The sequence below is a fragment of the Hyperolius riggenbachi genome, chromosome 4 (genome assembly GCF_040937935.1).
Source record: "Hyperolius riggenbachi isolate aHypRig1 chromosome 4, aHypRig1.pri, whole genome shotgun sequence".
NCBI classification, from domain to species: Eukaryota; Metazoa; Chordata; class Amphibia; order Anura; family Hyperoliidae; genus Hyperolius; species Hyperolius riggenbachi.
Genome location: NC_090649.1, coordinates 55,281,419 through 55,569,776, shown reverse-complemented (window position 1 = coordinate 55,569,776; position 288,358 = coordinate 55,281,419). Strand labels below are relative to the sequence as shown.

Sequence of the window (288,358 nt, the reverse complement as noted above, 5' to 3'; positions counted from 1 at the left end):
ATTGGAGCAAGCTGGAATAGATACCAATGCAGTTTTCACCCAAGAGAGGGGGCTACCTAATAGTAGGGACTTGTGTGGCTATCTAAACTGGGGAGGGAGGCTACTTAATACAGGGGGCACATCTAGCTATACTGGGTGGTAGGGGACTACCTAATATTGGGGGCACATCTAACTATTTATACTGGGGGCACTTTGGAATCTCCACCTCTCCTGCTGGAGAACCTTGTTCTGGCCCGGATGTTTTATTCTGCTGTCAGAAAATCTTTCCTCACACCTTCAATGACTGTTGTAGAGACCGAGAGCCCACAAGATTGACAATGACCCCTCTGACCCCATCCAATTAATTTTCTAGCTCCTCCTAGAGGTGAAAAAAGCTGTAAAAAAATAAAAAAAATCTTCAGGCTCCATGCCAGTTGTGTCCCTCTAGAACAGAAGTGTCAAACTGAAATACAAAGTGTGCTGAAAAGGAACATTGGATCAAAGTCACGAGTCAAACTCAATATCTAGAGGCCACCTACCTAAAAGTTCCATATAGTCTAGTGGCCCCTCCCTCCCCTATACAGTTCCCTGGTGTCTAGTGCCCCCTCCCTCCCCTATACAGTTCCATGGTGTCTAGTGGTTCTTCCACCCTCCCTTATACAGTTCCCTGGTGTCTAGTGCCCCCCCCCCCCACCCCTATACAGTTACCTGGTGTCTATTGGCCCTCTTCCCTCTCCTATGCAGTTCCCTAGTGTCTAGTGGCTTTCTCTCTCCCCTATACAGTTCCCTGGATATAGTGACCCCCCTCCATACAGTTCCCTGGTCTTTAGTGCTTTCCTCCCCCCTTCCCATAAGGCTTCCATGGTGATCTAGGACTTCATCTCCAATATGGCTTCCTTGATAGTCTAGAGTGGGACAAACATAATTCAAAGTGGTTGAACCACTTGCGGGACAAATTTGATGGCTCTGTGGGCCAGTGTTTGACATGTATGCTCTAGAAGTAGCTCTGCTTAAAGGGTACCTATAGGTGCTTTGTTCATTGATCACTTATAGGCAGTGGTGTAGCTAAGGAGCTTTGGGCTTTAAGAATTGGGCTCCAGTGCAAGCTTTACATCCCCTCCCGAGCATTTTATACATACCAATTCATATGGTGCAGCAAAACCTGCCAAGGACATCCACAGTATGAGAAGTGTGAGCAGAAGAGGGGAACGATTGTAAAGATTACCACTATTAAAAGCATATACTGTACAGTGGCTTGCAAAAGTATTTGGTCCCCTGGAAGTTTTCCACATTTTGTCACATTACTGCCACAAACATGCATCAATTTTATTGGAATTCCACATGAAAGACCAATACAAAGTGGTGTACGCGTGAGAAGTGGAACGAAAATCATACATGATTCCAAACATTTTTTTTACAAATAAATAACTGCTAAGTGGGATGTGCGTAATTATTCAGCCCCCTTTGGTCTGAGTGCAGTCAGTTGCCCATAGACATTGCCTGATGAGTGCTAATGACTAAATAGAGTGCACCTGTGTGTAATCTGTCAGTACAAATACAGCTGCACTGTGACGGCTTTAGAGGTTGTCTAAGAGAATATTGGGAGCAACAACACCGTGAAGTCCAAAGAAGACACCAGACAGGTCAGGGATAAAGTCATTGAGAAATTTAAAGCAGGCTTAGGCTACAAAAAGATTTCCAAAGCCTTGAACATCCCATGGAGCACTGTTCAAGCAATCATTCAGAAATGGAAGGAGTATGGCACAACTGTAAATCTACCAAGACAAGGCCGTGTACCTAAACTCACAGGCCGAACAAGGAGGGCACTGATCAGAAATTCAGTCAAGAGGCCCATGGTGACTCTGGACGAGCTGCAGAGATCTACAGCTCAGGTGGGAGACTCTGTCCATAGGACAACTATTAGTCATGCACTGTACAAAGTTGGCCTTTAATGGAAGAATGGCAAGAAGAAAGCCATTGTTAACAGAAAAGCATAAGAAGTCCTGTTTACAGTTTGCCACAAGCCATGTGGGGGACACAGCAACCATGTGGAAGAAGGTGCTCTGGTCAGATGAGACCAAAATGGAACTTTTTGGCCAAAATGCAAAACGCTATGTGTGGCTGAAAACTAACACTGCACATCACTCTGAACACACCATCCCCACTGTCAAATATGGTGGTGGCAGCATCATGCTCTGGGGGTGCTTCTCTTCAGCAGGGACAGGGAAGCTGGTCAGGTTCGCCTTCCAGCAGGACAACAACCCTAAAAATAAAGCCAGGGCAACAATGGAATGGTTTACAACAAAACATATCCATGTGTTAGAATAGCCCAGTCAAAGTCCAGATCTAAATCCAATCGAGAATCTGTGGCAAGATCTGAAAACTGCTATTCACAAACGCTGTTCATCTAATCTGACTGAGCTAGAGCTGTTTTGCAAAGAAGAATGGGCAAGGATTTCAGTCTCTAGATGTGCAAAGCTGGTAGAGACAGACCCTAAAAGACTGGCAGCTGTAATTGCAGCAAAAGGTGGTTCTACAAAGTATTGACTCAGGGGGCTGAATAATTACGCACACCCCACTTTGCAGTTATTGATTTGTAAAAAATGTTTGGAATGATGTATGATTTTCGATCCGCTTCTCACATGTACACCACTTTGTATTGGTCTTACACGTGGAATTCCAATAAAATTGATTCATGTTTGTGGCAGTAATGTGACAAAATGTGGAAAACTTCAAGGGGGCCAAATACTTTTGCAACCCACTGTATACACGTGTTCATTACCAGCATAGCGCCATTGAAGAGCTAATACTGTGGTTGAGGGAGGGCTCCTAGTGGGCCCCTTTTGTCCAGTCTTTTGGTGCAGTCACAACCTTTGCAACCTCTGCATCCCCCCCATTGCTACGACGGATTACTGATCAGGCAAAAAAAACAGTCGATTGGGGCTCCATTTAGTAGATGGGCAGCGTGCCAGCACTGCTCTCTCTCCAGCCCAGCAGATGCAGTCAGCATGCATCACATCAGCATGCTCTCTGTGGCTGACGCTGCTGACCCCAGCCTCTGCCTGAGTGGAGACTGAGGCCAGCAGCATCATCTACGGTGAGCACGCTGACATGAGGTGCGCTGACTGCACAGGCTAGTCTGGAGAGAAGGGTGCTGGCACGCAGCGTCATCGCCATGGCAACAGGTGCCGCTTTCTCGCAATTTCAAAAATGTATATGACGGCAGCAGATGATAATGTCAGGGCTGGATAACATGCTGATGGGGCCACGTGGCTCGCCCCCTTCTCACTCAGAGTCTGCCAACTCAGGTGTCAGGACTTGGGAGGCGCCATATCTGTTGAGTAGGCAGGCAGTTTTGGTGTCATGCTGTGAACAGCTTTGGGCTGGGGCATAAAATATGTTTGAGGAGGACTCAATGAATCTATTGGCCCCATTTGACCTTAACCACTTAAGGACCACGGGCTTAAACCCCCTTAGTGACCAGGCTATTTTTTACTAATTAGGCCACTGCAGCTTTAAGGCCTCGCTGCAGGGCCGTACAATTCAGCACACAAATTATTCCCCCCCCCTTTTCTTCCCACCAACAGAGCTTTCTGTTGGTGGGCTGTGATCAGTGCAGGGATGTTTATTTTTTACAAATATTTGTTTTATTTTGTAATAAATGTACCCATTTATATTTATTTTAATACTGCCCCTCCCTCCCTCCCTCCCCTGCCAACCAATGACGGTGATCGGCTGTCATAGGCATCAGCCTATGAGAGCCGATCGCTCTCCTGTCTCCCAGGGGGACAGCACTGCCATAGATTGCAGCGCTGTACAATGGAAATAGACGGCTAACAGTCTTCTAACGGCAATCACCGTTTGGGGACTGATGCCGGAGCGGTGCTCCGTCATTAAAGCGGAGATGTGCTCGCTTTGGCGTGTGTGATCTCCTGCAAAACCCCGTCCCAGGACTTCACGCTAATTGGTGTGGAGCGGTCCTGGGGATGCCACAGCGTTCACGCCAATCGGTGTGGAGCAGTCGGCAAAGGGTTAATCAAGCTCATCTTATGTCTACAGTATTGTTTCTGACAAGGGGTGGGAAGGGGGAGATACTATGCAAACAAGACCTATGCCGTGGCCCTGACGTCACACTGTAAGAGGGGTTTTACCATAATATCAGCCATACAGACCCCCCGATGATCTATTTCAGAAATTTCTCATGACAAAGGGGTATCGGCTACTGATTAGGATGAAGTTTGATCCTGGATTAAAGTCCCTCCTAAGGAATTTCATCTTTTAAGAAAGGTAACAAAGAAGGCGGCTTGCTTATCCCCCTCACTACAGGTCCGCTTTCCTGCAGAATATCCATGTATTGGAGTGAGTTTCAATAATGAATGAAATAGTAAGGCCAGCCGCTCATGTCAAAGCCTCCTCCCCTCACCGAACACATGTAATAAGATGCATCCAATTCCATTACCGAGCTAATCAAAACAGCGAGGGGAGTAATATTCGCCGCTATGATGCAGCCATTTACCATTTTCAAAAATTAAAGTGAAATGAAGATGTAAATTGACTCACAGGCAAATGTCTCGTGTTACAGATATAACTGCAAAAAAATGACAGAAACAGCATTTCAAATCTCTGTGTGCACGCGCCATAAATTCAAAGCCAGAAGCAATAAAACCGTCGTGGACATATGGCCTGGCTTCTAATGGCGCAATTTCATTACGGTTATTTCTTGAAGGTGACGTCCGCTCAGGTGCTCTGGTGGTGTAGTGAGTCAGGTCTGACACAATCCACTCCTGGAAAAGACAACTTGCATGCATCTGTTGCATCATTCACTGCCTGTGTCACCCATAGACCTGCACACTCTGGTATACAAGGGCAGCTCACATAAACACACTGGTGTTGGGGAGAATCGGGAGCGTCAATAGCACCACCCACATTGGACTGGACCCTCCATGATGATGATGAAATCAACAGACTTTTATTGCATACATGAGCTTGAGAAAGGGCCTTTGCCCGAAACATTGTGCTGTTTGTGTGCTATATTACCGCTCATGTATACAATAAAAGTCTGTTGATTTTAACTTGGAGGGTCGAGTCCTATGTGGATGGTGCTATTGACTGGGACATTATTGAGAGGCTTGATGGACCTCTCACCACACTGGACTCCCCAGAACAATTAAACAGTCTCTGTGGTCAGCACGTACCACCATGGCCCCTGGTCCAGAGGGGTCCACTAGTAGCCCTTCCTAATCCATCTTATTTACTTTTCATTGGTGCTATGCTGGTAATGAACACCTCTATTTGTTCATGGAATAGTAGTTATACTTAACTAACTGCTTCCTTACTCTGATTACACCTCTCTGACACTTCAGGTGTCCTTGGTAGGTTTGTATCAATCTAGTACTTAACCACTTCCCTACCCTGGCCATTTTCACAGTTCAGCTCAACTATGTTTACTTTGGCAATAACTTTATCAAAAATTATCACAACTAAATGATCTATATATTGGTTTTTTTTTTCAGGACAAATTAGGATTTTTTTTTTGGCTATTTGTTTTTAGTAATAATTACCCTATTGTCTATGCATTTTAAAAAGGAAAAAGGAAAAAAGTGAAAAAAATACATAATTTTTTTTTTCATACATTATAGCTTTAACGTAAATAGTTCTATTGTACATTAAACCCGCACATTGTATATGTCTATCCCTCCTGTTTATTTAAACAGTTAATTTGTTTTGATCATGTATTAGATGTAACAATTAAGTAATGTGTACAATTAAGTAATGTATACAATCTGCTACTTTCTGTTCCTGGAATGTGTATATTACACTTGTTTACTAATTAACTCTGCCATTTAATTCCCTGGGTGGAGGAGAGGGGTTTGCTGACATTCTTTTGCAACTTTGCAGAGATATTATCAGGTCAGCTATAAATAAACAGGGTTATCTAAGATTTTGTAGAGAGGAGAGTGCAGAGACTTATTTTCATGTCATAGGGACATGAAGTGGTTAAAGCCCCATGTAAAACTCGCACCAGGGGCCCAAGCTCCACAGCTGCACCACTGGCTCTGCTTTCTGTAGTCCACTAGCTCGGGACCCCCAGTAGTCCTTCTGTAGCTAGCCGCAATGCACGGTAATCTCACTCCTGGTTGCAAGCCAAGCCATAAGCGCGACTCTCTAGCGCTCACTTCCTGTGGCGGCAATAGGAAGTGCGCTGAAGTGTATTGATAAAATACGCTTTCGCACATGTGCAACAGGAATGTGAACCTTTTTTACATTATCTGCTGCGCCATAGACTTCCACCATTTCTGGTCACTGTGTGTAGTTGCCAATAACGCGCTGTTATCACCGTGCCAAATCCAAAACCTCCAGCGCAACACATCGCACTGCGGCAGGTATGAAATGCCCCATAGTTCTTCACTGTTGTAGCGTTACCCTGCGGTAAATAAGGGTAACACAATGCAATGAAAACATCCCAGGGCCTGAAGGTTTCCGAAGTTTGCCTGCCATTAAAGTCAGTGGGACTTGCCGCGAACGATCGGTTAGCGAACGTTCACGGTAACGCTCGTGAATGAGTTTGCAAAGAAGAAATTGCGACGTTCAGCCATCACTAATCGCAATCGCTCCTGTGGAATCACCCCAATTGCCTTTGCACTTTTGGAATTACCGGCCGTTCCAAAGTGTGGCTGATTCACCTCTCGTGGACCCTGGCCCTTATGTTTATATTTTTCTTTTTTTTGATACTGTACAATATGTGCTAATGTAGTTGTAGATTAAACACCTACAGCGAGATCAATAACACACTTATGGACTGCAGAAATGCAATAAGGCCGAGCCTGAAAATAGACAACAGATGAATTAGAGAATTCTTCTAGCTCGGTGGAGAGATCATGTTATCAGATCTTTCCACGGGATACGCCAGAAACTAATTAAAACCGGCTTTGGGGAATTAACAGAGGAAAGAACAATATTAGCTCAGAAGGAGATAAAGTCCCGTTTATGTATCGTAAATTCGTGAACGGTAATTGTAAGCACCGATCATTTATTTGAGGTTCAGCGGCGGGTTCAGCAAACTCGATGCATGAAATTAATTTGCCAGTGTAAAAAAAAAAATCTCTGTGGGGTATGAAAAAGTTTAAAGAGTAACTCCCATTTTATTAGAAAAAAAGAATCATGCATGTAATATATTATGCTACACATACTGAGGTGGATTAAAGAGAAACTAAAGTAACTGAAAAATAAGCCAGTGTAACTTACCTGTAGCTTCCACCGGCCACGTGCAGCCGCTCTGTGCCTGCACCCTCACTGGGCGTTCCTCCAGTCCCCCGCAACGGCCTACTTTTGGTTCCGGCAATTCAGTGACTCAAACAAACAAACAGAACATTTATATTGTGTTTTTCTCCTGGAGGACTCAAAGCGCCAGAGCTGCAGCCACTAGGATGCGCTCTACAGGCAGTAGCAGTGTTAGGGAGACTGGCCCAAGGTCTCCTACTGAACAGATGCTGGCTTACTGAACAGGCAGAGCCGAGATTCAAACCCAGGTCTCCTGTGTCAGAGCCCTTAACCATTACACTATCGATGGCCACTATGTCTGCGCGGCCCTGTGCGGCTCATCGCTAGGAGCATCCTGCGCATGTGCATTACGAGAGTATCTCTACTGGGCATGCACAGGATGCTCCCGGTGAGTGGAGTGCAATCGAGAACACATGCGGTCAGGGCCGCACGGGCGCAGTGGCCATTGACTCACTGAGTTGCCAGAACCAAAAGTGGGGTGCCTGCACTGCCTTTTTTTCAATTACATTAGGTATATTTGGGGCTCCCTTGAGGTCTTTTTGGTAAGCTGAAGTGAGTGGTCATAGAAGGTAATTGGTGGGCCACTTAAAGGGAACCAGAGAGGAACGGGGGGGGGGGGGGAAGAAAAAGATTTTATACATACCTGGGGCTTCTTCCAGCCCCATAAGCCTGAATCGCTCCCACGCCGCCGTCCTCAGCTTCCTGGATCCGCCGGTACCGGGCCCGTCACTTCCGGCGGACGCGGCCAATAGTCCGCATCACAGGGGCTCCCTCCATACATGTACGCATGCGGCTGCGCAGTTAGCAGCCACATGCGTATATGTATGGGGAGAGCACCCTGTGATGCGGAGAATTGGCCGCGTCTGCCGGCCGACTTGCCGACTCGCGGCAATGACGGGACCCGGTGGCGGCGGATCCAGGCAGCGGAGGACGGCGGCGTGGGTGCGATCCGTGCGTATGGGGCTGGAGGAAGCCCCAGGTATGTATATTGCATCCTCTCTGGTTCCCTTTAACACTTACTAGGCCCCAGGCACCTGCCTGTGATCCTGCTATCATCCTGTTAATGCATTTCTATTATATGCTTTGTTTCCATCATAGTCTGCAATGGTTGATTCTTTGTATAAAAAAAAAAAAAAATTTCTACCATAGCAGTAGTATAGAAATCTGTATTCAGGATGCACAAGTATTCACATCTCTGTGTTTGTGCCTACAGAAATGTCTGCACATAAATGGAAGCAACATCACAGGCTTACTGCACTAACCTCCAGCTCCTGTCCTGATCACATGACATATATTCGAAACCAGAAATATGCAGCATTGAGCGGGCGGCTGCTGGGAAGGACAGAGGAAACCCCACTTCACCACTCTGCAGAAAGGGAGCGGAGCGGTCTGCTTACGGTCGCTATAGTTACACCACTTAATTTTTGACTGTTCAATAAATGTTAAATCTAAATAAACAACTTGGCCTGAGACTTAGACTACTCTGGCCCATTATGTGATCGAGTTTGTCACCCCTGTTCTATAGAATCCAGAGCGGGGGTAGGGAACCTATGGCTCGGGAACCAGATGTGGCTCTTTTGATGGCTATATCTGGCTCACAGGCAAATCAGTAGGGGTTGATTCACTAAGCTACACTGCTCAAGCAGCACAGCTTAGTGTGGCAGCGCAAGTAACATTTTAAAAGTAGTGCACGCTACTGCTGTAGAATGCACTACTAACTTACTCATGCTCCCCCGAAAAAACTAACGGCTGCTCCAATTGTCCCACTCCAGACCCTGTCAGGTCCAGTGACTTTGTAGAGCGAGATCCCCCCATTTTGATCGAGCCAAAGTGCAGGAATCTCGTGCTACAAGGTGAATCAACCCCCAAGTCAGCTAGCTAATTGTACAAGCTGTTAGTCGGTATTCCTCCTGTCTGGCTCTCGGGGAAATTGCTGATGTTGCTGAAACCCAAGAGAAGCTGAATACGTGTCTGACACTTCCGCTCCCCGGAGGATCAACTGTATACACATCACCATGGCAACAGGGACGTGAGCCCTCTGCTGCACATGTGCACTGTCCCAGTTTGAAACATATGGTATGGCTCTCACGAAATTACATTTTAAAATATGTGGTGTTTATGGCTCTCTCAGCCAAAAAGGTTCCTGACCCCTGATCCAGAGCCTTCTTTCTCCATTGGTGAATATCACAAGTGTCGTGAGGAAGGGGGGGGGGGGAAGGGGGCGGGGAGTGCGACCCGCACCAGGTGGGGTGACACCAGCCACCCTGAGCGCTGAGGGAGGGGGGCGCTGTAATAGAGGGGGGAGTCAGCCGCGGGGAGGGCAGCCCGACCTCTCCCTCTCTTCCTCTCCCTGGGCCGCCCTCCGTGCTCCCCCCCTCCGACTTCAGAGTTAGCGCAGGGAAGCGCTGTAAATAACTCGCCTCCCTGCTTCCAATCGCTGCTCAGTTGCCGCTGGTCTTCTCCTCTGCATAGACACTTATACACACGACGCTTCCTGTTTAGCAGGAAGCAGCGTGTGTATCAGCGTCTATGCAGAGGAGAAGACCAGCGGCAAGTGATCGGTGCTTGGAACCAGGGAGGCGAGTTACTGACTATTTACAGTGCTTCCCTGCGCTAACTCTGCAGTCAGAGGGGGGAGCACGCAGGGCGGCCCAGGGAGAGGAAGGGAGGGAGAGGTCGGGCTGACTCCCACCTCCATTATGGGGGGGGGGGCATGGCACCTACCTAACCTATACTGGGAGGCAGCTACCTATCTAACCTATACTGGGAGGCAGCTACCTAATATAACCTATACTGGAGGGCAGCTACCTATGTAACTTATACTGGGGGGCAGCTACCTATGTAACTTATACTGGGGGGCAGCTACCTATGTAATCTATACTGGAGGCACTTACCTATCTAACCTATACTGGGGGCAGCTACCTGTGTAATCTATACTGGAGGTGCCTACCTATCTAACCTATACTGGGGGCACCTACTTATCTAACCTGTATTGGGGGCACCTACGTACCTACCTAGCCTATGCTGGTGGCAACTATACTGGCTACCTATATTGGAGGTATCTACCTATACTGGGGCCACCTACCTATCTAACCTATGCTGGGGGCAACTATTCTGGCTACCTTTATTAGCCCACTGCCTACACACAGCTACATTACAGTTAGCTCCGCCCATGTGATGTCATGGCCATACCCATTTTTACCGCAGCGCACTTCAATAATTTTTTGGGGGGTGTCGGTAAATTATCCGCACCGGGTGTCAAATACCCTAGCTATGCCACTGGTGAATACCTGACTTTTTTGTGTTAGCTTCAGTATCACTTTAATCTCTAGGCATAGGATGGAGGGGGGCAGGCCAAGAACAAATTATTTACTTATCTGTACCAAGGAAGGCACTGCGTACCCCTCTTTTATTTAGCTGTTATTTTCTCAAGAGATCCCACTGACTATTCCAAAGGAGCTTTGAAACAGCTACATGAAATATGAACCGAATAAGAGTAACAAAAGTTCTCTGATCCTCTTTAATAACAATTAGAAGCCCGGGAGTGTGTAATAGAGCTTCAGACATTTATTATCATTGGACAGCGCTGTGCCCTGTACCGCCTTATCTGACTTTACCTCTGCTATGCAACTGACGCCACCAAATCCCTGCTAGAAAGACAGCTGCGGTGACTCATAGTAGGTTGATTGCCAATTAGTGGTGTATGCCAACTATGAAAGAGGTGTATTAATTAGCACGTTGGTGTCTGATCACGAATAATGAAGTATTAGACCGTCTGTAGCTACAAATTCCTAAAAATGAATATGCGCTGCCTTACAGTAGTTTAAAATAATCCGGTAGTGGATTGCTGTGAATAAAGTTGGTGAGATCTTCTGCAGCCTTATCAGCTATTCCCAAAGAGGTTTAATTGAGCCTCTGGTAAGTACCCAAGTTCGGATCAGAGTCCCACTACAAACGCAACATTCTACCCCCCTCCAAGCTACAGTGCATGCGGAAAGTATTCACACAGCGTGTCACTTTTTCACATTTTGTTATGATACAGCCTTATTCCAAAATGAATTAAATGTACTTTCTAAGAATTCTACAAACAACACCCTCATAATGACAATGTGGAAAAAAATTTAGTTTTTGGCAAATTTATTAAAAATAAAAAATTTGAGAAATCACATGTACATAGGTATCCACAGCCTTTGCCATGAAGCTCAAAATTGAGCTCAGATGTATCCTGTTTCCCCTGATCATCCTTGAGATTGGACATGATCTGAAAACTGACGCACTGTGAATACTTTCTGGAAGGATGCACTGTATGTGACAGTTGCCTGGCATGTGGACGGGACTTGTGTGAACAAGGTGGGACTTGTGTGAACCAGGTGGGAAAAGTGTGTGACTGAACACATATTCCAGAAAAGGTGTATTCAGGAGATGCAGGCGTATTCAGGAGAAGCAAGTAGTTTTGTCGCACAGGCGTCTTCACCTATTTTGGCTTCTCCGTAGTATGCAATGGGGCGCCAGGTGGTTGGTTTTGGTGTGGGTGCTCAGCAATGACATAGCCCAGTGCATGGAGCGGTAGTAATGGCAGAACCAATCGGTAATGAGTTCGGCAGTATTGGCAGAACTAATCATTAATGAATTTGGCAGTAACAGCAGAACCAAATCAAAACTGTGTTCAGGAGTAATGGCAGAGCCAAATCGCGAATGTGCTAACATACAAGGTAATTGGCCTTAGACTACGATACACACATAGACATATGACTATAGTAAGGATTAGATTGTAAACCCCTCTGAGGGACAGTTAAGTGACGAGACAAAATACTGAATAAAAATAATAATCTGCTCAGAGAGTGGATTCAAATGCCCACTAAAGTTGATGACCCCATGGATAAGTATAGGGGGTTGTTTTAGGGTTGAGGTATATTGCTAAATTAGATGGTGGGACGATGGAAAATAGACATTAAAAAAAAAAAAAGCTGTCCAGGAAATTTTTTTTGTTCAACAAACTCCTTCCACTCATTGCTAAGCACTCTAAACAGGGATGGTCATCTGAAAAATGGGGTCCTGGGCCCATTACATTTTCATACTGTACAGACAGTAAACTTGTGACCTTTACAGCTCCTGACTTGTGGAGCCCCTAGGGAGCTTGGGGCCCTGGGCAGTTGCCCAGTATGACCATATGGAAGCCTTAACTGTAAATGTGTACCCCTTACCAGGGCTGGGTTTACCATAAGGCATTATAGGCACATGCCTACAGGCGCCTGATGATGGAAAGGCAGCTCACTCCCCTACTCTAGAGCCACCCTCACTCCTTCCCTATGCAGAGTCCTGATGAGAGTGTAAATGAGACGTTACTCACTCTCCACTGACCAGATCTCCCTACTTGTGGGCACCTCTACCTATTTAATAATGAGGGTACTTCTAGTTACCTAATATTAAGGGGCACCTGTAGCTACCTATGATGGGCAAGGGAAGTAAGGGAGAAGAGACAGTCAGCACACTTGCGGTGTGGTTTGGCAAGGGTTTGTAGGTTCATGGAGGGCGGAGTCTAGGGTGCCAGGACATCTGTACCTATAGGCTCCTGTGATGTAAATCCAGACCTGCCCCTAACCCCCTACTTACCAACAATACTCACCTTCTCTGGATAGAATGTTGAAAGCCGGAGTTTAACCAAGAGAGAGAAAAGTTTTCTTGGCAGAAGTGGAAGTATGAAGGGGTGGAGGTGAGTACTTATGCTAGGCAATGTTTGTATATTCCTGCCAGGTAGCTGTTTCCCTGGGGTTCCCCTTTATGCAGCACCGCTATGGCAGCCCACATTCACATCAGGCAAATATTGCAGACACTTAACTAACTTACCAAGCGCTGATGTTTCCGTGCTGCTATCATTATCTGAATGACGCAGTTTGGCGTTTTCTTACCAGGTAGACAGAAATAACAGACATCCTGCAGTCAGGCCGTCACCCCCACAATAAACACCGACTGTCATCTTACACATTCAGAAAACCTTCATTTGTCAATTTCGGCAAATTTGCTTGTCACTTCTGTATAATCAGGCCTCTATTTGCTTCATGCACCTGGGTGCTGATTATGAGGTTAACACAGAACGTCTGGCATGACACCTTCATTATATGAAATTTGTCATCGAGCAAAACGGATCTCTATAACTTTATACTTTAATTTTAGTCTTACTTAAAGGGATCCCCATAGTTGACCAAATTACCTTAGTAGGATTGGCTGTTCTCACTAATGGGGATCTGTTAAGTCCCATTGGATGTTAGAATTTGGATTGAGTTCTAGGCTCAGAAGTTTACCAATACCACTTCTCTGGGTGGTCACACCCACTCTTGCCCATGTCAGATTTAAGTGTGTCAGGCCACACCCTACTCCCACCAGTCATACCCCTTCCCACCTCCCTGGATACATCATGGCACAAGTGAGGAAACTACAACACATGTAGGTGGGGCAGGCCAGACCCCTCCCACACCAGCCATACCTTTTTCCCACCTTCCTGGGCACATCCTGGTAGTGTGAGTGTGGCCCACATTGCCAAGAAGCTGTCACACATGAGGATAGTGAGGCCAGACCCCTCCCACACCAGCAATGCCTCCTCCCCACCTCCCTAATAACATAAAAGCAGAAGCAAGGAAGATGCCACACTGCATTAGCCAATGATACAAAAACACAAAACGCAAACACATGTAATATAAAAACGCATGTTAACCTAACCTAACTCTTACATTACCCCTCCCTTACCTATGCCTAACACTACCCCACCTACTTGTGCCTAACACTACCCCACCTACTTGCGCCTAACACTCCTCCCTCTAGCTACACCTAACACTACCCCACCTACTTGCGCCTAACACTCCTCCCCCTAGCTACACCTAACACTACCCCACCTACTTGCGCCTAACACTCCTCCCCCTAGCTACACCTAACACTACCCCACCTACTTGCGCCTAACACTCCTCCCCCTAGCTACACCTAACACTACCCTCCCACCTATGCCTAACAATGCCCCACCTACTTGTACCTAACACGCCTCCCATAGCTACACCTAAACTACCCTCCCACCTATGGCTTACACTAACTCCCTCCCCCACCTATGCCTAACACTACCCATCTATATACGCCTAACACTACCAGCCCCACCTATGCCTAAACGCCTAACAATAGCCAGCCTCCCCACCTACACTTAACACTAACCTTGCCCCTATAGCCACATTTAACTAGGCACCCATATGAGCTTCCCTGCGCTGGCTCCCACCACTAAATTTGAAAGCCAGAGTTCCACTTAAATATAGCAGAACTCTGTCGCCCGCCATAGCTGCAATTGCTCCCAAATGACCAGCCCGCCGCCGACATAGCCGTAATTTATACAGCAGCCTATAGAGATGCCCAAATTATCAAGCATGATCTGCGTCTGGATTAACTGATCCATGATCAGCTCCCAGCAGGGCTGGTCTGTCAATGACACTACTTGTGGTCCTCAACTTACAAACAGGTTTTTTTCCAGGAGGCTTTTTGTAATTCAAATGCGTTTGTAAGTTTCGTCTTGTGTTATATGTAGTGAAACGTGGAAAAATGATTTACTTTTTTAACAACTCTGGATTTGGACATATAGTATAAACTATATATTTTTGGTTGTTTTCAATGTGCTTTCACATGTGTTTTTTTTCATTTACAATTTATACAATACTATAACATGATGTAACAACACAAATATTTATAACAAACTGTACTGCATATTTTGTACACGAAGACAACTTTATATGTATGAAGAGTTGTAACTCAAGTCATTTGTAAGTAGGGGACAGTTTGTATTTAAACCAGACCAGCTTTGCAAACTTATTCTGCAAAATGTAGAAGTAATGATACGTCTCGGGGCTTAAAAAAGGCTGAACATTGTTTTCCCCACTGGCCAGCTATTACTGTTGCTGTTCAAATTCAGGACTACGCGGTTCAGAGCCTGAAAAGCAGCATTCAGCACCAGACAACAGTGCTTGGAATTGCAACATATTGGAGCTAATTGAAATATACCCAGTTTTAGCTTTCCGGTGCTGAAATGGTGCTGACTGCTGCTGCTCAGGTTCAGAACCACATGGTCTCAAATTTGAACAGCAACACTGTTAGGCAGTGGTATGGAAGTGTATTACCTTGGACAGCAGTGTTTGGAGGAGAGCACTATCTTACCTTCAGCACCTGGGACAGCACCTATTAGGCAGTACTATGGGAATGTGACTAGTTTACCTTCAGTACCTTGGACAGCACCTATTAGGCAGTGCTATGGGAATGTGACTAGTTTACCTTCAGCACCTTGGACAGCACCTATCGATTAGGCAGTGCTATGGAAATGTGACTAATTCACCTTGCGCACCTTGAATAGCACATAGATATTAGGCAGGGACTATTTTGTCTTCAGTACTTGGATAGCACCTACTTATTAGGCAGTGCTATGGCACTATTTTACCTTCATCACCTTGGACAGCACCTCTTAAGCAGTGCTATGGGACGATTTTACCTTCAGCTCCTTGGAGAGCATCTATCATAGAGTGCTATGGGACTAGTCCAGCACCTATCTATTAGGCAGTGCTATGGGAATAGGTGTAGTTTACCTTCAGTACCTTGAATAGCACCTATATATTAGGCAGTGCTATGGGACTATTTTACCTTCAGCATCTTGGAGAGCATCTATCAGGTAGTGCTATGAGATTATTTTACCTTCAGCACATTGGACAGCACCTATTTATTAGGCAGTGATATGGGAATGGGACTAGTTTACCTTCAACACCTTAGATAGCACTTACATATTAGGCATTGCTTCAGCACCTTGGACAGCACCTAGATATTAGGCAGTGCTATGGGACTATTCTGCCCTCAGCACCTTGGACAGCACCTATTAGGCAATGCTATGGGACTAGTTTACGTTCAGTGCCTTGGACAGCACCTGTCTATTAGGCAGTGCTATGAGAATTGGATTAAGAATTGGATTAGTTTGCCTTCAGCACGTCAGACAGCACCTAGATATTAGGCAGTGCTATGGGACTATTTTACCTTCAGCACCTAGAAGAGCATCTATCTGGCAGTGCTATGAGACAATTACCCCTTCAGCACCTCGGACATCACCTATCTATTAGGCAGTGCTATGGCACTATTTTACCTTCAGCACCTTGGACAGCACCTCTTAAAGAGAGACTGAAGCGAGTCTAAAAGCATGTTCTTACTGTAAAGCACCTTACATAGTGCTGAACCGCCGCATCCCCATGGCAAAACATTTATACCCCCAAATCCCCTCTACAAATTCGGGGGAGCGCTTCTTGAAGAGGCAGATCTTAGTGCTGTAGCTGTGCATCTTAGCGCGTCAATCCCCGCTGATCACATCCTCTCCTTGCCCCTCTCAATTTGCCTTCACTGAGAAGGGCGGGTGAGAGGCGGAGATCCACCGGCAGATTGACGCGCATGGAGGCAGAGCTGCAGCTCATAGCTCTGCCTCCATGAGCAGCAAAATCCACAAGCAAGAAAGTCGTGGATTTTGCAGGGGGGAATTGAGGGGTATAAACCCCTCGTTTTGCCGCAGGGATGCAGCGGTTTAGCACTATCTAAGGTGCTTTACATGCTTTCATAATAATAATGGCAGTATTTGTATAGCACCTTTCTCCTGTGAGGCAGGAGCGCTTGTGAGGCAGCCACTAGAGCGCACTCAGTAGGCAGTAGCAGTGTTAGCCGAGAGCCGAGATTTGAACCCAGGTCCCTGTGTCAGAGGCAGAGCCCTTAACCATTACACTATCCAGCCACTTTTAGACTCACTTCAGAGTCTCTTTAAGCAGTGCTATGGGACTATTTCAGCAACTTGGTCAGCATGTATTAAGCAGTGCTATGGGACTAGTTTACCATCAGCACCTTGGTATGCTATGGGACTATTTCAGCACCTATCTATTATGCAGTGCTATGGGAATTGGATTAGTTTACCTTCAGCATGTCAGACAGCACCTAGATATTAGGCAATGCTATGGGACTATTTTACCTTCAGCCCCTTGGAGAGCATCTATTTGGCAGTGCTATGAGACTACTTCACCTTCAGCACCTCGGACAGCACCTATCTGTTGGCATTGCTATGGCAATATTTTACCTTCAGCACCTTGGACAGCACCTATTAGGCAGTGCTATGGGACAACAACACCTATCTATTAGGCAGTGCTATGGTAATGGAATTAGTTTACCTTCAGCACCTTGGACAGCACCTATCTATTAGGCAGTGCTATGGGAATGGGACTAGTTTACTTTCAGCACCTTGGAGAGCATCTATCAGGCAGTGCTTTGGAGGTGTATTACTTTGAGTGCTATGGTCCTCCTTTCAGCTTGGAATCGAAAATGATCAATAGATAATACTGTATAAATGATGCTGGACCACATGATTCCATTTCCCACGCTGACACCCCTTCCTTGGACTTTGCGTATATTGGGGCCTCATATATCCTTATACCTGTAAATATCCCTATTGCTGTGTCCCAAGATAAATAATCTACGATGCAGCGGAAACACTTACAAAACAGCATCATTTATGATACACGAAACCCCAGGCAATTTGCAAGCAACAAATGGAATTGCATGCCCCCTCTGTTCCAACAACAATCGGAAAACGTCAAATCGTTTAGAACCACTTCATTTGGCTAATAAATAGTCTAGCTGTTTCTACATTGTAATGCGGACTCCTGTGGTATCTGTAATACAGTCATCATACCCCTTGTTTTAACTAATATCATCAAACTGGGTTAATTACGCATTGGTGAGCTGGAGCGGTGGTAATCACGTTATCTAATCTGCAGTTTGTGATAAACTCATTTAAAAAATCACATGGTTCTAATGATGCAGCCTAAGAATCTGGCATTAAATTTGTTTTCATGTTTGTAAAGAGTATTTTATAAGACGCTAGCCAGTGTGAAATTGATAGTTAAACATCATGATATTAAAATGATTTAGCATTTACACTAAAACACTGTGAAGAGATAATGTGCATGACTTAATAAGGTTGGCCATATGCGTATCTTTTTTTTCCTATCCCATTCAATCACTTTGGAGGAACCAACCAGGGATCTGTCATCCCCCAATATGCCAGATCAATCAAGTGTCAATAGAATATGAGCAGTTCATTGATCAAGGGGGAGATCAGTAGTAGGGTTTGGCAGGGGCGTAACTAGAAATCACTGGGCTCCCTTAAAAAACTTTGGATGGAGCCCCCCCCCCTCAAAATCCACCTCCACTTTCTGCACAGGTAAACTGAGAACCAATGTTATTCAATTGGCTAGCGCACACTTGAATGTGTTTTCCCCATTCAGATAAAAACTGACAGCAGTGAAGCACAGCATGCATATTCTCTATCAATTACATTAGCTTCTGTGATAAAACGTGAATGTTTTCACACATACAGTCACACATGGTGTGCAGAAAACGCATACAGAAAACTGACAGAGTGTGCTCGCAGCCTCAGCTTATTGATGGAGCAGAACTGTCTCTGCAGCCTTCTCCAGTGCAAATAACTTGGGGAGGGGTAGAGAGGTTGGGGGCTGGGCCCTTTACAGAAAAGCCTGCTGAACACTGAATAGGGAAACTATTCACTTTGTATGATTCTTTATCAGTGGCTGAGCAGATGCAGTCATCAGAACAATTGTGCAGACAGCAGCGTTTTCTCTCCTTGCCCTTAGTTGTCAGTCTCTTAGGATGGGGCCCCCTATGGCTTCTGGGCCCCCCTGCAGCTGCATCCCTTGCGGGGTCTATTGTTACACCCCTGGGGTTTGGTAACACAACGCTTGTCACATCTGACACCCGCGTGTCACAAAACCATCTCATGTTGCATATGAGCATGCCGAACAATATGCTCAGATGCAACTTCTTAGGAGGCCACCTGTCCTCCAGTCGTGCTGAGCGTTAGCAGAAGCCCGAACAGGGAACAGGAGCAGCTGACTGGCGGTCACTTCGCCGCTTTCAGCCGCCCATGGAAAAAGAAGCCTTATGGTACATCTACCGTAAAATGCCGCTTTGGTTTCTTCAAACAGCTGGTATCTACGCCTTACTAATGTTTTTAAGGGGAAACAGAGATATTTTACAGTTCACTACAAAAAAAATCAAGACTCATAGCTGGATTGAATGAACCATGTGAGCACCAGCTGAGCTCATTTCACCAGGCAGTGCACAGAATCTGTATATGTGAATATCCAGCAGACTAAGGAGGCTCTGGTATAAGATATGGTTCAATATTTCACATTATATTTCTAATGAAACTCATGCAGTGTCAGGCATAAGCATGGAAAGGGGATCTCCAGCCAGACAATTGCTTTCAGACTGCCTAGAATGAATTCCTAATGCCGCTTACAGTGGTTTGCAAAATAATTCGTCCCTCTTGAAGTTTTCCACATTTTGTCATATTACTGCCAGAAACATGAATCAGTTTTATTGGAATTCCACGTGAAAGACCAATACAAAGTGGTGGACACGTGAGAAGTGGAACGAAAATCATACATGATTCCAAACATTTTCTACAAATCAATAACTGCAAAGAAGGTGTGCGTAATTATTCAGCCCCCTTTGGTCTAAGTGCAGTCAGTTGCCCATAGACATTGCCTAATGAGTGCTAATGACTAAATAGAGTGCACCTGTGTGTAAACTAATGTCAGTACAAATACAGCTGCTCTGTGATGGCCTCAGATGTTGTCTAAGAGAATATTGGGAGCAACAACACCATGAAGTCCAAAGAACACACGAGACAGGTCAGGGATAAAGTTATTGAGAAATTTAATTCAGGCTTAGGCTACAAAAAGGTTTCCAAAGCCTTGAACATTCCTCAGAGCACTGTTCAAGCGATCATTCAGAAATGGAAGTAGTATGGCACAACTGTAAACCTACCAAGACAAGGCTGGCCACCTAAACTCACAGGCCGAACAAGGAGAGCGCTGATCAGAAATGCAGTCAAGAGGCCCAAAAGCTCAGGTGGGAGACTCTGTCCATAGGACAACTATTAATCGTGCACTGCACAAAGTTGGCCTTTATGGAAGAGTGGCAAGAAGAAAGCCATTGGAAACAAAATGTCTAGGAATAAAAAAAGGCCTCTATGGATGAATAGAAAGGTTAGGGATAAAATGAAGAGGAAAAAGAATGCCTATAAGGTCCTAAAACAGGAGGGGACTGAGGCTGCACTAAGCAATTATAAGGAGTGCAATAAAAATTGTAAAAAAGAAATTAGGCTGACAAAGATCGAAGCTGAAAATCAAATCGCTAGGGATATCAAATCTAACCCAAAAAAGTTTTACAAGTACATCAACTCTAAAAAAAGAAAGGTTGACTGTATAGGAATCCTAAAGGATGAGGGTGGGAACTCAATGGTGGACGACCAGGGTAAGGCAGAGTTATGAAATGCTTTCTTTGCTTCTGTCTTCACAAAGGAAACAACACTGTTGCAAATTACAGAGGCAGAAGAGTCTCAATCTTCTAACTGTAATATTAAATACTTAACGCAGGAAGAAGTAAAGGCAAGACTAAATAAATTAAAAATAGACAAGGCACCTGGCCCGGGTGGCATGCATCCTCGGGTCCTAAGAGAATTAAGTTCAGTTATAGCTAAGCCCCTTTATCTTATCTTTTGTGACTCTCTTGCAACTAGCAGAGTCCCAGTGGATTGGCGTACAGCCCACGTTTTCCCATTATTTAAGAAGGGCAAAAAATCTGATCCAGGAAATTATAGACCTGTAAGCTTAACATCAGTTGTATGCAAACTATTTGAGGGGTTACTAAGAGATACTATACATGACTTCATAGTAGAAAATAATCTTATTTCTCAGCATCAACATGGGTTTACTAAAGACAGGTCCTGTTTGACTAACATGCTCAGCTTTTATGAGGTAGTGAATGCTAATATGGATATTGGGAATGCTGTAGATGTGATATACTTGGACTTTGCAAAGGCCTTCGACACTGTTCCCCACAGAAGTCTGGTGCAAAAGTTGAGGATGCAAGGACTGGGGAAGAGTTTGTGTGCATGGCTAGGGAACTGGCTAATGGACAGAAAACAAAGAGTTGTGGTCAATGGATTGTACTCAAAATGGGAGACTGTTAGCAGTGGGGTCCCACAGGGGTCTGTACTGGGTTCAGTGCTCTTCAATTTATTTATTAATGACCTAGTAGATGCAGTACTGAGCAATGTTGCTATTTTTGCAGATGATACAAAATTGTGCAGAATCATCAACTCTCAGGAAGATAGTGTCATATTGCAACAGGATCTGGATAGGATGGCTATATGGGTACATACATGGCAGATGAAATTCAATGTTGACAAATGTAAAGTCATGCATTTTGGTCGTACCAATGGTCTAGCACCATACAAAATAAATGGGATACAGTTGGGGACATCAAACTTGGAGAAGGACTTAGGAGTACTCATCGACAACAAGTTAAATAATCGTACTCAATGCCAAGCCGCTGCAGCTAAAGCGAACAAAATTTTGGGATGCATTAAAAGGGAAATAAAAACTCGAGATGCTAGCATAATATTGCCCCTGTTTAACTCTCTAGTAAGGCCACATCTGGAATATGGAATTCAGTTCTGGGCACCACATTACAAAAAAGATATTGCAGTTTTAGAGCAGGTGCAGAGACGAGCTACAAAATTGATACGTGGGATGGAAGGTCTCGCTTACCAAGAAAGGTTAGATAAACTGGGTTTATTTAGTCTAGAGAAAAGACGCCTTAGAGCGGATCTAATTAACATGTATAAATACATCAGAGGGCAATATAATAGCTTGGCGGATGAGCTTTTTGTCCCTAGGCCTTCTCAAAGGACTAGAGGACATGAGCTGCGCATGGAGGAAAAACGTTTTAGCCATTTATTTAGGAAAGGGTTCTTTACAGTAAGAGTGGTTAAGATGTGGAATGCATTGCCACAGGAAGTCGTTATGGCAAACTCTATACCTGCATTTAAAGGGGGCTTAGATGCTTTCCTTGCGTTGAAAGACATCCATGGCTATAATTACTAGGTTATGCCTAATGATGTTGATCCAGGGATTTTATCTGATTGCCATCTGGAGTCAGGAAGGAATTTTTCCCATTTGGGGCTAATTGGACCATGCCTGGTGGTTTTTTTTTCGCCTTCCTCTGGATCAACAGGGGTATGTGGGGGACGGGCTGGAGTTGTACTTTGTACTGGTTGAACTCGATGGACGTATGTCTTTTTTCAGCCAAAATAACTATGTAACTATGTAACAGAAAGCATAAGAAGTCCCATTTGCAGTTTTCCACAAGCCATGTGGGGGACACAGCAAACTTGTGGAAGAAGGTGCTCTGGTCAGATGAGACCAAAATGGAACTTTTTGGCCAAAATGCAAAACGCTATGTGTGGCGGAAAACTAACACTGCACATCACTCTGAACACACCATCCCCACTGTCAAATATGGTGGTGGCAGCATCATGCTCGGGGATGCTTCTCTTCAGCAGGGACAGGGAAGCTGGTCAGAGTTGATGGGAAGATGGATGGAGCCAAATACAGGGCAATCTTGGAAGAAAACCTCTTGGAGTCTGCAAAAGACTTAAGACTGGGGAGGAGGTTCACCTTCCAGCAGGACAACGACCCTAAAGATAAAGCCAGGGCAACAATGGAATGGTTTAAAACAAAACCTATCCATGTGTTAGAATGGCTCAGTCAAAGTCCAGATCTAAATCCAATCAAGAATCTGTGTCAAGATCTGAAAACTGCTGTTCACAAATGCTGTCCATCTAATCTGACTGAGCTGGAGCTGTTTTGCAAAGAAGAATGGGCAAGGATTTCAGTCTCTATATGTGCAAAGCTGGTAGAGACATACCCTAAAATACTGGCAGCTGTAATTGCAGCAAAAGGTGGTTCTACAAAGTATTGATTCAGGGGGCTGAATAATTACGCACACCCCACTTTGCAGTAGTTGATTTGTAAAAAATGTTTGGAATCATGTATGATTTTCGTTCCACTTCTGTTCTTACGTGTACACCACTTTGTTTTGGTCTTTCACATGGAATTCCAATAAAATTGATTCATGTTTGTGGCAGTAATGTGACAAAATGTGACAAACTTCAAGGGGGCCGAATACTTTTGCAAACCACTGTAATAGTGGATAAATACAATTTATTTGGAGGCATCTGATATATAAGTTAACTTTTAGATTTAAAGAGGTATATAGTTCTTACATTATTCCTGTAGATAAAACAAAGCACCAGAATAACTGGATCATACATTTATTCAAGCACTACAATTGGATAATGCATTTCACAGGTCTCTGCCCGCTTCATCAGGTCTGTATGAAAAAAAGTGCCGTGATACCAGGGCCAGCAAAAACATGAGCACCTCTACTGTCTATTGCCATTATTGTGCAATAGAGACGCTCACTAATAATAACAGAGGAAAGTGTGTCCCACTGTTTCAAAGCGTCGACAGGGAAAACAGAAGAGACCAGGAGCCTATGGTGCGGTATGTCTGATTACATTTGAATCACAATTAGAACACACACCTGAATAAACCAATACACAGAGTTAACCCTTTTTAGAGGAGATTAAATCTAAAACGTTACTTTTAACTAATAACAATTAAAACCAATGGAGATGCTGATTATTAAACATAAATAGTGATCAAACTGCAGCTGGTAGGACGTTTATCTCGATATATAATCCCTACTCACACTGCCATGTAATTATACACCCCCTTACACACAAAAAATCCTACATGTTTCACCCCCTCATTGGGGGACTTCGTCAGGGGTACAAAGTGCTGAGTGCCAGAGTGTCTAAAGTGCAACATTTACACATAACATTCAGAAATCACATTTCAATAGAGTGAAACATGTTGTCTTTTTGTGCATAGGGGGTGTATAATTATATGGCAGTGTGAGTAGGGATTATATATCAAGATAAACTACTTACCAACTGCAGTTTGATCGCTATTTACGTTTAATAATCAGCATTTTTATTGGTTTATATTGTTATTTACCGGTATTAAAAGTTACGTTTTAGATTTAATCTCCTCTAAAAAGGGTTAACTCTGTGTATTGGTTTATTCATGTGTGTGTTTTATTTGTGAGTCAACACAAAGATGGAGACACTGAGAGCCCAATATTGTGTAGTATGTACCGATAGAATGGATATGTAAGGTAAGTATGCAGATATACTCACAAACAAGGGTTACCATCCAGGTAACCATCATATCAGCAGGTGGGGAGATTAGACTTGTCACCACCCATGATAAAGAAGTCACTCTCTGTAGATAGGAAATACGGGGCAACACCCCTCCGCCAAGGGTGGACACATGCAGACAGAGGCGCCAAAAGAATACAATTTACTAAAAATGTTAAAATGAGAAGAAGGCAGATGTGGACTTACCTCCTCCAAGCAGACACACAAAGAGACTGTTGTATATATTCAAAACAACAAGGGTTTATTGGTATACTCCAAAAAGTGCAAGTGCAACGCATTTCGCAGACGTCACCTGCTTCATCAGGCAAAAAAACATGGAGCATGTACTCATACAGGTCTGGTGCAAAGCTCAGCGCCTCTATTTGTGAGTCAAATCTACTTAGACTTACCACACCATAGGCTCCTGGTCTCTTCTGTTTACCGACTGGTACACACTTTCCTCTATTATTTATTAGACATTGTTTTAGTAGGAATAATTATAATGTTTGGCAGATGTAATCCCACCAGTCCCACCCAGAGCAGAGTGGATCAGACAAATGCACACATGTTTTCCCATCACTTACAGGCTCATACTGTAGGTCGGGTCACTATGAATATTGAGCTGACTGATCTCAAGCAGAGTGAATATTCCATTATTGGCCGGACACTGGAAGCCTTTTGCCGGCTCGGAGAATTGGTTGCAGCGCGGCCTGTGAAGACACTTGAGAACACGCTGTGAGATGTTAATAAGAGGAACAAACAGAAGCGTCACAGCTGCAGCCAAATGCACCCGGCACATGAGAAATGATTATAATTCCATTACACTTCTGCTGTTTATCGCCAGCTCTCTCTACACCCTGAACTTCTTTCCATCTTATTTCATTACAGCCGCATCTTTGTGGGGAGAATCGTAGCTGTGGGCATTGTCAGCAGCTATTCATTATAGCTCTTCACCTTATTACGAAGAAAACTATTAACGACGTGAGACATAAGGACTGAAAATTGGGCTTTCTAACACAAACATTTGTCAAAAAGCACCTGTCCTGAGTTTGGACCTAAGAATAAGACAGAAAAACGCATGATCACACGTTACCAGCAGAAATAACTGTTTGTCAGAATGAACAGTACTTCCAGAACAGCAAAGGAAACATGCACATGTCAGCCATTGCCAGGGCTGGATTTACCATAAGGCACTGTAGGCCCGCGCCTACAGGCGCCTGATGATGGAGGGGCGGTTTACTCCCCTTCCCTAGTGCCTCCCTCCTTCCCTATGGAGAGTCCTGAGCAGAGCTTGAATGAGAGTTTAGTCACTTGGCTCTCTGCATTCCACTGACAAGATCTCCCTTCAGTCGGGGCACTACTAGCTGGCTACCTAATGTTAAGGGACACCTGTAACTACCTATGTACCCTACTGATTAGGGAGAAGTCACAGCTGAGTCAGCCAGCACACTTGTGCTGTGGTTCAGTGGAGGTTTGTGGGTTTCTGGAGGGTGAAGTTTAGGGTGCCAGGACATCTGTGCCTATAGACTCCTGTGACATAAATACGGGCCTGGCCATTGCAATAAAAGTCAAGCATTGCCCTGACCATTTACTTTTATGGGACCCTCCCTCCTATGTTCAGATGAATTCCGCCCTCCCTCCATGGGTCCAGCAGGGAGGAGCGCCCAAATCTCTCCCCTCCTCCTCTACTTGGCCCCCCTCCCATACTTCCTTGGCTGTCTCCACTCAGTCTTCCTTTTACAGATCCAGTAATCAGAACGGCGATGGTCGTGGAGCTAACTTCTTCCAACATTGTGTCTCTCTGGTGCTCCTGTTGTAGCCATTAGGTTGCCTCTGCCTTCCTCTGGGTCTGAGTTTCTCTCTATGTCACGTGACTTTATCGGATGCGTGGAAGACCGAAAGGAAGGCAGAGGCCAGAGGACACCTAGTGGCTGCAGCGGGAGCTCCGGTGAAACTTAGTTTGGAAGATCTATGACCTGTTCAGAAGCCCAAAAACGAAACACCTCTTTTACTGCTACTGCTATTGGCTGTGGGCCCCGATGCAAGTTTTACAATGGGGCCCCCCAAGCACTCTATACATAATAATTGATAGGGTGCACCAAAACCTGCCAATGGCAACTACAGTGTCCGAGTTACAAGAAGGGGATGGGGATCAGTTTGTTAATGATTACCACTATTCAAAGTATCGATAGAAGTGATTATTATGAGCATAAGACCCATAGAGAGCTAATACTGTAGTTGAGGGAGGGCCCTTTGGGGCCCCTCTGGCCCAAGGGCCCCTATTGCTACGCCCCTGCTGCTGTCTTACCACAGAAAACCAGTCTGTGCCCCACCCATTCCAAACAGCAGGGTAATGCAATCCAAGTAGCAACAGGCAAGCATCCTGGCTGGGTCGGCAGCTGCTACGGATGGGAACCTGGGAGACTACCTGAGAGCGTAGCTGCAGCGAGGGACACAGGCTTCCAGGGGCTGGAAGAAACTCAAGGTAAGTATATCAGGTATTTAAAAAAATTACAGATGTATCATTTAAAGAGAATCTGTTGTGTTAACATCGCACAAAAGTAAACATACCAGTGCGTTAGGGGACATCTCCTATTCCCCTCTGTCACAATTTCGCCGCTCCCCGACGCATTAAAAGTAGTCAAAAACTGTTTTAAAAAGTTTGTTTATAAACAAACAAAATGGCCACCAAAGACGGAAGTAGATTGATGTACAGTATGTCCACACATAGAAAATCCATCCATACACAAGCAGGCTGTATACAGCTTTCCTTTTGAATCTCGATAGATCATTTGTGTGTTTACTTTCTTCCCCCTGCAGAGTGACAGGCTGATTGTTTCTTCCTGCAGACAGCTCTGCCCGGTGTCTGTAATTCCTAAGCATGTGACAGCCCAGGCAGCCAGCTCCTTTCACAGCCTAACAGAGGACGATTTATCCAGCTTGTAAAAGATAAGAGAGCAGAGAGGCTGCCTAATGTAAATAACACACACGGGAGTGTGGATAGAGGGGGCCTAGGGGGGGGGGGGGGGGGGCGCGCATAACAGATCAACAACACTGAAGAGTTGGCAGCCTTCCAGACACAGGGCGACAAATCCGACAGGGGAAAGATAAGTTGATTTATTATAGAGACGGTGATGGTAGAAAGTGCTGCAGTAAGCCAGAGCACATTAGAATAGGTTTAGGAACTTGTAGGATGGTAGAAAACAGGATGACATTTTTGTTACAGAGTCTCTTTAAGGCTGTAAATAATCTTTTTAAAGCACAGAAAAAATGCTGAGTTCCATATCACTTTATGTGTTTGATGAATGTTTTGAGCGTGGCTTTGTCGAAGTTTTTCTTGTACAGACTTAACAGACTGGCTTAGCTCTCTATTGAACGCCTTCTATTTGTGTCCTACTTGTAGGAGAATTTGGTTTGAGTAAAGTCTGCCAAGGGAATGTGAGCCAACCTCACCTCTGTCCACAGCCTCTGGCTCAGATTTCTACAGCAGACCGGAAGGCATTTGAAGGACGAGATTCATGAGGATGACTTTTCTCTAGGGGTATTTTGTACTGTGTGTGAACTGACTGCCTTAGAGTGGTGCAAGCTCCAAGGAAGTAATGCTTGGCAGGTACACAGCATGTTGTGCATGTCTCAGATATACAATTCATATATTCTGAACCTGGCAGAACTATGTAGAGTACTAACTAAACTGACATAACATTCAGTAAAACAATGTTGTCCTACTTTTTATTACCCATACAGTTATCCTATTTGCTTTTGTGCACAAGTATTATTATAGTCTGTTTACAAATTTCAAGTTCCCAAAGTGCAGTTTATCTGTACTGAAAGCTGCCATTGTAATTTATTGCATGGCTGCTGTATTTATATATTACAATGTATCCAGTGAGAATGTGTCTTCTTCTGTGTACACTTTTGGCTTGTATTCAGCTGAGACACTGCTAGTAGTCTTTATATTATCTTGTTTGTTTTCTTATCAGCTACTATTGTAATTACTTCCTCAAGGCAAAGGGAACTAAGCTTCCCACTGAATAAGAAAGTGCTGTGTTTAACTGTTTGAACACTGTTCTGCTAACAGTGTTTTTTTTTCTCTGGTAGTACTTTTTTTGCTGTAAAGGATCTTTTAGTGCAAAGAGGAAATGCTGCGTTTCATACCGCTTTAAGGCCCTTTTCACACTGCCAGCATTTAAAACATTGATTCAATGAAAAACGGATCCATGGCATGGATACGTTTTTAAAAGGCATCAGTTTTACATCCGTCACCCTCCATTAGCGAGCGGTCAACGGTTCGTGTCCATTGCTCTGTATTTATCGCAGCCTCTCCAAACTTGCAGACCATTCGGTGGAAGAGGAAAATAATCTGTTAAAGAGCAGCTGTCAGCCATACTATCTCAGAAAAAAACACACATATATAACTAGATAAATACTTGCTCTACTTACATATGTATTGCACTGTCCGCATTTTGATTTTAGTGATTTTTCTAAAGTAAAAAAGAGAAAATCCTTCCTACCATTTCCCATTTTAACTGTGGTTATTTTAAGCCAATCCTGATGTAATTTCCTCCCTTACTCTCCTCTGCCTGATTGTGTATGCATTGCCTGCCCTCCACAATAGAAAGTGCCTTGTCTCAGCATGAGAAATATTGTCCAATCAGAGAGGAACAGAGGTGTGGGAGGGGGAAACAGGAGGGAAAGGGGCTTCAGCCAATCAGGCTGCATTACTTAAGTTTGAGAGGGAAGTAGAGAAGCAAAAAGACAACCCAGCATGCCCTGCAACTTCCTTTGTGTGTACCAAATTTTGTGTGTACCAAATAAGAGTCAGGTACACTGGGGAAAGATCATTTATCAACAAGAAAAGTACCATATATTCCGGCGTATAAGACGACTGGGCGTAAAAGACGACCCCCCAACTTTTCCAGTTAAAATATAGTTTGGGATTTACTCACCGTATAAGACTACCCCTCGTCCAATGCACACCAAATTAAAAAAAATAATAATATACTGGTGCTATGTATGAACAGACATTGGTGCTGTTCTGTATGTGGTACCCAGTATATAACTCTCCCTAAGCGGATTGGTCAGCTCTCCTGGTCTACCTGTTTATCAGAGCGGTATGGAAGAATAGATCATGCTGTGCCCATAAAACATGCCTCTTTTACCCGTCTGGCCCGTCCTTGTATCCTAGTTGCCACCTCTCGCACATGTGCGCCTGCCCCGCTTCACTACAGTCCTCAGCAGCGAGATCTGAGAGTCATCAATGACACCCGGCGTATAAGACGACCCCTGACTTTTCAGATAAATTTCAAAGGTTAAAAAGTAGTCTTATACGCCAGAATATACCATAATAGTGATTTTTAACTTTTGGATTGCCTGGTTAGCATCCTTATTACTTGTTTACCAGATAAAAATAAAGAATTGATATTTGATTTTATGCCCGACAGTTACACTTTAACATTGCTGAGAAAAGTTGTTCTGCACAAATCAGAAATTTTAAACACTATGCCAAATTCCTGTGACGCCCAGCAGTACAATAGTGTAGACAATCAGAGTCTCCAATAGAGAAGTAAGTCCACCACTACCTCCCATTTTTAAACAGTTTTGAATGTCTCTGTTTCACTCTGTCAAGTATATAGATCTATCACAGTGACCCTAGACAGGGGACTCAGGCCATTTCACAGTGGCATGTTGGGTTCCCGTTTTGTCGCAGGGTAATGCTAAACCATTGTAAGTCTGTGGGGCATTTCATAACTGGTTCGGTGCGATATGCCGGAACTCCTCAATCTGTCACGTGGGGAACGGATCCGCTCATTAGGGACAAGCATGCGTGGTAACTGGCAGTCATGTAACTCTATGGTGTTGCAGCTTTTTAAAAAAAATTCGGCCTTGGTGTGGCAGGGTGCATGCGCAGAAGCGTATTTTTTCGATATACTTATGCACAGTTCTAATTTGGGCCACAGGAAGTGAGAGCTAGTGAGTCTAACTTAGAAGTTGGCTTGCAGCCAGAAGGGAACATTGCCGCGATAACCTCCAAAGGCTATTTTTCATGTTAGGGTGCGATGCGATCATCTGATTGCAACGCACCGATAATGCCGGTGAGAGGTGTGCAGCTGGCCTTATAGGATACCCGAGGTGAAAATAATCACATTAACTAAACAATTGTATCTATGTTCCTTCTCCTAAAAATGAATTTTTAAGCTATTTTACAGTTTTATTTTATGTTTAAATCTACTTTTTAAGTTGTAACTGTTTTATTGTTTTTGCTCAGTGACACATTCATAGTAGTATACCAGAGCTAAAATCTATTAACTACTGACCCTTTTTATCTCTTTCCTGGTCTCAGAAGCCATTTTCTGCTAGGAAAGTGTTTTATAGTTGGAATTTCTAATCAGTGAGGGTCACACTGTAGTCACTTCCTGTCTGAGTCAGGACTGAGTCAGCCACTTACATACCTGATATTTAACTCTTTCAGGCAGAGAAAGAAAAAAAAGGAACACAGCATAGTTATTTGTGTGCATGGCACTGTGCATACCCATGTCTATCTCATCATTTCACATGTCATCTTGGGAATCCTTTAATGAAACTAAGTGTGCTATCTCTGTGGTGCCCCCCACCTACAGTTGTCACCCCAGGCATCTGCCAGGTTTGCCTATGCCTAAAAACAACCGCGTCTGTACTAGACAAAAGTACTCTTATTATCATCTTGTTATTTTATCTAAAATATGTGATGTATTCTGGTTGCCATGCCTAAGACATTGAATAGGTCAGAAACAGCCCTGACACGGTCACATTAAATAACAGCACCTGAGTGGTCACAGTGGAATTGAAAATAACCCTTATTTGCTGATCACGACAAGTGCCTGTTGGTGGCATAAGCACAAGCTCTGCTATGACCCGTTGGAAGCATTTGCGGCGAGTACTGAACTATGAAATGCGAAGGCGAGGTTTGCGTTCCTGGGGAGGTCGGTGTGACTCGCTCTATACAGTAGCGTGACTAAACCATCATTTTACAGCTTCTGAGGAGCACTTGCTTAATCTATTGATTGGTTGAGGTTTGCCGAAAGATTCAAATGTCACATTGATGTGACCGAAGGGACAGAAAAGAAAAAGAAGCGGACTCTCACTCTCTTTCTGTTGACAGATTAAAGAGGAACTGTAACCCAGGATAGAACTTCAGCCCAATCAGTAGCTGATACCCCCTTTCCCATGAGAAATCTTTTCCTTTTCTCAAACAGATCATCAGGGGGGTCTGTATGGCTGATATGGTGAAACCCCGCCCACAGTGTGATGTCATGACCATGGTCCTGACAGTTAGTTGTCTGTGAATCTCGTTGCACTTTGGGAAATAACGGCTGTCAAGCAACCAGTATCCCCTTCTGTGCATAGAACTCCCCTTCTGTGCATAGAACTCTCAGTAATAAACTTTCAGTATAGATCACCTGGCAGAAGAAAAGATTTAACCACTAGTGATACATTTCAGAATGTAAATCAGGGACAGGAAAGATTTTACAATGGGCAAATACTGACTAAATACTCTATAAGGCCTTGTTCACTTTGCGTTCCGGTTGCGTTATAGTTCACGTTGGTTTTTTGTTTTGTTTTTTTACGCAATTTTTTTTGGATTCCCGGCGCTTGCGTTTTTGTGAAAAGCGCTTTTATAAGCGCTTATTCAGAGCGTTTTTTTAATTCACTCCCTGACGCAAGTCAGCAAGTTAACTCTTTGACCCGGAACGCAATCGCTGCACAAAGCAATTTTGTGGGCGTTTTGCATTTTTCCTATACCTTCCATTGAGGCAAAAATCGCCTAAAAAATGGCATATGCAGCGCTTTTCTGAGCGGATCGTAAACGAACAGTTCAGATGTGAACTCTCTCATAGAGAATCATTGCACAAGCGCTTTCAAGGCGATTTTGAAAAATCGACATCGCTTAAAAAAATCACTAAGCGCCTCTAGTGTGAATGAGCCCTAAATTAATATTGTAAACAATAAGCAATTGTATTCATGATGTGTTATTTTCACTACAGGTCCTCTTCAAACCAGCACCATGGAGGCTTCACAGCAGACCTGAGCTCAGAATAGAAAGGTGTACATTGCCTTTAGCTGAATCATGCTGCAGGACTGCAGAAACGTACAATTCTTACAATAACAAATTTCCAATCTGCATTCTGCTGCAAAATCGGTAATCGTGTGCATTCCACAGAATACCGCATTACCGAGACCTAATTGTGGGCCAATCACAAGACTTGAAGTTATTGGGCCAGTAGAGAGTCAGTATTTTACCCCAAAAATCAAAATACCAGGGAAATTTTAGGCCAATCCCAAAACTTGGCAGTATTAGGCTAATAACAGAATTCAGAAGTGTACTGCGGTTGTGCATATGACAGTGTACATCTGCTAAATAGAAATAGATATGCAAAAAACAAAATTAGGTATACTGAATAATTTACTGCATTCTACTATACAGTGGTTTGCAAAAGTATTCGGCCCCCTTGAAGTTTTCCACATTTTGTCATATTACTGCCACAAATATGAATCAATTTTATTGGAATTCCATGTGAACGACCAATACAAAGTGGTGTACACGTGAGAAGTGGAACGAAAATCATACATCATTCCAAACATTTAAAAAAATAATTAACTGCAAAGTGGGGTGTGCGTAATTATTCGGCCCCCTGAGTCAATACTTTGTAGAACCACCTTTTGCTGCAATTACAGCTGCTAGTCTTTTAGGGTATGTCTCTACCAGCTTTGCACATCTAGAGACTGAAATCCTTGCCCATTCTTCTTTGCAAAACAGCTCCAGCTCAGTCAGATTAGATGGACAGAGTTTGTGAACATCAGTTTCCAGATCTTGCCACAGATTCTCAATTGGATTTAGATCTGGACTTTGACTGGGCCATTCTAACACATGGAGAGGTTTTGTTTTAAACCATTCCATTGTTGCCCTGGCTTTATGTTTAGGGTCATTGTCCTGCTGGAAGGTGAACCTCCGCCCCAGTCTCAAGTCTTTTGCAGACTCCAAGAGGTTTTCTTCCAAGATTGCCCTGTATTTTTGGCTCCCTCCATCTTCCCATCAACTCTGACCAGCTTCCCTGTCCCTGCTGAAGAGAAGCACCCTCAGCGCATGATGCTGCCACCACCATATTTGACAGTGGGGATGGTGTGTTCAGAGTAATGTGCAGTGTTAGTTTTCCGCCACACATAGCATTTTGGCCAAAAAGTAAAATTTTGGTCTCATCTGACCAGAGCAGCTTCTTCCACATGTTTGCTGTGTCCCCCACATGGCTTGTGGCAAACTGCAAACGGGACTTCTTATGCTTTCTGTTAACAATGCCTTTCTTCTTGCCACTCTTCCATAAAGGCCAACTTTGTGCAGTGCACGACTAATAGTTGTCCTATGGACAGAGTCTCCCACCTGAGCTGTAGATCTCTGCAGCTCGTCCAGAGTCACCATGGGCCCCTTGACTGCATTTCTGATCAGCGCTCTCCTTGTTCGGCCTGTGAGTTTAGGTGGATAGCCTTGTCTTGGTAGGTTTACAGTTGTGCCATACTCCTTCCATTTCTGAATGATCGCTTGAACAGTGCTCCGTGGGATGTTCAAGGCTTTGGAAATCTTTATGTAGCCTAAACCTGCTTTAAATTTCTCAATAAATTTATCCCTGACCTGTCTGGTGTGTTCTTTGGACTTAATGGTGTTGTTGCTCCCAATATTCTTATAGACAACCTCTGAGGCCCTCACAGAGCAGCTGTATTTGTACTGACATTAGATTGCACACAGGTGCACTCTATTTAGTCATTAGCACTCATCAGGCAATGTCTATGGGCAACTGACTGCACTCAGACCAAAGGGGGCTGAATAATTACGCACATCCCACTTTTCAGTTTTTTTTTTTTTTTTTTTTAATGTTTGGAATCATGTATGATTTTCGTTCCACTTCTCACATGTACACCACTTTGTATTGGTCTTTCACGTGGAATTCCAATAAAATTGATTCATGTTTGTGGCAGTAATACTGTATGACACAATGTGGAAAACTTCAAGGGGGCCGAATACTTTTGCAAACCACTGTATGTTGTTACAGTTCCTCTTTTAAAGCAGGATTGTCAGCCACAAATTCAAATTCCATTTACCCACTGCTCTTTGTTTATTATGTAGTCTAGATCCCGACCTTACATTGCAAGCATTCCAAAATAATTATAAAATGTTTCTGCTGTAATAAATCTTACCTCAGTCAGTCTGGCTCTATTGTTGTACATTGCCAGGAAGAGGGAAGCTTGTTATCTCCCCTCTTACATTCCTGCTCCTTACTGATGGGCTGAGGGCAGTACAGTGTGACACAAGGCTGAGAAGGGAAATACACCTCACCCCTCTGCAGAAGCTGCTGAAATACGATCTATGCTGTCCTCACATGTGTTTACAGAGCAAACTAGATATGACAGTGCAGTTTCTAGGAGAAAAAAAGAAAAGGGTAAGAGAGGAACTGACATCAGGATTGGTTTTAGTCAGAGGCAGTAAACATGGAAAATGCTTGGAACATTTTTCTCTTTATTTACTACATAAAATTAACCGAAATAAAAATGTGGACAGAGATTATATTACCGATCTATTTTAATTAACATAACTAATGTAACTAAATGACAGCATCTTTGTTTAGGCTGAAGTTCCTCTTTAAGGGGTCTGAGCATGCTTTGACAGATTGAATGTCGTGTGCAGCAGGAGTTCAGCGGTTTTAAAGATGACAACTCTGCACAAATTATCCTGCGGTTCAAGAAGGGGTTGGAAAAATCTACAGGTAAATGAGGTAAGCGTTTACTTTTAATAGGATAAAGTAGTAGACGCTCTAATGCGATTGTCTGTGCCAGTTCCCTCTGTCAGACGTGTTGCCTGTGTTTGGCTTGCATTGTCGTCTGGCTCTATATTACGTCCGCTGTGCAGTATAGAGTCCCCATGTCTTCCTTATAGGGACGTATCCTGTTTACTCATCTGTGTACATAGCTGTAAAGGGCCCAATCGTCGCTGCCTATCCCGGTAACAGCAATCTTCTATAAAAGGCCCAGAAATGAAGACGGATGCCCTGGGAATAACAACAGGAGCCTGGAAATCAATGATTAACAGGGCACCGCCAATTCCTATTGTCCAGACGCGACTGACACATTGAACAGCTTCTGCTGGGTGGTGTCTTAACAATAGGAAACAAGAGGCGCTGTCTTGGCTGTGATGTGACGTCTTGTGTCTTCAGCCCTGGACTCCGGATCAATACGGAACACTATCCTCGTCTTCTGGACTTTTGTCTCATGCTCAGAGGAGGAGAGAATGAAAACCTAATACATGACCGCTCTGATATGAGCAACAATCCATTGAGAACGGAGCAAAAAGAACAGGTGGAATCGGTCATAAAGTAAAAGATGGTTCACTAATGACATGGTAAAACTTTGTAGTTCTGCAGGTCTTGCTCTTCAGTCGCTTGGAATGGTCCACGCTAGAGACGGGTAGGGATGCTCATGGGGTTCCGCATTTCCGATCGGAACTTGGAAATGGACTTTCTGTGGAAATACCGCATTAACGCAACTCTGTCATTTTAGCCCAATTCCAGAACTCAGAAGCTTTGGACCAATCAGAGAAAGCAGAGTCAACTCGGAAGTATTTGGCCAATCATCGAATGCAAAACATGGCCAAAAAAAAGGACTCCCTGGAAATCAGAAAATGGAAATCGGCTGAATCGGTAATTGGCATTGGCGGAAATCAGAATTTCCACAGAATCGGAAATCGACATTTTCAACCATCCATAAAGATGGGGCAAATCTCAAATTTCTTCACATCCAAATCTAAAAAGATGCTCGATTTTCTCAAAATCTTTCAAATCTAATGCCTGTGCACTGCTCACTGACCTGGCCGACCTGGAAGTAGCTTCGGGTGACCTCTAGGGGATAACAGAGGACGATGGAGAAGAACAGGGGAGCAGTAGGCATGAGGACTGTCTGCACATGCCCGCTCCCCCGTTTCTAAAATTTAGGAGCGCTAAGGTATCCTTTAAAGCAAACCTGAAGCAAGTTTGATACTTATCTTAGTAGAGGGCAAGCTCTGGATAGCATAGAGCCTTCCTGGTCCTCCGTCTGGCCCATCATTCTAGTGCTGTCCTCCAGTTTCACCTTTCTACCCAATGGCTCTGGAGCTTCTTTTGCCCTCGACTAGGTCCAAGAATGAGTGCATCCCTACTGGGTATGCGCAGCCTGGACTTGCACATGCCCAGTAGAGATGTGCTCGTCCCTGGAACTATTCAGAGACATGGGTAGTTGCGAAGAGCTGTTTCTTTGAACTGCTACACTGGAGGACAGCTCTGGAATGACGGTGTAACGATTGTGGAATTCTCTCCGTGATCAGCGCACAAGACGTGCGCTGACACTGCGGAAATCCTCCACAAGCGTATAATTTGAGGGAACCCAGCAAAAGGTGCAATGCACCTGTAGAGGGAAATTCCTGTCGACAGGTGGAGCTGTGGAGTGCAGAGGAACAGCTCCTCTGCCCTGCCACAGACGCCAGACAGGAATTGCACGAAGGGAAGAAACGCAGGGCAAGATAGCCCTGAAGGAGAGAGATCAAAGCGACAGAGGGTATGTGTGTCCACCAATCTAGTCGCCACCCTGCGACGATGAACACACAACCAGGAAGATAAAGTGAGAAGGCAATCGCCAGAGATGGCGGTTGCTAACAGCGACACAAGACCGAATAAGCACAGATGAGGAATGTATGTGTGTCCACCAATCTAGTCGCCACCCTGCAACGATGAACACACAACCAGGAAGATAAAGTGAGAAGGCAATCGCCTGAGATGGCGGTTGCTAACAGCGACACAAGACCGAATAAGCACAGATGAGGAATGTATGTATGTCCACCAATCTAGCCGCCAACCTACGACGGCGGACACACAACAGAGGAAACCAAGTGAGAACGCAATCGCAAGAGAAGCGATTGTGAAAGAGAATGAGCACAGGGATAGAATGTATGTATGTGCCCCAATCTAGTCGCCAACCCGCGACGGTGCACACACAACAGCAGATATGAAGTAGAAACGCAATCGCAAGAGAGGCGATTGCCAGAGGTGACACAAGGCTACAGCAAGGCAGAGCACGAGAGTAGCAAAGGCACAGCAAATCATACAATGAGAAGATAAGGAAAATAACAAACGCTAACTAAACGCGAACACCGCACTCATTCGCAACAGCGAACGCGTTTTCTGCGCGGTCTCCGCGTGATAAGCACAACAGAGACAAGCACGCCTAACTAACCACCGACAGACAAACATGGAACAGAGGACGCGAGCGCTTGCTTAACGGTTACCTCACCGAGCCTCCAGCAAGCGTTCGTAGCAGACAAGACAGACACACGAAAAACGGAATAAGTGAGAGATACGATCCACTGCTCTTTCTGCCAGAGCGAGTGCGATCCAAGTATAGAAACAGAGCGAGCTGGATCCACTGATCTTTCCACCAGAGCAAGTGTGATCCAAGTAGAGCAAGAGAGTTGCAGACCAGAAGGATCCACAGCACTAGCGCAAGGCGAGTGCGATCCAGGCAAGACAGATCAGAAGGGGCTACCAGTAACAACCGCTGTTCCGGTTAGCACCCAGACACACAGAACGATTTCCTGTCGACCACCGCTGGGACAGGACAATCGCAACAGACAAACAAACAGATATGCAATCCTAACTGCAAGGGAACCTGCCTAGTGCAGTCCCAGGAATTACTCTAAGCTAATCTTTAAACAATGAGCAAGGCTGACACTCCAGGAGTAACCCTTATGACCAGCGCAGGTCTGTGATATCACATGGTATTTATAGTACAAACCTCCAAAGGATGTGGCTAGGAAATTTGCATGACCAACGTATGCAAATTCCCCAGCAGCAGCAAGCTGCAAAACTGACAAAAGGTCTCTCTTCCAGAGACCTTCAGAATGCATACCTGAACAGTGGTCAAAAAGCTGCCTGCCTGCGCAGGCAGCTGAGCGGATCATTACAGACGGGCCAGCAGGGAAACAGGAAGGATCCATGCTATCCAGAGCTCCCCCCACACCCCACCCCAAGCTTTTGCTCTCTGCTTACGTGTGCAATAAAATTATTATATCAGTCCTTATCTTCCTGAAGCCTCTGTAGTCGGACAGACCATGGAAGTAGGAGGAAGTAAGATCATAACACCCTCTGCTAGACTTTTTAATGTAAAAAGAAGAGGTAAAATTTAAGTTTTTATTAATTAATGAGCCACATCATTAATATTAAAGTATACCTAAGATGAAATGTAAAAAAAAAAAAAAAAAAATCAAGCATACCGGGGGCTTCCTCCAGCCCCTTTTGACCTGATCACTCCCTCCTGGATCTTCCGTAAGGGCTCTCGTTAACTTCGGCCAGCCAGGGCCAGTCAGTGCATGCGCAATCCGGCCACGTACGCTCCCCCGTCTCACTCACACGGACAGGAGAGTTCTGTGTCTGTGCAGGTGCTGGAAGCGCGGTGGGGTACATGCGCAGCTGGACCCCGGATGTGCAGTGAGCCCCGACTGGGCAAAGTTACCGGGAGCCTTTACGGAAGATTCAGGAGGCGGAGGACGGCGCCGAGGTAGCAACCAGGCCAAAGGGGGCTGGAGGAAGCCCCAGGTATGTATGATTTTTTTTTCCTTTCATCTCACTTTCCCTTTAAATGTGCTATTTAGCTGCTGCCTTTGTCCTGTTTGCGTTTCCCCGGCACCTACGATCCTAGGATCCCGAATATAAAGTTCAACTCAGTCAAACTATTTTATACGAACAAAGCAAAGAAATCCTATCATCAGTATAATAATTCAACATTAATTTCATTAATTGCTGTCTATACTTTTTCAATTTTTGGCTTCATCAGACCTGAAAGCTCTGCAGCTGGGCTTGCGTCAGTACGAGCGAGGCTGATTAGCGCACGTCACCGAACACCCCTCATTACCCCGCACCACAGGCAGCCACCAAATATAGCTGCAGGATCCTATCGCCGGACAAACCAGAGGTATAAATGGGTTTACCGCGAATCAGCTTGTCATTAACGAGGCTGCTTTCGTGTTGTGTCTCCTACTAGGAGGATGCGTAGCGAAATGCGTAAAGGTTAAAATTTCATATCTAATTACGGGATTCCTCCTGTGACTGGCAGGCAGAGCTTTTTGGCAAGGTAGGGAGTTATTTTTGGAATGGGCTCAAAGGGAGGTTATACGGGAAATCAGGTATTTCAGAAAACACACATTCATGAAATTTGTCAGATAGTGCTGACCTGAGAATGGTCAAGTGCGGCTTTATTATTAAAATGGAGTTTTATTTTTATAAACCTTAAATAAGTGGGTCTTGCACTGCTAAACCCCTCACAAAAACAAGGAGAGGCTCAGTCATTGATTACCACTAACTGATTTAATGAGAAACTGTAGTGAAAATAAAGTAATGAATGAAATTGCTTATTTTCTACAATATTCATTTAGAGATTATTTAGCCAGTGTTTTCCCATTATAGAACCTCTCCTCTCCCTGATTTACATTCTGAAATGTATCACTGGTGGTGACATATTTAGTTCTGAAAGTGATCTGTGGGGAATGTTCGTTACTGAGAGTTCTATGCACAAAGGGAGCTATTGCTTGCTTGGCAGTAGGAAACAGCCGTTATTTCCCACAATGCAACAAGGTTCACAGTCTTCAAACTGTCAGACCATGGTCCTGACATCATACTGTGGGAGGGGTTTCACCACAATATCAGCCATACAGACTCCCCCTGATGATCTTCTTGTGAAAAGGAAAAGATTTCTAATGGGAAAGGGGGTATCAGCTACTGATTGGGATCAAGTTCAAGCCTTGGTTAAAGTGTAACTGTCGGGCATAAAATCAAAAATCAATTCTTTATTTTTATCTGGTAAACAAGTAATAAGGGAGCTAACCAGGCAATCCAAAAGTTGAAATCACTATTACGTATCTTGCTGATAAATGAGCATTCCCCAGTTTACCTGACTCTTATTTGGCACGTTGCCACACAAAGGAAGTTGCAGGGCATGCTGGGTTGTCCTTTTTTTTGCTTCTGTACATTAGTTTAGTCTGAGGGGAAATAAAGAAGCAAAAGAAGACAACCCAGCATGCCCTGCAACTTCCTTTTTGCGGCAACGTACCACATAAGAGTGGGGAATGACCAATAAACAAGAAAAGTAATAGAGATTTTAACTTTTGGATTTCCTGGTTAGCATGCTTATTACTTGTTTACCAGATAAAAATAAAGAATTGATTTTTTATTTTATGCCCGACAGTTACACTTTAAAGTTCCTCTTTAAAGAGACTATGTAAAATAAACATTCTCCTGAGCTTCTCCAATAAAGTTACAATCACTTGCTTGCTCTTTTTCCTCTAACTCAGTCTCTGACCACTGTGGCTGCCGCCTTCCGGCGAGTTGCCTTACTCCCTTTTAGAGAAATGCTGTGGCAATTCCGTGGCACTCTCTATCTCGGAGTTAGGGGGGAAAGATCTGGCAAGTGGTTATAATGTCATCTGAGAAGAAGATTGGTATGATGTTCATTTTACACTCAGGGGTGTAGCTACAATTCATGGGGCCCTCCCAGTGAAACGTTGATGCACCCAAGCCCCCCCCCCCCAATGTTCACACCCCCTTCCCTTGCCTCCCCTTGTTGCCATTCATGGCCTTGGGGTCCATCTCACAAGGGCCACAAAACAAGGGTCACTCACCAGTCACCTTCATGATCTTCAATCTCATAAGGTGTAGCCACAAAAACACCTGGGCCCATATGCAGTTCACTTTTCTCTCAGGTGATATCTTCACACTTTGTCTAAAAAAAACGTAAGCCACCAGCAAGCAAGAAATACTCTGAATAATTTTGACAATACTTTTTCACCTTCCTTTGTTTTTGCTTTTATAATTGCAGAGTTCTGAAAAGTTATTTTAAACAGAAGATGTACAATTATCTTCTAGGGGCAAACTTAGGTGAAAAGGTGAATTGCATATGGACCCTGATCTGAAGTATAGTCCCTTGTATCGGAGAAATGAAGGTTAGTAGTTGGGGCCCCCTACAGCTCTGGGCACCCATGGGATTGCAGGGGCAGCTGCCTCTAGTACTGCCCCTGAAGGTGGGAGTTGGGCCCCCCTCCCCATGGCTGTGAGTGCCTGCTGCTCCCCCCTCCAGCCTGTACTGGGGGCAGCTATGCCTGGCTACCTATACTGGGGTCAGCTATGCCTGGCTACCTATACTGGGGGCACCTATAACTGGCTACCTATACTGATGACAACTATACCTGGCTACCTATACTGGGGACACCTATACCTGGCTACCTATACTGGGGGCACCTATACCTGGCTACCTATACTGAGGACACCTATACCTGGCTACCTATACTGGGGGCACCTATACCTGGCTACCTATACTGGGGGCACCTATACCTGGCTACCAATACTGGGGGCACATATGTCTGGCTACCTATACTGAGGACACCTATACCTGGCTACCTATACTGGGAGCACCTAAACCTGGCTACCTATACTGAGGACACCTATACCTAGCTACCTATACTGGGGGCACCTATACCTGGCTACCTATACTGGGGGCACCTATACCTGGCTACCTATAGTGGGGGAACATATGTCTGGCTACCTATACTGAGGGCACCTATACCTGGATACCTAAACTGAGGACAACTATACCTGGCTACCTATACTGGCAGCACCTATAACTGGCTACCTATACTGGGGGCACCTATACCTGGCTACCTATACTGAGGACACCTATACATGACTACCTACTGTATACTGGGGGCACCTATACCTGGCTACCTATACTGGGGGCACCTATACCTGGCTACCTATACTGACAGCACCTATACCTCTTGCAGCGCCCATAGTGTGCATGTACACATTACACATGACAGAAACACGTATAGTGTGCACATACGTTACACATGACAGAAACACGTATAGTGAGCGTGAAGCCTAGCTTAATAGCCACAATATTATGTTTTTTTCCTGGAATGCGTTTTTCAGTAACATTTCACGCTGATTATAATTGAGGGCATTTATTATCTCTCCAGTATAAATAAGATGAATAAGTGTTTGCCTTATGCCGGATGTTTTGCATACATTAACATACGAGCTTGCCTCTGCGTTCCTTGTGTGGTCTGGAGAGGAATTAATGTTAAGTGTGACTCACGATCAGCCACTCTCTGAGGTAAAACAGAATGAATCAGACGGGAATGTATGTTCTACAAGCTGCTCTGAGGAAGAAGGAAATTGATTTAGGCAGATAAACATGACTGTGTTTATTGCCAGAGACACAAGTCCTGTGCGATCAGGTCTCTGCGCCGCGACTTATGAGGCGTACAGCCCTGTCACATACATGAGTTATGCTGACGTTCCTGCTAATTAGGTTGATTCACCAACATTTACGGTATGTTAGTCTGTTAGCGCACATAAAAGTTAGCGTGAGTTACGCACAATCAAGGCCAGAGAGCGCGTCACCAGAAAATGGTCCCAATTACAGTTTATTGTGTTAAAATAAAAAAAGGAAAGATTAACAAATGCAAAACATTCCAGGCAAAACATCAAAATGGCCTGCACAAAATTATTGGCTCCCTCAGAGGAAAAGGGGGGAAAAAAATCAATACATTGCAAAATGAGAGGTTAAAAATAAATAAAAAAAAATAGAAGCGAGATCAAGAAACGATTGATATTCCCCATGTAATTCGTTCATATTATTTAATCCAAAATCAGCCTGCACGTCATCATCTTTACTACTGGCATACAGTACATGAAAAAACTAGACAACACCAACTGCCATTATCTATAACCACACCCACTAACATTGTGATAGGCTAAAAGGTTGTTTTTGTATACATAAACATATGTGCAGAGGGAGATAGTGGTTTCTTGGCAGTTGGAAACCGCCATTATTTCCCACAATGCAATAAGGTTCACAGACAGGAAACTGTCAGGGCCATGGTCATGACATCACACTGTGGGAGGGGTTTCACCAAAATATCAGCCATACAGACCATCCTGATGATCCATTTGAGAAAGGGAAAAGATTTCTCATGGGAAAGGGGGTCTCAGCTACTGATTGGGATGAAGTTCAATCCTTGGTCACAGTTCCTCTTTAATACTCGGTAGCACACGCTTTGCAAGAAATAACTGTTAATCACTTTCTGTAACAATCAATTGCCCATAACAAGATATTTTCAAACCTAACCAATGAAAAGCTCCCACCATGCAAGAAATGATTCAAAATATGTTTGAGATGACTTTTTGACACATCTTATAGTACGTTTTCAGTTGGTGCATGCTAAAAAGTTATTATTTTTTATTTTTTTAGAGAGGATGTAAAAATATATCTTAGGAGAAAAAGTAAATTGAATAAGGGCCAATGAGCCCTTTTCCTCTCTCTATTGGAAATGTGGGCCACTCTTCCTTTGCCAGCTTCTCCAGGTCTCTCCACAGGTTCTCCATGGGACTTAGCTCTGGACACTAATTGGAACTCTCCATTGCTTTGCCATAAATCATTGTGGGTGCCGTTGTGCTTTAGGTCATTGTCCTGCTGTAATGCTGGGAATACACGGTTCGTTTTTGCCTTCGTTTTAGCCTTCGATTCGTTCAGTAAACGAATCGAGTGTTGAAAACGTATGTGAAAATAGTCATAATCTCATTATAGTTTCGATTAATAGACCCCAAAAACGAACGACTAGTGATCGAACATGTTTGATATTATCTCTCTTTATCCATCTAATCGAGCCATTGGTAGGCTTGATGGCTGTTCAGATCGATTATATATTCGTTTATGCTAGTCCGTCCCTGTAAAAAGGGATTTTCGTTTCGTTTCTTTGCAGCCTTCGATCATTGGAAAAACGAAACCATCAGAATCGAAAAAAAAAAACGAAACCGTGGGTGGTGATATTAACTATATGACCGATTATTTCGGGATCGAAAAGGACAAAAGGCACAATCGAAACGAAGGTTTAAACGAAGGCAAAAACGAACCGTGTATTCCCAGCATAAGACCCTTTCTTGGCAAGTGACACTGATAGGAGCATGTCAGCTGCATCACACTATAACCATCTCATTGATTGTTTGTTTGCTTTAAAGGGAACCTGAAGTGAAAGGGATATGGAGGCTGCCATATTTATTACTGTTTAAGCAATACCAGTTGCCTGGCTAGCCTGCTGATCCTCTACCTCTACTACTTTTAGCCATAGACCCTGAACAAGGATGCAGCAGATCAAGTGCTCTGACTGAAGTCTAACTGGATTTTTTTAGGTGTATGGTTCAGACACTACTGACCAGAATAATCAGCAGGACTGCCAGGCAACTGGTATTATATAGGAAACAAATATGGCGACCTCCATATACCTCTCACTTCTGGTTCCCTTTAAGCATTTTTACGATTACTGAGGCTCTGCTGGGCTCTTCTCTCTCATCGTTAGTATGCAAACCACCTTTAAGCTTAGAGGGTTTCAGGGGTGGATATAAGGAGGAAAGAGCAGCTGCAGTAAATATTCCTTCTTCAGAAGAAGATGTTTGTCTTGGAGGCATCCTGAGGGCTCCCAGCACCATATTAACCACCACAGACAGCGATAAGCTTCTCTGCTAAGTGCTCCCTCCATCAAGGGCACTGTGTTTGCCACAGGCATGAGGCACCTGCCGCCTGCCGTATGCTGACATGTCACCCGCCTTTCCACAACACAACTCTTATAGGGAGTACTTAAAAAGGACCTGAAGTGAAAATAACATCATGAATACAACGGCTTACTTTTTATAATCATACTTCCCAACATTTTGAGATGAGAAAGAGGGACACTTAAGCCACACCCCGATCACACCCTCAGCACACCCCTAGTCATGAATACCATAAAGATGTCATAAGAAAAATATGTTGTTTTATAACTCAAACCACACTGGTCCTTTCTATCCTGGTTCATATTCCTTCATATTAACATTTGAAAATTAGAAATATACTGTATCAATTTAAAAGATGGGGATAAAGTTTAAAGTCAAACACATTTTTCAGTAGATCAATACATATATTTACATAGAAAGATGGACAAAGTCCTGAAAGAGGGACAAATGAGGAGGTAAGAGGGACAGGGCTCCAAAAGAGGGACTGTTGGGAGCTATGTACTATTCATTTACAGTATATATTATTAGTCAGTGTTTGCCCATTGTAAAATATTTCCTCTCTCTGATTTATACTCTGACATTTATCACAGACGGCAACATCTTTAGTCCTGCAAGGTGATCTGTTTGTTAATGAGAGCTCTGAACACAGAGGGAGATACAGCTTGCTTGGTAGTTGGAAAAAGCTGTTATTTGCCACAATGCAATGGGGTTCACAGAGAGCAAACAGTCAGGACCATGGTCATGACATCACACTGTGGGAGGGGTTTCACCACAATATCAGCCACAGAGACCCCCGATGGTTGAATCGAGAAAAGGTAAGGATTTCTCAGGGAAAAGGGGTATCAGCTACTGATTGGGATGAAGTTCAATTTTGGGTTAAAGCTTGTCTTTAAAGCATACGTTGTTAGAATTTAAAGAGAATCTGTATTGTTAAAATCGCACAAAAGTAAACATACCAGTGCGTTAGGGGACATCTCATATTACCCTCTGACATAATTTTGCCGCTCCTCGCCGCATTAAAAGTGGTTAAAAACAGTTTTAAAAAGTTTGTTTATAAACAAACAAAATGGCCACCAAAACAGGAAGTAGGCTGATGTACAGTATGTCCACACATAGAAAATACATTCATACACAAGCAGGCTGTATACAGCATTCCTTTTGAATCTCAAGAGATCATTTGTGTGTTTCTTTCCCCCTGCAGCTATCTTCCACTGAAGTGTCAGGCTGTTTCTTCCTGCAGAGTGCAGACAGCTCTGCCCGTATGTAATTCATCAGTATGTGAAAGCCCAGCCAGCTCAGAGGAGGATTTATCCAGCTTGTAAAAGATAAGAGAGAAGAGAGAAGCTGCTCTAATCTAAATAATGCATAGGCAGTGTGCAGAGAGGGGCCTGAAGGGGGAGATGCATCACAGAACCACAACACTGAAGAACTTGGCAGCCTTCCAGACACAGGCTGACAAGTCTGACAAGAGAGAGATACATTGATTTATTACAGAGATGGTGATAGTAGAACATGCTGCAGTAAGCCAGAACACATTAGAATAGCTTTTGGAACTTGTAGGATGATAAAAAACAGGATGCAATTTTTGTTACGGAGTCTCTTTAAGTATGATATGCTTGAATTCGGAGGCCTCAGTCACTGTACATAACTGGTTCAGTAAAAGGACTTGCTCTGCAGAGTGTCTCTCTTTAAGGAGAATTTCTCTTAGAGAGAAATAGAGGCATTTCTGCAAGCACCGTGTTCAGTAGAACATTGTGCTCTGACTCCACAAGGCCGTAGAATAGATATCAAGCTCGATGTACAGACCTCCAGGCCTTGTGGGGGTAAACATTGAGTGTTTTCATATTTCCTAAAGGTAAACAATAGCCAGGGAACAGAAAACAATGTTCTCCTATGAATAAGGGAACGGGTCAATGGAAAATTGAATTTTCCAGTGCATGCGCAGTAAAGACTGTGCTTGTCATGCTATCACGTATTCTTATCAGCCAATAGCAGGTGATGGGTTATTGATCCATCCCTGCTGGGTGATGTCACATTTAACTCTTTAGAGGCTAGTATACAATAGCCAACATGGGCTCCACTCTACTTCCAGTTTCCACCTTCTAGCTTCAGACTTCACTTCTACTTTCACTTTACTTCTAGTCATCTACCTGTATGCTGTATATAGGCCTATGTGCAACGTATCATAGATTTCGTAAGATAAAGCTGAAGTCAGACTGCTAAAGTCAGACCGATTGCTTTGCTGAGGTAACAAAACATGTAACGAAGATAAGATTGCTGCTGACCACATCTGTATATCTGTTTTCCGAATAAACACCTTAACCTTTGACGATGTCTAAGCAGTTCTATCTCCTGTGCTGTTGCTGTGATGAGTGTTACGTTATCACACGTTCTGTGATATGGTGCCGAACAAAGGTGTAGTGTTGTTGCCCATAGCAACCAACAAATATTTATTACATACGTCATCTATTAAATGATTTGTATTGTATCAAAAGCATTCACTCCGCTCCATCACTATATCTTAACTCTGGATCCCCGAGGCCCACCGGGCTGATGCAAGCCGTCTATCTGGGCTGTGATCATGAGTGCGGATGTGTAGCTGAAATCTATTTCCATTATTCTAGGGGAACTCCTTTCCAGCCTCAGATGAATGATTATGATACGATATTACTTATCTCAGTGTGATGCCTTGCTCTTATGTAATGAGGACGGTATTGGAGGATCAATGAGGAGGCACACATCTATCTCGCCGTCTATCCGAGGATGTCACTGCCTGTTAACCTGCATATTAAATATGGATCTTTGCCGGGATCACTGCTGGAGAGGGTAATGAGTATAATAAATATACTTTTTACAGAGATGGAACGATTCCAGCACAGGAATCACAAAACTACTACATTCGCTTTATCACCGCAAAGTCCGAAACTGAGATATATATCAAAGGCCTGCGATCAGAGGGCTCTACATACAGCTGAGGAACCGTTCTTCAAGTGAACCTGTAACAAAAAAAAAAAGTTTCCCTGGGGTTACTCACTTTGGTAGGGGGAAGCGTCAGGGTCCCAATGAGGCTTCCCCCATCCCTGTAGCTGCAGGCAATCCAGCACTGGCTGCGTAGAAGTGTCCCGGAATCCTCACTTGACAACCCTGGCAAGCGCTGATTTATTTACCTTCCCTGGCTCCAGCGGGGGCGCTGTTGCAGCTCTTCGTACGGAGATAGGCGAAAATAGCCGACCTCCGACGGGTCCGCTGTACTGCGCAGGCACAGGAGACTTGCGCCTGTGCAGAAAAGCGGGGCGACAGCGATCAGTTATTTCCGCCTATCTCCGAGCGGAGAGCTGATACTGCGCTGGAGCCGGGAAGGTAAATATTTACATCCGCCCTGTTCGGAGGGCCAGAGCGAGACCGCCGTGGGACACAGGCGGACGGGAGAAGCCTCGATAGGATCCGGAGGCTTCCCCCACCCGAGGTGAGTACCCCCCAGGGGAACTTTTCATCGTTACAGGTTTTCTTTAAAGGAGATGTCTTACAGATGCCATGTGGAGTTAAAGAGGAACTCCAGTGAAAATAATGTAGTAAAAAAAGTGCTTCATTTTTTACCATAATTATGTATAAATGATTTAGTCAGTGTTTGCTCATTGTAAAATCTTTCCTCTCCCCGATTTACATTCTGACATTTATTACATGGTGACATTTTTACTGTGGGCAGGTTATGTAGCTGCTCCTAGCTGTTTGGGCTGTTAGAGACAGCTGTAAACAGCTAATTCCTGTCTGTGAACATTGTTACATTGTGGCAGTTTGCCCAGAGTACCGCGGTACTCAGAGCTTCTTGTAGGAGGAGTTTCAGCACAAAATCAGTCATACAGCGCCCCCTGATGGTCTGTTTGTGAAAATCATTATATTTCTCATGTAAAAGGGGGTTTCAGCTACTGATTGGGATAAAGTTCAATTCTAGGTTGGAGTTTCTCTTTAAATCCCTTAGGTTTTCCACTGTTATTGAAGCTGGTTAGGGGACTGTGCCTTTTAAAGGGAACCAAGCATCATGTTTAAGTCCCAGGGCAGATCAATACCAAATAAAAAATGCATGCTAAAAATGTGGCTCATTATTAAAACAATTATTTTACCTCATCTTTTTACATTTAAAGGTTAATTACAGGCAGTATTTGTCTACTTCCTCCATCCACAAGCCATATGCAAGCAGCAGAAAATGGAAGGCTGATAAGGACTCTTCTAATTAGACTTAATTGCCCACAAGCTAAGATCAAACAAACTCAGCATTAGGGAGGGGGGAGGAGGGAAAAGACAGCGCTTCAAACAGATAAGTCACAATTGACGAACTTAATGCTGGGAACACAGGTTACGTTTTTCACCAGATTTCCCGGGCGATTGATAGTACGAATTGAATCTCAACCAAAAATCGACAGTAATTTTATCATCTGCCTGCTACACACATGTACGTTTTCTAATCCATGTTTACTATGTTGTCGACTAATTACGCTTACTATTGATGACACTGCACTCTGATACGGTCCCCTGAACACCTCTATATCATACACATATTTGAGCCGTTTCATTGATCGCGCCAACATGCGATAAAATAGTAGTTATTTTGACTGTTTATTTTCAACATGTCCGATACTATTCCGATCGAGAACACGCTCGATTCTGCCCATAAAATTGCTCAAGCGTGCTGGAAAATGCTTCTGATTTTGGTTGCGATTCGATTCGTACTATCCATCGCACGGGAAATCTGGTGAAAAAACGTAACGTGTTCCCAGCATTACACTAACCCTGGAGAATAGCAGTGAATAGGGGGCGGGGGAGGGTTAACATGCAGCCCTTTCAGCTATTTGACACCATGAGCTGCTAAGATCCATTTAAAGATCCCTATCACAAGAAATTGTAAAATTTGATATACACATATACAACAAAAAGTACATTTCTCCCAGATTACAATGCATTACAAATTACTTTTTTTTCTCCTATGTCGCTAATTCACAATAGGTAGTAAAAATCTGACATGTTTTGGACTAGTCCATCTCCTCATGGGTTATTCTTAACCAGTTCAGGACCACAGGCTTACACCCCCCTAATGACCAGGCTATTTTTTATTACAATTTAGTGCTCTGCAGCTTTAATAGCTCGCTGCAATGCCATACAACTCAGAACACAAGTGAATACCCCCCTTTTCTGTCCACCAACAGAGCTTTCTGTTAGTGGGCTCTGATCGTTTGAGTGATGTTTATTTATTTTATTTATTTATAGATTTTTAAAATACATTTCTCTATTTTTGTTTATTTTTATTACTCCCCTCCCTCCACCTGACAGCTAATCACGAAAATCCTCTCTCATAGGCATCAGCCTATAAGAAGGGATCGCACTCGGAACCTTTCCAGGGGACAGCCGAGTGACACGGCTGTCCCCAGTACAGTGCTGCAGTAGATCACAGCGCTGTACGGAGTAAATAGGCGGTGGCAATTGCCGCTGGCAGACTGATGACAGAGCGGAGCGGGGATGTGTGCGCATCAGCGCGCAATCCCCTGTAAAACCCGGTGCCAGGACTTGGCCCCTTTCGGCGTTAGGCGGTCAGGAAGGAGTTAAAGGGCATTTTATTAACAAGTTGTGAAAATATCACCAAGGAGAAAATTCATGAGAAAAAGTTAATTGCATATTGGCCCAGGACTCTGCAAAGCCCGATCACGCATGCAACACACTTGTAGAAGTGTATGATGGCTCACACAAAGGTGATGCCGGAGGACCTCAGAAAACAAGTTTTTAGTATCCATAAAGCTGGTAAATCTTAGAAGAGCAAGGCCAAATAATTAGGACTCCACCAATCAACAGTCAGATTGTGGAAGAACTGATTGATCATCAAATATAGCTTCAAAGGTAAGGAGTGTAATGGCCCAAGAGGTTTACAAAAGAACTCAGGGAAACTTCTAAGCAACTGAAGGCTGGTATAATACTGGCAAATGTCAATGCTTATGAGTCCACCATCTGGTGAACAACACTGACCAGGAATGGTGTGTATGGGATGGTAGCCAGGAGAAGCCATTGTTCTCCCAACAAAAATATTTCTGACCATCTGCAGTTTGCTAAAGATCATGTGGACGAATCAGAAGGATAGTGGAAGGATGTCTTGATGTGGACAGGTGTACCCAAAATAGAGTGAGGAGTAAAATCAAAACACTGCATTCCAGTCTGAAACACTTCTCCCATCTGTGAAACGTGGTTGGTGGTGGGAATGTTCTACTGCATCTGGGCCTGGACAGTTTCTCACCACTAATGGAACAATAAATTCCACACTATACCAAAGAATTCTAAATTGCTAAAATAAAGGAAATATTAACCAGTTCACCACTGAGGGATTTTTCCTCTTATGAACCAGAGCAATTTTTACCTTTCAGCGCTCCTCCCTTTCATTCACCAATAACTTTATCACTACTTATCACAATGAAACAATCTATATCATGGAGGGGATGGGTGTCACCAATTAGGCTTTTTTTTTGGGTGGTACATTTTGCTAAGAATTATTTTATTCTAACTGCATATTAATGGGAATAATAAGAAAAACACTGAAAAAAAATTATTAGTTCTCTGTTTTTGGTCATTATAGTTTTAAAATAAAACGTGCTACTGTGGATAAAACCCACACATTTTATTTGCCCATTTGTCCCGGTTATTACAACGTTTAAATTATGTCCCTATCACAAAGTATGGGGCCAATATTTTATTTGGAAATAATTGTGTTTTTTTTTCAGTTTTGCATTCGTCACTAATTACAAGCCTTTATTTGCAAAAATAACAGTAATATAATCTTGCGACATACATATTGAAAAAGTTGAGTACCTAAGATAACTATTTATGTAATTTTTGTTTTATATAGAAATGTTTTATTTTGGTAACTATGGGAGAGTGGGGGAGTTAAGGAGTTAATTCTAATGGGGGATTTATGTATTTTTATTTAATCTAATGTGTTAGGGTGTCATTTTTTTTCTATTTGGCCACTAGATGCCCTCCCCCCCCCCCCCCCCCCCCCCCCCCCAGTTGATTCCTTTATACAGTGGCAGGGAATTGCGTCGAGGAACGTATATCTACATCCCTGGAACGGGAATCCCACGGGGTGTAGATATACTGTACCATAAACCAATAACTGGTTATTTGTGTCTGGTTGGCGTCTCATTGAATTTAATCACCAAACTCAGATTTCATTTAAATTATATATTTATAAGGATTCACTTACTGTTGCCACACATAGATGTGTTATTGCATCTTTTTATTTTTTTTCAACAAACACATGACCAAATACAATATTTTTTTTGTTTCACTTGTTCAAATTGGAACTAAACTCAGAACTTCCTCTCTGCTGTAGAAGATTAGACACAACAAGATAACCTATATGAAAGAGACAGCCATGGCAGAACTTGTGTACAACTGTGCAGGAGGACATACAGAGATAGACAGTGCATGTCAGAGCCGGATCATCCACAAGGCAAACCTAGGCAGTTGCCTAGGGCCTGGAAAAAGTCTAGCGGTCTGGTGGATTCTAGCCCCCACCAAATATAACCAGGGCCAGGCCGAGGCATAGGCTGGAGAGGCTCCAGCCTCAGTGCGCAGTGTAGGAGGGGGTGCAGAATTCATTCAGCTGTCATTCCTAATTGTGTTTGAAGCAGAAAGAAATAAGAAAAGAGGATACATGGCAGTGACTGCAAGCCATATAACTAGATATTAAGGTGTTGGGGAGGTTGTGGGCCCTGTGGCCCTCTTAGTCTAATAGCAATCAGTGTGTGACGGCTGGGGTGGGAGGGATGGAGGGGCGTACTTTGGTGTCTCAGCCTTGGGTGCTGGAGGACCTTGTCCCGGCTCTGAATCTAACTAAAAAACTAGGTGATCACCAGCGGTGGACAAAAACTGCTATCTTGCCTAGTGTCCAATTTCATCTAAATCCTTTTGTGATGCATGCGCCCTATACGTCCCAAATGGAAGTTACAGCAGAAAGACGGAGGGGAGGCCAGTAACAGCAAGGAGTGTGGAAGTAAACGCCTATACAACGTCCAGGTAGGTATGTCTCTTAACCCTTTTTTACCCACAGGTTTACTTCAACCACTTAAGTACCACCAGTCTCTGCCCCCTTAAGGACCAGACTGCTGATACAGAAACGGCGCAATTACGGCGGAATCCCGACGAATCACCACACATACCCACCGCAACCACCGCACATCGGGAATCTGGACCACCCACTCTGCCGTCTCTAAGATGGCAAAGTCATGTGAGCCACTCAGGAGCCACTTTCAATGTAAGCCAATGGGAGTGGCTTACATTGAAAGACAGGGCCAGGAGCCAATGAAATCGGCTCCTGACCGGCTCACAGGAACTCTGACGTAATACAGACAGGCAGAGCTAGTGAGCTGCGTCGAGAGACGGCAGGGATTAAGCAGCAAAATTGGTGGGAGCGGCTGAAATGGTGGTTGCGTGCAGCGGTGGTTGATTGAAATCTGCGGAGGGTAGGAGGCGCCCACAGACATATATTAATAAAAGGTAATATAATACTAGGAAAGAAGGTTCTCTTGTTCCTACCTTATAGTAGTAAAACTCACACATAAGGTAGTAGTAAATGCTTCATAAATTTTATTGGGGCACAACTGAGAACGCGTTTCTCGGCTACAGCCGCTTCCTCAGGTCTATAGATGTGCCTGGGGTAAGAGTGTCGCTATCAAGGGGGCGCCACCCTTGATAGCGACACTCTTACCCCAGGCACATTTATAGACCTGAGAAAGCGGCTGTAGCCGAGAAACGCGTTGTCAGTTGTGCCCCAATAAAATTTATGAAGCATTTACTACTACCTTATGTGTGAGTTTTACTACTATAAGGTAGGAACAAGAGAACCTTCTTTCCTAGTATTATATTACCTTTTATTAATATATGTCTGTGGGCGCCTCCTACCCTCCGCCAATCTCTGATACCCCTGTATAGGGGAGTGCACACTTGGAGGCTAGCCAAGTGGCCAACTTTTTACCTGGAGTTGCGACCAAACCTAACATCAGAAGCAAGGCCGAGTGAGGACGGTACTTCCTCACATGCGAGAAGAGTGGTTGCTTTCTACAGCAACCTAATTTTGTGAGTATATTACTGTCTTACACACATATCCTGGTGTCCCTTTGATAATACACCAGATCGGGCTCCCGGTCTCCTTGTGTCTTTTTTTGTTTTTCTTTACAAGACTCCACTTCTTGATTGAAATCTACACCCTGCCAGCCAGGTGACCACCAACACAGGGAGTAGATTTCAATCATCGTGGTCCTTAAAGGAGTCATCAGGGGAAAAAGGCTAAAAGAAGTGGTACTTACCGGGGGCTTCCTCCAGCTCCAAGCTCCCAGGACGTCCCTCGCCGCAGCTCTGCCCGCAGCCGTTCGCCACAGCTCCGTCCCGGTCCCCAGCGATGACGTCAGATCGACCTCCAGGTCGCTCTGTACTGCGCCTGCTCGAGCGGCGCTGTCAATCACCACCACGTGGGCCGGAGCGGACTGCGCAGGCGCAGTACTACTGCGCAGTCCGCTCCGGCCCACGTGGCAGTGATTGACAGCGCCGCTCGCGCAGGCGCAGTACAGTCCCCTGCTCTGACGTCATCGCCGGGGACCGGGTCGGAGCTCCAGCGAACGGCTGCGGGCAGAGCTGCGGCGAGGGACGTCCTGGGAGCTTGTAGCTGGAGAAAGTTCCCGGTAAGTACCACTTCTTTTAGCATATTTCCCTTGATGACTCCTTTAAGTAGTTAACTAGGTTTTCCAGACCTACCTGTAGGATGATGTTTTAAATCACATTCATATAAAAAAATACAAAATTTTAAATAAACTTTCAAGCACCAGTGTACATATATACTGGGTTTATAGAAAGGGAAATGCTGGATGTTTTGATTGACAGATATTTATTCTTTTTTTCAACTAAGTTGGTAAATATACAGTATTGCTGCAGGTGAAATCCTTAGCTTTTACTGATTATCACTAAGTAAAATTGTTGCAAGGCATTTACAACTGTGCTTTTACTGGGTACTGTGCCTAATCATTTCACAAGTTGTTCAGATGTGGGAAATTATTCTAAGTGCTGCATTTTCCATACATAGCTATGTAAATAAGAGGCAGATAGAAGGACTAGCTGGATGGATAAGAGAGAGAGGGAAAGATATCTATATAGCGAGATTAAATAAAAATGGACAGATGTAGGAGGTTAATGTTCTGCGCCCACTCATTTTCATTTTTCCAGTTTTATGCTGGGTACACAGGTTGAGATTTCCTGCTCGATTTGCGGGATCGAACGGATCGATTCGATTATTTCAAACATGCTCGATTGGATTTCTCAACGTGTCTACCCAGCATTAGGCCCCTTTCACACAGGGTAACTAACTGCCTGTCAGCTGCTCTCCTGCACCGGCTGGTGCTTGTTAGCGCGCAGTACCGGCACTGGACAGGCACCCCCCCATGGGCATGGAGTCAGATGCGAGCGCAGCCGTGCTCAGACTCGACAGGTCACGTTTCTCTGCCGTCCAGTAACACCACCGCTGTGTGCTATGTCAGTGCTAGACAGATGAGGTGTTACGCTAGGCACACACGATGCAATTTTCTGACAGATTTACTGTCAGATCGACTAATTACATGTCCGATCTGATTCCTGATTGATTTTCCATAGAAGTGAGTGGAAAAACGATCGGAAATCAGATCGGACATGTTGGAAATAGTCGATTTGACAGTAAATCTGTGGTGTGTACCTAGCATTACTACTGCTGCAATTCAGCTGCATTTAAATTGCACCCGAATTGCACTGGTGGGTGGCAGGCAGGCCTTAGTCCATATTCCTAAACTTTTGTACAAACATAGGTATGAGGACTGTTGCTAGACAGGGATTGGGAATCAATTCCTCAGGTGACAGTGCGGGGCCAAGGCTAGGGGCGTAACCATCAGCCCATGACAGGGCGGGGCCTGGGGGCTCTCCAAGGCCAGGGCTCACTCATGTGCATAGACCAGAACTGGGCGAGAAATGTATTTAGTTTCCCCATGTCTGGCTGTGCTCAGTCCTGGGCGTGGCCAGGCAGTAAGCTGAAAGCGCAAACAGATGCGCATAGGAAGAGTAGCAAATGCAACAAATGTGTCAGCACCATGGCAAATAAACATCATAGCTCCCAACCGCGATGCAGGTGGTTTCAGGCTCAGCGCTCGGCGCGTGAGTTGAGTGCCGCTATAGCGCTAATGCTATTGTGCAGTGCACAAGGGTAATTTGGGTTTCTGGGAATTGCTGGACCCCCAATCACTTCTCCCTCTGAGTTGCTGCGACTCGGAGGGGGAATAGTATTTAACACAGCCGGGGATTTGAGGGGCAGCAGGGTGAGTGGTCATTTAGCTCACCCTGCGCCCAGCTCACTGGTATTTCTTCATTTCAAATGTTAATATGATGAATAGAGGACCAGTGTGGATTGAATTCTAAAATTATATTCTTTGGTTATGAATTTTTAATGGTATGCACGGCTTGGGGTGTGATTAAAAGTGCAGCAGGGGCGTGTCTTGAAGTGTCTCTCTTTCTCATCTCAAAAAGTTGGGAGGTATTAAATATAGCTAGGCAGCAGTGACAGGTCGCTGCTTCAGGCTCAGTAGCCCATCATCAAACTGCATAAGCCATACATTACACAACATACCACCTTGAAACACACCATCCCCCAGGGTGTGCCCAATCAGCAACAACCTGGGCGGGACTTGTGTGGACCTGATGCAATATGCAAATGCACACCGTGTCCAAACACAACAGAGCACTCACCCGTGTGAGATGGACTCAGAAAAGACATCACCGCTCCTCCTGGTGTGCCCGAATATCAAGGGCAGGCCTGGAGTTACCTCACAGAAGCCTATAGGCACAGATGTGCTGGCACTTTAGCCTACGCCCTCAATGAACCTACAAACTGCACCACTGGTGTGCTCTGCCTTACTTCCCTTGCCCGTCATAGGTAGCTACAGGTGCCACTTAGAATTAGGTACCCAGAACTACCCTCAATATTAAGTAGCTAAAGGGGCCCCAAAGTATTAGGTAGGTAGAGGAACCTCAGTATTATTTAGCTAGTGGTGCTACTAACCGATGGCAAATCTTGTAAGTGGCATACCAAGAGCAAGGTGAGTAACCTCCCATTTACACTCTCCTCAGGACTCAGCATAGGGAAGGAGGGAGGGAGGCACTTGGAAAGAGGAGTGAGCCGCCTTTCCATCATCAGGCGCCTGAAGGCACGTGCCTACAGTGCCTTATGGTAAATCCAGCCCTGGACACGCCCACCCACTGCACGGAGCCGAAGACCTATATCAGAAGAGACTTTATTGGGTCAGGTAATGAGAGCACAATGGGCAGAATCAATGCCCAGTGTAAATAAGGAGGGGTTGCCGAAGCTGCCGATGGTGTTCAAAAGGAAAAAAATATGGCAGTCTCCACATCACTCTCACTTCAGGTGTCCTTTAAAGCAATTCCCAGCCTGTGCAGCAGGAGTTGATACCATTTGAAAAGACAGGTAGAGAGAGTGGGATATTTTTTCATCTACATGCCTTTATTAGGCTCTTGTCTTCTTGGAAGATATGAAAAAAATTAAATTTCCCTGAATGATTGTGAGAGCCTTGGTGAGCCGTTCAGGAACATTGAACTGTTTATGAGACATATTAGCGTAGCGGTAGAAGGTAGCGCAGGGTACAAAGCCTCCTATTGACTTAATGATGGATTATGCCGGCAGCATACATTAGAGCAATGCACGGGGCGAGGAGCAGCGAAGGATCAGCGAGACGTGGCAGGGGGAGGGAATTACCTTCATTAGTGGAACAGGCCGCTGCCCCATCTACTGCCATGAACCTAAAGAGGGAAAATAACACAGGCGAAGACCGAGCAGGAAGACACATTACCGGCATAGTGACAGTAAATGCGTTCTCCGAAACACTCGGCGGAGGAAAGCTTGTGTTTGTGGAGTAGCGACGTCACAGATCTCATAAGCACATCTCCCCTTCTGGTAAACACTAGTTACATACACTCGCTGGCCACTTCATTAGGCACACCTTACTAGTAATGGGTTGGACCCTCTTTTGCCTTCTGAACTACCTTAACCACTTGAGGACCGCAGTGTTAACCCCCCGCCCCCCCCCCCCCCCCCCCCCCTAGTGACCAGGCCATTATTTTACTAATAGGGCCACTGCAGCTTTAAAGCCTAGCTGCAGGGCCGCAGAACTCAGCACACAAGTCCTCTCCGCCTTTTTCTCCCCACCAACAGAGCTCTCTGCTGGTGGGGTCTGATCACTCCCCAGTTGTTTTTCTATATATATATTTATTTTATACATTTTTGAATAAATATACCTATTTTTTTATTTAGATTATATTCCCCCCGCCAGCCAATCGCCGACTAACAGCCTGTGAGCAGTGATTGCCGCTGGGAGACTGAAGGCGGAGCTCCACATCAGCGCACACGATCTCCTGCTAGCCCCAATGAAAGTCATTCCCGCCAATCAGCGTGGAGTGGTCCTGGGGCTGCCGCCTTCCTGCCAATTGGCGTGGAGCAGTCGGCAAGTAGTTAAAGTGTACTTGAACGCAAAAAGGAGGTTTAGGAGTGGCCCCCCTTACCGGAGATATGGGTGCATGATCTGGTGTACTAAAGCCACATCACTCAAGTCACAAAGTGGATGGGGTGTGTGAGCACCGCCTGGAGCAAAAGATACAGGAGAGAAAGCGGGAGCCCAATGGTGCAGTATGTCTAAGTAACACAATTTGTGGAAATAATTAAGCAAAAGGTCTACTCACAAAGGCAGGTTGCTGGGGGCAACTGACCACTGGCAGCAGGTGGAGACAATACACCCGACTCCACTCGGGGTGGTCTGTCAGGACCTCAGCTGGTCGCTCTCCTTGATAAAAAGCAGCACTCGGCTTGTGTAAAAACACAGTGGCTGATGCTTATACCCCTTCAACGAGGGACGTTGAGAGGTAGATTTAGCACATATAGGGGATAAAGAGGCACCCTGGTTGTATAAAATATGTTAAAAACTACTGAAAAGGAACAAGTGAGGTGGCTTACCTCAGAGATTAAATTATTAGACAAATAATTTTTAATAAAGCACAGGCAACGCGTTTCACGGGTCTGAGCCCGCTTCCTCAGGCCAATAAAAGTGCCAACAGTCTCTAAACCACTAACTCAGGGAGCCTCTCAGAGGACCCAGCGCTGCAAGGCAAGAGTGCTATTCACTACACCACCTTGCTGCCCAGAAAGTGCCAAGCTAATTGGTCAGCTTCCTGAGTCTAAGCAATTCAAGGTCGGCTGGCACACCAGTTCAACAGTTCAAAGTGAACTTTGAACTGGTGTGCCAGCCGACATCATCAGGGCTGAGCACCCGACCACAGAAACACGGCAAGGTGTGCCTATCCAAAACCTGACATTGCAGCCTCCTGAGTCTGACACAAAAATCTGCAGTCTTACCTGTGACTTCTATATGGGAATGTTGCAATTGCTCGCCTTGCTCTTTGTCTCCTTAATGGATGTAAATCAGAACACATATTTCCCAACAGATTCATTGAAAGACCTCCATTTGTGTGGATATAAATGACCTTATTAAATATAGATTAGCGTGTGTAATGTATAGAGACCGTTCCATGGAAAGAGCATTAAAGTGAATTCAACGACAGGCGGGGAAAAATGACTTCCTGCTACAGAAGCTGTGAAATCCTTCCTCCTCGTTCCCACCGCTGACCCCCGTAGATGGGAAAATCGCTTGCACTGGGCCCTCTCCTTGTATATGCGGTGCATACTGCTGCTTCATCTCTATGCATATTATCCAGAGATACTGATCAGCTGTGTGTTCTGTGCATCCTCTTCTTATGTATGGGTAATGGTTTATTGGCATTATACAGTAAAGCGTTACAGAAGATGATGGCTTTGAATAAATCAATAACAATCAGAATTTGCACTGAAATCCAGCAGCACGCCGTGGGGGGCGGGTAGGGTGTTTCTGAGCCGTTGTACTGAATTGAACAGAGCACACAATAGGAAGAAGTGTGTGCAGCTGTAGTGCTCCATACCCGGAAGCAGGAAATGTGGGCACCGGAGCACTGCGGAACTTTGGGAGCCACCATAGAGTCCATACTAATTCAAGCTATACAAGGGGCAACTAAACCTCTCTGGCGTGTGTGTGTGTGTGTGTGTGTGTGGGGGGGGGGGGGGTTATGGTTGGGTGTCTATGTTTTTCTTTAATGCTAGGCATCAGTGTTTTTTTTTAATTTAAGGTTAGGCATTGGGGGGGGGGGGGGGGGGTAGTTATGGCTAGGCATTGGAGAGGGTGGTGGTGGTTAGGCATTGGAGGGAGGTGGTTAAGGTGGGGCATCGGAGGTGGGGGTGGTTAGGGTTCGGCATTGGAGAGGGTGGGGGTGGTAGGGTTAGGCATCTGAGGGCGTGGTGGTGGTTAGGCTTAGGCATTGGAGAGGGGTGGTTAGGGTTAGGCTTCGGAGTGGGGGTGATTAGGGTTAGGCATCAGGGGGTGGTGGTGGTTAGGATATTTTTCTATTGGAATTGGCAGTGCAAAAAAATAGAATATCTGTAAATTTACCGAGGGCTGCATTTATTTATCCAGGGCAGGTGTGAAGATAGCATCTGTGACTTCTCTAAACTTTTTGAAGGACAATGTCCTATCTCCCCACCCACCCTGCTGATGAAAGCTATTGTCGGCTCTCTGCTAATGTGTGTAATAAAACAAAATAATTACACCAGTCCTTATCTGCCTGAAATTTCTGCAGTTGGGCAGGCTTCGGAAGTAGGCTAATAAAAGCCTCTGCTAAACTTTTAAATGTAAAAAGAAAAGGTGAAATAGAAGGGTTTTCTTAATAATGAGCCACATGGTTAGCATGCATTTCTAATGTGCTATTGAGATGCCTTGGGTGCTAAAACGGTGCTTGGTTTACTTTAAGGTTTCAATGCAGATCTTTTGCGGTCACAAAAAATTTTGCACATCCTATTCTTTCCTAAACGTGGACAGGAAGCAGAGGTGGAAAAACTTTGGGAAACTTTCCATTCAAATTACAAAATCTCCATACAGCAGTCATATTCATCTGCAGAATTTTCTTTTTAACAGAAATGTCAGTTTCTCAATGCTTTCAAATCATAATAATAACACTAATCTTTCTACATTAAACCCCATTAAGTGTTTAGTTTATGCAAATGGTGGTAATTAAATGCTGTTAATGAGCATGCGGTATAGATTGAATAGCAGAGCTGCTGGTTAACCACAAGCTGTGCTATATCAGCTGTACACAGTCATCGGACTGACACTCATTGTGCGCTGCAGCAATAACCGCCAACATTCACTGCAGCAGACACAAAGCACTTGTTTCATCGGAACACACACCATGACAGCATGCAAAAAGCAGACCGCCTCCTCCTCATAGGCCCTGATCAGGGGTTACGTTTGATTGATTCTGAGCTCTAACTTTAACCACTTGCCGACCAAGTGATTTCCCATTGATCTGTGCTCGGTGGGCTCTTCAGCCCCCAGCACAGATCGTATTGCAGGCAGGGCGATCAGACTCCCCCCCCCCTTTTTTCCCCACTAGGGGGATGTCCTGCTGGGGGGGGTCTGATCTCCGCCGCTCTGCTGTGCCTTGCGGGGGGGGGGCCTCCTCAAAGCCCCCCTCTGCAGCGCTATTCCCCCCTCCCTCTCCCTGGCTCTGTGGGCGGTACAGGACGGCGATACGTCCTGTACCGCCTCTGATAGGCTTCAGCCTATCCGACGGCGGCGATCCCCGGCCTATCAGAGGCCGGGGATCGCCGATCTCCTTTACGGCGCTGCTGCAGCGCCATACAGTGTAAACACTGGGGATTTCTTCCCAGCGTGTTTACATTTCGCCTGCGAGCCGCGATCGGAGGCTCGCAGGCAGTTCACGGAGACAGCCAGTCATGATTCATAAAGGCAAATGCATTGTGGGACTTGCAGTTCCGTAATAGCTGGAGGGCGAGTTTGCCCATGCCTGTTCTAGCCACTTACCCTACATAGCAACAGAACACATTGCTAGCCTACAGGCTAGCAATCCATCTATACAGTGTCGGCCTTCTCGTGTTGCGGGATGGATCAGGTCTCAATCCTTGCTCAGTGTCATCCCTATAGTGTGTGTACGGGCCTTGATTTGCAGCAGTGTGAATGATATTCGATCATATCTTAGACAGAATGTAGGGATTGGAAATACCACAGGTCTCCTTCATCTAGGACTTCACAGTGCATTATTCAATTTACAAAGCTTCAGCGAGTTAAAGAGGAACTCCAGCCTAAACAAACATACTGTCAATAAGTTACATTAGTTATGTTAATTAAAATAGACAGGTAATATAATCTCTTACCCACCCTGTTTTAAAGAGAACCCGAGGCGGGGTTCTTACATCGCAATCCCCATACAGAGGCTGGGTCTGCCTATAGAGTCCAGCCACTGTTGCTAGTTAGTTTCCTCCAAAGCCCCCCTGGCGCGCTGTGAGACCCCATTAATCACAGCCGCGCTGTCGACACGCAGCGTGTCGCAGCACGCTGTGTTTACCTCACTAATGCCAGTCTCGCCGCTCCCCCGCCTCCTGAATCGCTCCGGTCCCCGCCTATGTCCCTTCCCTCACCGCTGATTGGAGTGAAGGGACGTGGGCGGGGACCGGAGCGATTCAGGAGGCGGGGGAGCAGCCGAGACTGACATTAGTGAGGTAAACACAGCCGCATAGCGCGGCTGTGTTTTATGGGGTCTCGCAGCGCGCAGGGGGGGCTTAGGGGGAAGCTAAATAGCAACAGAGGCTGGGCTCTATAGGCAGACACAGCCTCTGTATGGGGATTGCGATGTAAGAACCCCGCCTCGGGTTCTCTTTAAAAGAAGAGACAAATGTTTGATTTCATAAGGGCAGCCATCTTTTTGGTTGAAAGGAGGTGACAGGGTGCATGAGACACAGTCCCAACTGTCCTGTGTGCTGCTCACCCCTCCTAGTTGCTAGGCAACATGAATAACAACATAGGAAATCCCATCATGCTTTGCACAGCATCTGGGAAAAAAAGCCTGGGCAGTTTTCTTTGATGGGTGGAGCTTAGCTAAAAATGCAGCTAAAGATTCTTTGGTAAGAAAAACAAAGTTCTGATGCTGTGAAACTGTTAAAGAAACGCCAAGCCTTTTCAGTTCTGCTGAGTAGATTTTTAGTCCGGAGGATCACTTTAAGCTTTACATTTTAATTACATTGATTTATGGCAGACGAGGTAATTGCAGTGTCTGGAGTGGGCAAGAAGTGCATGTGCATTTACCAGACACTTTCTGATTAGCCCCATCCCGACCGCCTAACGCCGATCGGCATCGGGAGGGTGGCAGCCCCCTGTCCGCATAATGCCGAAAGGCGTCAAGTCCTGGGGCGGGGTTTTGCAGGAGATAATGATGGAGCTCCGGTCCTTCATCCGTCTCCCAGCGGCGATTGCTGCTAGGAGACTGTTAGATGGAAAAACCGCCATCTATTTCCATTGTACAGCGCAGCGATCTACTTCCTGTCTCACGAAATTGCAAATGCAGCCAACAGACCTGCCCAACTCTTCCGCACGGTTGACAGTCTCTGCAATCCATCTTGCATGAAATCCAGCATCAGACCTTCACAGGGACTGTGCGAGAAATTTGCCCACTTCTTCTCAGACAAAGTCTCCTCCATACGATCTGCCATTCAATTCACAGCCCCAGAAACCCATGCAGAGCCATATAACAGGTGCAAAAATAGCCTACCACCATGGTCTGATTTTAAGGTAATCACTGAAAAAGACATCTTGGATATCCTCTCAAACCTTCGCCAGACTACCTGCGATCTGGACCCTGGCCCCACTAAGTTCATGTTGAAATGCCCTGAACTATTTACACCGGCATTCCACAAAATAGTCAACGGCTCCTTAGAAGAAGGGTGGTTTCCCTCTACTCTGAAAGAAGCAATCGTCAGGCCTCTACTCAAGAAACCATCCTTAGACCCAGATGCTCTAAACAGCTACAGACCTGTCTCAAACCTCCCCTTTCTGGAAAAAGTTATTGAAAAGGCTGTCTACCTCCAACTTGAAGCCAGGCTCTCCAGAAACAACATCCTTGACCCTCTTCAATCTGGTTTCAGGAAATATCACAGCTGTGAAACAGCCCTCACCCAGATTTGCAATGATCTGCTCATTGCAAGAGACAAGGGTCAATGTTCCATCCTGATTTTGCTCGACCTCTCAGCGGCTTTTGACACAGTCGATCATGAAATCTTACTCAACAGGCTACAAGAGTACTGTGGCATAGATGGCATTGTTCTCTGGTGGTTCAACTCCTTCCCGGCTGGCAGAACACAAAGGGTAGCCTTAGGGCCCTTCCTCTCCAACCCTGTACCACTAAAATACGGTGTACCTCAGGGCGCAATATTATCCCCTTTACTGTTCGCCATATACATGCTGCCACTTGGAGAAATCATACAAAAACATGGCCTGACATATCATTGCTATGCTGATGACACCCAGCTATATTTGTCATTCAAACCTGATGTCACAGACCCTACTCCACAAATAAATGCATGCTTAGCTGAGCTTCAGGAGTGGATGAATAATAATTGGCTAAAACTTAATGCTGACAAAACTGAGGTTCTTGTTATCGAGGGCCAGGGCTCAACAGCAAAGCAGCTCCAGTCTCAACAAACACCGCTAAGGATAGGGAGCTCAGACCTGAACAAATCAGATTGTGTGCGCAGCCTGGGAGTACTGATTGATGGGAAATTAAGCTTCAGGAATCAAATCTCAGCTGTTGTGAAACATTCCTTCTTTCACCTAAGGAATATTGCAAGGATTAAACACCTAATTCCTTCAGAGGATCTTCCAACCCTAGTTCATGCCTTCGCCACATCAAGGTTAGACTACTGCAACGTCCTCTACACAGGCCTGCATAAGAAAGACTTACGCCGCCTGCAATTAGTACAGAATGCCGCCGCAAGGCTGTTAACGAGCCAACCCCGCCATTGCCACATAACACCAACCCTGAGCTCACTCCACTGGCTACCGATAAAATAGAGAATTCTGTTTAAGATTGGCTTACTGACATTCAAATCCTTGCACAATCTGGGCCCTGGATACCTGAAGGACTTGTTGCAACTACATCACACCCCCCACAATCTTAGATCAAAAGGACGTAACACCTTGGTCACCCCCAGAGTCCACCTCAAAACCTTTGGAGACAGAGCCTTTTGTCATGCTGCCCCTACACTTTGGAACTCCCTGCCACACCCAATCAGGACAGCCTCATCCCTGGAAGCATTTAAGTCTAAACTGAAAACCTGCCTTTTCAGTCTGGCATTCATGAACATCTGACTATCTCCTCTGTAACACAACCCAGCCTGAAACCCTGTTTTAATCTGAGACACAGCTATGCGCTTCAAGTCCTATGGGAGAAAAGCGCTTTACAAATGTTATTGTATTGTATTGTATTGTATTGTACTGGGGTCAGCCGTGTCACTCGGCGGTCCCCTGGAGACGCTCAGAGAGCGATCCCCTCTCATAGGCTAATGCCTATGACAGCCGATTGCTGTCTTTGGCGCTGGCGGGGGGAGGCAGGCAAAAATAAATAAAAGGTAATTGTATTAAAAAAAAGACAAACAAGCAAATAAAAAAATAAATAAACATTGTGGGAGCAATCAGAGCCCACCAAAAGACATCTCTGTTGGTGGGGAGAAAAGGAGGGGGGGGGGGGATACTTGTGTGCTGCATTGTATGGCTTTGCAGCAAGCTTTTGAGACTGCAGAGCCCTAAATTGTAAAACAAATAGCCTTGTCGCTAGGTGGGTGAAAGCCTATGGTCCTGAAGTGGTTAAAGAGAAACCGTTACCAAGAACTTCATTGCAATCAGTAGCAGATACAGCCTTTCCAATAACAAATCTTTTTCTTTTCACAAATGGATCATCAGGGAGCTCTGTATGGCTGATATTGTGCTGAAACCCCTCCCACAGTGTGATGTCAGGACCATGGTTCTGACATCACCCTGTAAGAGCCTTGTAGCATTATGGGAAATAACAGCTGTTTCCAACTGCCAAAAAAAGCAAGCAGCATCTCCTTCCACTGACATCGCCTGCCAGCAGTAAAAATGTCACCATGTGATAAATGTCTGAATGTAAATCAGGGAGATGGGCTAACACTGACAATCATTTATACATAATTATTGTAAACATGAAGCACTTTTAATTACATTATTTTCACTGGAGTTCTTCGTTAAGGCCACAAAAGGCCAGTCTCTGGAGGCGCAACCCCATATTGTGTCTTCAGTTGAGCTTCAGTAGCGCTAGTGCCTTCTATTGTACCTGTTGCACTGGTTAGTTTGACCTGTTTGATTTGTGCCCTTCTTATCAATTCTTGCCATGCCCTGATTTTTGCAGTGGAAACCAACCAAGCATGCTAGCCCTGAAACAAGCTTCTGTGCCTGATTCCAACAATTCTACTACCTTCTCTACAAAAACAGACCTGTTCACTTGTGGGTTCCAGTGGTGGTAACCTGGGGGTGCGGCCTGGGAGTCTTTGGCAGCAAATAAGTCTGGTTCTCTAGAAGTGATGGCTCATCATCCTATGCATAGTGCCCTGGCAAAAGTGGAAGGGTGTCTTTTAATCGTACATATCGGTATTCTAGCATATAGATGAGGTGTCAAATGTTTATCCAGGGGTTATTGCTTTAATCATGGACAATAGAATGTATGATACACATCAGCTCCTTATAAAATATAGAGTGTACAGAGGGTATGATATATATGTTTTCCCTCCATGGCCATTTATTGCTGAATATTCTATACTGAAGGATATGAAAGTTGAGTTTCAATACATTTTAGCCAGCAGGAGATGTTTATTGTATGCTATGTATTATTGTATGTTATAAATTTGTGTCACTTCATCATGCGTCATTCAGTGTCTTGTTTCAAATGCTGGTGGCCTGGGCTGTTGTGAGCTTCCACTGCCCCACCAGCTGGAGGCCCCCTTCCAGAGTTTCAAAGGACTCCCTACTTCACCTGCAGGAGTTATTAAGGACTCAGATCATTATAAGATGTCCAACTTCACACCAAAAGGTTTCCCTCTTCAAATTATGGAATTGAACTCCATGTAGCCCACCTGTGCGCTTCCGATATAAGGGCTCCTCTAGCCCTGAGACTTTTCCAGAATATCTCAGTTGCTAGTGCTTTGTGTGCTGTCAGTTCCTGGACAACTTGTTCTTGCTACTCTAATTATCTGGTTCTGAAATGTGCGTCATCTTCCAATGTTACACGGTGTATGGATACATATATTTTTACTTACTTACACAACTTGTGTTTTTCCCTTTGAGTTTAGGTCCTGTACCTGAGGCCTGGGAGTGCAAAGGTTCTGTGCAATGTCTTAGCTGTTCCAAGATCTGCCATCTTCTGAAGTTTTACCTGGGATCTATTGGAGCCACTCCTCCAGTCACCACTCCCAATGATCCTACCACCATTGGGACAACTTTTCTCATCCTCTCTTTCCTCTTTTAGACATTGGTACTTCTCCAACTTCTCATATGCCTTCACTCGTCACAGCTACACCTATCACCACCTTCCTATCCACCTACACCTACCTTCCTCCCCCCTAGAGCTTATTTTCAAGGTAGGGATTATATTTCGAGCATGCTCGAAATTCCAGCTAGGGCTTATTTCCAGGGTAGGGCTTAATTTCGGGGAAAAAGTAATCCATACTGGAAAGCTAGCTGGCCTCCCCTTAAACTGGGCCAAGATCGCGGTAAGGGCATAATATTGAGAGCCTCACTGGTTGTCCATTCAAGACATGAACTGTACAAAGCACCATCTTTACCACTGTGGAAAACACGTCAACGCTATATACATTTATCAAAAAGAACACCACAGTAACAAAGACCATGAAGTATGTGTGCATTTATTAGCATATAAATAAGAGCCATGATCCCTGCCTCCATAAAAACATGGAAACAGCTTTAGAATGGAAGAAATCCAAACCATAGAAGGATCCTCTTGATATAAAAGTGTAAGCAGAGTAGACGGCGCTCTTGTACATCTCAGTCAGGTTAACGGACTTGCTCAGTCTCAAGTCAGTCCAGTCTCTTTACCATGTAAGGCCCCTCCAGCTCATAACCAATCTTTCTGTAATAGTTTCTGGTACCGACACCTGGTGGAGAGGGGGGGAAAAATGAAAGACTGTAAAAATTAAAGCCAGACTCCAGGAATACATAGAAAACAGCCACCAACAATGCTATGTTCAATCATCTATTCACCAGGACACCCGGAGAGAAAACGCAAAGTAACAAGGTCATATATTGACGTCCATCAGGAGGCTGCTTCTCAATAAAGCTCTCTTATTAACTATTCATAAGAGCACAGGAGGTCCCCTTCAAGATAAAAAATGTGAACCACGTTCAATGTAAATATAGCTCGCACCATATGAGTCCATATCGCATAACAGCGACTATGGAGTGATAAGGTTTGTAAGACAAAAGGGGAGATAATTGAGATCCCCTGATATAGTATGTTGAGTGAGACAATCTCCCATATTAATGTTATGGAATAATACTGACAGAAGGTGGGTTACTACCAAGGTAACCACTATATAGACAGATGGGGACATTAGACACAACCCCACTCTGGTTAAGATGTCACTCTCCGTAGATGTTGAAAAACAATGGAAGGGGTAGCACCCCTCCACCAAGGGTGGGCTACTGCTACAACACAGGTACAAAACAGGTAGAAACAGAGGCGCCAAAATAAAATAACGTGCTAGGAGGAGCTATTTTTGGCTTAAAGGGAACCTGAAGCGAGGAAAATTATTTAAAATAAACACATGACGTAGCTGCAAATGAATATTACATTCTAACCTCGCCGTCAGTTCCTCTCAGAAGCTCACCATTTTCTTCTTACAGTGATCCCGCCCAATTCTGACAATATTTTGTCAGAACTGAAATATACCAGTTGCTGTCAGTTACAACTGAATGTGCAAGGTAATGTACATGTTTCACTATGGCTCAAGTGGGCGATGTTACAGTTTATATTACAGTGTGCTGACCAGGAAGCGGTTATGGGGTAATGGCCATTTTTAAAATGGAGGACAGAGAAATCCATTGATCACAGTGGACAAATGGGATGCAGGAGAGGAGAAAGAGATTGAGGAGTAGACTACACAGGAGGTAAGTATGACCTGTGTATGGTTATATTGACTTTTTATTTTCAGTTCAGGCTCTCTTTAAAGTTCAGCAAAGTTACTCCTTTCCTCATTCCTCTGAAGAAGCGGATTCATGCCTGCGAAGCGCGTTGCCTGTTTGGAGCTTTTTGATTAAAGTCTGATTTATGCTGAATCTTGACTTTTTGAGTCTATGTTTGGGGAGGGTAAATCCCCACTACCTCTCTTTTTAAACCGTTTGAAGCATATCAGGCGGTTTGCCCGATCCAACTGTCAGATATATGTTGGTCTGATATTGTGCAGTTGGTGCGTGTGTACAAGTTGTTTGAAAGACTTGTAATTGTTTTGAATGTGTAGTCCGTCAGTCCTTTTGCGTGCGTATGTTAATCGAGTTGGTTGTTTAGCAGTCTAGGCGTGTGTACGTACAGGTCACGTGGTTCATCAGGTTGTGTGGTTTGTCGTGTTGGTCGTGTGCATGTTGGATGTGTATACGAGCCAGTAGAGAAGGCCAATAATTATGCAAATAATTATGTCTTACATGCAAAAGTTCATACAAAAACTGTATGCAACTTGGAATTTCACCAAATTCACTTCCTGTTAAAGGAACCCAAGGTAAGAAGTATATGGAGGCAGCCATATTTTTGTCATTTTTAGCAATACCAGTTGCCCAGCAGCTTGGCTGCAGAAGTGTCTTAATCACACCTGAAACAAGCATGCAACTGATCTAGTCAGACTTCAGTCAGACTTATCGAATCTGCATGCTTGGTCTCAAAGTATTATGCTAGGTACACACTATGAGATTTTATGGCAGATTTACGATCAGATTATTTACAACATGGCCGATCTGATTTCTGATCATTTTACGATCAATTTCCACCTGTTTTCCGTTCACTTTTATCGAAAATCGCTCCGAAATCAGATTGGACAGGTTGGAAATAATCGATCTGACAGTAAATCTGCCAGAAAATCTCATAGTGTGTACCTAGCATTAGAGGCAGGGGCTCAGCAGGACAGCCAGGCAATCTGCATGGTTTAAAAGGAAATAAATATGGTAGCCTCCATATCACTCTCAGTTCAGGTGTGATGAAAGCTTAGTTGGCCTGATTCCAAGCTGCTTACAGTTTATATGAAATCTGCTTGCAAGGCGGAATAAGTTGCATCTCACTGACCATATCTAGTCAGCAGATGATACGTTTGTTAAAAGGGAATGGTCCTGAGGACATGGGGGGGCAGAATGTAAGTGGAGGGAGGGGCTGTCTCCTCATTAGGGGCAGGGCCAAAAAAGGAGGTGTCTCTCATTCAGTCCACAGCACCTAAGACTCATGCAACTCCTGGAAATAGCTGCAAAAACAACCTAACACCCTGGACTGACTTCAAAAGTATTAGTGAGGAAGAGATCTCAGACATCCTCCGCCGCCTCCGCCAGACAACCTGCGACCTGGACCCTGGACCAACTAAACATATGCTGAAATGCCCTGACCTGCTTGGTCCAGCATTTCACAAAATAGTAAATTGCTCTCTGCAAGCAGGGAGGTTTCCTACCTCTCTAAAAGAAGGAATCATCAAGCCCCTTCTTAAAAAAACCTTCCATGGATCCAGATGCTATGAGCAGCTACAGACCTGTCTCCAACCTCCCCTTCTTAGGTAAAGTTATTGAAAAGGCTGTCTATCAGCAACTTGAAACCAGGCTGTCAGTAAACAACATCCTGGACCCTCTACAATCTGGCTTTAAAGGGACACTTAAGTCAAAAAAAAAAAATGAGTTTTACTCACCTGGGGCTTCTAATAGCCCGCTGCAGCTGTCCGGTGCCCTCGCCATCTCCCTCCGATCCTCCTGGCCCCGCCGGCAGCCACTTCCTGTTTCGGTGACAGGAGCTGACAGGCTGGGACGTGAGTGATTCTTCGCGTTCCTGGCCACAATAGCGCCATTTATGCTGCTATAGCATATATCATATACCATATAGCAGCAGAGGGTTCTAATGTGTCTGGGAACGCGAAGAATCACTCGCTTCCCCAGCCTGTCAGCTCCTGTCACCGAAACAGGAAGTAGCTGCTGGCGGGGTAAGGAGGATCGGCGGGAGACGGCGAGGGCACCGGACAGCTGCAGGGGGCTATTGGAAGCCCTAGGTGAGTAAAACTCATTTTTTTTTGTTTGACTTAAGTGTCCCTTTAAGAAACACCACAGCTGTGAAACAGCCGTCATCAAAGTCTGCAACGACCTGCTCATGGCAAGGGACAGAGGGGAATGCTCCATCCTAATCCTGTTGGATATCTCAGCGGCTTTTGATACAGTTGACCATGAAATCCTGCTTAACAGACTGCAGGAGTACTGTGGCATCAGTGGATCAGTCCTCCAGTGGTTCAGATCATTCCTGACTGACAGAACACAGAGAGTATCCCTAGGTCCTATAATGTCCAAACCTGCACCTCTACAATTCAGAGTGCCACAAAGATCAATCCTATCCCCTCTGCTGTTTGCAATCTACAGGTTGCCACTCGGTACACTTATCCAACGACATGGCCTGACGTACCACTGCTACGCCGATGACACACAGCTATACCTGTCCTTCAAACCTGGTGGAACAGAACCTACTCCTACTTAACTGAGCTACATACAGGCATGGATGAATGATAACTGGTTGAAACTGAATACTGACAAAACTGAGGTCCTCTTTGTCCAAAGCCAGTGCTCGCCATCAAAACAGCTCTATCCTAAAGCAACACCAATCAGGATTGGGATTCAGACATAAACAGCTCCAACCTTGTGCGCAGCCTTGGCGTACTAATCGATGGGGAATTGAGTTTCAGAAAACACATTTCATCTGTAGTTACTTAAATCTTCCTACTTTCATCTGAAGAACATTGCAAAGATTAAACGTCTGATTCCCCCAGAGGATCTTCCAACCCTAATTCACGTCTTCATCACATCACGGCTGGATTACTGCAATGCCCTTTATGCTGGCCTCCCCAAAAAGGACCTGCGTCGCCTGCAATTAGTGCAGAATGCTGCTGCCAGATTGCGAACAAACCAGCCTCGAAACTGTCACATTACACCGATCCTTCTCTCACTGCACTGGCTACCAGTAGAATGGAGAATACTCTTCAAGATTGGACTGCTGACATTCAAATCCCTGCACAATCTGGGCCCTGGATACATGAAGGACTTGCTGAAGCTGCACCCAGTGGCGTAGCTAAGGAGCTGTGGGCCCCGATGCAAGTTTTACAATGGGGCCCCCCAAGCACTCTATACATAACAATTTATACGGCGCACCAAAATCTGCCAATGGCAACTACAGTGTCAGAGGTGCAAGAAGGGGATGGGGAAGAGCTTGTTACTGATTATCACTGTTCAAAGTATCTACAGAAGTCATTATTATGCACATAGGACCAATAGAGAGCCAATTCTGTAGTTAAGGGAGGGCCCTTCGGGGCCCCTCTGGCCCAAGGGCCCCGATGCGGTCGCTACCTCTGCACCCCCTATTGCTACGCCCCTGGCTGCACCACACCTCTCACAACCTCAGATCAGCAAGTTCTATAAACTTGGTCACTCCCAGAGTGCACCTCAAAAAATCTGGAGATAGAGCCTTCTGTCATGCTGCCCCTACTCTTTGGAACTCCCTGCCACACCCAGTAAAGACAGCACCATCCCTGGAGCTATTCAAATCCAGACTGAAAAGCCACCCGTTTAGCCTGGCATTTCCGGACTTATAAAATTCTTCCTCTGTACCACGATGGTCTGAGCCATGCTTATGCGCTTTGAGTCCTACGGGAGAAAAACGCTCTACAAATGTTATTTGTTGTTGTTGTTCTTGTTTCCTAAAGAACAAATACAACTAGGCAAAAGCAATCCATCCCACCGCGTCACTGCAGTAGGGGGCCAATCACATCAAAGAACAGCTGTATGTAGATTTTCATCTGAACTGATCACAAACAGTCAATATGTCTCAGAGAAAAGCAAAGATACCTAGCTTTATGGCCCATACACAAGCCTGAGTCGGCTGAGATGGCAGATAACCACTGCCTCAGCTGATAATCAGGCGTTATTCCCATTGTTCGCACTGGTTCCCCGCTGCGCAACGTCACGCACGTGCTGCCCCTCCGTCCTTTCCCACCCCCCACATAGCAACACAGCACGTCAGCTGAAACACGTGTGGGCAGGCCAGCGAGGTCACCCAAGTGGATCAGGTCCTGATCCCCGACGGGCAACATCTGTCAAAGGTACGTACACACTTGCAGAGTCCTGCAGATGCTAATTTATGCCGGAACCGCCAATTATGGATTGTTTGGATAGTGTACCGATTAGGGCACTGGCCTTTAAGAGAAACCATAACCAAGAATTGAACTTCATCCCAATCAGTAGCGGATTCCCCCTCTTCCATGCGAAATCTATTCCTTTTCACAAACAGACCATCAGGGGGCTCTGTATGGCTGACTTTGGGGTGAAACCCCTCCCACAGTGTGATGCCAGGAGCATGGTCCTGACAGTTTCCTGTCTGTGAGCCTTGTTGCATTATGGGAAATAACAGCTGTTTACAGCTGTTTCCAACTGCCAAAAAAGCAAGCAGCATCTCCTTCCACTGACATCACCTGCCAGCAGTAAACATGTCACCATGTGATAAATGCCAGGGAGAGGAAAGATTTTACAATGGGCAAACACTGACTAAATCATTTATACATAATTATTGTAAAAATGAAGCACTTTTTTTTATTACATTTGTTTCACTGGAGTTCCTCTTTATATCTCCGCTCTTCCTAATCAGCAAGCCAGCACCTATTAAGTAAGGACTCCTTGGGCAAGACACCATAACTCTGCGGGGTGATGGCCTATTGAGCATGCAGTTAGTGGCTGCAGCGTTCAAGCGCTTTGAGGCAGACAGCAGAAAACTGCTTTTCAAATTGTTAGGATTATTATTATCATCATCCAATCTGCCTCTAGACATGACAGGTTCTCTTCCAGGCGCACATGTATGTCTGCTCATAATAAAGTCGTGGGGTAAATGAAACTATTAATTTGACACAGGCATTTTAATTATACACGATAATATTGTATGGCGCAGAGAATTACGCACTTATCGCATTTCTCTATCTCTAGCAGGCTTATTCTGCCAGCTTGTATTTCAATTAAGATAGTCCGCCCAGCGTCAGACAGATCAATACTTTCCATCTCGCACTACAAAGAGGAATATCCGCAACTCAAATTGTTGTGCTTTATTAAAAAAAGAGTCCAATCTGCCCCTTCCTGAGGCTTTATCTGGAGAAGCACTAACCGCCTGTATCCAAAACATCTGAAGTACGAGGTGTTATTTATAACCTGCATTACGCATGCACAGAGCAGTCCGACATGTGAGGCGCTGGGGCCATTGCGCTGCTGTGCGCATTACACATACATTATTGTACAACATATTCTACTGCTACTAATGTACAACATAGCAGCTTCACCATTCAGAGCGTAGCTTCCTCGCTCACCATCGCTTTCTGCATCAGTTACTGCAGAAGCGAGTGCGGAGCTCTAGGGGAAAGGGGGAGATAGACTTCAATATTCCTGAGCTGTGGGATGCTATAAAGAGGAAAAATTCATGTCATCTGTTTACATTGTAAACAATCAGCTTTAAAATGAACCTGAAGTGAAAATAAACTTATGAGACAATGAATTGTTTGTGTAGAACGGATGATAAATAGAACATTAGTACTATAGAAAATATTCTTCTGTTTTTAGCTTAAAAGTACCTAAATTATAAATTACAGTTTGCTTTAAACCTAATAAGTTGTCAAGATATATAAAATCACACACGATAAAGCCCCCCAGGGTCTATATGGTCTTGAAATCCCAGCCCCAAGTGTGAAATTGGGCATGGCCTTTTTTTCCCCTCAAACCATAGGTGCAAAGGATGCTGGGGGATTGATGTCATAACTCCACCCCTCATGTCCATGTGATCTAATCTAGGCAGACAGACAGACATCTGAAATAAGAATTATAACAGACAGACAGGATAAGATGGCTGCTGCAGTTCTCCTGTCTCTTCTCTCTCCTACACACTGTGAAAAGAGAAGTAATTTGATCCAGGCAGGCAGACAGCAGGGGAGGGCGGGGCAGGGGACTTAACCAGGCTGAAGAGGTGGGCACAATGCTGTCAGCTTCAGGAGGAATAAGGAAGTGCTGATACAGATATAAATGTGGGTCTGTTCTATCCACTATGTATGTTTACTGGGCAGGCACAGCCGTACTTACACAGCCACAGAATGGCCACCCTTGTGCTTGAAGAGGGGCGCAGCTCTGATCAGAGTACCGACAAGCCCTTGTTGGTAATCTTAGGAAGGTCAGCGAGTGGCAACAGGGAACCAAAGGACTCCATGGGAAGCCTCATTAGGATCCAGAGGCTTTTCTCTCCTTAGGTAAGTACAGTATGTGATTCTGCGCCAGCGCTTAGGCTCGGATTACACCAGACTGTCACAGTTGCAGATTAGAATTCACACTCCCTGAGAGGAGTCAGGAGGTACACAGGCGCCAAACACAGAAGTCGGCAGATCTGATGGGATGTGCTGCCCATTGTTAGTGGGTGAAACAAGAATTTTAGAGTGTGTAGTGGTAGGGGAGCTGTACCAGGGGCAGTACTGAGAAGCAGTGAGTGCGAGTAAGTGGGTCAGGTGCTGCTGGGATATATGGCAGTGTGTAGCGGTAGGGGTGCTGTACCAGAGACAGTGAAAGGGGCAGCACTGAGCAGCAGTAAGTGGGTCAGGTGCTGCTGGGATATATGGCAGTGTGTAGCGGTAGGGGTGCAGTACCAGAGCCAGTGAAGGGGGCAGTACTGAGAAGCAGTAAGTGGGTCAGGTGCTGTTGGGATATATGGCAGTGTGTAGCGGTAGGGGTGCTGTGCCAGAGCCAGTGAAGGGGGCAGCACTGAGAAGCAGTAAGCACGAGTAAGTGGGTCAGGTGCTGTTGGGATATATGGCAGTGTGTAGCGGCAGGGGTGCTGTGCCAGAGCCAGTGAAGGGGGGAGCACTGAGAAGCAGTAAGCGTGAGTAAGTGGGTCAGGTGCTGTTGGGATATATGGCAGTGTGTAGCGGTAGGGGTGCTGTGCCAGAGCCAGTGAAGGGGGCAGCACTGAGAAGCAGTAAGCACGAGTAAGTGGGTCAGGTGCTGCTGGGATATATGGCAGTGTGTAGCGGTAGGGGTGCTGTGCCAGAGCCAGTGAAGGGGGCAGCACTAAGAAGCAGTAAGCGTGAGTAAGTGGGTCAGGTGCTGCTGGGATATATGGCAGTGTGTAGCGGTAGGGGTGCTGTACCAGAGACAGTGAAAGGGGCAGCACTGAGCAGCAGTAAGTGGGTCAGGTGCTGCTGGGATATATGGCAGTGTGTAGCGGTAGGGGTGCTGTACCAGAGACAGTGAAAGGGGCAGCACTGAGCAGCAGTAAGTGGGTCAGGTGCTGCTGGGATATATGGCAGTGTGTAGCGGCAGGGGTGCTGTGCCAGAGCCAGTGAAGGGGGCAGCACTGAGAAGCAGTAAGCACGAGTAAGTGGGTCAGGTGCTGTTGGGATATATGGCAGTGTGTAGCGGTAGGGGTGCTGTACCGGAGCCAGTGATAGGGGCAGTACTGAGAAGCAGTAAGCGCGAGTAAGTGGATCAGGTGCTGCTGGGATATATGGCAGTGTGTAGCGGTAGGGGTGCTGTGCCAGAGACAGTGAAGGGGGCAGCACTGAGAAGCAGTAAGCGTGAGTAAGTGGGTCAGGTGCTGCTGGGATATATGGCAGTGTGTAGCGGTAGGGGTGCTGTACCAGAGACAGTGAAAGGGGCAGCACTGAGCAGCAGTAAGTGGGTCAGGTGCTGCTGGGATATATGGCAGTGTGTAGCGGTAGGGGTGCTGCGCCAGAGCCAGTAAAGGGGGCAGTACTGAGAAGCAGTAAGCGCGAGTAAGTGGATCAGGTGCTGCTGGGATATATGGCAGTGTGTAGCGGTAGGGGTGCTGTGCCAGAGACAGTGAAGGGGGCAGCACTGAGAAGCAGTAAGCGTGAGTAAGTGGGTCAGGTGCTGCTGGGATATATGGCAGTGTGTAGCGGTAGGGGTGCTATGCCAGAGCCAGTGAAGGGGGCAGCACTGAGAAGCAGTAAGTGGGTCAGGTGCTGTTGGGATATAAGGCAGTGTGTAGCGGTAGGGGTGTAGTACCGGAGCCAGTGAAGGGGGCAGCACTGAGAAGCAGTAAGCGTGAGTAAGTGGGTCAGGTGCTGCTGGGATATATGGCAGTGTGTAGCGGTAGGGGTGTAGTACCGGAGCCAGTGAAGGGGGCAGCACTGAGAAGCAGTAAGCGTGAGTAAGTGGGTCAGGTGCTGCTGGGATATATGGCAGTGTGTAGCGGTAGGGGTGCAGTACCAGAGACAGTGAAATGGGCAGCACTGAGCAGCAGTAAGCGGGTCAGGTGCTGCTGGGATATATGGCAGTGTGTAGCGGTAGGGGTGCAGTACCAGAGCCAGTGAAGGGGGCAGTACTGAGAAGCAGTAAGTGGGTCAGGTGCTGCTGGGATATATGGCAGTGTGTAGCGGTAGGGGTGTAGTACCGGAGCCAGTGAAGGGGGGAATGTATGCTGTCACTGCTGGGATCTTGGTGTGACAATAATGAGAGTGGGAAGGAAACTCATCTCCTCCTCCCTGGCGCTGAGCCTTGGCTGCCTCTGTTTATGGCTGCGTACCTCTCAGGATCCTTAGCTCCGTGTACTACCGGCGTGTAAAAATCACGGAGTGGAAAGCGACTTATTACCATGTAATCAGCAGAAGTAAAGACCGCGTTTACTCCCCGCCGCTGTGTTCCTCCACTCATCGCTGGCCGCTTAACTGCCGCAGGAAATATCTCCTTGTACGAATACATTACAGCGCTCGTAAAGAAGAACTATAGAGAAAATAACTTAATGAACAAAATTGCTTATTTTTTTACAATATTAATTCATGAATCATTTGGTCAATTATTTGCCCGTTGGAAGATCTTTCCTCTCCCTGATTTACATTCTGAAATTTAACACAGGTGGCGCCATCATTACTCCTGTCAGGTGCATCACTGCGGAATGTTTGTTTACTGAGAGTTCCGAAGGCAAAGTAAACAATGCCTCGTCTCACAAAATGCTCTGGGAGCAGTGGAATGTTATTCCATAACTGATGGATAACTGCAATGCTGGCAAAATGGATGAAAGATGTGATACAGACAGCCTTTGTTATATTTCATTTAACTGACAAGCGAAGAGCAAGTCCCAGCTGCACAAAATGAACATAACGTGGTGGCGTAGTGGTTAGCGCTCTCGCCTTGCAGCGCTGGGTCCCCGGTTCGAATCTCAGCCAGGTTAACATCTACAAGGAGTTTATATGTTCTCCCCGTGCCTGTGTGGGTTTCCTCCGGGCACTCCGGTTTCCTCCCACATCCCAAAAACATACAGATAAGTTAATTGGCTTCCCCCTAAAATTGTCCCTAGACTACGATACATACACTACACAATGCATACATAGACATAGGACTATAGTAGGGATTAGACTGTGAGCTCCTCAGAGGGACAGTTAAAGAGAGTCTGAAGCGAGAATAGATCTCGCTTCAGACCTCATAGCTAGCAGGGGCATGCGTGCCCCTGCTAAAACGCTGCAATCCCGCGGCTTAACGGGGGTCCCTGTCCCCCCAAACCCCCTCCGTGCAGCGGGGGAGCGCTTCCTGGTTGGGGCAGGGCTAACCGCCGCAGCCCTGCCCCATGCGCGTCTGTCAGACGCGTATCTCCGCCTCTCCCTCTGGGTTGGGGGTGAAGGGACCCCCGTTAAGCCGCAGGATAGCGGCGTTTTAGCAGGGGCACACGTGCCCCTGCTATATATAAGACCTGAAGCGAGATTTAGTCTCGCTTCAGTGTCTCTTTAAGTGACAAGACAATATATACTCTGTACAGCGCTGCTGAAGATGTCGGCGCTATATAAATAATAATAATAATAATACAATTTGTATCGGTTCAAAACCATTAGTATTGTATTAACCATTTTATATACTACTAATTAATATTGTGAATTTAGGAAAATATGCTTTTATTTCAGTATTAACTTGATTGTCCTTTTTGCCAGTTACTGACATGTCCAGGCTAGAGGTAAAATAATGGACATCTCACTTTTTTTTTTTACCGCATGCTGTAATCTTTGAGTATGGACTGATATCAGGTATTTACCACACAAGTCGGTAATTTACCTCACTAGTCTGTCATTTCAGTTTTCCATGAGGTAACAACCTTAAAGAGACACTGAAGCGAAAAAAATATATGATATAATGAATTGGTTGTGTACTATGAATAATTACTAGAAGATTAGCAGCAAAGAAAATATTCTCATACGTTTATTTTCAGGTATATAGTGTTTTTTCTAACATTGCATCATTCTATAATATGTGCACATTACACAACACTCAGCATTCAAAATGAGTCTTTCAGAGCAGTCTGTGAAGTAATGACCTCTCCTCTAGCAGAGGAAAAGTAAATAGTCCAGGAACAGTTGAGATAATAAAAGTCAGATAACAGCCCTCTCCACGACTAACTTAGTCGGAGAGCTTAATGGCTTGTTTCTCAACTCTTCCTGTACTGGAAACAATTACACTGATGTATCTGATCTTAAGGTTTTATTTCTTAGCTGTACTACACATACAAATCATAATATCATAATTTTTTTTTCACTTCAGTGTCTCTTTAAGGAAATGACATTTCACAAGATGTTTTCTGTTTTACTGAATACGGTAATGCTTTGAGACTTGAAGCCATTGAGGGGTTTCTGCACTAATGGTGGATGCAATCACATTCTACACATACAATGTAATCCGGCCAGTCGGGGCGTAGGGCGCACGCTCGGCCGGAATCGTTCTGCACCTCCCGGCCGCGTAAGTGTGATAGGGGAGCGAATACGCCAGAAATGTGCCTGCGTGGACAGGCAGAATTACTGGGAGCCATAGCGAAGCATCCAGGAGGCAGAGGAAGACCCAGAGGGACTTATCAGGCCGGAGGGGGCTGAAGAAAGCCCCAAGTATGTATACTTTTTTCCTTTGGTGCTATCTCAGGCACACCTTAAAATAGCTTTGCTTGATTTTTTTTTTTTTTTTTACAGTATTTCTTTATAATTTAAATGATTTAGTCACTGTGTGCCCATTGTAAAAACTTTCCTCTTCCTGATTTATACTCTGACATTTATCACAAGTGGCAATATCTTAAAAGACACCTGAGGTTTTATTTCGTTTAAATCTACTTTTTTAAGTTTTAACTGTTTTGTTTTTGCACAATGACACATTCATTGAAGTATGCCAGAGCTAAAATCTATGAACTATTGAACCTTTTTATCTCTTTCCTGCTCTCAGAAGTCATTTTCTGCTAGGAAAGTGTTTTATAGTTTGAATTTCTTATCAGTGAGGGTCACATTCTAGTCACTTCCTGTCTGAGCCAGGACTGAGTCAGCCACTTACATACCTGATATTTAACTCTTTCAGGCAGAGAAAGAAAAAAAAGGAACATGGCCTAGTTATTTGTGTGCTAGGCACTGTACATACCCATGTCTATCTCTCATGTCACCTCGGGTATCCTTTAAGAACTGGCAGGTGATCTCTACGGAATGCAATTCCAAAGTCAGTAACCCCCCTCCCGTTTCCAAGAATGCTCTGGCGGTGAGTATTTCGCATAGCTAACAAGCCTAGGTTGTAAGATCACTGGGAAGGCAGGTCTACATACTAATAAACAGCAATATATAGATATAGGTAGTGTTTCTGATGCTGAAACCAGGAAAATTACCATAAAAGTGAATAATTTTACTGCATCCTGCTCTACGTCACTACAGGGCCTCTTTATCCCTCTACGAAGAGAATTGACACGTCACACATCTAAACCAATTTCCAGGGAGCAATCCATACTATAACTCAGTATAGACCGCGCTGCATTTTTACCCAGCACACTTCGGCTTCCATACTATTATAAGAATATATAATTTGTTCTAAAGTCCTGAAAGCTGAAATTACCGGTACTTTGTTGCGTTTCCTATACTGGCAGGAAGGTGAGAGCGGCACATTTCCTGTATATAATCACACCTTGTGCCCCCACAACACGGTCTCTACATTTCAGAAACTTTTACTAGCTTTCCGGAAGGCCGAAAGGTGAACGCAGTATTATTATTATGTTAAATTACTTTACATTGTCCTAAGTTCTTTTACTTCTTTGTCTTTTTCATCTTGCAAGGATTGTGTTTGTCCTTTTTCTAAAAATACGTATCTTACGCAGAGCTGGTGACAAAGTTCGCAGTAATTAAATCCTTCTTTAAAAGCGTTAGGCGTCACTGAAGATAACAGACAGGATGATTGTTCTGGTCCGGAACGGCGCAAACAAATCCTACTGGTTGTCTGCATTTTATTTATATCCGTTCCTTGTTCATCAACTACCATGGTCTAGCGGCCTTTTGTCAATCTCATGTATTTATTTTTGGTCAAGTTTTTTTTTAAAATACAAATACAATTTTAAGTTGTATGCATGAAAATTTGATTGATGCTCAGTGTGCAAGGCATGCTGGGTTTTCTTAAAGGGAACCTGAAGCGAGTAAAATTATTTAAAATAAACACATGACGTAGCTGCAAATGAATATTACGGTACATTCTATCCTCACCGTCAGTTCCTCTCAGAGGCTCACCATTTTCTTCTTACAGTGATCCCTTCCAGTTCTGACAAGATTTTGTCAGAACTGAAATACTCCAGTTGCTGTCAGTTATATATCAGCAGCTGTCAGTTACAACTGAATGTGCAAGGTAATGTCCATGTTTCCCTATGGCTCAAGTGGGTAATATTACAGTTTAAGGGCCCTTTTCCACCAGCAGTCGCTAGCGTTCACGCTGAACGCTAGCGATTGCTGAATCGCAATTACCCGGCGATCCCCCGACGTTTGCGGCCGTGATTTTGCTATGCTATGCACTGCATAGCAAAATCGCGGCAAATATCGCTCCGCCGCGCGTTCGCGTTCCCGTCAAAAACGAATCGCGGAAGTGGAAATGACCTACCGCGATTCCTATGTTAAAAAGCAAACCGTAGCGATTGTAAAATCGCTAGCGGTTTGCGTCTTTCCGATTCAGCCAGCGCAAACGCGCTGGTGGAAAAGGGCCCTAACAGTGTGCTGACCAGAAAGCTGTTATGGGGTAATGGCCATTTTTAAAATGGAGGACGGAGAATTCCATTGATGACAGTGGACAAGCAGTACGCAGGAGAGGAGAAAGAGATTAATGAGTAGACTACACAGGAGGTAAGTATGACCTGTGTATGGTTATTTTGACCTTTTATTTGTAGTTCAGGTTCTCTTTAAAAGTAGAGTAAACCTATATGACAAAGAAAAAGTTGAGTTTTACTTGCCTGGGGCCTCTCCGAGGCATACATGCAAAAATAGCGCCGGGAAATCTGGGGCAGGGTGAAGACAAAAACCGTTTTGCCCTGATCCTGTAAAAGTCCCGGTGGCGATAATCACTATTCCCCCTCCAGGACAGCATGGACACCGGGGAAAGACGTAATCCGGCTGCAAGCTATTGCTGGCGGCCGAATTACGCTGATTTTAAAGTAATTTGGGTCCTGTCTTTTCACAGCGGTCAAATTACTGTCTGAGCGTCACAATAGCCGTAATTCACAGCCGAAACAGCTGTCTGTTGTTGCCATCATGCTTGCATCAATAAAACTTTAGGAGCTATAAGTACATCGTGTGGTGCCGGTCATTTTGTGGATTTAACCTGACATTTATCACCTGTAACCGCGGGAGGGGGGGGGGGGGTAACAGCGGTGACATGAATAGGATCCCCAGTCTTCAGGGTAAGTTACCCTCCCCCCATCCCGTGGTCACAGGTGCAGTAATTCATCTTCATTAGAATTCCAAATTCGAGTATTTCGGTACTCGAAAGCCCATCCCTAGTGGCGACATTTTTATTCCCGTCAGGTGCAGCTCTGCAGAATATTTGTCTACTATGGTAGGGACTAGATTGTGAGCCCCTTTTGAGGGACAGTTAGTGACATGACTATATACTCTGTACAGCGTTGTGTAATATGTTGGCGCCATATAAATACTTAAATAAATATAAAGTAGATATAGGAAGTGTTTCTCATGCTGAAACCAGGAAAATTACCCAAAAAGTTGGTATCCTGAATAATTTCATGTTTACTTAATACAGTGTATTGGATTTTGCTTTAAAGAACAAGCGACACCCATGCTAACCTAGAAATAAAAAACACATATATAAGTAGATAAATACTACTTCTACTTACATAACAGATGTATTGTGCGATCCACGTAATGATTCCTGTGAATTTTATAAAGGAAAAGCAGAAAATCCTATTCCAGGCAGTGGCCATCTTGCCAAGCTAATGCTGACATCATATCCTCCCTGACTCTTGTTTTCCCCTCTCCCTTCTCTTGCTCATTGTGTATTCATTAGCTGCCCTCCTTCCAGAGTCTTCAGACACTCCCACTGAGGTGTATACTAACAACTGCACTGTCTATATTTTTATTTACACATCCAATCACTGAGTCACCTCAGCCTTGATTGTAAACACAAGTAATCAGAGGGTGTTTCTGATAAGCAGCTAGGCAGGGAAATAAATGGAAGAGGAGGAATATATTATAGATAAAAAGAACCCCCAGCATGCAACTGTTTGGCACTGACTACTAAAGGGCCAGTGCTCCTTACGTATGTGATAACTCCAAATTATAACAGCAGAAAAAGTTTTGAATGCAGGATTAGCATCTTTATCACTTAATACACTAGAACCAGCTGCTGTTAAAATTTGATTTTTATGGTGACAATACCGCTTTAATGCAGTAAAATTCAATACCGTTTGCTCTGCTGGGAGAAGGAGGTGTGTCCCTCAGTCGGCACTTTAGCATAACTGGATCTCATGTGACTTAAAGGGACACTTAAGTCAAACAAAAAAAAATGAGTTTTACTCACCTAGGGCTTCCAATCGCCCCCTGCAGCTGTCCGGTGCCCTCGCTGTCTCCCTCCGATCCTCCTGGCCCCGCCAGCAGCCACTTCCTGTTTCGGTGACAGGAGCTGACAGGCTGGGGACGCGAGTGATTCTTCGCGTTCCCAGACACATTAGCACCCTCTATGCTGCTATGTGGTATATGATATATGCTATAGCAGCATAGATGGCGCTATTGTGGCCAGGAACGCGAAGAATCACTCGCGTCCCCAGCCTGTCAGCTCCTGTCACCGAAACAGGAAGTGGCTGCCGGCGGGGCCAGGAGGATCGGAGGGAGATGGCGAGGGCACCGGACAGCTGCAGCGGGCTATTGGAAGCCCCAGGTTAGTAAAACTCATTTTTTTGTTTGACTTAAGTGTCCCTTTAAGCATGCTCTTGAGATTCGTCTGCAGGATGAAAGTGGCATGTATGAAATATTGAAAAGATGGTGTTTTTTTTTTTTTTTTAATAAACATACATGCTTAAGTGCACCTAAACTAAATTTAGAGCAGTTTAATTAGTAATACAGGTATGCGCCTTTATGGCAGATATACCTCCGTGACCAATCCATTCTTCTTTGCTTGGCTCTCTGAAAACCTGTGGGCGTGGCTTGTTTAGTTTATAGGGAATTAGAGTATCAAAACAAAAACATATTTGGCTTGAGAAATGCCCTATAAACAATAGGAAAGGAACACAATTATGCAATGACTAAAAGTTAATTTTGGATCCACTTTGAGTTTTTTTTTTTTTCTATTCAGATTTGCTTTAAAAATAGGTAACAACTACTACTCTGGTCAGCAAATAACTTAAATGGCACAGGGAGTTTCTATGTACTCTATACTCCAAGCAATATACTGTTGCTATGGTTGCAAAGACATGCACTTTGACCTTATGGTGTTTTGAAAATTGGCAGTTCATTTCTATTTAACAATATTATGTTCCAGAGAGTCGTAATGAGCAGCACCCTGTGCTTTTGGCAATTCTATAGTTAAAATAACATTTAAAGAAGACTTCAAACAAAAAAAAACCCAAACAAAACAACAAAAAGTCTGCATTTGCTGAGATGATCTTGAATGAGATTTGACAGCTGCTGCAGGAACTATTTATGCCTCTTTTGCTCCCCTGCCAGATGTTGTTTACACTATAGGGGCGATGCTTGGTCAAACAGAGACATTCAACAATGAATTTCTCTTGAACAAAACTGCTGCTGTGCAAGTGAAAGTTCTATGTGCACTAATACGTGTGAGGCAGGCTCAGATATAACTTTTGAGAGCCATAGGCTTCCTTAAAGAGACATACTGAGGAGGCGTGTCTACACACAGCACCTAACATTTAAAATTCTTCTGCATGGGTATGGCTGCCAGAGACAGTTATTCCATGACAGCCACAAGGTTGATGCAGGAGTTCTCCTTCCTGCCACTAGAGGTCACTGTTGGAGGATAGGCTCTCTGCCTTTCTGAATCATCAATGCACCTCTAAGGTTCCAACAGTGACCTCTACTGGCACTTGCAGATCAAACATTTCCTTTTTTTCACAAAGATGCAAAACTCTCATTCACTGTGCCCACAACTGCTGCACAGATCACATAGGTTATGAGACATTCTTGTCTATTTATAAATCCTGGTATAATATTCCGAAGCGCAGGTTTGACACAGTTCCTTCTCGAAGGCTTTATTTGTGTAAATAACTATCCCATCCATCAAGAGATGAAATAGATTGCCTTTATTCTCTGCATAATCTGAGGCTTGAACAAGCAAGAGTGTTTAGAAACTAAAATGACAGGTTTGAGGCTGCAGAGGCTGTTAAAATGCCATGAAGTACAAGAACCAGTGTGCAAAGCCATCATTCCCATTAATCCTACCTAATAAAGTACAAGAGTCCCTGCATCTGTCCCTGTGTCAGTGCTTTTGCGCTACTGCGCATGTCAAGCACTGACAGCAGTTGGGACAGGACACAGGGACAGGGCAAGACAGCGAGCCGCCCGGGCGGGCGTGTGTGCGTGTTGCAGTCGTGCATGGCTGGGGCGCGTGCATGAGCGCAGTGATGCTGCGCCGAGGACTGACCTAGAGCCCGTTTTTAGGCTTAGATCACCTACTCATGTAGAAATGGATCAACTGCAACATGAAATAGACTGCAATTTAATGTCCTAGCCATGGATGTGTCTTCTTAATGCATTTATCATGCATTTTATACATAGAATTCATATCAAGTTTTATCAAAACATTTTTTTAAATATAATATTAATAATAATAAAAAAGTACAGTTCTTAAAGCATTAGTCCATTGTTGATGAGCTCCTCAGAGAAGACAACTTTTGAACTGCTTTTTTCCTTCATTCAGTTCCTAGCTCCCTGGGGACATATAATTAGAAGGTAGCATGCGCTGTGTCAATGCACAGGGAGGCGTGTCTTCAGCAGGGAGAGTAGTCTTAGCCTTCCAATGCTAGTCATGTGACTACAGGGGGCATGGTTTTGGACTGAGGGAGGGAGGGGGACATGAACTCCATCTAGATGTCTGCAATGATGAAATCAGCAGGTATTATCAAATACACCAGGAATTTTTTTTTTTTTTTTTTTTTGCAAAATCATCTGCTGGAAATCGGTTCTCCAAAATGTCAGATTAGCCGATTAATCTCCTTTTCAGCAAGATATCTATCGTTTTTCAACATTGGGTAGGAATCTATAAGTGTAGAGCCAGCTTCATTCTGAGAAATGATTAGGGAAACCGATAGCTTGACTGACAGATCCAAAAATAATAATGTTACGTAGAGGTACCATAGGCTCTAAAAACTATCATGTCTAGAAACACCTCCAGGAAGGTCTTTTTTAACTGAGTCTAAGACGACATGGTTTATCAAGGGCATAAAAATGCCGTTTTATGTGACCCTTCAAAGCAGACTATACATGGGCATGTGTTGGAAAATAACTTCAATAATTTGAAGAATACTTTATTTAATGCTTTGTGAAATTCTTTACTGGTTACTGAACTTGCTGCAGAGGTTTTGAATAAGCTGTTCTTCAATTACAAAGCATGATGGGAGCTGAGTATCTAGATGGCAGTAGGTGGATCCTTAGGAGCTGGAGCTCAGCAACGCCACCTAGAGGTCAGTGGTGTGACTAACAGAATAATTCCACCCCATCCCATTACCAACTTGAAGGAGATGCAGAGCATGTTTGTTGGCTGCACACACAGCACCTCCTCCTAGATTGTTTCAGTTCACACAAGGAGAACTGTGATCATGTGACCAGATCTGTAGAGATCACATGTTTATAGCAGGCTGTTGATGATTTGGGCACCAGGTGTTGCCGATAGTTTTATTATTGATAATGTTATTACCAATATTCTATCCTCAAGCTTATCTGGTACCTAACACTACACCTCTACCTGTATGCCTAAGGCCTCGTTCACATTAGGCAACGCGTATGGCCTTGCGACGGAACGCAAGCGCACCCGATCGCACTCCATCTGCGTTGCGCTGCTGATCCTATTCATTACAGCGAATAGGACGCGCTTTGGCAAAAATGCGTGCAGCAGTGTGATAGCGCATCGCACTGTTGCGCTGCATGCATAGTCTTAATGTCAAAAGTGCTCTCTATGCACCTTTGATGTTCTTGCTGATCGCATACTGTACGTGCTGCTGAAATGCGCACAGCAGCGTGTATAGTGTGAACAAGGCCTTATTCCTACGCCTAACACTAACCTCCCTACCTACAACTAACACTAACCCCCTCCCCACCTAGTACTAATCTCCCTACACCTATTTTTAACCCCCTACCTACGCCTAACAGTAACCCCTTTACCTACACCTAACACTAACCCCACTACCTATGCCTTACACTAACATTCCTACACCTACCATTAACTCTCCCTACCTATGCCTAACACTTACCTCGCTACACCTAACATTAACTCTCCCAACTTATGTCTAACACTTACCTTTCTAAACCGAACATTAACTTTTCCTACCAACGCCTAACACTAACCCCCTCATCTACCTCTAACTCTAACTCCTCTATCTATATGCCTAATACTAACCCCCCCTCACATATGCCTAATACTAAAGCCCCTACCTACACCTAACACTAACCTATCCACACCTAACCTGCCTACCTACACCTAACACTAACCTATCCACACCTAACCTGCCTACCTACACCTAACACTAACCTATCCACACCTAACCTGCCTACCTACACCTAACATTAACCTATCCACACCTAACCTGCCTACCTACACCTAACACTAACCTATCCCCATCTAACCTGCCTACCTACACCTAACACTAACCTATCCACACCTAACCTGCCTACCTACACCTAACATTAACCTATCCACACCTAACCTGCCTACCTACACCTAACACTAACCTATCCCCATCTAACCTGCCTACCTACACCTAACACTAACCTATCCACACCTAACCTGCCTACCTACACCTAACACTAACCTTTCCACGCCTAACCTGCCTACCTACACCTAACACTAACCTATCCACACCTAACCTGCCTACCTACACCCAACACTAGCCTAGCCACATCTAACCTGCCTACCTACACCTAACCCTAACCTATCCACACCTAACCTGCCTACCTACACCCAACACTAACCTATCCACACTTAACCTGCCTACCTACACCTAACACTAACTTGCCTACCTACACCTAACATTAACTTGCCTACCTACACCTAACACTAACTTGCCTACCTACACCTAACACTAACTTGCCTACCTACACCTAACACTAACCTATCCACACCTAACCTGCCTATCTACACCTAACACTAATCTATCCACACCTAACCTGCCTACCTACACCTAACATTAACCTATCCACACCTAACCTGCCTACCTACACCTAACATTAACCTATCCACACCTAACCTGCCTACCTACACCTAACACTAACCTATCCACACCTAACCTGCCTACCTACACCTAACACTAACCTATCCACACCTAACCTGCCTACCTATACCTAAAACTAACCTATCCACACCTAACCTGCCTATCTACACCAAACACTAACCCGCCTACCTACACCTAACACTTAACTCTCCTACCTATGTCTACCTCTAGCCCATCTCCATGCTCAACACCCCCCCCCCCCCCCACACACACACACCTGAGTATGACCACTATCCTCATGCCCCCCCCCCCCCAAAAAAAAAAAAAAGCTGATACACATATATACCCCCCATCATATATATACCCCTCATATAAACCCCATCACCAGTGAGAGATCACCATGGCTAGTCAGAGGGAAACTTTGGCACGCAACCAATCACCTGGGGGTGCTGCACCAACCCGTCAGTCACAGCTGCCCGCTGCTCCTTTTGCTAGCTAGTGCCGATGGTCTCACAGACGGGACCATGGCACTGTCATTGAGGCAATCACTGCACTCGAGCAGTAGCAGACAATGGTGATCTGTCACCGGTGATGGGGTTTTATCATAGCATCCCTCGATAAAAGGCATATATTTTTTTTTCACTATTTAAGCTTTATTGAAAAAGTTTGACAGTGAAAAATAATATGCAAAATGTGAAAACATGAACATTAATGAGATATATAACAAGCATAACAGACATTATACAGGGAAGCCATGTTTCGATGAATGCACATTAGTCTACTGTTATTGCATTATCAACCTAACGCACATGCGAAGATTGAACAGCGGAAAATTAAATTCAGAGAGAAGATTAAGGAGCTAAGTAATTTAACTAAGGGAAGTCTTCTAGTTTTGCTGGGCTCCCTCGGGAGGAAAGAAGGGTGTTGAAGGAACAACATGAGAAGATTTAGAGACCTAGGTAGGTACGTAGCATTGTCAGAAAATAGGGAAGGGGTTATGTATCTCACCTATTGACCCTGGGATCCCATAATTTGTTTGTAGGTGTCAGAGCACTGGAAATCTGTCCACACAGACCAGGTCAAGGTGTATTGCTCCGATCGCTCATGCGATAGGAGAATGAGGTGCTCCATCTGTTCAGTGAATTCAATTCTTTTGAACCAGGTTCTAATGGATGGGGTGCTAGGGGACTTCCAATGCAGGGGGACCATAGCTCTAGCAGCGTTAATCAGATGAATCAATATCGACTTTTTGTATAGCTTAATGGGTTCCAGGGTATTATGGAAAAGCATGGTTGCTGGGTCAAAGGGAATACTATCCCAGGAGATTAACTCCATCAAGCGGTGAGCTTCTTTCCAGAAAGGGGTGATACTGGGGCATGACCAAAAGATGTGGAGGATATCACCTCCAACAGCGCCACATCTCCAGCAGGAGTCTGGTGACGAAGGGAAGATCTTATGCAATACTTGCGGAGTTTTGTACCATCGAGAAAGGATCTTAAAGCCCAGTTCCTGAGTGTTAACGTTTAGAGAGCCTTTGTGGTTAAGGATGAAGATTTTCCGCCACTGCTCGTCTTCAATACCGTGTCCCAGGTCTCTCTCCCATGCCTCCTGGAACCTGGTTTTGTTCGGGGTTGAGGCTGCGACTAGGATCTGGTATATAGAGGATATCAGGTGTCTGTGTGGGGCCGGGCTTAAGATTAGGTTGTCAAATGGGGTCAGGAAAGTCCCATTGGTGCCATTTTTTAACAGGGAGCTTAAGAAGTGTCGTATTTGGAAGTATTGCCAGTTAGTTAGTGGGACCTGTTCTCTTAGCAGTGACATTTCCTGGTGGGTTTTAATTTTACCTGCAGATAGAAAATCCTTTACTCTGGGGGGATTGCATGGATCCCAGGAGGCTAAAAACGGTATGTCCGCAGCAGGTGTAAACGATGGATTGTCTTTTAAGGGTGTAAGCGGACCTATTAATTTGGTGAGGCCCAGAGATGGGGCACACCTTCTAAAGCATTTAACTGTAGCCTCAATGAGAGGGTTCTGCCAGGCTACTTGAGTCTTACGTGGTATGTCAACCCATCCTAAAGCTGAAGCATGAACCCCAGCGGTTTCCTGCTCTATCCTTACCCACGGTTTGGGGTGATCTCCCACTGCCCATTCTACCACCCTACTTAGCTGGGATGCCCAGTGGTATTTCTGGAGGTCTGGAAGACCTACACCACCCAGTTCCTTTGGGGTTGTAAGTGTTGTTCTCTTGATACGAGGTGGTTTACCCCCCCATATATATTTGTTGATTTCCCCTTGAATATGTTTAAGAAAGGTGGGAGGGAGGTCTATAGGTAAACATTGGCTTATGTAAAGGAAGCGAGGCAGGAGGTTCATTTTAATGGAAGACATACGTCCAAACCATGCCAGGTGGGTTTGTTTGCCCCAGCGTAGAAGGTCGGCTTTCAAAGTGGAGCTTATAGCCTGGAAGTTGACCTCAAATAAACGTTTCAAGTCTGATGTGATATTAATACCTAAGTATTTCAATTGATTTGGCGCCCATTGAAATGGGAAGCTGGACTTGCAGGTACATAATGTAGTTGGGTCGAGGGAGATGTTTAATGCTTGTGACTTCTGGAAGTTAATTTTTAAGTTAGATATCTGGCCAAATTCGGTAAATTTGCAGATTAAATTGGGAATGGAGATTACGGGGTTTTGTAGGAAGAAGAGTAGATCGTCCGCAAAAGCAGCAACCAGGTGGTTTGTTGGGCCTACAGGGATGCCATGTATATTCGGATGAGACCGAACGGCATTGAGGAAGGGTTCCAGGGTTAGAATATATATTAGAGGCGACAGGGGGCATCCCTGCCTAGTCCCGTTTGTTATGAGAAAGGATTCTGAAAGCGTACCGTTTACTCTAACCTTGGCCGAGGGATTGGTGTATAGCAGGCCTATGAGATTACATAAGGTGTCTCCAATTCCGAGGTTCGACAGGACCGCCCGGGTATAGTCCCAGGCGACCCTGTCAAAGGCCTTTTCGGCATCAGTTGAAAGGAGGAAAGCCCTCAGACCCCTTCGCTTTGCAAATGACAAGATGTTTGTTGTTCTCATCACATTGTCCTTTGCTTCACGACCCGGCACAAAGCCAGCTTGATCTGGGTTGATATGTCTAGAGATATACGGGACTAGGCGGTTAGCCAGAATTTTTGCCAAAATCTTTGCATCCACATTCAATAGAGAAATGGGTCTGTAGCTGGTGCATTGTTGGAGATCCTTGTCTGGCTTGGGGATCACCACTATATGGGCTTCTAGGAACTGGGAGGAGGGGGTGGTGGATGGAGTGACAGAGTTGAAGGCCGACACGAAGGCGGGCGCAAGTGTCCCAGTGAAGGTTTTGTAATATTGGCTCGTGAGACCATCCGGTCCTGGAGCTTTGCCTGGTTTCAGAGAGTGTACTGCCACACGAAATTCGTCTTCAGTGATCGAAGACTCTAAGTCTTCTTTTTCTGATTGGTCCAATGACATCCTAGACGCGTGCCGAGAAAGAAAGCTGGATATTACAGAAGATCTGTGGGTTTGCTGTGTACTTGACTTACTTGGGGGCCGCAGATTATAAAGAGATTCGTAGTATTTTTTGAACTCATCTGCTATTTCCTCCGGTTTAAATACCTGGAGCTGTTGTTTGTTTAAGATGCATGAGATATTAGTGTGAAGTGATTTCTTTCTCAGCGCGCGAGCCAGGTATTTGCCACTCTTGTTGGCGTGTTCGTAAAAGATTTTTTTAACTGTCATTAATTTCCGCCTGGCGTCAGAGTAAAGGATTCTCTCGAGTGCAGTTCTAGCACTGCTTAATTCTTCCAAAGTGGATAGGGCCAAAGATTGCTTGTGCTGTCGCTCCAGGCGGTTAACATCTGTCATCAATTTTAGAATCATTTCTTCCCTTTCTTTTTTAAGTTTAGAACCCATCCTAATAAAATGGCCTCGGATGACTGCCTTGTGTGCCTCCCATGTAGTAAGTTTGGGTGTTTCGGAGTTGGTGTTTAACCGAAAGTACTCCTCCAACGCATCGGATGTCTTACGCCTCCTAACCTCCTCAGCTAAAATGTTTGGATTCAATCTCCAGTTCCACGTTTTGTTAAGGGGGTTGGGAGATCTAATGGTGAGAAAGACCGGGGAATGGTCCGAAATGGCTCTAGGGCCTATTTCAGAGTCAACAACCAGGGATAGATCCCTCTGAGGTACAAACAGGTAATCTGTTCGGGAGTATTTTTGATGGATAGGGGAGAAAAAGGTAAAATCCCTTTCTTTTGGGTGGGATATGCTCCAGGGATCCATTAGGTTCAACCTCTGCAATTGAGTTTTGATATGCCGCAAGGCTGCGTAGGAGAGCGTGGTAGAGCCGTTAGAACAGTCCTGAAGGGGGTTTAAAGGGATATTAAAATCCCCCCCCAAAATCAGTAAACCTCTGGTGAAATCAGCCAGTTTGGATAGAGTGGATGATATGAAAGAAGGTTGATGTCTATTGGGGGCGTATATATTGGCCATAGTGATCGTTTGGTCAGCAATTTTCCCCCTAATGAAGATGTATCTCCCCTCAGGATCTTGGGTCGACTCATCCAGTGTGAACGGGATGTCATGTCTCAGAAAAATGGAAACCCCCTTAGTTTTGGTAGTAGGGGAAGTTGCATGAAAAGCAAGTGGATATCGGGAGTTAAATCTCTGAGGGATGTGGTTGGATCTTAAGTGGGTCTCTTGAAGATATGCTATATGAACTTTTTCCCGGTGTAGAAAGTCAAAGATTATTGTTCTTTTCTCCGGGGTATTGAGTCCGTTCACATTGAATGAGACCACCCTCCAGTTAGCTTGGTTCGTGTGCATCTTCCCCAGTTTTAGAGTTAGTGGGTTTGTCACCACGTTTGCGCTCGGGATGAGCTTGTGTATTGGAGTTACTAGAGAGACACACAATCCAAGTGAGGTGGATAGAGCAAGAAAGAGAGAGAAAGAGATAATGTCCCTCCCGAGAAGAGCCCGCATTTATGGGTGTATGGAAATCAAAATTTTTTAGCTTGTGTCCTTAGGAGATATTCCCACGTGAGTGTGACTTGGAGGGCCGCACTCACTTCTATGGTGGGGTAAAGATTGACAGTGTGTAGGGACACACTGAGTAGGGGTTATGGACGGCGTCACTAGGATATGGCTGCGAATTAGTGACGCTTCCTTGGAAGTAAATAACACTAAAGAGAGAGACTATAAACTCAAAAATCCCTCTGTCCGCTTATATATGACACTGTGAATAATACCGCTGAACTAAATAAATAATAGCGCGCCCTCCGGGGGAGACCCCGCCCCCCGGCCCCGGACCAAGCAACTGCATACCCCCACAACAACAAAGGGATAGGGCATGGCAGGGGCGAGGGGCGGGGGTCCCCCGAAGGGCACATCAGACCACATGCCGGGGAAGCGATCCGCATTTTAAGAGAAATTCAACATTTTAGATAACATACATAATATTGGCAACAAAATTCAACAACTCAGTGCCCCCAACCTCCCCCTCCCCCTCCCCCACTCCGAACACCCCCGCGTTGGTGCATGGGAGCAAATAGTAGGCAAACGGGGAGTAGAGCATTAGATAATGTATAGAGCAGGTTTAGGAAGCAAACAGGTAAGGGAGAGACAGCGCAGGATCACAACAGGGTCCACGTTAAGCCAATGAGACGTCAGTTAGTGCAGAGGCATATAGTTGCAATATCTACCCCTATCTGTTCAGCTTGTGAAGACCTGGATGATCAAAAGGGAGGGGGGGAGGAGAGCAGGAGAGCAAAGAGACAGGGCAGCACACAAATTAACGATTTACAGCTAAAGCGAGAGGCATGTACCCCCATGCACCAACCCCTGCAGACTACTGACTTAAAATCAAGTGCTACAAATAACAAGACAAAGGCACATAATACTGAAGCTTGGGCTGCTCCGGCAAAAATATAAGAGTGTGTCCATTCCTGGAACTGGGAGAAAAGTTCCAATAGGGGATCGTGGGCCCAGTGAGAGATACCGAACATGTCCCGGTATCAATTAGGCCTTTAAGTGAAGGCCCAACCGCCAGGAAGGTGGGAAGAGTGAGAACACTTGAAACAGTCCAGCGCCCCCTGGGATATTGCGGTGTAAAAAAACCCCCAGAAACATGGAGCTATTAGGGGGGAGTATTAAACTGTTGTATGGGGCAGTCATCAGGGCAAAGTAGCTGAAATATTGGGGAAGGGAGTCAAACAGACAGAATAGTTACCCAGCCGTAGGATAGGCGGCAGTCCATATGCTTCCAAGAGGGGGTAAACATGCCAAGATTTGCAGGCCCCTATCCATCTTCATTTGAAGAGCATGAAGCCTGGCGGGAGCGAGTGGCGTTTGACTCGGCGTCCGAGTCTCTACTTCTAGGCTGGTGGGATGGATGTCGGCTGCTGGAAAGGGGACGTTTCGGGGCCCCCGATGCTTGTGCTGTTGGGCGTTGAAAGATTATGTCGCCGTCCCAGTCCGGAAGCTCAATGGTGGGTATATCGAGGTCTTTGCAGAAGTTTTCCAAATCAGCGGCAGCTCGCAGAGTGTATGTCGTCCCTTCAGCAGTTACCGAGAGAGAGAAGGGAAACCGCCATTTGTATAGCAGACCTTTCTTTCTTATTGCCTGCAGAAGCGGTTTAAGAATCCTCCTTTTAGTTAGAGTAATGGCGGAAAGGTCCTGATATAGCTGAACGGGTGCATCATTAAACAGAATCTGGTCCTGCGATCGCGCTGCCCGCATGATGTTTTCCTTAAGTTGGAACGATTCAAGGCAGCATATAACATCTCTTGCTTTATCACCTTCATTCCCGCGTGAGCGGAGAGCCCTGTGTGCGCGGACAAACGCCACCTCAGAGTCAACGGGTCTTTCGAGCAGGTTGTTAAAAATGGCCGAGAGAGCGTCACATATTTTCTCGGCACCTACGGATTCCGGGAGGCCTTTCACCCTAATGTTACATCTGCGGCCCCTATTGTCCAGGTCCTCCAGCTGCCTTGTGTGCTCAGTCAGTCTGGCATCATGCTTAGCGGACGACTTGACCAGGGTTTTAATCTTTGCCGTGGTTTGAGAGTTGGCTTCCTCTAGGCCCTTCAGCCTTGTGCCCAGTGCTGCGACATCAGCGCGGACCTCAGCCACCGCCGAAAACATGGAAGCTTTAATGTCGTCCGCAAACCTTTGCATGTCGTCAAGAGTGGGGGAACGCTGCTGCTTGCCTGATGATTTGGCAGAGTCAGTAGGTGAGGAGTCCGGAGATGACTGGGCCTGGCCCTCTCGGGCTGACGCCATCTTGGGTGGAATCGCGGATTCCTTTTGGGTGCGGAATATGTCCGGTAGAGTCTTCCCCGCTTTACTTTGGTTGCCTCTCACGGTAGCCGGTGTGCTCTGCTGGCTGCGGGTGCCCGGCATATCGGGTGGGTGTCAGCTGGGATGGCTAAAATTGAAGCTTAAGCGGACATGGAGCGGGAGTGATAGATCTAGGCAGCCATCTTCCTGCAGCGCCAAGCCACGCCCCCTAAAAGGCATATATTGACACTTCACCTGCTTATGAGGTCAAAGGGAAGGGTGGCAGGTGCCACTGGTTGAATGAGGAGGGTTGTGTGTGTGCCAGGAAGACATGTCGGGAGAGTGAAGAGGAGGCAGGTGCCAGGTGGCCCAAATTGTTTGTCCAAATGCTGCCCCCCACCTAAGATTTTGCCACCTATATCACAAGATTCAGGTGACTTCATGGTAGGTCTGCCACCGCTTGGCACCCCACAGCTGCACTTTTACATTGCTGACTGTGGACAAGCCAACAGGTGACTTGTAGCACGCCAAATTCACCGGATCCGATGTGTGTCTGAACACAACTGAAATGTATTGCAATAGATTAGGGAGCGTGCCATGCAGAAAGATGGACACCTGCCCAGACTCCGACTCAGTCAAAAGGAGAAAACACCATCTTCTTTAATATCGCAATTCATTTTCTTTCATATTTCTTTGCATTAAGAGAGATAACGAGAAGCTGGATTCATCAGTCGATAACAATTATTACTTCAATGGGATTCATTTATAGAATGACACAATTTATGAGGTAATTATATTATAATCAATGTTGTTATCTGCATGGCGAGAAGCCAGGGATGGGAATTGGTCTCACATTCCTGATTAATTGTAGCACAAGGGGGGGCATCTAGACCATAGCAGTTACGCTGAAGCGCCCCTCGCTGGTGAAAAATAGGAACTGCGATTTCAGATTTTTTACTTATTGGTATCACGCCTGAAAGACGTACGCAGGGTGACATATTTACCGGTACTGGTATTTCTTTTTAACCACTTGAGGACTGCAGTGTTAAACCCCCTAAAGACCAGCCTGTTTTTTCCCTAATTGGCCACTGCAGCTTTAAGGCCAAGCTGCAGGACCGCACAACACAGCACACGAGTGATCCCCCCCCCCTTTCCCCCCACCAACAGAGCTCTTTGTTGGTGGGGTCTGATTGCTCCACATTTGTTTATTTTTTTATATATAAATATTTATTTCCTTTTTTTAAATAAAAATAGCCTTTTTAAAATTTCTTTTCCCCTGCTCCCTCCCTCCCTCCCTCCGCCAGCCAATCAGGGTGATCAGCTGTCATAGGCTTCAGCCTATGACAGCCGATCACTGTCCAGCCTATGGAGGGGACAGCCGTGTCACACGGGTGTCCCCAGTACAGTGCTGCTGCCGATCGCTGCGCTGTACATGTAAATAGACGGTGATTACACCGTCTACCAGGCTCCCGAGCGGTGATTGCTGCTTGGAGACTGAAGGCGGGGCGGAGCTCCGCCCCCGAGAAGGCGATGCGAGCGCAGCCTGCGCGCGATCTCCTTTAATAGCCGGCTCCAGGACGTGACGCCAAATGGCGTTGGGCAGTCCTGGGGCTGCTGCCGTGGCCACGCCCATTGGCGTGGGGCGGTCTTTAGGTAGTTAAACAATGCAGATTGCCTGGCTGTAATGCTGATCCTCTGCCTCTAATACTTGTAGCCATAGACTCTGAATAAGCATGCAGCAGATCAGGCGTTTCTGACAAAAGTCAAGATTAGCTGCATTCTTCTTTCAGTTATGTGATTCAGACACTACTGCAGTCAAAGGTCTGCCAGGCAACTGGTATTGCTCAAAAGGGAATAAATATGGCAGCCCCCATCTCTCTCTCACCTCAGGTTCACTTTAAACCCAGGAACAATTTTGCAAAGCTAAAGATTTCCCTCCCTCCCTTACACCTTGGTTTTGCACATCTTTTCCACTGTGAAGTCTCTCTGTGAACGTCTGTGAAAAGTTAGGTCAATTGAGCAGCGCGATTGCCTCATCTCATAGGCGCATGTGTTTATTTTTGGTAATCCGGCACCAAAGTGGTCATTTGGGCACCCAATATGCAAAGTAGGGGCACTGGATCATTAGGTTAAGTGTTAGGCAGTAGGTGGCGCTGCTCAGTTAAGTTTAGGCACTTTGGGGGGGGGGGGGGGGGGGGTGTGACTCTTTTAGGCGAGAATGGGGAAAAGTGTTAGGCCGAGAGGTTAGGGTTAGGCACCCACAGGGGAGGTTAGGCATTAGGTTGACAGGACTGTCTGACTGCTTGACATTGATCTGTAGTCAGTGGGGCTCAGAGGTACAGATAGCCCTTTAGTATCCACAGCAGTCAGATATCACTCAAGGACTAAAGATGAACTAGAGATGAACTTCAATTACCAGACAAGTCACAGCTTCTGCGCATGTGCGGTCATGGCCACGCATGCCCTCAATCATGTTCCTGTGGCTGGGAGCATTCGGCATAATCGAGGAGGCTTGTAGACTGGGGCCGCACATGGACATTAGTCCGCTATCGGCGATCAAGGAGGTGCATAGCATAGCGGACTGGACTACGAGAACTGCAAGAAGCCCTAGTTAACCACTTGCTGTGATTGCAGCAGTCGCCCCGCGGGAAGACTGTTCCCATCCCAGGAGGGATATATGCCTCTCGTTGCCGCGTGCGTTCTCGCCACCAATTGTTAGAGGGGAGATGTTCCCATTCATTGATCTAAGTCCCCGTGTCAATGATCGCCAGCATCAATGAGATGCCTATGTCATTGTTACAAACGTAATTACCCATGCACGCATTACCTTAGGGACTGAACTTTTTTAAATATGTATGTCAAAAAGGTATATTACTGTTATTTTTGAAAATATGGGCTTGTAAATAGTGATGGATGCAAAACTGAAAAATGCACGCCTTTTTCCAAATAAAATATTGGCGCCATACATTGTGATAGGGACATAATTTGGGCAAACAAAACACGTGAGTTTTAATTACAGTAGCACGTCTTATTTTAAAACTGTAATGGCCGAAAATTGAGAAATAATGAATTTTTTCCATTTTTTTTCTTATTTTTCCCGTTAAAATGCACTTAGTATAAAATAATTCTTAGCAAAAATGTACCACTCAAAGAAAGCTTAATTGGTGGTGAAAAAACAAGATATAGATAATTAAATAGTTAAATTAAATAGTTGTGATAAGCAGTAATAAAGTTATTGGCCAATGAAAAGGAGCAATGAAAATTACTCTGGTCCATTAGGGGAAAAACCCCTCAGTGGTGAAGTAATTAAGTAAAATAGAACGTCTTTCCTCCCATCACAGATTTACTTTAAAATTACAAACAGAGCGAGGCTGACAATAAATACATCCTTTAATTAGAAGTCTGTAAAGCTTTACACATTACAAAGAATCAGCACCAGGCATTGTATTAGGAAGATGTACGACATAACTGTGTCACTAAAGCTCTTACATAAAATGACACACAAGCTGCTCTCCCCTTTGTGCCATCTCCTGGCTGGCGTCCATGTTCATTTTCTCCTTGAGGACACACAAATGGTATACTGGACCTGGAGTATGGATCCCTGCCAGGCAGCGCCAACCTGTCCAGCAGTCCCCTCGGGGAAGGAGGGAGAGACAAGGGCACTGCTGAAGCACTTCTCGGTTTTACTGCTGAGCTTGTGCTGCAGATATTGCTGGTAGTGTATGTGTGTGTGTGTGCGGTATGTGTGTGTGTGGTGTGTGTGTGGTATGTATGTGTGGTAAGTGTGTGTAGTGTGTAGGTGTAGTGTGTGTGTGTGTGTGGTATGTGTGATGTGTGTGCGTGGTGTGTGTGTGTGGTATGTATGTGTGGTAAGTGTGTGTAGTGTGTAGGTGTAGTGTGTAGGTGTAGTGTGTAGGTAGGTGTAGTGTGTAGGTAGGTGTGTGTGTGTGTGTGTGTGTGTGTGTGTGTTGGCCACGCAGCTGTATCAGACATTGTGGGAGGCCCGGGCTCCTCTCTGCGCAAGTTCAAGCAACCGCTTAGTGAGCTGATTGAATCTGCAGCGGTGTTTTAATTCAGGCAGAGAGATTTCATTATCAGAGCGCATCTAGAACACGGGAAAGTGGCTGCGCTAAAGCGAGCATTAACAATGACTCATGCAGATGGAGCGCGATACGGTCCCTTTTTTTTGTGCATTTTTATCTCATGCTAAGGAAGAAATTCTACAGTTGAAATTAGCCATGAAAAAAAGCCTTTCCATTACAGATAAGAAATAACCAGCCACAGAATGAGCATATGATTTCCTCCATATCTTAAAGGCAACTGAGCACCAGTAAAAAAAATAAAACATGTTTAACCACTTCCCTACACTGGTCATTTTCACAGTTCAGCTCAGATTAATTTGGCAATAACTTTATCAATAATTATCACAACTAAAGGATCTAAATATTGTTTTTTTTTTCAGGACAAATTAGGCTTTTTGTTGCTGATATTTGTTTTTAGTAATTACCTTATTTTTTTATGCATTTAAAAGGAAAATAAGGAAAAAAGTGAAAAAATACACAATTTCTCATCTTTAAAGTGAACCTAAAGCCACACAAAAAAAATGAGATGAACTCACCTGGGGCTTCCCTCAGCCCCCTGCAGACGATCGGTGCCCTCGCAGCTCCGCTCCGATGCCTCTGCACCCGCCGGCGAACACTTCCGGTTTGGCCGTCACCGGCCGACAGGCATGGGAACGCGAGTGATTGTTCGCGTTCCCAGCCTGTATATCGCCCCCTATGCCGCTATTGCACGGGGACTTTTGGCCACTTTGCGCTTCAAGTAGCGCACAGCATTCAAAGTCAGCATCTTCTTTCTGCCACGACCAGGTAGCATTTCAACAGTGCCCTTTGCCTTGAATTTGCAAATGATGCTTCCTATGGTGTCTCTTGGTATGTTTAACATCTTCGCAATCTTCTTATAGCTATTGCCCTTCCTGTGAAGAGAAATCACCTCTTCTCTTGTCTTCCTGGACCATTCTCTTGACTTCACCATGTTTGTAAACACACCAGTAAATGTCTAGAAGGAGCTGAGTATCACAGTCATTTTAAATCTGCCTAATTGATGCTTATTATGCTTGATTGCTGCGCGTTAACATCCACAGGTGTTTTCAATACCTGATCGAAAACACTTGAATGAACCTCTGTTCTTAAGAGTGGTAGTCTTTAAGGGGTTGAATAATTGTGTCAATGAAGAAATCACAAAAAAAAACCTTTAATACTGTATTACAAACACAACTGATGTCATTTTAGTTGCATTTGGTTCTTTAAAAAGTCCTTGTAAGATTTCATTCTGAACACAATTACAAATGTACACTAAATTCCCTAAAACTCTTTACAGCATTGGGGATTGAATAATTTTGAACACAACTGTATTTAGTAGCAAGGAAATGTAAAAAATAAGACGTAAAATAATGTGCGAAAATAAATTAGCCAGGAGCACTTGCAAGACTCTAAATAAACTCAAGGGTTTATTTAAACTAAAGGGTTAAAAGGAACCTGATCTGAGTGAAATTATTTAAAATAAACACATGATGTATGTTAGAATTTAAGTAGGCCTCAGTTACTTGGCCTGAGTTTTATGTAAAAGGCTTGGCCGCAGAGTATGTCTTTAAAATAAATAATAAATAGAGGTTCTTGTGATGCAGGCAGAGGCATCTCAGGGTCTGCGTGTAGCAGAGGATACACGCAGATACTTAGAACATGTTCCTGAAAGAAGGCCACAGGCCTACACTGACCTCAACACGTACACCACAAGAAGAATCAACATAGGTCATGTTTACCAAAATACCAAATTCCAGTAAGTAAAGGAAAGGTGACATTGAATATTAATCGAGTAGGTGGGTATTAGGATACCACGAGGGGGCTCAACCAATAGGCTGGTCTAGGGGATGGCGAAGATGATGTCACATTTAACTCTTTCCTAGTCGGTATTAAAGCCCGGGTGGGCGATCGGAGCTCACTCCGCTTCTTACTTTCACACTAGCTCTAAATGCTGACTAGGACCTCTAAGTATTTTCATTCTATATGTAATCTGATATAATGTATGCTGTACATAGGTAGTCTAGTGCAACGTAGTTTAGAAAGAAGGCACCTGATTGACTTCAGCAGGAAGTTTAATCAAGAAGCTTGTAACGCAACATGAAGATTGGCGTGGCTAGGATATGATGAACTGTATCTATCTGTATTTCTGTTTCCTGAATAAATAACGTGAATATTGAAGAAGCCTGAGAAATCTATCTCCTGCTTGCTGTAATGAGTCGTGTGTGCAACTCTTGCTGATGAGTTGCTGGTGCCGGAAAAAGGTGATTAAAACAGTTTATAGCAATGTACCTGCAACCGAATAAAACATGCTTACCTCTCCTAGAAGCACATCATTTTCTCCTAATGATTCCCTACAGTTCCGACTAGATCTTAGGGCCCCTTTCGATAACATCAGTTGCTGACCCTCCGTTGTAATTGCCATAGGCGTTCTCCATTTTTAAAGTACCAAATAATATTTCTGAATAATTAAAAAGCAATCAGTCTAACCAACTTGTTATAAATATGTCCACCAGCATGAAGGCAACATTAAAATTTTTTGAAAATTATGAGAAAGCAAGAGAACCTCAGGACCTGTTGTTGTGTACACACATGCAAGAGGACCTGTATTTACGAACATACCAGAACTACCTATATAGCAACTTCCCCTTGTGTATTCTTTGATTTCAGTTTTACGTGATGTTTTTAGGACAAGGACTGGGAGAATATAAAAACAAGGAAAGGTCACCTGATATAACAGCGATCTTCCACGCTCCGTGCTCCTCTCTTGCTATTCGTTCCGCTTCTTCCATCAGCAACATCCCAAATCCCTGAGAATAGAAAGACAGAATCATGCTATAACACAAGAACACTGACCCATCGCCACCTTAAGCCCCGCCTCCAGTGCATACTGGAACCTCACCTTGAAATAAGCTTCCATGTTAACATTTAATGTGCCTGGTCTCTCTGTAAATCCATAAAACAAGCTGCTAGGCAATATATCAACTAAATAATGATTCTCTTCCACCACTGGTCCAACTGCACTTCTTCCTGCACTGTAAACCGCAGACAAGCTGCCAATTTACCTACACCGACTCAGAGCCCTTAATCCATTAGCAGCTTCAATACAGTTATCTCGTTTTGAGAGAAGTGCATTGCTTTTGACCTCAGTCGGCAGAACTCGTGCTGTAAAGTCTTGGAATGCTTTGATTTCTCTCTACTAGTAGAAAATATAGAAACTGAAAGCAGAAGTCCTCTGTTATTGTCTCACACTGCCCCCTAGTGACAAGTGACCATAAATACACATTGCAGCAGTACTAATTAGAAGCAAAGGAAATGTAACAAATAAGAAAGAAAAAAAATTTGCGAAAATAAATTGGCCTGGAGCACTTTCAAGCCTCTAAATAAATCGGCTGCTAAAGGGTTAAATACTAAACGCATCTCAATCCTAAAATTGGATTGAAAGCAATGCCTGCTTTACTTATTGCAAGGGCATCGTCATTAGCATTGTAATGGGAATAATCCGTTTCCACTGATTAACCCTTTTCAATCCTTTTTTTTGTTTTTTTGATCACCCAAGTCTCCCACAGTCCTTTTTTCTGGTGTGCTGGGTGGGACGTCGGTGATTGGCAAAAAGGATTGGCTGCAGGGATTCAGAGGCTCTATATCTGCTCTTTCAAGATCAAGGTAACCCAGCGTCAGTGGTGGGAGACAAGGCCAGCCTGTGCACTGTAGCTCCTCCCCTTGCACCAGCACCAGTGTAGTTTAGTTATCATGTGGCGCTCCAAGCTGCTGGACGGGAATCATCGTATCAGACTTTGTCCAATGATTCGATCCACATAGAGGGGATCAGTTCCGGACCAAGTCCGGCAGTGGCGTCCCTACAATCAGCTCACGTAAATGCTCAAATACGTAGCGGCGGGGGATGGGGCTGATGGCGATCAGAGGGTTGGTCATAGTCAGACACTTTGATCTGGATAGGATAATGCTATGTAGGATTTAATCAGCAATAGAGCCACCTAGCGGAAGACACTTTTTCCCCGGGCTGGGCTATGTCCGACAATCAGAATAAAATGGCCAACGTCAGACAGTCTGACATAGGATTGGAAAGGGTTACTTTTTACCTTTATGCAAACATAGTGCATATTTAATGTTAAGATTGTTCAGAGGGTTGCAGCACTGTGCAGGAGGGGAGTAGAAGGACCGGGGAACAAAGCAGGTGATTTCGGCGCACTGCGCTCACTGCTGGGTGCCCCAAACCAGCCGCCTAATAGCAGCGATGTTATGCTGTGCGCAGGGCCGGTTCTCTCATGAAGCAAGGTGAAACATTTGCATCAGGCGCAGAGATTACAGGGACAGCATGTTTGTACTGTGTGCTTACACTAACAGCATGCAGTCAGAGTAGGAGGAAAAGCCAGAGGAGAGAAAAGTGAAGAGGTCATCATTGGGGAAAATCAGCTAGTTGTGCTGTGTGAGGAGTCTGATAGTGAGTGAAGACGGGAAGGGGGAAGAGCAGCGGTGTTTCATTTGACTTGCACAGCAGAAGGTGGCACTGCTGTCCTGACTGAGGAGGAATGGAGTGGCTGAGGGTGAGCAGTTTGTTTGTCACAGACTCACAGCCAGTGTGCTATTGTGTTGTTGAGCTGCAGCATGTCATGTGAGAACATTAAATGAAGCAGAGTAAATTGTCGGGGTGCTGTGCGATCATTCCCAATTGGGGAGCACATCCTCACAAGTTTGCCTCAGGCAGCAAAAAGTCCAGAACTGGCCCTGGCTGCGCGGGACGCTTTAGAGTAATTTGTGGCTCCACCGATCGCTGAAATAGTATTTAACGCTACCGGGAAGTTTAATGGCAGAAGGGAGAGCCATCATGCGTTTCTGCATGAGTATATACTATGTGTCAGTGTGTTTAACCCCCTCCCCCCATCAAGATCTGCACCTCTGCCATAGTTAGGGTCAATTCTGTAGTGGACATTTCAGTTAACCTGCTAGCATATTTTTGGCCTGTAGGAGGCAGCTAAAATGCCTGGAGGATACAAACAGGAGGATCCAGGCATCATTCAAGTCATTACCTGATGCTGAAACTTGGACGGGTCCCGGCTACTGATGGGCACCACACTGCCGTAAACGTGAAGCTCACGCACAATGGACACGCCTCCCTTCAGCTCAGGCCGGAAGGACTCCGGTGAACACTTCCGGAGGCGCAGCAAGCCAATAAGAATGTCTTGTTCTGGATCCTCATAGGACAGGAATGTCTCCCAGCCGCCATTGGCTACATAATCTCTTCGGATCAATTCCACCTGGACAGAGGAAGAAGATGGCTCTTATATGCAAGCATGGGCTTTTTCTATAGTCTGCCACTGCTGATCTCCTTCTAAAACTGCTAATTGCCAGGCTGTACTGCTGATATAGTATCTTTAAAAAGGGCACCATGGTAATCTGGGTGAGGAGAAAGCAGCTAGTGGTATATCTGTAAAATTACTACTTAATTCCGATAGCAAAATATCTGTAATAATTGCAGATTTTACTAACACCTAACCTAACCCTGTTCTCACAGAAGCCCTTCCTCTACAGATGCCGTTACTTGTGTATTAGAACGGGCTCTGCAGTTAGACAGGCTGGAAAAGTGTGCACTGTGCTTCTTGAGCAGCTGATTCACCACAGATCAGCTGCCCCGTTCCACACAGCTTTCCTCACTGCGCAGTGTTGGCTTTTCCGTCAGCGATCAGGCCGCAGAACAATAGAGAGCAATAATGAAAGAGGCAGGAAGCCTTCCAGCCTGGAGGAGGGGAAATACAAGTGATTCTAACGGCATACCAACTCTGCCTAATCACATTACAGGGAAGAGGACTTGCTGAGCACCAGCACAAGGTGATCCACCTCACACCCCCTGCTATGTACAGCGCTGTGCCCTGCAGCAATCTGCCCGCTATCATACAGCTTATCTATAAAAGGGTCTCGCCCCTAATCACAGCCCACCAGGGGAGAGCTTACCTAAGGGGGGATCAGCAGCTGCTGTCTATGGAGCGGAGGTCACTGCATTCAGTGTGCTGTACAGCCCCTCTACTCACATCTTACACAGACAAGTGCTGTGGCTTCGGGACGGGCTACAACACTGCGCAGTAAAGAAAGCTGTGTGGAACGGGGCAGCTGATCTGTGGTGAATTTGCTGCTCAAGAAGCACAGTGCACACTTTTCCAGCCTGTCTAACTGCCGAGCCCGTTCTGCTAGACGGGATAATACACAAGTACCCAGATGCCTAACCCTACTTGACCACCAGCCGATGCCTACCCCTAACTGATCCCCAGCCCAAATTGCCTAACCCACCCCATAATCAATGCCTAACCCTATCTGATCCCCTGCCATAAAATGCCTAACTCTAACCAATTCCACAACCAATGCCCAACCCTAAAAGCCCCCGCCCCAATCCCCGCCTATCCTCTGCTAAATATTCGCTGTGGTATTTTGGCCGCAATGCTAAAGGCAGTGATTAGCAGCTATAAGTTTAAATTTAGGTGCTGGAGGAGCCCAAACTAGGGCAGCCCGCTATACAACTAAAAATAGCGGGCGCACTCAAATTTACACTTATTGTTAATTGAGGGTTTTTTTTAACATGGGTATCTATGGGGGTGCCCAAGCTACTGCAGCACCTCTGGCACCCAAAATTACCTGATTTAAGTCCCCCAATCAGAACAAGTATGCAAATTGGAGAAGAAAGTCAATATATCTGAACCGGATAATTGTTACACTCTATAAATGCATCATATAAGCACTTTCATAAGATGTAAAAATCTATCTAGGTTAAATGTGTGTCATAGAACGCAGAGGTACATGGCATTAAAGTGCATTTGTTTTTGTTTTCAATGCTTTACAGAAACGAACACAAATCTGACAAAAAAAAAAATTTGCAAAGTAAATACATTGGAAAAAAAAAACCATGGAACTTCTACCTGTGGAGATAAAAGGGACTCAGAGCTGAATATTTTAAAAAATTTTATACATACCCGGGGCTTCCTCCAGCCCCATCCGTTCCGATCGCTCACACGCCGCCGTCACACGACCATCTGAGCGGTATGATGTGAACGAGCCCCTGAAAGACCTTAGAGAGATGAAATAAATGTGCACTGTATATATCTGCCACACAAACACAGGCCCCTTTTACACTTAGAGCGTTGCATTGTTTCCACCTAACGCACCTCACTGCAATGGCCATTAAAGTCAATGGAACATAAACACACCTCCTGCGATGGAAGCGCACCAGCTGACCCAGAAGCGCAGTGCGTTATCCCGCACCGCGCGTGGCACCGTAAACAATGAAAGCCAATGCTAATGTGAACATTTTGTATTTTGGGAGTGTTTGTGGTGCGCATGCGCAGATTTTCAGATTATGTTTTTCCTAAGCAGTTTAAATGTAACTGAAGGGAGCGGCTTTTTGAAGGCAGGTTGCCTCCAATTACCTTGTCCACGCAGTCTGCCACATATACTGTACTATACATATATAAGTGTGCATAATGATGCGGTAGCCATTTGTCAGCACGCAAATCGCATTGCACAGAGTGAAAAAGGAGCCTCAGTCATAAGTTGTCACATAGGTGCTCAGCAAGGGGAAAAAGAGCAGCTGTAACATTTCTTCTCACTACACATTTACAAATCCAGCAGAAAGTCTTGTATTGCTCAGCTTGTGACATCTGATATGACCAGAGCCTTCCCTGGTGACCGCTGTCATTAGCCGCCACTCCGCACGCCTGCTGCCCCTTAAGCATGTATTACAAATAAGTGGAAAATATTCATTTGTAGCACGATGGCTTTACGCCCTCAACGGGCAGCTCTGATTCCACCAGGGGGAGCGGTCTAGCCTGACGAAACGGGCCAGGAGGTAATGATGTTTATGCATGACAAAGCCGTTTCCCCCTGTGCTGTAACACGCGGAAATCATTTCACATGTGTCAGTTTACATGAGAGTGCTAATGTGCTGGACCAGCAGTGCTGGACCAGCAGAGTGGTGGCTGGGGACATAGAGGGGTCACAGGAACCTCATTACAGCATCCACATTTATATAGACAAGCTCAGCAAGGCTAAGGATACCTCGCTGTGATGTCTCTAGAGATCTGTTCAGGTTCAATGATGGCAATATAAGGTGTTACTCTGCTCTCTGACATAGGACAGGACAGTCTGTACCCATATATGGACCTGTGCTGCCTGACCCAGGCTTCTGTATGAATGGAACAGGTCAGAGGATCAGACTCTGCATTCAGCTTTATGTTAGATGATGTGTTTGACTGTCCCTACTTTATTTTAGAGGTATTAAAGTGTACCTGAGATTAAAAAAAAAGGGTTGATACATACCTGGGGCTTCCTCCAGCTCCCTGCAGGCCGTTGGCTCCCTCGCCACCGTCCCAGGCCACCGCGATCATCCTCTGGCCTTGCCGGTAAATCTATCAGCTGCCGCACACTGCGCATGCACAGCCTGGCCGTTTGCTCCCATCACTAGGAGCAAAGGCACACACGGTGTGCAGAAATTGCATGCGCAAAAATGCACAGAGAAAACTGCAATACAAATGTGACCCCTGTATTAGTGTTCACCCAGCTCCTCCCTGACTGCATACGTATGAAATCGCCGCCAGTAGACTTGGGTGCAGGATACATCCCATATATGGCTTATCCTGCTGCTGCACAATTTCCCAGCGGTGTTAAATACTATTCCCCCTCCAGGTCCACGTGGATGGTGGGGAATGATGTAATTCAGCTGCTAGCTATTGCTGGCGGCCGAATTACAGTGCTTTAAAAGTAACTTCAGCTCCGTCTTCTGACGGCGCCGAAGTTACTGTCTGTGCGCCGCTATAGCTGTAATTCCTAATACGATCTATGGTGGCGCCGGCTGCGCCCAAATCTCCTGTGCTGTTCTTACAGCGCTCGCCTGACTGCCTCCAGTTAATGATGATGTCATGGGGGAGAAGTCTGAACAGTTCACATAATGCTTTTCAGACTAACCAAGCTGCATCTGGCATTCGCACAGGAAGATAGTTTTGCAAACACAACAAGTAGGCAACAACATAATAATAATACGAAAATAGTTTATAGGCAATACAGAAAGCTTTGTGCACTGCAAATTATGACATATTATGAACAATATGTATAAAAGACATGAGCCTGAAGTAGAGCTTTAAAAATATTGCATAGATTATGCAAAACGAAAGCAGAGACTCACCTGATAGGGCCGCACTTTGTGATGGATCTCCTGAATTCCCACCTCTCTGGTTCTGACGTCACGACACTGTGCACAGGTGACAACAAGACAACAGCCAAGCTCAGTTTTTGCTATAAAGTTAATATGGAAACAACAGCAAGCAGCCAATTATAGGTCTTCAAGTTCTGGCTATCTATGGAGGGGTAAAGGGTGCCTGAAGTTACAGGTGACATGATTAGATAAACACAAGTAAATGAGGCAGTCAAAAAAAGAGCAAATTAAGCTCAAAAAGTAAACAGAAGGCAAAACACTTTTGTATAGCTGAGGAAATGATGCTGATAAGGTTTTAGTGCAGAAAAGTTGAAAGTCTTATTACTACTGTATCTTTTTCAGCTGAATGAAGCACATTTTACATCAGATTGTCATGGCTGCAGTTTAGAAAAAAATGTGATCTTAAAGGAAACCTGAGTTTGGAATAGTGCTGTATTTATACTTACCTAGGCCTTCCCCCAGCCCCATGTGGAATGTGAGTTCCCTCGCCACTCTCCCTTTATCACCTTGTAATGTGGCTGATCCCGCTCTTCTATGCAAGCGCAGCTCTGTGCATGCGCAGAAGAGCATGTCTAGCCAGATTACCGGAGGTAATAATGAGAGAACGTAGCGGCTGGAAAGGAAAGCAAGGGAGCCCACTGACCACATGGGGCTGGATAAAGCCCAAGGTAAGTAGAAACACAGCACTAGGTACCATCTCAAGAATACTTTAACTAGTTTCTGCAAAAATGACATTTCAAAACTTCCTGTTTTTGCACTTTTGATTGCAAACAGGACAATTTAAAACAGGAGAGAAGATCGGAGTACACGAGCGGGTGCCGCGATAGACGTGCACACATACATGTGGCCGATTTTTGCTGCCAATGGGCGGACAGGAAATGGTAAACTGAAAATAAAATATGAGACTCAGTGTATATTACTAATGTTTTATTTACCATTAGGTAAGCTTGTTCATATCTGCATTAATTGCCATTGAAAGTGAGCTCCCTGCTCAGTTCTTAGTAGAAAATATCTGTACTGCTATATAGGGATGCAGGATAATTACATTTTTGCATGCAAATTGACTCAACTTGAAAATGGACCAATCAAATTTCTGCCAAGGTGGAATACCATTGGCCCATTTTCAAACTGCAGAAATTTGGTATAATACTGCCTCAACTTGGAACTATTTGCATCTAATTGACCATCCCTACTGCTATATACAGTACAGACCAAAAGCTTGGACACGCCTTCTCATTCAAAGAGTTTTCTTTATTTTCATGACTATGAACATTGTAGATTCACACTGAAGGCATCCAAACTATGAATTAACACATGTGGAAGTATAGTACATAACCAAAAATTGTGAAACAACTGAAAATATGTCATATTCTAGGTTCTTCAAAGTAGCCACCTTTTGCTTTGATTACTGCTTTGCACACTCTTGGCATTCTCTTGATGAGCTTCAAGAGGTAGTCACCTGAAATGGTTTTCACTTCACAGGTGTGCCCGGTCAGATTTAAGAAGTGGGATTTCTTGCCTTATAAATGGGGTTGGGACCATCAGTTGTGTTGTGGAGAAGTCGGGTGGATACACAGCTGATAGTCCTACTGAATAGACTGTTAGTATTTGTATTATGGCAAGAAAAAAGCAGCTAAGTAAAGAAAAACGAGTGGCCATCATTACGTTAAGAAATGAAGGTCAGTCAGTCCGAAAAATTGGGAAAACTTTGAAAGTGTCCCCAAGTGCAGTCTCAAAAACCATCAAACGCTACAAAGAAACTGGCTTACATGCGGACCGCCCCAGGAAAGGAAGACCAAGAGTCACCTCTGCTGCGGAGGATAAGTTCATCCGAGTCACCAGCCTCAGAAATCGCGGGTTAACAGCAGCTCAGATTAGAGACCAGGTCAATGCCACACAGAGTTCTAGCAGCAGACACATCTCTAGAACAACTGTTAAGAGGAGACTGTGTGAATCAGGCTTTTATGGTAGAATATCTGCTATGAAACCACTGCTAAGGACAGGCAACAAGCAGAAAAGACTTGTTTGAGCTAAAGAACACAAGGAATGGACATTAGACCAGTGAAAATCTGTGCTTTGGTCTGATGAGTCCAAATTTGAGATTTTTAGTTCCAACCACCATGTCTTTCTGCGATGCAGAAAAGGTGAACGGATGGTCTCTACATGCCTGGTTCCCACCGTGAAGCATGGAGGAGGTGGTGTGATGGTGTGGAGGTGTTTTGCTGGTGACACGGTTGGGGGTTTATTCAAAATTGAAGGCATACTGAACAAGCATGGCTACCACAGCATCTTGCAGCGGCATGCTATTCCATCTGGTTTGTGTTTAGTTGGACCATCATTTATTTTTCAACAGGACAATGGCCTCAATTCACTAAGATCATGCTAGAGATAATAAGGCAAGAGAAAATTTACCTCTACACGTGAGAGAGTTATCTTACCTCTTCATTCCTTAAGTTACCTCTCCTGTAGTTAATTTACCTCCTCTGTAGTTAATTTACCTCCTCTGTAGTTATTTTCACACGCAGTTAATTAACAGCCTGTCTTTAACTCTGGAGTTATTTTAAGGATTGGAGAGTTAATTTAAAGACAGAAGAGTTAACTTTAGGCTTGCCTGAGGTAAAATGTTTCCTGAATACTACATGCCTTATCACCATGGTAACAACTCTAGAAGAGTTATTAAAGACAGGAGATAAGTTTAGTGAATTGAGGCCAATGACCCCAAACCCACCTCTAGGCTGTGTAAGGGCTATTTGACCAGGAAGGCAAGTGATGGGGTGCTGCGCCAGATGACCTGGCCCCCACAATAACCAGACCTGAACCCAATCGAGATGGTTTGGGGTGAGCTGGACCGCAGAGTGAAGGCAAAAGGGTCAACAAGTGCTAAGCATCTCTGGGAACTCCTTCATGACTGTTGGAAGACCATTTCAGGTGACTACCTCTTGAAGCTCATCAAGAGAATGCCAAGAGTGTGCAAAGCAGTAATCAAAGCAAAAGGTGGCTACTTTGAATAACCTAGAATATGACATATTTTCAGTTGTTGCACACTTTTTGGTTATGTACTATAGTTCCACATGTGTTAATTCATAGTTTGGATGCCTTCAGTGTGAATCTACAATGTTTATAGTCATGAAAATAAAGAAAACTCTTTGAATGAGAAGGCGTGTCCAAGCTTTTGGTCTGTACTTTATACTCAGGGTGATTAACCTCCCTAGTGGTATGATTCCTTCCTGATTTTCGGATCTAAAAGCAGTACAATTTTTTCATGTGCTTTTAGACCCTAAAAGCAAGAAAAAAAAAATCACACCAGGAGAGAGATCGTGGAGCAGCCCCTGCACTTACTCACCTCTCTGGGATCCAGCGCTCCAGTTCTCCCTCTGTCCTCCGAGTGGCCCAGGAGGTGAGTGAGAACGCCCGCTGTGTACAATGCTCTGCATTGACCTCCCGGCAGCTACCACGAGTGTAGCTCGGAGTTACTGCTCTGAGCTGCGATTTTCCACCCCGAGTGTAGCTCGTGGTTACCGCTAAGTAGGTTAAGGGAGCAGTGTTTGTACACACAAGCCAATCTGTGAACATCTTTTTTGGGCTGTTGACCATTCCAATTGGTGGTTGATCGGCTATAAGTGGCAAAATAAAATAAACAGATGTACAATGGTTCTTCCAAACAATCCTTTGTTCTAAGCAAATTTCCACAGGTTCCTGTTACATCAATCATGCAACACGTGCTGAACTCATCAATACTCACCAGTATGCCCGATTGTTTGAAGCACACGTGAACTGAGAGGAATATTTATTCATTTCCTTTTTGGGCAAGGGGGCAGGCCTACACACAGATACCAGGCTGATTTGGGACTCCGGTGTAGATTATTATACAGACGACATGCTGCCAGGTACTTCTAACATACCGGCATTAGCGTTCCTCTATGTTTTTATGTACACCAGAGGTATGCTTTTAGGGATCATTTATAAGACTAAATTCTAAACACGATCTTTAACAATCTGATTCCTTCAGATGCAAAACAAACAGAAGTACAGTAATGACCCTTTGAACTTTTCAGCACTAAAATATTATCAGAAGTGTTTTCTTAGCCATAGAACAGGGTCTTGCCTTCTATTTGCTTTTCAGGAAGAAACCGGTTCCAGAAACTCATTTACACAGATAACAGAACTCATTTTTTTACACTTGCTGTACTAGGAAAAAGACAGCGTATTAGGAGGACTAGTGCTATATGTACCCATGTTTATCTCATCATGTCGCTGCATGTATGCTTTCATTCCTTCCCTAATCGCAATAGGTGACCCTTTTTCCAACCTCCTTCCAGAAATATTCTGGCCTGGCTGCCGGTGCTCCACCCACCCGTGGTCCACCACACCACACACTTATGAGCTATTCAAATAAGACGAGGGAGGCACTCTTGCTTGGCAATATATCTTATATTGTACACAACAGTACACGTAAATACCACACCTCTGTCCCCAGATCTTTCATGCGAGCCAAGGCCAGCTCCCGGAGATTGCCATGCTCCACCCCGGATGTCACCAGCGGCATGGGAATGTCCCTGAACGAGGAGAGAGAAGATGAAAGAAACAATTACTGCATGGGAAAACTCCACCCACAGTATATATGCAACCATATGCAGAGAGCAAGTTCATAAACGCTCAACCCCCCTGGTTTGTCATACCAATTGGTGCAGGATCTGGAGAGCCAAGCCATTAGTGTAAGCCAAGAAGAAAGGATCCGCAAACCAGACTTGCCTTGATGAAAAAATGTCTGTTCTTTATTAGAAAAATCCACATGACAAAAGTAGTGCAGTAAAACCACAGGATTGCACTACTTTTGTCATGTGGATTTTTCTAATAAAGAACAGACATTTTTTCATCAAGCCAAGTCTGGTTTGCGGATCCTTTCTTCTTGGTATATATGCAACTATACAGGTAGTCCCCAGATAAAGGAGATAGGGACGGTAGGTTCATTCTTAACCACTTAAGCCCGAAGGGTTGTTTATTTTTTGCATCTGAGAAACTTTCACCTCCCATTCATTTGCCAATAACTTTATCACTACTCATCACAATGAATTGATCTATATCTTGTTTATTTCCGCCACCAATTAGGCTTTTTTTGGGTGATACATTTTGCTGAGAATTAATTTATTCTAAATCCATTTTAACAGGAATATTAAGAAAGAAATGGAAAAAAAATCATTTTTTCTCAGCTTTTGGCCATTATAGTTTGAAATTAATACATGCTACCATAATTAAAACCCATGTATTTTATTTGCCCATTTGTCACGCTTATTACACCATTTAAATTATGTCCCTATCACAATGTATGGTGCCGATATTTTATTTGGAAATAAAGGTGCATTTTTGCAATTTGCGTCCATCACCATTTACAAGCCCATAATTAAAAAAAATTATATTAATATACTCCTTTGACATGCATATTTAAAAAGTTCAGACCCTTAGGTAACCATTTATGTTTTTTGTTTTTTTTTAATTATTGTAATTTTCTTTTTTGATTAAAAATTTTATGTGGGTATTTTTTGATGTGGGAGGTAAACAGCTAATTTTAAATGTTAAAAAAATGTATTTATTTAAAGAGAACCCGAGGGGGTTTGAAGAATATTATCTGCATACAGAGGCTGGATCTGCCTATACAGCCCAGCCTCTGTTGCTATTCCAAACCCCCCTAAGGTCCCCCTGCACACTGCACGCCCTCATAAATCACAGCCACGCTGCTGACAAACAGCTTGTCAGAGCTGGCTGTGTTTATCTCTATAGTGTCAGTCTGCTGCTCTCCCCGCCTCCTGCAGAACTCCAGTCCCCGCCTGCATCCCTTCCCTCCCTGCTGATTGGAGGGAAAGGACGGGGGCAGGGACCAGAGCTATGCAGGAGGCGGGGGAGCAGCTGAGACTGACACTACAGATGTAAACACAGCCTCACAGCATGGCTGTGATTTATGAGGGATTGCAGAGTGCAGGGGGACCTTAGTGGGGTTTGGGATAGCAGCAGAGGCTGGGCTGTATAGGCAGATCCATCCTCTGTATGCAGATAACATTCTTTAAACACACCTCGGGTTCTCTTTAATAAAAAGTGGATGTGGGTGTAGTTTTACTATTTGGCCACAAGATGGCCACAGTCAAAAAGTCCTGGGAGCGATCGATCTCGCTCCCAGGAACAAGAATGAAGACGGGAGAACTTTTTGAACTCAGAAAAACCGCAGCGTCTGATGAGACACTGTCGGCTTTTCTGTGAGGGGCTTCGATCAATGAAAGGGATCTATAATCCCTTTCATTAATCGCTGGGCTAACGGCCGGCAGCAGGAGCGCACCCGGCCCACGGGAGTGCGTGCAGCCCAACTAGACGAGAATGTTCGTCCAGTTGGGCTTAAAGGAATACTATCGATTCACATATTTTTTTCAATTAACACAGGAATTGTTTGGGAAGTGCTGCTAAGTACTGGTGTATACCTTTTAGTAGCAACTTCTTTGTTTACGGTTATCAATATACATTCAAACTTTACTGACGCCAAAACTGAGTCAGCCATGAGGAGAGGGGAAATTCCCCTCACACTTGATCAGTTAACTCTATGTGTAGCTCTGTGTGTGACAGAAGAGAGTTCCCAACAGCTGCAGCTCCTGTGTCCTGTGTTTCTGACTGACGTGTCTGAAGAGAGCAGAGGAAATGTAACTAAATGTAACAGCTTTTTCATACGGTTTTTGCTTTCAGAGTTTGATATGTTTGATATTTGCTTTCTGTAGTCTGATATGCAACTCTGGCTGTGCTTTGAAGCAGACCCCCCTTCTTCAATTGATTTGTCCCAATATAGCTAAATCCTACCCTCAATAAATTACAGCTTTTGCCTCTGATATTTAACATGAAAAGTAGGAAAATGTTTACACAGCTACTTAAACATTATTTGTACTTTGTCATTTTAGAACACTTGGATATCGATAGTATTCCTTTAAGTGGTTAAAAAACAACTGTAGTGAGAGGTAAATGGAGGCTGCCACATGTATTTCCTTTTAAACAATACCAGCAGTCCTTGGGCTAGACTTCCTAGCACTGCTACTGCCTACTCAGCGTGCCCCTAGTGGCTGCAGCTTTGGCGCTGTGAGTTCGCCAGGAAGAAAGAATGGGCAATATAAATGTAAGCTGTGGCTGGATAGTGTAATGGTTAAAGGACACTTGAAGTGAGAGGGATATGGAGACTGCCATATTTATTTCCTTTTAAGCAATATCAGTTGCCTGGCTATCCTGCTCGTCCTCTGCCTCTAATACTATTATCCATAGACCCTGAACAAGCATGCAGCAGATAAGCGATTTCTGACATTTTTGTCAAATCTGACAAGATTAGCTGCATGCTGGTTTCTGGTGTTATTCAGACACTACTGCAGCCATATAGACCAGCAGGACAGTCAGGCAACTGGTATTGATTAAAAGGAAATAAATATGGCAGCCTCCATATTCCTCTCACTACAGTTCTCCTTTAACCTGAATTTGTTCACTGTGCCATCTCTGTCCCCTGTACCTCCTCCGTGATCCTCCCTTGCCTCTAGTGTCCCTTTCTGTGTCACCTCTGTCCTTCTGTGTCTCCAGTGCCACCCTCTGTTCCACCTCCCCACACTGTGTCACCTCTGTCCCCCTGTTCCCTCAGTGTCCCCCTGTGTGCCACCTCTGCCCCCTACTGTGTCACCTCTGCCCCCCTGCTCCCTCAGTGTCCCCCCTCTGCTCCCCCACTGTGTCACCTCTGCCCCCCTGCTCCCTCAGTGTCCACTTCTGCTCCCCCACTGTGTCACCTCTGTCCCCCTGCCCCTCAGTGTCCCCCTGTGTGCCACCTCTGCCCCCCTGCTCCCTCAGTGTCCACTTCTGCTCCCCCACTGTGTCACCTCTGTCCCCCTGCCCCTCAGTGTCCCCCTGTGTGCCACCTCTGCCCCCCTGCTCCCTCAGTGTCCCCCCTCTGCTCCCCCACTGTGTCACCTCTGCCCCCCTGCTCCCTCAGTGTCCCCCCTCTGCTCCCCCACTGTGTCACCTCTGTCCCCCTGCCCCTCAGTGTCCCCTTGTGTGCCACCTCTGCCCCCCTGCTCCCTCAGTGTCCCCCCTCTGCTCCCCCACTGTGCCACCTCTGTCCCCCTGTTCCCTCAGTGTCCCCCTGTGTGCCACCTCTGCCCCCCTGCTCCCTCAGTGTCCCCCCTCTGCTCCCCCACTGTGCCACCTCTGCCCCCCTGCTCCCTCAGTGTCCCCCCTCTGCTCCCCCACTGTGTCACCTCTGTCCCCCTGCCCCTCAGTGTCCCCCTGTGTGCCACCTCTGCCCCCCTGCTCCCTCAGTGTCCCCCCTCTGCTCCCTCAGTGTCCCCCTGTGTGCCACCTCTGCCCCCCTGCTCCCTCAGTGTCCCCCCTCTGCTCCCCCACTGTGCCACCTCTGTCCCCCACTGTGTCACCTCTGCCCCCGTGTGCCACCTCTGCTCCCCCACTGTGCCACCTCTGTCCCCCTGTGTGCCACTTATGTCCTCCTGTTCCCTTAGTGTCCCCTTGTGCGACCTCTGCTACCCCACTGTGTCACCTCTGTCCCCCTGTGCCCTTCTGCCTCCACTGTGTCCCTCTGTATCATCTCTGCCCCCCTCCCCCTTTGTGCCTCCTTCTGTCCTACTGATGATTGTGCTAATGTGCTAATTTCGCTCACGGAAAATTTCACATGAAGTTTTGCAATTATTTTACACAATTACAATTTTGAAACTGAATTGATTCCTCGTAATCCAAGCAAATTTCCAGAGCTGGATCACAGGTATGCTTTAGGATCGAACTGCACGACATGAAAGGCCAGAACTGCGCATGCGCAGCCAATACTACTTCTGTGTCAATGTTTATGTCCAAAGGGGGATGGGGCCTAGTCCGAGCCAAATTACCAAATAATGTAGCCATGCAGTGCAGAATGGAGGGCACAGTCCTCCTCGTAGCAGCATTCTGAAGGCCAGTGTGTGCACACTGACGACTTAGAATTCCTTTAAAACGGGATTGTCAGTCATCAAATTAAATTCCATGTACCCACTGCTCTGTGTTTATTATGTAGTCTACATCCTGACCCTGCATTGCAAGTATTCCAATGTAATCATAATTGTTTCTGCTGTAATGAATCTTATCTAAGTCAGCCTGGCTCTATTCTGGTTCATTGCTGAGGAGAGGGAAGCTTGTTATCTCCCCTCCCACATTCCTGCTCCTCACTGATTGGCTGAGGGCAGTTCAGTGTGACAGGAGGCTGAGAAAGGAAATAAACCTCACCACACTGCAGAAGCTGCTGAAATACGATCTATGCTGTGCTCACGTGTTTACAAAGTAAGCTAGATATGACCAGGGCACTTTCTAGATAAAGAGCTCAGTAGGGAGGAGGGCTGCCAATGCATAATCCAAATCAGGCAAGAGAAAAAAAAAAGAATAAGGGAGGAAATGACATAATGATTGGCTTAAGTCAGAGGCAGTTAAGATGAAAAATGCCTGGAACAGTTTTCTCTTTATCATATATAATTCACCGAAATCAAAACGTGGACAGTACAAAAGATATGTAAGTAGTAGTATTAATCTACTTATATGTGCACGTTTTTTTTTTCCTGGGATTGTATGGCTTTCCCTACCGCTTTAAGGCAACAACCTGTGTCCAAAGGCCAATAAACCAGAGGAAAACAACACTGGAGTGCATTCACTTTCGCAGCAGGCTCTGCTTGTTTATCACATCTTTGCACTCCGCTACTGTTTGCAGTGGTACTCATGGAGGGGGGGAGGGGGGCGGAGGGCTGAAGTGTGAGTCTAAATGATGCATTTTATTTCATGGACTTATTTTTGCCCAAAGCCCTTTTTATCAGATTATGGTAACACAGTGTTCCTAGAGATAGTAACTTTGTGGAACATCTTCACTTCATTAGGATATGGATCTGGCACTCCTGTGTCCTCTTGTCTTTCAAGTAGTGGAGACACTCGAGGGTGACACTTATACCGCAATGCTTGAAGAGGCTTTGAACAGTTGGACGATACAATAGGATCTGAGATCACTAATGGACGGGAGGAAGCAGCTCGGATACGGAGAGGAAGGCTTCTAATTAGGGACTCTGTCACTTCCCTCGCTTCTAAGAGATGGCAGAAATCTCATTGAGGGAGAATACAGGTGAGATGAAACGTTTAATGAGCGGCATTATTGCAGAGGAAACAGAGAACACCATAACAGGAGGGAACCCGCAGAACGAGAGGTCAGCGACTGTCAACATGGCTGCCATTTTATCCCTCCATCAAGGTGTATCCTCCTCAGTTCACCAGAAACTAGATCTAAGCAGCGAATCAGGGATCGGCAGGTGTCTAATAGACGTCTGTGTTATCGGTAATCGGGCGATCAAGCTGTGAGTTGGGCACCCGATGTGCATAGTAGCCGATCGGCTACTACATGGGAATAAAGAGAAAAGGCGCCACTTTTTCTTTCCTGGTCTCTAACAGCTACAGGAGCTGCCATGTGTCCCCTCTAGCCTTCTAGCTGTCCATTATTTATCCAGGGGCAGGTGTGAAAATAGCATCTGTGACTTCTCTAAACTCTTTGAAGCACAGTGTCCTATGTACTCCTCCCCCCCAAACACACACACACTGCTGATGAAAGCTTTTGTTTGCTCTCTGTTAATGTGTGCAAAAAAATTATTACATGAGTCCTTATCTGCCTTAAATTTCTGCGGTTGGGGCAGGCCTCGGAAGTAGGGTAACAAGCCTCTGCTAAACTTTTAAATGTAAAAAGAAGAGGTAAAATTGAAGTCATTTTTAATAATGAGCTACATTTTTGGCATGCATTTTTAATGTGCTATTAAGATACCCTGGGTGCTAAAAAATGGTGCTTGGCTCACTTTCACAGTTGAAGCCAATGGTAGACGATTGGGTAGCAGTTGTTTGGGTGTCGGGGTCAGTTTTAAGAATTAGGAGGAGGAGCTAGTTTTAGGCACTAGGAGTATAGCATTCATGTGAGAAAGGGTGGCAGGTAATTCATAAGAAAATATCGGTAATGTAAATTGCTGATTTTTTTTTTTTTTTTTACTAGCAGCACCATCTGGCACCCAACTCATGCAGCGGCGCTGCAATACATACTCCTACACAGGGACATTTCTAAAGATGAATGAAGTCTGTGCTCAGCAGGAGGTACATACAAATAAGAATTCCTTTCCATACAATCCAACTTCTTGAAATTGATATGAAACGCAACATTTCCTCTTTGCTCTAAAAGATTATTTACAGCATAAATAAATTGTAGCAGAACAGCACTCAAACAGTTAAACACAGCACTTTGTTCTTCAGTAGAAAACTCCTTATTTCAGTGGGCAGCTTCTGGCCACATCCATAGAGATGATAACATTATCATTTGTTTACATTTCTTTGTCAGACACATTTAGTAAACATTAGCAAACTGCCAAAACTAAGCTGTACTGAGCTAAAAAGCAGAAAGAGCTAAGAAGTGATACTATATAGATATGAATACAGTAGCTATGCAATAAGATAGATTTTAATATATAAATAGAGCCGCTATGCAATAAAATGCAAAAAAAAAATGCTTATTGTTTACAATATTAATGTGCAGATTATTTAGTCAGCATTTGCCCACTGAAAAATCTTTCCTCTCTCTCTCTACATTCTGTCACAGGAGGCAACATCTTTAGTCCTGCCAGGTGATCTGCATGGAATGTTCTTATACTGTGAGTTCTATGCACAGAGGGAGATATGGCTTGCTTGGCAGTTGGAAAAAGCTGTTATTTCCCACAATACAATGATGTCTGCAAACAGTCAGGACCATTGTCATGACATCACACTGTGGGAGGGGTTTCACCACAATACAATATCAGCCATACAGCCCCCCATGATGATGTATTAGGGAAAAGGTAAAGATTTCTGGTGGGAAAGGGGGTGTAGGTCACTGATTTGTACGAAGTTCAATCCTTGGTTACAGCTCCTCTTTAAGACGGATATTTTTCATAGATTAATTAAAAATCATGGAATGAGGATAGACATGGAATTGGATGGTCATGGAATTGTTGTTCGGCCCTCAGAACATACACAGGTAACCCACATGACCCTGTGTAGCCTCTACCTCAGACACAGACACAGATCACGGCTTGTACGTAAACACGCATGTAGCAGTATATGTGAAGGAGCGTTCGGGGTGTAATCTAATCTAGAGGTGAGTATTCCGTCGTTCTCATAATACACGCGGCTTCAAAGCAAGGCAATCGCCAGCCTCTCATTATGAGAAAACACATTTCATCCCCGCGGCGTCCAAAGTGTAATATTGCTGTGGAAGTTAGGTCACAACAGAGAATCAATTTACTGCTGACTGGCGGAGGACTAGATGTGGGAAAATGCCTTCCTGCAATATATACACAAACATTCGCTATTCCGAGATAGAGCTTACTTACAGTGTGTGTATCTGTGCATATTCCCCTGCTTGTCCCCCCATATCAGAGAAGCAAAGGGGACGTGTTGATTGAGATCATTGGCCAATCATGGAAATGAGCAAAGGGGTGGGACCTCCCAACAGCACAGCTTTACACAAAATATTACTGTATTTTCAGCATATAAAACGCTCTGGATTATAAGGGCCCATTTCCACTTGTGCCACACGCATCAGGGAGACGCACGGCGGCACTTCCGGGTGTGCGGGATCGCAGGCGAATCCCATGAGCCGTGCCATGTACGGCTATGGGATTCGCAGCCTCCCGAGCGAATTCTGCGGGCAGTACCGGCCGAATCGCCATTATCCCCTATGGCAGAGTCTCCCCGTGCGATTTGTGTGCGGGGAAAATCTCCGGATTCTGAGCGGTTTCTGCTCCAGTGGAAACGGGCTCTAAGAGGCGCGGCTGGGGGGGGGGGGGGGGGGGTTATTTGAAACTTTGTGCATCCATGATCCAGGAGCGTCTCCTGTGCCCTCTTCTGTCCCCCATGTGTTGTTCTCTTTCCCCCATGTGTCCTCCTCTGTCCCCCATGTGTCCTCCTCTGTCCTCCATGCGTCTTGCTCTGTCCCCCATGAGTCTTGCTCTGTCCCCCATGCGTCTTGCTCTGTCCCCCATGCGTCTTGCTCTGTCCCCCATGCGTCTTGCTCTGTCCCCCATGCGTCTTGCTCTGTCCCCCATGCGTCTTGCTCTGTCCCCTATGCGTCTTGCTCTGTCCCCCATGCGTCTTGCTCTGTCCCCCTCTCTCCTCTGGCAAAAAAGCATGTGCACAACTTGGAGTACGGAGGACCTGGTGGCTGTGTGTAGAGGCAGGCAGCCGATATCCCTGGATATCTCTGCAACACAAGAAGAGGAAGGCGATGCCAAGAGCACAGAAACCAGAAAGGATTACGGCAGCAGGAGCAGGTATAGTATTAAAGTGAAAATGTACTGTGGTAAAGTTTCATGCAGTGAAGTGCAGTGTTAGTGTAGTGCATTTCTGTGTATCTTAGTTGGTGAGCAGCAGGGGTTAGTGTAGTGTAGATAAAGTAGCTTAGTCCATAAAACCTTATATGCCGGAGCATCTTATGTTCTGAAAAATACAGTCATTTATAGCTCATTTTACTCTGGGAGAAATGTACTTTTTATTTATGCTTTAAATATATTGAACATTTTTTTTTTTTTTTGCAATAGTGGTTCTTTAACCACTTGAGGACCGTAGGCTTACACCCCACATTTTTTTTACAATTCAGGCCACTGTAGCTTTAAGGGCTTGCTGCAGGACCATACAGCTCAGCACACAAGTGATTCCCCCCTCCTTTTCTGCCCACCAACAGAGATTTCTGTTGGTGTGCTCTGATTGCTGCTCCTGTGTTTTTTTATTTTTTGTTTTTTTTTTTAATACATTTGTGTATTTTTTATTTATTTAATTTCCCACCCTCTTCCCCCCCGGCAGCCAATCCCAGCGATCGGCTCTCATAGACATCAGCCTACAAGAGCCAATCGCTCTCTGAGCCTCCCAGGGGGACAATCACGGCTGTCTCCAGTACAACGCTGCCTTAGATCGCACCGCTGTACATTGTAAATAGACGGTAAAAGTCTCCTAGCGATGTTCACCGATGACTGATGATGGAGCAGCGCTCCATTCAAGCGGAGATACGCGTGCATCGGCACGCACGATCTCCTGCAAAACACGCCCCCAGGACTTGACATCAATTGGCGTTACGCAGTCCTGGGGGAGCCGCCGCGTTCAGGTCAATTGTCGTGACGCGGTCGTAAGGTAGTTAAAGGACGTCTGAAGCGATTTTTAAAATAAAAAACAGATACTCACCTAAGAAGAGGGAAGGCTCCGGCTCCTATAGAGCTTCCTGTTCTCCTCTCAGTCCTCGCGTTCCCCCACAGGCTCCCCATTAGCAGTCCACGACCATTCGGTCATAGACTGCTCTCTTCCGTGGTTGGGGAGACTTTGGAAGCACTCGGACTTCCGAAGACAAGCGGCTCCATACTGCGCACTTGCAGTACAGAGCCGCCGTTCTTTGGGACCCCGAGCACCAAAGTCTTCTGTGACGGGCGATCAAACAGAGGAGCCTGCGAGGGAACGAGGACATCGTGAGGAGAACGGGACGGCTCTAAAAGACCCAGAGCCTTCCCTCTTCTTAGGTGACCATCTGTTTTTTTATTTTTAAAACCACTTCAGACTCACTTTAAAGAGAACCCGAGGTGTGTTTAAAGAATGTTATCTGCATACAGAGGCTGGATCTGCCTATACAACCCAGCGTCTGTTGCTATCCCAAACCCCACTAAGGTCCCCCTGTACTCTGCAATCCCTCATAAATCACAGCCGTGCTGTGAGGCTGTGTTTACATCTGTAGTGTCAGTCTCAGCTGCTCCCCCGCCTCCTGCATAGCTCCGGTCCCTGCCCCTGTCCCTTCCCTCCAATCAGCAGGGAGGGAAGGGATGCAGGCGGGGACTGGAGTCCTGCAGGAGGCGGGGAGAGCAGCAGACTGACACTATAGAGATAAACACAGCCAGCTCTGACAAGCTGTTTGTCAGCAGCGTGGCTGTGATTTATGAGGGATTGCAGAGTGCAGGGGGACCTTAGGGGGGTTTGGGATAGCAACAGAGGCTGGGCTGTATAGGCAGATCCAGCCTCTGTATGCAGATAATATTCTTCAAACCCACCTCGGGTTCTCTTTAAAGCTCCACTATTAGAATAAGCTACTTATCACACTCCTTCCAGATTATTGACAACAAACTCAAGTAGTTAACACGACACAGGCTTTAAGGCCATTAATGTCATGACATGTGCAATAAATTGTAGGAGGGAGAAGCAACACTTAGCTGATAGATTCAGCCAAGCTCCACAAGGCCGAGGTCCTCAGGGGGAGACCAGAGAGCAGCAAACACTTCCCCAGTGGCCTGTATACACTTATCAGATACATTACAATCTCCTTCTAGTAAACTCTGATAAAGTAAACCTCTGAGTATAGTAATCTCAGTCCTCAGGTCCCAGCAAATGCGTCTGTATACATACAATGTATGGCCAATTCTGATATACAGGTAGTCCCCAACTTACAAAAGACCTTGTAATTTTAATTATTTTTTTTAAATTAAAAGAAAAAATGTTTTTCTAAACTTTAAAAAAATTTGGGGAACAGAGGTGACACAGATGGGGGCACTGGAGGCACAGGGGGGGAGGGGGGGGGGCATAGAGGCAATACAGGGGACAGTGATGGCACAGTGTTCCGACTTATGGACAGATTCAAGTTAAGAATGAACCTACAGTCCCTATCTCGTTCATTAACCAGAGACTACCTGCAGTAAGCTTCTAATATAGGAAACTGCTTGGCCAGGTCCCTTGGAGTTTACTATATAGGGATTCTACTGTAGTGTATATTTTACAAGTACAGACACACCTATTCACAACCCACAAACAGCAAAAAAAAAATAACCACTAAAGAGACTCCGTAACAAAAATTGCATCCTGTTTTTTATCATCCTACAAGTTCCAAAAGCTATTCTAATGTGTTCTGGCTTACTGCAGCACGTTCTACTATCACCATCTCTGTAATAAATCAACTTATCTCTCTCTTGTCAGACTTGTCAGGCTGTGTCTGGAAGGCTGCCAAGTTCTTCAGTGTTGTGGTTCTGTGGTGCATCTCCCCCCTCCAGGCCTCTCTCTGCACACTGCCTGTGTGTTATTTAGATTAGAGCAGCTTCTCTCTGCTCTCTTATCTTTTACAAGCTGGATAAATCCTCCTCTGAGCTGGCTGGGCTTTCACATACTTAGGAATTACATACAGGCAGAGCTGTCTGCACTCTGCAGGAAGAAACAGCCTGACACTTCAGTGGAAGATAGCTGCAGGGGGAAAGAAACACACAAATGATCTCTTGAGATTCAAAAGGAAGGGTGTATACAGCCTGCTTGTGTATGAATGTATTTTCTATGTGTGGACATACTGTACATCAACCTACTTCCCGTTTTGGTGGCCATTTTGTTTGTTTATAAACAAACTTTTTAAAACTGTTTTAAACCCCTTTTAATGCGGCGAGGAGCGGCGAAATTGTGACAGAGGGTAATAGGAGATGTCCCCTAACGCACTGGTATGTTTACTTTTGTGCGATTTTAACAATACAGATTCTCTTTAAAGGATAAGTGGGCATACTGTGTGAGAATCAATGGTAAGCAAAGTCTTCTGTCCCTTTGAGACCATCATGGAAGCCAGCATCTTCTCTCCCCAATAAACCACAGTTTATTACACCACTAGATAACTAGTCTGGCTCTTATTCACCATACTGGTAAAAAGGCCCGTCCATTAACAAACGGGCTCTAGGCCAAAGAGCGTGTGCTGCATGGACGCCTGTGACCTGGTGCGCACTACAGCATCCCCCTCTTCTGCAGTGTGCGCACAGCCGCAAACTAAATGTGAACATGGCCATGGCGTGCCACACATAGTCGTCAGGCGCAATGGATGGACAGACACAAAAGGACGGTAGGACAGGAAAATTATTATATAGGACTAGGGACCTCCGCCCATTTAATAACGGGCTAGGGCCGTCACCGCCACCACCTATCAGTGCGCATGTGCCCCCTGCTGCACGTGCCCCCCGCCTGTCCTGCTCCCGTCCAACGGCTGTCCCTGTGGCACATGCGCAGTAGCACGCAGGGACACACACAGGGACACGGACGCAGAGACTTGTGCCGTGTCTGACCCCGTTTGTCTTTCTGTCTCACTTTGTGCCTCCTTCAGTCCCCCTGTGCCACCTCTGCCTCCTGTGCCCCTTTGTGCCTCCCTATGTCCCTTTGCCTTTATTTGCCTCCTTGTGCTACCTCTGCCCCCTGTTCCTCCTTCAGTCCCACTCTGCCTCCTTCTGTCTCCATGTGCTTATTCAGTCCCCATGTGCCACCTCTGTCCCCTGCGCCTCCTTCTGTGCTGTCTTCTGTCTCCCTATGCCTCCTTACATCCCCCTCTGCCGTCTTCTGTCCCCCTTTGTGCATACTTCAGTCCCCCTTTGTGCCTCCTACTGCCTTCCTGTGCTTCCTTCTGCCCCCCATTGTGCCTCCTTCTGTCCCGTGTGCCTCCTTCAATCCTCCTGTACCTCCTTTTGTCCTTTGTGCCTCAATCTGTCCCCATTGTGCCACCTCCTGCCCCACTTCGTGCCTCCTTCTGTCCCCCTGTGTGCCTCCTTCAGTCCCCGTCCCTCCTTCTGTCCTCTTTTTCACCTCCTTTTGGTTCTCATGTCTTCTTCTGTCCCCCTGTACCTCCCGCTGCCCCTCTGTGTACCTCCTTCTGTCCTCCTTTGTGTCTCATTCTGTCCCCCTGTGCCTCCCTATGTCCCCCTGTGTGCCTACTTCCTTACATGTATTTTCTTTGTCACATGTATTTTCTGGTGAAACACTGCCGCAATAAGTGTAATTTCTGGTGAAATGCTGCAGCATTACAATTATTTTTAGGGTGGGGGGGGGGGCACCATGGGGCTGAGGCACAGGTTTTCTCGCCTGGAGTGACAAAATGGTTAGAGGCGCCCCTGGATGTTCGCCACGTTTTTTGTTCATGTTTGAGACACCGTGACCCTGCAGGTTATCATTTTTACTGCTGGTTGACAAGGAAAAAAATTGGCCAGCACCAACTGCTCTTATCTATAAAAAACCCACTAACAATGTGATAAACTAAAAGGTGTGTGGCGGTGTGTGTGCAGTGTGTGCGTGTGTGTGTGTGCGTGTGTGTGTGTGTGCGCAGTGTGTGTGTGCGTAGTGTGTGCAGTGTGTGTGTGTGTGCAGTGTGTATGTGCAGTGTGTGTGTGTGCATGTGTGTGTGTGCAGTGTGTGTAGGTGTGTGTGTGTGCAGTGTGTGCGTGTGTGTGTAGGTGTGTGTGTGTGCAGTGTGTGTAGGTGTGTGTGTGTGCAGTGTGTGTGTGTGTGTGTGTGTGTGTGTGTGTGTGTGTGTGTGTGTGTGTGTGTGTGTGTGTGTGTAGTGTGTGTGTGTGTGTGTGTGTGTAGTGTGTGTGTGTGCGCGTGTGTGTGTGCGCGTGTGTGTGTGTGCAGTGTGTGTGTGTGTGTGTGTGTGTGTGTGTGTAGTGTGTGTGTGTGTAGTGTGTGTGTGTAGTGTGTGTGTGTAGTGTGTGTGTGTAGTGTGTGTGTGCGCGTGTGTGTGTGTGCAGTGTGTGTGTGTGTGCAGTGTGTGTGTGTGTGTGTGTGCAGTGTGTGTGTGTGTGCAGTGTGTGTGCAGTGTGTGTGTGCGTGTGCGTGCAGTGTGTGTGCGTGCAGTGTGTGTGCGTGCAGTGTGTGTGTGTGCGTGCAGTGTGTGTGTGTGCAGTGTGTGTGTGTGTGCGCGTGTGTGTGCAGTGTGTGTGTGTGTGCGTGTGTGTGTGTGTGTGTGCGTAGTGTGTGTGTGTAGTGTGTGTGTGCAGTGTGTGTGTGCAGTGTGTGTGCAGTGTGTGTGTGTGCGTGTGTGTGCAGTGTGTGTGTGTGCAGTGTGTGTGTGTGTGCGTGTGCAGTGTGTGTGTGTGTGTGTGTGTGCGCAGTGTGTGTGTGCGTGTGTGTGTGTGCAGTGTGTGTGTGTGTGTGTGTGCGCGTGTGCAGTGTGTGTGTGTGTGTGTGCAGTGTGTGTGTGCAGTGTGTGCAGTGTGTGTGTGTGTGTGTAGTGTGTGCAGTGTGTGTGTGTGCAGTGTGTGTGTGCACAGTGTGTGTGTGTATGTATATATATATAGTGTGTGTGTGTGTGTGTGTGTGTGTGTGTGTGTGTGTGTGTGTGTGTGTGTGTGCAGTGTGTGTGTGCGTGTGTGTGCAGTGTGTGTGTGTGTGCGCGTGTGCAGTGTGTGTGTGTGTGTGTGTGTGCGCGTGTGCAGTGTGTGTGTGTGTGTGTGTGCAGTGTGTGTGTGTGTGTGTGTGTGTGTGTAGTGTGCAGTGTGTGTGTGCAGTGTGTGTGTGTGCAGTGTGTGTGTGCAGTGTGTGTGTGCAGTGTGTGTGTGTGCGTGTATGTATATATATATAGTGTGTGTGTGTGTGTGTGTGTGTGTGTGTGCGCAGTGTGTGTGTGTGTGTGTGTGTGTGTGTGTGTGTGTGTGTGTGTGTGTGTAGTGTGTGTGTGTAGTGTGTGTGTGTAGTGTGTGTGTGTAGTGTGTGTGTGTGTAGTGTGTGTGTGTAGTGTGTATGTGTGTGTGTGTGTGTGTGTGTGTGTGTGTGTGTGTGTGTGTGTGTGTAGTGTGTGTGTGTAGTGTGTGTGTGTAGTGTGTGTGTGTAGTGTGTGTGTGTGTAGTGTGTGTGTGTAGTGTGTGTGTGTAGTGTGTGTGTGTAGTGTGTGTGTGTAGTGTGTGTGTGTGTGTGTGTGTGTGTGTGTGTGTGTGTGTGTAGTGTGTGTGTGTAGTGTGTGTGTGTAGTGTGTGTGTGTGTAGTGTGTGTGTGTAGTGTGTGTGTGTAGTGTGTGTGTGTAGTGTGTAGTGTGTGTGTGTGTGTGTGTGTGTGTGTGTGTGTGTGTGTGTGTAGTGTGTGTGTGTAGTGTGTGTGTGTAGTGTGTGTGTGTGTAGTGTGTGTGTGTAGTGTGTGTAGTGTGTGTGTGTGTGTGTGTGTGTGTGTGTGTGTGTGTGTGCAGTGTGTGTGCGTATGTATATATATAGTGTGTGTAGTGTGTGTGTGTGTAGTGTGTGTGTGTGTGTGTGTGTGTGTGTGTGTGTGTGTGTGTGTGTGTGTGTGTGTGTGTGTGTGTGTGTGTGTGTGCAGAGCAGCATGTGCTGTTCTATGGAAAGGGAAAATGGAAGTGAGCATTGTCCTGCAACGCGGACAAAAAAGACAATGTTTCAGTCCCGGTTTAGTGGCCAGCCCAAACAGAAGCGGTAGCAAACAAGAAGGTAGATGGAGGCTGGCACTTCCAAAAATAAGCTCAGGACACCGGTGGAGATGATTGGCTGCACGTATTTTGAATTGATTGGTTGCCAGGTGGGTGTTATACTATATAAGTGTGATGTATGATGTTTTAACTTGTGGATACTTCGGCTTGAAGAAGGGCTGAGTCCTGAAACAGCGGGCTGTCGCCGTATAGCCACATGCTTTTAATCTTTCAATAAAAGAGCTTATTTTTGGAAGTGCCAGCCTCCATCTACCTTCTTGTTTGCTGCAGTTGGATCCCATAGTGCGGGGAACCTTTGAGGCTTGGGCACCCTATCCCTCATCAGTGAGTGCCACTCTTTTTATCTTTACATTGCAAACAGAAGCGGTATACTGCTAGCGAGTAGCGGCCTTAACACCCAAAGAGAGTGCTGATGTGGAGGTATAAGTCCTTATCTTATTCAGTTTCCCAATTTGCCTACATTTTATCCTACTTTATCAATAAAATGCCTTTTAAACTGGACCTGAACTCTTGCACAGGACAGAAGGAAATCAGAGAGAAATGCCCCCTGTATGTATCTAGAGCATTTAGCCTGTCCAATTCCCCCTCATCTGTGACTAAACACAAGTTGTAATTTGATCTCTCAACTACATCAGCTGACTGCCACGGCAGAGGCCTAATTGATAAACACAGGGTGCTAACCCTATGTCTGCTTCCATGAAAGCAGGAAGTAGACACACTGCAGATTTATTGCAGGATTTGTATCAGCTGTAACAAAAAAAATGTTTTTCATGAAAGGTAATTTTGCTGTTTCGTATCTTTTAGAGCAGAGTGGAAGGTCTGTGTTCAGGTCCGCTTTAAGCGGTTGAACTGTACTGAGCTTAAAAGCAGAAAGAGCTGAGGAGTGATCACTAGATAATTTAAAATATATAAATACAGTACCTACGCAAGAAAATGCTATGGCAGCTTTCGGAGCAGATAAACTGTACTTTGGGAATTTGTAATGAGACAATATTTACTTGTGCACAAAAGCAAATAGGACAACTGTATGGGTGATACAAAGTAGGAAAACACATTTGTATTGAATGCTATGTCAGAGTTTTATCCCTCTGAAAAGTATGCAGTTACAGCGGTCAGTTCCTACAAACATTTCAGTCACGCTAGACACACACTTCCCAACCAGCTGCAAACACCACATCTGCCATTCAGCAATGATACATGCTGCGTATGATCACTGAGGGATTAATAAGAGGAACCGGCAAGATATAAACGGAGATGGGGAAACTGATCTTCCTGACTCTCGAGACGCAGCCTTAGTTAAGCATCAGCAGTAGGAAGAGTGTGGAAAACAGAAGATAAAGAAGAAAGTCATTAGTTTGCTGGTGTGCAGCCGCTTTCACCAGAGCCGGGTCTATTAGGAAGCCTGGATGTATTTGTTTAATGGTCTGATCGCTATAAACTCTTAGAAATCCAATAGCGTCTTTTATTCCGCTGGTGGCTCAGAGCGAGGTCGTACATTTTCCTGTCAGATGGCGATGGCCGTGCCTTCAAAAGACTGAACCCGCGCTGCTAGATTTTAATGTACTCGGGAGACCGTCTTCATGTCTCGTTGGGTGTTACTGCTTTTATCTTCATGTAAGCCTACGCTAGTACCAGCACTAAACACTATGCAGAGCACAGCATTTCTTTAGTACTCAGGACTCCACTCAGAAAACTCTGTACCACACATAACTGTTGTGACCAAGCTGTGAAGTTTCTGCACAATTTTTGTACAGTGTGAAGGGAAATAGGATGCGCTGCCAACTCTTCCCTGTTGTGTAAAAAGTGTAAACCATTTTCTGGCCAGCCACTCCCAGGTTCACTCTATGCTTCGTAATTACAGTAGTTAGAGGTTAGGGTCCCTTCCAGAAGGATGGCCTCATCGTGGTGGAAGGGTTCAGTACGAAAAACTCTGCATGAAAACTGTTTTTGGAAGCTAACATCCTTCATTAACGTTAATTTGGTGCATCTGTTTTAAATGAAAGATGTGCATCCTGCCTACAATTAGGCTCTGCACACCTTTGCTACAAGTCATTCAGATGCAGCCTGTCATGGGAAGTGCTGCCACCTCTCCTTGCTGTCTAAAAAAATGTAAGTTTACCTGATGGCTAGCTGCTCTCATTTGATATTTCATGTTTTCATTCCATTTTTATTCAGTATTCAGAGATTAGGGTTCTAGTGCACAGTTAAGCATACAAGGGGCTTGATTCACGAAGACAAATAGCATGCTTTATCAGAGTTAACGCGCCTTATCAGAGTTAACACACCTTATCAGAGTAGCATAGCGAGTGCTACGAACTTATGCCTGCGAATTGGCAATGACGAGAGCTCCACTCGTCCTGCCCTGAGCCCCTGCGAGTCCAATCACTTTAAAGGACATTATCCCCGCACTTTGATTGGCCCAATAGGCTGCCTGTCAAGTAACAGGCAGCCTTTTGGGCCAATCAAAGTGCCGGGCAAAGACAGCATTTTCTTATGCCTTGTATATATGCTAGATGAGAGTGGGTGAAACAGACAACGGACCATCCAAAAATAAAGCTGCTAACGATGGCAAAAAGTAACCATAGATAATTCTTGGGAATTCCAACTGAGTTACCTAGCGGACCGCTTCAGGCGATTATCATTAGTGGTCAATAGAAATCTTCAGATGCATAAAGATGTGTCCGCAAAATGCGGCGGCATGAAAAGAAGGAAGGCAGGTCACTTCCGTCATCTGCCACTTCCGGCTACCTGTGCAAATCACCAGCTAAATCTGGGCTCTCGTCAATACTGTATGCTCTTGTTTACCCAACCCGTCGCTCCCGATTATCTGCAGCTTGTTGTTTTAACCAACTGCTATCTGGTGTGTGTACATGGCTTAAAGGAAACCTTAACCTCCTTGGCGGTAATCCCGAGCTGAGCTCGGGGTATGCCGCCGGAGGTCGCCGCTCAGGCCCTGCTGGGCCGATTTGCATTCTGCAAAAAGCAGCACACGCAGCCGGCACTTTGCCAGCCGCGTGTGCTGCCCGATCGCCGCCGCTCCGCGGCGATCCGCCGCGTGCAGCGGCGAAAGAGGGTCCCCCCAGCCGCCCGAGCCCAGCGCAGCCGGAACAAACAGTTCCGGCCGGCGCTAGGGGCTGGATCGGGCGGCTCTGACGTCAGGACGTCGACTGACGTCCATGACGTCACTCCGCTCGTCGCCATGGCGACGAGGAAAGCGAAACAAGATAGGCCGCTCATTGCGGCCTATCTTGTTACTTTCGATTGCCGGAGGCGATCGAAAGTACGCTTCCGGAGCGCCCTCTAGTGGGCTTTCATGCAGCCAACTTTCAGTTGGCTGCATGAAATATTTTTTTTTTTATTTAAAAAAAACCCCATTTCAGCCTCCCTGGCAAAATAAATAAACCGCCAGGGAGGTTAAGTCAATAAAAAAATATTCAGATTAACTTACCTGGGGCTTCTACCAGCCCCCTGCAGTTGCCCTGTGCCGTGACATAGCAATCCTCCGGTCCCCCGCGGCGACCCAGTGTCGTTTTTGGCAACTCAACTAGTCAATGGCCACTGCACCTGCATGGCCCTGGCCACACGCATCCTCTATTCCACTCCCAGTGCCTGGAGCATACTGCGCATGCTCCCGGCACTGAGAGCGCAGCCAGGGCCACGCAGGAGCAGTAGGCTGAGTCACCAAAAGCGAAACGGTCACTGCAGGGGACCGAAGGATCAGCATGTCACAGGGCCGCTGCCGGGGGTAGGTAGAAGCCCCAGGTAAGGTAAACTGCAATTTTTTCATTGACTTTAGGTTTAGGTTTTTCTTTAAGAAAATCAGTCTACAACTGTGCAAATCTCTGTGGAAGCCAACAGATAACTCTGACAGGAAACCTTAAAAGAGACTAAAAATCACTAAAAGCAATAAAATATCTAAAAACCGTTAAAAAAAGAGCTAAGTGTGTGCTTACCTCTAAAGTGCCAGTAACTAATGTAGTGTCAAATCGTTTTATTGAGCACAAAACTGGACAATGCGTTTCTCGAGACACAGCTCGTTTTTTTAGGTCAATATGTGGTGCTGAATGGTTGAGCCGGTGAGAAATAAGCGCCTCTGAAAGACAGAGACGTATCTCAGCAAATTCTCTTAAGCGAACTGAAGCCCATCCATCTGGGAGCACTTCTAGCGCTTTCCAAACAATTGGAAGCGCACCCTTTTACAGTAAGAAGGATTATTCTGAAATGGAAAACACTGAAGACAAGTTGGCCATCTTACCTAGGAGTGGATGTCCCTGCACATACACCTGAGGCCGCTTTCACACTGCATATCTGCGGTTGCGGTGCAGTGCACCACCGAAAACAGCCTCCGCAGACCACATTAACTTCTTGCCAATTGGCGTGAAGTCCTGGGGGCAGAGATTGCAGGGGATCGCATGCACCTCTGTCATCAGTCTCCCATCGGCGATCGCCGCTAGGAAACTGTTAGATGGCGAAACCACCGTCTATTTGCACTGTACAGCGCTGCAATCTACAGCATCACTGTACTGGGGACAGCTGTGTGACACGGCTGCCCCCCTATGAGGCTCAGGAGTGATCCGCTGTCACAGCCGATTGCGGTCATTGGCTGGCGGGGGGAGGGAGGGGATAATAAAAAAATGTAAAGACATATTTATTTAAAAAACCCACACAAATAAATACAAAAAAACCAAAACATTGTGGGAGCAATCAGAGCCCACCAACAGAAAAATCTGTTGGTGGACAGAAATGAAGGGGGGAATTGTGTGCTGAGTTGTCCGGTCCTGCAACAAGGCCTTAACCTCCCCGGCGTTCTATTGAGATCGCCAGGGAGGCTGCGGGAGGGTTTTTTTTTAATAAAAAGCCCACTAGAGGGCGCTCCGGAGGCGTTCTTCCGATCGCCTCCGGCGCCCAGAATAAACAAGGAAGGCCGCAATGAGCGGCCTTCCTTGTTTTGCTTAGATCGTCTCCATAGCGACGAGCGGAGTGACGTCATGGACGTCAGCCGCCTCCGATCCAGCCCTTAGCGCTGGCCGGAACTTTTTGTTCCGGCTACGCTGGGCTCAGGCGGCTGGGGGGACCCTCTTTCGCCGCTGCTCGCGGCGGATCGCCGCAGAGCGGCGGCGATCAGGCAGCACACGCGGCTGGCAAAGTGCCGGCTGCGTGTGCTGCACTTTATTTGAAGAAAATCGGCCCAGCAGGGCCTGAGCGGCAGCCTCCGGCGGTGATGGACGAGCTGAGCTCGTCCATACCGCTCAGGAGGTTAAAGCTGTAGTGGCCTAATTTGTAAAGATAGCCTGGTCACTAGGGGGGTAAAGCCTGTGGTCCTTAAAGGGGAACTTCCGCCTAAACAAACATACTGTCATCAAGTTACATTAGTTATGTTAATTAGAATAGATAGGTAATATAATCTCTTACCCACCCTGTTTTAAAAGAACAGGCAAATGTTTGTGATTCATGGGGGCTGCCATCTTTGTCATGGGGGCAGCCATCTTTTTGGTTGAAAGGAGGTGACAAGGAGCAGGAGACACAGTTCCAACTATCCTGTGTCTTGATTACCCCTCCCAGCTGTACACGCTAGGCTTCAAAGTGTTGCGCCCTGATTGGTGTGCTGCACGTATTGATAAAAGGGATTCCACTTCCTTAAAATTACAATCTAAAATATATAATCTGAAATGTATGGTAAACAGACTGTTTGTTGTGTATTTTGGATTTTTTGGTCGGTCGGGGGTTTCCCATCCCCTCCCCTTTGGGTTTTTTTTTTTTTTGTCTCTGTCAGCCTCCCATAACTCCCGCTTAAAGAAGGCTGAGGCTGGGAGGTCCGGGGGGTGTTCTTCACTCCAAAGAGATGGTAGTTTAATACCCAGTAAGGTGTTGCAACGCACCAGAGGGACTAAAAGGGAGTCCCTAATGGATAAAATCCTTTTTAAAAAAGTCGGAGGAAGGGCCGGGGGGAGGGTTAAGGGGAGGGCCTGGATTCCGAGAAAAGGGAGTTGCAGGGGAAATAGGAAAAAATGAGTGAGGATAGGGGGAGAGAAGGTGAGAAAGAAGAATGAATGGAGGGTCAATCTGGATAATATAAGACAAATGCAAAAAAGAGATTATGAACCTTAAGGTATTGTCGCTGAATGTCAGAGGGCTCAATGTCCCGGAAAAAAGATCGGCTATCCTGAGACTCTGTCATAGGGAGGGAGCAGGCATTGTATGCCTGCAGGAGACTCACTTTAAGGCCCCTAAGGTGCCAAGAATGTACGATCGATATTATAATACAATGTATGTGAGTGGCCTGCAGGCAACCAAGAGAAGGGGTACAGCGATTTTAGTGGCTAAAAACATCCCATTTATAATAAGGGAGGAATATGTCGACACACAGGGGCAGTTTAACTTAATAAAAGGCCACCTGTACAAAAGAGCAATAACGGTGGGGTCATGTTACGCTCCAAACACGGGCCAAGTAAAAGCACTCCAGAGATTTCTGAAAAGATTAGAAATTTTTGCAGAGGGCGGGATCATTATTGGATCAGATATGAATATAGCGATAGACCCGCAGATAGATACATCGATGGGTAAGTCAGCAACATCGAGTGGGGTACAGAAGAAGATTAAAAAATTGTTATATGATATGCAATTGGTGGATGTTTGGCGCGTGAATAACCCCACCTCTCGCGAATACACTTATTACTCTCAGGTACATAGAAGATACTCCCGAATAGACTATGTTCTGGTGTCCCACGACCTGCTCTCCATAGTGGGATCAACGAATATAGGATCGATGACATTATCCGATCATGCCCAGATTGTGGCTAATTTGAGATGGGGAGAGGGAGGTAAGGGACCAATGGTATGGCGACTGAATGACGCTTTGCTGAAAAACGATGAGGTGGCCCTGAGAATAAAGGGGGAACTTGAAAACTACTTCCAGTCCAATGATGATGGTGAGACTTCGGATATAGCAGTATGGGAAGCACATAAATGCTATATTAGAGGGATCCTAATACAGGAGGGGTCTAGAAGAAAGAAGGAAAGAGATAGGGAAATAAAAATAGCATTGGAGAATATAGCCAAATTAGAACAACAACATAAACAGGATGCTGAGGAGAGTACTAGAGCAAAATTAACGGAGGAGAGGGACCGACTGAGAAATATCCTCTTTAATAAGGTGAAATATATGGCCCTGAGATGCAGACGTACATTCTATGAGTATGGGAATAGGTGTGGATCAATGCTGGCAAGGGCAATTAGAAAGCAACAAAAAGGTAATTATATCTCCAACATTAGAAATGTAAAGGGGGAGGTCTGTCATAAGTTAGAGGAAATAGCTAAAGAATTTAGAGAGTACTACGATAGGCTATATAACTTAAAATTGGAAGCCTCGGGAATAGGAATGGAGGAAAAAGGAGGGAGATAAGGGAATATCTAGAACAGAGTAGACTCCCCAGATTAGCAGAGGAAGAGGCCGCAGCTCTGGAGTCTCCCATCTCATTGGAGGAAGTAAAACTGGCAATTAAACAGATGCCAGGGGGGAAGGTGCCCGGGCCCGATGGGTTTACTAGTGAGTATTATAAAAAATTTGGGGAGCAGGTCGTGGTACATCTGGTGAAGGCTTTCAATGGTGTGGTGAAGGATGGAGCAAAGGAGGGGTTTTCCCCCCGTATGTTGGAGTCCTATATATCAGTTCTGCACAAGGAGGGTAAGGACCCTAGTCAATGTCAAAGCTATAGACCAATTGCATTACTGAACGTGGATATCAAGCTTTTTGCCAAAGTTTTGGCAAATAGATTATCCCCATTATTAAATAAAATTATCCATATAGACCAGGTTGGGTTTATTAGAGGTAGGGAAGCTCGGGATAACACTATAAGGACCATTAATCTGGCTAGGTGGGTAGCAGTTAGATCAGAAGCAGCTTTGTTTTTATCCACAGACGCTGAAAAAGCGTTTGATAGGGTGGATTGGTCTTTTATTGAGGAAGTATTAAAAGTCATAGGTATAAAGGAAAAAATGGGGATTATGATGATGGCATTGTACTCTACACCAAATGGAAGAGTAAGAGTTAATGGGGTTTTTTCAGAACCCTTTATGATAAGAAACGGAACTAGGCAAGGTTGCCCCCTGTCCCCATTGATCTTTGCTTTATCGGTGGAGCCCTTCTTGTGCAGGGTGAGGCAGGACTCCAACATACGGGGTATAAAGGTGAAGGGATCGGAACACAAGGTGGCGGCATACGCAGATGATTTTCTATTCTACCTGGAGAGGCCACTTATCTCTCTCCCAAACCTGATGAAGGAATTCCAGATTTTTAATAGGATGTCAAATTTGAAGATTAATTTTGATAAAAGTGAAGCAATAAGTTGGGGTATGAATAAAGAGCAAAAGGAGTTGCTTAAAGAGAATTTCTCCTTTAGATGGCCAGGGGGAGTGTTGAGGTACCTGGGGGTAAAAATAATGTTTAGTATGAAGGAGATGGTGATACATAATTATGCCCCGATCCTGGAACGGGTGAAACAGGACTTGGGAGCTTGGGACCGGCCAAGTTTCTCATGGTTTGGGCGAATTGCCATAATAAAAATGAATATCCTTCCCCGGCTACTGTACTTATTCCAGGCCCTGCCCATACCGGTTCCATCTGCATTTTTTAGGGATCTTACAAGCTCCATAAATAAATTTGTGGGAAAGGGCCAGAAGACGAGAATAAGGGGTAGATTGCAGACAGCAGAAAGAGAAAAGGGAGGGTTAGCGGTCCCAAATATGAAATATTATTATGAAGCAGCTAATTTAACTAAAATAATAGATTGGCATAGGCATAGAGAGGAGAAGAGATGGGTGGCCCTGGAGGAGGATATAATAGGATACCCCCTAAGGAATTTACCCTGGTCAGCACAAAAAAGTAGGAAGATTATATCCAGCAAAGGAGCAGAAATGATAGAATCGACGATAAAGATTTTTGATAAAAATAGGGAGAAAGCAGAAATGTCCCCGTGGCCAACACCTCTTATCCCAATCCTAGGAAACATAAATTTCCCTATGCGGAGGAACCCAGTAAGGTATTTAGGTTGGAGGAGAAGGGGGAAAGAATTAAGGGCTCTTGATGTTGTGAGGGATGGGAGGTGGGTACCCATACCAGAAATAAGCATGGAGGAGGGGGGAGGGGAAATAGATGAATGGAGCCATGTACAAATTAAATTCTTTTTACTGAGCTATGGTACTAAGGAGATGTTAAGTAGGAATCTTACTCCATTTGAGAAGCTGTGCATGGGAAGGGGGCAGCATAGAGGGACACTTTCGAAAATATATACATTACTAAATGAAACAGAGGACCCTACAGTAGAGATTCGGAGTAAGTGGGAAAGGGATTTGGGGAAACCATTTTCAGAAGACCAGTGGAGGGACATAGTAAAATGGGCAAGTAGATCATCTATATCCACCAGGGGACAGGAAGCGGGGTACAAGATCTTTGTTAGATGGTACTACACCCCGGACAGGCTCAGTAGGATGTACCCAGGGGCCTCGGCGCTCTGTTGGAGATGTGGGAGTGAGAGAGGGGACTTATTACATGTATTCTGGGGGTGTAAAGAAATACAGAAATTCTGGGTAGAAATAAGGAAACAAATTAGATTAATCACGGGGATGGAACCCCCAGATGAAGCTGCTTTTTTCCTGCTACACAGTAATGATTGGTCCACTAAGAAGTATGAGAGATCACTGATGAGATTCCTGGTGAATGCAGCCAGGATTCTCATACCTAAATACTGGAAGGCAACTCAAGGGCCCACAATATGGGAATGGTTTGTGGAAGTAGATGGGGTTTGGAGAATGGAAGATTTAACCAGTTATATACATGGAAATAGGGGAAGGCATGAGGAAAGATGGAAACAGTGGCAGGAATATAAATTGACACCAGAATATGAGAGGGTAAGAAAGGGATTAGGACAAGAGGGGCCAGCTGACTTAGCGATATAATGAATCTAACATAAGAGGAAGGTATAGAAAACCAGATTGACCCGAGAAAGAATGAGAGAGAGAGAGAAAGTGAAGAATGAATGTATATAGAAGTGATTGTGACAGGATTTATTGGATGGAAAGTAAGGATGGTATAAATATGAAGAGAAAAGGGGAATTGATTAAAATATGATGGAGAAGAAATTGAAATGTTTATTTCTCTTTCCCTAAAAAGACAAACGTATATGTTTTTAAAATCCATTTAGTGGATATTGTGTAAAAGTGCTGTTGTTTTTTGTCTTTTGTAATATGATATATTTAAAAAGGAAAATAAAGATAATAAAAAAAAAAAAAAAAAAAAAAAAAAAAGAATAGATAGGTAATATAATCTCTTACCCACCCTGTTTTAAAAGAACAGGCAAATGTTTGTGATTCATGGGGGCTGCCATCTTTGTCATGGGGGCAGCCATCTTTTTGGTTGAAAGGAGGTGACAAGGAGCAGGAGACACAGTTCCAACTATCCTGTGTCTTGATTACCCCTCCCAGCTGTACACGCTAGGCTTCAAATGTCAAATTCAAAATGTAAAAAAAAAAAAAAAAAAAATTGCACCAAAACAGCAGAACGAGAACAACAAAATCAGAAATCCCATCATGCTTTGCACAGCATTAGGGGAAAAAAGCCCGGGCAGTTTTCTTCTGTGCAGCTAAAAATGAGGCTTGTATAAGAGAAACAAAGTTCTGATGCTGTGAAACTGTTAAAGAAACACCAAGCTTTTTCAGTGCTGCTGAGTAGATTTTTAGTCCGGAGGTTCACTTTAACTTGTTAATATGCAGTAATCCTTGTCTGGAAGCAGGCCAAGCAGGAAGTGACACTCACTTCCTGTGGCCAAATCGATGCCGTGCACGGAAGTGTATTGCTAAAACACACTTCAGCGCATGCGCAATGCATAAAACTTGCGGCGGTCGTTTTAAAATATGCACTTCGCCACAGACTTGCATGCCTTCCAGTCCACCGCACGTTGACAGAGGTCGCACGGTAACATAGGTTGTGCAAACACAGATTAGCTACTTCTGCTGCGCCGCAGGTAGTGTGATGTTCCACATAGACTTTCAGTGCCCTAGGTGAAACAATCTAAGGCACCGCACCAGTGTGACTGGGCCCTGGACGTCAGACTGTACAAAACTCAAATGAAACTGTAAAACCCAACAGCATGCCCCCTTCATCAGTGAATTGGGGGGGGGGGGGGGCATAGCTCCAACATTGAGGGGAGGCCGAAGAAGCTGAGGGGCCACATAGGTTATGGGGCCACTAAAGAAGGCCAAGTATGGCCACGTCCTAAATTTTGATTCAGCTCAGGTACAGTCTAAACCTGGTATGAAAACAAAGGCATAAAAATCCTCCACAAAAATGTGAGGGAATAATACAAGAAACCTGTTACTTCAAGTTATTGCTGCCAGTTGGTTATAAAAGCTCCACGGGGTGCACTTTGTTTTTTACACCTACTTTAAGTGGTGTACCTAGTTGATCCTGCTTTTAGCGGTAGTGAAAGGATCAGTGAAAGCTATTTTAACAGTAACATGTCAGCGGTTGCAACAGTAAATCGTCATTACCTGGGAGGAAGCCAGGCAGAGACCTTCCGCCTGCTCGGCAACTTCTGATTTCCCGGCAATAAGAGCTGGATCAACTAAGTACTTGTGTTAATACTTATAGTGAATATATATATATAGTATAGTGTGTGTGTGTGTGTGCACACACACATTTTTTACAAGTTAAAGTGTACCCGAGATAAAGAAATCGTATAGATTTATACTTACCTGGGTCACCCGGGACCATGCATGCGCAGTAGTGTGACAGAGCGCAACTGGGGAATATACTGGGCCAACTTGCGGGACACCAGAGCGGCCCTGGAGGATGGCAATCTAGCAGATGTGTGTGTGTGTCTGTGTACATTATATATATATATATATATATATATATATATATATATATATATATATATATATATTACATATATATATATACACAGTACAGACCAAAAGTTTGGACACACCTTCTCATTCAAAGAGTTTTTTTTTTATTTTCATGACTATGAACATTGTAGATCCACATTGAAGGCATCCAAACTATGAATTAACACATGTGGAAGTATAGTACATAACCAAAAAGTGTGAAACAACTGAAAATATGTCATATTCTAGGTTCTTCAAAGTAGCTACCTTTTGCTTTGATTACTGCTTTGCACACTCTTGGCATTCTCTTGATGAGCTTCAAGAGGTAGTCACCTGAAATGGTTTTCACTTCACAGGTGTGCCCTGTCAGGTTTAATAAGTGTCATTTCTTGGCTTATAAATGGGGATGGGACTATCAGTTGCGTCGTGGAGAAGTCAGGTGGATACACAGCTGATAGTCCTACTGAATAGACTGTTAGAATTTGTATTATGGCAAGAAAAAAGCAGCTAAGTAAAGAAAAACGAGTGGCCCTCATTACTTTAAGAAATGAAGGTCAGTCAGTCTGAAAAATTGGGAAAACTTTGAAAGTGTCTAAAAAACCATCAAACGCTACAAAGAAACTGGCTCACATGCGGAAAGGAAGACCAAGACCTCTGCTGCGGAGGATAAGTTCATCCGAGTCACCAGCGTCAGGAATCGTAGGTTAACAGTAGCTCAGATTAGAGACCAGGTCAATGTCACACAGAGTTCTAGCAGCAGACACATCTCTAGAACAACTGTTAAGAGGAGACTGTGTGAATCAAGCCTTCATGGTAGAATATCTGCTAGGAAACCACTGCTAAGGACAGGCAACAAGCAGAAGAGACTTATTTTGGCTAAAGAACACAAGGAATGGACATTAGACCAGTGGAAATCTGTGCTTTGGTCTGATGAGTCCAAATTTGAGATTTTTGGTTCCAACCATCATGTCTTTGTGTGATGCAGAAAAGGTGAACCCTGGTTCCCACCGTGAAGAATGGAGGAGGAGGTGTGATGGTGTGGGGGTGCTTTGCTGGTGACACTGTTGGGGATTTATTCAAAATTGAAGGCATACTGAACCAGCATGGCCACCATAGCATCTTGCAGCAGCATGCTATTCCATCCGGTTTGCGTTTAGTTGGACCATCATTTATTTTTCAACAGGACAATGACCGCAAACACACCTCCAGGCTGTGTAAGGGCTATTTGACCAGGGTGCTGCGCCAGATCACCTGGCCTGCACAGTCACCAGACCTGAACCCAATCGAGATGGTTTGGGGTGAGCAGAGTGAAGGCAAAAGGGCCAACAAGTGCTAAGCATCTCTGGGAACTCCGTCAAGACTGTTGGAAGACCATTTCAGGTGAGTACCTTTTGAAGCTCATCAAGAGAATGCCAAGAGTGTGCAAAGCAGTAATCAAAGCAAAAGGTGGCTACTTTGAAGAACCTAGAATATGACATATTTTCAGTTGTTTCACACTTTTTGGTTATGTACTATACTTCTACGTGTGTTAATTCATAGTTTGGATGCCTTCAGTGTGAATCTACAATGTTCAAAGTCATGAAAATAAAGAAAACTCTGAATGAGAAGGTGTGTCCAAACTTTTGGTCTGTACTGTATACAGTGGGATGCGAAAGTTTGGGCAACCTTGTTAATCGTCATGATTTTCCTGTATAAATCGTTGGTTGTTACGATAAAAAAATGTCAGTTAAATATATCATATATACAGGACACACACAGTGAAATTTGAGAAGTGAAATTGTGTTTATTGGATTTACAGAAAGTGTGCAATAATTGTTTACACCAAATTAGGCAGGTGCATAACTTTGGGCACCACAAAAAAGAAATGAAATCAATATTTAGTAGATCCTCCTTTTGCAGAAATTACAGCCTCTAAACGCTTCCTGTAGGTTCCAATGAGAGTCTGGATTCTGGTTGAGGGTATTTTGGACTATTCCCCTTTACAAAACATCTCTAGTTCATTAACCTCCCTGGCAGTAAGCCTGACACAGTGTCGGGCTAGCCGCCGCAGGGGACCGCATGGCCCCGGGAGGATTTTTTAACATATAAATTGTGCAATAGGCTTCAGCTAGCATTTCGCTAGCTAATTATGTCCCCCAAGTGCCTCTGGTCCCCACCGATTGCCTCCGATCACCGCCGTAATACGTACCCTTAAGGGATCCCGAGATGGCGCAGCCTCCCAATCAGCTCCAGGCTTCACTATGGGGAGGATCGGGACTGCGCATGACTTCAATGACGTCATGTCCGATCGTCGCCATAGTGACAGTGAAGCTGGATCGTGAAGCTGCGGCTCTCGCGGGATCGCGGAGGGGTAAATATTACTGGCGGCGATCAGGGGGTTTAGTTGGTTGCCAGGGGGCTTGGGGGACATAATTAGCTAGCAAAGTGCTAGCTTAGGCATATAGCGAAATTTTTATTTTAAAAAATCCTCCCACGGATGCAGCCTCTAAACCTGCGTACCGCCAGGGAGGTTAAGGTTTGATGGCTTCCGAGCATGGACAGCTCTCTTTAACTCACACCACAGATTTTTAATTATATTCAGGTCTGGGGACTGAGATGGCTATTCCAGAACGTTGTACTTGTTCCTCTGCATGAATGCCTTGGTGGATTTTGAGCAGTGTTTAGGGTCATTGTCTTGTTGAAAGATCACAGCCCCGGCGCAGCTTCAGCTTTGTCACTGATTCCTGGACATTGGTCTCCAGAATCTGCCGATATTGAGTGGAATCCATGCGTCCCTCAACTTTTCAGGATTACCAGTCCTTGCACTGGCCACACAGCCCCACAGAATGATGGAACCACCACCATATTTTACTGTAAGTACCAGGTGTTTTTCTTGGAATTCTGTGTTCTTTTTCCTCCATGCATAACGCCCCGTGTTATTCCCAAATAACTCAATTTTAGTTCCATCAGTCCGCAGCACCTTATTCCAAAATGAAGCTGGCTTGTCCAAATGTGCTTTAGCATACCTCAAGCGGCTCTGTTTGTGCTGTGGGTGGAGAAAAGGCTTCCTCTGCATCACTCTCGCATACAGCATCTCCTTGTGTAAAGTGCGCCAAATGGTTGAACGATGCACAGTGATTCCATCTGCCGCAAAATGATGTTGTAGGACTTTGGTGCTGGTCTGTGGGTTGACTGACTGTTCTCACCATTTGTCTCTTCCATCTATCCGAGATTTTTCTTGGTCTGCCACTTCAAGCCTTAACTTGAACCAAGCCTGTGGTCTTCCATTTCCTTAATATGTTGCTAACTGTGGAAACAGACAGCTGAAATCTCTGAGACAGCTTTCTGTATCCTTCCCCTAAACCATGATGGTGAACAATCTTTGTCTTCAGGTCATTTGAGAGTGGTTTTGAGACCCCCATGTTGCTACTCTTCAGAGAAAATTAAAAGAGGAGGGACACTTTCAATTGACCCCCCTTAAATATGCTTTCTCATAATTGGATTCACCTGTCTATGTAGGTCAGGGGTCACTGAGCTTACCAAGCCAATTTGATTTCAAATAATTAGTTCTAAAGGTTTTGGAATCAATAAAATGATTGCACCTGCCTAATTTTGTTTAAACCATTATTGCACACTTTCTATAAATCCAATAAACTTAATTTCACTTCTCAAATATCACGGTGTGTGTCTCCTATATGATATATTTATCTGACATTTTTTATCGTAACAACCAACGATTTATACAGGACAATCGTGATGATTAACAAGGTTGCCCAAACTTTCGCATCACACTGTATTTGGTAAATTCTCCATGTCATTGGTAATATCTGCACATTGTTGGTATACTCTACTTATCTTTGGCAATATCTGCATTACCTTAAATTATTGTATTTCCTGTGAAAGGGGGTGTGACTTGGGGTTGGGCTCATGATGAGTGGCAGAGTTTAGGGCACCACATCTGCTGTGCCTTTAAGCTCCTGAGCTGTAAATCCGGCCCTGCTGTGCATAATATATATATATATATATATATATATATATATATATATATGTCCGTCTCAAAAAATGTGCATATTGTGATAAAGTTCATTATTTTCTGTAATGTACTGATAAACATTAGACTTTCATATATTTTAGAATCATTACACACAACTGAAGTAGTTCAAGCCTTTTATTGTTTGAATATTGATAATTTTGGCATACAGCTCATGAAAACCCAAAATTCCTATCTCAAAAAATTAGCATATCATGAAAAGGTTCTCTAAACAAGCTATTAACCTAATCATCTGAATCAACGAATTAACTCTAAACACCTGCAAAAGATTCCTGAGGCTTTTAAAAACTCCCAGCCTGGTTCATTACTCAAAACCGCAATCGTGGGTAAGACTGCCGACCTGACTGCTGTCCAGAAGGCCATCATTGACACCCTCAAGCAAGAGGGTAAGACACAGAAAGAAATTTCTGAACGAATAGGCTGTTCTCAGAGTGCTGTATCAAGGCACCTCAGTGAGAAGTCTGTGGGGCTACAGAAAAGCAGCACTGGACTGTTGCTCAGTGGTCCAATGTACTTTTTTTTCGGATGAAAGCAACTTTCGCATGTCATTCAGAAATCAAGGTGCCAGAGTCTGGAGGAAGACTGGGGAGAGGGAAATGCCAAAATGCCTGAAGTCCAGTGTCAAGTACCCACAGTCAGTGATGGTCTGGGGTGCCATGTCAGCTGCTGGTGTTGGTCCACTGTGTTTTATCATGGGCGGGGTCAATGCAGCTAGCCATCAGGAGATTTTGGTGCACTTTATGCTTCCATCTGCTGAAAAGCTTTATGGAGATGAAGACTTCATTTTTCAGCACGATCTGGCACCTGCTCACTGCGCCAAAACCACTGGTAAATGGTTTACTGACCATGGCATTACTGTGCTCAATTGGCCTGCCAACTCTCCTGACCTGAACCCCATAGAGAATCTGTGGGATATTGTAAAGAGAAAGTTGAGAGACGCAAGACCCAACACTCTGGATGAGCTTAAAGGAATACTATCGATTCACATATTTTTTTCAATTGGCACAGGAATTGTTTGGAAAGTGCTGCTAAGTACTGGTGTATACATTTTAGTAGCAGCTTCTTTGTTTACTGTTAGCAAAATACTTTCAAACTTTACTGACGCCAAAACTGAGGGCTGACTGAGCCATGAGGAGAGGGGAAATTCCCCTCACACTTGATCAGTGAACTCTATGTGTAGCTATGTGTGACAGAGAAGAGAGCTCCCAACACCTGCAGCTTCTGTGTCCTGTGTTTCTGACTGACGTGTCTGAAGAGAGCAGAGGAAATGTAACTAATTGTCACAGCTTTTTCATACTGTTTTTGCTTTCAGAGTTTGATATGTTTGATATTTGCTTTATGTAGTCTGATATGCAACTCTGGCTGTGCATTGAAGCAGACACCCCTTCTGCAATTGATTTGTCCCAATATAGCTAAATCCTACCCTCAATAAATTACAGTTTTTGCCTCTGATATTTAACATGAAAAGTAGGAAAATGTTTACACAGCTACTTAGACATTATTTGCACACTGTCATTTTAGAACACTTGGGTATCGATAGTATTCCTTTAAGGCCGCTATCGAAGCACCCTGGGCCTTCATAACACCTGAGCAGTGCCACAGGCTGATTGCCTCCATGCCACGCCTCATTGAAGCAGTCATTTCTGCAAAAGGATTCCCGACCAAGTATTGAGTGCATAACTGAACATAATTATTTGAAGGTTGACTCCGTTTTAAAAACACTTTTCTTTTATTGGTCGGATGAAATATGCTAATTTTTTGAGATAGGAATTTTGGGTTTTCATGAGCTGTATGCCAAAATCATCAATATTAAACCAATAAAAGGCTTGAACTACTTCAGTTGTGTGTAATGAATCTAAAATATATGAAAGTCTAATGTTTATCAGTACATTACAGAAAATAATGAACTTTATCACAATATGCTAATTTTTTTAGAAGGACCCGTGTGTGTGTGTGTGTATAAAATACAAGTGACCCTGCATCCTGTCCCTGTGTTTTTGCGCTCCCTCTCATCTAATCCCCCAGTTGTCCTCCTCCTTTAAACCCGCTCTAACAACTCTATTCAACCTTTCTATCTCCACTGGCACTTTTCCTTCCTTATTCAAACAAGCTATCATCACACCACTTATCAAAAAACCCACTCTTGATCCAACTTCTCTATCCAATTACCGTCCTGTCTCACTCCTCCCCATTGCTTCTAAACTGCTGGAACGTCACATCTATTCAGAATTGTCTGCCTTTCTCTCTACCAACTCATTACGTGACCCTTTTCAATCTGGATTCCGCACACACCATTCCACTGAAACTGTCCTCACGAAAGTTGCTAATGACCTACTGGTAGCTAAATCCAAAGGCCAGTTCTCCATTCTAATACTCCTTGACCTTTCCTCTGCCTTTGACACCGTTGATCATGCTCTGCTCCTGCAGACACTGTCATCTTTAGGAATCAAGGGACAAGCACATTCCTGGATCTCCTCTTATCTCTCTGGACGCTCTTACACTGTATCCTTCTCTAACACCATTTCCTCCCCACACCCACTGTCTGTTGGTGTACCTCAAGGCTCTGTTCTTGGGACACTTCTTTTCTCAATCTACACTTGTGGCCTGGGACAACTAATTAACTCTTTTGGCTTCCAGTATCACCTCTATGCGGATGACACCCAAATCTATCTCTCAGCTCCTGATCTGTCATAACTACTATCTAGAGTCCCCGACTGTCTACGTGCCGTTTCTGCATTCATGTCCTCCCGCTTCCTCAAACTCAACATGACTAAAACAGAAATTGTGATTTTTCCACCATCGCTAACTACACCCCCACCAATTGCAACCATAACTGTAGATAACACCCCAATAACCTCAACCACTAAGGCCCGCAGCTTGGGGGTTATACTTGACTCAGAGCTCTCCTTTAAACCTCACATTGCCTCATTAACCACCACCTGCTATTTCCAGCTCAAAAATATATTCCGTATCCGTCACTTCCTCACACAAGAGGCCACCAAAATGCTTGTTCATGCCTTAATCATCTCCCGCCTAGACTACTGCAACACCCTGCTCTGTGGTCTACCAAAAAACAGGCTAGCACCTCTCCAATCCCTTCTAAATTCAGCAGCCCGCCTCATTCACCTTTCCACACGCTCTTCTGATGCAGCCCCACTGTGCCGCTCTCTCCACTGGTTACTTATTACCCAGAGGATCCAGTTCAAACTCCTGACTCTAACATACAAAGCCCTCCACTAGTTGTCTCCATACATCTCATCACTAATCTCAAGATATTGTCCCTCCCGCAACCTTCGCTCCTCCCAAGAAATTCTCCTGGCCTCTAAGCTGATCACCTGATCATCTCCTCACATGCTCGCATCCAGGACTTTATACAAGCATCATCCCTTATCTGGAACTCTCTTCCACAGCCTGTACGTTATGCTCCAAACCTGGGCATCTTCAAACGCACTCTTAAAACACACCTTTTCAGACAAGCTTATAACATTCTATAGCCCTTATCTGTCACATTGTAATCAGAGGCAAAGGGTCACTGCCTCATCCATCCTCCACCCCCTTACCTAGTGTGTCCCCCACAACCCATTAGAGTGTAAGCTCGCAAGGGCAGGGTCATCCTCCTAATGTTTACTGCTTTGTAACAATATTTGTGCTGCTTGGAACTCTGCTGTACATTTGTTAGTTGTATCTATGTTCCCCTTTTCGTCTTATTGTGCTTTGTAAAGCGCTGCGGAATATGTTGGCGCTATATAAATAAAAAAAAATAATAATAATAATACTGCGCATGTCCTGCACCGACACAGCCATTGGGACCTGACGCAAGACGGGGCAGGAGGCGGACCGGCCGAGGGGGCGGGCGAGTGCGCGGGTCGCGTGCGCTGCGGTGAAAGACCTAGAGCCAGTTTTTAAACGGGCTTAGGTCAGCTTATTATATATATATATATATATATATATATATATATATATATATATATATATATATATATATATATATATATATATATATATATATATATATATATATATATATAGATAGATAGATATACACACACACACACACAGTAGATATGCATAGGATGATGTTGGATAAGTGTGCTGTCTGATTGCTTGAGATGATGTTAAAAATAGGCCTAGCCGGTACAGTACTATACCCCATGAACTACACACACACACTTTAAACTTCTTGGCAGCTTTAGAGACCTGTTGGCCTTAGCAGGAGATGACCTCAGACTTTCTGACCATTCATGGGGGTGTGAAGAAAAGTTACCCATAACATTTTTTTTTTAGTATCTGATTATCTCAGTTTTGCTATGGACATGAATTGACACACATTGTTACCTCTGCACTCGATAAACTCGTGTCCATGGTGGGACCAAAGCCAGGATTCTCGCAACCAAATCCACCAATGTGCTTGGGGAGTAACTGCGGTATCTTCCGGTCTTCCAGAGTTCGTACAGACCAGTGCCACGGATAACCAGGGTGGGGTAAAGCTTCATCCCATCGGGCCGGAAGGCCGGGTTCTCGAAAAATTCCTGAGAAACAAAAGGAGATTTGAGACACTGAGAACCTAACGAACCTGAACTGAAAATAAACTTATGAGAGGAGTAGTTGTATCTCTAGAACTAGTTCTAAAGAATTTTCCAGGCATCCCGAATGTTTTTTTCTTTTTTTTTTTTTTGGCTTTGAAAATCTCGGTCTGAGCCGTGTATTGCTCTTCATGCAGTTTCTGCAGGTTACCTGCATATCCATTTGAATCAATGTAAAATTCATTTTTAATCATTAGAAATATAGTGGTATTGGTAAAGTTGTATTGTCTCCCAAAAACAGAGTAAAAAAAAAAAAAAAAAAAAAAAAGACTATGAATCACTATGAGACTGCTTTCATGTCTTTTGGTTTGCAAATTTGCACCTCTCTGAAGCTGACCGATATCATTGCCCACTGCAGGACAAAATATCAGATGTACTCCTAAAAAGTAATTAGAGAGCTAATAAAGGAGATACAGTTCTCTGCGTCCTCCCTGTATACAGCAGATTTTCTGCCTTGTTTACACAGTGTATACACATCTGGCTCTGCAATGGCAAGCTTATCAATTAGCAGCTAAATGAAGTGTTAGGGCCCATACACATGCCCAACTGATGTCGCCCTTAGGGGATCAGGTGCTGAACCCATTGGGCGACAACGCTGTTCAGGGGTGCAAACACTCGCGTCAGCTGTGTAGCTGATGACGCGCTGTGCTGCTATGCAGGGGGCGGGGACAGAGGGATGATGAGCGGCCCATGTGTGACATCACGCGGTGGGTGGGGAAGCAAACAATGGGATAGGTGAAGGGAATTGGTGTCGCTGGGGTCTGGTTGATCCACCTGGCGGATCGCTCACAAGTTGGGCGTCGGGGGTCATCTGGTACCGTACACACACGATTGTCGGCAGAGGTGGTCGTTATCGGCTGCCTCAGCTGACTTAAAGAGGAATTCTAGTGAAAATAATGTAATAAAAAAAGTGCTTCATTTTAAAATAATTATGTATAAATGATTTAGTCAGTGTTTGCCCATTGTAAAAGCTTTCCTCTCCTTGATTTACATTCTAACATATATCACATGGTGACATTTTTACTGCTGGCAGGTGATGTCAGCGGAAGGAAATGCTGCTTGCTTTTTTTGGCAGTTAGAAAAAGCTGTACACAGCTATTTCCCACAATGCAATGAGGTTCACAGACAGGAAACTGTCAGGACTATGGTCCGGACATCACACTGTGGGAGGGGGTTTCACCACAATATTTGCCATACAGAGCCACCTGATGATCCGTTTGAGAAAATGAAATGATTTCTCATGGGAAAGGGGGTATCAGCTGTTGATTGGGATGAAGTTCAATTCTTGGTTACGGTTTCTCTTTAAGTCAGGCGTACGTACGACGCTTAAAGCATGAGTTTTAACCCTTGAAAACAAGTCAGGTTGTTTTAGCTGTTCATTTTATTATTATTATTATTGCTTTATGAAGCACCAGCATATTCCATGGCACTGTACAAAGTAAGAAACAAAACATGGGGTATATAATAATACAGACAATGGTGTACACCAATATACAAAATACACAACTGGTACAAATGGTAATGACAGTTACAAAATGAATATGAATAAATGTGTAACAAATCCCAAGACACAGAAGGGTGAGAGAGCCCTGTCCTTCTGAGCTTACAATCTAAAGATGAAATTTGATGACAATGCCATTTGTCAAGACAAGATAAAGTTAAAAAAGATGACATTTTAAGACAGTTGTCTAGTTGTAACACATCCCATTTCCTGTGGAAGCGCTGCAGTGACAGTTGTCTAGTTGTAACACATCCCATTTCCTGTGGAAGCGCTGCAGTGACAGTTGTCTAGTTGTAACACATCCCATTTCCTGTGGAAGCGCTGCAGTGACAGTTGTCTAGTTGTGACACATCCCATTTCCTGCGTAAGCGCTGCAGTGACAGTTGTCTGGTTGTGACACATCCCATTTTCTGTGCAAGCGCTGCAGTGACAGTTGTCTAGTTGTGACACATCCCATTTCCTGCGTAAGCACTGCAGTGACAGTTGTCTAGTTGTAACACATCCCATTTCCTGTGGAAGCGCTGCAGTGACAGTTGTCTAGTTGTAACACATCCCATTTCCTGTGGAAGCGCTGCAGTGACAGTTGTCTAGTTGTAACACATCCCATTTCCTGTGGAAGCGCTGCAGTGACAGTTGTCTAGTTGTGACAAATCCCATTTCCTGTGGAAGCGCTGCAGTGACAGTTGTCTAGTTGTGACACATCCCATTTCCTGTGCAAGCGCTGCAGTGACAGTTGTCTAGTTGTGACACATCCCATTTCCTGTGCAAGCGCTTCAGTGACAGTTGTCTAGTTGTGACACATCCCATCTCCTGTGCAAGCGCTGCAGTGACAGCTGTCTAGTTGTGACACATCCCATTTCCTGTGCAAGCGCTGCAGTGACAGTTGTCTAGTTGTGACACATCCCATTTCCTGTGCAAGCGCTGCAGTGACAGTTGTCTAGTTGTGACACATCCCATTTCCTGTGTAAGCGCTGCAGTGACAGTTGTCTAGTTGTAACACATCCCATTTCCTGTGCAAGCGCTGCAGTGACAGTTGTCTAGTTGTGACACATCCCATTTCCTGTGCAAGCGCTGCAGTGACAGTTGTCTAGTTGTGACACATCCCATTTCCTGTGCAAGCGCTGCAGTGACAGTTGTCTAGTTGTGACACATCCCATTTCCTGTGCAAGCGCTGCAGTGACAGTTGTCTAGTTGTGACACATCCCATTTCCTGTGCAAGCGCTGCAGTGACAGTTGTCTAGTTGTGACACATCCCATTTCCTGTGCAAGCGCTGCAGTGACAGTTGTCTAGTTGTGACACATCCCATTTCCTGTGTAAGCGCTGCAGTGACAGTTGTCTAGTTGTGACACATCCCATTTCCTGCGTAAGCGCTGCAGTGACAGTTGTCTAGTTGTGACACATCCCATTTCCTGCGTAAGCGCTGCAGTGACAGTTGGGACTCAGTAATAACTTTATTCTCTATGGTTTAGTAGTCCTCAGAATTTGCTCACTGTGAGGGCAGATGGAGGCATCCACATATAGGAAGGTTCCTGCTGATATCCCCGGATCATAAATGGGTCATTTATCATCCTGTGACTGCAGTTAATGTGCCTGTCAGCTGTGAGGCTTCATAGACAAACTATAGTGAGAGGGTGAAAGTTTGCGTTTGCCACACAGGGTGGGCTGCCGTCCCTCCTCATACACTCTGCACAGGCTATGGGGCTGCGGTCAGATCACCTATTCTGCATGCTACAAACGGATTATATTTCAGCAGCATCAGTACCCACCGTTATACATACAGACACTGCTGACCACCCAAACCGACAGCTTCTATATTCACATTGGGACGCTTTCATTTTATGTGCGATTTCTTTCCAACTCCCTCCTACGTTCCTTCTTTGGCCCCTTTCTCCCCCTCCTTCATTCATCCATTTCTTTCCTCATTCCCCCCCCCCCCCCTATTTTACCCCTCCCACCCGCTTTCTTTCATCTTTGTCCCCATCCCTCTTTCTTCCCTTCCACCCCCACCCTCCTTCTTACATGTCTCTTTCTCACCCTTTTTCTTTCATCTGTACCCCACCATCCCTCTTTCATTCCTTTCTAACAACCTGCTTTCTTTTATCCCCCCCCCCCCTTCTTTCCCCCCTCTTTCACCCGCCACCCTTTTTTCATCACTTTTTCCCTCCCATCCCTCTTTCATCCCTCCCCCTCTTCCAACTATCCCCCCCCCCATTCTTATTTCAGTTCTTCCTGCCTCCAATCCCTATCCCTCCCTCTTCCATCTCTGAAGCTTTCTTCATATCTAAAATCGAAATCACTGATGGCAGCAATTTTCGCTTTTTTGCAAGTTTTTCCCCCTCCTGTCGCTTAACTGTGCGCTGTGATTTTGTAGAAAGCGCTTTTCAAAACGCTTTTGCAGAGCGATATGTTTTTTCACTTCCTGGCGCAAGTCAGGAAGTGAACGCTTTGACCTGGAAAAGAATACCGGTAAATACAATGTATTTATTCTTAAAAGCGCTGGTGAAATCGCTATTATCAAACGCTTTTTCAAGTGTCTTGCGATTTCCCTATACCTGACATTATAGGGAAATCACCCCAAAAATGGTACAGGCAGCGCTTTGGTGAGCGGATCGGAAACGAACCGCTCAGATGTGAACATAGGTAATCATTGCACAAGCGCTTTTCGTTTCAAGGGTGTTTATTAGAGTAAAAACGCAAATACATGAACATTTCACAGCACAAGAAATTTCTCCACGCAGGAGGAGTAGCTTAAGAGACAGCATCAATGGTTGCAAAGTTATGAAACATTCATGAAAACAATAAGAGAAAACACATTTTATATAATATATGACTACAGGGAGGATGGGAGGGAAAAAAGGGAAGGTAACATAGATTATAAACAGGCATAGAGGACCCATGGGTGCAGAGCACAACATGCCAATGGGTCACTGATGTGGGGTGGGGAAGGGATATGGGGAGGAGGAGGCTTTCTCATAAGCCACTTATGAGGTGAAAGCTCATCTCATGAAGAAGGAAAAATGTGACAGGAGGGACCTATATACCCCAGGCGGCCAACCTATATATGCCATGTCGTGCCGTGCCAGAGGATTACAGTTAAAACGAGTGAAGAACATAAGTAAGGCCATTATTATCCTGCCATTCTATCCAATCATTCCAGGTTTTGAAAAAATTTTGTAGGTTGTCCTGAATCTTTGCCATGATATGTGCAGACAACATGTCAGAGTTCAAATCTGAAAATACAGTTTCCGGCGATAGAGAGGGAGACTTCCAATGGGAAGCCAAATGTCGTTTCCCGAGAGCGAAGGCATGCTGGAATAATCTGTGAGTGGTATGGTTAAACTTAGACGGTTTGTTCCCAAGAAGAACAACTGATGGGTCAATTGGTAGGGAGACTTTGGAAATGCACAAGCGCTTTTAGGGCCAGCACTTAAAAAAAAAACGCAAAACACCCAAGGTGTGAACAAGGCCTTACTTCCCATCTCCCAAAATAAGACACTGCTTAGTGATTTTTTTTTTTTTACGTAAAGTAGGACACCACCTTAACTTGTGCAGGTGTAATGATGGGAATACACACTGAGTTTTTTCTGCAGATAGATGGTTCGATAGATTTTCCTGCAGGTCCGATCTTTTTTCCGGTTGCTTTTCTGATCAATTTGTATAGAAGTGATCAGGGGGTGATTTGATTGGTGCAAAACTTGCCAATCAAATCAACAGACAGAACATTTAGAAAACATTTATTCCTAATCACTCAAATGTTGCTGATTAAAATAAAATGCAATTAATGTTCATGCAAAACCAAGTGATGCAAACATGAATGAATAGATCTATATAAGTATTATATTTTCCCTTCGAGAGGATGACGCACATTCCACATTCCGTAACTGAGAAGTAACATCTCAAGCAAAAAATAAATAAGTGAAATAAAATACGCTGTTGGGATGACACGAGGGATATGTCCTTACAATCTCATGACAGATCAATTTATAAAAATGATGACCAGTGTCAGACGGATGACAGGGCGGGGGTGGCGGCAGCAGCGGCCGCTCTGATTGGGGGGACGGCTGTCACTCTGCAGTCCAGGAAGGAAGAGACGTTACAGTCTGGGAGTCTGCTGCCTCCGTGTATTTTACACCTCAGGCTGGAGATCTCTGCAGAGCTGCCGCATGTAGGAGGACATCAATCCACGCCGGACAAGCTGCTGAAGCTGTAATAATTCATCTCCCAGGAAATAGTCTATGTACTTGTGCTTACATTAAGTACCATCTTTTTCCTAACCGCGAGCCTGATTACCTATCAAAGACATCAGCGCGTGCCGGCGCTGGAGGTGACAAACACACCCGGGAGAATACTGTCATTGCCTATCACGCAGGAAGTTAAAGAAGGACTCTAACTTCAGTTGCAATAACAAGTAATGTGTAGAGGTTTCTTCCTCCTCACAGTAACCACAGCCTAGGCACATTTTTTTGCATGGAAAGTTCCACTTAAAGAGGAACTCCAGTGAAAATAATGTAATTATGTATAAATGATTTAGTCAGTATTTCCTCAATGTAAAATCTTTCCTCTCCCTGATTTACATTCTGACATTTATCACATGGTGACATTTTTACTGCTGGCAGGTGATGTCACAGGAAGGAGAGGCTGTTTGCATTTTTGGCAGTTGGAAACAGCTGTTATTTCCCACAATGCAACAAGGCTCCCACAGTGTGATGTCAGGACCTCAGTACTGTGAAGCGCTGACATCACACTGTGGGAGGGATTTTACCACAATATCAGCCATACAGAGCCCCCTGATGATCTGTTTGAGAAAAGGAATAGATTTCTCATGTAAAAGGGGGTATCAGCTACTGATTGGGATAAAGTTCAATTCTTGGTTACTGTTTCTCTTTAAGTCAGAGCATTTGAAGCCCCCAAAATACCTCTTTTTACTGGCCATTTATGTTAAGCAATAAGATCCTAGCTGAAACGCCGCATTCCCGTGGTAGAATGATGTATTTATATCCCTGAAATCCCTGGGGCAAAATTCGGGGCTCCTTCCGGGTAGAGGCAGAGCTTTGCACAGTAGCTCTGCCTCTGCTCGCTTCAATCTCTGCCTCTCCCTGCCCTTCTCAGGAAAGGTGGACCAGGAAACAAAATCCACAACCTGGAAAGTTGTGGAATTTTGCCCCGGGGTTTTGGGGGTATAAATATCTCGTTCTGCCGCGGGGATGCTGCATTTCAGCTAGGATCTTACTGCTTAACATAAATAGCCAGTAAAAACAGATATTTTGGGGGGGCTTCAGACTCTTTGAATGCCATGTTCCTGGCCCTTACTGATAGTGATGGAACCATGAATTCTGAACTATATCAGAATTCTAAAGGAAAATGTGAAAACATATGTATGTGAACTTAAAGCAAACCTGGCGTCCATGCTTGTGACCATATTTTAAAGGCACTTAAATCGATCTGAAGAAGAAGGCTGAGACCTGTGAAATGCATTGTCCTCATTACACAAGTAATCTGCAACTGCATATCCACCCCTCAGCCTGTGCAAAATTCACTCCCCCCTCCCCTCTGCCTCTGAAATCTCTGGCTAGTAACCTCCTCCTCCTCCTGCCCAGACTGAGCTCCCATAAGCCCTTGCTACAAGGGTCTGAGTACCTTGGCGTTTTGGAGAAGCTGTGGGCGAGGCTTGTTTAGTTTATAGGGAATTAGAGAACTAAAACAACAAAAAAGTATTTGACTTGAGGAATGCCCTATAACCTACAGTGATGTAAAAAACTATTTGCCCCCTTCCTGATTTCTTATTCTTTTGCATGTTTGTCACACTCAAATGTTTCTGCTCATCAAAAACCGTTAACTATTAGTCAAAGATAACATAATTGAACACAAAATGTAGTTTTAAATGATGTTTTTTATTAGTGAGAAAAAAAACCTCCAAATCTACATAGCACTGTGTGAAAAATTGATTGCCCCCCTTGTTAAAAAATAACTTAACTGTGGTTTATCACACCTGAGTTCAATTTCTGTAGTCACCCCCAGGCCTGATTACTGCCACACCTGTTTCAATCAAGAAATCACTTAAATAGGAGCTATCTGACACAGAGAAGTAGACCAAAAGCACCTCAAAAGCTAGACATCATGCTAAGATCCAAAGAAATTCAGGAACAAATAAGAACAAAAGTAATTGAGATCTATCAGTCTGGTAAAGGTTATAAATCCATTTCTAAAGCTTTGGGACTCCAGCGAACCACAGTGAGAGCCATTATCCACAAATGGCAAAAACATGGAACAGTGATGAACCTTCCCAGGAGTGGCCGGCCGACCAAAATTACCCCAAGAGCGCAGAGAAAACTCATCCGAGAGGCCACAAAAGACCCCAGGACAACATCTAAAGAACTGCAGGCCTCACTTGCCTCAATTAAGGTCAGTGTTCACGACTCCACCATAAGAAAGAGACTATGCAAATACAGCCTGCATGGCAGATATCCAAGGCGCAAACCAATTTTAAGCAAAAACAACATTAATGCTCATCTCAATTTTGCTAAACAACATTTCAATGATTGCCAAGACTTTTGGGAAATCGACGAGACTTTTGTGGACCGACGAGACAAAAGTTGAACTTTTTGGAAGGTGCGTGTCCCGTTACATCTGGTGTAAAAAGTAACACAGCATTTCAGCAAAAGAACATCACACCAACAGTATAATATGGTGGTGGTAGTGGGATGGTCTGGGGTTGTTTTTCTGCTTCAGGACCTGGAAGGCTTGCTGTGATAGATGGAACCATGAATTCTACTGTCTACCAAAAAATCCTGAAGGAGAATGTCCGGCTATCTGTTCGTCAACTCAAGCTGAAGCGATCTTGGGTGCTGCAGCAGGACAATGACCCAAAACACACCAGCAAATTCACCTCTGAATGGCTGAAGAAAAACAAAATAAAGACTTTGGAGTGGCCTAGTCAAAGTCCTGACCTGAATCCTATTGAGATGTTGTGGCATGACCTTAAAAAGGCGGTTCACGCTAGAAAACCCTCAAATAAAGCTGAATTACAACAATTCTGCAAAGATGAGTGGGACAAAATTCCTCCAGAGCGCTGTAAAAGACTCGTTGCAAGTTATCGCAAACGCTTGATTGCAGTTATTACTGCTAAGGGTGGCCCAACTAGTTATTAGGTTCAGGGGGCAATTACTTTTTCACACAGGGCCATGTAGGTTTTGAGTTTTTTTTCTCACTAAATAATAAAAACCATCATTTAAAACTGCATTTTGTGTTCAATTATGTTATCTTTGACTAATACTTAACGGTTTTTGATGAGCAGAGACATTTAAAGGATACCCGAACTGACATGTGACATGATGAGATGGACATGTGTATGTACAGTGCCTAGCATACAAATAACTATGCTGTGTAACTTTTTTTCTTTCTCTGCCTGAAAGAGTTAAATATCAGGTATGCAAGTGGCCGACTCAGTACTGTCTCAGACAGGAAGTGACTACAGTGTGACGCTCACTGATAAGAAATTCCCCCTTTTTTTTACCTCTTTCTTGCTCTCAGAAGCCATTTTCTTCTAGGAAAGTGTTTTATAGTTTGAATTTCTTATCAGTGATGGTCACACTGTAGTCACTTCCTGTCTGAGTCAGGACTGAGTCAGCCACTTGCATACCTGATATTTAACTCTTTCAGGCAGAGAAAGAAAAAAGTTACACAGCATAGTTATTTGTGTGCTACGCACTGTACATACACATGTCTATCTCATCATGTCACATGTCAGTTCGGGTATCCTTTAAGTGTGACAAACATGCAAAAGAATAAGAAATCAGGAAGGGGGCAAATAGTCTTTCACATCACTGTATATGTAAGGAAAACAATTATGCAACGTATAAAAGTTCATCTCGGATCCACTTTAAGGTCATGCTGGAAAATACAATAAGAATCCCCTTGAAGTAGCACTGACTGTGTCTGGAATCCTCCACAGGAAGTGTGATTAATGAGCGTGTCCCCCTCCTGCCCATCAGACCCTGGGTGTCACCACACGCTTCTCTCTACACGACACAACACTCTGAGTTTATCTACTGGTGGGGAAGGAGGTGTCAGCTCCGTGGAGAGAATGCCATTAATTGTGTCTGAGGCAGGCTGTGATTTATGAAACCCATTACTTCAATTACCTTATCTGTGGTACCACCACCGTTACTCACGGTTTAAATGGCCATTGACTGGCGGGGAAGGGGGGGACAGGCCGGCGACCACAGGGGCTGCTGAGTCACCAGAATTACAGGAAGGAAACGCAATGACACTCGAGATGCCCGTAAACACTGGCTATAACTTCTAATCTGCAATAAACAATGTGCTCTTGTCCCGCTATCTGATCTATTACACTCTACAGGCAACAAATGACGCCATTCACAAGATGTGCCAGTATGGGGGGGGGGGAGAAAACAATGTCCAGCTGCTTATAGGAGAACTGTAGTGGAGGTAAAGCAATGAATAATATTGATAATTGTTTACAATATTAATTTATAGATTAATCAGTGTTTGCCCATTGTAAAATCTTTACTCACCCAGATTTACATTCAGAAATGTATCACATGGTGACGTCCTTAGTCCTGACAGGTACATCTCTGCGTTTGTTTACTAACAGTTCTAAAGCGAATAAAACATTTATCAGGTCTCCCAGATTTCTCTGAGAGGAGAATTCCACATAGCTGTGAAATCACTGATAGGGATGATTAATGAGATGCAAATATCTCAGAGTTCATGCAGGATGATGTAAATGTTTGTTACATCTATGTAAATCTATGTAAATGCAGCTTGAAAATAGACCAATCAAGTCCCACCCAGGTTTAAACTGATTGGTCCATTTTTAAGCTGCATATATTTGCATAGAAATATACATAATCCTGCTTGAGCGCGGAAATGTTTGCATCTCATTGATGACCCCTAATCCCTGGAAGGGTGAGGTTACATACCAATATACACATATAGGAAAGGTTTTTGATGCTGAAACCAGGACAATTACCATAAAAGTGGGTATCCTGAAAAATTTACTGCATTCTACTATATGTCACTACAGGGCCTCTGTAAAGCCTAAGTTAAGGCTCGGGTCTCGGAAATAGACGATTCCAGTCAGGTTCGCTCTACTGCAAAGGCGTACACTGCCTGCACCTACGCAGTAGAGCAGACCCAACTGGAATCGCCTATTTTCGTGCTGACAGCCACAACAGCGCCCCCGCTGGAGCCAGGGAAGGTAAATATATCAAGCCTTGTCAGGCTTGTCGAGGGAGGATTGCGGGAGACTTCAGGGGAGCCAGCGCTGGACTGCCTGCAGCTACATTGGAATCCTGAGGGTTCCCCCTCCCGAGGTGAGTACCCCTCAGGGGACTTTTTTTTGATACAGGGTCTCTTTAAGGGGAGTGAATGGGTGGGGAAGAGGAGGGTGCTAGGTGGGGACATTGCAGCAAGCCTGCCTCTTCCTGTTTGAAAGTCAAGGAGTGATTACAGGGAGCGGGGGAAAAGAGGAGAGAAACAGACATCACACAGTGTATGGGGATGCAGCATGAACATACCTCTGTGCTTACCTTAGGTAGCTTTGACTGGGGTCAGGTGTCCTTTCATTCCTGAATCTTCCTAATAACACGTTCACTGTGGGGCTCCTAGCTGTGGCAAAATGATAATAACAACAGCAAGCAACGATATACAGATCTGGTAACTTACAATGAACTGCTCGATATCCCGCTCCAGGCCCATGTTTGGTAGATCTGGCATCATGTGAGACACAACTTTAAAGCCGGCGTCTTTGGACATGTGGAAGGATTCGCAGACCGCTTTCACCGTGTGGCCTCTGCAAAAAGGAATTTATTTCCAGTCACAAATAATATCTTCCTGAACAGGGGTGGGCCGAAATTTTGCATCATAATTCGTATTTACGCATCAGAATTGTAATGCGAACTTTCAGGGAAACTCGTATGTAATGGTATTTCATAATTTTGCGTAATTTGTTGCGCAATTTAGTACAGACTTTGGCGGTTAATAGCAAAGCCCTCACACATGCTACTGCTACCAAAAATTTGGTACGTATGTTAAAGCAGATCCGAGATGAAAAACTAACTATAACAAGTAACTTGTCTATATATCTTATCTAAAGTTTAGATCGTTTACACAGCAAATCTAGCTGCAAACAGCTTCAATAGAATAAGAATATTTCTTCCTGTGATACAATGACAGCAGCCATGTTGTTTGTAAACATTACACACAGGCAGGCTTATCTGTATCTTCAGCACCCAGCCTGTGAAAAAAAACCTAATACCCCCTCCTCCTCCCCTCTGCCTCTGAAATCTCTGGCTAGTAATACCTCCCCCTCCTCCTGCCCAGACTGAGCTCCCATGGGCCCTTGCTACTGTCTGAAAATGCCAAGGCTCTCTAAAAAACCTGTGGGCGTGGCTTGTTTAGTTTATAGGGAATTGGAGTATTAAAACAAAAATAAAAAAGTGTTTGGCTTGAAGAATGCCCTATAAACAATAGGAAAGGAACACACTTATGCAATGACTAAAAGTTCATCTCGGATCCACTTTAAGGAGAATATTGGGTACAAGATAAAAAAAAAAGAATTTTTCGAAAAGACGTAGTTTTTAAATATGCAAAGAAAAATGTTTTTAAACGGTCATTTTTTCTTTGCATCGATTTTTTCAAAAACTACAAGGTCTTTTTGGAAAATTATTTTTCTGACTTGTACCCAGTATTCACCTTAACCTATGTAGCAATTTTGGTGGAACTACCATGTATGGGGGCTCTGCTATTCACTGCCAAAGTTGAAATTACGAATAACTATACGAAATCAATTGAATTTACAAACCGCAATTACATATAAGCGAAAATTAACATGAAATTCTGCGTAATTGTAATTAGCTCATTACGATCATTACTGTTTCTGAACACCCCAATATCCACATTAAGCCAATGGACCATTATCAGTGCCTTGGAAGGTATACCTCTGTATGCTGATATTCAGTCTAACATCCCAGCACAGTCCAATTCCTGTTCCCTTTGTCACAGCTATTTAGTCCTCAGACACTGAGGATATTCTGAAGGCATTCAGTACTGTAGACAAAGTAATCATTTGGGTTGGTTGGCGAGTCCACACACAATACAATTTCAATTGCATGTATATCAATACAATCAGTGATCTCGTTCAGAGATGGGGTAGGCTGCCACCACTTTTTCGTAAGCATGAGATGATGCAATTTTAACTCTAGCTAGTCCTGTAGAAAAAAGGGTTGGCTCACAAACCTAACTAGACATAGTATATTATTATGACTTAGTATTTATATAGCGCTGACATCTTCCGCAGCACTGTACAGAGTAAACGGTCTTGTCCCATAACTGTCCCACAGAGAGGCTCACAATCTCCCTACCATAGTCATATGTCTATGTATGTATCGTGTAGTGTATGTATAGTATAGGGGCAATTTAGGGGGAAGCCAATTAGCTTATCTGTATGTTTTTGAGATGTGGAAGGAAATCGGAGTGCCCAGAGGAAACCCACGCAGACACCAGGAGAACATACAAACTTTGCAGATAGTGACCTGGCTGGATGTTGAACCAGGGACTCAGCGCTGCAAGGCAAGAGTACTAACCACTACTTTGGTACATAAAGGAAGGTTGGTTGGGCACTCGGTTTGCAGAGGGGTCCCACCACACAATAAAGAGCAAACAAAATATCAAATACACCTTTTGTATGCACTGCTGGCTTGTTCTGACGCACACAAGGACGTGCTTCTGGTATCACAAGAACAAGAAAGAACATGCACATGTATTGCATGACAAGATCCAGACTGGGCACTGTCCTGTTACTGCCAAAGTAACATCAAATTTCAATGGAAATATACATCAAACCTGTGTCTGTGGTGCATATGGATGGTGAAGGGAGGTAATGTGAACAGGGGATGAGTGGACGGGTTCAACAGCCGTTTCAGAACAAGTTCGAAAGACAAACAAATTTCATAGTTTATTTTATAACAAAAGTGTGCGTAAGTTAATACAGAAAAATGTCAATAAACTGAGATTATTAAAGTAGTATATAGGGAAAATAAAGTAGAATCTGAATAGAGTCTTTGGAATTACAGTGTCTTTGGAATAACCATGTCTTTTGGAATTACTAACCCAAAGATAAGCCTGGGGTCCAATTGGGCTAGCAGATGGATCCGTGATGGATCTGGAGTTGAGATCAGCATGTAAGGACCCTGACAGTCTGTGTGTTCAGACCTTTAACCCCGGCAATCCTGCAGGCAGAGTTGTTATAAGACGGGGACAGACTCTGCTATCTGATCCAGTTCAGTCACTCTCAGAGGAAGAAGTCAGTCCGCAATATGAGGGAATATCATAATTCCGTGGCAATTAGACCGTGAATATGATAAGACTTTCTGAATCAGCATGGCCTCCGGAATTAATACATATCACTGGTGGTTGATCATCTTTTATAACAGAGAAATTCAGATCTCTGTTTCTGAATAAGCCACAATGAGGACTTACGTCCTGCCACCTTCATGCTGTGTCCAGTGACAATCCCAACTTGTTATTTACATACAATTTGCCATATTGACTCATCCCAGCCTAGGGGAAGTTGACACCGCATCTGGTATTGAACTGCGCAATTACTACTGGGGCGACCACCGATGGCAAAAGTCTGTGCCGATGCTCACTCCCATTTAAGGTGGCCACACACGATACAATAAAATGATCTGATTTCACGGCAATTCGATAAAAACGATCGGATCTCCCGAAAAGATCTAAAGTTGTTTTTTCATTCGACTGAAAAATCCGATTGGATTTCCCATTTTCTTCGATTTTTATCTATTCGGAATGCCAGATATTTTTCTTCAATGTTTCTAAAGATTGTATGGTGTGTGTTAGATTGTCAATTTATTAATATACACACCCTAGCAATTTAGTCAGAGTTTCCAATCATTTTTATCATAATTGGTGTAAAATTGAACATAGGTGTGTGGTACATTGGTCATATTTTTGAAATGTTACAATCAGTCAGAAAAATTGATTGCAATTCCTAAATTGAACAGATATTTAAAAAATGGTATGGTGTGTGGCCACCTTTACACAGTCAGACAGAAAGGCTATCATTCATAAAAGCATGTTCGGTAAAAAAAATCTGGTCAGGAAAATACAGCATTCGGTATTTTAGACTTTTGTGTGCCAATTCATAAATATTTTTACAGCTGTGATAGAAGTGCTGGGATTTACCGAAGCCCAACAGTCCGTAACATTGTTACATCTCTGTGCAGAGACAGCATTACAATAAAAGAGGCATCCCCAACATCCCTTTACATGTGCATGTTTTGTTATACTGCCTCTGCTTGCCCTGAATCTGCTCTGTACAGGTATTGGACAAAATAATACAAACACCTTGTAAATCAACAAAATATATTTTATTATGGCGTAGGTCCACCTTTTGCAGCAATGACAGCCTCAATTCTTCGAGGTATTGATTCATACAAATTGTGAATAGTTTCCAAGCTTAGAGACGATGGCAGTGGAAATCGACTTCTTACTTGAATCTCTAATAACGACCATAAATGCTCAATAATGTTGAGGTCTGGGGATTGTGGTGGCCAGATGAGATGCTCAATTTCATTAGAATGTTCCTCGTGCCATTCTTTAACAATTCTAGCTGTATGGATTGGGGCATTATCATCTTGAAAGATGGCATTCCCCTCCGGAAACAGCGCTTGAACCATAGGATGAACTTGGTCGCCCAAAATTCCTAAATAGTCTCGGCTGTTAATTCTTCCATGAAGGGAAATCATTGGCCCGGTGGATTTCCAAGAAATAGCACCCCGATCATCACAGAACCCGCTCCATGTTTTATGGCTGGGAGAAGGCAGTCAGGATGAAATGCTTCTTTCAGCTGTCTCCAAACCTACACTCGACCGGAGGTCGGAAATAAGGTAAACGGTGATTCATCAGAGAAAATCACATTTTTCCACTGCTCGAGGGACTAATTCTGGTGGTTTCTACACCACTCTAAATACTTTGAAACATTTGTCTTTGAGAGCAGAGCTTTTCTAATTGCAGTTCTTCTGTGGAATCCAGATTTGTGCAGCTCCCGACAAACAGTTTTTGTGGAAATTGGGTTCTGTAGGTGTTCATTCAGCTCTGCAGTGATTTTAGGAGCCGTGGTCTTGCGAGCTTTTCTAACAATTTGATTTAGGGTCTGACGGTCTCTCTCACGCAACTTCAACTTTTGGCCACAACTGTGCTTTGCTGAGGATGTTTTTCCTTCTCTTTCAAAGGCAGTCATTACTTTTACCACTTGAAAAGCCAAGCATTCGGGCAGTTTCTGTTACAGTACTGCCTGCCATATGAGCAGCAACAATTTTTGTCTCTTTGAAAGCCTGAGAGATCTGCCATTTTTATAAATTATAACCAACTTTGGTTTAAATATCTGTAAAAAAACGATTTTAATTAAACATATCAAATGACAAAAATAATAAACAAAACATGTTTTACATATGTCAAGTTTTGATTGCTTAAAACATGTTCAAAGATTATGATGCCAAAATGTTATTTTGGCATCATAATGGTATATCATTTTGTCCAACCCCTGTATCTATCTATTAGTCTTTCTTAACCTCCCTGGCGGTCTATTAAAAACCACCAGGGGGCAGCGCAGCCGTTTTTTTGTAATTTTTTTTTTTAAATCATGTAGCGAGCCTAGGGCGATCGTCGATCAGGAAATCCCGTTCAAAGAACGGGATTTCCTGGAGGGCTTCCCCCGTCGCCATGGCGATGGGGCGGGATGACGTCACCGACGTCATCGGGAGTCCCGATCCAGGGTCTGGGGGGGGGGGGGGGGGGGGCGGCGTGACGGATAGCGGTGAATCGGCTATCGGTGTGCTCACGCAGCTAGCAAAAAGCAGGGCCTGCAGTTGTTCAGGTTTAGGCGCTGCACTTTCAATGGCGCAGTTATAATATCGTTATTTTTCTAGTTATTGCCTGACTTATTCAAATAGCACAAGTCACACAGAGAGTGTTTAAAACTTACGTTGCTATTCATTTTTCCTTGGACAAAAACTTTTTCGCTTTTTTTTAAAGTTGTAACTTACAAGTGTTAAACCTACGGAGCATCCCATCCAATCACAAAGTTGCCCTTGAAAACGTGAGTCTGTTACAGCTGGCTACAAGGAAAGCGATCATAAATGCAGGCGAGGAGATACAAGAACCCTTGTGGCTAATTTTATACTGAATTGTGTGCTCTGCAAATCCTCCGTAATGGCGATAACAACCGCCAGGAATAACACAGGTGCGCTGACAGTATGTCACCATCACATCACCTCGATATTAATTAGCCAGACCAGGGAGCGTCCTTCCTTTGTCCCCCTCTTCAGTAACGCTGAGGAGCGCTTGACATTTCTCGGAAAAGTGTAAGCGATCTGCGGGGAGCGGACAATGGTCCCCCCATCAATTATGAAGACGGACAGAGTATTGCGGAGCCAGGGGTATAATCAAGATATAATGAACAGCTTTCACTTCTGAGAAGGGTCAGTAATGGCTCCGCTTCACGGATGCTAATTCGCCCACGAAGACAAGTTGAGTAAGTGCTTAAATACTTTGGATGAACTTTATTTAAAGTAAGACAGGAAGCAGAAAGAGACATCTGGAGATATTCTGTCGGCCACACAACCATATAAAGCTCCTTGTACATGTCATGTATCGTATTTGGCAGAAAACTCCATTAAGAGCTTTTGCATTGTGCATTCGGTAGTAATTACTTTAGCAATTTATGCCTATTAGAGTAAAACAAGTAAAAATCTTGCTCTCGCAAAAAAAAAAGTTTTCTATAAGCATGTAATGAGGACTGCAAAATATATCTGTAATTTAATGTTATTAAGGCTTATCCTATTATTTCATTTTGCAGTCATCTGTGAATTTCTTGTACCGACTTGAAGCCCACGCTGCATTAGTTTTTTAGTCTACATTTATACTGTGCTTAAACTTTTTTCTTTTTTGTCTACAGAAAGTCTAGATAGCTTACTTTTGCTGCTGGTAGCTTAAAGGACCACGGTCATGAAAATCTTGACATTTAAAATATAGGTAAAAAAAAAACATACAAATAAGAAGTACGCTTCTATCAGAGTAAAATCAGCCATACATTACTTTTCTCCTATATTGCTGTCACTCAGTAAGTAGTAGAAATAGGACAGAAGCGACAGGTTTTGGACTAGCCCATCTCCTCATGGTGGGCTATCAGGGTTTTCTTTTTTAAAAGCACCTACTGAATGGTAGTTGCTCTGTCCAACTGCCAAAAAAAAGTGTACGGTGAGTAGGGAGGCTGGACAGCATCTTTTTATAAAACTTTTTCAGGGAGTGTCTTTATAGAGAATAAAAGCCATGCTGAGAATCCCCTATGGAGTGATGGACTAGTCCAAAACCTGTTAGAAATACAAGATCGTCTAAAAAAAATTAGCATATTGTGATAAAGTTCATTATTTTCTGTAATGTCCTGATAAACATTAGGCTTTCATATATTTTAGATTCAAATACACACAACTGAAGTAGTTCAAGCCTTTTATTGTTTTAATATTGATGATTTTGGCATACAGCTCATGAAAACCCAAATTTCCTATCTCAAAAAATTAGCATATTTCATCCGACCAATAAAAGAAAAGTGTTTTTAAAACAAAAAAAAAGCCAACCTTCAAATAATTATGTTCAGTTATGCTCTCAATACTTGGTCGGGAATCCTTTTGCAGAAATGACTGCTTCAATGCGGCGTGGCATGGAGGCAATCAGCCTGTGGCACTGCTCAGGTGTTATGGAGGCCCAGGATGCTTCGATACCGGCCTTAAGCTCATCCAGAGTGTTGGGTCTTGCGTCTCTCAACTTTCTCTTCACAATATCCCACAGATTCTGTATGGAGTTCAGGTCAGGAGAGTTGGCAGGCCAATTGAGCACAGTAATACCATGGTCAGTAAACCATTTACCAGTGGTTTTGGCACTGTGAGCAGGTGCAGGTATTATTTGAAGGTTGACTTTTTTTGTTTTAAAAACACTTTTCTTTTATTGGTCGGATGAAGTATGCTAATTTTTTGAGATAAGAAATTTGGGGTATTCATGAGCTGTATGCCAAAATCATCAATATTAAAACAATAAAAGGCTTGAATTACTTCAGTTGTGTGTAATGAATCTAAAATATATGAAAGTCTAAATGTTTATCAGTACATTACAGAAAATAATGAACTTTATCACAATATGCTAATTTTTAGAGAAGATCCTGTATGTCAGATTTCCACTACCTACTGTAAGTGACAACAACATAGGAGAAAAGTAATTTATGGCTTATTTTTATCTGGAAGAAACGTACTTAGGTACTCATCCATTAGCCTGGCGCATCCTCTAGGTGGCGACAAAACTCCACCAGAGTTACATCTTTCCCTACTATCCATGTCGGCCTGGAGGGGGAATAGTAATTAGCGCTGCCTGCCGGATGCGCCCGGCTAACGGATAAGTACCCGTACTTCTTATTTGTATGTGTTTATATACATTTTAAATTTTATGATTTTCGCGACAGTGGTCCTTTAAAATGGTTTATTATACGCCCCCCTCCCCCTCACAATAGATCAGCAGGACAGCCAGGCAACTGGTATTGTTTAAAGGAAATAAATATGGCAGTCTCTTTACTGAAGTGAAAAAAAGCTTATGATGTAATCATTTGTATTTGTAGTATTCATAATAGAACATTAGTAGCAAAGAAAAGAGTCTCATATTTAAACTTTTTAGATATATAGCTTTTTTTAATAACATTGCATAATTCTGTCATATTTGCAATTACAAGCCATACACCATTTTAATCTGTAAAACTAACAGAGCTAATGACCCTTAAAACTTCCCTGCAGCAAAAATATTATCTAAATCTGCTTGTTTCTTTGATGTATACGTGCTCCAGAAAACAGCGACCAAAGTAACCCAAGTTGGGTTGGAGAGCTCAGAGAAGCTCTTTTGCATAGATAACAACTGAAGTTTCTTAAAGAGAAACTCCGACCAAGAATTGAACTTTATCCCAAACAGTAGCTGATAGCCGCTTTTACATGAGAAATGTATGACTGGTATTGTGGTGAAACTCCTCCCACAAAATTTTGAGTACGTACTCTTGGCAGTTTCCTGTCTGTGAACCTTGTTGCATTGTGGGAAATAGCTGTTTACAGCTGTTTCCAACTGCCAAAAAAACATGCAGCAGCTACTTCACCTGCCAACAGTAAAAGTGTCACCATGTAATAAATGTCAGAATGTAAATCAGGGATTTAAAATTTAATACAATGGGCAAACACTGACTAAATCATTTATACATAATTATTGTAAAAATGAAGCACTTTTTTATTACATTATTTTCACTGGAGTTCATCTTTAACTCTTCCTGTACTGAAAACAATACAAGTCATTGTTTTGCTACTAATGCTCTATTCCTTAGCTGTACTACACATACAATTCATTATCTCATAAGTTTATTTTCACTTCAGATTCCCTTTAATATGTAGCCTCCCTCTATGAAGCGAGTGGTTTATCGCATGAGGGAGAGAATTAGACAGCATCGTCGGTGTGGCTTGTCTGCCGCTGACAAGGACAGGCAGTAATATAATAGAGGTCACGGAAAGCCAGGATTACAAGCTTTACAGTTAAAAGATTTATTGATCACGCTGATGTGGCGCCTTGGCAGGTTGGTTATCTTGCATCTCTGGCCGCCCACTCGCCAGCACTTGTGGGCAGATTTTCCAATTCCTCTACAGCGCGGAACTCTCCCACCTGCATCAGCAGAACAACTTTTCTTGACGGTGAGCGGAACTGAACAACGTGGCCTAAAGGTGTCCGTACACGACACAGAAGATTAGACACCGACGGTGCGGACTGCTCGGGGCGAGCAATCTCTGCTGCAAAGGTCAGGTTAGGGGATCAAATCAAATGCTCCCGCAGATTATCGGGAAGTTTTAGATGATTGGCCAGACAAGATGACAAAGAAAAGCTTTTTTTAAGTAGGAAAGAGACCAGATTTCCTAAGCAAGGCAGTGGATTTGGTACAAAAATCATCCGACTCCTGTTTATGAAACCACCGACTTAGACTCCAGGTACCCAACATTGCTCCGACTCCTTAGTCTAATACTTACCAGGGCTGTGGATTTGGTACAAAAGTCATCTGACTCCGACTCCTCAGTTTATGAAGCTACCAACTCCGACTCCAGATACTCAAATTGCTCCAACTCCTCGACTCCGACCCTCAACTCCACAGCCCTGTTTTTAACTATGAAAGAGAACTGTTATGTATAAATATAAGCACAAAAATTTAGACACTTCTTATTTGAAAGTAAACCAGTCTAACAGTGGCACAGAGTGACGCAACAACACAGACTAGATAAAAACGCTCAGCTTTGGACGACGTAGTTATCATGGAAATTAATGTCAAAATTAGTAAAGACAAAAGATTTAAGTGACTGTGAACGAGGGATGATCGTCAGTGCCAGGAGCGTAACTAGAAACCACTGGGCCCCCCTGCAAAACCTTGGATGGGGGCCCCCCCTCACTTTCTGCACAGGTAATCTGAGAACCAATGTTATTCAATTGGCTAGTGGACACACGGATGTGTTTTCCCCCCGCAGATAAAAACAGACCCTACTGCACACTGAATAGGGATTCTCTACAATCTTTGTCTGCAAAACTTTGCAGGATTCCTTATCAGTGGCTGAGCAGATGCAGTCATTAGAACAATTGTGCAGAGAGCAGAAAGTTTTTTTCTCTCTGTGCCCTTAGTTGTCAATCGCTTACGACAAAGAAACTTCTGCCCCATGGGGCCGCCTGCGGCTCCTGGGCCCCCCTGCGGCTGCATCCCTTGCAGGGTCTATTGTTACGCCCCTGGTAAGTGCTAGAAGCTAGTTCTAGCACCTCTGAAATGACGACTATTAGGATTTTCTCGCTTAACAGTATCTCGGGTGTTTAGAGAGTGGCTGTTGAGAAAAAAAAAAAACTTCAAGCGATAAGGACTATTCTGGTCAAAAAAGGCTGGTGAACGAAAAAGGTGAAAGATACGCATAGTCCGCATAGTCTGCAGCAACAGAAGGGTAACCGTAACAACACCACAAATTACAGCTGAATGCAATGCAGGTATATTACTAAGCATATCCCAAAGCACAACAAGATGGACTTTGCAAAGGATGGGCTTTAGCAGCAGGAGATGATCAAGAGTGCTTTTTATCTCAGAAAAATAGGAAAAGATGCCTGTTGCGGGACGGCATCAGCATCTTGTGGTGTGCATGCCTAGGAGAATATCGGCTGTAAGTCTTAAGGCTCATACACACATCAGACCATAGTCTTTGGAAAATGAAAGATCACAGACCAATTTTACCCCCTTCCATGTAGTATGAGAGCCATACCTACACAGTCTATTCTATTGAGCTGAACTCCCCATCCGACAGAAATCTTTGCAAGATGTTGCACACAAAGATGCTGTACACATTCAAAAGATCAATATCTGAAAAAGATCTGTTCCTGCAAAATGCATTCATAGTCTTTGATATCTGCAGATCATCATACACACCTTGTTTAACAGACATTCATCTGCAGATCAGATCCACCAGGATGGATTTTCAGATCTGCAGATGATTGTCTGATCTGCAGATGAATGTCAGCAAGGTGTGTATGATGATCTGCAGATCTCAGACTATGAATGCAATTTGCAGGAACGGATATTTGGCAGGAACAGATATTTTGCAGATACTGATCTTTTGTGTCTGTACAGCATCTTTGTATGCAGGATCTTGCAAACATTTTTATCTGATGTGGAGTTCAGCTCCATAGAAAAGACTGTGTAGAGTATGGCTCTCATACTACATGAAGGGTGGTAAGATTGGTCTGTGATCTTTCATTTTCCAAAGACTATGGTCTGATGTGTGTATGAGCCTTTAGGATTCTTAAAGTGTACCTGAAGGGAAAATAAGGCATAAGCAGTGCATCTGCGCTTGTTCACAAACGGACGTGCAATATCTGACTTTTTAAAGTTACAGGGGTAATAAAAAACCCTGGAACCTGAAGTGGTTAAGAAAAGAGGGGCTTATTCACTAGAGGAAGGACAGAACAGTCAATAAATGATTCCAGCTACAGCAACAATACAAAATGGCCACAATTTGAAAGCGCCTGAAGTATTTTCTTCAGAGAACCCATTATGTAGCCTGTTCTCTTTCTCTCCCCACACAGGAAACCTAATGTTGCTCCATTCATTATACTGACATTTTTACACCATTTTCAGCCGAACAGGCCGATTCTTCTGTGAGGTTCTGTGAACATGTTCCTCTCATATCTCGGAGACAAAGCTATAGAAACCTTTATATATATTTTTCTGCAAGTTTCAATGCTCTCGGAGTCTGGCAGGAAGACGCTACAATACATCAAACCAGCGCGCTCTATTGGCGGCTCCGTTCAGCGGAGGCCCCCCTCAGAGGTCGCACACAAATGGATCTGTGTAAACTAACATTGCAGGAGAACCTTTCAGCCTCTCACACAATAGAGCTCGGATGTCACCGTGACGATTTGCCAAGCGGCTAGCGGAGGTGTGAGGAGACTCACAGAACAGGCACTGCAATCAAAAGCATTACTTTTCCTCACAATAAGTTTAATGTACAAGAGCCATCTAATTACACATCATGCAGCCACAATTAGATACATTATAACAGTATAATAATAGTATATTTTTACTAAAGGAGAACTACAGCCTAAGCAAACATACTGTCATTAAGTTAAATTAGTTATATTAATTAAAATGGATAGGGTAATATAATCTCTTACCCGCTCTGTTTTAAAAGAACAGGCAAATGTTTGTGATATCATGGGGGCAGCCATCTTTTTCATGGCGGCAGCCATCTTTTTGGTTAAAAGGAGGTGACAGGGAGCATGAGACACAGTTCCAACTGTCCTGTGTCCTGATTACCCCTCCCAGCTGCGCGCGCTAGGCTTCAAATCTCAAATTCAAAATTGAAAAAATAGCAGATCGAGAACAAAAACATCCGAAATCCCATCATGCTTTGCACAGCATCAGGGAAAAAATGCCCAGGCAGTTTTTTTTTCTGTGCAGCTAAAAATAAGGCTTGGGTAAGAAAAACAAAGTTCTGATGCTGTGAAACTGTTAAAGAAACGCCAAGCCTTTTCAGTGCTGCTGAGTAGATTTTTAGTCTGGAGGTTCACTTTAAGTATTTATGCAGCGTCGACATCTTCCGAAGCGCTGTACAGAGTATACTGTCTTGTCACTTAACTGTCCCCAGAGGGGCTCACAAACTACATAATTCAGCTTGGTTTCTCTTTAAAAGTGGACCTAAAAGAGGTACTAAAAGAGGGAAAAGGTTGAAATAGGTCCTAAAAGGCACTCTAAACTAGATAAAGCTTTGGAAAAGGATTATTTACTTGAGGAAGTTGCTTCAGGCCACAAAACGCGTTGATGATCAAGGGAAACTGTCTAAACTTAGAACGTTTTTGTAACGATCGGTGTAACACAGAGAGGATCTGATTATTGGTGATCTGCAGTATCACCAAAAATACAAATATATACCTGATTATTGATGATCTGCAGTATCACCGATAATCCAAGTATAACTAACCTCTGGACACCTGAGAGATATGAGTGTTTGGTGCAACAGAAATACTTTGAGAACAATACCAGGAGGAAAGGTACAAGGCAGTAAGGAATACTGCTAGAGTAGGTACCTTTCAGCAGCCTGAGACTCTCCCGCAGGAAGGAGTCAGACTGGGAGAGGGAAGGACCGGAGCGTGAGTGACACCAATAGGAGGATGTCACTGACTGATCTGTGAACTCTCTCTTAACTGGGGAGATAGCTCTCAAGGTCGGACAAGCCAGGTCAGCAACACACGGACATACAAAGTACAAAGACAGGAGGCTGATTTGGTAATCCTAAGGCAAGCAGGGTTCGGCAACAGAGTATCAGATATAGCGAAGTACCAAATCAGTGAACAGAAGAGTGGTCAGGAAAGCAGAAAGTCATAACAGATAATAAACAATGTCTAGTCTTGGGTGTGAGCTCCTTGATCATCAACACCCTGGAACTAGTCTGAAGTATAACAGAGTAATAACACAGATACCTAATCTTGGGTGTGAGGTCCTTGATCATCAACACCCTGGAACTAGTCTGAAGTATAACAGAATGAGAACACAGATTCCTAATCTTGGGTGTGAGGTCCTTGATCATCAACACCCTGGAACTAGTCTGAAGTATAACAGAGTAATAACACAGATTCTGACAATAAGGTCTGAGTGCTACCACGTAGTGATCGCAACGGCAGACAACCAGCGAATGACCAGCACCCAGTATATATAGCCCAGCGCTCTCCAGCGCCTCCCCTAAGTGCTGGACCAATAGGAACTGGTACAATCGTCAGCTGACCGGCTTGGTCAGCTGACTCCCTTCTGGCTGTCATAAAAGTTCTGCCTCTCAGCGCGCGCGCGTGTGCCTTCTAAACCTGTGTGGACTATCAGTCCCAGCCACACCAGACATGTCTTGCGTACCACCCGCCGCGCTGGACGCAGAGCCAGCCGCACCGCTATCAAGGCATGCGGCAGTTTCTCCACGTTCAGCCACACTGGCAGATGTAGGCCTACGCGTGCAAACCGCCGCATTGGATGCGGAATCAGCCGCCTTGTTCTGAGCGCATGCGGCGGCTTTTCCGCGTTTTCTCACAGTTTTCATAAGTGAAGGTAAGCTTATAGTTACCTTCCTTTCAAGCAGTTTTCAGTTTTTGTCTATACTTTTATTGGGGACTCAAGTCACTAGCTACACATCGTAATAAAGATGATTGACCTCCGGAGCTGATGAAAATTGTGCTGCAAATTGCACGCAGCTCAGAACGGGGCCAGATGTTTTCAGTTTAGATTGGCCTAGTTGCAAACCATATGCAATTTACCCTGAAATAAATATTAAATAATATACAATAAAAAATTATGACACCAGTGTGGCGGCACACTACTGCGCCGGGTGCCAGAAGCGACTCACCGATTGGTGTCTCTGGCGACGTCCTCATAGACGCTCTGGACGCCGATCTCCAGCCTTGTGCAGCCGTAGGACAGCATGTCGCTGAGGTGGCGCTTCAGGCAGTAATCAGGCCTCGTCTCTATGGTGATCCCAACGCACTTTGTGTTACTGCGTTCAGAATACCTGGAACAGTAAGGCGACACAATGAGTTCACTAAAGCAAGCTGAGGGAGAAGGAAAGACAAGCCCATAGCTAGGAGTACACTGTGTGACATTTTTAAATAACTTATACATTGAAGTGATGAAAAAAAAAACATTTAAAAAAACCCTGTAGTGACATATAGTAGAATGCAGTAAACTATTCAGGATACCCACTTTTATGGCAATTTTCCTGGTTTCAACATTAGAAACACTTCCTATACCTTCTGTATATATTACTGTATATTGCTGTGTAGCCCCACCCTCCCAATGATGCTTAGCCTATCCTGTTTAGCTATGCAAAATTCTCCACAAAGTCGTATGTTACAATAGTCCAGACGAGATATTATAAGAGCATGTATTAACATTTTAGTTGTGTCTTGAGTGAGAAAAGATCAGATGTGAGATATGTTTTTGAGTTGGAGATCACAGGAGCTGGTTAGGGAGTGAACATGAGGAATAAAAGAGAGAGATGAGTCAAATATTACCCCCAAGCACCGTGCTTTGGGAACTGAAGTTATGGGAGTGTTATTAACATTTGTTACTTCAGGCAGAGTGGTGGATAGAGACGGTGGAAAAATTATTAGTTCTGTTTTAGTCATATTAAGTTTTAAGAAGCGAGAGGACATGAAGGAGGATATAGCAGACAAGCAGTCAGGAACACGTGTGAGTAGGGAGTTAAGGTCTGGGGCCGAGAGGTACAGTTGTGTATCATCTGCATATAGGTGGTATTGAAACCCAGATGAGTTGATTAAGTCACCAAGACCGTGCATGTAGATGGAAAAGAGGAGGGGGCCAAGGACAGAGCCTTGAGGTACCCCCACAGACAAAGGATGAGGAGAAGAGATCTGATCTGAGTAAGAGACTGTGAAGGACCTTCCAGAGAAGTAGGACGATAACCAGGAGAGAGCAAGGCCCTTTATGCCTACAGATGAAAGTATCTGTAGGAGTAAGGTGTGGTCAACAGTATCAAATGCGGATGACAGTTCAAGAAGAAGGAGTATGGAAAATTGACCTTTGGATTTCGCTGTAAGAAGATCATTGGCAACTTTAGTAAGAGCTGTTTCTGTGGAGTAGTTAGAGCGAAAGCCAGACTGGAACGGATCAAGCAAGGAGTTAGCAGATAAATAATGGTTTAATTCAGCATGTATATGGCGTTCAAGTAATTTGGTTGCAAATGGGAGAAGTGACACTGGGCGGTAGTTGGCGAGTTTGGTAGAATCTAGAGATGTTTTTTTAAGTAGTGGTGTCACAACAGCCTTATTGAGTGGGGATGGAAAGATTCCAGTGGAGAGGGTCAGGTTAAATAGCGATGTTAGTGCAGGCATGAGAGAGGAGGATAGCTGCGTAATGAAATGGGAGGGAATAGGGTCCAAATAACAGGTGGTTTATATGAGCTTTGGATATTATAGAGGAGAGAGAATGTTCAAACAGTGAAGAGAAGGCAGTTAGAGAGCAGTCAATGAGAGGTGTGGAGGTGGGATTTGGGGGCTGCATGGAGAAATTACTTTGGATTTTGTCAATTTTATAGATTAAGTATGTTGCAAATTATTCAGCTGATAGGCAAGATGAAGGAGGTGGGGGAGGAGGGGGTAGGAGAATGGAGTTGAAGGTGCTGAACAAGTGCTTTGGATTGTGGAGATGGGAGGATATTAGGGATGAAAAACAGGACTGTTTTGACACAGAGAGTATGCTTCTAAAATTATTCAAGGCTTTTTTTTATATGAGATGAAGTCCTCACTTGTGTTACTTTTCCTCCAATGCTGTTCAGCTACTCTAGAGCACCTGGGGGACCAGGAATTATTTTCACTGCCTTTAGAACTCTCTGGAAACATACATTCTACAGGGCTGCACTTGACAGGACTAAAGATGTCACCACCAGTGATAAATGTCAGAATGTAAATCAGGGTGAGGAAAGATTTCACAATAGTCTAAGTATAGGTATAGGAAGTCAGTAGTTAGAACATCATATGTTATTGATTTTCTGCTATCAGATATACCATGTATACTCGCCGAATTTTTCAGCATGGCTGTCCCCCCTGGGATGCAGGAGAGCAATCAGGCCTCATTGGCTGAAGCCTATGACAGCTGATCCCTGTCATAGGCTGGCGGGGGAAGGGAGAGATGGATGGATGGATACCCAAATAATAATAAAAATAGTCGTTTATTTAAAAAATAGCCATATTTTAAAAAATTATAAAAATATTTACAAAAAAATAAACTAACGTTGGGTTAGCAATCAAAGCCCACCAACAGAGAGCTCTGTTGGTGGGCAGAAAGGGGGGGGGGAATCACTTGTGTGCTGAGTTGTGTGGCCCTGCAGCGAGGCTTTAAAGCTGCAGTGGCCTATTTTGTAAAAAAAAATGGCCTGGTCACTAGGGGGGTTTAAGCCTGTGGTCCTTAATGGGGAACGGTCGCGAAAATCTTAACATTTAAAACACATACAAATAATAAGTACATTTCTCCCAGAGTAAAATAAGCCATAAATTACTTTTCTCCTATGTTCCTGTCACTTACAGTAAGAAGTAGAAATCATTCATTATTGACAGATTTTGGACTAGCCCATCTTCTCATAGGGGGGTTCTCAGGGTTTTCTTTATTTTTAAAAGCACTTAGTGAATTTTTCTCATTTTCAAGTATCTATGACTTTTCTGACCACCTGACATGTTTCATGAGGGGCTAGAATTCCAGGATAGTATAAATACCCCCCAAATTACCCCATTTTGGAAAGAAGACATCCCAAAGTATTCACTGAGAGGCATAGTGAGTTCATAGAAGATATTAATTTTTGTCACAAGTAAGCGGAAAATGACACTTTGTGACAACAACAACAACAAAAAAAAGTTTCCATTTCTTCTAACTTGCGACAAAAAAAAAATGAAATCTGCCACGGACTCACCATGCCCCTCTCTGAATACCTTGAAGTGTCTACTTTCCAAAATGGGGTCATTTGTGGGGTGTGTTTACTGTCCTCGCATTTTGGGGGGTGCTAATTTGTAAGCACCCCTGTAAAGCCTAAAGGTGCTAATTGGACTTTGGGCCCCTTAGCGCAGTTAGGCTGCAAAAAAAGTGCCACACGTGGTATTGCCGTACTCAGGAGAAGTAGTATAATGTGTTTTGGGGTGTATTTTTACACATACCGATGCTGGGTGGGAGAAATATCTCTGTAAATGACAATTTTTTAATTTTTTTTACACACAATTGTCCATTTACAGAGATCTTTCTCCCACTCAGCATGGGTATGTGTAAAAATACACCCCAAAACACATTATACTACTTCTCCTGAGTACGGCGATACCACATGTGTGGCACTTTTTTGCACCCTAACTGCGCTAAGGGGCCCAAAGTCCAATGAGTACCTTTAGGATTTTTTAACAGGTCATTTTGAGAAATTTCATTTTAAGACTACTCCTCACAGTTTAGGGCCCCTAAAATGCCAGGACAGTATAGGAACCCCACAAATGACCCCATTTTAGAAAGAAGACACCCCAAGGTATTCCGTTAGTAGTACGGTGAGTTCATAGAAGATTTTATTTTTTTGTCACAAGTTAGCGGAAAATGACACTTTGGGAAAAAAAACAATAAAAATCAATTTCCGCTAACTTGTGACAAAAAATAAAATCTTCTATGAACTCACCGTACTACTAACAGAATACCTTGGGGTGTCTTCTTTCTAAAATGGAGTCATTTGTGGGGTTCCTATACTGTCCTGGCATTTTAGGGGCCCTAAACCGTGAGGAGTAGTCTTGAAACAAAATTTCTCAAAATGACCTGTGAAATCCTAAAGGTACTCATTGGACTTTGGGCCCCTTAGCGCAGTTAGGGTGCAAAAAAGTGCCACACATGTGGTATCGCCGTACTCGGGAGAAGTAGTACAATGTGTTTTGGGGTGTATTATTACACATACCCATGCTTGGTGGTAGAAAGAACTCTGTAAATGGACAATTGTGTGTAAAAAAAACAAAAGATTGTCATTTACAGAGGTATTTCTCCCACCCAGCATGGGTATGTGTAAAAATACACCCCAAAACACATTATACTACTTCTCCCGAGTATGGCGATACCACATGATTGGCACTTTTTTGCAGCCTAACTGCGCTAAGGGGCTCAAAGTCCAATGAGTACCTTTAGGATTTCACAGGTCATTTTTGTTTCAAGACTACTCCTCACGGTTTAGGGCCCCTAAAATGCCAGGGCAGTATAGGAACCCCACTAATGACCCCATTTTAGAAAGAAGACACCCCAAGGTATTCAAATAGGAGTATGGTGAGTTCATAGAAGTTTTTATTTTTTTGTCACAAGTTAGCGGAAATTGATTTTAATAGTTTTTTTTCACAAAGTGTCATTTTCCGCTAACTTGTGACAAAAAATAAAATCTTCTATAAACTCACCATACTCCTAACGGAATATGTTTGGGTGTCTTCTTTCTAGAATGGGGTCAATTGTTGGGTTCCTATACTGCCCTGGCATTTTAGGGGCCCTAAACCGTGAGGAGTAGTCTAGAAAACAAATGCCTCAAAATGACCTGTGATTAGGACGTTGGGCCCCTTAGCGCACCTAGGCTGCAAAAAAGTGTCACACATGTGGTACCGCCGTACTCAGGAGAAGTAGTATAATGTGTTTTGGGGTGTATTTTTACACATACCCATGCTGGGTGGGAGAAATATCTCTGTAAATGACAATTGTTTGATTTTTTTTTACACACAATTGTCCATTTACAGAGAGATTTCTCCCACCCAGCATGGGTATGTGTAAAAATACACCCCAAAACACATTATACTACTTCTCCTGAGTACAGCGATACCACATGTGTGACACTTTTTTGCAGCCTAGGTGCGCTAAGGGGCCCAACGTCCTAATCACAGGTCATTTTGAGGCATTTGTTTTCTAGACTACTCCTCACGGTTTAGGGCCCCTAAAATGCCAGGGCAGTATAGGAACCCCACAAGTGACCCCATTTTAGAAAGAAGACACCCCAAGGTATTCCGTTAGTTGTATGGCGAGTTCATAGAAGATTTTATTTTTTGTCACAAGTTAGTGAAAAATGACACTTTGTGAAAAAAAAACAAAAATCAATTTCCGCTAACTTTTGACAAAAAATAAAATCTTCTATGAACTCGTCATACACCTAACAGAATACATTGGGGTGTCTTTTTTCTAAAATGGGGTCCGTTTCTGGGGTTCCTATACCGCCCTGGCATTTTACGGGCCCAAAACCGTGAGTAGTCTGGAAACCAAATGTCTCAAAATGACTGTTCAGGGGTATAAGCATCTGAAAATTTTGATGACAGGTGGTCTATGAGGGGGCGAATTTTGTGGAACCGGTCATAAGCAGGGTGGCCTTTTAGATGACAGGTTGTATTGGGCCTGATCTGATGGATAGGAGTGCTAGGGGGTGACAGGAGGTGATTGATGGGTGTCTCAGGGGGTGGTTAGAGGGGAAAATAGATGCAATCAATGTACTGGGGAGGTGAACAGAAGGGGGTCTGAGGGGGATCTGAAGGTTTGGCCGAGTGATCAGGAGCCCACACGGGGCAAATTAGGGCCTGATCTGATGGATAGGTGTGCTAGGGGGTGACAGGAGGTGATTGATGGGTGTCTCAAGGTGTGATTAGAGGGGGGAATAGATGCAAGCAATGCACTGGCGAGGTTATCAGGGCTGGGGTCTGAGGGCGTTCTGAGGGTATGGGCGGGTGATTGAGTGCCCTAGGGGCAGATAGGGGTCTAATCTGATGGGTAGCAGTGACAGGGGGTGATTGATGGGTAATTAGTGGGTGTTTGGAGGAGAGAACAGATGTAAACACTGCACTTGTGAGGTGATCTGATGTCAGATCTGCGGGCGATCTATTGGTGTGGGTGGGTGATCAGATTGCCCGCAAGGGGCAGATTAGGGGCTGATTGATGGGTGGCAGTGACAGGGGGTGATTGATGGGTGTCAGTGACAGGGGGTGATTGATGGGTGATCAGTGGGTTATTACAGGGAAGGACAGATGTAAATAATGCCCTGGCGAATTGATAAGGGGGGGTCTGAGGGCAATCTGAGCGTGTAGGCGGGTGATTGGGTGCCCGCAAGGGGCAGATTAGGGTCTGATCTGATGGGTGACAGGTGGTGATAGGGGGTGATTGATGGGTGATTGATGGGTAATTAGTGGGTGTTTAGAGGAGAGAATAGATGTAAACACTGCGCTTGGGTGGTGATCTGATGTCGGATCTGCGGGCGATCTATTGGTGTGGGTGGGTGATCAGATTGCCCGCAAGGGGCAGGTTAGGGGCTGATTGATGGGTGGCAGTGACAGGGGGTGATTTATGGGTGATTGACAGGTGATCAGGGGGGATAGATGCATACAGTACACGGGGGGGGGGGGTCGGAGAATCTGAGGGGTGGGGGGGTGATCAGGAGGGGGCAGGGGGGGGGGTTAAAAAAAAATAGCGTTGACAGATAGTGGCAGGGAGTGATTGATGGGTGATTAGGGGGGTGATTGGGTGCAAACAGGGGTCTGGGGGGTGGGCAGGGGGGGGGTCTGAGGGGTGCTGTGGGCGATCTGGGGCGGGGGGGGGAGAAATCAGTGTGCTTGGGTGCGACATAGGGTGGCTGCAGCCTGCCCTGGTGGTCCTTCGGACACTGGGACCACCAGGGCAGGAGGCAGCCTGTATAATACACTTTGTAAACATTACAAAGTGTATTATACACTTTGTATGCGGCGATCGTCGGGTTAACATCCCGCCGGCGCTTCCGTATGGCCGGCGGGATGTTGCGGCGGGTGAGCGGAGACAGGCGCCGGCGGAGGATCGAGTCACGGATGACGCGATCGCTCCACCCATGCCCCTACAAGGACCGCCGCCATTTGTCAATACAGCGGTCCTTGCGGGGTCCACTTCCCGGCCGCCAATTGTCAATACGGCGGTCGGGAAGTGGTTAAGATTTTCGCGACAGTTCCTCTTTAAGTGGTTAAGAGCAAAAGGAAAAGAGAATTTAATGACTAATAACAATAACTGCTATAACTAAAGCCACGGCAGTCCTATGGATTGGGAAAGAGGTGACTACAGACAGTAGAAACAGCCCAGCACACATTCAAACTGATTTGCTTCCTGTAGAAATCTCCATATTTTGAGCCTGGTTCTGAAGCGGGTGGAAAGCATCCCCTGTCTCTGCGGACGCTCGTGTGTCAGAAGCGAGAGGTTTTCAGGCAGGTTTCACTTGTGGATTTTCTCATCAGTGACTTGTCTGGCAGCCGCAGTTGTTGGACAGACTGCGGCTTTTAATATAACAAATTATGTCTTATTTGTAGAGATTAAGGGAGCGTCTTGTGAGAGTCTACTCCCGCCCACACAAGTATCTCTTCCTTGTCTCCGCACCATCCCATCTGTCAGCGCTGTCATCCGCCAATCCGCTCGGCACTCACCGCGAGGACGATGTTATCTCACGCTGCACAGTTCTTCTTCTAACAGAGAGTAATCAAAGGAAACACACAAAAAAAGGGCATCTTCCATTTATGCATCACTTGTCAGACTGCCAATTAGGGAAGAGTAATGAGGGCAGCCGCAGAGGAGAGCGCCGGTAGCACAACAATGAGGGATGTTCAGCGTTCTCTCCAATCTCTTTTCTTCTGCTGGGTGCTCCACTTGGTTAAAACACACGGTAGGGAAAAAGTGCCCCTACAGGGTACTCATCTCTGGATCTTGGAGAGGCTCTCCCCTGTCCTCCTCTACCGGCCCATTATAGTGCTGGGACCACCGAACAGCTGCTTGTTGATGGCTCGCGCATGCGCACTGACACGGACCCACTTGGGCTCTGGCAGAAAAAGCCCCATCAGGTCCGTGCTACTGTGCAAGTCCAGTGAAACTGCGCTTCAGGGGGGGGGGGGGGGGAGCCTGCTGAGGATGCAGAGACTCTCGCCTTGCAGCGCTGGGTTCCCAGTTCAAAACCAAGCCAGGGCACTATCTGCACGGAGTTTATATGTTCTTTCCATGTCTGTGTGGGTTTCCCCCGGGCACTCCAATTTCCTCCCACATCCCCAAAACATACAGCTCAGTCATTTGGCTCCCCCCTAAATTGGCCCTAGACTATGATACATGCACTACACGATACATCCATAGACATGTGACTGTGGCAGGGACTAGATTGTGAGCTTCTCTGAGGGACAGTTGGTGACAAGACAATATACTCTGTACAGTGCTGTAGATGGCAGCACTATATAAGTACTAAAAAATAATAATGATGCTGAAATGTATTAGAAATCGGTGTGTAGTGTGTGGGCAATAGATTACTCTCGGATCACATTCCATCAGAGAGGGATCTATCTAACGGGAGATTGAGTAATGTATGGGTGCCTTCACTGTAAGTAGCTGCTACGTAGCAAGAAAGTCTCAACGCATTTTACCGCGGGACCAAGGCACGTTTGCGCACCTACGCATTTTACCGCGGGACCAAGGCATGTTCGCGGACCTACACATTTTACTGCGGGACCAAGGCATGTTCGCGCACCTACGCATTTTACCGTGGGACCATGGAATGTTTGCGGACCTACGCATTTTCCTGTGGGACAAATGCATGTTAGTGTCCCTACACATTTTACTGTGGGACAAATGCATGCTAGTGTACCTATGCATTTTCCTGCGGGACAAATGCATGCTAGTGTACCTACGCATTTTCCTGCGGGACAAATGCATGTTAGTGTACCTACACATTTTCCTGCGGGACAAATGCATGCTAGTGTCCCTACACATTTTACTGTGGGACAAATGCATGCTAGTGTACCTACACATTTTCCTGCGGGACAAATGCATGCTAGTGTACCTACACATTTTCCTGCGGGACAAATGCATGTTAGTGTACCTACACATTTTCCTGTGGGACAAATGCATGTTAGTGTCCCTACACATTTTACTGTGGGACAAATGCATGTTCGTGTACCAACGCATCTTTCTGTAGGACAAATGCATGTTAGTGTCCCTACGCATTTTCCTGTGGGACAAATGCATGTTAGTGTCCCTACACATTTTACTGTGGGACAAATGCATGCTAGTGTACCTACGCATTTTCCTGCGGGACAAATGCATGTTAGTGTACCTACACATTTTCCTGTGGGACAAATGATGTTAGTGTCCCTACGCATTTTCCTGTGGGACAAATGCATGTTAGTGCACATACGCATTTCACTGTGGGACAAATGCATGTTAGTGCACATACGCATTTCACTGTGGGAAAAAATGCATGTTAGTGCACATACGCATTTCACTGTGGGACAAATGCATGTTAGTGCACATACGCATTTCACTGTGGGAAAAAATGCATGTTAGTGCACATACGCATTTCACTGTGGGACAAATGCATGTTAGTGCACATACGCAATTCACTGTGGGACAAATGAATGTTAGTGCACATACTAATTTCGCTGTGGGACAAATGCATGTTAGTGCACATACGCATTTCACTGTGAGACAAATGCATGTTAGTGCACATACGCATTTCACTGTGGGACAAATGCATATTAGTGCACATACGCATTTCACTGTGAGACAAATGCATGTTAGTGCACATACGCATTTCACTGTGGGACAAATGCATGTTAGTGCACATACGCATTTCACTGTGGGACAAATGCATATTAGTGCACATACGCATTTCACTGTGAGACAAATGCATGTTAGTGCACATACGCATTTCACTGTGGGACAAATGCATGTTAGTGCATACACGCATTTCACTATGGGACAAATGCATGTTAGTGCACATACGCATTTCACTGTGAGACAAATGCATGTTAGTGCACATACGCATTTCACTGTGGGACAAATGCATATTAGTGCACATACGCATTTCACTGTGGGACAAATGCATATTAGTGCACATACGCATTTCACTGTGAGACAAATGCATATTAGTGCACATACGCATTTCACTGTGGGACAAATGCATATTAGTGCACATACGCATTTCACTGTGAGACAAATGCATGTTAGTGCACATACGCATTTCACTGTGAGACAAATGCATGTTAGTGCACATACGCATTTCACTGTGGGACAAATGCATATTAGTGCACATACGCATTTCACTGTGAGACAAATGCATGTTAGTGCACATACGCATTTCACTGTGAGACAAATGCATATTAGTGCACATACGCATTTCACTGTGGGACAAATGCATATTAGTGCACATACGCATTTCACTGTGAGACAAATGCATGTTAGTGCACATACGCATTTCACTGTGGGACAAATGCATGTTGGTGCACATACGCATTTCACTGTGAGACAAATGCATGTTAGTGCACATACGCATATTACTGTGGGACAAATGCATGTTAGTGCACATACGCAGTTTAGGGTGGATTGTAACTTTGAAAGAAGAACAAAACAACGAGAACAAAACAACGATCGGTGAACCCAACACTCTAAAAGGATCAAGCTTGTCTAATCACCCACATATGAACTAACTCTGACTACAATGGCTGCCAGTACGAGTACAAAGGGAAGATGGTCATTACAGGAAGGGGGGAGGCAGAGACAATTACAAAGCAAAATCCTTCCCGATGCCTCTGGATAGAGCACAGTATTAATGATGTGTACGATAATGACTGATCCCATAGAGTGACAAGCACTGAATGGAAATCTATATCCACAACAATAGTCCTCCTCGCCACGGATCATCGCTTATCTAAATCACTCCCAACGCCGGGATACTTAATGGACGAGAAAATGTCACCTTAAGAAAGAATACACAATAGGACCAGGGCAGAAAGGGGGTGCCTGACAGAACGCCAGAGAAATGACCTGGTATTGTACTCTGACAAAGGGACGCAACACTGAAAACCGATCTGAACGAACACTCCAAAATTCATACACTGTTAGAAAGAGTCTGAACGGATGTGAAAGAAAATGTCAAGGGTGGCAAACAGGCGATGCACAGTGCAGGGGATGGCACAGGCGATGCACAGTGCAGGGGATGGCACAGGCGATGCACAGTGCAGGGGATGGCACAGGCGATGCACAGTGCAGGGGATGGCACAGGCGATGCACAGTGCAGGGGATGGCACAGGCGATGCACAGTGCAGGGGATGGCACAGGCGATGCACAGTGCAGGCGATGGCACAGGCGATGCACAGTGCAGGCGATGGCACAGGCGATGCACAGTGCAGGCGATGGCACAGGCGATGCACAGTGCAGGCGATGGCACAGGCGATGCACAGTGCAGGCGATGGCACAGGCGATGCACAGTGCAGGCGATGGCACAGGCGATGCACAGTGCAGGCGATGGCACAGGCGATGCACAGTGCAGGCGATGGCACAGGCGATGCACAGTGCAGGCGATGGCACAGGCGATGCACAGTGCAGGCGATGGCACAGGCGATGCACAGTGCAGGATATGCACAGTGCAGGGGATGGCACAGGCGATGCACAGTGCAGGGGATGGCACAGGCGATGCACAGTGCAGGGGATGGCACAGGCGATGCACAGTGCAGGGGATGGCACAGGCGATGCACAGTGCAGGATATGCACAGTGCAGGGGATGGCACAGGCGATGCACAGTGCAGGGGATGGCACAGGCGATGCACAGTGCAGGGGATGGCACAGGTGATGCACAGTGCAGGGGATGGCACAGCCGATGCACAGTGCAGCATATGCACAGGCGATGTACAGGGCAGGATATGCACAGGCGATGTACAGTGCAGGATATGCACAGCCGATGCACAGTGCAGCATATGCACAGGCGATGTACAGTGCAGGATATGCACAGGCGATGTACAGTGCAGGATATGCACAGGCGATGTACAGTGCAGGATATGCACAGGCGATGTACAGTGCAGGATATGCACAGGCGATGCACAGGGCAGGATATGCACAGGCGATGCACAGTGCAGGATATGCACAGGCGATGTACAGTGCAGGATATGCACAGGCGATGTACAGTGCAGGATATGCACAGGCGATGTACAGTGCAGGATATGCACAGGCGATGTACAGTGCAGGATATGCACAGGCGATGTACAGTGCAGGATATGCACAGGCGATGTACAGGGCAGGATATGCACAGGCGATGTACAGGGCAGGATATGCACAGGCGATGTACAGTGCAGGATATGCACAGGCGATGTACAGTGCAGGATATGCACAGGCGATGTACAGTGCAGGATATGCACAGGCGATGTACAGTGCAGGATATGCACAGGCGATGTACAGTGCAGGATATGCACAGGCGATGTACAGTGCAGGATATGCACAGGCGATGTACAGTGCAGGATATGCACAGGCGATGTACAGTGCAGGATATGCACAGGCGATGTACAGGGCAGGGGATGCACAGGTTAGGGGATGCACAGGCGATGCACAGGGCAGGATATGCACAGGCGATACACAGGGCAGGATATGCACAGGCGATGCACAGGGTAGGGGATGCACAGGCGATGTACAGGGTAGGGGATGCACAGGTGATGTGCAGGGCAGGCGATGTGCAGGGCAGGCTGGATAGCCTACTGGTTAAGGGCACTGCCTTTGACATGGGAGACCAGGGTTCAAATCCTGGCTAGGTCAAGTACCTATTCAGTAAGGAGTTCAAGGCAAGACTCCCTAACACTGCAGGGTGGCCTCTTGAGCGCGTCCCAGTGGCTGCAGCTCTTGAGCGCTTTAAATCTGACAGGAGAAAAGCGCTATACAAATGTTCAGATTATTATTATTATTATTATGTGCAAGGCAGGCGATGTGCAAGGCAGGCGATGTGCAAGGCAGGCAATGTGCAAGGCAGGCAATGTGCAAGGCAGGCAATGTGCAAGGCAGGCAATGTGCAAGGCAGGCAATGTGCAAGGCAGGCAATGTGCAAGGCAGGCAATGTGCAAGGCAGGCAATGTGCAAGGCAGGCAATGTGCAAGGCAGGCAATGTGCAAGGCAGGCAATGTGCAAAGCAGGCAATGTGCAAGGCAGGCGATGATTTTGGGGTTCTCATAAGCTGTAAGCCATAATCATCAAAATTGTAACAAATAAAGGCTTGAAATATCTCGCTTTGCACATAATGAGTCTATTGCATATACTGTAATAGTTTCACCTTTTAAGTTGAATTACTGACATAAATGGACTTTTGCACTATATTCTAATGTTTCGAGTTTCCCCTGTACTTCTGATTTGTGCAAGTAAACTGTATGCAGCCTGGTACTGGATCAGATACACTTCCTTGACAACTGGCATAAATGTGCAGCCAAGCTGGAATTATCAGCATCCAACTGACTCTCTCTTGTAAAGTAACTACAATCAGAGAACCCCCATCCCCCACATAATGAAATTTGGGTGCAGGGATCAGCAGACATCTAATAAATATCCGTAATTGGCCAAGCGATTAGTTGGGCATCTATTGAGGGTAGAAGCAGATAGTGTTGTGTACTACGAGTAGCTACTCCTACTTGAAATTTATATTAGATAGCGCTGCCCGAGGCAGGGGTGGGGGGGGGGTGTTAGCTTACCTATGCCGCTGCCAATAGCCGATGCGTTTCACACGTTCTTCCGGGTTTGAAGGAGGAAGAAGTGAAGTTACATGGACCACAAGTGGAATGCATCAGTTATAGGCGGCCCATAATTAAGCCCCAGGCAGCGTTATCTAATTTAAATTTCGCTTACAAGTGGCTACTTGTAGTGCACAACAATATTAGCAGAATCAATCAATAGTTGTAGACAATCATCGATCGGCTACAACTAATAGTCGATTAAGCGGTGTGGTTAGAAGGCTCAGTTAAGGTATTTAAAGAGACACTGAAGCGGAAAAAAAATGATGATATTATGATTTGTATGTGTAGTACAGATAAGAAATAAAACATTAAGATCAGATACATCAGTCTAATTGTTTCCAGTTCAGGAAGAGATAAGAAACTCCAGTTGTTATCACTATGCAAAAAAGCCATTAAGCTCTACGACATTGAAAGTGGTGGAGAGGGCTGTTTTCTGACTTTTATTATCTCAACTGTTCCTGAACTATTTACTTTTTCTCTGCCAAAGGAGAGGTCATTAGTTCACAGACTGCTCTGAAAGAATCATTTTGAATGCTGAGTGTTGTGTAATCTGCACATATTAAAGAATGATGCAATGTTAGAAAAACACTATATTCCTGAAAATAAAAATATGAGAAAATTTTCTTTGCTGCTAATCTTCTAGTAATTATTCATAGTACACAACCAATTTTTCGCTTCAGTGTCTCTTTAAAGGGGGAGGGAGTTAGGGTTAGGCACTAGGTGGAGGGGTTCAGTTTAGGTACTTACAGGGGTGTTTATAGGGTTAAGGATTAGGTAAAGGGGTTCGGTTTCAGCATATGGGGGGGCAGTTTTGGCACCTTAAAGGGGATAGGGGTTACGATTATGCATTGGATTAGGGAGGTTTGTTTTGGCACTTGGGGGGGGGGGGGGGGGGGGAGTGTTAGGCATGGGGGGTCAGATTTGGCACTTAAGGGGGGGGGTAGGATTAGGCACTTTCAAGGTGGTTAGGAATTACATATTAGGTGGCTGGGTTCGGTTTAAGAACTTAAAAGCTAGGTTGAAAGTAAGAATTGGTGGCGGGTAGTGCATTGTACAATATTGATAATTCGAAATTACCAATATTTTACTACTTGCAGCAACACATGGCACCCAACTCAAGCAGCGTACTCCTGCTTTCCTACCTCCCCCCCCCCCCCCCCGCCCGGTATTCTCGATGGTCCCTTTGCGCGGTAGCGCCCATTGCGGTGGAGTATGTAAACAGAGGTGTGTGTGTGTGTGTGTGTGTGTGTGTGTGTGTGTGTGTGTGTGTGTGTGTGTGTGTGTGTGTGTGTGTGTGTGTGTGTGTGTGTGGTGTGTGTGGTGTGTGCGTGGTGTGTGAGTGTGAGTGTGTGTGTGTGTGTGTGTGTGTGTGTGTGTACATACATTACATACATACATATAGCTTTTGCTGCCTAGATGGATGTCTGACTGTTAATCCATCAATTTCAGACTACAGTTTCACTTCGCGGTTTCTCTGCATTATTTCTTCAGAATTATTCATTAGGGGTGATCAACTGATAATGGTAAAACCAACGCATCAAAAGCCACCCCACCAAATGTTATAATGACAAAAACATGACGTCCACCAAACAGTCGCCGCTGCACAAATGAGCAAAACACAAAATCGACAAACAATAGTGCTCGGCAGCGGCCGCCCGGGTCACCTCCAGTCACGCACTGCGGCGAGCGAGGAACGGAATCATTAAAGATTACAGCACTTAGTGCATTTCGGGCGGCAGTTAATTCTATGTTTGGAAGCAGAGCACTTCTAAACATCATATTAGCGGTGACAAATAAATAATCCCTGTTTTCTTTATGCCGGAGACGCGATGAGTCACAGGGCGAGAAGAAAATAAAAAATGTACGCAGATTAGAGAGTGCGGCGGGGCGTGATGGGGGATAATCTCATTCTGTCCTCTGTACCAAGTGTGTCTGCATTCTACTGATGGGAAATCAATTAAACTGATAGAGTTTTTTTAGTGGGGGTGTGAAGGCGGCCTGTACAATGCGCATTTTATATATCTGCTTCGGGGGGAAGCAGATATATGAAATGCGCACTGAATGGCCAATTTAACCCTTTGCACGTCATTTCCATCACATGCCAGTGTAAGGCCATAACGAAACTGGACGCCTTCTAAAAATATATACCATGTACATAAAATAGACAACTGTATATCTTAAAGAGGAACTCCAGCCTAAACAAAAATACTGTCATTAAGTTACATTAGTTATGTAAATTAAAATAGATAGGTAATTTAATCTCTTACCCACCCTGTTTTAAAAGAACAGGCTAATGTTTGTGATTTCATGAGGGCAGCCATCTTTTTGGTTGAAAGGAGATGACAGGGAGCATGAGACACAGTTCCAACTGTCCTGTGTCCTGATCACCCCTCCCAGTTGCTAGGCAACGAGATCATCATCAGAAATCCCATCATACTTTGAACAGCATCGGGGGAAAAATGCCCGGGCAGTTTTCCTTGATGGGGCGGAGCTTAACTTCTGTGCCGCTAAAAATGAGGCTTTGGTAAGAAAAACAATGTTCTAATGCTGTGAAACGGTTAAAAAAACACCGAGCCTTTTCAGTGCTGCTGAGTAGATTTTTAGTGTCGAGGTTCACTTTAAACTCATGGATAAAAAAAAAAAAAAAAGAGAGAGTTAAAAGATATACAGGAAGATAAGGGTGCTTGCCTACCTCTTTGGTCTCTGAGGAAGCAAGCATAGCTTGTGAAACGGCTGTTAGGCCGCCATTGTTTGCAGCTGTATCTGTCTCTGGTGGGATGAAATAAAGTGGTGGTGTGCTTTAAAAACTCATCTGGTGCCCGGAAGTCTCTTCTTCCTTATGGCTGATGTGACTGTTTGGTCCGGAGGCACAGTGAGTTACCATATACCGCCCAGAAGGTCTGGCTGGTTTCCTGTGCCAATCTTTCTTCTACCTTACTGGAAGTGTGCTTGCCGGCAGGGATGGGTTAACAAATAATCACAAGTCCGTAAGGACTTGAATTCGCAATTAAAATTAGCCATATTTGCCACAGCTGTGCGGCTGGATAAGGGGTTATTTACCTACAATTCCACCATCCTGCCTGCGCTCCTTCCGGCTTGAAAGAGGAAGTGCGCGTAAAGAGGCTTGCAACGCGTCCAATAGGACTCGTGCAAGCTATTTGGAGTGCAGGCAGGACAGTGGAATTGTGGGTAAATAACCCCTTATCATCCAGCCGCACAGCTGCGGCAAATATGGCTCATTTTAATAACAAATTGATGATTATTTGTGAGCCCATCTCGGCTTGCCGGTTGCTCAAGCAACTGGACGAACAATTTCTTCAAAACCTTCGACCAGCCGAAGAATTGGATTGGTCAGATTAAATCAAAATTAAAAGCGGTCCTGAACTCTGAACTTCCTGCTCTAAAAGATAAGCAACAGCATAATAACCAGAAAGACATTTCTTTGTTACCGCTGATACAAATCCTGCAATAAATCAGCAGTGTCTACTTCCTGCTTTCATGGAAGCAGACATAGGGTTAACATCCCGTGTTTACAAATTTGCTGCTCTACCAAGGCAGGCAGCTGACACAGCTGAGAGATCATATTACAGTTGTGATTAGTTACAGATGAGGGGGAATTAGACGGGCTAAACTCTCTAAATGCATACAGGGTGCATTTCTCTATGTTTGCCTTCTGTTCTGTGTGTGAGTTCAGGTCCACTTTAAAAAAATCTGTAACGTGACCTTTATCTACAATTGCCGTGAGATTTAGTTGTGTGACCAATATTACATCTGCTTATTAGGTGTCTAATTCTTTCTCAGAAAAATAAGCTTGGCAGCTACAGGCCACAATGTGCAGCAGAAGGCGATTATTATTTATGCATAACGAGTAGAAACATTAAAAGGCCTGGGGATTTTATAAGTATTGGGCACCGAAATGCAGCAATTATTCCAGCAGCAGTTTGCTTGGTAAAGTGGTGGGCCTGCTGAGCGGATCATTAGCTGAAGCCCCCCCAACAACAAAGGAGGGGAGGAAGAGACAATGGAAGGTTAGAGCCACAGACTAATAGGTCAGGTCAGCTTTCATCAAGCATATTCTGCCTTTTTAGGAACTGAAACACACAATCAGAACAGTAAAGATAACGGTCCAACATTTAGCGAAAAATCGTCCGAGCGATCAGAAATTCTGATCGTATCGGTTGTAAATAATCTCCATTGATGGGCACAATCGATTACGAACAATTTTAAAAATAGTCTTTCGATTGGATTTTGGTTAATTCAGAATTTGGATTTTCTTGTTGGTTGTGATAGATAGGAAGCAAAAATTGGTTCGTTGATGGTGTAGTGAACCATTTTTCTTCCGATCAGAATTATCTGATCGCTCAAACGATTTTTCGCTAGAAATTGGACCGTTAGTGGCCACCTTAAGTGTGCCCATATATCTAGCAATCCTGAGCAGATTTGACGAAGAGACAAATCTCTCTCCGATCGAATCTGTTTGGAGAGAGATCTGTTGGCTGCCCATACACCACAGGCCAATTCCCGATTAATTTCATGCTGAAGCTGATACGGAATCGGCCTTGTGATGACGCATCACCGGCCCTATGCTGCCCCCTCCCAGTGCCCGGTGCACTATACTCTACCTGTCCGTGTCCGCTGCAAACTCCAGGCTTGTCCCGATGTCGCTCGCCATTACTGCCACGCACCTGATCAACTACAACTTCAAGCATGTCCAACTGACATGCTCCGCCCAAAATTGATCGCATTGTCGATCAGGCATGCACTTGGCAGCACCGATTTACTTCCAATTTGATAATTATTGAATCACATGGTTGATCAGCCACCAAGTCGATAGATGTATAGGCACCTTAACCACTTCAGGACCACAGGCTTACACCCCCATAGTGACCAGGCTATTTTTTACTAATTAGGGCTCTGCAGCTTTAAGGGCTCGCTGCAGAGCCGTACAAGTCAGCACACAAGTGATCCCTCCCCCTTTTCTGCCCACCAACAGAGCTTTTGTTTGGTGGGTTATGATCCCTGCAGGCATGTTTGTTTATTTATTTGTTTCTTTTTTTAATAACATTTCCCTATTTTTTTCCCCTCACTTCCCCCGATAGCCAATCACCACGAACAGCTGTCAAAGGCAACAGCCCATCAATTAACCAACGTTGCTGCACCAATGCACTTGATGTGCAGGGACCACCCCTGGAGTCACATGGAAACTTCAGCAATCACCAAAGGTCCGCACCATCCAGTATTCAAGTTTCTTTATTTATAGCTCTTAGTAAATAGACATTAGTAAAAACAGGTCTGCATGATGATGACGACGCACAGGCACGTCAGACTCTGCAATGATTTGAGAAAGAAGGGTCGAAACGCCTGTGCGTCGTCATCATCATGCAGACCTGTTTTTACTAATGTCTATTTACTAAGCGCTATAAATAAAGAAACTTGAATACTGGATGGTGCGGACCTTTGATAAAGGCAACAGCCTATGACAGCCGATCGCTCTTGTGCCTCCCAGGGTGTCACACGGCTGTCCCTAGTACAGCACCGCTGTAGATCGCAGCAATGTACAATGTAAATAGACGTCGGGAGACTGATGCGGAGATGCGAACGCGATCTCCTGCAAAACACGCCCCCAGGACTGCACACCAATTGGTGTTAGGCAGTCCTGGGGCTGCCGACGCATTCACGCCAATTGGCATGACGCGGTCTTTAAGTAGTTAAGGGTGTCCATAGTGGGCAGAGGCGTCTGAGCCATTAGGCAACTATAAATTCTTGGCTAGGGCGACAGGAGGAGGGAAGGATGACAGGAGGAGGGAAGGGCTCTGCTGAACTGAGTAGTGAGAGGAGAAATGCCTCTCAACTCAAGTATCAGGTTACGCAGCAGCAGCAGCAGCGCCTGACTCATGACTGATTTACTGACTGATTCATTCATTTCCTTCAGCTCAATCATTCAAAGAACCACAGTAATGAATGAGTCAGTGAGAGAAGGCACTCATCCTAGTCAGGGATCCGAGTACAGCATCAGCTCCTGAGATTCATTCAGTCCCTCTCTCTGCTACTGGTAACTGCGTGGAAGTAGAGACTGTAGCAACCAGGCATTGACTGCCCCCCAGGCCGCCTTTCATTCAGTGATTTAGGGTTGGTCCTGTGTCTGCTGTATTCAGGTTTGTTGTTGTAAGGCATTGTAAAACACTAGGCTAGCTGCAGTGGCGTAGCTAAGGAGCTCTGGGCCCCGATGCAAGTTTTACAATGGGGCCCCCAAGCACTTTATACATAGCAATTGAGTTGGCTCACCAAAACCTGCCAATGGCAACCACAGTATCAGAGGTGCAGGAAGGGAATGGGGAACAGTTTGTTAATAATTACCACTATTCAAAGTATCTATAGAAATGATTATTATGAGCACAGGACCAATAAAGAGCTAATACTGTAGTTGAAGGAGGGTCCTTCGGGGCCCCTCTGGCCCAAGGGCCCCGATGCGGTCGCTACCTCTGCACCCTCTATTGCTACGCCCCTGGCTAGCTGATAAAAGTGCAATTAGAGGGCAGGCAAGCTGGTAAATATACACAGCATGATGCAGAGGAGGGTCCATGGGAAAAAATCTGTCTGGTCTCTCCCCATTGTTAAAATGACTGCATGTGCAGATAAGATGTTAAACAGCTTGAAAAGTTTTGACAGTCCCTAGACTCCAGGAGAGCTGCTTTCTGACTTGTGTGAGAGACTGGCAGGGACATCAGTCCTATTACCGGCAACTAGCCTCTGTGTAATGTGGGACTGCCATACAGATAAGCTCTCTGCTCCATCTCAGGCTATTCTCAGTCTCACTCCACTCCTCCTATCTCTGGGCTAGTGCACGACAAAATCGCAATCGCTAGCAATTTGCGAATGCGACTGTGAATCGATTTTTGAAAGAATCGCTCCAATAAATGCTACCTGCAGCATGTTTGCGATCACAACACTGCTGTGGGAACACCCTCATAGGGTAACATTAGAGCAGCGCTTTTCAAATTGCTGTAAATTTGAAAAGCGCTCTGAGGCACTCTTGGTGTGCACCAGCCTTCTTCATTCACCTTTGTTTCCCTCTTTCCCTAGTGCTGGGTGTCTTCTTGTCATATAGGAAAGCTAAATAAAAGTGCAATCCTGGTGAGGCAAATATCTTCTTCCCTCTCTTTCAGCTTTTCTCTCCTCATTATTTCTCTGCATAAGGGATCAGCCACACTATAAGGTAGTGAAAAACGGGATTAGTATAATAGTATAGTGTATGTCTACTGTGTGCTGTGTATAGTGTGCTCTGTGTGTGCGTGTGTATAGTGTAGTGTGTGTGTGTGCGTGTGTGTACTGTGTATAGTGTGCATGTTGTGTGCGGTGTGTGTGTGTGTGTACTGTGTGTGTAGTGTGTGTGTAGGTGTGTGTAGGTGTGTGTACTGTGTGTGTACTGTGTGTGTGTAGGTGTGTGTAGGTGTGTGTGTGTGTGTGTACTGTGTGTGTGTGTGTGTACTGTGTGTGTACTGTGTGTGTGTACTGTGTGTGTACTGTGTGTGTACTGTGTGTGTACTGTGTGTGTACTGTGTGTGTACTGTGTGTGTACTGTGTGTGTACTGTGTGTGTACTGTGTGTGTGTGTGTACTGTGTGTGTGTGTACTGTGTGTGTGTGTACTGTGTGTGTGTGTACTGTGTGTGTGTGTACTGTGTGTGTGTGTACTGTGTGTGTGTGTGTGTGTGTGTGTGGTGTGTGTGTGTGTGGTGTGTGTGGTGTGTGTGGTGTGTGCGGTGTGTGTGTACTGTGTGTGTACTGTGTAGTGTGTGTGTGTACTGTGTAGTGTGTGTGTGTGTACTGTGTAGTGTGTGTGTGTACTGTGTAGTGTGTGTGTGTGTGTGTGTGTGTGTGTGTGTAGTGTGTGTGTGTGTGTGTGTGGCAATAAGTATATTTTATGGTGAAATGCTCTGCTGCGTTACAACTATTTTATGGTGAACCCATGCCGCAATAAGTGTATTTTCTGGTGAAACGCTGCTGCATTATGATTTTCGGGGGTGGGGTTCACCACAGGAGTGGGGGAGGTGGTGCCACAGGATTTCTCGCCTGGAGTGACAAAATGGCTAGAGACGCCCCTGATAGTGGGAGTAAATCCCCCCTAAAGATGGCCAATGAGACCTCTGTGCACCATCAGTATATGTAGGGCCAGTCCCAGTAATTTGGCTAAGTCGCCCCAGTTGACCCTTCTGCGCATGCACAGAGGGGCTGCACATGTGCAGCGGACTGGCGAAACGGAGCCAGATTACCGGAGCCGATTGCGGCAGAATGGAGGCACTCGGGAGGACGGCGAGGGAATATGCAGTGTTTATGGGGCTGGAGGAAGCCCCGGGTAAGTACAGTATCAAATCTGTCTTTATTCATGTCTCAGGTTTAATGTTAAGCTATAAAACAAAGCAGAAAAAATGACCCTTTAAACTTTCCTGCAGTAAAACATTATCTCAGGCTGTCTCACACAGTTTCTTGGCTGTTTAAAGGTAACCTAAACTGAGAGGGATATGGAGGTTTCCTTTTAAACAATACCAGTTGCTCAAACGAGATATGTTAATAAGCGCTCAAAGGCTAGGATAAAGTTCAGTCTCATATATCACCACTCGAGTAGTCTTCAATCTACTATGAAGTAGACTCTCAAATGTCCAGGAACACAGGACCACTTCCACAGTATCCAGCCAACACGTAATAGAAAGAGAGAAATAAAGGACATAGCGTAATCCAATAATTCAATAGATGCCCATCACCTCTAAAGTGCAGATAACCCAGCACCTGGTGCAGTAACACACTCCCCCTGTGTGTCCGCACTCACCCAGATAGCCTCCAACCGATCCGGAGGTATGGATATACAGGTATTACGGGGATCCGTGAACCAGTCACGTTGCACATCAGAATAGCCTCCAACCGATCCGGAAGTAGGTATATACAGGTAATGCGGGGATCCGTGAACCAGTCACGTTACAAATCTATAACTCAAAGAAGGCTCCAATAGTGTAAAACCATTTAATATAAAGATTAAAATACAAGGATGCACTCACAAGGGTCCATAGGCCATGCGCATGTAACAGGTAACTTGGAGCGGTCCCGGATAGCCGCTGCTGCGTATGCCGCCTGGTCTCCTTGCGTCTCCTCACTACTGCCGGTCACGTGATGCGTAGCTCCGCCCTACGCGTTTCGGCATAAGCATGACTCATCAGGGGCCTGATGAGTCATGCTGATGTGTAACGTGACTGGTTCACGGATCCCCGCATTACCTGTATATACCTACTTCCGGATCGGTTGGAGGCTATTCTGATGTGCAACGTGACTGGTTCACGGATCCCCGCATTACCTGTATATCCATACCTCCGGATCGGTTGGAGGCTATCTGGGTGAGTGCGGACACACAGGGGGAGTGTGTTACTGCACCAGGTGCTGGGTTATCTGCACTTTAGAGGTGATGGGCATCTATTGAATTATTGGATTACGCTATGTCCTTTATTTCTCTCTTTCTATGACGTGTTGGCTGGATACTGTGGAAGTGGTCCTGTGTTCCTGGACATTTGAGAGTCTACTTCATAGTAGATTGAAAACTACTCGAGTGGTGATATATGAGACAACTTTATCCTAGCCTTTGAGCGTTTATTAACCTATTTCGTTTGGACAATTCTGTATGTTTGGCAGTACATTGGTTAAAGCGCACCACGCCTTTTGAGTCATTTATATTTTCTCCTTAGCGCAGACTAATCTCTCTTTTATCCAATACCAGTTGCTCGTCAGTCCTTCTGATCTCTTTGGCTGCAGTAGTGGCTGAATCACACACCCAAAACAAGCATGCAGCTAATCCAGTCTGACTTCAGTCAGAGAACCTGACCTGCATGCTTGTTCAGGGGCTGTGGCTAAAAGTATTCAAGACACAGGATTAGCAGGAGAATCAGGCAACTGGTATTTTAAAAGGAGAAATCCATATCCTTCTCAGTTTATGTTCCCTTTAAGTGCTTCAGAAACAGGACTGTATTTGACCCAGTAGGACATAACTGAGAGAAGCTCTTAGACACCCACTGAAGTTTTTTTTAACTCTTCCTGTACTGGAAAACATTATATTCTTTTCTTTGCTACTAATGTTCTATTTCTTAGCTGTACTACAAATACAATTAATTATCTTATAAGTTTATTTTCACTTCAGGTTTGCTTTAAAAAACCTGTCCGACTGGCACCAGATAGAGGGACACTTAGCTGCAATAGTAGGCTGTAGAAGGATCTAGGGAACTTTTAAAGCATCCAGGGGCTTCACATGGGCATTTTTGGTAGATTGCTGACAAGAAGGAAGATTGTTATCACCCCCCCCCCCCTCCACACACACACACACACATTCCTGCTCCTCACTGATTGGCTGGGGGCAGTTCAGTGTGGCATGAGGCTGAAATCTGATCTTGCTGTGCTCACATGTTTACAAAGCAAGCTAGCTAGAGCAGATTTTAGGGGGAAAAATAGTATAGGGAGGAATTTATATCAGTGTTGGTTTCAGTCAGAGGGAACCAAAATGGCAAATGCCTGGGAACAGAATTCTCGTTATTTACTGTATTTTCTGGTGTATAAGAATACTTTTTAACCCAGGAAAATCTTCTCAAAAGCCGGGGGTCGTCTTATATGCCGGGTGTCGTCTTATAGGGCAGGTGATGAAACTTCCGGCCTGGACTGGAGAATCAGCAGTTGCCGCTTACGGTGGGGAAAGCTCAAAATTGTCCACGCCCACATCCCCGCCATTTGCGGCGACCGTGTGACAGCAGCAAGGGCGGTGCTGTACAAGTACAACATTGGGAAGGTGTAAGTGAAGGGGCGGAGCAAGCTGCAGGCAGGCATACAGGACGCCCGGGGTATGGAAAAAAGAGAGAGCAGCACTGTGCCCAGAAAAACATGCCTCTTTCACCTGTCTAGCCTGCCCTTGTATCCTATTATCGTACCTCCTTCTCTGCCTCTCAGATCTCGCTCCTGAGGACTGCAGTGAAGCAGCACAGGCACGCAATGTGCGAGATCTGAGAGGCAGAGAAGGAGGTAATAGTATACATGGGCGGGCCAGACGGGTGAAAGAGGCGTGTTTGCGCTACCGCTCTGATTAGTCTTTGAGACAGGGATAACTGACCAATCCAAGCAGGCTTTGTATACAACAACTGGCCAATTGCCGGTAAGATACATCGCTTCCCGTGATTGGCTGGTTGTTGTATGCTGGGCACCACATCTGTACCTGTTTATACAATATTGCACTAGTACATACAGTACAGTATACAAATGTCCAACAGTCAAGAGGGGTAGTCTTATACAGCGAGTATATCCCAAAATTTATATTTTAACTGGAAAAGTTGGGGGTCGTCTTCTACGCCAGAAAATACGGGTACTATATAAAATTCACTGAAATCAAAACTTGGACAGTACAATACATGTGTTATGCAGGTAGAACAAGTAGTTATCTACTTCTATATGTGTTTTTTTCCTGGCATAGTATGACTTTCCCTGCTGCTTTAACTCACTTTAGGTACCCTTTAACATTCTGTGTGGTAGGTGTACTCAGCACTGCCAAGTCATGTCTACATTAAGTGTAATAAAGTGGGGAAAGGGGACATTAGCTGAAGCACACAAACGGAACTTGGAACGTTAAACTGGAACGGCTATTATGCACACGGTGGCAATTCTAAACTTCTAAACAACAGTAAATGACTTATGTGGGAGAAATGTTAAAGCACTCAGCAAAAAACAGGGAGAGAAGCTTGCCTGACCCAGCAATCAACATCAATTTAACCTTTCCAGAAAGTACAGAAGCAAAAGAACATGGCCACCAAGATAAACAACCTACCAGTACTTCACTGTACTTTAAGAGCTTCATCATAATACATTCTCACTTCGCCAACATATAGATTTTATCAAAATGTTACAATTTACACAAAACTTGAGACTTATGATGCTTAAAAAAAAGACTTAAGCGTTTTTTATCACCTCTTTTTATTCTGCAGCCATCTTCAGCGTTAAAATTCAAACTGATTTGCCGCATCCACGTAGCAAAACAAGATATTTATGCCCCAGAAATGCTCTAAATCTGGGGAACTTTTAAAGCATCCAGGGGCTTCACGTGGGCTTTTTTGGTACATTGCTGACAAGAAGGAAGATTGTTATCACCCCTCCCACATTTCTGCTCCTCACTGATTGGCTGAGGGCAGTTCAGTGTGACAGGAGGCTGAAATCTGATCTTGCTGTGCTCACGTTTACAAAGCAAGCTAGCTAGAGCAGATTTTAGGGGGAAAAATAGTATAGGGAGGAAATTATATCAGTGTTGGCTTCAGTCAGAGGGAACCAAAATGGCAAATGCCTGGGAACAGTATTCTCGTTATTTACTGTATTTTCTGGTGTATAAGACTACTTTTTAACCCAGGAAAATCTTCTCAAAAGTCTTGGGTCATCTTATATGCCGGGTGTAGTCTTATAGGGCAGGCGATGAAACTTCCGACCTGGACTGGAGAATCAGGTTGCTGCTTACGGTGGTGAAAGCTCAAAATTGTCCGCGTCCACATCCCCGCCATTTGCGGCGACCGTGTGACAGCAGCAAGGGCGGTGCTGTACAAGTACAACACTGGGAAGGTGTAAGTGAAGGGCGGAGCAAGCTGCAGGCAGGCATACACGACGCCCGGGGTATGGAAAAAAGAGAGAGCGGCGCTGTGCCCAGAAAAAAACATGCCTCTTTCACCCGTCTAGCCTGCCCTTGTATCCTATTATCGTACCTCCTTCTCTGCCTGTCAGATCTCGCTCCTGAGGACTGCAGAGAAGCAGCACAGGCACGCAATGTGCGAGATCTGAGAGGCAGAGAAGGAGGTAATAGTATACATGGGCGGGCCAGACGGGTGAAAGAGGCGTGTTTGCGCTACCGCTCTGATTAGCCTTTGAGACAGGGATAACTGACCAATCCAAGCAGGCTTTGTATACAACAACTGGCCAATCGCCGGTAAGATACATCGCTTCCCGTGATTGGCTGGTTGTTGTATGCTGGGCACCACATACAGTACAGCACCAGTATCTGTACCTGTTTATACAATATTGCACTAGTGCATACAGTACAGTATACAAATGCCCAACAGTCAAGAGGGGTAGACTTATACAGCGAGTATATCCCAAAATTTATATTTTAACTGGAAAAGTTGGGGGTCGTCTTCTACGCAAGAAAATACGGGTACTATATAAAATGCACTGAAATCAAAACGTGGACAGTACAATACATATGTTATGCAGGTAGAACAAGTAGTTATCTACTTATATATGTGTTTTTTCCTGGCATAGTATGACTTTCCCTGCTGCTTTAACTCACTTTAGGTACCCTTTAACACTCTGTGTGGTAGGTGTACTCAGCACTGCCAAGTCATGTCTACATTAAGTGTAATAAAGTGGGGAAAGGGGACATTAGCTAAAGCACACAAACGGAACTTGGAACGTTAAACTGGAACGGGTGTTGTGCACACGGTGGCAATTCTAAACTTCTAAAACAACAGTAAATGACTTATGTGGGAGAAATGTTAAAGCACTCAGCAGAACAGGGAGAGAAGCTCGCCTGACCCAGCAATCAACATCAATTTAACCTTTCCAGAAAGTACAGAAGCAAAAGAACATGGCCACCAAGATAAACAACCTACCAGTACTTCACTGTACTTTAAGAGCTTCATCATAATACATTCTCACTTCGCCAACATATAGATTTTATTAAAACGTTACAATTTACACAAAACTTGAGACTTATGATGCTTAAAGAGAGACTTGAGCGGTTTTAATTACCTCTTTTTATTCTGCAGCCATCTTCAGCGTTAAAATTCAAACTGATTTGCCGCATCCACGTGGCAGAACAAGATATTTATGCCTCAGAAATGCCCTAAATCGATTACAGAATTGCAGCATTTTGCTTCTTGGTAGAGGCAGAGCTGTGCGCAGTAGCTCTGCCTCCTATCTAGTCAATCTTCGCCAATCTCCTCCTCTCTCCGCCCCTCTCAGTCTTCTTTCACTGAGAGGGGCGGGGAGATAGGCTGGATAAGAGGCAGGACTACTGCGCACAGCTCTGCCTCCCCCGGCCAGCAAAATCTGCGACCTGGAAAGTCGTGGTATTTTGCCCCGGTATTTCAGGGGGATAAATACCTTGTTGTGCTGCGGGGATGTGGCAATTCAGCTTGTATCTTAATGCTGAAGACGGCTGCAGAATAAAAAGACAAGAAATGTTTCAGACTCTCTTTAAAGAGAGTCTGAAGTGAGAATAAATCTCGCTTCAGACCTCATAGATAAGCAGGGGCATGTGTGCCCCTGCTAAACCGTCGCTATCGCGCCGCTAAACGGGGGTCCCTTCACCCCCAAATCCCCTCGATGCAGCGGGGGAGCGCTTCCTGGTTGGGGCAGGGCTAACCGCCGCAGCCCTGCCCCACGAGCGTCTGTCAGCGCGCATCTCCGCCCCTCTCAATCTTCCTTCACTGAGAGGGGCGGGGGAGAGGCGGCGATGCGCCGCTGATAGACGCGACTGGAGGCAGGGCTGCAGCCGTTAGCCCTGCCTCCAGGAACGACCAAGTCTTGCGGGGGTGGGTTTGGGGGTGAAGGGACCCCCGTTTAGCGGCGCGATAGCGGCGGTTTAGCAGGGGCACACATACCCCTGCTAACTATGAGCTCTGAAGCGAGATTTATTCTCGCTTCAGAGTCTCTTTAAGGGAAGGAGGGAGAAAGGGAAAAGACACGGAGGGAAAGAAGAGAGGAAGGGAAAGAAGAGAGGAAGGAAATTAGATGGGGAGAAGGAAGAGTGGAAGGAATGGTGATTGAGTCACCTAAAGATCCGGCACACCGGAACTTCAATGACGACGATGCCAAAGCGACCACGGAACGCACTGTGCCCGTCCTCACCCCGCACATCCAGGCGCCACTGCTTTGTTGTGCGCTGCGTGTTTTCCCTCAATCCCCCTTTATAGCAACAGTATGTGTAGCTAGCTAGGCTGTCCAGCACTCTCCCATGAACGATCGCCCGAAGGAAAGAGTTGGAATCTCTGCGGGTGACACTAATCAGGTGTATATTACAAGCCTACCACCATCGAGTCGATTCTTTGTACCTCCATTATTGTATTGTATGCGAGTGCATCCGCCAGAGACAAGAACAAGCTTCAGAGAGTTATCAAAGCAGCTGCGAAGATTGGGACCCCCTCCCATCTCTAGACTGCTATCCTGGGCAGCTAGGATCGCAAAGGATTCCTCCAACCCCGGCAACCGATACTTCAACCTACTCCCATGGGGCCGCCGCTCTAGGACCATCTCCACCAGGACCGCCAGGCACAGGAACTCGTTCTTTGCCCTCAACTCTGCCCCCCCCCCATCACCAATCCCCACTGTGAAATGCAGTACATAAACCCACACTGTGCTGTGTAAATTGTATTTGCATATTCCGTCAACCTGTGTTATTATGTGTACCCATGTATGCGTTTCCCTGCCCTTGTAAATCCGCTGAGCTGTACGTGCCAAAAACAATTCCTTGTACGATTACCTGTACTTGGCGAATAAAAATCTATTCTATTCTATTCCATTCCAACAGAAATACTTCACCCAGGAATTTACATATACATATACATACAGTGGCTTGCAAAAGTATTCGGTCCCCTTGAAGTTTTCCACATTTTGTCATATTACTGCCACAAACATGAATCAATTTTATTGGAATTCCACATGAAAGACCAACACAAAGTGGTGTACATGTGAGAAGTGGAATGAAAATCATACATGATTCCAAACATTATTTACAAATAAATAACTGCAAAGTGGTGTGTGCATAATTATTCAGCCCCCTTTGATCTGAGTGCAGTCAATTGCCCATAGACATTGCCTGATGAGTGCTAATGACTAAATAGAGTGCACCTGTGTGTAATCTAATGTCAGTATAAATACATCTGCTCTGTGACAGCCTCCGAGGTTGTCTAAGAGAATATTGGGAGCAACAACACCATGAAGTCCAAAGAACACACCAGACAGGACAGGAATCAAGTTATTGAGAAATTTAAAGCAGGCTTAGGCTACAAAAAGATTTCCAAAGCCTTGAACATCCTACGGAGCACTGTTCAAGCGATCATTCAGAAATGGAAGGAGTATGGCACAACTGTAATCCTACCAAGACAAGGCCATCCACCTAAACTAACAGGCCGAACAAGGAGAGCGCTGATCAGAAATGCAGTCAAAAGACCCATGGTGACTCTGGACGAGCTGCAGAGATCTACAGCTCAGGTGGGGGAATCTGTCTATAGGACAACTATTAGTCATGCACTGCACAAAGTGGGCCTTTATGGAAGAGTGGCAAGAAGAAAGCCATTGCTAACAAAAAAAATCATAAGTCACGTTTGCAGTTTGCCACAAGCTATGTGGTGGACACAGCAAACATGTGGAAGAAGGTGCTCTGGTCAGATGAGACCAAAACGGAACTTTTTGGCCAAAATGCAAAACGCTATGTGTGGCGGAAAACTAACACTGCACATCACTCTGAACACACCATCCCCACTGTCAAATGGTGGTGGCAGTATCATGCTCTGGGGGTGCTTCTCTTCAGCAGGGACAGGAAAGCTGGTCAGAGTTGATGGGAAGATGGATGGAGCCAAATACAGGGCAATCTTGGAAGAAAATCTCTTGGAGTCTGCAAAAGACTTGAGAGTGGGGCGGAGGTTCACCTTCCAGCAGGACAACAACCCTAAACAAAGCCAGGGCAACAATGGAATGGTTTAAAACAAAACATATCCATGTGTTAGAATGGCCCAGTCAAAGTCCAGATCTAAATCCAATCGAAAATCTGTGGCAAGATCTGAAAACTGCTGTTCACAAACGCTGTTCATCTAATCTGACTGAGCTGGAGCTGTTTTGCAAAGAAGAATGGGCAAGGATTTCAGTGTCTAGATGTGCAAAGCTGGTAGAGACATACCCTAAAAGACCGGCAGCTGTAATTGCAGCAAAAGGTGGTTCTACAAAGTATTGACTCAGAGGGCTGAATAATTACGCACACCCCACTTTGCAGTTATTGATTTGTAAAAAATGTTTGGAATAGTGTATGATTTTCATTCCACTTCTCACGTGTACACCACTTTGTATTGGTCTTTCACGTGGAATTCCAATAAAATTGATTCATGTTTGTGGCAGTAATGTGACAAAATGTGGAAAACTTCAAGGGGGCCGAATACTTTTGCAAGCCATTGTATTCAAAGTCCCTGGAAGTATCATTGATCATCTCTACCTGGAAGTAACTCAAACACTGCTTGTCGAGCTGGACTGGGTAGATTCACGTATTACTTGGCTCACCTACAGAACAGCACTGTGCTGCACAATAGAGACTTAGGGCGCGATTCCACTTGAGGGGTGTGCGTCTGCGAGACGTGAGCCGGATCTTCTGGGTCTACGGGAAAAGCAGACGAATACCATCAGCCGTGCCATGCACGGCTATGGGATCCGCAGCCTCCCGCGCCGATTCGGATGGAAAAGCCAGCCGAGTCGCTAGCGGTAGCGATTCGGCCGGCGTTACCATTGCACCCTATGGCAGAGTTTCCCCGTACTATTCGCCTGCGGGGAAACTCTGCAAATTCGCGGCAGTTTCCGCTCAAGTGGAAACGCGCCCTTAAAGAGAAACTCCAACCAAAAATGAAACTTTATCCCAATCAGTAGCTGATACCCCCTTTTACATGAGAAATCTATTCCTTTTCACAAACAGACCATCAGGGGGCGCTGTATGGCTGATATTGTGGTGAAACCCCTCCCACAAAGAAATTCTGAGTACGTACTCTTGGCAGTTTCCTGTCTGTGAACCCTGTTGCATTGTGGGAAATAGCCGTTTACAGCTGTTTCCAACTGCCAAAACAGCAAGCAGCAGCTACATCACTTGCAAGCAGTAAAAATGTCACCATGTGATAAATGTCAGAATATAAATCAGGGTTTTAAAATATTTTACAAATGGGCAAACACTGACTAAATCATTTATACATAATTAGTGTAAAAATGAAGCACTTTTTTATTACATTATTTTCACTGGTGTTCATCTTTAAAGAGGCACTATTAGCAATAACATGCCCCCCAAAGAAAATACATACGTAAGTAGATAAATACTTCCTCTACTTACATAACAGATGTATTGCACTGTCCTCGGTTTCCATCCATATAATTTTAGATTATAAATAAAGGGACATTCTCTTCATGGCAGGGGCCATCTTGCTTCCTCCGGGTATATTCTCCCCCCCCCCCCCCCCCTTCCCGCACTTATCCTCAGCACAGCGGGGAGGAAAAGCTGCAGACAGCAAAGACTCACCTAACAATAGATACAAGCGCTGCAGTTCCCCCCTATACTCTCTGCACTACCACCGGCGGCAGTGCAGAGAGAATGGGGGGGAACTGCAGCGCCTGGGAACATTATTCCTGGAGTCTGTGCGCTGCCTTTATCCTTCCCCAAAGTTCTGTGCGGGGAAGAAGGATAATGCGGCGGCGGTGGGCGGCAGAAGGGGGGCGCGGACATCACACTGGAGAAGGGGGGCAGAGGACAGTGACAGGAGATAGCCTCTGGCCCCCCTCCGTGCGCTTTTACAGCGGCTACAACCGCCGCAGACAAGGGGAGAGCAGGCGGCCAATCACAGAGCAGAGAGGTGATTGACAGAGGCTTTAGCCAATCAGCCTGCCTGTCATTTCTGTTCTGCGGCTTTCTGTTTTGCGGCTTTGCAGGCATGGGGAGAGAAAAACCTCTTAGGGAAAAAAGTAAGAATGATTTTAACTAGTTGCATTGCCTTTTTAGCATCCTTTTTGTCTATGTAATAGACTAATATAGAAAATTGATTTCACATATAATGCCTAACAGTTACTCTTTAAGGTTCCCATATATCGTGTGATGTATGAGCAGATTTGACCAAGAGACAAATCTCTCTCTTATTGAATCTGATAAGAGAGAGATCTGTCAGCTGCCTATACACCACAGGCCGATTCCCAATCAATTTCAGCATGAAATCGATCTGGAATCGGCCTTGTGCGCTGCCTTGCTGCTGTGCCCCCTAATGTTAATTCTCCCCCCCCCACCGGTGCCAAAGTGTATACATTACCCGTCCGCAGCCTCTGCTTGTACCCCGCAGGCTTCCGGGAGTCCTCTTCCGCAAACACGCACGCCCCACGTGATTCCCGGCGTGCGTGTATGCGGAAGAGGAATCCCGGAAGCTACAGACAGGTAATGTATACTTTACACGGGGCACATTACCCAGTGGCGAGGCGGTGGATGGTTTCGTCAATCGTTGGGTAATTGCACGCCGTTCCCGCCGAGCACCTGACCAACTAACTAAGGCCCGACATCTTTCAGCATGCGTGATCGACAATACGACCAATTTCCTTCCTGAAATTGGTCGCTTTGTCGGTCGGGCATGCACTTGGCGGCATCGATCTTGAGCGAGTTGCTGGGGGAATCTCTGTTGGTTGGTGGGGGGAATATCTTGTATATAGTGTATATATCAATGTGTATCACATACTCCTGACGACGCCTCGTGTATTGAGGTGAAACAATTGTTGAGCAACACTTACTTATCACACTCTATACCTCACTCTAGACACCTATGGTGATATTTATACCCAGCTACCTTCCATGAAGGTGATTTTTTTTTTCCCCTATGGGGGTAATTTCCTTTAGGCCTCGTTCAGACTATACGTGCTGCCGTGCGCATTTTGGCAGCGCGTATAGTGTGCGACACGCAAGAACGGTAGAAGGGCATAGACAGCCCTTCTACCGTTCCCATCATATGCGCTGCGTGGCAGCGCGATTGCGTTATCGCGTGCTGCACGCATTTTTGGGAATCGCAGCGCAGATCCCATTCATTGTAATGAATGGGATCTGCAGCGCAGCGCATAGGAGCGCAGATGGCGTGCGATCGGACGCGTTGCGTTCCAATCGCACAGCCATCTGCGCTAAATGATGTGAACGAGGCCTTAGTGTTACAGTGTGCCAGACTGGCGATTTGAGCATAGATGTTTAACCAGTCTTCCTAACAAAGGAAATTGTGCAGTTCCTGTATGCCTTCAAGTGCTGGCTTGGTTGATTGCAGTATGTCCAAATTGTCTAGAGACATTATCTGCAAGATAGCTACACCCCACTTTATTTAATAATCAAATTGGATGGTCAATTGGCCGCCATGTCGCCTGATGTATGGCCACCTTAAAGAGGAACTCCAGTGAAAATAATTTAATTAAAAAAAAGTGCTTCATTTTTACAATAATTATGTATAAATGATTTAGTCAGTGTTTGCTCATTGTAAAATCTTTCCTCTCCCAGATTCACATTCTGACATGTATTACATGGTGACACTGTTACTGTGGGCAAGTTATGTAGCTGTTTCTAGCTGCTCTGGCTGTTACAGACAGCTTTAAACAGCCATTTCCTGTCTGTGAACATTGTTACATTGTGGCAGTTTGCCCAGAGTACCGCGGTATTCAGAGCCTCTTGTGGGAGGGGTTTCAGCACAAAATTAGTCACACAGCGGCCCCTGATGGTCTGTTTGTGAAAATCATTGTATTTCTCATGTAAAAGGGGGTATCAGCTACTGATTGGGATAAAGTTCAATTCTTGGTTGGAGTTTCTCTTTAAGGAAAGCTACGTGTCCTAAAAAGAATCCATCAGCTCTCTGCTCTCTCCTTCACATCCACAGATGCGGGCCTAGATTAAATAGACCATGACCAACATCAAAGAGAGCTGTGTGAATGAAGAGTACCTCGAACAATGCCTACTGAGCTAGGTAGATTCCCACTACTGCTTGAGATACAGAAGAGAGTGTTGTCCTACTGGGCCCACCTACAGAGCAGCAGGACCAACTCAACCCACTACAAAGCCATGCTGCACAATAAAGACCAAGAAAAGCCGTGTGCACTGAAAGAGGTGGTCAACTCTATACTCCCTCCAACCCAGATCCACAGGTCCAATCAAGAGCCCAGAATAAGCACACCACAGCCAAGAGCAAAGAGGACTATGTAGATAAATGGAGAAATGAAATAAAATAGTCAAAAAAGCTCACCATATACCAGTCCCTACAGAGAGAATGTAAAATGGCCCCATACCTGGAAAATGTCTACAATCAAGTCTGGGAGATACATACATACATACATACATACATACATACCCAGGGAGAAAGGACTTTGCCAACACTGTGAGCATAAAGGTGCCCATACACTCGTCAGATTGGCAGCAGATAGATAAGAAATGCATCTGATGATCTGATGCGTTTTTAGAACATTTTTTACCAGGATAGAATTCCAATAGATTTCAGTTTGAAATCTATTGAAATTCGATCTGATGGCATTTTTTTGCCATCAGATTTCCATTAAGGCCAATGCAAACTGATAAGCAATCTCATCAGTTCGACCTAAATTTTCCACCCTGCAAGTTCGATGGAAATCCATCGAAATCGATCGAAATCGGCTGTCGATCGGTCGATTGGCCAACCGATTTGCAATCGATCGATCGATCGGGATCGATCGGTCGGCCAGAAAATCGGCTGAGTGTATGGGCTGCTTAAGACCCTCAAAGGGCGAGAATCACTTCCTGTTGCACTGCCCCAAATATACTGCAACCAGGGAAACCTTCAAGAAATTGATGGAACTATTTCCAGACCTTCACACATTAGAGGATGTAATAGGAAAAGAGGAATCCACAGTAACAATAGCTGCACAATACCTCACAGGAACCCACAGTCTGAGACGAGGAATTCTCAGTGACAATCGCTGCACACTATGTCACAGCATGCCACAGACTGAGAAAAGCATACATGAAATGAGAAAAGCATACATGAACTGTAAACCTACAAATGTCCATGAACTGCTAACCCACTGTACCCCCTACCCCACCCCCTTCCAAGACCCCCATTTCCCCTTGCTTTGGCAATGTCTGTATGAATCTTGGTCATGCCAATAAAACTATCTTTGATTTGATGAATGCAAGAGTGGCAAACTCACAGACGTCAACCATATACCAAATCCCCAAAAAATGCTATAAACTGGCCTTGTACCTGGAAAATCTCCAAAACCCTAAGGAGAGGCAAGTTCTGACTCTCAACAGACTGAGTGCTCATAACTTGAAAATTGAGTCTGAGACAGACATTTAGACGTACAAAGCCAGGAAGATTAGATTGTGCCAGCTGTCACCAGAAGGGCCCGGAGAACAAGGGACACTTTCAAATATAAAGCAATCAGGGAAAACCAAGTTTAAAAAAATTGCTGGACTGCAACCTATTAAAAAGAGGAAACTCTACATTCTTCTGAGAGAGGAGGAGTCCACAATGACAACTGCTGTACACTATGTCACAGCATGCCACAGACAGAGGAGGAATCCACAGTGACAATCGCTGCACACTACATCACAGCATGCCACCAACTGAGAGGAGGAATGCTCAATGACATTTGCTGCACACTACATCACAGTATGCCACAGACTGAGAGGAGGAACCCATAGTGACAACTGCTGCACACTAGGGACTTGATTTACCAAACCGTGATAACTCCGTCATCACGTGTTAAATTTTAGCACGTGCAAATGTATGCCAAGTAGTTTGCACGTGGAAAGTTTATGCCGTTCGCGCGGTGTTAGCGTGTAAACGGCGTTATGCTTTGCGCGCTAAGTGCGGTATGCCATTGAAATCAATGGTGGTTCGCCCTCTCAGTAAATAGAGTTTGGTAATGAAATTATGAATGCTGCTTACATTAGCATGCAGCACTGTAACGGGGCACGCGCAAAGTCTTATGCGCGTCGCAAAATGAAATATATACAGTAATAATTGAAGATCTAAATTCCGCACGCATAATCTGCAGTGACTTTGCGTGCTAAGTATCATTATCACGTAAAGTCACTGCACATCACGATACTTTGCGCACGAATCGCTTGCGCATGCAAACCTTTGCACGCATGTTAGCACGTGCAAAGCTGCTTTTAACTGCCGTGCTAAGTGTTAGCACGGCTTTGTGAATGAAGCCCTATGTCACAGCATGCCACAGATTGGGAGGAATAACCCACAGCGACAACTGCTGCACACTATGGGGGAGACAGTGGAGGAAAGAGAAAGGGATTGGGGAGAGAGGAGAGAGAACATAGAAGAAAAGGAGAGAGAGTAGCAGTCAGACGGACAGATATAGGGCCTTGTGTTACAAAGAGAGACATCCACATTTTGTTTGTTTACAGCTAGATATTTTGTAATGTCTGTCATACTTCCATCCTCATTGGCCATTTCTTGTCACATGGCTTCAAGTGACATTTGGAGGCGGAGACAATAAATATAAAGAGAGGACTCTCTTACCGTACAGCTTCAGTGACATTGTTAGAGGTGTGTCCGGATAAGGCGTCGTGCAGGTTTCGGATGAAGAAGTCTCGGTAATCCTCAGGCAAGGCCATGAAGGTCCCTCCCATCACAATGAACTCCACCTTGTCCACACTGTGCCCCAACTGCTTGAGCTGCGGGAATAGCGAGAGTAGAAAATGACCATTGTCATAATAGAACGGCTCAGAGAGACAACAAGGAGGTTCTCAAATCAAAGCTTTATCTTCAGAGGGGGTAAATCACAAACAAACAGAGCAGGCAGAACAGCATGAATCAGATTTTCTTTATGTACTCCTTCCTTCACTCTGATACAAAACCATGACCAGTCACTTTGGCCCAGTGCACACCAAAACCGCTAGCAGATCCTCAAATCGCTAGCAGTTTTTGGAGCAGATTTCAGAGGGATTCTAGGCATGTTTAGAGACGTGCCTAGCGTTTTTGGGAGAGTTTTTGTGTAGCAGATTACAAATACTGTTACTGAACAGCTTCTGTAACAAAAACGCCTGGAAAACCGCTCTGATGCAGTGTTTTCCAGAGCATTTTGCGTTTTTCCTATACTTTACATTGAGGCAGAAACGCTTCTGCAAACCGCAAACGTGCAGCAGGAGGCATGCTGGCGGTTTGCTAAAAACCTCAAACCGCTGGTGTGCACCATCCCATTGAAATACATTAGCCAAGCGGTTTCACAGGCGGATGCGGTTGGCGGATCGCTGCTAAAACCGCTCGGTGCGCACTGGGCCTTTAAAGGGACTCCGAGCAGTGCAGAAACTATGGAAAGATGCATATCATTTTAAAGCTCTCTTTCTCCTCTTTCCAATGATATATAAACCGCCGCCCTACGCCTTTTTAGTTTTCACTATTTTCGCGATTGAAATTGCCACAGCAGCGATTTCAATCACAAAAATAGAGAAAACTAAAAGGCGTAGGGCGACGATTTAGGTGTCACCAGGAAGAGGAGAAAGAGAGCTTTAAAATGACATCCATCTTTCCATACTTACTTGTATTACACAGGGCAACTTTTTCCTAAAGTCAGCAGCTCCATTCTGATGAATGGAGCTGCTGACACTAGGGAAAGTGTCGCCCTGTGTAATACAAGTAAGTATGGAAAGATGGATGTCATTTTAAAGCTCTCTTTCTCCTCTTCCTGGCGACACCTAAATCGTCGCCCTACGCCTTTTAGTTTTCTCTATTTTTGTGATTGAAATCGCTGCTGTGGCAATTTCAATCGCGAAAATAGTGAAAACTAAAAAGGAGTAGGGCGGCGGTTTATATATCATTGGAAAGAGGAGAAAGAGAGCTTTAAAATGATATGCATCTTTCCATAGTTTCTGCACTGCTCGGAGTCCCTTTAAAAATGAGGATCTTCTATACCTTAAAAAAAGCACATACTTATCTGCAGGGAAGGAAAAAGGAGCAAAGGGTCCTATTCCCTTCGCGTGCCAGTCGGTCTGAAGTCATGATAGGCTTTCAGTTTGGTGGAGGCGTGGCTTCAGCTAACAAAGCAAACACCTTTTGAACCCATGTGACTACAGTGGGAGTGTCCTGAGCTCACTAGGTGTGAACATCATCAGGGGCAACGGTGAAAGGCCAAAATCGCTCGGGCTGGAGAGTGGGCAAATTGTTCTGATCTCCGCATAGCAATTTGGTTGAGCAGTATATTGTAACAGGATTTGCCGCAAAAGGTCCCGTATGCAGAGACCTACAATGAAGGTTTCCATTGCTGGAACATGCTTTAGAAACTACTCTTATGATCATTATCTGACACCATATCATTCTTTGTGTGGTGGCAGACACCTGTGAGTCACCTCTCTGTACAGTGGGTAGCTACAGGTAGTCTGAGATTTTGATTGGACTGGATAGCAGTGAAGTGCTGAGGAATTATTGGAATGTCCAATCTAGATAAATCCATGTACACAAACTAGTCGGCCACTCAGGGGTCACCTCAGCTGAGAATCCAGCACTGCACCCCCGATGCGTCTGCGAGGGATAAATCTGGCGGATCGTCTCAGCCTTGAGTATTGTTGTCCTACTCACTCCCCCTGCTTTGTACTCTCGGCCCTCCTCATCCCTCCGTAGCAACAGAACGTGTCACTAGTCTACAGGCTAGCGAAGCACCTGTACAGCATTCAACCCCAAAATTGTTGCCCAAGGTGACAGGAATTTTACGTAAATACAAACATTAACTGCGGCATAAATTGGTGCTAAAAAAGGAATGAACAATCCCTTTACTAATTACTATCTTTACTAACTGAAAAAAGTTGCTGTACTAAACATAAGAAAGACGAGTAAAAATTACAATGTATGTTTCATTCAAACAAGAAATGACCAAATATCAGACTACTAAAATAAACAACTCCAGGAGGTGGCAGATATATAATCAAACAATTAAAAACAGTTTAAAAGGAAGGTAAGTGTTGGCTGACGTTCTCACTGCTCAACTGGCTTTCAGATTAAAGCTGGCCACTAACTGTCCAATTTCTAGCGAAAAATCGTTCGAGCGATCAGAAATTCTGATCGGACAAAAAATCGTTCACTACACCATCAACTAACCAATCATTGCTTCCTATCTATCACGACCACCAAGAAAATCCAAATTTTCGTTCGACGAAAATTCATTCGGGCGACACTTTTTTCACTCGTTCATAATCGATTGTGTCCACCAATGGAGATTATTTACAACCAATCCGATCCGATCAATCCGAACGATTTTTCGCTAGAAATTGGACCGTTAGTGGCCAGCTTTAGGCCTCTTGCACACTGCAACTGATTACGATTCAGATTCCGCTTTTTAATCAGTTTTTACATCCGATTCAGATTCCGATTTGCAGTTTTCTCCCTGCACACTGCAAATCGGAATCTAAATCGGATGTAAAAACTGATTAAAAAGCGGAATCTGAATCGGAATCTGAATCGGAATCACTTGCAGTGTGCAAGAGGCCTTATATTGCACACAAAAAAGGAATACGCATTTCATGTGCCCTAGGCTGTTTCCTCGTGTCCATACAGTACAAAGTTCCCAGTGAAACAGGGCTCTGAGAAACTACCCTAATGCACACCTGAGTGGTTGCTTTCATCAGCAACCCAGAATTGTGAGTATTTCTTCATCTACTTAGCTCCCTTCACAATTTCATTTTTTTATCCTGCTCTTTGCAAATATCAGTCTAGTAATTCCTTAAAGTGAACCAGAGATGAAGCACCCTCATGTATTTTACCATATATATATATATATATATATATATATATATATATATATATATATATATATATATATATATATATATATATATATATATATATATATATATATATATATATATATATATATATATATATATCAGTGGGAACATTAGAGAAAACGCCTATCCTGCTCTCTGTTTCATTCTTCACTGCTCAGCCTGCTTGTTATCAGCCCTGATAAAATCCCCGACTGAGCATTCAGTCTGGCTTTCCTCAGGAATCTCTATAGCTGAGTCATTATAGCAGAGCCACAAGGGGGCAGGCTTGGGCTTGAAAAGACATCAGAGAAGACAGACTCAGCTATAATGATTCCTGAGCAAAGCCAGAATGAATGCTCAGTCGGGGATTTTATCAGGGCTGGTAACAAGCAGGCTGAGCAGTGAAGGATAAAACAGAGAGCAGGGTAGGTGTTTTCTCTAATGTTCTCACTAATATATATGGTAAAATACATAAGGGTGCTTCGTCTCTGGTTCACTTTAACGGATACCACAGTTCAAAACGTTTGGAGAAACGGGCGGAGCAGGCATATACTACCCCCTCTCTTAATGACCCCACCCCGTTCTCCTCTCTGCCAATTGTAGCTCACCTAACAGCTCCCGGGATCCTCTTCCGGTCGCTAGGATTGGGCTCACTGCATTTGCACCAGCCAGGCTGCGCGTGTCCTACAGCATGCGTCCGTGGCTGGCATGCGCAGCGATGTCATACACATATGCAGTGTGCTCCCGGACACCAGGGTCAGGCGTACTGCACAGGCAAGCGTAGCCCAGCTACGGGGGACAGAGAAGAGAACGGGGGGGAGTGATGGTAGTATATGCCTGCTCCTCCCCGCTTCTCCAAACATTTTGAGCTCCGGTATCCTTTAAGGAGAATCTGTAACTTTAAAATAAATAAAAATGATACTTACCTCAGGAGGGGAAGTCTCTGGATCCTAATGAGGCTTCTCCTGTCCTCCTGTGCCAGCCCGATCCAGTGCTGGGACCTCTGAAAAAACTACAACAAAATGTACTGCTGCTCACAGTGGTGACAAGCGGACTTTCTGGGGAGCCATCGCTGACAACTCTGCTGAGGAAAACGGGGGGGGAAGACCTCATTAGGATCCAGAGGTGGGATTGTTTTGTTTTATTGTATAAAGTGGAAAGTTCAATAAAATGTCACTGTAAAGAAAACCAAAATTAGCTTACCTGGTAATGCTGTTTTTAATAACCCTCCAGGACAGGTGCTACATATGAGATATGGGCCCGCCCCCAACAGGAAACACATCAAACTAGCCCTCTATAACTTCCACCTCTAGCCTCTACCTGCCAGTATGTTCCAATTAACTGTTCCGATAGAATGCCTCACATATTACATAAATACATGCTTACAACTTAATTTTACATCATACATGTTTACAACATATAGTTTTCCGTATGCACATAAGTTTTTAGGGTGGGTCACCTGTCCTGGAGGGTTATTAAAAACAGCATTACCAGGTAAGCTAATTTTGGTTTTTTCAAATAACCCTCCAGGACAGGTGCTACATATGAGATGATATGCAATAAGCAGCACTAACCTTAGGGAGGGATCACAGCTTGAAGAACTTTCCTTCCAAAAGTTTGTTCTTCCGCTGATAGTAGATCCAGCCTGTAGTGTCTAATGAAGGTGTTCGACGTCTTCCAGGTTGCCGCTTTGCAGATGTCGGTTGCCGTAGCTCCAGCTCTGTAAGCCCAGGAAGTTGCAACTGACCTAGTTGAGTGTGCTGTTATTTCCTTTGGACAGGGAACTCCTTTAAGTCTATATGCTTCCTTAATGCAGGCTTTAATCCATCTTGCTATAGAGGCTTTAGACATACTCTTCCCTTTTGTTGCACCCGAAAAATTAACAAATAATGTTGTAGATTTTCTAAACTCCTTTACTCTATCCAAATAAAATAATAAACATCTTCTGACGTCTAACTTATGCCATCTAATCTCTCTAGGATCAGTGGCATTTTTACAAAAGGATGGCAAAACAATTTCCTGCATCCTATTGGATAGAGTAGCGACCTTTGGCAAGAACTCACTTGCCGTCTTCAGGACTACTCTGTCATGAAAAATGGAACAAAATGGTTCAACAGAACTTAGAGCTTCCAGCTCGCTTATTCTCCTTGCTGAGGTAATAGCTACTAAAAAAATGGTCTTCATTGTTAAGAATCGTAATGGAATATCATTCAATGGTTCAAAATCATCACTCATCAAACTGTTTAGAACTAAAGTCAAATCCCAACTTGGATATGAACATTTAATTACCGGCCGAGACCGTTCTACTGATTTCAAAAATCTGATAACTAAGGGTTCTAAGGCTAACCGCCTATTAAGAAAAACTGAAAGGGCTGCAACCTGCACTTTCAATGTGCTCAATGCCAGTTTCTTGTCAATTCCATCTTGCAAGAATTCTAGTACTGTAGCCAGTCTATTTGATCTCAGGCCTGATTCCTTTTTCCATTTACAAAAGGTTTTCCAATATTTTAGGTAGATTACTCTTGTAACACTCTTCCTACTGTTTAATATCGTCTTTGTCACTCTGTCCGATAGCCCCCTTCTCTTTAGGATTTGCCCCTCAGAAACCACGCTGTCAGCTGAAGATTGGGAATCTGAATCCATTCGCCTTCTTTTCTGAGAAGGTTGTGCCTGTCTCTCAACTGGATCGGTTTGTCCACTAACATCGATTTTAACATTGGGAACCAGAGTCGTTTTGGCCAATTGGGTGCAATCAGTATCAGATACATTGCAGTTGATCTCAGCTTCTGCATTACTATTGATAATAGAGGGATTGGAGGGAATGCATAGGCGATCTGAAAGTCCCATGTCTGTGCTAACGCATCTACCCCCAAAGCTCCTCTTGGGTCTAATGAGAAAAATTGGTTGCAGTGCGTGTTCTCCCAATTGGCGAACAGATCTATCTGCGGATGACCCCATCTTTGTGTCAATTCCTTGAATATATTTGGATTTAAACTTAGTTCTGAATTGGACAATTTTTCTCTGCTCAACAGATCCGCCATGGTATTTAGGGATCCCTTGAGGTGCACTGCTGAAATTGACTGAAGATTTTGCTCTCCCCAATCTAATATCTCCAGCACTAGTCTCAACAGCCGTTCTGACCTTGTTCCACCCTGCTTGTTCAGATACATGACAACTGTCATGTTGTCTGACCGGATCTGAATATGGTGGCCCCTTATCCTGTCTGTCGCTTGAGTTAACGCTACCTTCACTGCCAGCAATTCTCGATAATTTGAAGACTGAACTATCACTTCCCTTGGCCAAGTCCCCTGTAAATAAATGCCTTCTATGTGAGCCCCCCATCCTGTGAGGCTGGCATCTGTTGTCAGGACCTTTGTTACTGGACACCTCCACAAGCGACCCTGTATTAGATTGGGCTCCTGAACCCACCAATCCAAAGATTGCTTTATATTTTCTGGTATGCATAGGGTCTGATCTAGGACTGACTGATCTCCTTTCCAATTCTGTAACAGCCATAGCTGTAGCGGTCTTATATGTTTTAGTGCCCAATATACTGCCGGGGCTGTGGAGGTTAAAAACCCCAACAGTCTCATGACTTGTCTGGGTGTCGTGGTTGCTTCCTTCTGACACTGCCGCACCATTGTCTGGAGCTTTAATGTCTTGTCCCCAGGAAGGAACAATCTCTGGGCCACCGAGTTTACCGTGAATCCCAGAAATTGAATTTCTTGTGTTGGAACCAGGAATGATTTTTGAAAATTTACTAACCACCCTGTCTGTTCCAAAAGTTGTATCACCATATTCTTGTGCCTCTCTAGATCCTGTATACTGTCGGCTACTACCAATAAATCGTCTAGATAAGGGATTATAAGAATTCCCTTCAGATGTAGAGCTCCCACAATCTCTGCCATCACCTTTGTGAAAATTCTGGGAGCTGAAGAGATTCCGAACGGAAGACAGCAGAATTGAAAATGTTCTGGACCTGAAACTGTCATTACACTGAAACGAAGGAAAGCTTGAGACTCTTTCCTTATTGGGATATGCCAGTAAGCATCTGTTAGATCTATATTGATCATAAAACAATCTGGGGACAGAAGGTTTCGCATTGTAAATACAGTTTCCATTCGAAATCTCTCGTACCTTATATAAGGATTCAGGGGTTTGAGGTTCAATATCAGCCGATACTTCCCCGTGGGTTTTTTTTACTAGGAATATTCTTGAATAAAACCCTTGTTTCTCCTGAGCAGGTGGAACTCTGCATACTACATCTCTTGCTAGCATGTCCTTTACTATTTCTTGCATGGCCTCCTTTTCCTCTGGAACTTTTGGGGGTGAAGTCACTATAAATCGTTTGGGAGGATTTCTTGAAAATTGAATCTTGTATCCATTCTCTATTAGGTCTAAAATGAATTTGTTTCTTGTCATTTCTTTCCAACCTAATAGGAACTTCTTTAACCTTCCCCCCACCTTGTTGGCGTCATGGTTTACTCTTTCTTTCCGTTGATGTAAACAACGGACTTCTTTTGGTAAATCCCCTATTACCTGTCCAGGGTTTACGTTTCTGCTGTTCTCTCCCCTGCGTCTGCCTCTTCCGAAAAAAAGGTTTCTTTTTTGTTTCAAACTTCCTCTTTTTCGGAAAAGTTGCTTTTTTACTAGCTGTACGCTCTAACACTTCCTGGAGCTGTGGGCCGAACAGTAAATCACCTGAAAAGGGAAGAGCACAGGCTCTAGATTTTGATGCTTGACTGCCATCCCATGTTTTTATCCATAAATTTCTGCGAGCACTATTTATCAGTGCGGTAGATTTAGCTGTAATCCTTAGAGATTCTGAGGCTGCATCAATGACGTAGTCATTACCTCCCTCTACTACCTCAACAGCTTCTAAAATATCTTTTTTAGGGGCATCCTCATTAATCAATTTTTTTATTCTTTCCAACCATACTGACATTGTGCGAGATACACAGGTAGTTGCAGCGGCTGGTTTAAAGTTGGTCGCAGTAGCTGACCATGCTTTTTTGAGAGAAAACTCAATCTTTTTATCCCCCGGATCCTTAAGCCGACCTAAATCCTCAAAAGCCAACTCGTTATCTTTATCTACTTGGCTAAAGGCGGCATCAAGTTTGGGGCATGACTCCCATAATTTAGCGTCCTCCTCTGAGAAAGGAAACCGCCTTTTAAAACCTCTTGAGATAAATAATCTTTTATCCGGGTCTTTCCATTGTAACATAATCAGATTCTTCATTGCACTATGAAATGGAAAACAGAGTTGCTCTGAGGGTTCCATACCCGTGTATAACTTATCATGTAAAGACTTCTCAGATGTCTTCTTTTGAGGAATGTCAAGAGTTGAATAAATTGCCTTAAGTAACTCTTCTGTTTCCTCAGAAGCAAACTTAAATTTGGATGATTTAAAAGCGTCATCCGCTTCCCTGACAGCTCTTCTGAAGACCTGGAGTCCAGGTCACCAGTTTCCTGGTGACTATCCTGTTCCTCTTCAGAAGAATAAATTATTCTAGGTGACTTTCCTAAAGCCTTTCTAGGTTTGACAGAGGGAGCCGACTGTTGTCCTTGTGCTGCGGTAGTCGGTAGGCTTTCTCTGAAGGCCTTAAAGGTCTCCACCATCTCTTGACGCATAGTGAACATGAAGTCTTTACATGAAGCAGTATTATCCTCATTAATAATGCTTGATATACACTTTTGACAGGAAGCTTTTGGCCAGTGCAGTTGTAAGGGTTTATTACACAATATGCAACTCCTGGGCCTATCAGAGCTATCAGACTCCATAGCTCCCTAGAAACATACAAATAACATAATCAATATGTCATAATGATACTCTTTTCATACCAATTAATATGCAAACAGTTATTGGTAATCTTAAGAAAACTAGGTATAGTATGATTCCACCAATTAGTGAAATACTATATTTTTTTTTTTTTTTTTTCAGGTATCATTGCAAAAACGCATAGACCCTGTGTAAAACAAAATTGTTACTTAAAGAAATTGCTGTTAATAATAGTGACAATCTTTCGTATCCACCATAAAATCAGCTTTGCCATATATAATATAATAAATTATAGCGCAAACCAACGAGATAATCATGCTATAGGATATGCAGACCTCGTTGAAACCATGTGGCCTACGTCAATAATCATCATAAAACATTAGACTGTAGCCACTATTATGTATTCAGACCTACTGATCAGACTGCGGCCTTAGTGAATTACTACATCACCACCATTCAGCAGACCTCATGGATCAGTATGCGGCCAAACAGATTTCAGACCTTCGCAGATCAGACGGGCGACTGTCCTCCGACACTGCCCCACTTACCTGATCTGCCGTCTTCTGCTTTGCGTCCATCTCCTTCACCATCTCCAACGCGTGTGAAGGTTTGAACGCCGCGGCATCTAAACAGGCGCTCGAACCGGAACTGGAAATGACGCCACCGGACGTGACGTCATACTCAGGGCGGAAGTACTGTACGGAGAGCGCCAATGCCCTAGCCTCCGCTTGGACCTGCTGCCCCGCACTCCGCTTCCTCCAAGAGACCACCATTACGCCTCCGCTTGGCACTGTCCCCTCCGTCGCGCGTATGGCCTCCGCCTTAGCTGCCTCCAATGCCGCTCCTCTGGATACCGCTGCACCTGCCGGTTTTCGCCAAAGGAATCCACCAGCCTGTGGATAAAGGTAACCTCCAGAACCCCACCAGGATAGGGCTACCCAAACTAGTTCTCCATGGCCTCAGCACTGCCTGGCTGCTGACCACTCCACTAGCTAGAGAGCTAGGTGTTCCCCGGAACAGGAAACACAAAGAACTGGCAGGTAGAGGCTAGAGGTGGAAGTTATAGAGGGCTAGTTTGATGTGTTTCCTGTTGGGGGCGGGCCCATATCTCATATGTAGCACCTGTCCTGGAGGGTTATTTGAAAAAACAAACAAACAAACAAAAAAAACCACAATTGATTATCTTACCTGTTCCACTCGATGCCGGGTCTGCAGGAAGGGGTCGTACCGGGCCCGGATAGCTCGCATTGACGTCGGCTGCACAAGAAATAAACACAACCAGTCAATTAAACTTTAACACGAACAATATCCCAGGCTCTGTGTGGCCTCAGGCCAACAAGGAGTTATATGTCATACCGCCGCTTTCAGTACAACCAGCAAAAACGTTAGAAACATTCTGTTGGTTCACATGTTACGTTCTTACACCAATGTGTAACTAAGGACCAAAAGCAGACTAACTACTAGAGGACTTTAGGCCTCTTACGCACATACCATGATTACGGCTGATTAACACCCCCCCCCCTCCCCCCAATTTATTAATCCTCTACAGATATTACAGGACCCTTGTACAAAATCTCCAGTTCCAATGGTGAATGCTTACCTCATATCCTGTGTAAGACTGGGTAGAATATTCAAAATCAGAGTCTGGACCACCGGGACAGTACCTGCAGGACAAGGCAAAGCACATGCATGCATGTTATCTGAAGTCACCATCTTATAGTACCTTAAAGTGAACCTGTAGTGGCATTGAGCGTGACTGAAGTGGCATTTAGCATGGTAAACAATTCAGCAGCTTATTAGGCTGCTGCTGCATGCAGGAGGGCATTATGGAGGGAGTGCAGGAGCTCCCAGCTGGGGCCTATGGCTTGATCGTAATGTTGTCCTTGAGAAAGGGGTCCTGCATATCCCCGAAATGTTGTATTAATAACAGTCTAACGGAAGACCGCAGGCTATTGTTTTGTATAATTCACTAAGATATGGTACATTGCAGACATTCATCAAGTATTGGTACTCTACAGTCACTAAAGGCACATACCCATGATGCAACTTTCCCCACAATTTTACAGACTATGCGCCACGGTCAACCACTTCCATGATGAGGGTACGTGTGCACAATTAAGCAAATGATCTTGCGACACACGGTGATTACATTCATCACAGTGGATTGGATCTTTAAGATCCCAGTTAACTCCTGCACAAAGTACCCCAACCACATAAACTATTGTTAGCACCCATCGCGTGTTTCTGCAGAAGGAGATGGATCGGGAAGCGCTCGCTCATCGGGTCACATTGCCATCGGTTACCCGATCCATCTCCGGGTGGATATGCAGCTTAAGATTTGGTACCCTACAAACAGTCAGAGATTTGGTACACTACAGTCCGTCACTAAGATTTGGTATCACACAATCATTTAGGTTTGGTACCCTACAGTCACTAGAGTGCGACATCGTAGACAATCACTAGGGCTTGAAAACCATTTACCAACTATGTAATGTGTGCTGTTCAGCAGTCACTTATGTTTGGTATACTACAGAAATTGCGAGGTTTACAACTTTATAAAGACTTAAATAGACACTGTAAAAAGTAAAACGTTCCCTGGGGGGTACTCGACTCGGGAGGAGGAAGCCTCCGGATCCTAATGAGGCTTCCCCCGTCATCCTATGTCCCACGGGGGTCTCGCTGCAGCCCTCCGAACAGCGGCCTGACAGACCCGACAGCCTGTTCCATATTTACCTTTCCAGGCTCCAGCGGGGGCGCTCTGGCTGCTCTTCTGACGGAGATAGGCGGAAATAGCCGATCTCTGTCGGGTCCGCTCCACTGCGCAGGCGACTTGTGCCTGCGCAGTAGAGCGGCCTGATGGAGATCGGCTATTTCCGCCTATCTCCGTGGGAAGGAGCGGATACTAAGCCTGCGCTGGAACCAAAAGGTAAATATTTACATCGCCGCCGCTCCGGGAGGATTTTCGCTGCCACCATGGGACCGAGGAGGACGGAGGGGAAGCCTCAATAGGAATCGGGAGGATTCGCTCAGGGAGGATTTTTGCCGCCACCGAGGGACCAAGGAGGACGGGGAAAGCCTCAATAGGATCCGGAGGCTTCCCAGACCCGAGGCGAGTACCCCCCAGGGGAGGTTTTTTCGTTACAAATTTTCTTTAAGATAGCCATACATCTAGTGATTTGACTGTACGATCGACCATTCGATTCGATCATTTTATAGAATCGACTGTGTTCCAGAATTCCCAATCGATGAAAAGTGGCTGATTTCATGTCGAATCGACCAGCTTAGTCAATCGAGCAGGATGCAAGATATCGGTCAATCGCACAGGAATCAGCTACTGTTCAAATGTCATTCGATCGACTCTCAATCGATGTTTGCATTCAGAGCATAGAGACACAACATTGGTCAAATGTAAAGGTGAATCGCATAGGATATAGTTTGTAGTGTGTGGGTCACTAGTCGATCGACTTTCGATTAACCATACTGAAGTCGATTCCTTAATAAAGTCGATTGTTTTGGCGATTTAATCAGAATCCCTAGATGTATGGTTATCTTTAGACTGCAGATTAGATCTGTGGAGACCTCACACCTCAGGGATACTTAATGCAATTTGACCGGTGTTGGCAGACAACACTGGAATAGCCAAGCAGCTCTTTTCGGTGCTCAGCTCCGAAGCTGGGCGCCTTCAAAGCAGCAATGTTATGCTGCATGGTCCAATATAAAATATAATTCAGGGTGTGATAATATAGCAGCCATTTTTGACCTTGTATCTTGTGGAAGCCTTATTTTCACATTTTCTGTCTGCTGTGTACTATGTCATATGTGTAGCCTGGCTGCAGAAGTTGAAAGAATGGTCACCTGGAAATTGTAAACTTGCACCTCTCAGAAAGGGCTGTGAATCTAATTTGATTAGACCAGCTAAGTTGAATAGCCACCTGGGCATTGTGTGATATTTAGCCAGCCTCTAGCAAGGAAACGTTTAATTAAACAATTACCCAACCAGTTGGGCTGGAGGTGTTTGCATCACTTTGAAGCCTATACATGTATGTAAACAGCACCCTGTTGTTCCGAATATACAATTGATCTGAGTCTGGAAAGTTCAAAGGGGAACAGGAAACCTTTGGAATTTGCATATCACAGCAAGCCAAGATGTGACGGAGGTCTCTGCAAACGGTGATGACACAATCTGGGGAAATTGGATTATTTCTAGAACTGCACATTAAGTGGCCCCGGGCTACAAATCAGCCTATAAGAGTCAACATAGAACATTCAGAACCTGTCTTCTCCAGAAGCTAGAGATGATCTTGATCTAATCAGAATTCGTGTCCGTCCACGACCAAGTTGGACCTTAGTGCTGGTAAAAGTTAAATTTCTGTTTTAATTCCTGTTTTTATTTTTGTAAACTGTCTTGTTGTGTGTCCTTGTATTTTTAATTGTTTTTGTAAATCTTTTGTATATATTTCTTTCTGCACTATTCCACTTTTTTGAATATTAAATCTTTATTTAATAAGCCTGACTTCTGATGTACTAGCAGAGCTCGCCTTCCTAGAGAGAGACTGCAGTGTAATTTGTGCTACAAGTTCAGTGTCTGGTTGGAAGCTCGGTTTGTACACCGCTATCGTGTGAGAGTTTGTGTGTGTGTGGCGTTCCCGTATTTTGGCCTAAGCGCAAAGCTGCCCCAAATACGAAAACGCTGGACTGAGTGCAGGCCACTCGACAGCAGGGTAGGAACTGTTGAAGCGTCTAGCAGCAGCTAGTGGTGGCAGTGTGAAGTGTTGTTGAGGGGTGACAGCCTTGTGTTAGTACGAATAAGGCTGCTTCCCCTCTCGATCTTGTCAAACGTCAGTCGGGAACCGTTTCTGCAGGCTTTCCGTGGGGCCGGTTCTTAACACCATGCTCCAGTGGTTGCCGGACCCTGAATAACATCTTCATCCTTGTAGCTACACCTCGGAGGGGGAATAGTATTTACTGCCGCTGGGGAGTTTAGCGGCAGCCAGCAGTTGGCTTGCCAGGCGCCGGGATGAGATATACCAGCACGGTGGCGTAGTGGTTAGCTCTCTTGCCTTGCAGCGCTGGGTCCCTGGTTCGAATCCCAGCCAGGGCACTATCTGCAAAGAGTTTGCATGTTCTCTCCGTGTCTGCGTGGGTTTCCTCCGGGCACTCCGGTTTCCTCCCACTTTCCAAAAACATACTGATAAGTTAATTGGCTCCCCCTAAAATTGGCCCTAGACTACAGTACTTACACTACATAATATAGACATATGGCAATGGTAGGGATTAGATTGTGAGCTCCTTTGAGGGACAGTTAGTGACAAGATATATATATATATATATATATATATATATATATATATATATATATATATATATATATATACACTGTACAGCGCTGCGTAATATGTCGGCGCTATATAAATACTAAATAATAATAATAAAAATAATAATAACATCTGGAATAATATTAGCTCACACTTTCTAGAAGGCATTAAGTATGGAAGACGACAACTATAAAGAGCATACATTGTTTTGAATGGTGATCTATTGTTTAAATTGAATTCTTTTCACAATCCGAGCACACAGCCCTGACATGAAGTTAAAGCCCCCAGTAATGCAGAAGGTCTTCAGCTTTACGTGTACAATAATAGAAAATGCACTTTCCTTCCATGCCTTGTGACACGGATGTAATGACAGTGTCTGTGTTCTCAATCTTCCAGTGAGGCACGTGAGAGAGAGGACCGTGTATTGCGTACTTACACACAGATATTGCCCGTGAAGTTGATGTGAGGACAGCGATGAGGCTTACACATAACAGCGACTACTGCAATCTGTAAGAGAAGGAAAAGAAACTTTACTAAAATGCATAAGAGAGCTTCAAAACTATTTACTTCAATGTAATATGTATTCTCCCTTCCACTGCTTCACTATAAAACTTCATAGTGGTGGACATCAGTACTGGGCGGTTTAAAGAGGAGCTCCAGTGAAAATAATGTAATAAAAAGTGCTTCATTTTTACAATAATTATGTTTAAATGATTTAGTCAGTGTTTGCCAATTGTAAAATCTTTCCTCTCCCTGATTTACGTTCTGACATTTATTACATGGTGACATTTTTACTGCTGGCAGGTGATGTCAGTGGAAGGAGATGCTGCTTGCTTTTTTAGCAGTTGGAAACAGCTATAAACAGTAAACACAGCTGTTATTTCCCACAATGCAATGAGGTTCACAGACAGGAAACTGCCAGGAAGATGGTCCTCACAGTTTCCTGTGGGAGGGGTTTCACCACAATATCAGCCATACAGTGCCCCCTGATGATTTATTCAAAGAAAGGTAAAGATTTCTCATGTAAAAGGGGGTATCAGCTACTGATTGGGATGAAGTTCAATTCTTGGTAATGGTTTCTCTTTAAAATGAAAGGACTAGAAAGAGCAGCAGGAGTCCACAAACCAGTGTGGTCTAATAGCTATTTAGGCAAAAGGAACACTCTTGCCAGCCAGGTTCTGGTTGGATAATCAGAAAATCCCTTACAGGAAGGGGCAGGTCCTCTACTCTGCAAGGTCTTGGTTGTGAATCAGAGAATCCCTGACAAAAAGGGCCATGTCCTCTGGTCTACAAAGTTCTGATTGAAATATCAACAATCCCCGACAGAAAGGGCGGTGTTCTCTGCTCTGTCAGGTTCTGTTGGATAATCAGGGTATCCCTGACAGGAAAAGCCATGTTCTCTGATCTGCCAGGTTCTGGATGGATAATAGGAGAATCTCTGACAGGAAGTGGAGTGTTCTCTGCTCTGCCAGTTTCTTACTGGATAATCAGAGAATCCCTGACAGGAAGGGGCGTGTTCTCTGCTCAGCCAAATTCTGACTGGATAATCCGAGAATCCCTGACAGGAAGGGGCATGTTCTCTACTCTGCCAGGTTCTGGTTGGATAATCAGAGAATCGGTGACTATGGCCTCGATTCATAAACAGCAGTGCGATAAAAAAATCTTGTCGGGAAAATACCGCACTCGGTATTTTCCCGGTCTGTGTGCTAATTCATAAAGATTTCCCCAGCTGCCCTTGGAGGTCGGTAAATTACCGAAGCCCATTGAGCGGTAGAGTAGAGCAGTGTCTCGATTCTCTCTTTGCCCTGCAGAAATGACTCACACAGACGGCTCTCTGGCTCTCTCCACTGATGACTCAGACAGATGAGTCACACAGTCTTTCCCTGCCTGCTTAACCCTTTCTGGACCAGCACCCTCTGCCCCCTTAAGGACCAGAGGGTGCTGGTCCAGCAAACCGCCGCTTCCCGACGAATCGCCGCAAGTTACCGTTGCTCCCGCCGTACACGCCGCTCTGTCCCCGCCGCAGGCTGCTCTCTCTGCCGTCGCTATGACGGCAGAGCGCTGTGCGCCGGTCAGGAGCCGCTTTCATTGGCTCCTGGCCCTGTCATTCCATGTAAGCCAATGGAAACGGCTTACATGAATGACAGGGCCAGGAGCCAATGAAAACGGCTCCTGCCGGCTCACAGTGCTCTGCTGTCATAGAGGCGGCAGGGCATCACATTGCGGCGGGGGCAGAGCGGACCGAGCGACACGGACGGGCTGGGGCGCGCGGTCAATGGGACGTAGAGTTTACATCCGGTCAGGACCGCAGCGCCCCCTGCCCGACGTAGATTCATACTCACTCGGTCCGCAGGTAGTTAAATGATTCACACAGAGGGCTCTCTGGCTCTCTCCACTGATGACTCAAACAGACTTCGGCTCTCTGCACTTTGCATTCATTAGAGCTGTCAGCGCTGTCGGTAACCTGTTAAGACCTCACCAGAGGTGTCGGTAACTACCGCCAGGCTTACCGCTTGTTGAAGGCTTTATGAATTGACATTTGCTGACAATTTACTGACATGTGTTGGAGGTAACTACAGCCAAGTCGGTAATTTATCTCCCTGGTCGGTAATGTCAGCTTTTCATGCGGTAACAGACTTTATGAATTGACATTTTGCTAAGTGGTCGGGAAAGTCTGCTGTTTTCAGCATTACCGCATGAGGTAAAGCTTTATGAATCGAGTTGTGGAATAAAGACTTTAATTGTGTGCTGTGCAAGAGTTCGGGTCCACTTTAAACTGTTTTATTTTTCTTTTCTGCATTTTCATTAACGTCTTTTGTTTATAAAGAATTGGTAAATCAGTAAAAGACAGATATTCCAAGTCTTACCCCGCTGGCAGTACGGATGGGTTTCGCCTTTAACTTGGGTATCAGAACTTTGCGATGCTGCTGAGGCACGGCAGCGATGATATCCACAAGTCGAGGCTGGGCGGACAGTCCGTACCTGGCTGATGTTTTGGTCTTTAACCTGGAGAAAAGAATACTTGTTTGAGAGCAGAACATTTTCCTCGAGAATCGCATACACACAATATCTCAGTTCTGAGGCTGGAATGCAGGGAGAGAATTTATTTTTAATTATCTGCGGCGGCAGAACTCCGCGCTTGCCGTAGCTGGGGGGGTAAACACAGAAAGCACTGACGAGACGTTCTGAACACAAATCCAATTACCCAGCGTGGCGCAGGCCTCTATCACACGCACAGCGCTTTGAACATGTGCCTTCCGATAGCTCCTCATTCTGAACTCCAGCTGTTCTGCTAATACGCAGAGTGCCAACGCATGCCAACGTGCACCAACTGCCATATACCAACTTCCCCAGCACAGGAAGACGGAGCTTACAGGAAAATTTCACTGTTGTGGAGAAAAATAAAAACGGATTCCAGCTCTATCACTATACACAAGCTTCCTGCAGCCACCCTGTACACGCGCCGTTACCAAACGATCATGAGCTCCACCCCCCCCCCCTTCCACCAGCTTCCTGCAGCCGCCCTGTACTCGCGCCGTTACCAAACCATCATGAGGTCCGCCCCCTTCCACCAGCTTCCTGCAGCTGCCCTGTACTCGCGCCGTTACCGAACGATCATCAGGTCCGCCCCCTTCCACCAGCTTCCTGCAGCTGCCCTGTACTCGTGCCATTACCAAAATGATCCTTATTCGCCACCCACAGCACCTGTGCGGCTCTGGCCACACACATCATAGTTCTCACTCCCGTTGCTGGGTGCGTCCTGCGCAGATGCAGTAGTCGACGAAAATGAAAGTGAGCCGCCGCAGGAGACCGGAAGATCGTTTGGAAACAGCGTGGACACAGGGCGGCTGCAGGGGGCTGGCAGAAGCCCCCCCCCCTTTTTTTTTTTTTTTTTTTTTTTTTTTTTTACACAGGTTTCAGATTCCCTTTAAGGGCAGAGGAGCTTAACATACATGCCTGTTGGATATGTGTCAGCAACAAGCTTGTTTATATTGGGATGTTGTGTTAGCCGCTGGTGATCTGTGAGTTTTGAGCCCAGGTACCTTTAAATGTTGGATAACACAGCACTGCCCTGTCTCTGTATGTCTCTGTATGGAAGCTCCTAACATTTATGTATGATTTGGGACAATATTTACACAAGACAGGAAGATGACATATAAACATGCAGCGAGCGGGAAGATCTGTCATTGTACTCCAATCACACTGTTTGTTCGCTGCTTTTTCTCTGGCCCCCTACTGTTTAATGTTTTCTCCGTTAATGATGTAAGTGTAATAAGGTAGATTTCAGGAGGGAATGCATGAGACTCTCATGGCTGAAACCTTTTGAGTGAATACAAAGCTTTGGGTGGACTACAATAGAATCTTAATATAGTAAACTATGCTATAATAAAACTATATAGTAAACTCAGTCCTCAGGTCCCGACCCGCCTGTATAAATATACAATGTATGACCAATTCTGATATAGTAACCTTCCGATATAATAAACTACCTTTCCTGGTCTCTTGGAGTTGACAATAAAGGAATTCTACTGTATTTAAAAGAGAACCTGTCCTTTTTAGCCAACAGGAGGCTTTAGCTGAGTTTGTATGAGACTTAAAGGGGAACTCCAGGCTATTCAGCTTGGCTCAGTTTCTAAGGGTCGCATATAAATCAGTTTATGAACTGGAGTGGCCATGCTGCACCTGCGCAGTAGCACAGACCTGCTCCGCCTTGGTGAAAAAATCCGAGCCTGATCAAGTTTGTGCTACTGCGCATGTGCAAGCTTGTGACAGTGGCAGGGTGATGGCTCTCAGGGGGTCCCAGTGCTTAAATGGCCTGGGGGAGAACAGGAGAAGCCTCTGGATTATCCACAGACTTCCCTCTATTCAAGTAAGTATATATTTTGGGAACATTTTTTTCACTTCAGGTGCACTTTAAAGCACAACTGAAGTGAGAGGGATATGGAGGCAGTCATATTTATTCCCTTTTAAACAATACCAGTTGTCAGGCCCTCCTGCTGACCCTCTGCCTCTAATACTTTCACCCACAGACCCTGAACAAGCATTCAGCAGAACAGGTTTGTCTGGCATTATTGTCAGATTAATACAAAAGTGGTATGGGCGCTCCTCTCCTAATACACACAGCTTATGTGTAGAGGTTGGTATGGGCACTTCCCCAGTCCCCACAGAATATTCGGCAGTTCTGTCAGATGGGTCGCTATACAGAATGGGGGTATCACCTCCCCTGTAAAATGTTCAAAAGTGTCCGTACAGCGCTCACACCCCACAGTCAGCAACAAAAGTTCCTTTGTAAAAAAAAACTTCTACTATTTTCAGCAGTATGCTTCAATCTTTTAGCAATATTATACACTCTCATCAACGTTCAGTGGCTGATTTGATCACAGATCAGCTAGTTCGTTTTTTCAGATGAATGTCGCTCCTGTCGTCTTCCTTTCTCCTGTATAGGTACTCAGGGAGACACAAGAAAACCTTACATAGCGTAATCAAGCTTCAAAGAACCAGTTCCTTTAGCCAACACCTCCTTGTGTGATCCAATATGTGCCCAGTGCTCACACTTAGACAAACTAGAGGCTCACCAGATTCAGAGGCTGATTCAACTACGGACCAGCAAAATAGGCTTAAAGAGACTCCGTAACAAAAATTGCATCCTGTTTTTTATCATCCTACAAGTTCCAAAAGCTATTCTAATGTGTTCTGGCTTACTGCAGCACTTTCTGCTATCACTGTCTCTGTAATAAATCAATGTATCTTTCCCCTGTCAGACTTGTCGGCCTGTGTCTGGAAGGCTGCCAAGTTCTTCAGTGTTGTGGTTCTGCTATGCACTCCCCCCTCAGGGGGGAAAGAAACACACAAATGATCTCTTGAGATTCAAAAGGATGGCTGTATACAGCCTGCTTGTGTATGAATGTATTTTCTATGTGTGGACATACAGTACATCAACCTACTTCCTGTTTTGGTGGCCATTTTGTTTGTTTATAAACAAACTTTTTAAAACTGGTTTTAACCACTTTTAATGCGGCGGGGAGCGGCGAAATTGTGACAGAGGGTAATAGGAGATGTCCCCTAACGCACTGGTATGTTTACTTTTGTGCGATTTTAACAATACAGATTCTCTTTAAGATTAAACTCTCTGCACTCTTTTCAGCAGCACTTCCACTCCAGTATGTCCCTCAGGAGAAAGAATGTTGATATAACATAGCGTGAAACCGTATCAATCCTTAATCCCTTATTATTTACACGTGTGCACCCCTGCACCCAACTCTGTGCAAGATGTGCTCCAAAAAGTACATCTGACTCATCTCCACCATACCAAGAATAGTAAAGCTGCAGGCTCACCAGATCGTTTTGCTGACGTTTCCAGGAACAGCAAACAGCGCTTTGGTGTCACCAAATAAATTTCAATCTCTTCATTCAGCAATATCTGGAAAAACTCTTCCAGCGGCGTCTCCTCTCCACCTCGTGCAACTTCTCCCCCTGCAAATCAGCCACTGAACGTTGGTGAGAGTGTATAATATTGCTAAAAGATTGAAGCATACTGCTGAATACAGTAGAACTTTTTACAAAGGAACTTTTGTTGCTGACTGTGGGGTGTGAGCGCTGTACGGACTCTTTTATACATTATTGTCAGATTGTCTGACAAGATTCGCTGTATGCTTGTTTCTGGTGTGATTCAGACACTACTGCAGCCAATAGATCATTAGGGCTGCCAGGCAACTGGTATTGTTTAACAGGAATCAAATACGGCAGCCTCTATATACCTTTCACTTCAGCTGTCCTTTAAAGCAAAGCAGTATCTGAAAAAAAAAATGGATGGTCCAAAGGCTTCCAGATACATCTATGAGGCCACCGATCCTACACAGGGTCCATCTGCACATATTAGAGAAAAGCCTGTCAGATATGTGCTCATATCTGTCCTCCCCTTTATGTACGAGTACGGGGCGTGAACAAGAACAGCGTACCAGCCTGCAGCAGTGGGGTAGAGGAGGACATGAGGAACTCTAGACCATCCAGAGGCTTCCTTCTACTTAAAGTTAACCTAAAACTGAACACAAGAAAAAGTTTTACTTTCCTGGGGCTTCAACCAGCCCCCTGCAGCCGCTCTGTGCCCGGGGCGTGCCGAACCGATCCTCTGTTCCCCTGCCGCAGCTTAGTTTTGTTTCTGGCGACTGACAGTCAGTGGGCCACCCGCCCATGTGAACACGTACGAGGATACGTGTGTTCAGGGCTGTGCAGGTGCAGTGTTCCACCGACTGACAGCAGAAACTAAACTAAGCTGCGGCAGGGGAACAGAGGATCGGTTCGGCACGCCCCGGGCACAGGGCGGCTGCAGGGGGCTGGTTGAAGCCCCAGGAAAGTGAAACTTTTTCTTGTGTTCAGTTTAGGTTAACTTTAACCCATTCAGGTTCCGTCGTTTTCACGTGAGAAATGTTCACCTCACATTCATTAGCCTATAACTTTATCACTACTTATCACAATGCACTGATCTATATCTTGTTTTTTCCGCCACCAATTAGGCTTTCTTTGGGGGGTACATTTTGCTAAGAGCCACTTTACTGTAAATGCATTTTTACAGGAAGAATAAGAAAAAAATGGAAAAATTCATTATTTCTCAGTTTGTTTACATGACGTCACTCTAAGCGTAACACTCGCTTAGAGTGACTCATCGGAGAGGGAACGGCCAGAAAAGGCGCAGCTTCCGAGAGAAGCTGTCGCTTTTTCAGCGGGGGAGAGGAATCAATGATCGGGCACCATAGCCCGATACATTGATTCCGTGGCTACCGAATCCGCGGCGGTAGCGCGCATGGTTCCTGGACGTAGAAACTACGTCCAGGAACCAAAATAGGTTAAGCAAGTAGCCACTTCTGGATTATACTCAAATACAGTGATGTAAAAACTATTTGCCCCCTTCCGGATTTCTTATTCGTTTGCATGTTGGTCACACTTAAAGAGACTCTGTAACAAATTGTTTATCTTTATTTCTTCTATGCTATAAGTTCCTATGCCTTTTCTAATGTGGTCTGGCTTACTGCAGCTTTTCCTAATTGCACAGTAGCTGTGTTATCTCTGTTATATGATCTAATCTTCTCTCTATAGTCGGCACAGTCAGGCTGAGGCAGTCAGACTGGAATGTGCAGGGCTGCTTGTGATTAGCTAGAAGCTGTACACACCCCCTGCAGGCTCTGTGTGACTAACACACTCTGCTTAGCTGAGCCTATTAGAAGCTGGTTAGTTTGTTTGTAAACACTGCCTAAAACTGGCAATTACAAGCCAGGTTTGCAGCAGAGAATGGCAGAAACAGCACAGAGGGGACCAGGAGCACATAATGAATAGAATGGTATGCTTTTTATTGTAAGAATTTCAGAGTACAGATTCTCTTTAAAATGTTTCTGCTCATCAAAAACCGTTAACTATTAGTCAAAGATAACATAATTGAACACAAAATGCAGTTTTAAATTATGTTTTTTTTATTATTTAGTGAGGAAAAAAAACCTCAAAACCTACATGGCCCTGAAAGAAATTGCCCCCTGAACCTAAGAACTGGTTGGGCCACCCTTAGCAGCAATAACTGCAATCAAGCGTTTGCGATAACTTGCAACGAGTCTTTTACAGCGCTCTGGAGGAATTTTGGCCCACTCATCTTTGCAGAATTGTTGTAATTCAGCTTTATTTGAGGGTTTTCTAGCATGAACCGCCTTTTTAAAGTCATGCCACAACATCTCAATAGGATTCAGGTCAGGACTTTGACTAGGCCACTCCAAAGACTTCATTTTGTTTTTCTTCAGCCATTCAGAGGTGGATTTGCTGGTGTGTTTTGTGTCATTGTCCTGCTGCAGCACCCAAGATCGTTTCAGCTTGAGTTGACGAACAGATGGCTGAACATTCTCCTTCAGGATTTTTTGGTAGACAGTAGAATTCATGGTTCCATCTATCACAGCAAGCCTTCCAGGTCCTGAAGCAGCAAAACAACCCCAGACTATCACACTACCACCACCATATTTTACTGTTGGTATGATGTTCTTTTGCTGAAATGCTTTGTTACTTCTACGCCAGATGTAACAGGACACGCACCTTCCAAAAAGGTCAACTTTTGTCTCGTCGGTCCACAAGGTATTTTCCCAAAAGTCTTGGCAATCATGGAGATGTTTTTTAGCAAAACTGAGACGAGCCTTAATGTTCTTTTTGCTTAAAAGTGGTTTGCGCCTTGGATATCTGCCATGCAGGCCATTTTTGCCCAGGTTCTTTCTTATGGTGGAGTAGTCATTGAGGCAAGTGAGGCCTGCAGTTCTTTAGATGTTGTCCTGGGGTCTTTTGTGGCCTCTCGGATGAGTTTTCTCTGCACTCTTGGGGTAATTTTGGTCGGCCGGCTACTCCTGGGAAGGTTCATCACTGTTCCATGTTTTTGCCATTTGTGGATAATGGCTCTCACTGTGGCTCGCTGGAGTCCCAAAGCGTTAGAAATGGCTTTACAACCTTTACCAGACTGATAGATCTCAATTACTTTTTTCTCATTTGTTCCTGAATTTCTTTGGATCTTGGCATGATGTCTAGCTTTTAAAGTGCTTTTGGTCTACTTCTCTGTCAGATAGCTAATATTTAAGTGATTTCTTGATTGAAACAGGTGTGGCAGTAATCAGGCCTGGGGGTGACTACAGAAATTGAAATTGTGATAAACCACAGTGAAGTTATTTTTTAACAAGGGGGCAATCACTTTTTCACACAGGGCCATGTAGATTGAGTTTGTTTTCTCACTAAATAATAAAAAACATAATTTAAAACTGCATTTTGTGTTCAATTATGTTATCTTTGACTAATAGTTAACGGTTTTTGATGAGCAGAAACATTTAAGTGTGACAAACATGCAAAAGAATAAGAAATCAGGAAGGGGGCAAATAGTTTTTCACATCACTGTAGCTTGTAGCCCATTATCTTCCAGAATGCTGAGGTTTACAATATGCCTGCTGTGCCTATGGAGAATAAGACAAGTGGAAATGCACATTTCTAAGGAGAACTGTAATCACGGCAACTCTGCTACACAAGCTGGGCTACTTTATTTGGTCGACTTTCTGTTATGCTGTCTAAAGATGGGCTTGTGGGAGATGAATGCCAAAGCAATGCTGCCACCTGCTGCTAAAAGCAGGAAATGAACAATGGTCTACTACATGCAATGGGAATATACTGTACAAGGCTAACAATATGTGACCTTAGCCCGTTTAAAAATGGGCTAGGTCTGTCACCACACATAGCAGCAGGCATGCGCGCGCCTGCCCGCCCCTTCTGGCCCGTCCTCCCTCAGCTCGGGACACTTGCTCTGTATTAGGTAGGATTTATACAGTGCACTTTACAGAGTACATAGTCATGTCACTGACTGTCCTCTGAGGAGCTCACAATCTAATCCTACCATATTATTATTATGTATTTATATAGCACTGACATCCTCTGCAGCACTTTACAGAGCACATAGTCATGTCACTGACAGTCCTCAGAGGAGCTCACACTCTAATCCTACCATAGTCATAGTCTAATGTCCTACCATAATATTATTATGTATTTATACAGCGCTGACATGTTCTGCAGCACTGTACAGAGTACATAGTCATGTCACTGACTGTCCTCAGAAGAGCTCACAATCTAATCCTGCCATAGTCATAATGTCCTACCATAATATTATTATGTATTTATACAGCGCTGACATCTTCTGCAGCACTTTACAGAGTACATAGTCATGTCACTGACTGTCCTCAGAGGAGCTCACACTCTAATCCTGTCATAGTCATAATGTCCTACCATATTATTATTATGTATTTATATAGCACTGACATCTCCTGCAGCACATTACAGAGTACATAGTCATGTCACTGACTGTCCTCAGAGGAGCTCACACTCTAATCCTACCATAGTCATAGTCTAATGTCCTACCATAATATTATTATGTATTTATACAGCGCTGACATGTTCTGCAGCACTGTACAGAGTACATAGTCATGTCACTGACTGTCCTCAGAAGAGCTCACAATCTAATCCTGCCATAGTCATAATGTCCTACCATAATATTATTATGTATTTATACAGCGCTGACATCTTCTGCAGCACTTTACAGAGTACATAGTCATGTCACTGACTGTCCTCAGAGGAGCTCACACTCTAATCCTGTCATAGTCATAATGTCCTACCATATTATTATTATGTATTTATATAGCACTGACATCCTCTGCAGCACATTACAGAGCACATAGTCATGTCACTGACTGTCCTCAGAAGAGCTCACAGTCTAATCTCAACTACAGTCATAGTTTAATGTACTAAGGCCAATATCAGTTTAGGGTACATAAAAATCCAAACCCCAAATAACCTTTAAAGTCTCATAAGGTGCTGAGGAACACTAATCATGAACAGGATCTTTTATTTTATTATTTTTTAGAGAGAGGAGATGGCAGGTACTTTTAAAAGGGGGCCTTGACTGTCAATTAGCAGTAAGTACTGTCACACCCCATGTCCATTATTCAGATATCAATCCCTGCCATCTCAGCTGCCCTTAAAGAGACTCCGTAACAAAAATTACATCCTGTTTTTTATCATCCTACAAGTTCCAAAAGCTATTCTAATCTGTTCTGGCTCACTGCAGCACTTTCTGCTATCACAGTCTCTGTAATAAATCAATGTATCTTTCCCCTGTCAGACTTGTCAGCCTGTGTCTGGAAGGCTGCCAAGTTCTTCAGTGTTGTGGTTCTGTGATGCGTCTCCACCCTCCTGGCCCCTCTATGCACACTGCCTGTGTATAATGATCTCTTGAGATACAAAAGGAAGGATGTATACAGCCTGCTTGTGTATGGATGTATTTTCTATGTGTGGACATACTGTACATCAACCTACTTCCTGTTTTGGTGGCCATTTTGTTTGTTTATAAACAAACTTTTTAAAACTGTTTTTAACCACTTTTAATGCGTCGAGGAGCGGCAAAATTGTGACAGAGGGTAATAGGAGATGTCCCCTAACGCACTGGTATGTTTACTTTTGTGCGATTTTAACAATACAGATTCTCTTTAACAGCAGTCTCAGTTTGTGAAAAACAGTGTGCAGTTTGGCAGCACGGTGGGATAGTGGTCAGCACTCTCGCCTTGCAGTGCTGGGTCCCCGGTTTGTATCCCAGCCAGGGCACTAACTGAAAGGAGTTTGTGTGGGCCAGATTTATCAAAGAATTACAGACAGTTTTTTTCATCTTAAAGAGGAACTCCAGTGAAAATAACATAATGAAAAAAATTGCTTCATTTTTACAATTATGTATAAATGATTTAGTCAGTGTTTGCCCGTTGTAAAATGTTTTCTATCCCTGATTTACAGTCTGACATTTATCACATGCTGACATTTTTACGTCTGGCAGGTGATGTCAGTGGAAGGAGATGCTGCTTGCTTTTTTGGCAGTTGGAAACAGCTGTAAACAACTATTTCCCATAATGCAATGAGGTTCACAGAAAGGAAACTGTCAGGACCATGGTCCTGACATCACACTGTGGGAGGGTTTTCACTACAATATTAGCCATACAGACCCCCCTGATGATCCGTTTGAGAAAAGGAAAACATTTCTCATGGGAAAGGGGGTCACAGCTACTGATTGGGATGATGTTTAATCATTCGTTATGGTTTCTCTTTAAACAGTTCTAACCAGCAGGAGAACAGTTCTGCATGATAATAAGAAGATTCTTAAATCCGTCTTTATAGTGGCACTACAGTTAAGAAAAGTGCAAATCCATTCCTAAACTACTGCAGATTAAGAAGTGCTTATAGGGAAGGTCCGAGCAACATTAAAATAAAAAATCCACTTACCTCGGGCTTCCTCCAGCCACCTGCATCCGTCCTGTGCCCTCACCGCAGCTCCGGTGGCTCCCGATCTCCTCCAGAGCAGATGCCGACCTTGCCAGGTCAGCATCCGGGTTGGCGTCTCCTGCGCTTCGGCATGCAGCTACATGGTCGGGCTGACGTCATCCGGACTGTACTGCGCAGGCAAAGAACTACTGCGCCTGCGCAGTACAGTCCGGATTATGTCAGGGCGACTGAGAACCGCTCACGCAGGCACAGTGGGCACCTTGCGCCGGAGGGGACCCCGGGTCACCGTCAGTGAGCAGAGCTGCGGCGAGGGCACAGGACAGCTGGCAGGGCTAGAGCAGCCTTTCTCAACTGTTCTACCCTGGAGAAACCCTGCAAATAGGTTTTGGATCTCAAGGAACCCCTGAAAACAAATTTTTTGATCTCAAGGAACCCCTGCATTTATTTTGCAGGAGGCAGAGTCTTTAAAAGTATGTGTGGCTGTTTATTTCACTACCCCCTATTACACTGCCACTCATTATACTGCCTCCTGAGCCCTCAATTTAGTGCTTTTTGTTACTAAACCACCTATTATAGTGTGCTCTATTATACTTCCCCCACAATGGGGGAAATGCCAAGGAACCCCTGCAGAGTACTCAAGGAACCCTGGGGTTCCAGGGAACCCTGGTTGAGAAAGCCTGGGCTAGAGGAAGCTTCAGGTAAGTTGATTTCTTTAACCCCCTCACCTGGGTCCCCCCATCCCTGCTCCCCTCCAGCTATTTGCATAAAAAGTGGTTCATTGTAATGTCCGCAGCGAGTGGAAAGCCTACTTTCTCTTCTTACTTGCTCCGCTCGCAGCGTCACTTCCTGCAATGCTGCCCTCCAAAGTATAGAGGGCGACATTGCAGGAAGTCAAGTGTTGAGCGGTGGAACGCAAGGAGAGAAGGTAAGCGTCCTTGCTCGCGGTCTACATTATATTTTAACAACTTTTTACGCAAATAGCTGGAGGGAAGCGGGGACGGGGGGACCCAGGTGAGGGAGGGGGAGCGACCCCCCTCCCCGCCAACTGCTGCCACCCCCATCCTGGCTGCTTTCCCCTCCAGTTCGGCACCCCCTTCCCACCCACCCACCACCACCACGGCATACGTTTCCACGGACTGGAAACGTATGCTCCAAATACATTATAGAGGGCAAAATGGAGGGTGAAAAAATTACCAAAACGGATCCATTTGAAACGGATCTGGACTGGACAAGTGTGGACCGAGCCTTAGAAGAAAACTGAACTATCTAGTTATTTCTTAAGATGTCTGAGACAGTTCTGCATGGCTTTCTAAAAACCTACCAATATTTTGTCTCAGACACTCAATGCATGTCCCCCGATGTTCTCCCCGTGTCTACATGGGTTTCCTCTCCCCGGGCACTCCGGTTTCTTCCCACATTCCAAAAACATGCAGATAAGTTAATTGGCTTCCCTCTAAATTTGCCTGAGAGTATGATGGACATATGGCTATGGTAGGATTAGATTAGGAGCTCCTCAGAGCGAAAAAAAACCCAGTATATATACCCTGTACAGCATTGTAAAAGATGTACTATATAAATACATAATAATAATAATAATATGGTAGGACATTAGACTATGTCTACGGTGATGATTAGACTGAGCTCCTGCGAGGACATTCAGTGGGGTGCTAGTGTACTTTAGGGCAGAGTTCCCCAACCCTGTCCTCAAGGCCCACCAACAGTACATCTTTTGCAGGAAACCACAAACATGCACAGGTGGGATAATTAGTGTTGCAGCAAAGCTAATCAGCTACCTCTGTGGATTCCCACAAAACATGCACTGTTGGTGGGCCTTGAGGACAGGGTTGGGGAACACTGCTTTAGGGGACACCGCAGGAAACCTGCTGCTCCCGCTTAACAGCCATGCTTTTGGTGTATATGCAGAGCTTCTGTTTGGGTTCAAGGTGCGTTTGTAGTTCCTGGGGGGGCTCAGCGCATCTCTGATGGAGGCCATTCGGAGGCGGCCTGGTGTTGCGCTGATCCACCTTTTGCGCAATTTTCAATTTTATTTGATTAGCCGCACCCAGGCTATGCATATACATAGGTTAGGATTTGGTTAGTGTTAGGCCCCTCCCATGGAGGATTGACTTCTTCGCAGTGGGAGGGACGAGTACTTAATAGGTTGCATGCAAGCTGTTAATGGAAACCAACATCCTCCTCTAGTGGTAGACAGGTCATGTGTATGCTCGGTGTGTATTCGACCCCACAAGTGGGGCTTGCACTCTTTTGCAGGTAGGCACTAGTCTGTTTTTAAGTAGCGCTGCTCATTTCCTTGCTGTGTACTAATGTAATTCGTTTTTGGTCAGCTGCTCCCGCTTAACAGCCATGCTTTTGGTGTATATGCAGAGCTTCTGTTTGGGTTCAAGGTGCGTTTGTAGTTCCTGGGGGGGCTCAGCGCATCTCTGATGGAGGCCATTCGGAGGCGGCCTGGTGTTGCGCTGATCCATCTTTTGCGCAATTTTCAATTTTATTTGATTAGCCGCACCCAGGCTATGCATATACATAGTTACATAGTTACATAGTTATTTTGGTTGAAAAAAGACATACGTCCATCGAGTTCAACCAGTATAAAGTACAACACCAGCCTGCTCCCTCACATATCCCTGTTGATCCAGAGGAAGGCGAAAAAACCCTTACAAGGCATGGTCCAATTAGCCCCTAAAGGGAAAAATTCCTTCCCGACTCCAGATGGCAATCAGATAAAATCCCTGGATCAACATCATTAGGCATTACCTAGTAATTGTAGCCATGGATGTCTTTCAACGCAAGGAAAGCATCTAAGCCCCCTTTAAATGCAGGTATAGAGTTTGCCATAACGACTTCCTGTGGCAATGCATTCCACATCTTAATCACTCTTACTGTAAAGAACCCTTTCCTAAATAAATGGTTAAAACGTTTTTCCTCCATGCGCAGATCATGTCCTCTAGTCCTTTGAGAAGGCCTAGGGACAAAAAGCTCATCCGCCAAGGTATTATATTGCCCTCTGATGTATTTATACATGTTAATTAGATCCCCTCTAAGGCGTCTTTTCTCTAGACTAAATAAACCCAGTTTATCTAACCTTTCTCGATAAGTGAGACCTTCCATCCCACGCATCAATTTTGTTGCTCGTCTCTGCACCTGCTCTAAAACTGCAATATCTTTTTTGTAATGTGGTGCCCAGAACTGAATTCCATATTCCAGATGTGGCCTTACTAGAGAGTTAAAAAGGGGCAATATTATGCTAGCATCTCGAGTTTTTATTTCCCTTTTAATGCATCCCAAAATTTTGTTAGCTTTAGCTGCAGCTGCTTGGCATTGAGTACGATTATTTAACTTGTTGTCAATGAGTACTCCTAAGTCCTTCTCCAAGTTTGATGTCCCCAACTGTATCCCATTTATTGTGTATGGTGCTAGACCATTAGTACGTCCAAAATGCATGACCTTACATTTGTCAACATTGAATTTCATCTGCCATGTATGTGCCCATATAGCCATCCTATCCAGATCCTGTTGCAATATGACACTATCTTCCTGAGAGTTGATGATTCTGCACAATTTTGTATCATCTGCAAAAATAGCAACATTGCTCACTACTGCATCTACTAGGTCATTAATAAATAAATTGAAGAGCACTGGACCCAGAACAGACCCCTGTGGGACCCCCCATACATAGGTTAGGATTTGGTTAGTGTTAGGCCCCTCCCATGGAGGATTGACTTCTTCGCAGTGGGAGGGACGAGTACTTAATAGGTTGCATGCAAGCTGTTAATGGAAACCAACATCCTCCTCTAGTGGTAGACAGGTCATGTGTATGCTCGGTGTGTATTCGACCCCACAAGTGGGGCTTGCACTCTTTTGCAGGTAGGCACTAGTCTGTTTTTAAGTAGCGCTGCTCATTTCCTTGCTGAGTACATCTTTTGCAGGAAACCACAAACATGCACAGGTGGGATAATTAGTGTTGCAGCAAAGCTAATTAGCTACCTCTGTGGATTCCCACAAAACATGCACTGTTGGTGGGCCTTGAGGACAGGGTTGGGGAACACTGCTTTAGGGGACACCGCAGGAAACCTCAAGGTAACAGTTCTCCAATCACAGCACCCTCTACAGCATGAAGCGTTGTGATTGGTCAAATAGTGTGGGCATAGTTTACTACAACTGATTAGAAACCTAGGATTTCCAGAGGGTGCCATCCACCCTATTATATTAGCTGAATTTCCCTATGAGGTTTCCTGCTGGGTCCCCTAAAGTAGACTAGTGCTGTCAGTGACACGACTGTGCCCTCAGTAAAGTGCTGTAGAGGATGTCAGTGCTATATAAATACATGATAATAATATGAAAAGTCATTAGACTATGACTAGGGTAGAAATTAGATTGGTCGCTCCTCTGAGGACAGTCAGTGACACGACTGTGCCCTCAGTAAAGTGCTGCAGAAGATGTCAGTGCTATATAAATACATAATAATAATAATAATAATAATATAGTAGGACAAAATACATAATAACAATAATAATAATATAGTAGGACATTCGACTATAGATATGGTAGGGATTTGATCGTCCGCTCCTCTAAGGACAGTTAGTGACATGACTATGTACAGCGCTGTGGAAAATGTTGGCACTATTTAAATAATAGTGTAAAAAAATATACTTAATTTGGTGCACAGGTCCTATTATTGTATAGTTCACCTCCTAAATAGAAGGGAAGGCTGGTTTGCAACATATAAACGACATAAAAAGGGGAAAAAGCAAGCTCTCAGAACTATGCAAATACTAAAACATTATTGGATCAAAAAACTATAGACCAAACCGACATCCCACAGTATCCCCAAACCTATTACAACCCCCCGCAATGGGCAATAAACAAGGTACGCTCCCTGTTTCATTCACACTCACTCTCATACTGTAACGATTGTGGAATTCTCTCCGTGGTCAGCGCACAGGACGCGCGCTGACACTGCGGAAATCCTCCACAAGCGTATAATTTGAGAGAACCCAGCAAAAGGTGCAACGCACCTGTAGAGGGAAATTCCTGTCGGCAGATGGAGCTGTGGAGTGCAGAGGAACAGATCCTCTGCCCTGCCACAGACGCCAGACAGAAATTGTACGAAGGGAAGAAACGCAGGGCGAGGTAGCCCTAAAAGAGAGAGCAAAGCGACAGAGTGTATGTATGTCCACCAATCTAGTCGCCACCTCGCGACGATGAACACACAACCATGAAGATCAGGTGAGAAGGCAATCGCAAGAGATGGCGATTGCTAACAGTGACACAAGACAGAATAAGCACAGAGGAGGAATGTATGTATGTGCACCAATCTAGTCGCCAACCTGCGACGGTGGACACACAACAGTGGAAACCAAGTGAGAACGCAATCGCAAGAGAAGCGATTGCAAATGAGAATGAGCACAGGGACAGAATGTATGTGTGTGCACCAATCTAGTCGCCAACCCGCGACGGTGCACACACAACAGCAGAAACGAAGTAGGAACGCAATTGCGAGAGAGGCAATTGCCAGAGGTGACACAAGGCTAAAGCAAGACAGGGCACGAGAGTAGCAAAGGCACAGCAAATCATACAATGAGAAGATAAGGAAAATAACAAACGCTAACTAAACGCGAACACCGCACTCATTCGCAACAGCAAACGCGTTTACAGCCCAATCTCCGCACGTTAAGCGCAACAGAGACAAGCACACCTAACTAACCCCCGCCAACCAAACATGAAACAGAGAACGCGAGCGCTTGCTTACCGGTTACCTCACCGAGCCTACAGCAAGCGTTCGTATCAGACAAGACAGACAGACGGACGGGAAACAGGATAGGAAAGATCCACTGCTCTTTCCGCCAGAGCGAGTGCGATCCAAGTAAAGCAACAGAGCTTAGCAGGATCCACTGCTCTTTCCGCCAGAGCGAGTGCGATCCAAGTAAGACAGATGAAACAGAATGGGCTACCAGTAGCAACCGCTGCACTGATTAGCACCCACCGACAGGACAATTTCCTATCGACCACCGTTGGCGACAGGACAATCACAGCAGAGAGGCAACATAGACAAAACAGATAAGCAGGCTAACTGCACTAGAGGAGCTGCCTAGTGCAGTCCCCAGAATTACTTCTAAGATACCTATAACAATCCAACAGGGAAGGCTGAAACTCCAGGAGTGTATTTAACAAACCGTTATGACCAGCAAAGCCTTCTGGTCAGCAGCAGTCTTTTATACAGCCCTCAAACGAGACAGCTGGGCAATTTGCATGTATGCAAATCCCTCAGCAAAGCAACTCTGAAAGTTGCAAGATGAAGCCAGGTCTCTTTTCCAGAGACCAGCATCTCTCAGACACTAGGAATGGTCAAACAGCTGTCTGCCTGTGCAGCCAGCTGAGCGGATCATTACACGTACCACACATTTTTGTATCAGGATTGGCCGATTCCGTAAACTGTATGTGTGTACACAGAGATGGACATAAACACCATATATCATATACTGATCTTATGTGCTTCTATACTATTATAAACAAAAAGAGAAGAGAGAACTGTTGCTGTTTTCCATGAATCTCTTGGTCAAGTCGCTAAAAATGAGTAACTACGGCTGTTGCTCTGCGCAGCAAGGTGGGCATTTCTGGACAGTCTCATGGCAACAGTACTCCTAGCCAACTAGACAGAGAACTGCTGCTAAGAAGAAAGGGCAATTTAGGCCGTCAGTTTTAGAAATGTTTAGCTGGCTGCAAACTGAAGGTCACTTTGAACAACATTACATTCCAACAGGGTAGAAATGGCAGCGCATCCTAAAACAAGGCCACATCTGAAATGACTACCAACAGTGGTTGGTAGGCTGCATCTGCAATCGAAACCAAGTTAAAAAGATACCTGAAGTGAGGGGGATTTGATGGCTGCCATATTTAATTCCCTTTAACCAATACCAGTTGCCTGGCAGTCCTGCAGATCTTTCATGCATCAGCAGTGTCTGAATCACACACCTGAAACAAGCATGCAGCAAATCCAGTGAAACGTTTGATCTGCTGCATGCTTGTTCAGGGTCTATGGCTTGTAGTATTATAGGCAGAGCATCAGCAGGCTAGCCAGGCAATTGGCATAGTTTAAAAGGAAATAAATATGCCATCCACCATAGGTCTCTTAGTTCAGATGTGCTTTCAGGCTCCTTTTACACTTGCCTTGCAAGTGTGTGTTGCATTACCCTGTTTCACCACTGTGCAATGCAACGACAACGCAAGGCAGTGGGGCCTAGCACACTTACTGCGTCGCGTTGCACCGGAAGTGCGCAACCACCGTGCAAGTCTACAGCTCGATGCCCTCAGAAATCTGTAGCGATGCAGTAGAAGTAATAAAAGTCAATAGGTGATGCAGAAATTTTAAATATGTTGGTGGTGGCGGTGCGGCACGCAAAACACAGAAATTTAAATGACATACTTCACGTCCAGCAGGGAGCACGTCACTCGGCAAGGGGTGGAGTTATGCAGATGACCCTTTCGCGCACTCTGCCGCAGGGTCATATCAATGACGTTTTGTTCGGTGTGATGCGGAGCAAACGCACTGACCAGGTGTAAAACCTAAAGTGAAAGGTATATGAAGGTTGCCATATTGGTTTTCTTTTAAATAATACCAGTTGCCTGGCAATCCTGCTGATCCTCTGCCTCTAATACTTTTAGCCCTACATCCTGAACAAGCATGCAGCAGATCAGATTTTTCTGACAAAAATCTGACAAGATTAGCTGCATGCTTGTTTTAGGTACAGGTGATTAAGAGACTACTGACAGAGGACTATCCAGCAACTGGTATTATTCAAAAGCAGGGCTTTTGAGTCGATACAAAAATGCACAGCACCAACTCCTCAGGTTAGGATTCCACCGCCTCCAACTCCTCTAATTTGCATATTACAATCTTGTTGATTGAAAGTACATGTAACATGTAACGCTTAGGAATTTTAAAAGACAACCGAAGTGAGAGGGACATGGAGCCTGCCAGGTTTATTCCCCTTTAAACAATACCAGTTACCTGGATATCTGACAGATCTTCTGCCTCTAATACTTTTCGTCATAGACTAAAACTAGTCCTTGGTAAGAGTACTTGTAGAAGACAGGAACAAAGAACATCTATCAGGCCCTAGGCAATGTAACTGTGGGTACATGTAAGAGTGATGTGCAGGTACTCTGCAGGGGAATAAGGGGATTCTTCCTCTATTACACATTCTTCATGTACAATCTGAACCAGTTTTATGGGTGATAGACAACACCTCTGTGTTCAATGTGCACAACATTCTCAGTGGATTCCCTGCAGCTCTGTGGAGAGTGCATATGTAGAGTATAGTACTACTGTGTAACAAAGTAAACCTGAGACAGATGAAATCAAAGTTTTATACATACCTGAGGCTTCCTCCAGCCCCCTTCAGGCTAATCAGTCCCTCGCTATCCTCCTCCGCCACCTGGATCTTCTGCTATGGGTCCAGGTACTTGAGCCAGTCGGGCGTAGTGCGCATGCACACACTCCGCCACCGGGAGCGTACTACACCTGTGCAGCACTATTGCGCAGGTGCAGAATGTTCCTGGCTGTGGGAGCGGCATGCGGCCGGACTGCGCTGACTGGCTGAATGACCAAAACTCATAGCAGAAGATCCAGGTGGTGGAGGACAGCGAGGGACTGATTAGCCTGAAGGGGGCAGGAGGAAGTACCAGGTATGTATAAAACGTTTCTTTTCATCCATCTCAGGTACCCTTTAATTCGTAGTCATCAAACCAAATTTTAACAACATATCAAATTATTTGATTGCATGAGCAAAGAGTACATTTTCATAAACCAGCATCAACGCAGAATTATTTCCATCTCATTGACCATCTCTATTAGTGACACGGCTACAAATCAGGCTTTATACTTACAGCATAGATGTTATTAAGTGTATCTATCTATATATATGAGATTCCTGTGTACACATCATATAGTCGCAATCAGATATGTATACGGGGACTGCTTTACCGCTTTAGTGAAGCAGCACAAGTAACTATTTTTTGATTGGTTTATTCCATTTTTGTGGACTAAGCACAGCTATTACTGTATATATACATTATTTTTAATGACTATCATCTGAGAAATAAAACATTTTATCGTATTTTCTATTTTAATTACAGTTTAAATTCATTAGGAGTCGGAGTCGGTGCATTTTTTCCCAACTCCGACCTCAGATACCCAAAAATTGCTCCGACTCCTCGACTCCACAGCCCTGTTCAAAAGGAAATATATATGGCAGTCTCCACATACCTCTCACTCTAGAAATATGGAATAATGGTCCTCATTCAATTCACATTCTCCCTAAACTTTCAACTAGGAAGAACAATTTGTTTAAAACAACTTTTCAGCACCCTACAATTATAAAGATATAAAATAGTAGGTAAACAAGGACTGTTATAAATATTCCGAGTGTTTGCTTGCTTGCTGCTGGCTTGATAAGCATCTTATTGGTAAGGTGTGAAAAGATCACCTAAAAGAAAACTTAGGAGAAAAAGTGAATTGGACTGATTCATCAAGTTGCACTGCTTTAGCTTAATGACAGAAGCGCGAGTTCAGCATGCGCTATGTTGCAGTAGTGCAGCTAGAGTGGGCTGGAAACTTGCACTCAGGGCTGTGGAGTGTGTAGAAAAATCATCTGACTTCTCAGTTTATGAAACCTCTGACTCCTGGTACCTAAAATGGCTCCAACTCCTCGACTCCAACTCCTTAGTCTAATACTTACCAGGGCTGTGTATTTGGTACAAAAATCATCCGACTCAGACGCCTCAGTTTATGAAACAACCGACTCCGGCTCCAGGTACCCATAATTGCTCCAACTCCTGCTTGCACTCGCTCCTTCTAACTAACTGCCGCTCCTCTGAACCCACCCTGAGCCCCAGTGGGCCTAGTGGCTTTAATGGACGTGATCCCCACACTCTGATTGGCCCAATAGGCTGCCTGTCTAGCATAGTGTGCGCTGAGCTCGCGCTCCTGTCATTAAGCTGTGCTACTTTAGCAGCGCAGCTTGATGAATCAACCACAATGTCAGCAAAACCTTTTGTGATTCTCAACTTCCACAAATTTCATGATTTCCACTCCACAAGTTGACCACAAAGGTCCTCTCCGCGTCAGGCCTGCGACCTGCTGTCCAGAGGTTTCCACTGTTCCCAAGGTAGCACAACCCCACACAGACAAGCACTAGAGGGAGATTGCGGGGCAGATTTGGCAAAGTAGGAAACATGAATGCCACAAAACCATGATGTTGCTCTAATAGCTTTACAGGGGTGGAAGAATGGCAGCGACACACCTCCTCCCAGAAAGGACAGCAGCAACCCAATGCCTAATAACCCCATCACCCCAGCCAGGAAATTCCAAAAGAACACAATCTCTGTAATTATGGCCTCCTTGCATTTGCACAGCCCCTCCCTCATATACCGTCAGTGCCGTCCCCAGATTCTCCACTAGGAGGCACTCACTTGTTCAGGTTGACGTCTTTTCCTTGTTCATGGGCTTCTACAAGCTGCTTAATGATGTCAGCAATTGTTTTCATCATCAGCTCAGCCTTGCTGAGGTCCCCTGCAGGAGATAATACAGGATGAGATTAATTACATGTCATGTATCAAGTAGTTAGGAGTCCACAGAGCATTAACCACTTAAGGACTGCAGTCATAAAACCCCTTAAGGACCAGAGCCTTTTTTTCCATTCAGACCACTGCAGCTTTCACGGTTTATTGCTCGGTCATACAACCTACCACCTAAATGAATTTTACCTCCTTTTCTTCTCTCTAATATAGCTTTCTTTTGGTGCTATTTGATTGCTCCTGTGATTTTTACTTTTTATTATATTCATCAAAAAAGACATGAATTTTGGCAAAAAAATGATTTTTTTAACTTTCTGTGCTGACATTTTTCAAATAAAGTAAAATTTCTGTATACATGCAGCGCGAAAAATATGGACAAACATGTTTTTGATTAAAAAAAACCCATTCAGAGTATATTTATTGGTTTGGGTAAAAGTTATAGCGTTTACAAACTATGGTGCAAAAAGTGAATTTTGCCATTTTGAAGCATCTCCGACTTTTCTGACCACCTGTCATGTTTCATGAGGGGCTAAAATTCCAGGATAGTATAAATATCCCCCAAATGACCCCATTTTGGAAAGAAGACATCCCAAAGTATTCAGTGAGAGGCATGGTGAGTTCATAGAAGATTTTATTTTTTGTCACAAGTTAGCGGAAAATGACATTTTGTGACAAAAAAAAAGGAAAAAAAAAAATTCCATTTCTTCTAACTTTCGACAAAAAAAAATGAAATCTGCCACGGACTCACTATGCTCATCTCTGAATACCTTGAAGTGTCTACTTTCCAAAATGGGGTCATTTATGGGGTGTGTTCACTGTCCTGGCATTTTGGGGGGTGCTAAATTGTAAGCACCCCTGTAAAGCCTAAAGGTGCTCATTGCACTTAGGGCCCCTTAGCGCAGTTAGGCTGCAAAAAAGTGCCACACATGTGGTATCGCCGTACTCAGGAGAAGTAGTATAATGTGTTTTGGGGTGTATTTTTACACATACTCATGCTGGGTGGGAGAAATATCTCTGTAAATCACAATTTTTTGATTTTTTTACACACAATTGTCCATTTACAGAGATATTTCTCCCACTCAGCATGGGTATGTGTAAAAATACACCCCGAAACACATCATACTACTTCTCCTGAGTACGGCGATACCACATGTGTGGCACTTTTTTGCACCCCAACTGCGCTAAGGGGCCCAAAGTCCAATGAGTACCTTTAGGATTTCACAGGTCATTTTACGACATTTGGTTTCAAGACTACTCCTCACGGTTTAGGGCCCCTAAAATCCCAGGGAAGTATAGGAACCCCACAAGTGACCCCATTTTAGAAAGAAGACACCCAAAGGTATTCCGTTAGGAGTATGGTGAGTTCATAGAAGATTTTATTTTTTTGTCACAAGTTAGCGGAAATTGATTTTAATTGTTTTTTTTCACAAAGTGTCATTTTCCGCTAACTTGTGACAAAAAATAAAATCTTCTATGAACTCACCATACTCCTAACTGAATACCTTGGGATGTCTTCTTTCTAAAATGGGGTCACTAGTGGGGTTCCTATACTGCCCTGGGATTTTAGGGGCCCTAAACCGTGAGGAGTAGTCTTGAAACCAAATGTCGCAAAATGACCTGTGAAATCTTAAAGGTACTCATTGGACTTTGGGCCCCTTAGCGCAGTTAAGGTGCAAAAAAGTGCCACACATGAGGTATCCCCGTACTCAGGAGAAGTAGTATAATTTGTTTTGCGGTGTATTTTTACACATACCCATGCTGGGTGGGAGAAATATCTCTGTAAATGGACAATTGTGTGTAAAAAAATTAAAAAAGTGTGATTTACAGAGATATTTCTCCCACCCAGCATGGGTATGTGTAAAAATACACCCCAAAACACATTATACTACTTCTCCTGAGTACGGCGATACCACATGTGTGGCACTTTTTTGCACCCCAACTGCGCTAAGGGGCCCAAAGTCCAATGAGTACCTTTAGGATTTCACAGGTCATTTTGCGAAATTTGGTTTCAAGACTACTCCTCACGGTTTAGGGCCCCTAAAATGCCAGGGCAGTATAGGAACCCCACAAGTGACCCCATTTTAGAAAGAAGACACCCCAAGGTATTCAGTTAGGAGTATGGTGAGTTCATAGAAGATTTTATTTTTTGTCACAAGTTAGCGGAAAATGACACTTTGTGAAAAAAAACAATTAAAATCAATTTCCGCTAACTTGTGCCAAAAAAATAAAATCTTCTATGAACTCACCATACTCCTAACTAAATACCTTGGGGTGTCTCCTTTCTAAAATGGGGTCACTTGTGGGGTTCCTATACTGCCCTGGGATTTTAGGGGCCCTAAACCGTGAGGAGTAGTCTTGAAACCAAATGTCGCAAAATGACCTGTGAAATCTTAAAGGTACTCATTGGACTTTGGGCCCCTTAGCGCAGTTAAGGTGCAAAAAAGTGCCACACATGAGGTATCCCCGTACTCAGGAGAAGTAGTATAATTTGTTTTGTGGTGTATTTCTACACATACCCATGCTGGGTGGGAGAAATATCTCTGTAAATGGACAATTGTGTGTAAAAAAATTAAAAAATTGTGATTTACAGAGATATTTCTCCCACCCAGCACGGGTATGTGTAAAAATACACCCCAAAACACATTATACTACTTCTCCTAAGTACGGCGATACCACATGTGTGGCACTTTTTTGCACCCCAACTGCGCTAAGGGGCCCAAAGTCCAATGAGTACCTTTAGGATTTCACAGGTCATTTTGCGAAATTTGGTTTCAAGACTACGGTACTCCTCACGGTTTAGGGCCCCTAAAATGCCAGGGCAGTATAGGAACCCCACAAGTGACCCCATTTTAGAAAGAAGACACCCCAAGGTATTCAGTTAGGAGTATGGTGAGTTCATAGAAGATTTTATTTTTTGTCACAAGTTAGCGGAAAATGACACTTTGTGAAAAAAAAACAATTAAAATCAATTTCCGCTAACTTGTGACAAAAAAATAAAATCTTCTATGAACTCACCATACTCCTAACTAAATACCTTGGGGTGTCTCCTTTCTAAAATGGGGTCACTTGTGGGGTTCCTATACTGCCCTGGGATTTTAGGGGCCCTAAACCGTGAGGAGTAGTCTTGAAACCAAATGTCGCAAAATGACCTGTGAAATCTTAAAGGTACTCATTGGACTTTGGGCCCCTTAGCGCAGTTAAGGTGCAAAAAAGTGCCACACATGAGGTATCCCCGTACTCAGGAGAAGTAGTATAATTTGTTTTGCGGTGTATTTCTACACATACCCATGCTGGGTGGGAGAAATATCTCTGTAAATGGACAATTGTGTGTAAAAAAATTAAAAAATTGTGATTTACAGAGATATTTCTCCCACCCAGCATGGGTATGTGTAAAAATACACCCCAAAACACATTATACTACTTCTCCTGAGTACAGCGATACCTCATGTGTGACACTTTTTTAGCAGCCTAGTTGCGCAAAGGGGCCCAAAGTCCAATGAGCACCTTTAGGCTTTACAGGGGTGCTCACAATTTAGCAACCCCCCCACATGCCAGGACCGTGAACAAAGCCCACAAATGACCCCATTTTGGAAAGAAGACACCCCAAGGTATTCCATGAGGGGCATGGTGAGCTCATAGAAAAAAATTTTTTTGTCATAAGTGAGCGGAAAATGACATTTTGTGAAAAAAAAACATACAACAATTTCTGCTAACTTGTGACAAAAAAATAAAATATTCTATGAACTCACCATGCACCTCACGTAATACTTTGGGGTGTCCTCTTTCCAAAATGGCATCATTCGTGGGGTCTGTCCTGGCATTTTAGGGTCTCTGCAATCATTACATGTATGGCCAGTATTAGGAGTTTCTGCTATACTCCTTATTTTGGGCATACGGGTACTGCACTCTGGGCTGAAAGGAAAAATGACAGTCAATCAATCAATCAATGTGGATGAAAAAATATCTGCCAAAAAAATGTGAAAAAAAAAGAGGGGAAGGCGTCTGCCAGGACATAGGAGCTGCCACCCAAAAACGTCCACCCACTCAGCTCGTATGCCCTGGCAAAACCGATTTATCCATTCACACCGATCGATGTGGATGAACAAATCATTGCCAGAGTTCTTTTTTGATACAAAGTGCTTGCCAAAGCATAGGAGCTCCAACACCACCCCTCAGCTCATATGCCTCGGCAAACGTATCTTTTTTACTGCAGAGGAGAAATTTTGTCCTGCAGCGCTGCATGCACCGACTTGTGTGTAATCTGACAGACACACAATGCTTCTGTCAGGATGCACCATCAGTGCTGCAGCTGGTTGGTCGGTCGGTCGGTCCACCTGGAAGGGTAAAGGATGGAAAAAAGAGAGAAAAACACACACACAAAAAACAAGCAAGCAGCAAAGCAATAACTTCATTAACATCAACTTTTATAAACTTTAATGAACATTTTTAACCCAAACATTAACATTGGGAACCAAACATTAACTTTTTTGCTTACCTGTTTTTTTTATTTGTTTTTTTTTTTCTTACCTTTCTGAGGACAAACCTCTCGTCCCCCATGGGACAATATGCAAAGTGCAAATCGCACAGAGATGTGGCGAAGTACATTATGCACTTTGTCCCAAGTGAAAGGAGAGGTTTCTGGCAGCACTGTGTATTAGGGTCTCTGGAAACCTGATGTCTGGGTTCACACTGCATATTGGCGTATCCGGTGGGTCGCGCGCACCGCATCGCCCCAAACAGACCTTCAGAGAATACCGCTAGAGTAGCATTCGACAGTAATCGCATTCGGCCTAGTAAGTAACTGCGTCGCCGTAGACTAACATGACTTCCGGGCCGACCCAAATTGCCACAGAAGCCACCCAGTAACGTAGGCATGCACTAGCGTTAAGTCAAGCACTTCCGGCGTAGGGGGGGGACCGCAAAGTGTGACTTTCGCTAGGCAATTTTCCCTAACGCATCACGCCAGTGTGAAATAGCACAGAGACCCTTGTGTGCCTACTGCTATGTTTGGAGTTCCCTACTCTCTAAAAGTGTATCTGCTCATGATACCTCTGGAAACACTCCCCTAGGCATAGACCAGGCTGGTCAGGACACATGGGACAGTAAACAGAGGTGTCACGCCTTGTTCCAGCCCTGCTGCAGACACGACAACGTTTTCTTGGGGTGCGTTGATTTGGGCCACACGGAATGGGAAAGGCGTAGTGCCTTTCATGCAGCCGGCTAACTGCATTTTGGGGTTGGGCCACGGCACCTCCTGGATACAGGAGTTCCATAACGATGTCTTCCTGGAATTTAAGGAACGCTCCAGTTCTCCCAGCCTTACTGTAGAGAACAAAGCTGTTGGAAATACCCAATTGAATTAGATAAACAGACACTTTTTTATACCAGCGTCTGGTTTTGCGGGAAACTAAATAGGGCCCTAACATCTGGTCATTGAAGTCCACCCCTCCCATGTAAGCATTATAGTCGTGGACGGCGAGGGGTTTTTCAGTGACCTCAGTTGCCCGTTGAATTTGGACTGTCGTGTCTGTGTGAATGGTGGACAGAAGGTAAACGTCCCTCTTGTCCTTCCATTTCACCGCGAGCAGGTCATCTGTACACAAGGCAGCCCTCTCCCCCCGTGCAAGCTGGGTACTAACGAGCCGTTGGGGGAAGCCCCGGCGACTAGGCCGCACGGTGCCACAGCAGCGGATCCCTTCTATCTTTAAATGCTGATAGAGGGCCACACTTGTGTAGAAGTTGTCCACATAAAGATGGTACCCCTCCTGGAACAAAGGTGACACCAAGTCCCACACAATCTTGCCACTGCTCCCCAGGTAGTCAGGGCATCCGACCGGCTCCAATTTTGAGTCTTTTCCCTCATAGACCCTAAAACCATAAGTATAGCCTGTGGCCCTTTCACAGAGCTTATACAGTTTCACCCCATACCGGGCACGCTTGCTTGGGATGTACTGTTTGATGCCAAGGCGCCCGGTAAAATGTATGAGGGACTCGTCTACACAAATGTGCTGTTCAGGGGTATAAGCATCTGCAAATTTTGATGACATGTGGTCTATGAGGGGCCGAATTTTGTGGAGCCGGTCATAAGCAGGGTGGTCACTCCGATGACAGGTTGTGTTGTCATTGAAGTGCAGGAAGCGCAGGATCATCTCAAACCGTGTCCTGGACATGATAGCAGAGAACATGGGCAGGTGATATATTGGGCGCGTAGACCAATAAGACCGCAATACATTCAATTTGACTAGACCCATGTTAAGGAGAAGGCCCAAAAAAGTTTTAAGTTCGGAAACTTGGAGTGGTTTCCACCGGTAAGCCTGGGAATAGTACTTATCCGGGTTGTCGGTGATGTATTGTGTGGCATAACGGTTGGTCTCAGCCACAATTAAGTCGTAGAGATCCTCGGTGAAGAACAGATGAAAAAAGTCTAGGGCCGTTACTAGATTATCTGTCTCCACCTGGACTCCAGACTGGGCGGTGAAAGGGGGCAGTACGGGTGCGGCGGAACCAGGGGATTGCCAATTGGGATTTGCCAGCACCTCTGGAAGACTATGGGTAGTACGGGCCCGTTTTCTTGGTGGCTGCGACACGGGTCTTAATGCACGTGCCACCGAACCAGTTTCAACTTCCCTTCTGGTGCTCACCACTTCACCAGGGTCTACGGAAGTACTGGTGCCAGGTCCAGGAGATGCTGCACTGCTGGTGTATGCCTCACCATGAAACCTCAGACCAGCGCTAGCACCACTCTGCTGCCCTTGAGGCAGATCCTGCGCCACCTGCGGTCCAGTGACATGGGGTGTGGTACGCCTGGCTCTAGCCGGGACCTCAACCTCGTTATCGCTATCGGTCAGCGAGCCACTGCTGTCCACAGGTTCGTACTCTGACCCAGAAGATTCGTCGGATGAGATGTCCCAATCGTCCTCATCCGACTGGGCCATGTACCTGAGAACCTCATCATCGGAATACCCCTTTCTTGCCATGGTGGGCTGCTAAATTTAGGGGGTATTCCTCTGAGACTACCCAGGAAAAAGAGCACCTACCTAGCAAAAGGGAGTACTTGCGGAGCAGAAAGCTGTGGTCACTGAGTTTTGGAAAAAAAAAATCAAAACTGATCTTTACAGTGCCACAGCTATTGTACAGTGTTTTTTGCAGTGATCAGAAAAAAAAATTCTGTCACTGCGGTGGGGCAGGCTGAACGCAAGTGCAGGCGAACGATCAGGCCTGATCGGCAAACACTGCGTTTTTAGTGGATCCTAATGACCCCAATATAGATCTGTGTGCGATCAGTAATGATCACTTACAGATACTATATAGTACCAATGCTGATTAGCGACAGTGATGACGCTAATCAGCGACTAATTAGTGACTGTGGTGCGGTGGGCTGAGCGCTAACTGACACTAACACAGGGGCCTAGCTAACTGGCCTAACTGTTAACACTAGTGATACTAAAAACACTATTTTTAGATCACTAGGATAGTGACCGGGGGGGGGGGGGATCAGGGGGCAATCAGACAGCAATGGGGGCAATCAGAAACAATCACAGACAATCAGAGGGCAATCAAGGCAATTACAACACAATTAGAGCCAATAAGAGTGATTAGAGGGCAATCACAGCCAGTCAGCGCAATCAAAGCCAATCGCGGGGCAATCGAAGCCAATCACAATACAATCGAAAACCAATCACGGGACAATCGAAAACCAATCACGGGACAATCGAAGCCAATCACGGGACAATCGAAGCCAATTACGGGACAATCGAAGCCAATCACAGCACAATCGAAGCCAATCACGGGACAATCGAAGCCAATCATGGGACAATCGAAGCCAATCACGGGACAATCGAAGCCAATCACAGCACAATCGAAGCCAATCACAGGACAATCAAAAACCAATCACGGGACAATCTAAGTCAGTCACAGGGCAATTGAGACAATTGGAGCCAATCAAAGCACAATCAAGCGTTACAGACAGGAGATTAGATATACACAATGGCAGGGGGGTGATCTAGGGCAGGGTGGAGTGATCAGAGGGAGATATAAGGGCAGGGGGGAGGGTGATCAGGAGCCTGCAGTGACAGGTGGTGACGGGGTGATTGATAGGTGATCGGTAGGTAATTACAGAGGAGAAAATAAGCAAGCAATGCACTGGCGGGGGGTGTGTGGGCGATCTGAGGGTTCGGGTGGGTGATTGGGTGCCCGCAAGGGGCAGATTAGGGTCTAATCTGATGGGTAGCAGTGACAGGGGGTGACGGGGTGATTGATAGGTGATCAGAAGGTAATTACAGGGTAGAATATATGCAAGCAATGCACTGGCAAGTTGATCAGAGGGGGTCTCAGGGCAATCTGAGGGGGTGGGCGGGTGATTGGGTGCCCAAAAGGGGCAGATTAGGGACTGATCTGATGGGTAGCAGTGACAGGTAGTGACAGGGGGTGATTGATGGGTGATTGATGGGTGATCAGTAGGTGTTTAGAGGAGAGAAAAGATGTAAACAATGCACTTGGTAGGTGTTATGAGGGTGGGCCTGTGGGCGATCTGAGCGTGTGGGTGGGTGATCAGATGCCCGCAAAGGGCAGGTTAGGGTCTAATCTGATGGGTGGCAGTGACAGGTGATGACAGGGGGTGATCGATGGATGATTGACAGGTGATTGACAGGTGATTACAGAGAATAGCTGTATACAGTACAGGGGGGGGGAGGTCTGGGGGGGGGTCTGGGGAGGATCTGAGGGTGTGGGGGGGTGATCAGGCGCCCCCAGGGGGAAGTTTAGGACCTGATCTAAAAGATAGCGTTGACAGTTAGTGACAGGGGGTGATTGATAGGTGATTAGGGGGGTGATTGGGTGCAAACAGTGCTGTCAGGGGGTGGGCAGGGGGGGGTCTGATGGGTGCTGTGGGCGATTAGTGTGCAGGGGGGGCAGGATCAGTGTGCTGGCATTTGGACTCACAGTGCTGCCTTCCTCTCTGGTGGTCGATCGAGCGCTGTGACCACCAGGGAGGAGGCAGCGTGTATAATACGCTTTGTTTACCTAACAAAGCGTATTATACACTTTCAATTGGCCATTTCAAAAAGTTGCAACCCGCCGGCGCTGCTGATTGGCCGGCGGGTTGACGTCACATGTGGGCGGAGCCTAACGCCGGCGATGCGCGCGCAGTCCGCGCGCGCGATCGCCCGCAATCCCCTCCCCCAGGACCCGACGCCATTCTGCGTTACGTGGTCCTGGGGCTGCCACTTTGCCGCCGCCAATATGAAGTAGGCGGTCGGCAAGTGGTTAAAGCAAATCTGAAGTGAGCTGAAAAAAAAAGTTACTCACCTTTGTAGAGGGAGGGCTTTGGATGCCATGGAGCCTTTCCGGTTCTCTGTCTGGTGAAATGATTTAACCAACTGGACGAATACGCCTTTCTAACCTCCTTTGTGAAGGCTTCGGATGTACTTGTGTCCCAGAGGACTTCCGAAGACGCTTGCTTCCATACTGGTTTACAAATGCTTAGCACGGAGCTACCAGTCTTTGGAAACACTCGGGGACACAAGCCTTCCGAGTCCCAAAAACAATTTCAAGGAGAACATCTGTAGACTGAGCGCAGAGAGAGAGGACTGAGAAGGCTCTATGGGGTAGATTTCTCAAAGCCATCTTGACAGTTTTTTTCTTATTATTTTCTATCGATTTAATCACAAATGTTATCAGCACGTGTTTTGAGAACCTGATGCTGATATTTGCTATAAAAACAAGTTAATAGTGGCTGGATAGTGTAAAGGTTAAGAGCTATGAATCTCATCTCTTCCTGTTCAGTAAGTCAGTACCTATTCAGTAAGGAGTCCTTGGGCTAGACCAGGGCTGGGCAAACTTTGCGCGGCCCGGGCCACATTCCATACATTACTCCCCTCCTGCCTCCCTGCAGAGTCGTGAGCGGGCGTATAATATGTTGGCAAGAGCTCATGGCATTTCATGTGACGCCCTGTTGCCATTAAGAGCTGTTGCCATTAAGACGTGATGCTGGAATCAGTGATCAGGTGAGTTTTAACCCCCTGTTATCGCCCACTCGCGGCTCTGCAGGAAAGACAGGAAACCGTCCGCCTGACGGCGAGACAGAATTACAGCGCTGGGCTACTTCCTACTGAGAAGGCCCTAGTGGCTGCAGCTCATAGCCCAAGCTCTTTGAGTCTGCCAGGAGAAAAGCACAATATAAATGTTATTAGTCTTGTTTATCCAATAAGGCCTTCTCCTGCAGACTGTGGCTGCAGCATAAGCAAAACAGTCCTGACAAGTAGGGCTTCATTTTGAATAAAGTAAAAAACAAACAAAAAAAAAAACACAGACAACAAATCAGCATTCCCTGGTATTGCCAGAAGGGCTGAGCTGACCCACATGGGACTCCTGCTACTTGAACAAGCCCACATTTCAAGTAGTCAGAACTTTTATAAATATGAGGATCTGAAAATTATTTATAACACAATAATGGCAGTTTTCAGTTACATCACTCTTTAGCAGCTTTATAAATAGGTCACCTAGTGTATCATGTGTAAGTGCTATATAAATAATCATATCTTTAGTTATCTGTATAATGTACAGAAGATGTGTGTATAACATACCTCCCAACTTTTTGAGATGAGAAAGAGGGACAATTAAGCCACGCCCCTACCACACCCCTGATCACGCCCCAGTCAAACCCTAGTCATGCATATCATAAAGATTTCATAAGAAAAATATGTTGTTTTATAATTAAAACCACACTGTTCCTTTCTATCCTGGTTCATTATCCTTCATATTAACATTTTAAAATTAGTAATATATAAATTTAAAGGTTGGGAATAAAATTTGGAGTCAAACACATTTTTAGTAGAGAAATACATATATTTACATAGAAAGAGGGACAAAGTCCTGAAAGAGGGACAAATGAGGAGGAAAAAGGGACAGGGCTCCCAAAGAGGGACTGTCCCTCCAAAAGAGAGACAGTTGGGAGCTATGTAACTGCATCATCATCATCCTGTGACTGAACAGAGGGACAGTTGTGAGCTATGTGTGTATATAATGAAGAGGAATGTGTAGGGAAAGGGCAGCCACATACAGCCAGTATAGAGATGTCATTGCAGGGGGGCAGGAGGTGCCCTGTCACCCCTAACAACCAATCAGAAGGCATGCAGGGGTAACACTATCCCTGGATCCCCAATAGTAGACTCTGCTTCCTCTCGAGCTAGGGGAGGGACTACAAGTCCCAGCATGCCTTGCTTCTGGCAGACAGATAATGGGGGACACATGGGGCAGCATCTCACCCTGCTGCTTCTTCTTCGGCGGCTTCATGTCTCCTCTGTATATTGCTGTGACAAGTCTTCCTGGCCCAAGCTTCAGAACAGCATGAGGACGGCGTGTGCGGAGGGACAAACCCGGCAGAAGCACAACAATGACGCGCTACGGTGCCTGAGCGGGGACAGAACTAGCGTGATAGCGCAGCGCCAGCGAGTGATTCCAGCACAATGACGTCATGGTGAGGCTGGCATTGCTCTCTATGGTGTAAACGAAACGTGTCTCATCAGTTTACACTACGCATATTTATCTCGCACCAGCAGTAAACCATATCCCATTTTCCTCCTTATTTGTCCCTCTTTAGTTCTGATGTACTGATGATATCAGTAAATATATAAACTGTCTTGCTAAAGACCTGTTAATGTGACTCTAAACTTTATTTCCATCCATCCTTTAGTCATAGCTCCCAACTGTCCCTCTTTTGGAGCCCTGTCCCTCTTTCCTCCTCATTTGTCCCTCTTTCTATGTAAATGTATATATTTCCCTACTAAAAATGTGTTTGTTTGATTGACTCTAAACTTTATTCCCATCCTTTAAATTAATATATTACTAATTTTAAATTGCTAATATGAAGGAAAATGAACCAGGATAGAAAGGACCAGTGTGGTTTGAATTATAAAACAACATATTTTTCTTCTGAAATCTTTATGGTATTCATGACTAGGGGTGTGACGGGGGCGTGATCATCTTAAAAAGTTGGAAGGTATGCTTTAGTGAGGGGTCCACTAATGGCCCATACTCACGGGCAACTGTTTGGCATGTCGCTAGCACACGGGAGCGTGTGCGCGACATGCCGGCGACAGCTCGTCGCCAGGTCCCTCCGCATGCACACGGCGGAGGGACCTGGCAACTGATGCGGCGGAAGCTGTCGCTGTTGTCCCTCCCCCCGCCGGAAGCGCCGTCTATTTGTAATTATGTTGCTGTCGCTAGTCCGCGTACTCACGCGGACTAGCGACAGTTGCGGCCGCGACTGTCGCCAGGCGATTGACCGCGCCAATCGCCTGGCGACATCAGCGACGGGCGACAGTTCGGGATGCGCACCCGTGCAACGGCGCATACTCACGGGCGAATTGTAGCCCGTGAAGGATGGAAATAAAGTTTATGGCCCATACACACCAGCTACAAATGTAGCTGGTGGCTAGCACACGGGAGCGTGTGCGCAACAGTTCGGAGACAGCTCGTCGCCAGGTACCTCCCCATACACACTGCGGAAGAGGTATTAGGCATGTGATGGAAGCTGTCGCCGACATCCCTCCCCCCCCGCGCCGGAAACACAGTGCACTGAACTGCAGGTTGCTGTCGCTAGTCCGCATACCCACGCGGACTAGCGACAGAGTCGGCGGCAACTGTCGCCAGGTGATTGACCGCGCCAATCGCCCGGCGACGAGCGACGGTTCAGGGCGCGCGCGTCATACTCACGGGCGACCTGTCGCCTCAACACGCGCACGCCACGTGGTTGCGGCGACAATTGTAGCCCGTGAGTATGGGCCATTAGAGTCACATAAACACGTCTTTAGCAGGACAGCAAGAATAAAAAAAAAGATGGATAGTCCATAGTTTCCAACTGTTCCTCTTTGGAGGGACAGTCCCTCTTTGGGATATCTGTTCCTCTTTCCTCCTCATTTGTACCTCTTTCAGGACTGATGTACAGATCTATGTAAATATATGTACAGTGGTGTGAAAAACTATTTGCCCCCTTCCTGATTTCTTATTCTTTTGCATGTTTGTTACACTTAAATGTTTCTGCTCATCAAAAACCGTTAACCATTAGTTAAAGATAACATAATTGAACACAAAATGCAGTCTTAAATGATGGTTTTTATTATTTAGTGAGAAAAAAAACTCAAAACCTACATAGCCCTGTGTGAAAAAGAAATTGCCCCCTGAACCTAATAATTGGTTGGGCCACCCTTAGCAGCAATAACTGCAATCAAGCGTTTGCGATAACTTGCAACAAGTCTTTTATAGTGCTCTGGAGGAATTTTGGCCCACTCATCTTTGCAGAATTGTTGTAATTCAGCTTTATTTGAGGGTTTTCTAGCATGAACTGCCTTTTTAAGGTCATGCGACAACATCTCCAATAGGTTTCAGGTCAGGGCTTTGACTAGGCCACTCCAAAGTCTTCATTTTGTTTTTCTTCAGCCATTCAAAGGTGGATTTGCTGGTGTCTTTTGGGTCATTGTCCTGCTGCAGCACCCAAGATCGCTTCAGCTTGAGTTGACAAACAGATGGCCGGACATTCTCCTTCAGGATTTTTTGGTAGACAGTAGAATTCATGGTTCCATCTATCACAGCAAGCCTTCCAGGTCCTGAAGCAGCAAAACAACCCCAGACCATCACACTACCACCACCATATTTTACTGTTGGTATGATGTTCTTTTGCTGAAATGCTGTGTTACTTCTACGACAGATTTAACAGGACACGCACCTTCCAAAAAGTTCAACTTTTGTCTCGGCGGTCCACAAGGTATTTTCCCACAAGTCTTGGCAATCATTGCGATGTTTTTTAGCAAAATTGAGACGAGCCTTAATGTTCTTTTTGCTTAAAAGTGGTTTGCGCCTTGGATATCTGCAATGCAGGAAGTTTTTGCCCAGTCTCTTTCTTATGGTGGAGTCGTTAACACTGACCTTAAAGGGACTCCGAGCTCTGAAAAAAATGGAAAGTTGTACTCACCAGGGGCTTTTTCCAGCCCAGTGCTGGTCGGGAGGTCCCACGCCGGCGTCCTGGCTCCTCTCCTTCTCCCCGCTCCGGAATGGCTGGCAGGCCGCAGCCCGGGCGACACTCTCCCGAGTGTCGGGCTGCTTCTTCCGCATATGACGCGGATTAAGTCACACGCCGGCCGCCTCGTGTCATCACGGCGCTTTGTTCGCGCATGCGCAGTACTTTCACGCCGGCCGCCGTGATGACGCGAGGCGGCCGGCGTGTGACGTAATCCGCGTCATATGCGGAAGAAGCAGCCCGACACTCGGGAGAGTGTCGCCCGGGCTGCGGCCTGCCAGCCATTCCGGAGCGGGGAGAAGGAGAGGAGCCAGGACGCCGGCGTGGGACCTCCCGACCAGCACTGGGCTGGAAAAAGCCCCTGGTGAGTACAACTTTCCTTTTTTTTCAGAGCTCGGAGTCCCTTTAATTGAGGCAAGTGAGGCCTGCAGTTCTTTAGATGTTGTCCTGGGGTCTTTTGTGGCCTCTCGGATGAGTTTTCTCTGCGCTCTTGGGGTAATTTTGGTCGGCCAGCCACTCCTGGGAAGGTTTATCACTGTTCCATGTTTTTGCCATTTGTGGATAATGGCTCTCACTGTGGTTCGCTGGAGTCCCAAAGCTTTAGAAATGGCTTTATAACCTTTACCAGACTGATAGATCTCAATTACAGTACTTTTGTTCTCATTTGTTCCTGAATTTCTTTGGATCTTGGCATGATGTCTAGCTTTTAAGGTGCTTTTGGTCTACTTCTCTGTGTCAGATAGCTCCTATTTAAGTGATTTCTTGATTGAAACAGGTGTGGCAGTAATCAGGCCTGGGGGTGACTACAGAAATTGAACTCAGGTGTGATAAACCACAGTTCAGTTATTTTTTAACAAGGGGGGCAATCACTTTTTCACACAGGGCCATGCAGGTTTTGAGTTTTTTTTCCTCACTAAATAATAAAAACCATCATTTAAAACTGCATTTTGTGTTCAATTATGTTATCTTTGACTAATAGTTAACGGTTTTTGATGAGCAGAAACATTTAAGTGTGACAAACATGCAAAAGAATAAGAAATCAGGAAGGGGGCAAATAGTTTTTAACACCACTGTATTTTATCTACTGAAAAAATTGTGTTCAATTATTCCAATCCTTTAAACTGATATATTTCTTATTTTCATACTAGTAGACCTAAGCTCATTTGAAAACTGGCTCTAGGTCTTGTGACACCGCCGCCGCTGCATATTAGTGCACATGTGTGCGCACTTGTCCACTGCCCAGCGCGCATGCACCCGTCCGCCCCTCCCCCCCTCACCCAGCTCCCTGGCCCCATCCTCCTGTCCTACTGGCTGTCCGTACTGTGCACATGTGCAGTAGCAAAAACCACGGACACGGGGACAGGTTTTATTATATAGGATGTTAATATGAAGGAAAATGAACCAGGATAGCAAGGACCAGTGTGGCTTGAATTATAAAACAACACATTTTTCTTATGAAATCTTCGTATGTGTGACTAGGGTTGTGATGGGGGTGTGGTTAGGGTTGTGGCATGGGCGTGGCTTAAGTCTCCCTCTTATCTGAAAAAGTTGGGAGGTATGGGCCACTTTTCTAGGTAGAAGGATGCCCCATAGGCGCCAATGCAAAATATTGGCTATTGGGCACCAAAAGCAGAAATTTGGCCACCAGATAAATAGCGGGCACCGGGGAGCCTAACTGAAATTTTTCGTTTTTAGAATTATCATTTTGAAATTTTTCTCGTTTTCAAATTCATTTTTGAGAATCATCATTTTGTAGATTATCATTTTGAAATGTATTATTTTAGAAATGTAACTTTTTTTGTATTTATGTTATTTGCGGCGGAGGAATGGGGTTTTAAGGTTAGGCGTCAAAAGGGGGGGGGGTTTAGGGTTAGGCGTCAGGAAGGGGGGTTTTAGGGTTAGGCGTCAGGAAGGAGGGTTTTAGGGTTAGGCGTCAGGAAGGGAGGTTTTAGGGTTAGGCGTCAGGAAGGGGGGTTTTAGGGTTAGGCGTCAGGAAGGGGGGTTTTAGGGTTAGGCGTCAGGAAGGGAGGTTTTAGGGTTAGGCGTCAGGAAGGGGGGTTTTAGGGTTAGGCGTCAGGAAGGGAGGTTTTAGGGTTAGGCGTCAGGAAGGGGGGACTTAGGGTTAGGCATCAGGAAGGAGGGTTTTAGGGTTAGGCGTCAGGAAGGGAGGTTTTAGGGTTAGGCGTCAGGAAGGGGGGTTTTAGGGTTAGGCGTCAGGAAGGGAGGTTTTAGGGTTAGGCGTCAGGAAGGGGGGACTTAGGGTTAGGCGTCAGGAAGGGAGGTTTTAGGGTTAGGCGTCAGGAAGGGGGGACTTAGGGTTAGACGTCATGAAGGGGGGGTTTTGGGGGTAGGTGTCAGGAAAGGGGGAGGTCTTGGTGCAGGTAGACGGGGTGGGTGGGCTAATGTCAGGAGACAGGCGTGGGATATTACATTACAATAATAATACAATACAATACAATAACATTTCTATAGCATAGAATATACATAATTTGATAATAATAATAATATATACATTATTTGATTTGATTTGTGTGCAGCCGCACTGCGCATACGTAATTGCCGGTTGATTTGTGTGCTTCCATGCTGCAAATGGTTACATAAACACATCAATGGGAACTACATCTCCCAGCATGCATTGCACGGCTGGGGACATACGACAAAACTGTGCAAACCTGCGGTTCTGCGCCAAGGGGGGATAGAAGGTGGAGGCTTATATATGAACATAGTAGTGGTGGGCAGCAAAGTGGCGTTGTAGTTAGCACTCTTGCCTTGCTGCGCTGGGTTCCCGGTTTGAATCCCAGCAGGTTCATGCAGAAATAGACAAGCCCGATCTGGACCGCTCTACTGTGCAGGCGACTTGTGCCACAACTGCGCTGCTTTAACAGAAGAGAGTTTGCGAGACGATTTTCCACATTTTTGCGCACGCCTGATTCTGCGTTATTCAATTTTTCCCTTATGGTCCTTCTGTTTTCCCTCAGCAGTTTTGTGTTTTTTTGTGCAGTCTTTTGGATTGCGAATTTGTGTGTCTATCAATGTAGTTAATTACATGATAATTTATCTAATTAGCTTAAAATTCGAATGCAATTTTTCTCACGTAATTGTGATTTTTTTTTCTTGCATTTCCATTGATTTGCACTAAACACACAATTAGCAAATCACACATGAAAAAAGCAACACTGCAAATAAGGGCTGGAAGCCACTACAGCGAATTTTTTTTTTTTTTTTTTTTGAGCGTTTAGGCTGCTTGCACACCAAGACGTTACAGGCGCACGTTAGTGCGCCTGTAACGCTCCCCCAACGCACAGCAATGTAACACAAGTGGGCTGTTCACACAGCCCACGTTGCGTTACATGTAACGCTGCACGTTCTGTGCAAAGTGCAGCATGCTACGGCGTTGGAGCGGCTATAGCCGCGTTAGACTGTTTGCACATGCGCAGTGGGGGGCGGAGGAGGCGGGGAGAGCCAGCTACAGTAGCCGCGCACATGGCTACTTAATATTCACTGCACTGGCGGCAGCTGATTGGCCGGCGGGACCACGTGATGCGGAGTGTCTCGCTCCGCATCACGTGGTCCCGCTGGCCAATCAGCGCCACTCTGGGAGATATTATGGGCATCGAGCAGCCTAACGCGGCTCACTCTACCGTCGGCTTTTGCAGCACCATACGTTGTGTTAGGTGCACGTTATGCGACCTTAACGTGCCACCTAACACAACGTCTTGGTGTGCAAGAAGCCTTAGGGAGCAATTCAAAACGCTAACGATTTCCCTAAACGCTCAGCTAATGTTAATGGATGGGCCAAATTCCACTGGAGCAATTGCGATTAGCCAAATCGCAAACGCAGAACATGCAGAATTTTTTGAGCGTTAGTGTTTCTGCAATGTAAAGTATATAAACGCTGGCGTAATCGCTTGTCAAATCCTGCACAGAGCGATTTGCTAGCGCTTTTAAATGACTGCACACTGTAAAAAAAAATATTGAAAGGACCAATCAGAATTAAAATCGCTAATCGCAAATCGCTACACAATCGCTGGCAAAAAGCTTACTTTTTAAACTTGCTCCCAAATGCGCCGGAAAACGCTCATGAAATCACTTGGAAAACGCTCATTAAAAACGCTAGCGATTTGTGATTTGTAGTGGGTTCCAGGCCTCAATTTGATGCCATTAAAGTAAATTAGCTGTGCAATGAATGTAAAAACTCAGTCATGCACGCAAATGAGCCTGAACGGGGATTTTTTTATTCTTGCCTGGTTTGAGGTCACTTCCAGAAATTTCTCCCACCACCTGCAGCCTCCTCCTCACGGGCATAATGGCTCTCACCAGCCACTATAACAGCTAACTGCTCTCACCACCCACCTCAGCAGTTACAACCGCCTTTTCCGCACAGTTCCTAGAGGACCACCTTACTGCCAGCTGACACCTGAGGCCTCCTGAGAGAAATCCTTACTAAAACATCAGAAGTGCTGCTTATGATGGCGAGGCCTAGCGCTAGAGATCTATCGCATACAAGAGCCAGTGCAGGGATGGCAAAAAGAACCACCCGGCGGGGCAGTAGAAACGGGAGTAGAAGGAGTCATGTGGTGAGAAGACCAAGCTCACGGCGGAGAACACCAAGCACACGGCGCAGAACATCAACCATGCGGCGCAGAGTCAGTGTGGTAAGAAGAAGACGCACTACACGGCACAGAACACCAACCGCACGGCGCAGAACATCAACCATGCGGCGCAGAACACTAAGCACACGGCGTAGAGCACCATCTATGAGGCGGCGCAGAGCCAGTGTGGTAGGAAGAAGACGCACTACACGGCATAAGATACCAACCACACGGCACAGAACATCAACTATGCGGCACAGAGCCAGTGTGAAAAGAAGACGCACTGCACGGCGCAGAGCATCATCCATGCGGCACAGAACCAGTGCGGTAAGAAAACGCACTACACGGCGCAGAACATTAATCATGCGGCGCAGAGCCAGACACAACCTTCTACTCCAGCATTAGGAATATCCGCCGAATGGACACGACTGAGTAGGAACTGAATAAAGTCAAACAAGCAGCATCACTCCTGCTCTGTATTCTGTTATTATAGGTGTAATTTACTGACTCTCCTCAGCTACAGATCACTAATGTGCATAGCCCGGTTTGGCCTGGATGTCATCATCTGGTATTAGGTGTCAAAAGCATGCAACCTTCACCTGGGTAATAATAGAATATAGTAGGAGGTTTCTGAAAGGTTAAACATTTTTATGATTTATTGCAGGATTTGTCTCAGCTGTAACAAAGAAATGCTTTTCTTTAAAAGGTTATTCTGCTGTTTATCATTTAGGCTACTTGCACACCAAGACGTTGCGTTAGGTGCTACGTTAAGGTCGCATAACGTGCACCTAATGCAACGCACGGTGGTGCGGGAGAGGACGGTAGAGTGAGCCGCGTTAGGCGGCTCGATTCCTATATTGTCTCCCAGAGTGGCGCTGATTGGCCGGCAGGACCACATGATGCGGAGCGAGACACTCCGCATCACGTGGTCCCGCCGGCCAATCAGCGGCCACCAGTGCAGTAAATATTAAGTAGCCATGTGCGCGGCTACTGTAGCAGCATCTCCCCGCCTCCTCTCACCCCCCACTGCGCATGTGCAAACAGTCTAACGCGGCTATAGCCGCTCTAACGCCGTAGCATGCTGCACTTTTGGCAGAATGTGCAGCGTTACATGTAACGCAACGTGGGCTGTGTGAACAGCCCACTTGTGTTACATTGCTGTGCGTTGGGGGAGCGTTACAGGCGCACTAACGTGCGCCTGTAACGTCTTAGTGTGTAAGCAGCCTAAGAGCAGAAAGTTCTGAGTTCAGGTCTGCTTTGACCAAGAAAGGCTTCGTTTCCACGAACTGTTGAGCTGTGCCTGTGTGCTCAGCAAGCAGTTGCTAGGCAGCAGTGAGCAGTTACCAGGCAGCAGCAAGCAGTTACCAGGCAGCAGCAAGCAATTGTGAGAGTTTGAGAGGCATTTCAATGCCTGTAAACAGTTAGTGGAAAAGAGGCCTTACTGTTGCAGCCATATCCACTCATTACAGGGGTACACTTGGTTAGTATTCCCACATACTGAGTGTGCTTAAGGCCCAGTGCACACGTACTAACGCGGTAATCACCAAAGGCTGTTTCTGGCAATGCAGTCCCGGGCCACACCGCACCGCTAATGCCAATCTGAGTGTGAAACCGGCCTAAAGGACACCTGAAAAGAAAGGTATATATGGGCTGCCATATTTCTTTCCTTTTAGGCAATACCAGTCGCCTGGCAATCCTGCTGATCCTCTGCCTCTAATACTTTTAGCCATAGCCCCTGAACAAGCATGCAGCAGATCAGGTGTTTCTGACATTATTGTCAGATCTGACAAAATTAGCTGTATGCTTGTTCTGGTGGGATTCAGTCATTACTGCAGCCATATAGCTTAGCAGGGCTGCCAGGCAGCTGGTATTGTTTAAAAATAAATAAATATGGCAGCCTCCATATACTTCTCACTTCAGGTTCCCTTTAAGTAAGAGGGATGTGGAGGCTGCCATATTTAGCCCCTTTTAAACAATGCACATTGCCTGGCTGCCCTGCAGATCCACTTCCTCTAATACTTAGGCATAGACCCTGAACAAGCTTACAGCAGATCAGATGTTTGACTCAAATTTGACTGCATTTGACACAGTTGTTTCTGTGTGTTATTCACATTCAGCGCTTCCCCGCCGCTCGCAATTTCCCCGGGTCCGCGATTGCGTTTCGGGTAGTAAAATCTCACAATTTGCTCCTATTTGCGGTTGTGATTCCCGTTCAATACAGCTTGATCGCCCCCGAAGTGCTGCATGCAGCTCATTGATGGAAATCGCAAAAGCTGCAGGGTAAATGTATCCATAGGGATACATTAGCAGCAGTGCTTTGCTGATCGCTGACGATCAACAAAGCGCTGAAAAAATGCCCAGTGTGAACTAGGCCTTCGACACTGCTGATGTCAGAAAGATCAGCAGGATGCCAGGCAACTGGTATTGTTTAACCCCCCTGGCGGTAGGCTCGGGCTAAGGTTTAGACCAGTGGTCCTCAAACTAAGGCCCGCGGGCTGAATGTGGCGCCTGAGGCTTTTTTACCGGCCCCCCACACACAAAATGTATTCCTTATAGATGCGGTCAGCTATATATTTAAATATTAGTGGTTCGCATATAGGATGAAGCCAGAAAGCAGTAATTCCCTGGTTTCCAATCAAATTCCACATCAGGTGACACTGCTGTCCAATTGGTCCAACTGCAGGTTGTCACCTGGGTATGTTTCACTGTCTAGCCCGCAAAGACTTCTACATCATTTTATGTATACTCCGGCCCCCCAGCAGTCTGAAGTATGTTGACCCGGCCCTCGACCCAAAATGTTTGGGGACCCCTGGTTTAGACGCTGGAAGCGGTAAGCCGAGCTACGCTAACTAAAATAGCAGCTTCTGCTGCTTACCTGGATCCCACGTGCGATCCGCGCTGCCCAGAGCGACTCCAGGCCTCTCCAGCCAGCAACCAGGATCCCCAGCTTCTCTCTACTTCCTGGATCCCAATGGCCAATCAGCGGTGGTACAAAGCGGCGTGACATCATCAGGAGTGGCATTTACAATTAAAGTGGACCTGAACTATTGCACACAACAGAGAGATACAGCCTGGATGTATGTATAAGAGTTTAGCCTGTCTAATTCACCCTCTCTACCTGATCTCTGGCTCAGGACAGCAAGATAAAAGAGAGAAATGCGCCCAGTATGTATGTAGAGAGTTTGGCCTGTCTAATTCCTCCTCATTTGTCTCTAATCACAAGTTGTAATTTGATCTCTACCCTGTGTGTCACATGACTGCCATGGTAGATAAGCTCATTTGAAAGCACAGGATGTTAACAATATAGCCATTTGGTTCCCAACTGATTCTGAACTAAGTGCTTCTGCTGATCTGCCTTACTTTCCATACCCACCACTCCTGTGGCGTCCCCTTGACGACGGTCGTCAGTGACGCCTCTTCCTGCCGGTGGGTATGCGTGACGGCACTCAACATTACACAGTGGGAGCGAACCAGACTTCAATCGATCAAGGCACTTTGCACAGGAGTCATCAGGGATTTTGGCGATCTGATCCTCCATGACGGTCATTATTGGAGCGCAATGGTCGCATGGTTGTGCGCCTGTATCTACTTCGCGATATTGCAGAAACGACTGTTCGGTGCTGAAAAAAATTTTGTTCGTAGGAAAAATCGCAACGTGGGTACATAGCTTTACTGTTACCGATTTTTTTTGGCCTGGATTTTGACTACCCTCTGCCTGCCGCCTGCACCAAGCTCTGCCTGAATTTTGACTACTCTCTGCCAGCTGCCTGCACCGACCCCTTCCTGGATTTTGACTACTCTCTGCCAGCTGCCTGCACCGACCGCTGCCTGGATTTTGACTACTCTCTGCCTGCTGCCTGCACCGACCTCTGCCTGAATTTTGACTACTTTCTGCCAGCTGCCTGCACCGACCCCTGCCTGGATTTTGACTACTCTCTGCCAGCTGCCTGCACCGACCTCTGCCTGGATTTTGACTACTCTCTGCCTGCTGCCTGCAATGACCTCTGCCTGGATTTTGACTACTCTCTGCCTGCTGCCTGCACCGACCCCTGCCTGGATTTTGACTACTCTCTGCCTGCTGCCTGCACCGACCTCTGCCTGGATTTTGGCTACTCTCTGCCTGCTGCCAGCACCGACCTCTGCCTGGATTTTGACTACTCTCTGTCTGCTGCCTGCACCGACCTCTGCCTGGATTTTGACTACTCTCTGCCTGCCGCCTGCACCAACCTCTGAATGGAATTTGACTACTCTCTGCCTGCTGCCTGCACCGACCTTTGCCTGGATTTTGACTACTCTCTGCCTGCCGCCTGCACCAACCTCTGAATGGAATTTGACTACTCTCTGCCTGCCGCCTGCACCGACCTATGCCTGGATTTTGACTACTCTCTGCCTGCTGCCTGCACCGACCTCTGCCTGGATTTTGACTACTCTCTGCCTGCTGCCTAAGACTGATAACAAAGGGAAAAAAGTCCAAAAGGAATCACGCTTCTTCTGCCCCAATTGTGATGTCGCCCTCTGCGCCATTCCCGGTTTCAAAATATACCCCACGTGGGAGGTGTATTAGGTATATATGTACATACGGTATAGTCTGGTGCCTTGATTGTACAGTTTCACTATATTTTAAGTTTATTCATAGATGTTTTACTTCAACAATTTTGTGTTCTAGTCTTTTATTGTACGCAGGATGTCTACAAGACCTTTATTCTGACATATTTTGGCTAAGTTATGACTTAAGAATTGGAGGCCTAAAATTCTTGAAAAAAATGTACCGCTTTTAGACCCATAGATCCAGACAGAAATGCACCACCAGGGAGGTTAAAAGGAAATGAATATGGTAACCTCCATATCCCTCTTGCTTCAGGTCTCATGTCAGTTGATTTGATTTATAGCCAGAATGATTTGCGTGTCATTACCCATCACCATTAAAGAGACTCTGTAACAAAAAAAAAACATCCCCTGGAGGGTACTTACCTCGGGAGAGGGAATCCTCAGGGTCCCAATGAGGCTTCCCCCATCCCTGTAGCTGCAGGCAATCCAGCGCTGGCTCCCCGAAGTCTCCCGCAATCCTGTCTCGACAAGCCTTGATTTATTTACTTTCCCCGGCTCCAGCGGGTGGCGCTGTTGCGGCTCTCAGCACGGAGATACGCAGAAATAGCCGATCTCTGTCGGGTCCGCTCTACTACGCAGGCACAGGAGATTTGCGTCTGCACAGTAGAGCGACCCAACAGCGATCGGCTATTTCCGCCTATCTCCTATCGGAGAGCTGATACTGCTGTGCAGGAAAGCGATTTTGGAGTAAGTGCACTTTGTGATTCTTTAACATTTACAAAATCACTACAAAAATGTGATCACTACCATTGATTTGCATTGCCATAGAGCAGGGGTCTCAAACTCAATTTACCTGGGGGCCGCAGGAGGCAAAGTCAGGATGAAGCTGGGCCGCATAAGGGATTTCCGTCCCCCCCTGCATTGATTTTTATTTCAAAATCAAATTCACACTGAAGCCACCTATTTTGCCTACTTTACCTTATAGTTCGCTTCAGTGCTCCCATTACAAGTAATCCGCCGTGTCCCCGCCGCAAAACGAGGGCTGCAGAGCCCCCAAATCACCCGGGGGGCAATCCGCCGGCATTTCCTGGAAGGGGCAGAGCTTTTTAGCTCTGCCCCTCCTGACATCAATCGCGGCGCATCGCCGCCTCTCCCCGCCCCTCTCTGGGAAGGAAGAGTGAGAGGGGCGGGCAGAGGTGGCGATGCGCTGCGATTCGCGTCAGGAGGGGCAGAGCTAAAGCTGAAAGCTCTGCCCCTTCCAGGAAATGCCGACGGATTGCCCCCCCGGGCAATTTGGGGGCTCTGCAGCCCTCGTTTAGCAGCGGGGATGCGGCGGATTACTTGGGAGCACTGAAGCGAACTATAATTAAGCTTTTGCCGGTGCGGGCCACAAAATATTGTATCGAGGGCTGCAAATGGGCCGCGAGTTTTAGACCCCTGCCATAGAGCTTTTTCACGGGCTAGTGATATATAGACAAGCTGATCACACTAGTAAAGCTAGTGTGAGTGAAGCCTTACAGATATTGCATTTAGTTGTGTAACAGCCCCATATCACCTGTAGGTGGCAGACTTTTACCACCTATTACTCGATGTGCCAAATCTTACTGGAAATTTTCAGATTTTTAGAAGTCACCAAAAATAACACTGCAGGTTACATTAAAGGTGCCCATACAGTCATTAATTTACCCTGGCAGGTTTCATCACTGCGATCGAATCTGCTGGAGATCAATGTGCCAACATGACTGCCTAAAAGTATTGATTATACCGGAAAATCAGTTTTAAAAGGGGGCAGGGCTTAGCAGTAAGAAATTTCTAGGACGCCAAAGCTGGTGATGGGCCCACTAGGTATTGCCCTCCCCCCACTAATACTGCCCTCCTGGTGCCCTGCATATTTACATAGATCTGTACATCAGTCCTGAAAGAGGGACAGAGGGATTGAGTTCCCAAAGAGGGACTGTCCCTCCAAAAGAGGGACGCTTGGGATCTATGGTGGAATGCACTCACCTTTCCTGCAGCACACTCCCTCCTGTCTGTCCGTCCATTACTTCCTTACTGGTATTTCTTTTCCGTGACCTCGCGGCATGTTATGTGAGTGCGTACATTCTGCCAGGTCACAGAAAGCATACAGTCAAAAATTTGCGCATGGTGCCGCCGATAAGGCTAGGTCCACACTAGGCACAGTTGCAGGACGGACGCTGCAGTCCGGGATCAGGGGAAGATCAGGGGAAGAACCACTAGACCGCAAACAGATCCGTTTTCATAAAAAGTGCATCAGTTTTGCATCAGTTTCCGTTCAGTTTTTTACCCCACAAAATGGACAGAAAGCGTCTATCATTAGGAAGGTAGTGGGAGGATTTTTTGGGCCAATAATAAGGTTCAGGCTATCCGTTTTCTCATCAGTTTTTGGTGCTATTTTGCCTGTGGAGATGTGTTTTCTCATTGCTTTTCACTACCCATCCGTGTATCCGTGGTCCGTAAAAATGCAGCAATTCCGGACCTTCCGTTCAGGTTTTGAAAACGGGTCCCTGCAAACGCAGAAGGATTTTTTCTTGGGTGAGGACGGCTGCTATTTTTAACATTAGTATCCGGGGCTCAGTTTTTCATCAGGGCTGAGAAACAGAGCCACGGATACGTTTCCGGACCTAGTGTGGACTAGCTCTAAATCTTTTAAAACATTATTATTATTATTTATTTATTCCCTTGAGTATTGCAGTGTGGGGTTTGTTTCTAGTCTTTTGTAGTAGGTGTTGTTGGAGAGCTGTCTGTTTGCTTCTTGAACATAGGTGGATTTATCCAATGTTCAAGAAGCAAACAGACAGCTCTCCAACAACACCTACTACAAAAGACTAGAAACAAACCCCACACTGCAATACTCAAGGGAATTGAAGAATATGCTTAATGATCTTTCCTCAGTATCAACTAACATACTTACATTAATACCAGATAATCCGAAAATAGGCACCTTCTATATCTTACCAAAAATACACAAAGAAGGAAACCCAGGTCGACCTATCATCTCTGGTTTGGGGACACTAACAGAAAAGATATCTGGCTGGGTAGAAAACATCCTTAAACCCATGGTAAGGAATACAGCCAGCTACATCCAGGACACCACTGACCTTCTTAACAAATTGACTGCCATGGGTCCAATCCCAGAGGGTGCTATCCTGGCTACAATGGATGTTGAATCCCTTTATACCAACATTCCACACGAGGACGGTATTGCAGCTTGCCAACATTTCCTTCAGTTGAATGATCTACCAACAGAGCCCACACTACAACTTATCAAATATATACTAACTCATAACTATTTTTCATTTGGGAATGATGTATATCTACAGACAATGGGCAGTGCTATGGGAAGTAGAATGTCACCCCAGAATGCAAATTTATTTATGGCCAGATTGGAGGAAAACTTCCTTTCAACGTGTGAAATTAAACCATGGGCTTACTTCAGATTTATAGACGATATCCTATTAATTTGGACAGCATCACAGGAAGAATTAATCAAATTCCACAAAAACTTCTCAGAATACCACAAGAACATCAAGTTAACGCTCAACTTTTCATCCTCCCATGTCAGTTTCCTGGATACTACAATTTACATACAAGATAGATTTTTAGAAACATCCATCTACCGTAAACCAACTGACCGGCATATTTACCTCAAGTGGAATAGTTTCCACCCGGAACACACCAAAAAATCTATTGTTTACAGCCAGGCTCTGAGGTATAACCGAATATGTTCTGTTTCAGAGGACAGAGACAGACAACTTATGTCACTACGTAATATATTCATAGATCAGGGATATCATCCACAAATCGTTGATGATCAAATACACAGAGCAACTTTAAAATCTAGAGAGGAACTATTGAAATACACCCCAAAGACTGAAAACAACAGAGTCCCAATAGTGGTCACCTACAACCCAAGATTAAAGACACTGAGGAAGATATCGAAAGCCCTGCAACCGATACTTCATAAAGACAAACGCCTGAAAGAAGTTTTTCCTGATTTACCAATGCTTGCTTTCAGACAACCTCCCAATTTGAGACAAATGATTATCAGAAGTGCATTATCTACACCAGAAACTCCAGGCACATTACCCTGCAATAACGCAAGGTGTGAGACCTGCCCTTATATCTTGTGCACAAGCCAAATACAAATACCAAACTCACAGAAATATCATCAAATATCAGACCAATTTTCCTGTGAGTCATCCAATGTTGTATACATGATACGCTGCATGAAATGCCCCTCAAGAGGTATCTATATAGGAGAAACAGGACAAAAACTGCGCACAAGAATGAACCATCACCGCTTTAAAATTAATGAGGGTAAAATGGACACACCAGTGGGCCAACACTTCTGCGAACAAGGACACAGCATGCAAGATCTAAAAGTATTTATTCTTAAGGGTAACTTCAAAAATGAACAAGCAAGAAAGATTTCTGAGTACAAATTTATGAAAATGTTCAAGACATTAACAGAAGGTTTAAATTGTGGAATGGGATTCATGACTCCTTATGTAACATGATTGACTTGGCTTCACTATCTTCAGAAACCTGCTAAATTTCATGTTTGCTCCAGCCTGCTGATCACCTGACATCTAACTGCTAAACAGCAACCAGTACAACTGCCATCTTCATGCAGCTTCCCTGCATCAGTGTTTTACTACAGCTAACATCTAGAAATATGCCTGAAGAAGGGGACTAGATCCCAGAAAGCTTGCATTATTTAACTTTATCAGTTAGCCATTAAAAGGTATTACTTTTACAAGACTCTGTTTTTTTTCTACCTACATATATTGTTTGGCTAACACGGTACAGAAACATTTTTACTACTATCATCATGCAAGATACCGTAATGTACCGCACAGATTTGGAATGTAAAACCCTACTGAAGAAATTGGCACAACTAGACAGTGACATCTTTTTTCTATCAAAGTGCAAGAAAGAAAATCTGATCCCAAAAGGTATTACTATCAGAAACCCAATTCAGCATACCTTCAACACCCATTTTTCACAGCAACTCTGCTACAGAACAGCGGAAAGGATCAGGAATCATCTCATTAAGGTTTGTTACAGCAAGAAGAGAATTACCCAAGATAATCTACATTTACTCTATTCTACAATGCAAGGACCATCATCAGAAAGCCTTAAATCTACATTACAGAAATTCTACAAACAATTACAGCACCGTTTAATTCAAAACAAGAAAAATAAACTCGACAGCCTGAGACTCAAAGCTGCAAACATTCTGGAGAATGATACAAGTGAACCCCATTCAGAGCCTAAAACTGCCAAACTTTTACCTGTGGTTAACTTGTCCAGCTATAACCCTAGCAAGACTGAATTAGCTGTTCTATCTAAAGGACTCACTTTTTGCCCCACCAAAAGATTTGATGAAACAGAATTTTGTAGTGACATGGAAGAATTTTTTCGGAGGATAAGGCTAAAGGATTTTTTTCATAACAAACCTAAATATTCATCATTTGAAAACACCGAACCTACAAATAGCAAAACCAAAAAGAGCAGTACCTGGACACCAAAATCAGGGCGGAACAAGAAATTAGAAGAATATATTGACAACTTCAGGAAAAGAATCAAATTGGAGATACTGGGCAAACAAATACAGACACGCTACAACCTCAACACTCAAGAAAGGAAAGCAATACTGAACCTTAAAAGCAATAACAACATAGTAATTAAACCAGCTGACAAAGGAGGAGCTGTAGTGATTTTGGATAAATCCACCTATGTTCAAGAAGCAAACAGACAGCTCTCCAACAACACCTACTACAAAAGACTAGAAACAAACCCCACACTGCAATACTCAAGGGAATTGAAGAATATGCTTAATGATCTTTCCTCAGTATCAACTAACATACTTACATTAATACCAGATAATCCGAAAATAGGCACCTTCTATATCTTACCAAAAATACACAAAGAAGGAAACCCAGGTCGACCTATCATCTCTGGTTTGGGGACACTAACAGAAAAGATATCTGGCTGGGTAGAAAACATCCTTAAACCCATGGTAAGGAATACAGCCAGCTACATCCAGGACACCACTGACCTTCTTAACAAATTGACTGCCATGGGTCCAATCCCAGAGGGTGCTATCCTGGCTACAATGGATGTTGAATCCCTTTATACCAACATTCCACACGAGGACGGTATTGCAGCTTGCCAACATTTCCTTCAGTTGAATGATCTACCAACAGAGCCCACACTACAACTTATCAAATATATACTAACTCATAACTATTTTTCATTTGGGAATGATGTATATCTACAGACAATGGGCAGTGCTATGGGAAGTAGAATGTCACCCCAGTATGCAAATTTATTTATGGCCAGATTGGAGGAAAACTTCCTTTCAACGTGTGAAATTAAACCATGGGCTTACTTCAGATTTATAGACGATATCCTATTAATTTGGACAGCATCACAGGAAGAATTAATCAAATTCCACAAAAACTTCTCAGAATACCACAAGAACATCAAGTTAACGCTCAACTTTTCATCCTCCCATGTCAGTTTCCTGGATACTACAATTTACATACAAGATAGATTTTTAGAAACATCCATCTACCGTAAACCAACTGACCGGCATATTTACCTCAAGTGGAATAGTTTCCACCCGGAACACACCAAAAAATCTATTGTTTACAGCCAGGCTCTGAGGTATAACCGAATATGTTCTGTTTCAGAGGACAGAGACAGACAACTTATGTCACTACGTAATATATTCATAGATCAGGGATATCATCCACGAATCGTTGATGATCAAATACACAGAGCAACTTTAAAATCTAGAGAGGAACTATTGAAATACACCCCAAAGACTGAAAACAACAGAGTCCCAATAGTGGTCACCTACAACCCAAGATTAAAGACACTGAGGAAGATATCGAAAGCCCTGCAACCGATACTTCATAAAGACAAACGCCTGAAAGAAGTTTTTCCTGATTTACCAATGCTTGCTTTCAGACAACCTCCCAATTTGAGACAAATGATTATCAGAAGTGTATTATCTACACCAGAAACTCCAGGCACATTACCCTGTAATAACGCAAGGTGTGAGACCTGCCCTTATATCTTGTGCACAAGCCAAATACAAATACCAAACTCACAGAAATATCATCAAATATCAGACCAATTTTCCTGTGAATCATCCAATGTTGTATACATGATACGCTGCATGAAATGCCCCTCAAGAGGTATCTATATAGGAGAAACAGGACAAAAACTGCGCACAAGAATGAACCATCACCGCTTTAAAATTAATGAGGGTAAAATGGACACACCAGTGGGCCAACACTTCTGCGAACCAGGACACAGCATGCAAGATCTAAAAGTATTTATTCTTAAGGGTAACTTCAAAAATGAACAAGCAAGAAAGATTTCTGAGTACAAATTTATGAAAATGTTCAAGACATTAACAGAAGGTTTAAATTGTGGAATGGGATTCATGACTCCTTATGTAACATGATTGACTTGGCTTCACTATCTTCAGAAACCTGCTAGATTTCATGTTTGCTTGCATAAGCTCACTGGCTCCAGCCTGCTGATCACCTGACATCTAACTGCTAAACAGCAACCAGTACAACTGCCATCTTCATGCAGCTTCCCTGCATCAGTGTTTTACTACAGCTAACATCTAGAAATATGCCTGAAGAAGGGGACTAGATCCCAGAAAGCTTGCATTATTTAACTTTATCAGTTAGCCATTAAAAGGTATTACTTTTACAAGACTCTGTTTTTTTCTACCTACATATATTGTTTGGCTAACACGGTACAGAAACATTTTTACTACTAGTACTATATGTACAAATTTTATGTGGATTTAGGCTACTTACACACCAGGACATTGCGTTTAGGGGACGTTATAGGTCACATAACGTGCCCCTAACGCAGAGCTGGGACAAGGTCCTCCAGCACCCAAGGCTGAGACACCAAAGTGCGCCCCTCCATCCCTGCCACCCCAGCCGTCACACACTGATTGCTATATAAGAGGCGCCACAGGGCCCACAACCTCCCCAACACCTTAATATGTAGTTATCTGGCTTGCAGTCACTACTATGTATCCCCTTTTCTTATTTCTTTCTGCTTCAAACACAATTAGGAAAGACAGCTGAATGAATTCTGCGCCCCCTCCTACACTGCGCCCTGAGGCTGGAGCCTTTCCAGCCTAGTCCTCGGCCCGGCCCTGCCCTAACGCAACGCCTGGTGCTCTCTGATGTGGAAGTCAGAGTGAGCCGCGTTGTGCAGCTCACTCTGGCGTCCGTGATGCGCACTCTTGGACGCATGCGGCATCACGTGGTCCCGCTCGGCCAATCGCCGCACAGAGCGGCGCTCCAGAAGGTAAACACTGCACGTCACATCGTGCAGTGAATATTAATTAGCCATGTGCCTGGCCACTCTCCACTCCTCCCCAACACTACTGAGCATGTGCAAGCAGTCTAACGCGGCTTAGCCGCGCATAACGCACAGCATGCAGCACTCTCAACGGATGTGCTACATTACAATGTAACGCAACGTGGGCACTGTGAACAGCCCATTGATTTTTCATTACTGTGCGGTGGGGCTGTGTTACAGGCTGCACTAACGTGCGCCTGTAACGTCTTAATGTTAAAGCAGCCTAAGTAATAAATATGCTATTTGGAAAGCAGCTGACGGATAATTTATTTTTTTTATCCGATGACGGTCACCTGTTTTGTTTGAGCACTGGGTGGCTGCAGCTGTGATAGTATCCAGAATGTTTTATGCAAGAGGATAGCGCTGTATGGTTTGCAAACTAGATTTTTAATAGATCTTTAAATTTGAATGCCACTATCACCGTCAGATGTGTACTGTGTGGCAGAAAACAATCCCTCTCAGATCAGATTCTATCTTTTGAGTCTGGTACACAGATCCAGTTTTAATTGGCCAGTGTTACTACTTCCATGTAGTATGAGAGCTTGCCTACCCTGCATTGCCCCCGGAATCGTGCAGGTGCACTACGGAGTCGGCGGATCGTGCAGGTGCACTACGGAGTCGGTGGATCGTGCAGGTGCACTACGGAGTCGGTGGATCGTGCAGGTGCACTAAGGAGTCGGCGGATCGTGCAGGTGCACTAAGGAGTCGGCGGATCGTGCAGGTGCACTACGGAGTCGGCGGATCGTGCAGGTGCACTACGGAGTCGGCGGAACGTGCAGGTGCACTACGGAGTCGGTGGATCGTGCAGGTGCACTACGGAGTCGGCGGAACGTGCAGGTGCACTACGGAGTCGGCGGATCGTGCAGGTGCACTACGGAGTCGGCGGAACGTGCAGGTGCACTACGGAGTCGGTGGATCGTGCAGGTGCACTACGGAGTCGGCGGATCGTGCAGGTGCACTACGGAGTCGGCGGATCGTGCAGGTGCACTACGGAGTCGGCGGATCGTGCAGGTGCACTACGGAGTCGGCGGATCGTGCAGGTGCACTACGGAGTCGGCGGATCGTGCAGGTGCACTACGGAGTCGGCGGATCGTGCAGGTGCACTACGGAGTCGGTGGAACGTGCAGGTGCACTACGGAGTCGGCAGATCGTGCAGGTGCACTACGGAAATGTGCTCCAGTGGAAATAGCTGAACCCAATCAGGTCCGCTCTACTGCCCCAGAGCCCAATCAGAAAGCAGGTACTCCGTCTGCGCGAGGGGCACACTGCTTGGGGGATCCAGCGGTGGAAGCCATAGTGTGCCTGCGCAATCCACCGACAAGCCCTTGTTGGCAGACTTTCCAGGGAAAGCAGCTATTGTGCCTGTGCAAAGTGCTCAGTTGTCAATATTGTGATGGCTGCTTCTTTGGGGTTGCCAGAGCTGGATCATGGCTACTGAGCACAGGGGAAGCCTGATTATCATCCAGAGCCCCCCCCCCCCCCCCCCCGGGTTTCCTTTAAAATTGCTTATTGTTAGCAATACTAATTTGTAAATTGTTTAGTCACTGTTTGCCTATTGTAAAATCTTTACATTCATAAAGGAAGCCTGTAAGTACTTTAAAAAAAAAAAAAGAGAGAGATTCACTTACCTGGCGCTTCTGCCAGCCTCCTTCAGACGTCCTGTGCCCGCGCTGGGACAAAACAATCCTCCGGCCCCCGCCGCGGCTCAGCGCCTGCACATCCCTGTCCTCGTACTGTGCCTGTGCAGGACGCTCATGGCGACGGGAGCGCAAACGAGAATGCGTATGGCCAGGGCCACGCAGGCGCAGTGGCCGTCGACAGGCCCAGTCGATGAAAACTAAACTAATCTGCGGCGGGGACCGGATGATTGTTTTGTCCCAGCACAGGCACAGGACGTCTGCAGGGGGCCCAGGAAAGTTAAACTATTTTTTTTTTTAAAGTATTTACAGATTCCCTTTACATTTATCACAGATAGCAACATTTTTACTGCTGGAAAGGTTTATCACTGCAAAATGTTTGTTTTCTAAATAAGCAGATACTCTCCCAGATGGTCTCCCAGAGTGCACTGGGAGGAGAAGGGTGCATAACTAAATAGCCTAGGGTAAACATCACTGGGAGAGTGGGTTTACATACCAATATGCAGTAATATATAGATATAGGAAGTATTTCTGATGCTGAAACCAGGTAAATTACTATAAAATTGGGTATCCTGAATAATGTAGAACATGGTACTGCATTCTCATATATGGCCGTTAGACGGCGCACTTTCACCAGTAAAACAAATTCCAGTGTTTTTTTTTTCCTGACTGTGTGGACCAAGATGTCAGCTATTTTAGTTGTCCTGTAAGTGGCTCTATAAACCTCCATACATTTAAAAACCTACACAGCTGTTTATTGTTGTTTTAGGGCCCTTTCACACAGTGCAGGTTGCGTGTGATACAATCGTGCCACTCCTACAAAATCACATAGGACGTTACACGTGTGAAGTGAGTATAAAGTGAAGCATACAGTACAATGAAGGTATGCATCACTGCCACTGTAAGTGCACACTGTGTTTTACTGCCTCGGAACCTGTACCACCTCACTCATTGCATCATCCTCTATAATAAAACCCCTGTGTCTGTGCGCTGTCCCTGTGTAACTTTGTCCGTGCTGAACCGTTGTGAGCATGTGTGCACTGCGCAGCATGGACAACGCTACACAGGGATAGCGTGGGACCAGGGAGCCGAGCGGGCGGCTGGTCAGAGGGCGGCCGGGTTTGCGGCGGGTCAGCGGGTGGCTTGCGCGCGGCGGGTGCGCGGTGACACTGCGGCGGAGAGCGGGAGGGGAGTGGAGGAGAGGAGAGGTGGGAGGGGAGGAGAGGGGAGGTGGGAGGGGAGGAGAGGGGAAGGGGATTAGACACAGACCTAGAGCCCGTTTTTAAGTGGGCTTAGGTCACCTAGGGCTTGATTCACAAAGCGGTGCTAACTGTTAGCACGCCTGTGAAAACCCCCTTAGCACGTCTAAACAAGCTTTTCGCGCATAAAACTTTACGCGCGCAAAACTTTATGCGCGTAAAACTTTACGCGCGTACTGCACAGAGCGCAGGGCGCTCCGCGCGAAGTGCCCACTAAAGCCTATGGGACTTAGCGCGCGTAAAACTTTGCGCACGTAATACTTTGCGCGCGCAAAGTTAGCGCACGATCTGATTGAGAAATCTGGTGCTAACCTACTTAGCACCCTGGTTAGCACGTCTAAAGACTTTAGACGTGCTAAGTAGGTTAGCACCGCTTTGTGAATCAAGCCCCTAGTATTATAATAATATATAATAATATGATATTGTTGTGATATTACCCCTTGCAGTGCAATGGGAAGTTGTCATTGAAAGAGAAGTTGTAATTTAATCTCCCTGGCGGTAAACCCGACCTACGGCCGGGCTAGCCGCTGCAGGGGGTCACATGGCCCCGGGAGGAATTTTTTAAATAAAAAGTGTTTTAGATTGTTAAGCTAGCACCTTGCTAGCTAACCATGTGGCTCAATTCCCTCCGGTCCCCACTGATCGCTGTCGTAATACGTACCCCCCCCCCCCCCAGGGATCCCGCAATGGCGCAGCCTCCCAATCAGCTCCAGGCTTCGCTACAGGGAGGATCGGGACTGCGCAGACGTCATTGATGTCATGTCCGATCGTCGCCGTAGCGACGAGTGAAGCTCATTGGTGAAACTGCGGCTCTCGCGGGATCGCGGACAGGTAAATATTGCAGCGATCGGGGGGGATCAGAGAGGTGCCGGGGGACTTGGGGCACATAGTTTGCTAGCCTAGAGCTAGCTAACAAATAAAAACGTTTTTTATAAAAAAAAATCCCTCCCGCGGACGCAGCCACTGCAACTGCGTACCGCCAGGGAGGGTAAGGGACCACTACAGCCAAAAATGTGAGCAGTTAAAATCTGACAGAACTGACAGGTTTTGGACTAGTCCATCTCCTCATGGGGGATTCTCATGGTTTTCTTTGTTTTTAAAAGCATTTCATGAATGTCAGATTTTCTGTTAGGGGAGTTGGGGTTTACACCTACTTCCTGTGAGTCTCACCTTCTCATATAAAGGATTTGAATGGTAACGCCTGTCATGTGGGGCAATGTAGCCAAGCAGCTGTTCGTCTTCCTACTTTGTGGATCACATGGGCACATCTGATCAACCCACCCACCAACTGAATCCCGGGGATGAAGAAGCAAGCTGTATTACAGTGGCAAACACATTTGGCCTGTAAAACAGATATTCTGTCCTCCACCTTGCTTTTATATGCTGTTTATAGTCACCCACCCATAATATTTGAATTTGCCTTGAACAGTTTGCAGTTTAGCTGGTCTATAGAAGTGGTATTATCAGGTTGTGTACATGCATAAAAAGCACCTTTAAAAATGCGCGCTGGAGATTAGCTGCTAGTAAAATATCGTTTTTTCAAAATATTTTAAAGGGAATCAGTGGGTAATTCTGATTGTAAAAGACAAGGCTACTTACAGTGCTACCCATAATTATTAATATCCCTGGCAAATGTTGACTTAAAGTTATTTTTAATAAACCAGCAAGACATTTTTTGATGGGAAATGATATAGGTGTCTCCCAAAAGATCATAAGACGATGTACTCTGGCTGGACCACTCCAAAAACGTTAATGTTGTTGTCTGCTAACCATTTCTTCAGCACTTTTGCTGTGTGTTTTGGGTCATTGCCATGCTGAAATGTCCACTAGTGCCCAAGGCCAGGTTTCTCTGCAGACTGCCTGATGTCATGGAGAATCCTCATGTATTTTTAATTTGTCATGGTGCCGTTTACTGTGATTAGGTTCCCTAGTCCATTGGCTGAAAAACACCCCAAAGCATTAGGTTCCCACCACCATGTTTGACAGTGGGGATGGTGTTCTTCTGCATCCGTGGAACCCAGCAGTGTGCAGTGTCCGCTGGATTGTCTGCCTTGAAACATTGTCACCAGCAGAGCCCAGATTCACCAGGATGGCCTTGGTGGTGATCCTTGTATTCTTTTTCACCTCTCTCACTATCCTCTTGGCCAGCACAGGTATCATGTTTGGCTTTCGACCACGTCCTCTGAGAATTTCCACAGTGCAGAACATCTTATATTTTTTTAATAATACTTTGCACTGTAGCCACTGATACTTGAAAACATTTATAAATGGCCTTGTAGCCATTTCCTGGCTTGTGAGCAGCCACAATGCGCAGCTGCAGGTCCTCAATGAGCTCCTTTGTTTTAGCCATGATTGTCCACAAACCAACTGCAGAGAGCTGCTGTTTTTCATCTGTTGAGTTGATTAAAACAGCTGTTCCCAGTTAATCAGGGTAATTAGGATGCTTTAGAACAGCTTGGACTATTTGGAATGGTATAGAACTTTGGATTTTTCCACAGACTGTGACAGTTTGTGAAGGGTATGACTAATTTTGAACTGGACAGGAAAAGTAAGAAAAAAATGGAAAAAAAAGAATTATTTCTCAGTTTTCGGCCATTATAGTTTTAAAATAATGCATGCTAACGTAATTAAAACCCACACATTTTATTTGCCCATTAGTCCCAGTTTTTTTGCAACACTTAACATTTTTCCCTAGTACAATGTATGGCGCCAATATTTTATTTGGAAATAAAGGTACATTTTTTCAGTTTTGCGTCCATCCCTAATTGCAAGCCCATAATTTATAAAGTAACAGTAATATACCCTCTTTACATACATATTAAAAAAAAAAGTTCAGTCCACAAGGTAACTATTTATGTATTTTTTTTTTGTACATTTTTTTTACAAAAAAATAATAATAATTTGGTAGCTAATAGGGAGTGTGGGAGGTCAGGGGTTAATTTTAAATGTAAAAATAAGTCCTTTATTGAAAAAAATGTCAACTTGCAGGGACGTAGTCACTCATCCCGGGGGAGGGGAAGTGGTTAAACCTAGTGATGGTCAAGTAGATGAAAATAACTTCGAGTTGATGCAAATTTAGGCAAATTTATTCAGCTTGAAAATTAACCAATCGACTTTTACCTCAGTGGGATTTGATTGGTTCATTTTCAAGCTGCATGC

The 288,358-nt window shown here is 45.0% G+C and overlaps 1 protein-coding gene across 2 annotated transcripts; it reads right to left on the bottom strand.

Moving 5' to 3' along the window:
* Positions 1-67,992: 67,992 nt before the first annotated feature.
* Positions 67,993-262,113, bottom strand: ELP3 (elongator acetyltransferase complex subunit 3). Of its 2 annotated transcripts, XM_068279017.1 has the most exons (15): positions 261,987-262,113; positions 250,618-250,717; positions 230,175-230,313; positions 227,744-227,814; positions 223,593-223,656; positions 223,181-223,249; positions 212,978-213,132; positions 175,981-176,142; positions 161,645-161,771; positions 150,208-150,401; positions 114,138-114,228; positions 109,643-109,708; positions 105,507-105,734; positions 103,184-103,265; positions 67,993-68,257 (listed from the first exon to the last, which is right to left on the bottom strand). In XM_068279017.1, exons 1-15 carry the CDS (start codon positions 262,012-262,014, stop codon positions 68,181-68,183), a joined length of 1,653 nt encoding a protein of 550 aa, XP_068135118.1. In that variant the 5' UTR covers positions 262,015-262,113; the 3' UTR covers positions 67,993-68,180. The 2 variants fall into 2 exon arrangements, with proteins under 2 accessions (XP_068135118.1, XP_068135119.1); XM_068279018.1 differs by lacking the exons at positions 230,175-230,313; positions 261,987-262,113 and having other exon boundaries at positions 250,618-250,697.
* Positions 262,114-288,358: the final 26,245 nt, after the last annotated feature.

Coding starts and splice junctions, on each gene's coding strand:
- ELP3 (XM_068279017.1), bottom strand. CDS start 262,014: ATGAAGCCGCCGAAGAAGAAGCAGCAGG. Junction 223,657..227,743: donor TTCACGGGCAATATCTGTGT/GTAAGTACGCAA, acceptor CTTGTCCTGCAG/GTACTGTCCCGGTGGTCCAG. Junction 223,250..223,592: donor AGTCTTACACAGGATATGAG/GTAAGCATTCAC, acceptor TTTCTTGTGCAG/CCGACGTCAATGCGAGCTAT.